The 288,358-nt window shown below is 40.0% G+C and overlaps 5 protein-coding genes across 10 annotated transcripts in view; 2 read left to right on the top strand and 3 right to left on the bottom strand.

Annotated features, from left to right (window-relative positions):
* FASTKD2 (FAST kinase domains 2) overlaps positions 1-10,130 on the bottom strand; it is a 17,144-nt gene extending 7,014 nt beyond the window's left edge. The window contains exons 1-7 of one of the 4 annotated variants that reach the window (XM_080668362.1): positions 10,055-10,130; positions 8,563-9,383; positions 5,581-5,684; positions 4,577-4,685; positions 4,186-4,309; positions 3,769-3,908; positions 2,467-2,639 (exon numbers count right to left, since the gene is read on the bottom strand). In XM_080668362.1, the coding sequence (XP_080524488.1) occupies positions 2,467-2,639; positions 3,769-3,908; positions 4,186-4,309; positions 4,577-4,685; positions 5,581-5,684; positions 8,563-9,285 (1,373 nt within the window). In that variant the 5' untranslated portion in view covers positions 9,286-9,383; positions 10,055-10,130. Of the gene's footprint in view, positions 1-2,466; positions 2,640-3,768; positions 3,909-4,185; positions 4,310-4,576; positions 4,686-5,580; positions 5,685-8,562; positions 9,384-9,950 lie in introns of all 4 variants that reach the window. The other 3 variants (XM_080668364.1, XM_080668363.1, XM_080668365.1) reach the window with 3 other exon arrangements.
* Positions 10,131-10,305: 175 nt separating this feature from the next.
* MDH1B (malate dehydrogenase 1B) lies at positions 10,306-31,465 on the top strand. Of its 2 annotated transcripts, XM_080668153.1 has the most exons (13): positions 10,358-10,439; positions 14,512-14,624; positions 18,811-18,945; positions 19,147-19,289; positions 19,743-20,239; positions 21,114-21,255; positions 22,612-22,775; positions 24,413-24,552; positions 24,857-24,908; positions 26,449-26,511; positions 28,422-28,496; positions 29,737-29,802; positions 31,163-31,465. In XM_080668153.1, exons 1-13 carry the CDS (start codon positions 10,418-10,420, stop codon positions 31,189-31,191), a joined length of 1,641 nt encoding a protein of 546 aa, XP_080524279.1. In that variant the 5' UTR covers positions 10,358-10,417; the 3' UTR covers positions 31,192-31,465. The 2 variants fall into 2 exon arrangements, with proteins under 2 accessions (XP_080524280.1, XP_080524279.1); XM_080668154.1 differs by lacking the exons at positions 14,512-14,624; positions 18,811-18,945 and having other exon boundaries at positions 10,306-10,439.
* Positions 31,466-41,225: 9,760 nt separating this feature from the next.
* DYTN (dystrotelin) lies at positions 41,226-84,048 on the top strand (the record flags this gene model as incomplete). Its single annotated transcript, XM_080671141.1, has 12 exons — positions 41,226-41,289; positions 41,465-41,539; positions 44,648-44,846; positions 48,286-48,371; positions 48,886-48,986; positions 53,083-53,154; positions 53,412-53,575; positions 60,025-60,136; positions 61,475-61,623; positions 75,317-75,476; positions 77,094-77,595; positions 83,945-84,048. The coding sequence occupies 12 exons, from the start codon at positions 41,226-41,228 to the stop codon at positions 84,046-84,048; spliced, it is 1,788 nt and encodes a 595-aa protein (XP_080527267.1).
* Positions 84,049-86,481: 2,433 nt separating this feature from the next.
* Positions 86,482-90,952, bottom strand: FAM237A (family with sequence similarity 237 member A; the record flags this gene model as incomplete). Its single annotated transcript, XM_080668653.1, has 2 exons — positions 86,482-87,158; positions 90,541-90,952. 2 exons carry the CDS (start codon positions 90,950-90,952, stop codon positions 87,022-87,024), a joined length of 549 nt encoding a protein of 182 aa, XP_080524779.1. The 3' UTR covers positions 86,482-87,021.
* Positions 90,953-111,845: 20,893 nt separating this feature from the next.
* Positions 111,846-266,776, bottom strand: ADAM23 (ADAM metallopeptidase domain 23). 2 transcript variants are annotated; one of them, XM_080667498.1, is made up of 26 exons: positions 266,229-266,776; positions 264,905-265,122; positions 229,459-229,535; positions 194,009-194,072; positions 181,861-181,943; positions 180,729-180,792; positions 175,508-175,580; positions 174,340-174,416; positions 171,912-171,977; positions 166,202-166,273; positions 163,931-164,094; positions 162,388-162,472; positions 161,390-161,480; positions 159,055-159,103; positions 156,784-156,883; positions 152,799-152,870; positions 152,100-152,189; positions 150,963-151,043; positions 144,453-144,503; positions 143,789-143,852; positions 142,400-142,505; positions 139,782-139,901; positions 138,062-138,230; positions 135,726-135,837; positions 122,296-122,386; positions 111,846-115,310 (listed from the first exon to the last, which is right to left on the bottom strand). In XM_080667498.1, exons 1-26 carry the CDS (start codon positions 266,437-266,439, stop codon positions 115,262-115,264), a joined length of 2,499 nt encoding a protein of 832 aa, XP_080523624.1. In that variant the 5' UTR covers positions 266,440-266,776; the 3' UTR covers positions 111,846-115,261. The 2 variants fall into 2 exon arrangements, with proteins under 2 accessions (XP_080523624.1, XP_080523625.1); XM_080667499.1 differs by lacking the exon at positions 122,296-122,386.
* Positions 266,777-288,358: the final 21,582 nt, after the last annotated feature.

Genomic DNA, 288,358 nt, shown 5'->3' with positions numbered 1-288,358 from the left:
TCCCCTGCAGGCCTGATCTCACCCCCAACTGCCCTCCTCTGCTGGCCAATTTGCTTCTGATTGGTAAGTTTCTATGCCAGTCAGCATCAAAAGCTCCACCTCCTAGGTAGCCATTGGTTCCTCACAGTTGACCCAAATTTGGTTCTGATTGGTCAGTTTCTATGCCAGTCAGTGTCTCTGGGCCTATCAATGGGGCCTGATCAGAAAGGTGGGGCTGATCAGCAGCCCCAGTGGAGGCCTGGAGAGAAATGGAGGCGCAGCTGCTGACCAGGCCCAGAGCTAAAGAGAGAGGCAAGTGCTAATCAACAGATCAGACGCTGCTTCTCTCTTCAGGCCTCTCTCTGGGCCTGATTAGCAGCCCCCTCAGTAGTCAGTGCTGGGTCACCATGCCTGCAGCCATAGCAGTCAGTGCTGGGTCACCACGGCAACCCAGCGCTGACTGCAGGACTGACTTCCAGTTGGTTGTGCCTCCCGGTCATTGTGAAACCAGGGTTTTTATATATTAGGATTAATATTCTCTAGCTATCAATAATTCTTAGTTAAAAAAACAACAACACATGTCCTAACCAGTTTGGCTCAGTGGATAGAGTGTCAGCCTGTGGACTGAAGGGTCCCAGGTTCGATTCTGGTCAAGGGCATGTACCTTGGTTGCGGGCACATTCCCAGTAGGGGGTGTGCATGAGGCAGCTGATCAATGTTTCTCTCTCATCGATGTTTCTATCTCTCTATCCCTCTCCCTTCCTCTCTGTAAAAAATCAATACAATATATAAAAAAAAAACAACAAAAAAAACAAGCCTAATCCTATCATCTAGTAAAACAAAACAGTTAAACACAAAGAGAGGAAAAGTCAAAATCAGGGAAGGCCACTTGTCCAGGGTGACACTGCTAATAAACAGCACAAACCCTTTGAAGCAGGTCTGTCTGACTCTTAGGGCAAAAGCTATGTATCATATGCAAGACAAACATGAAGTACCTGCAAAGGACTGTGGTAGTGCACAGGACGGAAAGTAGATGTATAGCTTTGGGACAAGGAGATTGTCAATACTTAAAAAAGACAGGAAATGGGAAGGGCATGCGAAACTGAGCAAAGAAATGGTCTCGAGACCTGAAAGTGCACGTTACTGGGGCCATAGTAAGTAACCAGTGAGGCCAAAGCACAGAGAAGTGATTCTTACTTACAGGGGCAAGTATGCCCTTGTGAGGATATAAAGGAAAATGTTTGAGATCAACTAGGAGGTCTATGGGAAGGAACAAATGGGCGAGGGAGGAAGCGAAGGAGGAAGGCAGAGGCAGGCTAAGTAGGACTTCAGAGTTACAATGGGATGGGGACAATGTAACAGGTCCTAGAGACTCCTCACTTATTAACTGATAACTGACTGAATTGCAGTCTGCAGCAAGAAAGGCTTTAACTCAAGGCTCTAGTCATCACAGGGCTGCAGATGACTAAGTCTAAAGCCTGAGTGGTAATCACCTCTCCAGTCTCAACCCACCCCTTATGCTTCAGCAACACCAAACTACTAGTTGTTCTCTGCACGTGCTTTGCTGTGTCTTTCCTCCCTGACTTGAATACAAAGTCGCTCTACTCGGAATGTGCTTCTCCATTTATCTTCCCTCCCATCTATCCATCTTTTAGGATCTGCACAGGTACCATCTCCTCAGGCAGCACTACTTGGCATCCACCTCGACCCTCCACTTTGCCAGGCTAGCTTCCTGGCACATCCCTCCTCTATGTCCATATATCCTGTATAAAACTCTATCACTCCAATTTCATGCTATATTTAACCGCTGAGTTATATGTCTACCTTACCAATTACACAGAATCGTCCGGTAAAAAGAACTGTGTCTTATTCATCTTTGTCCTTAACCCAAGTGCTTGGCACTCACTGACTAAATGAACAAATAAACTTAGATGAGGACAGGCGGAGAATGAGTCAAGCATAATGGTACTCAATTAAGTACATACAGTTTTTTATATGTTAGTCACACCTCAATAAAGTGGTTTTATAAAATCACTTCATATGGTGGTTGGTAAATAGTAAATAACTGACAAAAAGAAAAATAGAATGAGCCAACTTGGCAGAATAATTGACCATAAGACACCTGTGGGACCTACAGTGACCATACGCAATCCATAGGAGTCTGGATTCAGGAACACACAAATGATCAGAGATGCAAATCTGGTGACATACAGACCAACCACGAGGAGAAGAAACCAAGGGACCGAAAATACAGTTTGAATGTTAAATGCTTTCTCCCTCAGGTTTCAGACCCAGGAAGATACTCTGGATGTAACACAACTTCTTTCCCAGAGGCCAGCACATAAGTAAAATGATTCTTGTACAACATGTAGACATACAATGTGTTAAGCCAAATTACCTACCACTTTCCTACCTAATTCATCTCTTCTAGTCAACTGTAAGTATGTTATGTGGCAATAAGAAAAGTACAAAAGGACAAGTACATACTCTCGGGCTGGGCCTCCATGGAGGTGATTCAGAGAGGAGTACACGTGAAGAATAGACACAACGCTTTTCATGGTCAGGAAGGCCCGTTCATCCACCACTTTCTTCATAAATAAATCCATCAGACCAGTGTGTCGAAAGGCAAGGTTTTCAAATAAAATGAGGACAAAAAGAACCTTAAAAAAGATTGAATTGAGGAAGAACACTTTAATAATTCCAGTATGCTAGTAGTAATTTCTTTAGATCTCAAAAAATTTAAACAGTAATAGAACTGTCCTGATCAAGAGAATATTCCCTAAAAAGGAACAATTATCTTTTCCTCACAAAATCTGTTGCAGTTAATTTTGAGTCAGGCATTAAGTTAATGAGCAACCTCCTTTTATAAACAGAACACCAGAGTATACAATGGTTTCCATTTCATTTAAAAATAAGTCCTATCCTACAGGCTTTTCATACAACAGGCCTGAAAACGACTTTAAATATATACGTTTTGTGAAGTTTTTCAAGTGACCAATTTTGATCTGCTCCCCTTCCAAACCTAGACACTTCCTAGATTCTAACATATAAGAGATAACTCAGAAATTTCTGTATTCAATCTGAATTTCTAGAAATGAGATGAAATGATTACATTAACACTTCCAGTTCATTCCTCCTTTCCCTCCTGGTCTTTCTCATGATCAGTACTTCTCTTTCTAAAATCAATTTCTATGGCAAACTCAGTATTTATCTTACCCTCCAAAGTAAATTGAACCTATTGATCTAATGGTTACCATGGCTTAATTGCAAAAAAAAAAAAGAAGTTTTTACTGGCTGCTTCATTCATGTTTGTATTACTAACACAGCCCCTGAATTTAAAGGCCCTTATTCTGGAGGAAATAAGCAAACATTCCATAAATAGAAAATAGAAATGATCATTAAGTAATGACATTTTATTCTTCAAAAAACGTAAGCCTGTCACATCGCCCAGATTTATTATTCTAAATATAAAAAAAGAAAAAGACAGAATTAATCCTAATTATCCAAAGCACCATGCAACCTTTTGAATGGCAAATAGAAGAGCAAACATTGAACAATATAATTTTTATTTCAGATAGAAAAACAGTCAAACGATTGAGTGGTACATTAACAGGTAACTCCCAGACAGAAATGATAAGGAGCTAATTTTTCAAAAGTCAGTTTAGCACTGGAATATTTTGGTATCTTAACTGCTATAAAGCTGATAGAGAAATACCTAGAATGCTAAATGAATTAATATGCTTCTTGAATTTGTTTCTGAGGCTTATTCTAACCTATTAATATACTTACTTGTTTCAACTTCCAGACATCAAAAGTTGTAACCACATAATCTGCTATCCCCTTGAAAAGATCTAAATTACGGTATCGGAGGTCTCTGCAAGACTGCAATATGGTGATCAATACTTTCAAAGGACATCCATTGATATTATCTTTAAAAATGAGTTAAAAAAACAAACAAAAATTACCAGGTAGTTTGTAATATAAGACCTAAGAGACTCTACATTTATATTTTTGTTTCTGTTTAAAAAATATAGTACTGTATTTTGTAAAAACAAACAAAACTGCAGGCAAAAATAAAATTTAGATGTAACCATATCATCAGATATGTTTTATTTGTAATAGCAAAGTTCTTAAAACAAACAAAACAAATATAGTCCAGAACAGTAGGTCAGAGGTTAAAAATCATGAAAGAAAAGTTTCCCTTACCTATGACCACCTTACTGCATTCATCCAGAAGTGTATCAGAACGGTGATCCATGGCAGCTAGGACCTCAAACATGCGCTGGCTATTCAAAACAGAAAATCTGTCTAATTCCCTCAAAGCTTTCATCTAAAGAAAAACAAGATTTAATTTATCATTTGTGATAAAATAAACTTTTGTTTTTAAATAAAAAGGATAAAGTTTGAGCAAAATGACTCATTAGACATATAGTTAATATACAGATAAATATAAACCTACTTCTTTTATTTTATTTTAACAGAGTTAAACACAAAAGCATAACCATGTCCTCCCAAAAATTGACTGTAGGAAGTGACAGCAGATCCAAGAAATCTTTTTAAAATCTCATCCACCAGAAAAAATTCAGACGGTCTTTACCTCCAGTTTCCTTTTAAGAGAAATTGGTGCATCTTTTCCAATACTTTTCATCACAGCTTGTAATGTGAAGACACGTTCTATTTTCCAAATTTGTTGGTCAACTAGTATCCTGTAACCAAACAGAATAAATGCCACAGACCTAGAATCTTTTTTTTTTTATATATATTTTATTGATTTTTTACAGAGAGGAAGAGAGAAGGATAGAAAGTTAGAAACATCGATGAGAGAGAGACATCGATCAGCTGCCTCCTGCACGCCCCCTACTGGGGATGTGCCAGCAACCCAGGTACATGCCCTTGACCGGAATCAAACCTGGGACCTTTCAGTCCGCAGGCCGACGCTCTATCCACTGAGCCAAACCGGTTAGGGCCAGACCTAGAATCTTAAAAGTCATTTGGTCCAGCTCCTACTACTAGGCAAGAAATATGAAGCCCACAGACATGCTCTACCTGCCGAAGATAGTGTGAGTAGTTACTGAAAGATCCAGGACCCGTCTAGCACTGTTTCCTCTCATATTATTCTGCTATCTTTATGAATGAACAAATCCATCAGATTATTGTAAGGCACCCCAAGGCATAGTCAATGAAAACAGGGTTTAAGCATTATTTTCACCGGCTTATAACATTGTATCAGTTGCATCAATTTGATAAATTATAAAACTCAAGCTCCTTTTCAAGCCAGGCCAGTGTCATGTAACCTCCACACAGTGCCCAAATAACCACAATGAACGGAATACCTGTCAGTTCTCTCCCAGCCCACATCAGTACTAAATGTTAAACTCAGATTTCAAAGCTGCTTATACCTTTATTCCTGTGGAGCCTCACAGCATTATTTCCACCTTTACCTGATCCATAGTGAGAATTTCAAGTTTAATAAGGTATTAAAACTACCATCAAAGTTTTCCCCAAACAAACAGAAAAAGCAGCTCAGCTTTCATCTTGGTTTTTTATTTGAGATATTAAAAAAAACAAAGATTGACACATGAAGAAACATAGAGTTCTCACCGCAATCCTGATCGAAGAACATCCACATTCTTGCATGGCTCCATTGCTTCTAAAATAACTGACAAAACTGAAAGACATTTCTCATCACACTCATTGATACGTTCCTATTGAAATATAAGTACAAAAACATTACAGTTGATGAGCCCAGAGTAGATTATTGCACCCATGCAAAACCACTGAACTAATGCTTTCAATTAAGGATTAAATATGAAACCAATAATTCACATGGAGTCAGTCCTCAAAAAACACCATCTTTAGGAATAAAATGGGGTCCGTAGTGAGTTTTCCAAATACCCAATTCACACTCTTTTATTCATCAAAACTTCTTTACATTTACTATTATCAATGAAAATCCATTATTGATTACTCTGCTTCTGAAACACCTTTTAACAAACATTATTTTTACCTCCTTCTAGGATTCAAGGTCATCAAGCTCTTGTAATATAAGAGCTACTAGGGTATAGAGGGCATTTTGACCATCCCTAAAGAACCTGTGTCCTTATAATTTCCCTGAATCTTTTCCTGGGTATCAAACTAACTGCAGTTGGTAATCTTCTGATCCACATCACCTGTCACATTTTATCAGTATTATCTGGTCTCAAGAGGAGCCCCAGGCCCCAGATCCTTCTTTCAGGACCCTTGGGTTTGGTATTACTTTAGATCCCAGAAATGGCAGTGAGCATAATTTGGAAAATGAATAGTAACACAGCTTACCTAGTGCTCTACAATTTAATCATAACTAATCTAAACACCTTATAAGAGAACATCAAGAACATTTAGGCTGAAAGAAGTACACGTGGAAGGAAAAAAATGGTCTCATTACCATGGGAGGGTTTCCATAACAATTTACAACATGTCATCAATATTTCAATATTTACTGTGAAAGGAAAGACCACTTGGCCATGTGTTTGAAGGACCCATTCATTGATGACATACTGTCCCTTCATCTCTAGATGAAGTGTCTTTACAACATTCCAACAGTCCAGTGAGACACGATCGTACGTACAAATATCCAGTGCTCACTGATGCAGATGCTATGCTGATGTGAATGCCTGTCTGAAATCTAGTAAGAGCATCACTGACCAGGTAAAGTGACTTACTATAATCACTTTAAAATAGGAACACAGCCTACCAAATAAACTGGAGAGTCTGTGGTTTAAACACACACACACAATAAAAATTAGTACTTGGTTGAGGACATACAGAAATCACAGTAATGTAAAAAGTTAAAATTAAAAACTCTCATATACCTATAAACCCAATTCTTGAATTCTATAGTGTGTCAGATCATCCTCAGGAAATTTCTGTCTTTTTAAAAATTATTTAATTGTAATCACTGAGTTTAGAAGTCTGAGACGCCCACTCTCAAAAGACAAATGATTACTTTAATAAGCTATCCTTCCCTCATAACATCTGGCATTTCAGTGACATCAAATAGGATAGACTCCCTTGTTTGAAACAAAAAGTGGCTCCCCCACCTAATTTCATCCTTCTTCCAATCCATTCTCCACTCATACAGTGATCTAAAATACAAATTTGAGCATGCCAACCCTTTGCTTAAAATTCTTCAATGGATCCTCACTGCCTACAGATTAAATCCAAACTTCTTAGACATAAAAGGCTCTTTATGATTCCCCCTTTTTGCCAGCCTCATGTCTTACCACTCCTCCTAAGCCCTCCTCCATGACCACCACATACACAATTTCCTCCCCACTCCCTCAAACACACCCCCCAGAATTCCGTACTTCAGCCATACTGAACTACTTTCAGCTCCCAAACTTGCCAAACTTGTGCTCTGGGATGAACATGCAGTCTTCTCTCATTGAAAAACCATCCCGTTCACTATCAATCTCTCACAAACTGCTGTGCATTCCATGGATTCAGCTTAGACATAACCTCTAATTGAGCTTGAATTCTAGTTCTACAATGGACTAGGTAGGTGTTTGTTCATTCATTCTGGACAAATTTATCAAGTACCTACAAATAGTGATATTATCAGATACATGACTTTGGGAAAGTGTTTTAACCTAAGCCTAAATTTCCTAATCATTGGTAAGATGAGAGTAACAATACCTATTTTAAAAGGCTACACTGAAGATCACATGCAGCAATTCTGTTTTCAAACGTATCTCTCCCGCAAACACTAATCCTGTATCCTTCTCCCCATCTCCTCTCCCCATCATGAAGGCCTTCTCCTGACTAGAATGGAAGCCCATTATACTCTCATAAGGCTCTATACTTTTGTTTCATTGTACTGTAAGTTCTTTGTAGCCATTATTTTGTTCACAATTAAATCCCCTTGTGCTCAGTACAATGCCTGTAACACAATTAATATATGACTCGAATGTTGGTTATTTTTGTGATTGCCCACAAAATATCCATATTCCCTCCAGATTGTAAGGGTAGGAATCATGTCTTCTCTATCTTTATATCCCTAGAGACAAGTTCAGTAACTGATGCATAGTTGACACCCAATATCTACTGCATCAAAGACACCCAATATCTACTGCATAAGAGAATCCACTAGCTGTGTGACTTTAGTCACCTTCCTTAACATCACTCAGTCTGTTTCCTCATCTGCAAAACTAAGGTAACATTCACTTTACGAAGCTGTTAAGAGGATTGAATATAATTATATAAGTATGAGATGTAGGTATACCCTTTTCCCTTCAACTACCCAACCTTCCTTGCATATTTTTTTCTCTCCTCATTTTATCTTATTAATCACTATTATTCAACTCTGAAGAAGAAAAAGGGGGCAAGCTTTCATAAATTTCATAGCAAAAGGGAAGACAGACCTAGCTAATTTAAGGACTCTAAATCGTATATACAGAAACAAATAAAAAGGCACCTACCATTCCTCGGATAGTCTATTTCCCTCCAATATTCCAAGATGTGTCAAGACTACACCTCTATTTCCCTTCATTCATGCAAGATATACAAACCGAGTAAAAGGATGTTTAAGTCTCCTTTTGATTTTACCTGAACCACCCGCAGCAGACTCTGAACCAACAGAGTGTTCTGAGGAATGCCAAGCTTCACTATAGCGTAAAGACTGAACAGCAGGTGGTCACAGTACATGATCTTGGCTTCTGCCATCATGTGTTCACACAGCTGGGTAAATGCAGGGTGGTTAAACATCAGTTGTTTTTCAAAGCGTCTCTGGTCATCAGACATCCTTTTGGCAATTGTCCACATTGCTGAGAAATAGTTACTACTAGGAAATGTAGGTGCGTTTGAAAATTTATCTAACACGTCACTCAGGGAATTGCCCTGAGACAGTATTTTTAAGTTGACAGGGGTTGGTTTTGTCTCCTTGGTGAGAATGTCTTCATTAGAGGCCTCAAGATGAAAGTTTATTTTCTTCAATCCGTCATCAGAGACAGGAGACTGTTCTGAGTCAAAGGACAGCCTTCTAGGACAGAATAATCTTTTGACTGTAAGGGCTGTCACAGGGCTTATGCCCTTTGTTTGAAAGACGTCATCTCTTGATTTAAAAATCGAGGCATCCTGAAAGAGATATCTAATAGATGATTGTATTTTATTATCAAAGTCGTTTAAGAGATGGTTTCTTGGGTTCCGGTTTGAATAAACAATTTTGGGTCGGCAAAACCCCAAAGCGTTCAGCCTCACAGTTCTGCTTGTTGGAGATGAAGTACTGAATTGCCGGAGATTCCATAAAAAGGAACCTGCTCTGTTATTCATTTTGCTATCCACTGCGACACTTGCCAAAGGCTCAAAAGTTGTCAATATGCTACAAACATCGCTTCTATCAGTGAAAGAGAGCACATGCTGTTGCTTTCCTGTAGAGAAGGGGTTATGAAAGGAATAAAAATTAAAGCACAGCTCTTACTTAAATGAAACGCATTTCACAGAGACTAAAGCGGAGACCTACGGAGACATGAAAGATTTACACTAAAACGGTCAACTCTTTTTCCAATACGTGCCTCCTCCATCTCTACCCAACGTGTAGTCTCAGAGGAGCCAGGTTACTTCAGAAGTACTCTATGTATAACTGAGGTTTTTGGGTTTTTTTTTAAGTGAAGTGGATTTCCGATGGAAAGTGTCCCCAAAAGCTCCCTCTGCAGGAACGGATATGTTCCCATTACCTTGGCGATGTCTTCGTTAAACTTAAGGTTTAACGCCGATCCATACTTTTTAACAAGAGGAGTTAGAAACGGCCGAACCTGGACTATTAAGAACAAGGCTTTGAACCAAGGAGAACGGCTCCGGAGACAAAGCAGCAAACTAAATTGATGTTCACATGTGGCCTGAGTGCGGGCGGGAGAGACACCGGCCAGCCTCCCAGGTTTCAGAACCAGAGACAGGAGCCCGTCCTTGCGGAAGTAGGCCTCCCAGTATTCACCCACCTCCTAAACTGCACGCCCGGGAAATCCTGAGACCTGTCTCGGAAAAGCGCAAGTGGAAAGTGTAGCCCCGCCAACTGGTCCTCCTGTGTGCGTCCTCCACTCACCTTAGACCTGAACCTCTTCGCTACATTCAGAAACGGCCAAACTGCACGCCCACGAACTGCTTATCTCGCGAGATTTGACGGGTCCTTCTGAGGTCCAAAAGTGTTCGCTCGCAGCGATTTGCCCTAGAGAAAAGAAAGCCTACCAAAGGAAATGACTAGTGTTCTTAGCTTCAATGATAGGAATGGGAAACATCGCAAAGCTTTTATAGGCTATGTATGATCGTTTACCCCAACATCTAATCTTCCCTGCGGGGCGCCAGATCCCGCGCTCAGCCACTGAGCGCGCCTGCGCCGCGTCCTTGGCAGCGTGGTTGCCAGGAAACTGCGGAGTTGTGGTGTCTGCCCCGGGATCAAAGCTTCACCATGGCCAAATTCGTGCTTGCGGGTGAGTGATCCTGCATAAGCCCGCAGATGACTCAAAACACCAACAACTGGTCGCCTCCTATAGCCGCTTAGCAGTGATATTCTTCTTCTTTTTTTCTTTTCTTTTTTTTAAACATATTTTATTGATTTTTTTACAGAGAGGAAGGGAGAGGGATTTAGAGTTAGAAACATGGATGAGAGAGAAACATCGATTAGCTGCCTCTTGCACACCCCCTACTTGGGATGTGCCCGCAACTAAGGTACATGTCCTTGACCGAAATCGAACCTGGGACCCTTCAGTCCGCAGGCCGAAGCTCTATCCACTGAGCCAAACCAGTCAGGGCAGCAGTGATCTTCTTAACTGGCTTCTGTTTTAGCAACTCCAGCCTCTATATGGACCACCTCAGGCTTTCTGATACAGTACATGCACTCGAGGATGTTGATTGGGCAGTGACCCTGTGCAAAGCACTGCCGGAGACTGGATATATAGGGAGGGGGCTGGCGGAGGGGGCACGTCCTTGCCTTTGAGAAACGTTCGGTCTCATGGTGTACAGAAGCATGTGAACAAGTAATTTTGACACAATGGGATCAATGCAATAAAGAAGACGTGGCACAGGGCTCTGGGGGTTGTTAGAGGAGCTGATTTGTGAAAGTTTGGCATAGGGAGGCCACTCCAGATAAAGGCAAAGAGGCTAAGAGTTTCATGGCCTAATGGATGATCTGGATGTGGAGGAAGTGACTGGACCTGGGGCTAGAAGGGGAGCTGCAACCAGATCTTCAAGTGCACCAAGCAAAGGTGTTTGAACTGTACCTTAAAAGCAGTAGGGAACCACTGAAAAACTTAGCAGGAGAGTATCCTTAATGCGCTTGCAATTTAGGAAACCCACCCTGTCAGCAATGGAGGGGAAGGATAGGAAATGATGACGGGCATACAGAAAAGCACTGAAGAGTCTTTTACTACAACATGCTATTGTACCTACCTCCTTCTCAACAAGATTCTTAAAAGAGTAGACTGCTCTTCTAGTTCTGGGTCCTCCTTCCACTCAATCTGGCTTCTACATCTGCCTCCTTTCTGAAATGGCCCTCACAAAATCACCAATGACTTTAGAGAAGCTGTCCAGTTCTCGTCTTATTTGGCCTCTTTGATGTACTAACACAATTGGCACATCCCATCTTCCTGGAAATCTATTTTCTTTGCTTCTTTATTCATTCAGAAGGATATTTTTGAGCACAGACAGACTGTATGCTGGAAAGACAGTGGTAAACAAATGTACAAAGAATGTTGCACGTGTGGCAGCGGCAGGGCAGGGTTTGATAGGAGCAGAGGCCCTGGCAGAGGACCTCACTTAGTCAGGCAAGGGAGCTTCCTAGAGGCAGAGACTTTTAAGCAGAGACCTGAAAGGGACCTACCAGCAGAGAAGAGGTAAGAAGGAAAAGAGCAGTTTAGGCATGGGGAGTAGGAAGTGGGGTTGAAATGAGGATAACTAGCTTGATGGTGATTGAGAATATACAATAAATAGAAAATTGAAATAGATTTAGTGGGATTGGAGCAAAGAGAACGAAGAAAGGAGTATCATAACCTAAGGCCAGAGTTAGTGATGTAGATTCTTGTGAGCTGTGTTCAATATTTTAAACTTTATCCGAAGTACATGGAAGGTTTTTGGAAGGAAGAACATAGCCAAGTTTGCATTTTATCTGAGTGTTATCTCTGCAATGTGGGAAGAGAGAGACTGGATGCCAAGAGCCCAGTCAGCTGCTATAGTCCTGTAAGGAGATAATGTTGGCTTGACCTAGGCTGGTAGGAAACAAAAATGGAAAGAAGTGAGTAGATTGGAGAGGTGTTAGGAAGGCAGAAGCCATAGAATTAGTTGTCTAATTGGGTGGAGGGAGGCAAGTAAGGGAGAAGAAAGAGTTAAAAATTATTCCTAAGCAGTGCTTTGGATAACTGGGTAGATGAGTTATTGAAAAAGAACAGGCTTAATACTCTGGATACTCTTAGATAACTCGATAGATGGACATAAAGAATATATGAGAAGGAGCAGATTTAGTAGAGGAGTGGTAGCAAAATCCATCATAGATATGCTGAGTGTCTATGGGACATTAAGAAGGAGATGAAAGAATACAGAAGGGTATAGGTAGACTGGATAAGGAGATAGGTCTGAATTGGAAATACAGATTGCTTCTTGAACCCAAGAGAGTGGAGGAGATTGGCCAGGAAGAATGTGTAGGATTTGAAGAGGAGAAGCCTTGCAGAATATTTACCTTTTAAGGGATTGGTAAAGGAATAAGAACCTACAGTGTATAGTGAGAAGTGACCAGAGAAGTAGAAAGAAACGCTGGAGAATGCCCAGAGTGAGTGCTTCAAAAGGGTAGCAGTGGGGCCAAATGCTGCCAAGGGTCAACAAGGGTCACTAAAAAAAATATACATTGGATTTAGTGACATGGAGATCCTGGTCACCTTCTAGAGAATTATGGGGAGAGCCAGATTGCTGTGGGATGAGAAATAAATGGAAGTAAAGAACTGGGGGTGGCAAGTGTAGAGAATTCTTTTATTAATAATGAAGTGTTAATAGAAAAGGTCAAGTGGAAGACAATAGTTATGGGGGCATGGACTTTTTGTTTTTCAGTACAGGAGAAACAAGTATAATGAGTATATTTAAATATGAAGAAAAAGTTTCATTAGAAACAGATAGATGCTAGAAAGAAACTGAGCAGAATCCATGAATATTCTGAAGGCAGAAGAGGGTAGTATTCAGAGCATTAAGTGGTAAGATGAGACCCGAACAGGAGGTAGGATCCCTCTTCCATTGAGTAGAAGAAAGAAGGAAAGGATGCGTCCAAATGCAGAGGGGCTGGTACCTGTGACGGCAGGAGATTGGGGTCTTTCCCAACCAATGCCTTGTTCTATGACTTGGCTTTGTTTTTGTAAAGTAGAGAGCAAGGTTATCTATTGTCTTTTGGTGGTCCAGAAAAAATGTTGGAGAGAAGGAGGAGTTTTGAAGGAAGTGGACAAAGTCTGGAACAGCCATTGTGGAGAAAAGAAGAGAATACTGTTAATGGAAACAGGGATCTCAGGCAGAGCTGAGGGCCAGTTGAGGCTGATGACCATGAATGTAACGGTGCCACTAGGCTTGGTTCTGCCATGTTTCTCCAGGGGTATCGAGCAGATGGGACCTAGGCATAGGAAAGACAGGTAATTTGGTTCATCCATAGTGATGGGATTTTATCAGGCTGATTTGCCAGAGCACAGTGGGGCAAATTAGCCAGAGAGTGGTTTGGATTCATGAATTACAGATTTGAACAAGACAGGGAGGCTAATAGATAGGGGGAGGCTGAGAGGGATTGCTGACTTAGAAATCTCCATGAGGTCAAAGAACTGGTAATTGTGGTAAATGGGGAAGAATGCTATAGAGAGACTTTTGCATGTGGCCCCTGCCTATCAGACAGCCAGTCCCATGCACATTGGTGGCTTTAACTTCCTGTGTGTTGATGGCTACATCTTAAGCCCTTACATAGAGCTTGCACTTCAGACTTACACATGCAACTGCCTGCTGCTCACATCCACTTAGATGTACTACAGATCCCTCCAACCTCACTTATCAATAAACTTATCACCTGTGATTTCTCTCTGCTAAGCTCAGAATCCTCAAGCCAGAAAGTAGAAGTTATTCCAGACTCTTCTCTCTCCCCCAGCTTCTCCTCCCCGCTAATACTCCTGCCACATACATCAAATCCACATGTGATTCTACCACTACTCTTCACTTCACACTTCCTTTTCATAGCTACTAATGAATAGTTCATTGTTAATAGTTCACGTTTAATTAGTAATATGTAAGCCTCTTAGAGGAAGCGAGATCTAACATAGTACTGGAGGAGAGTGAATATTCAATAGTCTTTTTTCCTTTCCACATTTTATTACTTAAGATTCTGACCTTTTTACCAATATAGTAAAAATCAAAACATTATGTGGTGGCAATTTATACTATAACTATGATAAAAATATAACTACATGATTAATTATATAGCATATACTTAAAACTGCATGATAATTTCTGTATGACAAAAGGAGGCATTGCTAACTTGAACTCTTTTAGGTAGAGCAGATGACCCATATTATGCTAAAGCAGAACTCCTGGCAGACTATTTACAGAAGAATCTTCCTGATTTTCATATATTTAAAATTACCCAACATCCTCATGTTTGGGAGGTAAGAAGCCTTTACAATTTATTAAACTTACACATGCACAAAAATCTTTCTAATTTGATTAACATTAGCAAGTATATCAGATAGGCTTCCAGTAATGAATGTTCGTGTACTACTGATATTTTACTACTAATAAAATAAATCCCCACTTATCAGTCTCAAAGCATTATTTTTTTCCTAAAACCTATTAGAACACACAAGGCCCTAACAAATGAGTGGAATAAATTTACCTGTCCTCCCTCCCCCCCCCCCCCCGCCACCACCCAAGAATCCAGGTAACTTTTATTGCACTTCTTAACTCTTCATTCACCTTCATATTGATTTCTAATGGCACAAGGTGCTTGTTTACTGAAATACCCGTCTTTGGGATTGGGTTTTCTCAGAAACAGACTGAGATGAGGATTTAGGTGAAGGAATTTCCTTTATTGGGGGGTGCTCTTGGGAACAACATCCTGGGAAGGAATGAGGGCAGCAGCATTGGGCAATGGAAGGAGCTGAATTGCCATCCAGCTGCAACAAAGGGCTCGGCCAGTCATACAGGGAACTCGGAATCTGGGTTAGCCTTTCATAGATACCCCCAAAATAGGCAAGGAGGCTGGGCTTTTGTACTCCCCCAGCTAACAGTCACTGGATGCCAGCTGCCCAGGGAAGGCATTTAACTTAAGGCAAGGGAACTTCCTTCAGCTAAAGCCAGTTCCTGGAAGGAGACTGGGCACTGAGCAATCGGCAGCCAATACTCCCGGTGGTTGAGGGATTGAGTGCCTGGGTCATGAAGGGGAAATCTGGACTGCCACGACCGGACCCGCCACAGTGCACCCATTGTGCCTTTTGGGTCCACGTGCTCTGTGTAATAGGTTCACACCATGTGGAAAGCGCTTGTCTAAGATTCTGGTTGGCCTCTCTCCCTAGGAAAACTTTACAAGAAGGTTAGTCACATGAACTATGTCTCCACTACAGATCATTTCAGGGCTGCAACTAACAGTCATCACCTTTCTTCTCTACTGTCCTTTCTAGAGTCCCCTCACTCTCTGCTGGTCTAAGTGACTTGTTAGGTGTGGTGATCTATACCTGTACGGGGCCTGCACCCTAGTCTCTGTTTCTTTTATAGGATGCACCTGTGCACTTGTCCACTTGCTGTCAAAATTGAGCAAGAGAGTACCAAAGATGCCCCTGTAAATCATCTAGACAACAAATATTCTCTTCTGCCCACATTGGGTTATAGCTGCCCTACGTGTTTCTGGTCATCAGGGCCAATTATTCCCTCCAGGATGGTAACTCCTTCCCTTGCCTGCTGGTCTTTTGGGCAAAGAAACTCGAAGTGATCCAGTGGCATCCACAGCCTAAAGTTTAATGGGAATCTTCCTGATAGAAGCAACCCTTAGTAGCATGTAAGCTACTTAGAGGAAGCGAGATCTAACATAGTACTGGAGGAGAGTGAATATTCAATAGTCTTTTTTCCTTTCCACATTTTATTACTGGGATTTAGAACCTGCAGATCCACAGAGTCTAGGGCAAGTGACTGGAAGTAATGGTAAGCAGGGTCACTCTTAATTTCATTCCTTGGTTCCTGGATTTATTCGTTCTATTTGGGGCAAAACACTTTTTGATTTATGATATTTATTGCATCCTGAAAGATGGTGCCCCATCCTTGCAAGGCATCAGTCCCAAGCTGGTGCCTGTGCCTTCCCCCTATCGGGCTGCTAGGTGGTGTTTTATATGATAGGGCCAGTGAATCCCTTGGTTATGTGCCCAACCCCACACATTCTTTCCACTAACGTGGGTCCCTTTGTTTTAAGTGATCCCATGTTGACAGGTTACGTATTGTGTAAGCTCTTGAACAGCGTGCTGGGCAAAGCCCTACAAGCAGAAAAGACAGTTCTTTACCCAGAATATATGTTGATTCAAGTCGAGATGAATCACTGTCATGTCCAGGGTGGAAGGGGGTCCAATTATAATCAACTTCCCACCAAGGGGCTGGTTAGTGAGTTCAAGGGATAATGCCATTCTGAGGGGGTCAGCATTGGTCTCTGTTGACACATATTAGACATTTAGTAGCAGCAATCGCTGCATCAGCTCTGGTGAGTGGCAGCTTGATCTCTAGAATCATTGCATAATCTCTGCCTCTTCATGAGCCCACGTGCCTTCAGCTGTCTAAGTTATCTTCCTGCTGGGTTGTTTAGTGCTTCTTTCTTTCTTTTTGCTAATCCTCACCCGAGGATACTTTTCCATTGATTTTTAGAGAGAGTGGAAGAGAGAAGGAAAGACAGAGAGAAATATCGATGTGAGAGAAACACATTGATTGGTTGCCTCCTGCACAAGCCCTGGCCAGTGCCCAGGCTAGGGAGGAGCCTGCAATCCAGGTACGTACCCTTGACTGGAATCGAACCTGGGACCCTTTGGCCTTTGGTCTGCAGGCTGATGCTCTATCCACTAACCCAAACTGGCTAGGATATATATATATATATATATATATATATATATATATATATATATATGTGTGTGTGTGTGTGTGTGTGTGTGTGTGTGTGTGTATGTGTATATATGTATATATGTATATATGTGTATATGTGTATATATATATATATATATATATATTATTGATTTCAGAGAGGAAGGGAAAGGGAGAGAGATAGAAACATCAATGATGAGAGAGAATCATTGATCGGCTGCCTCCTACACACACCCTCTTACTGGGGATCCAGCCCACAACCCAGGCATGTGCCCTTGACCAGAACTGAACCCAAAACCTTTCAGTAGCAGGCCAATGCTATATCCACTGAGCAAAACTGGCTAGGGCTACTATTTCTTTCACAATAGATACTCTCTGGTAGGCACTGCTCCCTAGCCTCTTGTTTCAAGATTCTATCATCCCAATGACCTGGAGTCCAGCTCTATAATAGCATGTCCTTTAAAGACCTGGCCTAGAATGGACAGTCACCCAGGGCTTCTCAGCAATACTGAGACCCCTTTCATCAGTGCATTTCTTATCGCTTTGTGAATGTAGTGCCCCAAGGGCCTTCTAGAGTACACAGTTGACTAATGGGTTTCCAGAATTCTATAGTAGCGTATCCACTCTTGCATGGACATTTTTCTAAGCTTTTTAATCCCTTCCATTGTTTTTGAAGGCAGTTCTGGCATTTCATGGGCATCATCACCTTCCCCAATCTTAGGAAAAATCATCCTAGCAACATGTTATCACTCTCTTCCAAGGTCTTTGCCAGGGTGTACACGCTTGAACTGCAGAAGAGTGATTAATATTAATAAATTCTCCCTTGTCCAACGTTATGTCCCACTCTTGATTCAGCATCCTCAGGGGCCAGTCCCATACATATTCTCTCATGTCTTGCCAGAATATCAACATGCCCTTGATGCTGAAGGTCCTTTTGGGTAGAGTCCCTTTATTCCATAGACTCAGTGCTTCATTTGGGCAGGTTGTGGTGTAAAATAGAGGGCCATGGTAGAATCTTCACAGCAGCACTGTTTGCTTTAAGGTGGGATAAAGGCAGAGAGATTTCAACATCAGAAGGGAAATTTGTTTCTAAGATTTTATGTGTTAGGGTAGCATCATTACACATGCCTCCGAAGACAAGAATGCTATTATGCACTTTACCCATAAGGATGTTCTATCTCTCTACTCAGCTCTTGTCATTGAAGACCTGATTTACACAAACCAAGTAATTATTTAAGATTTTTCTAATAAATATTATCAGAAATTTCTGGGTAACTTTTAGCTCGTTAATTTAATCTGAGCAATATACACTATATCCACAGATGTGGAAAGCAATATCAAATTTATACGATATTGGAAATTCCCTACAACTGGAAATAACTCAAATAGAAGAATAAGGGGGAAATCAGTTAGACTTTTTTTTCACATCAGTTGAGTTGGAACACTTGGCTTATCTTTAACATAAACACTCCAGGTCTTTTCAGCAAAAGAGAGCAACCTCCTGTGCCTTTATTTTGTCAGTGGATTTGAAGAATATTCTTTCTTATTTGCTTAACTTGTTATTTAACTCATCACTATTTTTTATATTTACATTCGACAGTTTAAGCTATCTAAATTTTATGTATATTCAGTAATGGCAAAAAAAAAAAAAAAGCGCCAGTATTTTAGTGTTTGAATTCTAAAGTATTGAATTCTGAGGTCTATTAAATGTGTGACTGCACTTGGAATATCATTCAATAGGAGTGGCTGAGAGATGTGTGTGAAAAGAATAAATGGAGCCACAAAAGTTCCCCCATCATCTGGAGGGAGCTGCTGGATCGTGGAGGAAAGGGCTTGCTTCTGGGAGGATATAATGAGTTCTTAGAGCATGCCCAGGTATGTAAGTTAAGTTGATTTCTCTGTTTAAAACATTATCAATCTCTCACATTGTTTCATTTTTCCAACGCCTTGCTTTCTAAAGTCTTCTCTCAGCTCTCTTTTTACTCCCTTCTGGCTTTACACAAGAACTTTCCATTATAGCCATTGTCCACTAATGGTCTTCTCTCGGGGGCTGAATTTTTCTTTTGCCATGTTTAGCTTTACTACGGTGTCACCTCTAGCATGACGACTGAGCTGATGAAGGCGATTGCTCAGGAGAACATGGAGGCTCATATACAAAAAGAGTTGGAGAAAGAATCCCTGAAAGACCTCGTTGAGCCCTTGCAGGTCTGGATCACCAGGTGGGACAGTCAAAGCCCAGGATTCGTGAGGTTGGCTGTTTATATTTGAAAGGAGGAGGGTGTGGGATTAACTCCATGATAGAAGATCTGAATGTCAAGTTTGAGATGTGTGTGCGGGTGCTTCTATCTCTCTCTCCCTTCCTTTCCTCTCCGAAATCAATACAAATCCTATATAATAAAAGGCTAATATGCAAATCAACCAAATGGCAGAATGACCGGTCGCTATGATGCTCACTGACCACCAGAGGGCAGATGCTCAACACAGGAGCTGCCCCGCTGGTGGTCAGTGTGCTCCCACAGGGGGATCCCTCTCAGCCAGAAGCAGGGCTCAGGGCTGCCACAGCGCTAAGGATGTCCTCCTGACAGCTTAGGCCTGCATATATATATAAAAGAATAAAAGTTTTAAAGGGACAAAAGCTTTTAACCATTGCTAATCCTGCTTTGCACTGTTAGTGCGTCTGCCCCTGCCTGCTACAGCCTCATCCCCATCCTGACCAGCGGGGAGGTGTTCGGCATGCACACGGAAATCAGCATAGCTCTGTTTGACAAGAAGCAGGCGGAAGAAACCCTCCATAACCTCGCCATGGATGCGCAGGACCTGGTGTCGCCCTTGCTGCGCAGCGTCTCCATCTGCACCAGAGTGGAGGAGGCCTTCCGCCAGGCCCACGTGGTCATCATCCTGGACGACCCCAGGACCAAGGAGGTGTACACGGTGGAGGACTGCCTCCGGAGCAGGGTGCCTCTGTGCAGGCTCTACGGCTACCTGATCGAGAAGAACGCTCACGCCTCGGTCCGAGTCATTGTGGGAGGAAAAACCTTTGTCAACCTGAAAGCGTTGTTGCTCATGAGATATGCCCCGAGCATCGCGCGCAATATTGTCGCTGTGGCGCTGGGGGTGGAAGGGCAGGCCAAAGCGACGCTGGCCAGAAAGATGAAAACATCCCCCTCATGTGAGTGAACTCCTGTCTCTGCTTGTGTTTCTAAGCAGCACAATTTCAAAGCAGCTGGGAAGAACCCTGTACCCTCTAGGAAACCTTCTGGAGTCTGGGGTAGGAAGTGCGAAGCCCATACAAAGAACTTCTTTAGTGTGTGATTTGACTACTGTGCAAACTTTTAACTGGCTTTCGTGACCACCTGACGTTGTCCATCATTATATAATAAGGTTTATACTTTGCAAGTAATACTTTGAAACCTAATATTCCATTTCCCCCCGTGATAACAGTTAAAAACGTCATCAATGTTTTTTTTTTAAAAAACATATTTTATTGATATTTTACAGAGAGGAAGGGAGAGGGATAGAGAGCTAGAAACATCGATGAGAGAGAAACATCGATCAGCTGCCTCCTGCACACCTCCCACCGGGGATGTGCCCGCAACCAAGGTACATGCCCTTGACCGGAATCGAACCCGGGACCCTTCAGTCCACAGGCCGACGCTCTATCCACTGAGCCAAACCGGTTTCGGCGTCATCAATGTTTTTTAAAAAATGATTTCAAAACAGTTCTCTAAGGTAGGCAGGTTAATGAAGTCAGGACCAAGGCCAGTGGTATAGTTTCCAGCAGCAGTATCTTCAGGGAGCATGCCAGGATTCCTGGATTTCAGTCGTATGCCCACAGCATTTATAGAGCATCAGTAAGGCTCTCCAAACCCTGATTAAGGAGATGATTGAGCCACATGATTTGCACAATTTTAGGCAGCATAAACTTAGATCTATTCATAGCAAACGGACCAATCCTAAAACAAGCACAAAGAAAACATAGGCGTCAGGCAATTTTGTATACTGACGTTCATTATTAGGTTAATTTTTATTTCTTTTCTTCACAGACATCAAAGATGTGATAATTTGGGGTAATATTAGTGGAAATTGCTACGTTGATCTGAGAAAAGCCAAGATTTACAGATATGAGAGTGCTATTTGGGGACCTCCTCGCTTTTCTCGCCCTGTTTTAAGCTTGGTTTTTGATAGGTACTGTCTATTTTTAAGTGAAGTATCCTAACAGTGTCGAATAAATGTTTAATAGTTGTTGTAATCATTTAAACCATCTTGGAAATCTTTGGACAAAAATAACTTGACATTGTTCACACTCATCTTTGTTTATGCTCTCTATTGAAGAAACATAGTAAGTTCCATAAGATTTCAATTAGTCAATTCCCACTCCCAATTTATTTGGTTTTGAAATTATAAATTTTTACATTTCAGATTGTCCTTAAAGTGGCTCACATAATCCATTAAAGTTATCGCTAAAGCAAGCGTATGTAATGTGACTCTCATTTACTATAAAGGCGGAGATATGTATCCAGGTTGAAATTAGTCGACCAGTTTCAAGAGCAAGGCATTAAGATGAGCACACCCAGGCCCCGCTGGGTGTGCTGTCCCAGGGAGGCAGAGGGCAGAAGTGGTGAGGATCCCAGGCCCTAGAGCCGGCACACCTGAGCTGAAATTCTCACGCAGCCAATGATTAGCTGTATGACTTTAGAGAATTACTTCACCTCTCTGTTCCTCAGAGTTTTCATCTACAAAGTGGAAGTGGTCATACAGCAGGGGCCTTGCAGGGTCATTGGGAAGATTACATGGGTTCACATTACAGGCAAAGCCCTTAGGACTGTGCCCACCACAGTCAACCCTACCATTGTGCTCAGGCACCGGAGAGAAAGGGGGAGGGGAGCCTTTGAAGCATTTTTCAGCGCTTTGCAGCACTTTCCTTTCCAATGGCCCTCCTTCCCCTTCCTTCCCTTCCTCAGACCCTGGAAATAATATGTCTCCAGCTTCCCCTCCCGGAGCAGGTCCCTATGCGTTTGTTGCCTGGGTAGGGGCCGTGTCTAATGGAACTGCAGCGTGATGGCTTAGCAGGGGCAGCCATTTAGTGCTTGCTCTAGTCCAGCTGGACTATTCCCCGCCTTGAAACCTCAGATTATAAAGACAAAGTTATCTCTCTAGTTCTCAGTGTAAATAACTCAACATTTTATGATGTTATGTTATTTAAAATGAATACCACCGGTTCCAAGATAGTATCTACCTAGGATAAATTCTTCATCATGAAAGTAACTGTTCTTGCAGCCTTTGACCGCTTTTCTGTGTTCCATATTTATATTATCATGTCTTTAGTTTGAAACTTTGGGATTCCTTTCTACTCTATCTCATTATTTTTCAATCAACTTTTTATGGGATTGAAGAAGCTTAAAGAACGGACAAAGGAAGTTGTATCTCTCTTTTGTGGAGATGATTTTTTTTTTTTGTACGCAGATTCATTGACCCAGGGAGCAGTCTTTTTTATTTCCACTTCTCCCTTCATTGAAAAATTGTTTCTTTCTTTTCATATAGTGAGTGGATAAACAGAGAATTTGTGACAACTCTTAAAGAGTTGACCGCCACAGGAAGACAATTTGGAGGCATGTTAGCTGCACACAGTATAGCCACTACATTGAAATACTGGTACCATGGATCACCATATGGGGAGATAGTGTCCTTAGGAGTATTGAGTGAAGGTAAGTCTGGGTCTTTCATATCTTTTTTTTTAAAAATATATTTTATTGATTTTTTACAGAGAGGAAGGGAGAAGGATAGAGAGTTAGAAACATCGATGAGAGAGAAACATCGATCAGCTGCCTCCTGCACACCCCCTACTGGGGATGTGCCCGCAACCAAGGTACATGCCCTTGACCGGAATCGAACCTAGGACCCTTCAATCCGCAGGCCGACGCTCTATCCACTGAGCCAAACCGGTTTCGGCATTCATATCTTGTAATATTGAAAAAAACCTCCATGTATACCTCGTACTCCTACGTCTGTGTCCCCACCTATTATCTCTTAACATGATCTATAAGCTGTCTGGGTTTTCACAATTTCATAATTGTGTTCCTTATATTTCTTGAGTGTTATTAGTGAAACCACAATCCTCCCCGTTCTTCCTGTGACTACTGTGCAGTTCAAGGAAATTTTTCCAAAAGCCCCCAAGTCAGATTAATCTCTGTCTGCCTTTTGTATTCACCTGGCATTGTGTTCCTCCATCAGGAAGCATATTACATCCTGCCTTTATCCATGGTGTGGTTAGATTCATATGTTCCCTCCATTAGAGTGTGTACCCCCTACAGACAGGGCTTTGCCTGGGTCTCCTTCATGGGTAGACACTCAGTGAATCTTGTTCAATTGCAGTTACGATGTATGAACCTCCCCTTTGTGTGAATTCAAATCAGCATATTACCTTTTTAGTGAAATAGTTATTTTAAATCTTACCTTTATTTGTAGAATCTTTAATTAATCGCTAGAGGAACTCATCAATAAACAATGCAATATTTGGGGAAAGGAGTTTGTGGTCATTGTCTCCCTGAAACTATATAGGTAAACCTCATATGTTGCCCACCCATGAAGCTGTCTCTTTACAGAGAAAACCAGTAGAGCGTGAACAGAGGACCTGGGACACCCGCGGAGGAACTTTTTTTAGATCCTAGTTTCTTATCTGCATTCATTTTGCCCTTGTGGCAATATTTTTGATGACTAGATTGGCAAGCATAATTTTCTGATTTGACTAAGGTGCAGAAGGGGCTGGGCAATTTTATCTGAATGTTCCTCACTTAGTAACAAGCATTGTCAGTCTTTTTGTCTGAAGCCCATCCAGACTGGGAACTAGGAGCTCAGAGGAAATCAGCAACATTCCTGCTCCCTCTTGTTCCCTTCCTAGCCCTCATGCCTGAACTCTATGCCTGCCATAGTCCCCTGGAAGAGCAGAAGGCCTGACCGGACAAGGCCTGGGGCTCCTGGGCTACCCAGGGGCACAAGGTAAAGCCTTGGAAAGTAGACAAAAGGAACCCAGACCAGGTGGAAGAGAAAGGCTGCATCAGCCCTCCAGGCAGAGGCAGGGAGTCTGACCCCGGCACAAAGGGATAAAGAAGAGGGAATAGTGGTGCTCCCTTCCAAGAGAGACACTGAAGGGGGGACAGCCAGAACCTAGACAGGTGCCCAATCAATACTAGAGTGTTTCACCTCTCCCTGGGGAGGAATTACCAGAGATTCAGTTCCACCATTACCATTAAAACCATGTATTATGTCCGCTCCACAAAGTACTTAGTAGGCAAGACTTATTTTTCTGAGTGTTTTTGCTTTGCTTTGCGTTTGCTCACCGCAGGCCAGTTTGGCATTCCTGAAGGGATCGTCTTCTCTATGCCTGTGAAATTTGAGAATGGAACTTGGGTGGTTCTCACAGATCTCAAAGATACTGAAATAAGTGAACAAATAATGACCAGAATGGCAACTGATCTAATGCAGGTAAGGTCAGAATAGATACAAGGCAACTGACTTTGATAATGATCTTAAACGGATTCTCTGAGGCCAAGGCATACATTTGTTTTCTTTGGGTTCAATTTGAATCTTATTTTGAAAAACCAGTAAGGAACCAACACAAGTTTGAAAACAATCAGCAGACCAACACTACTCATTTGGTTACATAATTTCCGGTATGTTAAAAATATTTGTTGTTTATTTAAAAAATCAAGAATCAAAGTGTTTTTCTATTAAAGAATGATGAATAATTATGGTCATTTAATTCTCTCCTTGTAAAAATTTTCAACAGGAGAAACTTGTCGCACTTGGAGATTTGTTACATTTTCAGCCATATCAACCAGGTAACCTTTTAAACGTGATGTCCTGCCTATTGAGACAATAAAAGGGTGTTAAAATATTTGTTAAAACTGAATCGCTATTTAATATAGATAAATAAAATCCGTATATTATCACCTTTAAACTCAATTATTGACAAAATAAACTGCCATGTTTGCTGTGTCCTTTGAAATAAAACATCTCATAAAAATGCCAAAGAAATCACATCGTAAACACACTGTCGCCATATAACTTTTGTCTATACCCTATATATCAGTTCCCTCAGGCTGCCATAGCAAATTTCAGTAAACTGTTGGCTTAAAACAACACATTTATTCTCTCAAAGTATGGTTGTGTGATTCGCAAAGGTGCTCAGCAGGCTGGAGTGGGAACCTAGATGCATGATGGTAGTAAGTCCTAAAATATCATAGTGTACTGCCACCCCTGCAATTAGAATAATGCAATTAGAATAAAAATAACACTATACTGCATTCCAACAAAATTCTAAATATTTCCCTGATGACTTTATTGGGAATAGCAAGTTTTTTCCCAAAAGTTTTTATTTTTCTATTTTTTCTCATATTTCTCTTGTTTTCTGGCACCCTAAATGGATGCTAAGGTAATTTGGCCATTGGCATTGAGCATGAGAATGGAAAATGAGTACTTTTGTTATTTTACTTACCATTTGGGAAGGAAGGAGGTGAATCAAAGAAGTTGAGAATAATTGCAAGAAAGCCATGAAGTGATGAACTATAGGGGTCTAGATTAGATAAAGAAGGAAGTAATAAATGTAAATAAAATTAAAAGCTGCAGGCAGGGGTGGTATTGAAAATATTTAACAAGTATGGTATAGATTTCAACCAATTAAAACAGTTGATGTCTCTCAGAATGGATTAACTGGTAAAAACAAACAAACAAAAAATAAAAAAATAAATAAAAAGCCTGGCTGGGAACAGGACTGCCCTTGGTTCAGATCATCCAGAGGAGAGAGAGTTTAGTAAGGTTAAAGGTCAAAGTACTGGAAGTGAGAGGAAAGACAGAGAGCCTGCAAGGAAAAGAGGTTACGGCAGAGGGTAGGTTTTGGGAATTCAAGTCTCCAGCAGTGGCCAAACCAAATGAAGCTCAGAGGCAGCACAGAGGTGGAGGGTGCAGGCACAAAAGTCTGAGGAGCAGTTTGTTTCCCTGCATTTGACAGACCTCTAAAACTATAAATTCCTTTCATGATAATGCCTATAGAGCAGTCATTCTAAATTTGACTACATTGACTGATAGTCCTAAATTTCCCAAAATACTTGAATTACAGTGGATTTTCTGAAAGAAAATGACCTGATATTAGGCTGAATTTTTATTAACAAAGGTCAAGGTGCATATAGAGTTGATTGATCTTGAATCTGTCACCATTGGACCTTGCCCAAAACATGGTTCCAGAGATTCCAAGATTAGGGCATTGAAAATAATCAGAACTTGAGAGTTCGGGCATTTCTGCTTATTAACATATCAGTGAGATGATTCATGTATGAGAATTGTTTAATCTTTTCAGTTAATACTTAATTTTCTGACTCTTAGAACCTGAAAGGGCTGCCTTAACTACCACAGATGACAATGAGGAAAATCAGGAATATTCAGATGGTAGGTATATCAATTAGAAAAAAGAAATGCCCTTTTCATCCAAGACTTGACACTACATTTCAAAGGAATTTGATTACCTGTTAGCTATATCATGGGAGTTGAGTCCTACATCACCCCCATCCTATACTCAAGTATAAGATTATATTTAAAATCTGTTCAAACCTTTGAAGGAAATTACCAGATATTCATTGAGCAACTTCTGTGTGCTGGTCACTGTGGGACACTGAGGGACTCAATAAGGTAGTTATGACCACACAAACACATCTGGGGGAAAGGAGCCATGAGAATATGAAAAGGTAAATGCCAAGATACACAATGAATTAAGAAGCTATAGTCAAGACAGGTCAAAAGGAAAGAATATATATATATATATTTAGCTATCTTAGATACAACTGGATTTCAAGATATTATTAAATTTTCTCCATACAGTACAAGACTCTTTCCTCTCCTTGTAAGTTTCTAGATTACTTATCATATATATACATACATATATATACATACATATATATACATACATATGTATGTATATATATGATAAGTAATCTAGAAACTTACAAGGAGAGGAAAGAGTCTTGTACTGTATGGAGAAAATTTAATAATATCTTGAAATCTAGTTGTATCTAAGATAGCTAAAGATAGTCAAATGGGCACTTATTCAGAAACTGTGTAGTTCATTTACACAAGATGAAAAAAATTCTAGTGATCTACTATACAACAATGTGTGTGTAGTTAACTTACTGTACCCTTAAAATGTTGTTGAACAGGAATATTTCATGTTAACACACACACACACACACACACACAAACTGTGCTAGGTGCTAGGTTCATAAACATATATCAAACATTGTTCTTGACCTTAAAGTGTTCACCATCTAGCATGGGAAATAGCAAAACTACTTTATTGAGAAGTGTTATGATAGAGGTCCAGTGTATAATGGGACCCCACAGGGGGTCCCCTGACATAGACTGGGAGTGTTATGAAAGGCTTATAGGAAGAGACATAATGGAAGCTCTGAGTCTAGAAGAATGAGTAGGAATTACTCATGTAATTTAGTACAAAGGAGGTGTGCAAGTGAAGGGTTGGCTAGGAAAGAGGGAAAAAGATGGGCAAAGGAGACATTTCAGTGATCAAGGCATGAAATATGAACCTGAAATAGTATAAAACTGTATTCAGAAGATAATACATAGGGTAGCTGAGCAAGAGCAGAGGATCCAGAAAGAGGGAGTAGAGCTGGAAAAAGTAGGTAAGAAGCATCTGCTATTTGGTTGAATAGTTGGTTGGGAGCTCAGCAATATGGTTTGTTGGTGGTGGGACAAAGCATACAATTGACAGGTGGGACAAAGCATACAAATGAACCTGCTTGATCATGGGCTTTCTAGAGGATTTTAGGTTCTTAGACCCTCTAATAAATGATAATGTTATACAGACTAAAGAACTTGAGTGGTGATAAAGTGGAGATAGTGGGGTTGATTTCAGGTTGGTTTGGGGGCTATTTGTTGAAGGAGCATTAGAATCAAATATAACATTATACTTCCCATATTGTGTTTTAGGTGGGTTGTGAAAATATTTAGTGGGTCATGAGAATCAATTTAATAACTAGCATTTTTTCTTGAACTAGAATAAAATTGATAATAAAAGGATAAGGAGACAAGAATTTTTTCCAATGAACTAGAATTAAATAAAAAGAAAAAAGATGAGTAGAAAAGATGAGAAAAAGGTAAGAAGTTTGGAAAAGGGTAAATATTGTAACTTTTCATTTCATTATATGTGCATAAGTGCATGTACGGGACTGTAATGTAAAATGCATTTTTTTTTTACTGTAAGTCATGTTCAACAAAGTTTGAAAACACTGTGTTAAAATACTGCACAAGTTGTTAGTTATATTCTAAACCCAGTATGTTTTATCTAGTTTTGGTTTCAGAACATAAAAATGACACTCCTGATCTAACCCACGAGGAAGGGAAAGATCAAGTTATGCCAGATGGTAAGTCAATCTAGTTAGAAGCAATCTCTGTAGCTGAGGCCTGGCTCATGTAGACTCATTCTGAGAGTCAGAGAACATAGTCCAGCAACCAAAGTCATTTGTAAATAACTCCATTTCTCTCTTTATACTTAGAAAACACTTTGAAGGAGGGATAAAAATGTCAACAATTTTTTTTAAAAAAATACTGAAGCTGCTTCCAGGTCATACTTAGCTCAAACTCTCCCCAAATCCTCTCGCCTCAGCTTCAGCCCCTGATGTTCACCCTTCTCACCTTTCCCTTTTCTTCTTCGTTCTTCATTACAAAGCCCCAGATCGCCTACATGACAAGTCAGGATCCTCCTCAGAAGGTGTGTGAGAGGGAGAGATGGAGAGGTCTCTCTTTTAAAAAAAATATATTTTTATTGATTTCAGAGAGGAAGGGAGAGGGAGAGAGAGATCGAAACATTAATGATGAGAGAGAATCACCAGTCAGCTGCCTCCTGAAGGCCCCACATTGGGGATCGAGCCCACAACCCCAGCATGTGCCCTGACAGGGAATCGAACCCTGACCTCCTGGTTCATAGGTCAATGCTCAACCACAGAGCCAGGAAAATCTAGGAATCTCTCTATCCCCTTCTCTCTCCCTCTCTCTCTCTCTTTCTCTGTGTGTGTGTGTGTGTGTGTGTGTGTGTGTGTGTATGAATATACACATGTACATATGCAAAGTATATATTAGTAAAACATATAAATATTTGTACATTTTATGTATATATTTATATTTACAAAATACATGTTAATATTTATGTAGTTAAATTATGTAGAAAATTATATATTTGCTAAATCTACCTATACAAGTCATATCTCCAAAAAATAATAATAATCTAGACTGTTTCAGTTTTTGCCACTTCTGTACCTGAAATTCTGTATGGGAGGGAGCTGGCGAACACTGAGCCATTGCCCAGGGGTGTATGCTGTGAGGACCAGGGCTGCGGAGGGAGCTTGGCGGAAAGGCGCTGCGCTGAGCTGCTGCGTTGGACACCTGCTTGCTCATATTGCCCACGGGCCATGGAGAAGCCACTGTCATGGGTTGAAACTCCACATAAAAGTGACCTAGCAGCTCACACCCTCCAAAGAGATCAAGGCATCTGGAGGAACTGGACTAGAAGGAACAAGAGAGGATAAAATGAGAATAACTGCAAAAAAAAAATCAATGTGCTTTAAATACTAAAACTCTGTTCTTTCAATTCTCTATGTACCGCAGTGGATTATTTAGATCTGACTCCTAAAATCAACTCGGAAAACCCATTCAATCAAGACCTCACAAATGGTAGGTGGTAGACAAAGTATTCACTAGTCTCTTCTTATTCTAGAAATGGAACTGGGTAGAAGACATCATGTCCCTGTGATATGGTTCTTTTCCAACCCTCCCCATCACATATTCCCAGGGACCAGCTTTGCTGACTTCTAGAACCTGGCTTCCTGCTTTTACAGCCAGGATCATGACCGTGACAACCAAATCCTTCCCTCAGAATGGAAAGGAAAAGGACCCAGAAGCATCTGCGAGTCCAGATTTTCAAAGTATATAACTGAGCTGTCCTGCTATTTTATGAAAACCAAGTTGATGTCGATTTCTTTGTGATTGACCAACCAGGATATTCACTCATGCTTCCAGATTTTTATTTGAATATCCAATAAAATGAACAAATCTTTTGCCCCTTCCATTCTGAGAATGAAGAGTATAATGGGCTTAGAGTGGGGCTAACTGTGGGGAATTAGAATTCGTGAATAGTGGAGAAGCAGGACCAAGAGAGGAAGTGGAACTGACAGTATAGCTGCAAACAAAATTCAGACTGACAAGCAAAGGAACCAAGAGAGACTGCACATAGAAATAGGTTGAAGTCAGCAAAGAGGCCAGGATTTAATTTTCTTATATGAAAACTAGAGGCCTGGTGCACGGATTCGTGCACTGGTGGGGTCCCTCAGCCTGGCCTGCAGGAATCGGGCCAAAACTGGCTCTCTGACATCCCTTGAGGGGTCCCGGATTGTGAGAGGGTGCAGGCCAGGCTGAGGGACCCCACCAGTGCACAAATCTGTGCACCAGGCCTCTAGTCCTATATAGAAGCCAGGCTTATGGCTGGCGAGCACAGGATCCTCTCCTGCCTCCACAGCAGCACCAAGGACCCCTCAGGGGATGTCTGCCAAAGGGTCCTGTACTGTGAGAGGGCGCAAGCTGGGCTTAGAGACCCCCTGCCCAGTGCACAAATGTCATGCACTGGGCCTCTAGGACGCATATAAGATCTTTGGTTAATCTCTTCCCGCCCTCTCCCCTCCCCGCTTCCCTCTCAGATTCATGAGTCTGTTCCATGTTTCCATGCTTGTGCGTTGAGCGTCTGCCCCCTGGTGGTCAGGGCACATCATAGCTACCGGTCAAATGGTCAAACGGTCAAACAGTCGAATGGTCACTTAAGCTTTTATATATATAGATATCTAATGATGGCCTACAGTTCAATTTCCCTCATAGGAACCCCCTCACACACACCTCCCTCAGCTGTTGAATCAAATTGAATACAGAAATCCAGAAAACAGAAGGGAAGGGGAACAAGAGAAAAACTAATAAAAACAAATGTTACTAATGTATTTTTTAAATTGTTACATCTTTTCCTTTTTTTTTCCCCCTTTTTTTACAGATTTTGAAGGCATATCTTTCGAACAGTAACAGATCAAAGTATCTGGTATTGTAATAAATATAGGAAGACCCATGATGTCAGTACTTAGGGAAGAATAATAGAAAGATTTACTTCAGTCTCAGATAATATTATGCCAGACAATAACAATGATAGCACACACACACACACACACACACACACACACACACACAAGTTAGAGTTCAATTATTCTGTGTACCCACTCATACAGTTATTATCAATTTCTCATAAATACTTTGGTATCGATTGTTATTTTTTGAACTACAATAAAATAATGTGTCACTCATTGTGCCCCTGCCTGTACATCCTTCTGAGAGAACCTGCTTCGTCCTGCAGGTGATACCTAAAATATGGGCCTGGGGGGCCACGTTTGCTCAGATTTTCTTACTGTGTTGGCCTCAATTGATTGGGCCAGGATAGACACACCTTCTTCAAGGAGAACCAGTCAGATTTCTTCTTACTCTTACAAAAAAGAAAAAGGACCTGAGAAAAATGGGTGAGTAAGTTGGTGTGTGAGTGATGGTAATGGTGGTGAACTAGAGAAGACCACTAAGTTCTGCCCCTGAGCCCTGCAGAGCTGGCCAGGTTCAACACCCCCATAAGACCTGGTGTTCACTGGATTTCCTTGGTTTAATGATCTTTACAATAAATCACCGTCTGACTTTAGCTTTAGGTTGAATAGCTTTTTGTTTTGTGACACTAGAGATGGCCTCAGTTTTGAAAGAAAAGGATAATATTCTTGCAATATAATTGCATGGCATGGTTTAAGTAAAAATTACAGTCTTTTATTAAAGCAGTAGCAGTCAAACCAATATGTCCATGGATTTTTTTAAGCTAATAGAACCCTTTACAAATGCCAAGGAGGACATTTTGAAAGCCCAGGAGTCCTGTAAAAACTTCTGATGTCTGTGCTTTCTCTGTCGTTTTAAATAGGTCTTAAGATACACCTTACTTTCTAAAACTTCAGTGAAATATCAGCTGCTGCTTCTGACTATCATGATTCCAAGCCATGACTAACGTTCGCTTGTTTTCAAAGTCAGCACTTCCTTTGCTGTTATGGTGAAGAAATCCTAAGGTCTGTCTGTGTTAAAGACTTTGGTTGGGGTTTTGTGCCCTAATCCTACTATTTCCCCTGCCTCTCCCTGTGCGGACCACAACCAAAAAGGAGTGTGAGCACCGGAACAAGAACTGGATGGGAAGACACCAGGTGCTCTACACACAGCTGGGCACGTGGCGGTTGCCCCTCAACGCTCAGGGCTTCTTCCTGCTAAAGTGGAGTTGGGTTGGGAAGTGTGACTAAGACCACGAAATCCAAGCAGAGCCTCCTGATCCGCTCCCCTCGAGTCAGGAGTGCCAGTCACTTGGCAGCAGGAACCCGGTGGAAAAGCTGGAGCAGAGACCACAGCCATGAACACACATCACCGTTCAAGGCAGTGGCTCTGCTGCTGAGTGAGCGACATTCTTCCCAGTAGATGTGAAGCCCTGACCAATCAGATAATCAGCTGCTTCTCTAAGAGGTGAACATCTGGGAAGAGAGAGATGTGGGCGGAGTTTCTCTTCTTTAGGGGCCCTGGGCAACATGGAGCCCATCCCCAGCCGGCTGTACTTCCCAGCATGCATATGAACATGTATCTCAGAACCACTGTAGGGTGACCCGGAGGCTGTAGGAGAGCCTCCCCTGGGAGAACAGAGCAAATTGATCTTAATCACCATACATACTACCACACATTTGTCCCACAGTAACATACAGCACAGAATCATATCAGGAGTAAAGAACAGGAGCTTCCCACCACACGCACACACACACACACACACACACACACACACACACACACACCTCCTTATCCATGGCTTCACTTTCTGACGTTTCAGTTACCCGTGCTCAACTGTGGTCTGAAAATATTAAAAGAAACATTCCAGAAATAACGCAATTCATAAGTTTTAAATTGCACGCCGTTCTGAGTAGCATGATGAAATCTCAAACCACCCTGCTCCGTCTCATCAGGGACATGAATCATCCCGTTGTCCAAGGTCTCCACCCTGTATACACAATCGCCACATCCCCCTTTGTCATTTAGTAGCTTCTCACTTATCAGAACTACTGTCGAGGTGTCCCAGAGTTGGTGTTCAAGTAACCCTCATCTTACTTCATAATGGCCCGAAGTGCAAGATAGTGATGCTGGCAATGTGGACAGGCCACAGAGGAGCAGAGATATGGCTTCCTTTAAGTGAGAAGCTGTATACAGGGTACAGTACAGTAAGATATTTTGAGAGAGAGAGAAAGAGAGACATTTACATAAGTTTTATTACAACATCTATAATAATCTATAATAATAAAAGCATAATATGCTAATTAGACCGGACATCCTTCCAGACATCCTTCCGGAAGGACTTCCAGATGAAGCCGGGGCTGTGAGGGAAGCCCAGGTCCCCGGTGCCAGAGGGAAGCTGGTGCCGGCAGCCAGGGGAAGGAAGGCCTATTCTTGCATGAATTTTGTGCACCAAGCCTCTAGTATTATTATAATTGCTCTATTTTATCATTTTTAGTATCAAGATTCTTGAGCTCCTGAATTAATCAATGCCAGAAATCTGCTCACCTCTCAACAGGACAGCACTCAGAAAAGCTTTCCAACCTCCCTCTGTTACTAGTACCTCTGATATATCTTGATGCAGATATAATGAAATACAAAATATTTTAAGTATAATTTCAATTTCGAGTCTGCAGCACTTAGCTTAGGTATACATTTCATGTGAGATAGCCTTGCTGTCTTCCTACATTCTCTTATCTGCTCCCAGAAAATCAATAGATTTATACAGAGAAAGGCAATTGTTTGTTTTGCCCCCTCCACTTGACCCCTTTTTGCCTCATTACTAATCTATTTTTATCTTTTTAGTGTCCCACCTTCCCGTTTTTAAGAAACCAATGCTGTGATTCTAACACTTTTCAAAAATAAAGAATGAATTGGCTATTCTAGGATATCATACTCACATTTCAAAATAGATTTTTATTCTAGAGTAGATTAGTGACCATTTATCATTATTATTTTTTAAAATATTTTTATTGATTTCAGAGAGGAAGGAAGAGAGAGAGAGAGAGAGAGAGAGAGAGAGAGAGAGAGAGAGAGAAACATCAATGATGAAAGAGAATCATTGATCAGTTGCCTGCACACCCCCTACGAGGGACCGAGCCCCCAACCAGGGCATGTGCCCTGGTTCATAGGTGGATGCTCAAGCACTGAGCCACACCTGCCGGGTACCATTTATCACTATTATTTTAAGTGCCTCCCCTGGGACCAAAGACTCACAGACATTCTGGCTCTCCGGGTACTGCTCATTAGTATTATGCCTGTGTTTAGTTCTAACTTTCTTGAAACACATGTTAAAATTGACTCCCTACCTCCTTGGCAGCCTAAAGACATTATTGACAAAGTTCTAATACATTTGGTTCATGTGACACGTTTTTGTTTTATAACTCCATTAGGATTAGAACATGTTTATTTTTAATCATAATCCAAACCTCTTAAAAATACGTTTTTAGATTATAGTTAAAACTTATGAGGAAATGTATCTTAGTAACAAATTATTATTATCCTTTTGAAGCCTTGCATTACATTTAGTGCCTTTTTAAAATGTGTGACAGTACCTCTGTATTTGTAAAAGAATTAATCAAATAAACTAAATTCCAGCCCAGCCAGCATGGCTCAGTGGTTGAGCATCAACCTATGAACCCGGAGGTCATGGTTCGATTCCCAGTCAGGGTTGCGGACTAAATCTCCAGTGTGGGGAGTGCAGGAGGCAACCGATCAATGATTCTCTCTCATCATTGACATTTCTATCTTTCTCTCCCTCTCTCCCTTCTCTCTGAAATAAATAAAAATATATTTTAAAAAAATACACTCCAGCCGAAACCGGTTTGGCTCAGTGGATAGAGCGTCAGCCTGCGGACTGAAAGGTCCCGGGTTCGATTCCGGTCAAGGGCATGTACCTTGGTTGAGGGCACGTCCCCAGTGGGGGGTGTGCAGGAGGCAGCTGATCGATGTTTCTCTCTCATCGATGTTTCTAACTCTCTATCCCTCTCCCTTCCTCTCTGTAAAATATCAATAAAATATATTTTTAAAAAAAATGCACTCCAGTCCTAGGTCCCTCTTACCTAGATGGTCAGGAAGGAGCCTGCTACCTGGGATGGAGAGCCCCTCTTACTGTTTCTCAGCTCTATAGTAACTGCTGCCCTTCGTAGCACCCAGAAGAAGTTTTCCTTGCCTCTCCTACACATGAAATTAATACGGAAACAGAGATGTTGGAGTGGTATTAAATTATTCAAGATCTTTATTACTAATGTATGCACTTCTGTGGGCCCTTAAAAACAGTGTAGATTCAATGTCACTGTTTTGCATGCAATTGCTGGGCCATCGGGACAAGACGTCCACTCTCACTGGGAATGCCACATCTGGGACTCTGTTATTACTCAGCTTTTCCCTCTTCCAAAACTGCAGAGTAATTTGTGCAGAATGTTTGACTAAAATGCTTCTTCAAGGATGTGAAGAAAGGTAAGGACCTGGGGTGGAGACAGGGAGATTGCATCTCCACGGTAATGTCAACGGGGCAGGAGGCTGGGTCCTTCTGCACCTGCCTGGGAGCTTCAGTAAGAGCTTGGGGGAGCATTTTTGCACCAAGAGGAGTTCTTCCCTGATGCCGCTTCATAGGACTTTTCAAACAAATTTTACTTGAATGTATTTGAAACTTTCCTAGTTTTGACAAATCTGCAATTACTATTGCTGTTATATTTTTAGAGACCTAATGTTATCAGTTTTTGCTTCAGTTTCTCTCTTTGTAAAACACTATTTATCTGTCCAATAATTTGTCCTTAATTCATTCACTAGAAGGGGGAAAGTACTATTTAAATTTGATTATAATGTAATTTTTTTAAAACAGTTTTCCACTGCTCATGTTAAGAAATGTCTTTTTAAAGAATTGTATAATGTTTTCTTATAGCATAGTCCATTTTTTTGTTCAAAGCAAACATATATACATATATGTGTATATATATTGATTTTGAACAATAGTTACAACATGAAACAGCAGCTAGCTAATTTACTGCTCTTTTTACAATGAAATAGTGACTAAATTCTACATGTAGAATTGTGTGACAAGGTGTTTAAATGGATATAATATTCGTCAGAAATTTAATATGTAGAATTGTTAATTGTGTCCTTCAAAATTCAAGTAAAACTACATTTTCTTGAGGTAAGAATCCAGTTTACTCTTGAAATGATAATGCCTCGAAAGTTCTAAGTAGTCATGGTATTAGTTTCAGGAGCTGTTCTCAGTTTCTGAGTTATAGCTCTAAGTTCCAGGAGTGTGACCTGTATGAGAAGCTTCTACCACTATGGTCCTTATTTCTTTCCTCCCAGGAGACTATAGAGTCTTCCTAAACACCTCGCGTTCTTGTTCCACAGGTGAAATGACTTTTAGTTGCCTGTTTGTTCCCCTACCCTCATTCTTCCACTGTAAAACCTTCTGCTTAAAATGTTGGTTCATTTTCAGTTAGGAGGACCCTCTTGCCATCCACCCTTCCAAGAAACTCCTGAAATGGACTCAGACAATCAAGGTGAGCACTTTTGTCAAGTTTCTGAGCATAGTTTGTAAACAAAAAAATTAGGCACAGATGTTGTATTTTCAGACTTCTGAGTTGCAGCAGAGTAGACACTTGGCAAATTTTTGACTGAAAAAGAGACTATTGGGTGATTTAAAAGACTTTTTCTTCTAAACCAGTGGTTCTCAACCTTTCTAATGCCGCAACCCTTTAATACAGTTCCTCATGTTGTGGTGACCCCAACCATGAAATTATTTTCGTTGCTACTTCATAACTCTAATTTTGCTACTGTTATGAATCGTAATGTAAATATCTGTGTTTTCCGATGGTCTTAGGCGACCCTGCTAATGGTTGGGGGTCACCACAACATGAGGAACTGTATTAAAGGGTTGCGGCATTAGAAACGTTGAGAACCACTGTTCTATACAGTGCTGGTGTGTGATTCTCGGCATCTGAAAGGGGTTCAGGAATCTCAAAAAGGGGTGCTGTAAATTAATCAAGAGTCCAGAGACAAAACATAATTTTGGAAGGCATTTTGGGGAGCCAGAGAAGACTTAGCTAAAGAAACTAAGTTCTCGCCCTGACCGGTTTGGCTCAGTGGATAGAGCGTCGGCCTGCGGACTGAGGGGTCCCAGGTTCGATTCCAGTCAAGGGCATGTACCTTGGTTGCGGGCACATACCCAGTGGGGAGTGTGCAAGAGGCAACTGATCGATGTTTCTGGTTCTCTATACCTCTCTCTTCCTCTCTGTAAAAAAACAATAAAAAAATTTAAAAAAAAGGTTACAAACTTCTTTAAAAAAAAAAAAAAGAAAGAAACTAAGTTCTCCTGTCACTCTGGACCCCTTGCTTTTTATTAACACAAACTGTCCTAAGGCAAAGTAGATATACATTAAAGGCAAGGTTTAGTATACAGAATCCATTGTCAGACTGGGGGAACTGCCTTTGGCTGTTCAGGTGTTTGGCCAGTAGGAGGCAATAACATGTAGATTGAAATGCCCTCAGCTGTCTGGCAGCAAAGCAATCATCTATGCAAATCTTTAGATGTGGGGAAATGCCCTTAGCCATTCCAGATGATTCAGCCCTGCTGACATGCTGGAATTAGCTTCCAGCAAAACAGAAATTCATATTTAAAAATATTTGGTCTATTGTCTCCAAAGCACCCAAATAATTTAACAAATTACTTGGTCTCAATATAATTACATTTCAATTACAAGAAGTGGCTTATTTTTAAATTATTCTCATAATTTACTGTTAAAATGATATCACTGTTGAAATGTTCATGTCAGGGGTTAAGTTCCCAGTACTATGTGGGCCCAAAGTTGGGAGAAAGATCTCACAGCTATCATTATGTGAATATTTGATAAACAAACGTGGGGGGACCAATTCCCCTTTCTTTTAACACATCTGAATGCCAGCTTAGGCCCAGGACTGATCTAGGACATTTTTATTGGTGGGTCTAGTTGCAGCCCCTAGCTAAAATCTAGATTGTTAACTTTACTTGTTCTATATAAAATTCTATAATAACTCAAGTTATTTATCTAAAACAACAAGTTGAGTAATTCAAATTATCTTTGGGTTTCCCAAATTTAGACCCTCATATTAATAAGCTTAACACAGAACAGTAGGTAATGTATTCAAAGCCCAATTCTCTGTCTCTAAAGATGTGTTTTTAAAATTTAGTGTGTCAGCATCACATGCAGTGTTGGTAAAATGCTAGGCTTCACCTACAGAGTTAGTGCCCCAGTTGGTCCAGGGTGGGGTCCAAGAATTCATTTCCACAAATTCCTGATGTTGCTCATCTGGGATACTGATGATACTGATGTTGCTCATCTGGGATCACACTTTGACAACCACTGACCTAAAATACCTATTTCTGGATCATCAAAATAGATGATGGACAGTTGAAAGCGATTTTATTATATTTTTAGTATCTGTAGAAAATGACATATTGATTTGGCTAAACAAAATTAAGAATCATTTAAAGCGAAACACATTTCCCAGTCAAAATGCTCCCATGAACAAGACCATATGTAGCTTGTATTATTTCTGTAAGCATCTAAAAGTACTTCGTTCATAGTTTTGGGCCTGGTATGTCTAGCAATGTTTTCCTTTCTTGAATTTCTCCCACCAGCGAGGGGGTGGGGAGCCCTGAGGAAGCTGGGCTGTGGCGAAGCCCCTGGGCTGTGCATGCCTTTCCACATGGGGCTGTATCGCAGCCGGCCACGCAATGCTGAATAACTTCATCAGATGACACTGCAGAACAGAGCCTGACTCGAGGGTGATGGGCTAGCAGGGGTGGGCAAACTTTTTGACTCGAGGGCCACAATGGGTTCTTAAACTGGACCGGAGGGCAGGAACAAAAGCATGGATGGAGTGTTTGTGTGAACTAATATAAATTCAAAGTAAATGAGCGGAGGGGAGAACAAGAGAACGGGATAGAACAGCCGGATCCGGCCCGCGGGCCGTAGTTTGCCCACGGCTGGTAGAATCAGGGGTCCTCAAACTACAGACCGCGGGTCACATGCGGCCCACCGAGGACATTTATCCAGCCCGCCGGGTGCCGCTGCCTGTCCTGCTTAGCAGCCGACTCATCCCGGGCCTGCAGTGCGCATAGGAATTTGTTCATAGTTTTTTTTAAAACTATAGTCCGGCCCTCCAATGGTCTGAGGGACAGTGAACTGGCCCCCTGTTTAAAAAGTTTGAGGACCCCTGGTAGAGTAGCTACAGAGTCACTCTTCCTCCAAGAGCGGCATCTGGGAACCTGCAAGACCCCTAGTTTACTGATTCTCTGTATTCATTTGATACATCTGAGAGCATAAAAATGGGTCAGTTTCTAGGAGGAAACAATAATATTGGGTATTATGCTTTTGTAAAATATTTCCAGACTATTATTATCTCTATTCTCAATTTGTTTTACTTCCAACATAGAGCAGAGATGTTTCTCACTTCTCCTACGCTGTAAGTTTGGACTCCTATCTGAAAAGAAAGTTTTTTTTTTTTTAAAAAGCACACATTAAACGACAAAAGATTTAGAACTAATTGTAAGTTTTTTGTTGTTTTTTTTTATATAGGGGCACCTGTTCAAAAAAGAAAAAAAAAAGTGGAGCTTTTTAAACAAGATTGCTTGTATTGGAGGCATTGTCAGGCACAGCCCACATTCACCTGAAGTGGGTGCTTTGACTCAATCATATATTGATCATTGAATCAATGTATGTTCAGGCAGAGGCATTTGGTGGGCTCCAACTCCTCCAGGGGTCTGACCCCGCCCAGGGTAGAGCATAGAGCCTGTTACTCAATACCCAAACGTGTAACACAGAACTTTACTCCACGACATTCAAGGGCAAGGCATCCTTTTCCAAACCAAAATACAGTCACTGTGGCTTGGCATGAATTTGACAGTGAGCTAAGTCTGGGAAGAAGCCATCCCTGTGAGACAGACAGAAGCCTCTAAGGTTTTTATCCTGAACATCTGGTCTGAAGTGGACAGAGCATCTGGTCTGAAATGCCATCATGACCCTCACTTGCTATATTTTTGTCTTTGGCTTTGGGGTCCACTTAAAGACACGAGACTCCCCGTTAAGACTGGACACAGAGATCTTTGCCAAACCTAGCTCTGATCTTGGTAGTTACACCTCGCAGCCATTCTCTTCACTCAGTTAATCATAAAAAACAGGCTGTATTTAGCCCATAGTTGATGTCCTTGTGGCTTCCAGATACTGAACTATTGGCTTGTTTCTACCTTCTGAAACTCATCTTCTCGGCCTTTTTACTATTGTTATCTCCTGGTTTCATTTGCTTTCACTTCTCATTCTTTCTCTTAAATTTCTCTTTCTTAATTATAAAAATAATATAAGCCTTTATAAAAAAAATTTAGGTAATTGCACCAAGTAGAAAGAAAATAACTATGAACACTAAGAATTCAAGCACCCAGAGATACCCACTGTTACCAATTTGGTGAATGCCACTAAGAATTAAGCTCCACATGGCAGGGATTTTTATCTGTTAACTGCTATTTTTCAAGGGCCTGGAATCATGCCAGGACCATATAACAAGAGCTCAATAAATATTTGTTAAATGAATGATTGGATGGATAGCATTTGAATTGCTTTTTATATATGCATAAATATATATGTGTGTATATATGAGTAGAATATATTAAGAAAATTGAGCTTACATTCTACATTGAGTTTTAAAAAATATATTTTTATTGCTTTTTAGAGAGATAGGGAGGGAGAGAGATAAAACATCAATGAGAAAGACACATTGATCGGAGGCCTCCTACATGCCCCCTATTGGGGATCGAGCCCCCAACCTGGGCATGTGCCTTGACCCGGAATCAAACTGTGACCTCCTGGTTCATGGGTCAACACTCAACCACTGAGCCACACCGGCTGGGCTACAAAGAGATCTTTATTCTATTTGTTTATAAGGCTGTTTCCTCCTATAAAAACATGGACAGATTTGTGGGGGAATCCTCACTTTTTGGTGGATTCCTTAGTTTGATGGATTCTGATGGTGAGTCTAGGGTCCCCTGCAGCCTAAGATTCTGTAGACCATTAGCATTTGTTCCTAGATGGGAAAGAAAGCAAACTAAAGTGGGGCTACATGATCCCTAGGACTGCCTTCCAGGATGTGGGATTTATCTAATGAGATGATCATTTATCCATGTTATTTCATGTTTTCTTTACAGATGCTCTCAATAGTATTGAGAATTCCATTTATAGAACAGCCTTCAAATTACGATCTGTGCAAACCACGTGTCAATGTAAGTAGAACTCTCTGAAACACTGGAAATAATCGGATCCTGATGCACTATGCAAATTCACAAAGCAAACCAAAACTCATGTGAGTGAGGTCAGACTCCAGAAGTTGGATCTCTGCATTTCCTCCACTTGTAACAGAGAAGATGGAGGGGGAGGTGACACTATGTGTGTTCAACCTAAGGGTAGCTTCATTGACTGAAATGGAAAATGATTTTTGGATGAAGTTTTTTTTCCTATTTCATTTCTGCAAAAAAATAAAAAAATGTTGGTTTTCTTTTCAGGATACCGATATTAACACAAAATAAAATTACAAAATAGGTTAGTTTAGAAATATGTACTTGTAGATTTAAATTTAACATTTTTAAATTTCTTCTACCCCATAAGATTTTCATTTTCAAGTTGTTCTTATCTCTCTGAACATGTAAAAGTAGGTTCAGGTGAATAATCCTTGGGCCATAAATTTTAAAACTATGCCGAGAATTCCCTGTGAACTGCTCTTTTGTGTTAAACTTAGATCTGATTGAATGCTATGGTTTTCTTTTCTGATACTGTTATCTAAGCAAAATAAAGTAAATATTGTAAAAACATTTATCCTGGCCTTGCCAGCATGGCTCAGTAGTTGAGCGTTGACCCATGAACCAGAAGGTCACAGTATGATTCTGGTCAGGGCACATGCCAAGTTATAGTGCTAGATCTCCAGTGTGGGGCATGCAGGAAGCTGCCAATCAATGGTTCTCTCTCATCATTGATGTTTCCATCTCTCTCTCCCTCTTCCTTACTTTCTGAAATCAATAAAAATACATTTTAAAAAAGATTTATCCTGTAAAAATTCTCCAACATGAAATAAATCGGGTCTTGGCTGTGAAAAGCAATAGGCATTCAGCATACCTAAACTTACTGATTTCTAATAAATTCTGCATTACATTTTTAAAAATCACTTTATGTGAAGTGATTTATGACATTATTATATCGGACATAAAAGAAGCTATGCCATATATATATATCACATTTTTTCCTAAAGGTTGAACTTTTTTCTATTTTCCTTTTTGCCTAATAAGTTATATAGACCAATGAATTTCAAATTGTGCTTCACAACAGTTTGTGCATGGGTATGATGTAGGACACGAAAGGATTAGCAAGGTGGGAAAGGAAGGATAGGCAACCCAGGAACACCCAGAAACCATCTCCTCAACCAGAACAACTGTATTTCTCTATTTTCCATACTGCCTTTCCGTATAAGGGTCTTTTGAAGCAGGGATTCTTGACTGGAAAAAAACCCAAAAACAAAAACAAACAAACAAACAAAAAAACAAAGAAAGAAACAAACCAACAAAAACCCCTGATTTAGACAAATAAAATCACTTGTAACTAGTATTTGTTATTCCAGGGATTAACAAAAGACAGAATAGGCACACTAAAAAATACATCCTCAGTTATGCTATTTTCTTAGAGAATTTCTCCCATTAAAGAAAGTTAGCAGCAAATGTCTATATAAGCCTCCATCATTTCTGCCTGGGTACAAAGAATGTAATATGAGGGCGTTCCTTTTTATACTTCTTATTATCCCTGGCATCAAAAACAGTAAATATGAATAATACTCATGGGAAATATTAATAAGACACAAAATTAGTAGTTAAAAAGTTCTACCCCAGGAAAGATACCCAAATGAAGATTTGAAGGCAAAAAAAGCCCCATATACAGTGATAAAGCATGCTGAGTTCCAGGCAGCAGGACCTGGGGGAGCATCGCTGCATAAATCTTGTGGTGAGATTAATGGACACCGGTGTTATCTGTGTTGCTGTAATACAGAGCCCTCATCCCGGGTGCAGCACGCCGGGCCGAGGCGATAGGCTTTGCGATTGAGTAACGACAAAAGGTTTGGCAGCCTGCAGCCAGGTTTTTATTAAAGTCACATCCTGGAACCTAGTCCTCACTTCTTTAGACTCTCCCCTTAAAAGCAGCACCAGAGAACAAATAAAAATATTTTATTATACTTGCCAGATTTCTTATCTGCGAGATTGATTTATGAAGCAGAGAAAAGCACAGGGTTTTATCATTTCACAGGCTGAGGCAGTTTAAGTGCCAGCAGCTCTTGGTGCCACCAACATCCACATCTCTCGATGATACAATTGGGTGTTTATTAATTTTGTCTGTCACCCTCCATCTGTAAGAAGCCATAGGGTTAGTTCTATTTCATTCGTCCTTATATTCATTGCCTCGTAAAATGTTTAGGAGGTGATAAAAGTATACAGGAAATAACCCATTATTTTTTTATAAGCAACTTTGGTTTTATTTTGTGCCTTCCTCAGATAATAATACTAATGGAACCAAGATAAAAAATAATAAATATTACTGAGGCAGGGTGGAACCCAAAGAGTCTGATATTAAATTCAACAGCTGCTCGGCCCTGGCCCAGTATAAGCTCTACTGGCCCAGTATAACCTGGCTCAGTTGGTTAGAACGTCGACCAGATATGCCAAGGTTTCCGGTTCAATCCCATTGAATGCATGAATAAGTGGTAAAACAAATTGTGGTTTCTCTCTCTCTCTCAAAAATCAATCAATCAAGCAATCAATAAAATTATTTAAATTCAGCAACTGCTCTTGTATAAATATCACTGGGTTTTTAACTAAGACAATCGCATTTTGACACACACACTATTCTTCTAAGCTAGGCTGTAGAAAGGAAGAACAATATTTGAACATGAAAAGCTAATTTGCTCAATCAACTTAAAAAATACAGTAATATTTTCCCCAACCTTTCACTAGAGGGTCCTAAATTCCTTGGAAATTCTATTTTTTTGAGTTTGTCACTTTTTCTCCTTCCAACTTCATTCTATAAAGTACCACCCGAGAGGTTATACAGGAAATAATGTTATAACTGTGCTTTACTAACAGATGCACTTTTCCACAGTCAGATTGCCTGTCAGAAGAATAATGCCTGAATTATTTGCACAAGAGACATGCATCCAAATAATGGTCACATTTTCTTTCAAGGAAATGGCTACCATTAAAAAAAAGTCTTAATTAAACACAGGTGACATTTGCTTTACTCGAAGCCTTTCGTTCCCATCAGAAAATCAGACTCAACTCTCCATTTGCTTTCTACAGTGGACTTGATTGACAGTTCCCAGATTCAGCACGTCCTACTACGTCCGAGTTTCTGGGAAACAAAAGAGAGCCCCCACTCCATGCAGCATCTTTTCCAGGCCCTCCAGGAGCTGTTCCAGAGAGCCAGGGAGAAGCCAGGCCATGTGCACCCCGGGGCTGCGGAACTCACTCTGAGCCTTCTCATGGCGATGTATGACAGGTGAGGGTGCAGAGGGCACACTGACCTCAAGGGTAGTGTTCGGTTGCCACTGGTCATCGACTATTTGGTGTTGTCTAATGTTTGCTTATGGTTTGATGTGTAAGATGGCTTCTTTGTTTTCCACACGTGTACTACTCATTCTGGAGGGCAACGAAGAAGACACGTTTATCAGCTTTACCAACACAAGTGACCCATGGATTGCAAAAAGGAAAAAAAATTCACATTACTTTCTCTCATACAAACTCGTTTCTGCTCTAGAGACCATGCGCATGCTCTGCTATGGCAATTGTACACGTATGCATGCAAAAATGTACACTTTTCTTTTGAGTCCCTAGAGCTTATTTCCTTGCATATTTCTTTGTAACCAGTTATTAATTTTGTTTTGTTTTGTTTCTTAAGTGGAGCAAGTTTGAATAACCTATGTATGGATGGCTAACCTATTGTCTTAATCTGTTTGGGCTAATACAACAAAGTACCATAGACTGGGTGGCTTAAAACAACAATTTATTTCTCACAGTTCTGGAGGCTGGGATGTCCAGGTCAAGGTGCCAGCCAGGGTCTGGTGAGGACCTGCTTCCTGGTTCATAGAGGACCATCTACTCCCTGTGTCCTCACATGGCAAAGCGTCAAGGGAGTGCTCAGAGATCTCTTTTATGAGAGCACTAATCCATCTCAGGAAGGCTCTCTCCTGGTGGTCTAATCGTCTCTCAAAGTCCCACCTCCAAATTCCATCACACTGGGGATTAGGATTTCAACCTATGAATTTTGGGGGAGGGACATGAACATTCAGTTCATTGTACTTATACACCAGTTTAGACCATGCCAACAGCTTGAGTATGCATGCCTTGGAGTCAGTGGTGAATGCGTGTGTGTGTGTGTGTGTGTGTGTGTGTGTGTGTGTGCAGGGATGTGTGTTTCTCTAGGTGTCTCCCTGGCTCTGGAGCTTAGCATTCTTTGTCTCACTTCATTCTGTTTACTTTATGCTGAATTATCAAAGGGTTGACATTCGAATAGTGTTTTCAGTAGTTATCAAGTTGTCTAGCTTAGGAAGCCTTCAAAATAGAAAGCAGAAAATCAAGAAAAGAACTTTCTGTTTTTTTTTTCCCAGCAAGCCTCATCCTTCAGAATAGACTTTTAAAAATTCATAGTGAGCCCAGCCAGTGTGACTCAGTGGTTGAGCATTGACCCAGGAACCAACAGGTCATTGGTTAGATTCCCAGTCAATGCACATGGCCGGGTAAGGGGCTCCATCCCCAGTAGGGGGCATGCAGCCAATCAATGATGTTTCTCTCTCATCAATGTTTCTATTTCTATCCCTCTCCCTTCCTCCCTCTCTAAAAATCAATAAAAACATAGTAAAAAATTATAGTGAATATAATACACGTAGAAAGAGCAGAAAATAATAAAGAAGAAATATCACCCAAAAGCCTGCCTCACAGAGGCAAGCACAGGTAACCATCTGGCAAATTCCTTACAGTGCTTTCTTTACTAGTTTATTATTTATTTTTCAATTGCACAAATAACATACAAACTGTTCTCAAGTTATTTTTTCATGATTGCAGTCTCCTTAAACATTAAGCTTTGATTGCCATTTCTGGTATCAGTGCCTGCCCCTAACAATCTTCCTGCTTTTAATACATTGTTTTGTAGGTGTGACGCCTGCAAAGCTAGTGGCAAAGGATGATTCGGCTCTAAGTGAGGGCCTGTGAACTGGTGGGTTTGTTGTGTTTTTTTTAGCAAGCATGGGAATAACAAAGTTTATTTTAAAAATTGTTTCATTATTACATTTTTGGGGTAACCAGGTTAATCACATTATAAAACTTCACTTGTACAACTTTACAGTGCAACAGAGCACACTCAGCTATGTGCTCACCACCCAGTGTCTGTCTCCTCTGTCCCCAGGCAGTTGACACCTTTATTCACCTGGTCCTCCCTCATGTTTTCCTTTTTTATTGTGTTTTTTTTTTAATTTCTTTATTGATTAAGGTATCACATATTTGTCCTTATCCCCCCATTCCCATCCCAAACCCCTCCCCATGCATGCCCCCACCCCCCTGTTGTCCGTGACCACTGGTTAGGCTTATATGCATGCATACAAGTCCTTTGGTTGATCTCTCCCCCTTACCCCCACCCTCCCCTTCCTTCCCTCTGAGGTTTGACAGTCTGATCGATGCTTCCCTGTCTCTGGGTCTGTTTTTGTTCATCAGTTTATGTTGTTCATTATTTCCCCTAGATGAGTGAGATCATGTGATACTAGAAATACACTTTTAAGAACCGAAAATGAGACAAGCAATAATGGTTATGCTGAGAGGCAAATGAATCAGTCTGTAGTGAGTTTCTTTCTGGGCCAACAGTTCTTTTGAGTCCCAATTTCAATGTCAAACAGTTTCTTACGTGTACATGTCAGCAATGATATTTCAGTTCTGGATGGTGGACAAATGGTGGTAATGCAGGTCCGACCCTCTCTGGTTTGGTCCTGGGCAACCTGCAGCGACGCACAGCTGCTGACTGCTAGTATGGCAAGGTGTCGTCAGCATCTTCCATCTGTTTCTCTTCTGTCTTCATGGCTGGAGCAGTCCTGTCAATTCCTCTCTGTTGCAGGAATCCACATGGTCTTGGAGTTGTTTTCTGAAAATATACAAACATATTCTCCACCAAAAGTTAATAAAGGAATCTTTTCTATAAATTTGACTTGGGATCCTTTTTCATTTTTTGCCCAAACTATTTTCCTTTGGCTTGTTTTGACACCATGTGTGTTTTTCATGGGTGTCTTGCTGTTAGCATTACAAATGAAAGTTAATTTTCTAAAGTAAAAATTTTCTAGATGTAATTTACTTACAGGATATTTTTCCTTACATGATATTCTTCTACTATCCCCCCTTTTTTTGATTTAAATATTAGGAGGCTTTTGGAAACTTTATAATGTAGTCTTGATAGATTTTAAATTTTAATTTTTTGCACTAAAATATGACTGCTTTAGGTTCATTACATGTTACGCAATTTTACCATGAGATGAACTACCAATAAAAATTTTGGTGTGTTTTTTTATATAAAAATGTTTGCACCTTTTGCCTGCCTTTGGCCCTTGTCTCTGTTGTTTGGTTTCCAGATATGTGAAGCCTAAGGAAGCGAAACTACCTGCTCTGTGGATATAGGAAGGAGCCCTGGCTCACCTGTGCCCAGCACAGTGCTTAGCAGAGAGGAGGCACCCAGCAAATACTAGCTGAGCACATGAATGAATAAATAAATGAATGATTAAATATTTTAATTCAATTATTAATCTTGTCAAGTTCTAGATATAAGAAAGCAGACCGTGAAAGACTTGAACTTGTAACACCATGTCAGAAACGTCCATTAATAGTTACATTTTTTATAAGCCACTTCACCAAGAATCACCCTGCCTTTCCCATTCTTGTCTCTGCAATTTGTTGCCATGCAGCACAGGAACCGGCTTTCTCAAGCTTACACCTGCAGCCGCTGCCCTGATTGCCCTCTCGGGGGACAGCCCTCTTACAAAATACAGAGGTAAGACACACAGGAGTTTTGAGTGTCTGAAATTCAATGGCCTCCAAATCTCCAACACATTATTTTCCTCACCTGCTACTATGTCCCGGCCACGCGGTTCTTGTTTGGCATACACTCAGCCTGACTTGGAATTTTTCAAGATGTTGATCTGTGATTTCTACTTATTCATACCTTGGTTACCCTGGGTATTCATCTGTGTAGGGATAATTGACACCAGTGGTTATTATTCCTCTAAAGGCTGGGACTCTCCTCACATTGCTGTTTACCAACCTCCTGGTCTTCAACATCGATGTGCTGAATTATCAAGGGGTTCAAATGTGAATTGGGTTTTCAGTAGTTATCAAATTATCTAGCTTGGGAAGCCTTCAAAATAGAAAGCAAAGAATCAAGAAGAGAACTTTCCATTTTTTTCCTTCATACCCACAAATACACTGTTTAGAATTCAAAGCACATACTCTTCAAAAATACGTTGCAGGAATTTAATGTAAATATATTTTCTCCCTTATGTATCTAGCTCTTTTTCAGCTCTATGCAAAAAATAAGAGGGGAGGTTATGATTCCGGGGCACGTATGACCCGAAGGACTTTGAGAAACCTACTAACAGATCTACAGCAGGTAAATCTCTAATATTTAAGAATTTTAAATTTGTTCCAGATGTTAGCCACGTTATTAAAGAATCTGATTTTTAGTGTCAAGTCCACCTTAATAGAAGTCTCCATGTAACTCCTCTGCTCCACAGCCACTGCTACCATCTGAGCATAGGTCTGATCTACTGCAATCACTTCCTGATTGGTTTCCCCAACTCAACCCTCTCCTCTCTCCAACTCTGCCTCCACACAACAGCCAGTGACTCTTCCAAAATGTGTATGTCACCCTCATGCCTAAAACTCTTCATTGGCCTTTCTTGTCTGTGGGATAAAGCCTAACCTGAGCATCACACCGCCGTAAGCTAAACAACGAAAAGAGGTTCTGAGCTTCTGAGTGGGGGAGGCAGGTGAGAAGGTGACCATGAAAAGTCTGGTGAACAAGGTTTGTTATTCAGGTTTAATCTGTTCCTTCCCCATTAATAAGTGTTGTTAAGAGTTCTCTTCTATGATACCTTTGGCACCATGGAAGTTTCCTTTATAAATGTACATTTTATTTACAAAAGGAAAATGTGTGCCCTATTTTTAGAGCTTTTCCTGCATTAATTGGTTCTCAATAGCCTTTAGCTCAAATAACTCATATGCCAAAGAGGTATATTTTGAGTGATATATTCTGCTGCCCTTCAGGACCAGGGATTCTGAACTGGGAATAGTCATGACGGGGGTGGGGAGTAGGTATGTAGGAAGGTTATTGAACTCTAGGAGAGAGAATATGGTTAGGAAAAACCTATCCAAAATTACTTATCCAAAAATACCTCTTAATATTAATATTTCATGTTCTTATTGATCGTAATAATGTTTAATTTATTCTGAAAATTCCAAACGGTGTTTAAGATGTTCCTATTTCTTAAAAGAGTGATGACTTTTAATACATGACTTAGGTTAAAGCATCAGGCGTACTTATTCAGGGCTGTTCTGGTGGTTGTGGCAGCACATGGATCTCATTGCCAGTTTCTGCTGACTCCCAGGCATGCCTCAGGGAGCTACTGCTTCAACAAGCTTCACATCTCAGGACTCAAGCTGGTGGGGAGCCAGGGGGAGTGGAAAAGTCTGTCAATTCATTTACACAATCAGACTTGTAAGCCTGGCATGTGGAGGTGGATGTGAGGGAAGAAGATGGACTAAGGGCCATTTTCCTTCTCCTGTAGAAATCCTGTGCTTGCCTCCTGACTACTATCTCTGGCCTCAGGCTAACACCCTGTCCACCAGGCCATAAAAACCTGCCCTTGTTTCAGCCTCAACTAAGGTCAATGAGTTGCTGAAATGGCAGCTCCCACAGAGCTGTCTCCCCCAACACATTATTATGCTCCTGAGAAAGCTGCGAGGAAGGTGGAAATTTGCATAGCAAATTACCAGCACATTGAGTTCCATTAAGAACTCGGGGATGGAGTCCCATAAAATTCCAGGTCCCACTCTGTGATTCAAATCCCTCCCCCAAGAATTCAAATGATCATTTCAAGTGGTGTTCTGCCTGTGCCAGCATGTCATCTAGGCATGTTCAATTCTTCTACAGAACACCTGCAAGAAATTCATTAAATGGGCAATTCACCCACAAAATCTTTGTGCACACGCTTAAGGCAAAAATTTGGTTAAAACCCATTGCCGACGTGAATTTTCTTTTGACTGGTTCAGAATCACAGAGCTGGCAGGTCAGTCCCATTCGAGACACTCCCCTTATTTCACAAATCAGGTTAACCCCCTTTTCCAAGGCTCAAGGACAATGTCCAAACGAGTGGTCCAGTTAGTTCACCAGCATTCACAGGCTGGGTGATGAGTTATTTTTTCAGACAAAGGCAGAAGAACATAGGAAGTAGTTACTCATGTTCAGCTGGGGATAGGGTTATTATCAATGTAAAGCACAAGCCATCTTGTCACTATTACACAAATGTTTGTTGACTTCTGCCTGGCTAATTGTCAGCAAAGTGGTTCTAAGTGCCACTTTCCTGATTAGAAGAATGTTTATTCGGGTTGATGGACTCAGCAGGGGGGTCTTTGAAATTACTTCTGAGTTTGCAGGCAGTGCCTGCTGACAGCCTGTGCTGCAGAAGACATCAGACCCAAAATTAGGACCCCCGACCAAATAGGCATAAGTAGAGGTGACAAGTCAACGTAAATGCGCATATAGAGAATGTCAGATCCAAGCCATGGCCATCTTGGTAGCCACAAGGCGTTCTTAGTCCCTTAGCTAAACTCCTAGTGGTGAATGTGATTGAAAGATGGAAACCACGAAGTGCATGTAGACTGAGCCATTGGAATACACGTAAGGCTGGAGTGTGACAAAGCTTGGTGAGAACCCCTCAACAGAGTAAGGAGTCTTGGAGAGAGATCTCAGTTCTGTAGCTATATCTTGCTCTGTTTAACGTTGAGCAAAATATCAAATCTCAATCAGCCCTTGCTTTAAACAAGAATAATGATTAGTGCCCTACCCCAGAACTTGGCACTTGTTAAAATGAGATGATATGGAAGTGTTTGAAAAAGCTTTTTAAAAAAACTACTCTGAACTTTAATACAGTATCATTATACGTAATTCAAAGGTAAACAAGGGCCAAAAAAAAAGGGTTAAAGTAATTTGACTGGATAAACTCAAAATGGATAAAGGACTTAAACATAAGATGGGAAACCATAAAAATACTAGAGGAATCCACAGGCAGCAAAATCTCAGACATATGCCGAAGCAGTTTCTTCACTGATACTGCTCCTAGGGCAATGGAAGCCAAAGAGAAAATAAACAAATGGGACTACATCAAAATAAAAAGCTTTTGCACAGCAAAAGAAACCATCAACAAAACAACAAGAAAGCCCACTGTATGGGAGAACATATTTGCCAATGTTATCACCGATAAGGGTTTAATCTCCAACATTTACAAGGAACTCATACAACTTAACAAAAGGAAGATAAACAACCCAATCAAAAAAATGGGCAATGGACCTAAATAGATACTTTTTGAAAGAAGGCAGAAGGAAGGCCAAGAGACATATGAAAACATGCTCAAAGTCACTAATCATCCGAGAGATTAGTGACTCAAAATGACAATGCAGTACCATCTCACACCTGTCAGAATGGCTATCATCAACAAATCAACAGACAAATGCTGGTGAGGATGCGGAGAAAAAGGAACCCTCGTGCACTGCTGGTGGGAATGCAGACTGGTGCAGCCACTGTGGAGAACAGTATGGAGTTTCCTCAAAAACTAAAAATGGAATTCCCATTTGACCCGGTAATCCCACTTCTAGGAATATATCCCAAGAAACTAGAAACACCAATCTGAAAGGATATATGCACCCCTATGTTCATAGTGGCACAATTCACCATAGCTAAGAATTGGAAACAGCCTAAGTGCTCATCAGCAGATGAGTGGATTAAAAAACTGTGGTACATCTACACAATGGAATACTATGCTGCGGTGAAAAAGAAGGAGTTCTTACCATTTGCAACAGCATGGATGGAACTGGAGAGCATTATGCTAAGTGAAATAAGCCAGGCAGAGAAATATAAATATCACATGATCTCACTCATTTGTGGAATATAATGAACAACATAAACTGATGAACAAAAACAGATCCAGAGACAGAGAAACATCCATCAGACCATCAAACCCCAGAGGGAAGGTAGGGGAGGGTGGGGGTAAGGGGTAGAGATCAACCAAAGGACTTGTAAGCATGCATATAAGCCTAATGTAACCAACGGACACAGACAACAGGGGGGTGAGGGCATGGGTGGAGCAAGGAGGGCATAAGGAAATTTTTTTAAAAAGTAATTTGACTGGGATCCTAAGAAACAGTGAAAGCTGGCCTTGTATTGCTCCAATTGCCAGACTTTTTTTTTCACTCTCCTCCCTCCTCCCAGCTTCACTTCTTCCCACTTGCTCATCTGTTGTCTCTATTCATACATTGCACAAACCTTATACATGTCTTGTTTGCTTGGATTGAGACAGTTCATCCAATCTCCGACACCCAATTCTTGTGACTCCATGGCTATGAGCACCACCCAGCAGGCATGCTGATGTCCATGTGCACAGATTTCTCCACTTTCTAACAGCTGACATGGGGTTTCTTGCCTCTTGCAGATCCCAACTGTCGTGGGTGAGAGCCGCTCTCTGTGCTCGGTGGAAAGTGCTACACGCAGCTGCTTCCAGGGGGTGAGTGCCATGCAGATGTCCCTGGGAGTGGGGGACAGATACTGCTTGCTGACCAATTTACATTACAGAGCTATTACTCCACACAGCATCCCAGACAACCTAACAGAGGAGGTAGACTTGCCTTTGACTTCTCACGCAATGAACTCTTACAGCACAGCTCACAGAAACAGCCAGAAAAGATGAGAATGCACATTTCATCTATACTGGAGACCAAAGTCACTTCTAGAAACACATCCAAGTGTGCTGTTGTTTTTCAGGTGTTGAGCCCAGCAATCAAAGAGGAGAAATTCCTCTCTTGGTTACAGTCTGAGCCTCCCATCCTCCTGTGGCTCCCGACCTGCTACCGATTGTCAGCCACTGAGATGGTCACGCACCCTGCTCGGTGTGGAATATGCAGGAACTTCCCAATCACGGGACTGAGGTACAGTCAGTCGCTCATCCGTAATACATGGACAATAATGTCAGATCCAAGTCATTCTCCAAATGAGTCCAGAGCTGTAGCTGTGTCTCTCCAGATTATCTTGTGGTTTCTTCTGACACATCTGAAACTCGGTTGATTTGGGGGAGTCAAAATTTCCTGCATGAGGAATCCTGGTTGATAATAAGTATTTTATCTTCTGTAATTAATGGAATATTAATTCTTCCATTGATATATACTCTGACCATACACATTTTTATTTCTCTAAGGGAAAATATATTTTGTCCTTTGTTACAAAAAAAAATCATTTTAAATACTTTGGAGCCATCCATAATATAAACAATAATTTTTGCCTTTATTAAGTGTTTAAAAACTATTAGATTTAAATAATCCATGTGGTTCATGTGGATTATTTCATTTATAACTCTCTGAACAAGGTCGTATTATTATCTCTGATTTGCAGAGAAGCTAAACAACTTGCTTGGGTTCAGAGGGTTAGCAAGTGGCAGAGCCTGGCAGTCTGAATCCGGGATCCTTCCTTTCGATCATGATGCTATGCTGCCCCCCTGTGTAGGGAACGGAGAACACACCTTGGACTCACTCCATATCTCTGCCTAGAGGAAAGGGTGTATTTGAGAGCTAGGTTTGCAGGTAGGAAAGACAGATCTTTATGAATGACAGCCAAAATCTCATCTTAGGGGAAGGGTGTTATATGCCTCCCATAAATAAAACAATAAATCAGGGAAATTAGAATTATTATTAAAGACTTGGGGGGAAGAGAAAGAAACCAACAGGTGTAAGCCAGGCAGGGGGATGCCATTATCATGATGAATGAACACAGGTGTAGAGGCTGCAGATGTGGAAGGACTGAAGAACTGGGACAACCAGGGAGCTACAGGAGCAGAAAAAATACTTGTTCTTCTATGCTTCTAACTTCTTCTGGCTGGACTAATAATCCAATTAACAGGAGACAGATTAACAGTACAAAATGACCAAATCTATTACCTATGTTTTTATAGGGATTCCATAAGAATATGAGACCCAAAGACACACTGCGCAGCTGAGGCTTATATGCCATGCTGGACCAAGGAGAGGGAGGCAGGGCTCTGAGGTCTCAAGTGGGCAGTTCACAGGCAGATGAGAAAGAGCAAACGTGGAAAACAAATGCTTGGCCACCCACAAACAATGGGACACACAGGGGAATCGAACAAACAGACTTGCTTGAATCCTCCCTGTCTGCCATGTTTAATTCACATACGCTAAGGGTCCCTTCCCGAAGCAGGTTTTCTACCTGAAATCCTTTAGGCAGGTAAGGGGACGGAAAACAAACAAAAGACCCTCTTCTTGAGCTTTAATTGTTTTCAGCTCAGAAGACTCTGCATGCCCAGTTGGCACATTCTAAGGAGGCTGATTCTGGACTCTGACATCCATCGCTAAAAGCAAGTCAAAGGGGCAGGATGCAGGCCTGGCTTCTGCTCACTGTTTCTTGTCTCCTCCATGCTCCCAGGTTTTAAGGAGCCCCAGACCTTAAACCTGCTCCCCACAGGTAGAAAATAGGTCTGCTGGGCCCACTGAAAAACTGCAAATCAGGTTTTAATTTTGCTGAAAAAAATAAATTGGGTTTGAAAAGAATTCTGAGGACACAGTGAAACTCCACTAATGAAAAATTCTGCAAATAACTGAACTTTAAGTAATAAAACATATAAATGAACAAGGCTGTTGAAAACCAAGCGAGCCAAGCCAAAGAAATCTCCACACCACAATGAAAAAGATGTTCCTTTTATATTGGACTGGAGGCCCAGTGCATAAAATTCGTGCACTTGGGAGGGCAGGGGGGGTGAGGGAGAGTGGGGAGGGAGTCCCTCAGCCCAACCTGTGCCCTCTAGCAGTCCGGGAGCCCTCCGGGGGTGTCCAACTGATGGCTTAAGCCCACTCCCCGCCGGGAGCCCAGCTTGTGGCTGAGTGGCGCTCCCCATGTGGGAGCGCACTGACCACCAGGGGGCAGCTCCTGCATTGAATGTCTGCCCCCTGGTGGTCAGTGCACATCATAGTGACCAGCCGTTCCACCATTTGGTTGATTTGCATATTAACCTTTTATTATACAGGATAGTGGAGGAGCATGAATATTATTTACCATGTCATATATGTAGTATAATCATTTAACCAATAAACAAGTATTGATTAAGCAGTTACTATGTGTCCTGCACTGGGCCAGGTACAAAATTCACTGCAATTATATCAAACATAACTTTTCTATTGAAATATTTTTTTTCAAAATCATTATGTGTAACATATAGCAGATATTATTATTCCTATTTTATAAAAGATTTTGAATGACTTGCTAAAGTCACTCAAAAGCTAGCAATGGCAGCCCGGCTGGGGTAGCTCAGTGATTGAGCATAGACCTATGAACCAGCAGGTCACAATTCAATCAATTCCTAGTCAGGGCACATGCCTGGGTTTCGGGCTCCATCCCCAGTGTTGGGCATGCAGGAGGCAGCCGATCAATGATTCTCTCTCAACATTGATGTTTCTATCTCTCTCTCCCTCTCCCTTCTTCTCTGAAATAAAAAAATAAATATTAAAAAATAAAGAAAATTAGCAGTGGCAGAGGGCAAGCAGGACCACACTTTAAGTTTTAGATCATGTCCCTATCTGTTTAGGAGGCTAAGCTTTTTCTTAGAAGAGCATCTGTGTGAACCATCTCTCCTAGACATCCGAGGCCATGCACAGTTCTCATATTATGAAACAGCTGGGTGAGCTGGGCAAGGCCTGTATCCTCTCTGAGCCTCAGCTCTTTGTAAGGAAAACAAGGAGGGGTGGGTCAAATGATGTCATTGGCCTCTTTTAGCTGTAACCTTCTGAATCTATTAGAAATGGCTTCAGTGCATTACAATCCTGACCTTAATCCTGTGTTTTGGGCTCTCGTAAACTCCAACAGTAGCCTCAAGGCTTTTCACGTTAGTGAGCTTAATAAAGCCATTTCAGAGAAGTGTTCTCAGATCTGGAGTTAGCCGGAAGAGGGCAAAGACTTGACCTTCTAAAGTCAGAGAAAGTACCAAGACTCAAGGTTGTTCCTGAGCCAAGTGTTATATTTTAGCAGGATGTGTCCCATTTATGCTCTGTAATAGCCATCGAAGGCTGAGATGGGATTGGGGGGAAACTCGGTTCTCTGTTGGTAAAGGCATCAATGACAGGCCAATCTCATTATCTACATTACACCCTTTCTCACAAACCTGCAGGCAGTTTCAGAGCCTAGAGGAACTAATGCGAGGTTAGGGTCAACGTACCGTCCTAGATGAGTCAACCGCAACCATATGTAATACTGGATAAAGCAGCCAGTGCAAATGGCTTATCAAATAACCTTATTAAAATATGTTATTATTATACATTTCATGTGAAAAGTGGAAGTCTTCCCAATTATGCATGTTTGTAAAAAACTTTGCAATGCTGAGAAAGAAGGGTTTACCAGTCCATTTTCCTGGTGAAGAAACTGTGATTCCTTTAACTTCATTGGACTTAGGTTTATTGAAAACTTCCCATGGACCAGGTATCCGCCAAAACAGGAGTTTACATTTCCACTTCCAGGTCACTAGTACTGGTGTCTGTGAAATCAAACTCAAGCCTCCTGCCTTGGTGGTCTATGATAGTGGCTAATAGTTGGCTCCCTGGTCAGATGGTATCCCTAAGCTCTGAGCCTGCTTCTACAACTTGCCATGTGGTTGTGTAACTGTCTGAGCTGTGGAACTCTCTCTGATTCATTTTCTTCATCTGTAAAATGAGAAGAAGAACACATTACCTTAAAGAACTTCCAGGGGACTAACCGTGGCCACACATGTACCCTGCTCAAAAATGTTAGCTACTATTATAGCTATTTAATACTATTTATTAATATCTGACCATGGGACCAGGTATTGGGTACAACAGTGAACAAGGACAGTGAGGGTTGGTCTCGGGGCACTTACATTCTCCGGCTCTGCCTTAAATGACTTCGGTCAGACTTCCAAGACCTTCCGCCATTGGCCCCGGGGGCGTTCCAAATTTGTATTCCTCTGCTCTTCAGAATGATCAGCAGGTCTGACCAATTTGACTTGCTCCAAACCCTTCTGCACTCCAGCTCATATTACCTTACTCCTCCTATGATTTCTCTCTGGGATTTCCCCCACCTTTCTGTCCAGCCCAGGCTTACTGCATGGCATGGTATGTCTCACTTTTTCAGACCATACCAGCCCACAGGAACGTCCCCCTCCCTCTCCCCATCACACTTACTTTCCATGCCTCTCACCAACACATAATCACACGTTACTTAACTTGGCTGGTTAGAACCTCAAGTATTGTCTCTTTGCAGCAAGATATGAAATGTGAAGAGTGTAGGGATTTTGCCATAGTTCCCCCCATTTTTGTGTGTGAGCTTTAAGACAAGGATTGCAAACTCAAATTCTACTAGAGGCAAGGCAAGGAGTAGAAATGAGGGTAGGGCCTGTGGCGAGCTGAGGAGAGTCTGTCTGGGAGGCGGAGCTGTATAGGCCTCCCTGATCGATGCCATTGATGAAGAAGACAGAGCTCTATTCCACGTACTCTGCAGCTGGAGAAGATAGTTAAAATGGTGCGGGGGGGTGGGGGGTGGGTGGGTATAGATCTCTGATCTTTTACAAACAATATGATACCACTCCAATACCCTTAGAAGTTACTAATTCATGACTATGAGGTCTCACCAGCCTCCCCCGATATCACGATGTTTTCCCAGAGTGTTAGAGACACCCCTCCTTACCAGAGGGCCTCAGGATTCCTTCTTCTCCTTCTGACACAGGAGAGTTAAGGTTCCTACTGTTCATAAGAGGAAACCTGCATTACTGGGCTGTTAAGAAATGTGGGTGTGATTCTCACTTTGGCTGGAGGGGAATTCCCCCTCCTCCACTTATTTTCTTTTCTATGGACAGACTTCTAGAAAATGACAAAAGTGTATCTTAAATTATTTATCTACTAGAGGCCCAGTGCACGAAATTAGTGCACTGGTGCAGAAGAGGGTCCATCAACCCGGCCTGTGCCCTCTCACAGTCTGGGACCCCTCAGTCCTTACTGCCCGCCAACTTGTTGCTCCTTACTGCTCCTTAGCACTGCCACAAAGGTGGGAGAGGCTACCACCACAGCCACTGCACTTGCCAGCTGTGAGCCCAGCTTCTGGCTGAGTGGCGCTCCCCCTGTGGGAGCACACTGAACACCAGGGGAGAGCTCCTGCGTTGAGTGTTTGCCCCCTGGTGGTCAGTGTGCAGCATAGCGACCAGTCGTTCCGCTGTTCGGTTGATTTGCATATTAGGCTTTTATTAGGCTTTTATTAGGCTTTTACCTGGACATTTAACTCTTGTGTTTGCATAAACATAAGCAGTGGCTTCTAACCCACAGGTTAGAATCATTGAGGGACACTTAAAATTTACTGTTGGCTGGATACTCTCCAAATCAGCAAAATCAGAATCTATGGAAATTGAACAGAATTGGAACACTAATTTCTGAAGGGGTAGACTTGTTGTTTGGAATATTTTACACACACACACACACACACACACACACACACACACACACTCCTCAAGTAATTCCCATGAACAGCTATCATTGAAAATCAACCCCCAAGGGAATTTAGAGTCCTTGTAAGGGGGGGCAGAAGAATTCAGGCACAATAAATAGACAATTGTGTTGCTAGAAACAGCAGGAAATGTGGGCCTTCTCTCATGCCCTACAGCAGTCTAAAAAGCCTCGCGCTGCCTGCCTGGACTCCCCGGGCCACCAGTTGACCAGGACCCATCGGGCGGGCCCTGGCGCTGTCCACCCCACCTGCATATGCAAATTCACCCACCGTCTTGGTTGGGTTAATTTACATATCACTCCTGATTGGCTGGTGGCGTAGCGGAGGTACAGTCAATTTACATGTTTGTCTATTATTAGGTAAGATAGCTTCATTCTCTCCAGCTCCATTCAGGAATGCAGGTCCAATATCATCATATCATGCAAAATTTCAACAGAAGGCAGAATTCAAACTTTATTAAAATCTCTCCATTTTTTTTTTTAGGTTGGCAACTAAATTAAAAATATTTGAATGCATTGTGCAGCTGCACAACATGAGGTCTGTCCTAAGGATTGTAGCACACATTGCCCTGCCTATACAAGTATTTGGGGGAAGGAGTGAGAAAGGAATGAGACTTCCATACTCTAGTTTGTTGGCTAAAACTATATGAATATAATGCCATATTATAAAAATACTGTTAAGAGAGGATTTCCTTGATTAAATAAACACATGAGTCATTTACCATCCATCCCTGCGAAGTTTGGGAGAAACTTTATGCTCACTTGACAGCTCAGACGTCTCCTGCATGTTCCTGCTCATTTTCCACCTGGATATTATTTTCCTTGTTCGCCTACTAGTAGTGATGCAGCCCCGCTTCCATTTTCATTGGCAGATACCGCTGCCTGAAGTGCCTCAACTTTGACATCTGCCAGATGTGTTTCTTATCTGGTCTCCACAGCAAGTCCCACCAGACGTCTCATCCTGTGATTGAGCACTGTGTCCAGGTAACACCTAACATATTGTCCCAAACTACTCCTGAATCGTGTCAGTACCAGCTATAACAGTTTAGAAACTTTCCCTCCAGAAAAACCAGAGTCTGCTCCTTTCATTAGAAATATTTATGACTAAGAAAGTGGCAAAGTGAACCTTAAATATCTCTCAATATAAATATGTTCTCTTTACATTGTAAATTTAAATAAAACCTTTTGGGGACTGGAAAAGGCCAAACTGAGTCCAGTCTGAAGCCATCGATCCCAGACTGTGGACTAGAAAATGTCTGCTGTGTAAGAGGAATGAGGCGGTGGAAATGGGTGCAGATTAAAAAGAAAAGGCTCTGGTTGGTAAAGATGATGCAACAAGGCTTCTAGTTGCTAGGACATTTGGGGAGTTTTCCTTTTTAACATCTTTTTCCTGAGTCCTAAATGTCAAGTGTTTTTTCTCAAAGAAAAATGAAAGAGAACGATAACTATCTCAGTTTTTAGTGGAAGATTATAAAACTAAGACTTTTAAAAGAAAATTTTAATAATCAGCAAGAGAATTCAGATCTTTCTAAGAAGAAAGAGAAATGGGATAGTACATTTTAAACAAAGAGCATTTAAACTTTTCCAGAAAGAACACTTTCTTCTCATCACAGATGACATCACCCTCAAATGCCACAATAGTGAATGAAGTGTCTTGATTAACTAGCTTTTCAGAGGACAGTTTTCTCTCGTTCTCCCCTTTAACCCACATGGTCCACAAAAGTCAAGTGTCTGGATCTTGCCAAATAATTCCCAGTGGGCATTGCTTTGCTAAACTTTATTAACCCAAATCCTCAGGTTCAATGGCCTAAGATCTATTTGTAAAAGCCTGGGAAGAAATAGGCTTATTGGTGTTAGACTGACACCGTGTGGCCACTTTGTTATTACACCTAAGATTTTAAGTGCTGAAAGTTTCAATTCATTGCATTCCTTCTTTGCTTTTTTTTTTTTTTTTTTTTTTGGCAGAGGTTCTTAATGTGGGGTTGATGGGTGGACTTTAGGTGGTCTGAGGATATTTCTGGAGATAAACACATGGCTGATCACCCAATTCTCAAAGGAATCCACAACCCAAATGTTAATGACCATGGACTTAGTCCTCTTTCATCCCCCCTTCTAGCTTTAACATCCCACAATACTGGGTGGCTTGAAGGGAGAAGAGTTACTGTGGAAGTTGGGGGGTATGCTCTGTGTACCTATAGACACAGAGAATGTAAAGAAATGCAGGTAGTAAGAAAGTTCACAGCAGCCGTCTGCCCAGTTAAGGAAAGGAGACCATGTTGAGACGGATCTGAAGCTCCTTTGTAATGTTGGCCATTCCAGGAGATGTCCGCAAAGGAGTATACTAAACTCCTCCTGGGGACCCTCAGGAGCAACCTGCTTCAAGAGTGCTGGCGGAGGAAAGAAGCTGCGAGAAGGCAGCGGCTGCTGGATCTGGGGAAGCCAAAGGCGGTGGCTGACCGTGCACAGGCCAGGTGAGTGTCTGTGAGCGTCAGCCATGCAGAGTGGCAGCCCAGGCCAGAGCAGCAGCTTCCATAATGCCGACGATCCTGAGAGAGGCAGGAGGAATGGGGGCAATGAGCTTTCATTTTAAAGTAGAAAGAGGCAACAGTACCTTCAAATGGCCCATCCAATTATTTAGAGTTATTCCAACAGAAGGTGTCAGCCACAAAAGATTTTTAATATCAGAGTATTGGAATAGCTTTATTTCATATACCCACTTTTAGTTGGTTTGCCTTTGAAAGCTTAATTCAGAATTAATATTTCTAAAAAAATAAAAAAAGGAAAGACAGTTTTCCATCACTCACAGATGAATGCTTTTCACACTTTCGTGTTCCAAAACAGGAATTATGCTGTAGGTACAGTTTTTCATGCTTCTCTTCACCTGCATTAAGTGAAGAGCATTTCCCATCTCATTAATTTCCAAAATGTCGTTTTTAATGGCCTAACCCTTATACTTATAAGGAAGTGCCACAAATCACAAGCAATCCCTTATATCATTGAAAATTTTCGTTATTCTCAAATTTTATCCCCCTAAATTCTGTTATCAACATCCTTATACACGTATCTTCCCATACTTTTAACATTTTTTAAAGATAAATTTACTCAAGTAAAATCTTGGGTCAAAATGTGAATTTTTTTAATTCTCAAAATTCAGGATGCCAAATTATGCTCCAGGGGGTCATTCCAAAGAACACCGCAGCACCCCTGGAACAAGGTCACCATCACATAGCTGATCACCACCGAAGGCGACCTTTACAAAGTCTCTGTGACCTTAATTTTTGAAACAGCCCCTTCTTCATAATTTAAAATTTGAGAAGGTAAAGAGAAGAAAGGGTGTTTCCTATAGCTTATGGTCATTAAACTTTTGGGAGGCAGAAAAAGCATTATTTACTCCCATTTTATCTACTGGGAGAAGAAGAAAAGATCAGTTTAAATTGGTATTAATTTGTTGCTTGCTTTTGTAATTCTCAAATCTTTTCTCAGGCATCCACTAGTAAAATTCTGTCTCAACCCCAGGCCCCATTTCTGTAGTTATTTTGTCACTTTACAATTTTGTATAATTAAATATATATTTTTAGCTCTTTAAATGAAAAAGTACATATTGGCTTCTCAATTAGAGGGCATTCACTATGTCTGTATCACATTTTCTAGCAGGTTGATATCAATATATTCTTATAAAATTTGTATATCATTTGGGTGTATATCTTTAATAGAGTACAAAGAATTTTAGTTTAAAATAAAAGCAAAGATTTCAGGTTCTAATGTATCTGTCTCCTTCAATCCATTTATTTCACCTTTCCCTAGCAGAGTATCAGTAAAATAAGTCAATTAGTCATCCAGATATATTGGATACTTGAAATCTCGTTTAAATTCCTACATTGTTGTAGAGCACAAAGTTCTATATTCTTATTTGCATTTCTTTTGACCACTGAAGCCTGACTCATCTTTAAAAACACAAATATAATTACACTTCCTACATGTTCATCTCCCCCAAAGTCCCATGCCTTAAATCCCACCATTATCTTTCCATTGTTTCAAGCTAAAAACTAAAAATTGTAACATGACATAGGAAAGTGCTGCATATTTGAACCACCCTGATAACCTCTCTATGTCACCTCCATTCCCCAAGTCCCCACCTACATTCTTGCTGCTCCAGCCCTGGTTCCTCCCTCTTCCCCATAAGACTAAGCCAGATCCCCTTCTCTTAAAACTTAAACCTTTACTTTAAAGAATTGATACCCTACCAGGGGTCCTCAAACTTTTTAAACAGGGGGCCAGTTCACTGTCCCTCAGACCATTGGAGGGCCGGACTATAGTTTAAAAAAAAAACTATGAACAAATTCCTATGTGCATTGTGGGCCTGGGATGAGTCGGTTGCTAAGCAGGACAGGCAGCGGCACCCTGCGGGCTGGATAAATGTCCTCAGCGGGCCGCATGTGGCCCGCGGGCTGCAGTTTGAGGACGCCTGCCCATCTCCCTGAATGGCTTGAGTCCTCAGCTCCTAAAGACCCATGAAAGCTCTTTGCTCAAATGTCCTCCCATCCTTAAGACCTTTCCTGACACCTACTTAACATTTTAGGCCCTGTCCCCACTCTGGAACTCTCAATTATCTATCTATCTATCTATCTATCTATCTATCTATCTATCTATCTATCTATCATCTATCTCTTTGTCTCTTTCTCTAAAATCAATCAATTAATCAATCAGGTGGTTATAGTGGGCTTGAGTGAGAGGTGATATTTCAACAAAGCCTTGAAGGAGCTGAGGGAGTGAACCGCACTGGTAAGTGAGAAAAGCATACTGCAAGTCGAGGAGACAGCAGCTCAAAGCAGGAGTGAGCCTGGCAGATGCAAAACAAAACAAAACAAAACAAAACAAAAAACAGTGAGGAGGCCAGTGTAGCTGAATGGAATGAAGGAAGAGATACTGGGAATAGACTAAAGGGGGCAAAAGTAGGAGCAACGTTATGTGAATGTTTTTCTAAATTTTCTTCAAATGTTTCTATTTGCAATGCATTTGAAATTCATTTTAGCAAGGGTCTAACTTTGCTTTCTTTAACATAGATAGCCAGTTATGCTGTCTTTCCCTCACTTAATTAAAATACCAACTTTGTCACATATGAGGTTTCTTCATATACTTGGATCAATTAATACAATTTATATTCTCATCCTTAGATCCATGGATCAATTCTTGTATCTGTACTAAATAATATAGTTAGGCTGATGGTATAGTATGTAGAAGTATAAAGTTGCTGTTATCTGAAATGGGGGAGACTATAGCAGAGAGGAGAGTGAAGTGAAGGGGGGATGTTTAGATTGAGATATCTCTTAGACATCCACATGGAGATGTTGAGTATGCAGTTGGCTATTCATGTCTGAAATTTGGGAGAAAGTCTGTTGGAGATACAAATTTGGAAGTTGTTAACATATCTGGCTTTTAAAGCCATGAGATCAAATTAGATCACCAAAGAGAGAGTGTAGATGAAGAAGGGAGGAGAGTTGAGGACAGAGCAACTGCAATATTTCACATTACAAAGTTGATGAGAAGAAAAGCCAGCAAGAACTACTGAAGAAGAGTGATGAACGAGGTAGGAGGAAAACCAAGAAAATGAGGACTCCTGAAAGACAGGTAAGAAAGTGTTCCAAGGAGGAGGGCATGGTCTACTGTGTCAAATGCTGCTGCTAGGTCAAATAAGAATAGACCTTTGGATTTAGAAACAAGGAAATCATTGATGACCTCAAAAATAGCATTGTAGGACAGTGGTAGTTGAAAAATCAGACTAGAGGCAATTTAAGAGAGAATGGGAGATGAAGAATTTAAGATATTATATAATAATTTTTTCAGAACGTTTTAAGTACAAGGAGCAAAGAGATTGTCTTAAATGGTAGAATGACTCAAGACAATGTTTTGTTATAATGGAGAAAATAAAGCATGTTAGTGTACTGAGGGGATGATTTTGTAGAGAGAAAAGTTGGTGATTTGGTATAAGAGGGGAGAATTGTTGGAGTGATGCCACTCAGCAGTCCAGAAGGGATGGAGGCTAGTGCACATGTGGAGGGACTGACTTTAGGAGAGTGATGTCTACTCAACATAAAAATATATACAAGATTTGGCCCTTGACCCACTTTTGGAACTCTGTCTTATAGGAATAAAAGCAACTCTCATATAGTAAAAAAAAATAGTGGAACACATACGATACAGACATACAACCGAACATAATGAATCTACTTAAAAACAAATTTTAGTACCTATTTATTATACTAGATGGCATTCACCTTCATACATTAAGAGAAAAAAGGCAAGTGGCTGAATAATGTGCATGGACTAATACCATTTTGTTTAAGAAACAAATTCAATATGTATTTTGATGGTTGTAAATATGTGTATGAGTACAGAAAATAATGTTGGACACCCTCAAGGTATTAAAAATGATCTTAGCCCTAACCGGTTTGGCTCAGTGGATAGAGCGTCGGCCTGCGGACTCAAGGGTCCCAGGTTCGATTCTGGTCAAGGGCATGTACCTTGGTTGTGGGCACATACCCAGTAGGGAGTGTGCAGGAGGCAGCTGATCGATGTTTCTCTCTCATTGATGATTCTAACTCTCTATCCCTCTCCTTGCCTCCCCGTAAAAAACAATCAAAGAATATATTTAAAAAAATAAAAATAAAATGATCTCAGATGGGGTAAGAATAGAGTCTGTCACTCACAAGATGCATGACAAAGAAGTGACGGGTCCTGCTTTTCTACCCCAAATTGCCTACCCCTTTAAACAAATAATTAAATGTGCTATAGAATAATTGCTTCTTTTCCTGACTCTCCTTGAATTCTGTTGAAAGAATCACATTATGTCAAAAAATGATTGTCTATTTGTCTGTTATTAGATGTGAAGTCTCCGTGAACAGGGAGTTCTCTGCTTTCTTTAAAAATCTTTTTTTTCAATCTGCAATAACTCAAGATGGTAAGAGGCTTTAAATAGTTTTTGAATAAAGGAGTGAAAGGAAATGAAGTTATATAAAATGGGACATGCCTGACCTTAAACTAGTCTGCTCTATTCTATGTTCTTTCAGATACGACATCATAAACCCACAGCTGCGCTTAGAGCCCCTAGTATCTGACCTGGACGAGATGACCTAGGGATTTCCTGTAGTCATCCCTGAATTTCTTTGCATTTTTATTTCTAGATGGTCAAGAGTGTGTGTGTGGGGGAGAGGAATTTCCGTTCCTATTATTAGGTAATTGACTATCAACTGAGTAGTTGGAAAGAGCACAGAGAAAAAATATTGGGCTATTTTATTGCTATTATTTGGATATTAAATTTAATATATGATTTAACATTTTCTTAGACTCTCCTTAATGTCATACCTGATACTAAAAATTATTACAACCTCTCATAAAACTCTCCTTTATAACAGGCTCTTCATCCAATATCCAATTGGTTCAGTGGACACAGCTGCCATGAAGGCTTCCAAACGAATATGTCAAAGGATGTCTCAGGCTCAACAAACTGATGACAGCAGCGCACATCATCAGGTGAGTCCAAAAGGGAAAGGAGCCGTGTTAAGACACAATTAATCTGGGCCATTCTGTAATGACGCAGTCAGATTCCGTGAATCATTCCCTAGTTGGGGGAATATTTTCAAGATGTTCATGTGATCAAAGAAAAATCTAGGAACATATTTTTAAAATAACTTTTTAACTTCAGTCATGAAGTGCTACATATTTATTATGGAAAATTTGAAAAGTTATAAAAGAGCAAAGACTAAAGTAAAAATTACAATCAATCCCTACTATAACCATTGTTAACTAATATAATTGTTCCTGCTAACATTTTTAATATAATTTATATCATATTGGGTATATAGTACTTTATTAATATACTAGAGGCCCGATGAACGAAATTCATGAAGGGGGCTCGGCCCTTGCAGCCCCGGCTTCATCCAGAAGGTCATCCAGACGGTTGTCCGGAAGGTCGTCTGGATGGTCGTTCTGCTGTTCGGTCTAATTAGCATATTAGCTCTTTATTATATAGGAAGTTATGTTGTGAGCATTTTCATTGCCATTATAGTGCTTCAAAAACAATCTGAATGGTTGTATAATTTTTATTTAAATGAACTTAACATTATTGAACACCTCTGTTATTTGGTATTTGGGTTATTTCTGATTTTTTGCTATATTCTAAAAATTTACTATCTCAATAGAAATAAACAAAAAAGGAAACTATCAACATTGGGTTACTTTGTAAATAATCCCATATGAGCTAAATTGATGGTGTGTAAGATCATATAGAAATGCAGTTTGAATAGAAAAAAATATAATAGAGAAAACTTGTTCTAGAATATTGTTTTTGTGCCCAAAAGCAGGAATGCTGAATCATATGATAGTTTGATTTTCAATTTTTTGAGGAACCTCCATACTGTTTTCCATAATGGCTGCCCCAATTTACATTCCCACCAACAGTGTGCAAGGGTTCCCTTTTCTCTACATCCTCACCAACATTTGTTATTTTCTGTCTTTTTTATAATAGCCATTCCAGCAGGTGTGAGGTGTCACTCGTTATGGTTTTGATTTGCATTTCCCCAAGTGATGCTGAGCATCTTCTTATGTACCTGCTGGCCATTTGTATGTCTTCTTTGGAAAAATATCTATTCATATTGTCTGCTCATTTTTAAGTCAGATTATTAATTAGTTTTTTTTGCCACTGAGGTACAGAATATATATGTATATATTTTTATACTAGAAGCCCAGTGCACAAATTCGTGTACGGGTGGGGTTCGGCCGACCTGCCCCAATCGGGGCCGATTGGGCCGAGCTGGGCCGGCCAGAGAGAGGAGCCATGGGTGGTTGGCCGGCCTGCCCTTCCCCCAGTCGGGGGGGGGGGTGTCAATTGGAGGCAGGACCAGTTGGGGCGAGGGGCTGCAGGCAATTGGCTGGTCAGCCCCACCCCAGATTGGGATGGGGGGGCTTATCAGGGGCGGGGTCAGCTGGGGGTAGGGGCCACAGGCAGTTGGCTGGCCAGCCCTGCCCTCTGGTCAAACACCCAGTCAAAGGAACAATTTGCATATTAGCCTTTTATTATATAGGACATGTGGGATATCTATATATATAAGAGGCTAATATGCAAAGTGTCCCTTCAGGAGTTCGACCAATTGGGAGTTTGATCGCTTGCTATGACATGCGTTGACCACTAGGGGGCGACGCAGAATGAAGGAAGGCCCCAGTGAGCAGCTGGCAGCTGGGGAAGGAAGGCCCCGGCCGGCAGCCAGAAGGCCCCAATCGGCCCTGATCGCCGGCCAGGCCTAGGGACCCTACCCATGCACAATTTTTGTGCACTGGGCCTCTAGTGTGTATATATTGATATATGTGTGGGATATATATGTAGGGTATACATACACATGTTTTCCTCAATGAACTCTCAAAACTTTGTGCTAGTTCAAAATGCTGTCTTTGTTTTCAGTGGCCCTCTGGCACCTAGGGCATGCTGGGTTCTGCCAGCGTCCCAAGATAAGCTTACTTCCTATCATTCTATGTTCTCACTACAGCACCCTGGGTATTTTATGTTTTTTGCTGCTATTGTGAATAAAGGCCTTTCTCATTTGTATCTTTTTCTTAATTATTGGTGATGGCATATTACAAAGTTATAAATTTTTGAATAGTTATCTTTTAAAGAGAAACCTTTCTGAATTCTCTTAATAATTTCAAATATTTGTTTAGTTTTAATCTCTTGCTTCTAGGTGGAAAATTAAGTGGTCTGGGGCAAAAAGATGTTTTGGTCTCTTTCTGTACAGTACTTACACCTCTTAGTTCTGTTTCCTGTCTCCATTCCTGAAACACTCAGATCTTTCAGAACAATATGAATAATGCAAGAGATGATGGGGCAGCTTATTTTATCTTCAATGGGATTAGATTTAATGGGGGCATTTCCCTAGTATTTCTCCATTAAATATGCTGCTCGTTGTTGATTTGAGATTCTTTTCAATGAGGAGGAAGTCATTTTCTTTTCCTGTTTTTTAAGTGTTTTGGTACACAATCAGAAGTCATCGAATTTATTTATTTTAAATACCTTTTTAGCATCAATCAAAATTATCCCATGTTTTCCCTTATTGGAAGTATTGCATTAGCAAATAGAATCCTTGATAGCAAACATCCCTGGCATTGCTGGAACCAAAAGCTATATTTGTTTGTAGTGGATTATGCTTTAAATCCACTTTAAATTTGATTTGCTCGTGTTTTAAAAATTTAGAATTGCAACATGGGAGTTAGCATAGTATCATTCTCTCTCTTTCTCTCTCAATACTATCTTTGTCAGTTTTGAGAATTTGAGTTTTGGTGGTTACATTAAGCAGCTAGTCATTTTTCATCCTTTGTTGTCTTTAAAACAATTTATCTTACATAAGTACTATTTATTTAACAATTCCCAGAATTCAAGAGTAAAACCCTAGGACACTGGACCCTTAATGGTATTTCAATACGTTTTTCTGGGTGGAAGTGTGAATGGAGAGTAGGTCTTGTGACCACCCACTGATGCACAGCCTGTGCGGCTGCCTCTGGGATGTTCCTTCAGGTCTGAGTGCATGTTCGTCATTAGCTCCGTAAATGGAGCCCCTCAGACACCCCTCAGAACCCCTGGAGTCACTTGGCAGAGAGCTGGAATTACATGTGTGAGGACAGAGGAAGAGCTGCTCTATTTCCTGCTCCCAAGAAAAGAGGAAGAAAAGCCATTTCACAATACAGAATGTTTTTTTTCACTTTAACATGTATTTGTTCTGAGGGAAGAAATTTTAAAGAGGTTTTGCTGTTTGAGTTTTCCTCCTTTATTTTACTCTCCTTTAATCCCTTGCATCTCTTTTTCATTGTTAAAGTTGCTGCAGCCTATCTTTCTTTGATTAAAAAAAAAACTAAACAAACATCTTTAACAATATAAATAACACCTGAATCAGTTTGTCTTATAAAAAGTTAAAATATCACAGGTAAAGGTAAAGTCCTTCTCAATCACAATTCTCAACCCAGATCTGGTCCCTAGTTCCCCAAATGTAATCTGTGTGAGTTATACCTTTGCAGACTTTATTCTATGCATTTTCAAAAATGCATACATGACTAAGTATTTGCAGAATGTATACTTTTAAAAAACCAAGAAGCATTTCCAATCTATTTGCTGAAAAAATTTCATTGGGATAAGGTCATGGAGCATAGCCACAGCTGCTTACAAATGTAGAGTAATGAAATCTAATCCCCCATCCAGATGTGTGGGAGCCAAAGGCTGGTACATGGTGCCCCAGGCGCCAGAGCCAGCCTGGATCAGGTCAGGACTTACACTTGGGTTTCAGAGTGTGATGTGAGAGACAAGGTTTTGTGGGAGGATTGTAAATGAGAGTGGAGCTGACCATTATTAACTCGAAGAGACTTGGTGAATTCGAAGAGAAGTGATGATGCAAAGTACACATCCAATTAGGCATCAGTGGAAAGACACGAAAGTTTAAGTAGAAGGTGGAAGATAGAAATGGAAGATTTCTTAGGCCAAGAGAAAGCAAGTGACCCAACTGCTTTGGCATATGCCTTTGGAGAAAGAGATGTCCTGGGCAGCAACTTAACTTGAGCAAAAGACTATTATAACTTAATTTTAAAACCTACAACTCACCTGGCTGGCGTGGCTCAGTGGTTGAGCATTGACCTATGAACCAGGAGGTTACAGTTCAATTCCTGGTCAGAGTACATGCCTGGGTTGTGAGCTTGATCCCCAGTGTGGGGCATGCAGGAGGCAACAGATCAATGTTTTCATCATTGATATTTCTCTCTCTCTCTCCTTCTCCTTTCCTCTCTGAAATAAATAAAAATATATTCAAACAAACAAACAAAAAAAAACAAAACCCTAAAACTCTTTTTTATGTTTAAATCTCGTTAAAGGAAATTGTTATGTAAAAACAATATTATGTGACTACTAGTGGCCCAGTGCATGAATTCATGTACTTTGAAAGGAACTTTGGGCCGCGAAGCTGCAGTGGGCACAGGGGCAGGTCTAGCCCATCCTCTGTGCCCCCGCTGGGCCCCTCCTGCTGCGGCCCTCAGTCAGCCCTGCTACCATGCGCTGTCAGCGCCGGCCCCGCTCAGACCCACTGACGGCACTGAGTGATTGGGGCCGGTGCCAGGCGCCAGCAGTGGGTGTGAGTGGCGGCTCTGGTGCCAGCAGTGGATGTGAGCAGAGCTGGCACCGGAACAGGTGTGAGCGCCCAGCGGGACTGTGGTGTGCAGAAGCAAAGAATTTTCAATAACCACCAGAGGCTCGCCCCGATGACAGTGACTGGTGCCCTGCCATGGTCTGGCGCCCCTGCTCACTTGCTCCACCATCCTGCTATAGCCAATGCCGCCATGTTTTGCATGCACCCCCTGTCTTCAATGGAGACAGGAAACAGAACTAAGAGGTGTTAAGTACTGTACAGAAAGAGACCAAAACATCTTTTTGCCCCAGACCACTTAATTTTCCACCTAGAAGCAAGAGATTAAAACTAAACGAATATTTGAAATTATTATGACATGTTTTGGCCAGCACATGTCATAGCGACAGGTTGTTCAGTGGTTCAGTTGTTCAGTTGTTCTGCCGTTCAGTCTATTTGCATATTAGGGTTTTATATATATAGATACTTTGAGCATATGAACACTTAGATGACATAAACCCAAATATTAGTCACATTTAAAAATAGTAACTAATGAAATTTTTAAAAATATCATTATTATGTTATGATGAATTTTTAGGAATGCGGATTAAATTTAAACCAAAAACTTGTTTTCTCTGTTTCTTGCTTCTTCAGGCCACAGTCAGCATTAGAAATGAACTGTGGAGGACTCGTGAATATATTAACGCGCTCCATAGGGAAAGAAGGTAGGAACCAGGGGCATGCACAAATACTGACAGCAGAAACAAATCAATAGCGTTTCTTTTTCCTTTTATAAAAAATTTTCTACAATGATTTTACCACGATTTTTTAAACCTAGAAGATATTTCTTAACAGAGAAATCCTATGATTCCATATGAAGATGAAAGGGGGCTTCATCTCTATTTGAATAGTTAAACACAACAGCGATCAACCGGCTAATTGAATTATGTTTTGAGTTTTTATCTCAGTCCTTGAAAATTGGTTAAGCATTTTCAGCGAAGTACGATTCTGTGTGTGCCTGGTGTGTGTGTTTTCCTTTCTTCTAAAGAAATCAGTACACGTCCCCCAACCGCATCCAACTTTCTACCAGGTTTATTAGGTTTGTTGGAAACTGTCGACCATCTTATTGTGTCTCAAGGGATTAATTATTCCTTGAGTTCCTGTCTCCTGTTGTCATTTCTTTAGAAGATGGAATTCATGATCCTCAATGAGAAGTTCCCCCTGAGGGAAGACCTTGATTTTCAGGCACAATGCTTGTTATTTAGCAGATGCTCAATATATATGGAAAGAGAGAGAGAGATGTGCTTCATAATATAAATGTATGACAGATAAGGGACATTTAAAAAATCTGTGATAACTCATGAAAAGATGCTTAACAACACTTTCAAAGAAGTTAAATAATTCAAATGTTAAAAGCAATTTTAATCTTTTTTATGGTATAAGAAAAATAAATTCGAAATAAAATTAAGGAAAGTAGCGTAGCAATAAAAAGGCAATTTTGATTCTTTAAAACTTAATTCTTAGAATAAGTATTTCAAACTAATTATTTTAAAATAAGTTATTTCCTTTTACATAATTCCTACCTAATAAATATATACATCATTGGTCTCCTGGTAAGGTATTTATCAACATAAAGTATACCCAAGTGTGAGGCTGATTAATGAATGAACCTATGCAAAGGCTTTGTCTTTGTTTCTCTCTGCATTATTATTTGTATCAGTGAATTGGGTAAAGTAGTAGAGGGTATGCTTCTCAAATGTGTGTGACATGATACCAGATGGCCTAGACAATAAGTTGAATGACAATCTGGGCTCACTAAAATGTGATAGTCTAGAACCATGGTCGGCAAACTGCGGCTCGCGAGCCACATGCGGCTCTTTGGCCCCTTGAGTGTGGCTCTTTCACAAAATACCATGGCCTGGGCGAGTCTATTTTGAAGAAGTGGCGTTAGAAGAAGTTTAAGTTTAAAAAATTTGGCTCTCAAAAGAAATTTCAGTCGTTGTACTGTTGATATTTGGCTCTGTTGACTAATGAATTTGCCAACCACTGGTCTAGAACATTGGGGCAATTAACAAAGACCAAATTGTAAAGGATTAAATGCAAGTTCTACAATTACAGGCCCATGTTCAGAACAAATAGTCTGGAAAAGACCTGAGATATATAGTTAACTAAGTTCAATATCAGCCAACATTGTGTCACTGGCTACTTAAAAGGCAACTCAGATTACACTAAAAGAAAGAGCATCATGCGATCGTTAGCTACCTGTTTATTACTCTGTCTTCCGCTAGGTACTGATCAAGGAACGAAATTGCTCTGTGTGTGAGTCACTGGGCCTGGGAGTGTTCCCATTCTATTTGAAAGCCCATTACAAGGGAGATTCAAGCTAAAGATAAAGATTTTTCAAAGTGTAGAAAAGAAGATTTTAGATCATTTGAAAGGAATTATTTCTCAAACAATCTGAATTGCTTGTGAACAATGGATATTTGCCTGGAAAGTACTGGGCTCCCAGTTGCTGGAAATCTTGGTATCGGGTAAATTATATTCATCAAAAACTCTGCGGGAGAATTTCTCCTTTAAAAAAAATGGAGTAAGAAAATAACTATACTTTGAATAGGGCTTTACCTACTTTCACCTGGATTGTGGAAGGAAGGAGGTACATGGAAGATGGCCCAGAGAGAGAGGAGAAAGAGGACAGGAGTTGGGGGGCAACATGGGAGAAAGAGAAACCGGCATCACTAGTGTTCATAAAAAGCACATTCGGCACAGATGATACTGTTAGGGAAGCTTTCTGAGAACGGTTGATTGTTTGCAACATCAATTCCCTGGGCCGACTCCTTTCTGAAAGCCCACTATAAGGATATACTTTAAACTTCAGTTATGATTCTGGATTTTAGAGTCAGGCTCCTGTTTCCCCTGAGAGAGACTGTCTGGAAGTTTGAAGGCCAGCCTCTAGAAATGCCTGCCTCTGATGGAAACCCAAACTAAATTCCAAGAGCTCTCCAAGGCTGGGAGCAAATAGGAATTTCAAAGGCTCTAACAGTGAAAAATGTTGCATTTCCCACCAGAGAGCCCATTTCTCCAAATTCAATAAACATGTCAACAGCACTGATCAAAGAATGAGATTGTACATTTCTCCAAATTCAATAAACATGTCAACAGCACTGATCAAAGAATGAGATTGTACTTTAGCAAGCCACTTTGAACTGCACACATATCTGTAACAGGGACTACTGCAGGCTGCGGTCTGAGGACATGGCAACAAGCAAAACAGAAAGAAAAGAAAAAAGTTGCCAGAATAAAGAGACAGTAAGTAGTTATTAAGTAACAGCGTAAATCACAGATAAGAAAAACAGGTTTTATGTCACGTAAGGTGACTGTTTGAAGGCTGGAGACTAAGTCAGAAGCGAAAATCTGTTCACACTCTGTGGCAGTTTGATAACATAAAAGGCCATGGAGACACTTAAAGAAGGGAAGGGGATGGGAGGTGCTGGAGCGGACGGTGGGGACTCTGATTTGCAATTTCAAGTGGGGTAGTCAGACACGACCTCGCTAAGAACATGGTGGTGAGCAAAGACTGAAGGAGGAGAGAGTGAGCCAAGCAAGAACCTGAGGGAAAGGGGGTCCAGGGGGAACAAGGATGAAGCCTTCACAGCACCTGGTGGAGAACAGGTGTCAGGAGTTTAGCCATGGCCTGTATACTACCCTTTACTTGGAGTATTTCTAGACAAAATGATAATGACTAAAGTCAATGTTCAGATTTGAGTACCTGGTGAAGGTTTGCAGGATGAGTTTTCTAAACCCTCTCAAAGCCAGTGAAATTCTTAGTGGAATCGGGTATACCGTAGACCCGAAGGACAGCTGCACATGGTGAGCAATGTCAGATAATAGCCAAGGCACAGGCTTCTCCGGCATCCTGTCCTTCGGAGGGCACCTGGAGTACATCTTGCTACACACGCCTCTACTTAGTCTGCTGGTCCCTTGCCCTTTCAACCCATTCAGACCTGTTTTTCTCCAGGTTCCTTAAAAAACAGTTAAACCGATACAAAGACAAGTTGCAAGCCATATACACCTCCCAAGAAGAAAAATGTTGCAGATTTGAAACAAAGATTCAAGAACTCACAGCCAACCAGGACAGTCTGTGGACTAAGCTACGACAAATGGGACGGGATTCACAGGTATAAAATGTAGGAGACCCTGGCCACCCAGACCACTTGGAAGTCTGACTTCGAATCCTCTGGTCAATGGAGGGCTGCAGCCTGAACTTCGCATCTCACCTTGATCAGCCTCTTCCCTTTCCCTCTCCTCTTCATACCTGGACCCACTCCAGCTTTCATTTTCCGGACTGTCCTCCCCCTTCGTGAAGGTAGTGCCATTGGGAGAGAACAGAATTAGTACCATTCAGAAACAATAGATTTGGGGCAACGAGGTTCTTTACAGCATTCATTCTTAAACCTCTTGGTCTCATTATCCTTTTTACCTTCTTTAAGTTTTTTTTAGGATTCCCGAGGAGCTTCTGTGGGTTATATCTATCACTATTTGCCATAATCAAAATTAAAACTGAGTCATGGAGGCCCTGGCTGGGTAGATCAGTTAATTAGCACATCATCCCAATATGCCAAGATTGAGGGTTCAATCTCTAGTCAGGGTACATACAACAGGCAATCAATGATTGCATAAATAAGTGGAAAAACAAATCTCTCTCTCTCTCTCTCTCTCTCTCTCTCTCTCTCTCTCTCTCTCTTAAATCAATAATAAACATATCCTTGGATCAGGATTTAAAAAATAAAATAAATAACAATTTTAAGCAGTAACTCCATATTTTTAAGACTGAGAAGTGTGGCATCATTTTGCAGTTTTTAGAAATCTCTTTAATATATGGCTTAATAAAAAATATCTGGATTTTCATGATTGCTTCAGCATTCAATCTCTGGGAAGATGTTTTGGTTGAAATCTACATATATAAAAGGCTAAGCGACTGGTCAACTGGCCAGTAGGTATGACTCACACTGACCACCAGAGGGCAGACACTCAACACAGGAGCTACTGAACAACAGCAACTTTGCAGAGTGCCCTCTCACACTCCGGGACCCCTCAAGGGATGTCAGACTGCTGGTTTTGGCCCGATCCCCTCAGGCCCGGCTGAGGGACCCCACCTGCCAGAGAGATCCCGCTCACTCCACAGATGCTGGGGAGGGACTATGGGATATTGGCTCCAGGGAGTGTCTGGCCTATCTCCCCCAGTCCCATCCCACCAGCCACCTTGTAATTAATTTTCTTTCATTGTGCATGAATCTGTGCACCAGGCCTCTAGTATATGAATAAGTGTGGCCTCACACAAATTTGCAGTTGAAAAGAGTATTTTCATAGACTTTTCAGGTAATTGGAGATCTTCTTTGATACTACACCAAAACATAAGAAATTGTTTCTTAAAGGATATTGAATATGAAAACATATCTATTTTACACTCCATTTTTAATCTATCAATTCAATATAGGCTGATGTTTTCAGAAATTCCTTACGATCTTAGGATCTGAGTGTCTAGAACCTAAAATTTTTCAAATTCATTGTGATTTATTCCCTGTGATATTTTAATATCTGAGCTGTTTTAACTTTTGTAGACAATTTTAGTTTGATATTGAATTAACAGCATACATTAAGATTAATGTATTTAGAGAGCAGAAAAAAATATCACATTACAATTTCCTTTTGGAATATTAAAATGAAATGCATGTAATAAGAAAGCAAGATAAGTGTTAATTTCTTCATAAATAAAGCTTTTTTTTTTCCTCCAGGCAAAGTTTCAGCCACTCCATCCACCTTCTTATCAAAATATGATTTCCAAGGGTGACCATGAAAAGGGTAAAAGGTTTTGGAAAGAAGAAGATTCTTCCCAGAGCAAGGATGCCTGTGTGGATGGTCCGGAATGGGACCCTCTTCTTAACCCCACTGTGATTGACAAAAGTCAACAAAGTCAAGCAAAAGTAGAACATGCTCTACCAAATTCAGAATCTCCAGAGGCCATTTTGCTGCCAAGGTCAACGCAAAGCACCAAGGCACAAAGCCAAGCACAAAAGACCTCAAAGGAAATCTTTAGCTCCCCAACCAGTCCCCAGGAAGAACTGCTGCAGGAGACCCCTCAGATTGCTCCTACGGAAATCAACAGTCCTACTCTGGCCCCCATGGAAAGGAAAGAGACAGTTAACATCCAGGAGGAAAAGGATGAGCTGAACGAAGAGGAACTGCAAGAACTGCTATCAAAACTTATGGATGCCTTCACTCTAGAAATGACATCAGGTAAGATTTTCATAATCAGTAAAGATAGTGATGGCCTTTTAAAAACACTTGATTTTATAACATTAGTCCAACAGCTACAATTCATCTAGAAAGTACAATTCATCACCAGTCAGAGTAGTGAATCTTTTGCACCTCAGTAGCATCACTGAACATGATTTCTAGTACTGCCTAATTCTTTCTAGTTGTTGTGAGCATGAAAGGTGATAAACCATCTGAGATTTTAGTCTAACACCTGGCACATACCAAGAATTCAGCAAATGCTTATTAGTTTCTTATTGCAATTGCTATTATCAATAGTATTAACACATATAACTGGTCAGCCTAATGTTACCATTTAAAAATAGGTAAAAATTATGCTCTATTTCTAGAGGATAATTGGTTAAGGTTTCTATATTATAAGTAGTATCATCATTATATTCATCATATTCTTCATAAACTATGACTAATTGATAAATTTTAAAGGGCCTTTTTTTCCAATCCTTTTTTCCTATAGTTAGTTATTCTGTTTTGGCATGATGTCTTTTTTATAGAGTGTTTTGTTATCTTAGCATATTGATATTGATATTTATATCCATTTATTTTTAAGAAAACCTAAGATCTTTTATGTTGGAGTACAATTCATCTAGAGACTTGTGATAAAACAAAGGATAACATTCTCGTGTGTTTCTGTATCACAGAAGGTCTTCTTAAAATATTTCTGAGTTGACATATTAGTTTGCTAGAGCTGTCATAACTAAGTACCACAGACTGGTTGACTTAAGCAAAAAAAAAATATGGTAATAATAAAATGATAAATAAGTAGATAGATACATTTCACACACACACACACACACACACACACACACACACACACACACACTTTTTTTCTTAGGGGCCTTGGAGGCTGCAAGTCTGAGATTGAGGTGTCAACATCATTGGTGTTTTCTAAGGCCTCTCTCCTTCGCTTGTAGATGGCTATCTTCTCCCTGTGTTTTCACACCATTTTCCCTCTGTGCATGCCCCTATCCAAATTTCCTCTTCTCATAAGGACACTACATAGTGGTTTAGGACCAATCCTTAAAACTTCATTTTAATGTAATTAACTCTTTAAAGACTCTATCTCCAAATAGTCACATTCTGAGGTACTGGGGGCTAGGACTTCAATTTCTAAATTTCTAAATTTCAATTTAGACCGTAATAGGTAGTAGACTATAAATGGGTACATAGTGTCAGTTGGATATTGAACTTGATAGAGCCAACTCAATGAAGTAATTATTTGGCGAGTCTAAATTCTCTACTGTGAAGGGAATGAGATTTATTATTGTTGTATCAGAGCAACAGCATCACAAAGATGCCAGAAGTATGCCCAGACTGCCTGAGACAAGGATGGCATAGGAACGCCTTGTGCTTGATTCTTAAGCTGACACAAGATTCCACCCACTGTATTTCCATCTAAACATCACTGGGGTCATGATAAGTATTCAAAGCAAAGTCAATATCCACTTGACCTTTTTTATTTCTAAAATGTTGTGTTGGGTCAGCCATAACAAATGTAAGCTGGCTATTTTGCACAGTTCAGATTCTTCATAGACTAGATCTACACATATTTGGAAGACAACACCCCACACTGTGTTCAGGTTGATACATAAAGATAAAAGATTTATGCTTTTTTTTTTTTTTTTTTTTGTTGTTGTTGTTAAGCCTCACCCAAGGATGTTTTTCCATTGATTTTTAGAGAGTGGACGAGAGAGGGAGAGCAGAGAGACACTCGAATGTGAGAAAGACTTACAGATTGGTTGCCTCTTGCTCATATCCTGGCCAGGGCTGGGAAACCTGCAACCAGGGTACGTGCCCTTATCTTGACTGGAATCAAATCTGGGACCCTTCAGTCCTTGGGCCGACACTCTATCCACTGAGCCAAACAGGCTAAGGCAAGACATGCATATTTTAAGTGACTTTATTAAGGTCTATCAAAATCAACCATTAAAGGAAAATCATGAAAAAGTAAAGTTTATTTCTCAATTCGGATGATGTAATAATGAATAAAGATGCAATTAGCAATGTTAAATAATGTAGAAAATAAAAATATATGTCTGAAAAATTTTCCTCTACTTGCATTTACAACCAAAATAGAAATACTGAAATACTTATGCAGAAATTATGAATTATTATATTAAAGGGATGCACATTTTCCCTTTTTGTTATTAGAGTACTAAATACTTCATGATTATTCAGCAAATCCTAATTGATCAGATTTTAACTTATAGTGTAATCTATCTATATATAAAAGCCTAAGCGACCGAACAACCAGTTGACCGGTTGCTATGACACATACTGACCACCAGGGGCAGACACTCAATGCAGGAGCTGCTCCCTGGTGGTCAGTGTGCTCCCACAGTGGGAGCGCCACTCAGCGAGCTTACCAAGCAGGTGCAGCAGGGCCAGGATGAGCGGGAGCGGCACAGCATCCAGCCTTGGCTCAGGCTCCTCCCTGGCTGCCTGCCACTTAGCACACTACTACATCCCTCAGGGGATGTCGGACTGCCAGTTTCGGCCCGGTGGTCCGACATTTCCCAAGGGGTCCCAGATTGTGAGAGGGTGCAGGCTGAGTGACCCCACCAGTGCATGAATCAGTGCACCAGGCCCTCTAGTTTATTTTATATTAGCCTTATTTCTTTGAGGCTTTTAGGCATCAGATCTATATTAACCTTTATGGCTACTATTTGCAGCTATTAAACACTGCCATCCCTCACTTAAATATTTCTTAATTTTATGTCCTTATTTAGTCTGGTATTGAATATGATCCTGTTTGTAAGTTCTACTTAGCCATGGGTAATATGGATTAGAGGTCAGGTGGCTCAGTTGGTTGGAGCACTGTCCCATATACCCAAAAGGTTGTGCGTTCAATCCCTGGTCTAGGTGTATACAGGAGGCAACCAATGGGTGTTTCTCTCTCACATTGATGTGTGTGTCTCTCTCTCTCCCTTCCTCTCTCTCTAAAATCAGTAAAAACATATCCTCAGGTGAGGATTAAAATAAATAAATTAAAATTAAAAACTACACTCCATAATTTATGTGTAATCTATGGATGCTCACTAGAATTACCTCAAACTTAGTCAGAGACAGAAGCATGATAACCACCCTGATGAAGATGTGGAAAGGTAAAGAAATTAAATTAAGGTATTGGTTACTTTTGTTTTATTTCTGTCTCTGTCATGAATGAATCAGACCACAGCAGGAAGTTTCAGATAATTTTACTGTCCCAGTTGTGTGTGTGTTTTTAAATTGAGGATTGTTGGGAAGATTAGAAACATCTACTATTTGTAATATGCTAAGATTTACTCACACAGCGTTAACGTATTCACCCAGTGTTGTGATTATCCTTGTGATCACCCTATTGGATTGGAGCTTTACTAAGGAGTCAACACACTTTGGAAATTAAAATGACCTTTATATTACTTAAGGCTTAATAAGATTAAAACAACAACATTCAGTCTCAATACCTAGGATAACAGTATTTTAAAAGCCTATGGAAGCTTAATAGAAAAGAGAAAGTATAGAAAGGGATTCTCAAACCTCTAGAAATTCCAAATGTTCGATTGAAAAATCAGTAGCAGTTTGTTCAAACTTTCACTAAAGGGATTAGATTGAAAGAACATCTAACAGGACTTGCTTTAGTGGTAATGAAAAAAAAGAAAAGGACATAATACTCTAGTCTTACTTTCTCATTAAATTATTTTCTTTCTAATTTGAGTAAAATATACTGTGTATATCTGAAATCCTTTTCCCAGCTTCTCTACCATCCCTTTTTGCCATCTATTTGCCACTATAGGTTTAAAGGATGAGAAGGCAAGAGAGTAGAGGGATGGCATTAAGGGTGGAGATGTTGGACGTCTATTCCTGTTCTTTTCTTCTCCTCTGGAACCAACATCTAAATTCTTATTTTAAATAATCATAAAATGAAGCTTGAACTTTAGCAAATTGTAGGAGAATAAAGAACAGAATGTTAGCAACCCAGCAATAGACATTCCACGCTGTATTTGTCTCACTTATTTAGAAGGCAGTCTTCTCAAATGTTGCCTGGGAATCATGCATGCATTCATTCATTCATTCATTCATTCATTTAACAAATGGTCATCCAGCATTTACTGTGTGTCACATGCTTTGCTTGATGCTTGGCATTCATTTTGAAATAGATATATGTTTTTGAAACACTCTGGCATTGTGTGGAATGTGGCTGGCAGAAGGGCAAGAGGGTGAGCAAAGAGATCAGGTAATAGCCTGTTGCAGCCTAAGCAAGATGTGACGGTGGCTTGGCTTGGGTGGATGGCGATACACTATTGCAGTGAGGAAAGCTGGGAACACTGAGATGGAGGTGGGCAAATCAAGAGTTCTGTTCTGAGCACATTAATTGTGAATTGCCTGAGAGACATGCAAATGGATGCATCAGAACGGCAATCAACATATACCATCTGAAGCTCAAGGAAGAGGCCTGAGTACAGTAGATATTCGTTCCTATTGGTTTGCTTAATTAATTATTGTTGTAAGGAAGACATGGGCTCAGTATTTCAGTTGCCCAGAAAGGTAATCATAGACTCACTAACCTAATACTTTTAAACTTCCATAGCTGTCAATCTGATAGCTATCTCCTTCATCCTTGATTCATTCAGAGACCAGATAGATTTTTACTAACATTTGAGTGAAATTATTTTCTCATTTTGATATCTTCTGGACTATGATTTCACAGATATGTCTAACATTTCCACCTATATGCTATAGAAATTCAGTCCCTATATGTACTGAAATCCAAATGTATGCCAAACCACATGCTAGGTGCACATCTTTGGCTATTGTTAACATTCCAAGAGACTGGAGTTTAAAAAGAAAACAACCAAACAATGAGAAAAAACTTCCATGCATAAAATGGATTATTGCTTCCCTGTTTCTTTATTGCCATGTCTTAAATATTTATCACTGTGGGCTGAGAAATAGAATATCTTACAATAAGTTTGCCTCTGGACAATGTTTTTTATTCAGGCAATAAAATACTGTTTATTCAAGGTCCTTGTCATTCTGGAGCAATGTGAGGAAACAGATAGAGTAAATAAGGCATAAAACTTCTCCTCTTATGTTCAACAGAACACATGTAACTCAAGTGTGTAACTAACAAAACAAGCCTTCCCATGTTTTCATAGCCTGTGATCTTTTTTTAATTAATTACACAAACAATATTATATGACATGCTCACTGTAAAATTAAAATGCCTAAGCAAAGATTTTTTAAAGAAATGAATTCATTATCATGCCCTCCACTCCTTGCTACCTGTTTTGCAGAGGTAACTAGCACTAACAGTTTAGGGAGGTTTTTCCTTCATCCCTTTTTTCTACCTTTACAGGGTATCCCCCCAAAAATGTATACACGCTTTAACAGCTGATGGCTCAATTTTGAAAATGAAATGTATTTTAATAAACACTGCCTTTATAATTATTCAAAATGTGTGTATACATTTTGGGGGAACACCCATATGTATCTTTGCTTTTGTTCACTTGACAATATATCTTAGACATTGAGCAATGTCATTTTTTTTTAATGTGGCACAATATTTTAGAGAGAGAGAGAGGTTTATTTTAAAGAATTGGCTCACATGATTATGAAGGCTGACAAGTCCCAACATCTGTAGTCAGCAACCTCAAAGCCAGCAGAGCCAAATAGTAGTTCCAGGGTGAAAGCTGGCAGGCTCAAGACCTAGGAAGAGCTGATGTTTCATTTTGAGTCCAAAGGCAGAAGAAAACTGACATCCCAGCTGGAAGGCAGGCAAAAGAAATTCCCTTACTCAGACTTTGTTCTCTTCAGGCCTTCAATTGATTGGATGCGGTCCAGCCACATTGGGAGGGCCATCTGCTTTATCCAGTCTACTTATTCAGTGTTCACCTCATTGAGAAACACCCTCACAGACACACCCAGAATAGTGTTTGATCAAATATCTGGGCTCCTTAGTGCAATCAAGTTGACACATAAAATTAACCATCGTATATACTGAGTCAGAATTCTGGGTAGGAACTAGCAGTCTTTTCTGACATTTTCCAGGTGATTCTGATGTACACCAGAATGAGTGGGCTTTCTGACTACTCAGATCTGTGCTTGGAGTCATGGGAAATGCCTTTTGAGAACCCACAATCTGGTTGGATGGGTCATTGATCCTGGTAAATAATAGTTACCTCATTTGCTAGCTACTTTAGAGAAAGTGCATTATCATCAGGAACTGAGGAGAGGTGGATTCTGTTTCTTACTTGTCCTGGAGCTTTATAAATATCAGCTTGAGAACCTACAGGTATCTTCTCTGAAGGACTCTCTTGTTTGTTGATTTCAGATCCTCAATCTTCCGTAAACACGGACCTGTATCGTGGAGCTGAGCAGGTGAGCAGGGCCTTTTCTGCCCTTGTTGATCAAATCACCTTGCCCAACTGGAAGTGAAGAGGAGTCCAGTCTCAAAGGCCCCTTGGGGTGATGAAGAAACATATTTTCAAAATCTGTACTGAAAGAATTAAGCCTCTACCCTCTCTCTCAATAGTCTGGTGCGAAGGATGAAGAAAGTTTTATTTTTTCCATCTCCTTACTCATGTGTCTTAGTTCTTAAGGGTAAAGCCTTTGGGAGTGAGGGGGGTGGTTGAGGAAATGGAAAGAAGAGGCTGAATCCAATCCGGATGTGCTGAGTTTCCAGTAGAGGGCCATTCTTACTTTAAAATCGTTGGAAGTAATATTCAAGTCTGTGATCTAAATGAAGTTGTGTAACTACCTTCTTTAACAACATTTAAATTACTGAATTGATGAGCTAATTTTCTATCTGGTTGCTCTTGCTGGAGAATAAGCTCACACCAAAAAAAACCCTAAATACACACACATATAATTGAGTGCACTGAGAACTGGTGAAATCTGAATAAACTGGTTTGTACCAATTTCCTGGCTGTATTATTATGCTATAGTTATGCAAGATGTTGTCATTGAGGGAAACTGGATGCACTGTATATAGGATATCTCTGTATTATTTCTGACAACTGTATATAAATCAACAATGATCTCAAATTTATTTTTAAAACATGACTGTTTCTCTGTAAGACCCCATTCCAATGAGGTTGGCCAAAGTACCTGTGTGCCTCCTTTCTCTGTATGTATAATGAGGATGTAGATGCTTAATTTAATGATGTCCAAAGTAATAGCTAACACTTTTTACTATTAGAGCACTTTGTTTCTAAGTACCTTGTATGCACTAACTCATTTAATCATCACAGAAAACCTAGCAAGTGGATATTTTATAAGAAAACTGAGGCACAAAGAGAGTCAGCAACTTGTCCAAAGTTATTTGGTCGGTGCATAAAGAAGTTGAGATTCAAACCCAGTTCCTAAGCTTATACTCTAACCCACTGCTCTGTACTTTCTCTCAATAAATACTGTTGTGATTTCATTGTTTTACCAATTATCTTAATGAATAGTCCATGTTACATTTAGAGAGGCTTGAACTTTATTTATGTGATCTATAATTTCAGTACTGTTTCCAGAGTGAAGCAATGTCCAATTGGATAGGATTAGGACTAAGTTATCCCTGTTCAATCTCATCCTAATATTTTTAAATTTGCTTTTCAGCTTATCACAAATTTTTTATTTTAGTTTTGTTGCTCAATGTATCGCCTCCTTCTTCCTTCATCCCAGCTTGTTCCTTACATGGTTTATAAGCATGCCAGTCAGCAAGCTACAGCCAAGGGCACGTCTTACCCGCTGCTGATTTTGCACACGCTATGATCTAAGAGTGGTTAGGACTTTTTCTTTTTAAATAATGAAAAAAAATCATGAAGAATAATTATTTTGTGACACTTGAAAATGATATGGATTCCAATTTCAGGGTCCATAAACAAAAGTTTCATTGGAACACAGGCATGCTCATTTATTTAGGTCTTGTTTCCAGCCACTTTCATTCTACAAAGGCAGAATTGATGAGTTGCAACAAAGACTGGATGGCCCTTAAAGCATAGAATATTTACTTTCTGACCCTCTAAGAAAACTTGGGCAGTGGGTGTTGTGTAGACCATGGTGAAATAGGAGTGAGGGGCAGGTATTATAAGCATCATGAGAGTGGCATCTTTTTAACAATTTATAAGAGGTAATGTGTTTGTGTGATGTTTTTAAAGAATACGATTAAAGACATTGGAGAAAGTGGCATGAAAGCAAAACCATGCACCCATGTAGAAATGGCAGCCGCAGCGTGGCAGCCTCTGATGTGCTCGTTCTAAACAAGAGAAGCTGGGACTGGGGCTGGGCCCCTCCCTTCCCCTCCCCCAGACCTGCTTCCCCCATTGAAGGGCTTGGCTAAACCTCAGATGCTGCTGAGTCTTCTAATAATAACCCTTTAGATAAGAGTTTTAGCTTAGGAGGGTCCTAAACCTTCCTTAAAACAGTTACTGAGGAAAAAAAAACAAAACATTTACTGAGGTTTCCTTTGGACCAGGAGAAAGCAAGTAAATCGCTCATGTAGCCGAAATTCAAACTGGTTCTCAGTCATCAGTTATCATAGAATGATTGGAAAAATAGAATAATTATATGATATAAAAAGAACAATGTGTCTGGAACTCAAATAAGCTTGCTAATTGGACTTCTCTGCTATGAACCTCATTCAGGCCTGCTTATTTTAAGGGAAAAAAATGCTTACAGGTAATATTCTTATAAAGTTGTTCATTTTACTTTTAGCTTGCTTTTCAATGCAAAGTCTAATCAATTATAAAGTTTTCATAGTTAATCAGACTGAAAATATGCTTATTTGGAAGTAACAAACTTAATGCTCATTTTATTTGTGATTTGATTATCATTAATGATAACATTAAATATTGAAATAAAGAGACTTCAATAATATTGCCTGAGGTCCAGAGCTTTTATTAATTCTGTTTTCATTAGAAGAATTCTTTATTCACCAGGTGTTTTTTTGTTTTTGCATCATTCAGTTAAAATATTCAAAAATATTCTTTTAAAGAAGATTTGGGTATCACAGGTCATCAATAACTGCTAATTAACATGCCTGAGCATAAGCAATCCAGTGGTTAATGGCTTGGAAGTCATGCAACATATTCAAGTTAAATGTATGGCACTCTAGTTCATTAACAATGTCATGCATCCCAAAACAAACGGTCAAAATGAATACAAAGAATCTGAGTATCCCCAAACCCCTACCCATCCTTGAAAGCTCTTTTAAGTCTTTCAGACTGTGGGATGATCTGGAAGAAAGGTCATCATTTGAAGGAACATGCTAGCAGCCTAAACGAATGAAACTAAGTACTCTGATTGTGGCTAAATATTTATCTCTGGACATTCCCACCATTTCAAGTGAATACATGATCAATAGTCAAGAAAAAAATATATATTTTTTAAATTCCAAGACTTGAATTAGCTCTGAAGTTAGATTTATTTTCTCTTCATCTCAAGGCCACTGCTTGCTTTTCCAATTAATTTAGACCCTCTCCTGCGTATGTACAGGCTTAGCAAATCTTCAATCTCTTTCTTCTTCAGGGAAGGGATTCTTGGTTGCTGAGAATGTGCACCTGAAAGTAGAGAAAAGGAACGAATCATTAAGTCACCAAATTTTTTCAGGTTAATTAATATCAATAAATTCATTTTAAAAGAAAGTTTGCTGTTTCCAAAATTCTATATAAATTTACTCCAGAGGTGTATATGTAAATATGTGTTTAAGCAGTTTTGTGTCCTATGCAGTTCAGTTATATAAATTAAATTATAATAAATACATTTCCTTATTAATATGTATTAAGATGTGTTTCTGATTTTAAAAATAAAAATGGTCATTATATAATTTTTGGTATAAAAATATGAAGAAAAAAATTTTAAGTCACCCTTAGCATAATCTTCCAGAAATAACCATAGTTTTATGCATACACACTTTATACCATACTTTAGTTTACCATTACCCTATTATGGGTCATTTAGACTACTTTCAAATTTCCTGTTGCTATAAATAACACTGCAGTGAAGAGCCTCATATTGCATCCTTGGTTACATCTCTGAATGTCTCCTTAGAATAGATTTCTAGATGGGTAATTTCTGAATATGTTCCTTAGGAAATTTCTTGGAGTAAAATAGAAAATCAAGCATTTGTAATTTAATTAATTATATATCTGAAACATTGTTTTCTCTTCTGTTTTGTGTTTAAAAAATAAGCAGTAAGACCCAGTCGCTGTGGCTCGGTTGGTTGAACATTGACCCATGCACCAGGAAGTTGCCTGTTTGATTCCCCATCAAGGCACATGCCCCATGAAACTAATCCATGAGTTAACCACTACTCTGTTATTTTCTATCTGAGAGTTATCATGAGCCTACTCTTTTCCTAAATTAATTAATATCTTTATCTTTCTCCATCTCCCTCCTCCTCCCTTCTTTTCTACCCTCCTCCTCTTTATCTATGCCTTTATATAATTCATCATAATTTAGTGGTTAAGCCTTGGTACACCATCCTCACGCCTTCCAGATATTTCAGCATTCAATTATTAGTTCTTTATCTTTCCAGACTAAATACCAATGATCTTTTGAGTTTTTTTCTCAAATGATGTCTCTAGCCCTCAGAGTTTTTGGAATTCTCATTTCATTTCTGGACTTCCTCTGTTCCTGCTTATCATTGTTACAAACAAGCACGGTGCCCAGGTCATCCATCACCCTGGTGGATAAGCTGTCCTTGGGATAAAGCTCTTCCAGGTTCTTTCCAGAATGAAATACATGCCTTTTGTACATTTCTTTCTGTAGACGCACAGAACATTAGAACCGAGAGCCTGTAGAGACTTTATGGGTCATCTAATTCTTTCTATACCCTTCTTTTTCAGATGAAGAAACTGAAGGCTAAATAAACTAATTAACTTGACCAATTACATAGCTATTTGATATCTATTGTTTATACTTGTTGGCCCAATATTAACAAATATAACATACTAACATACACAAGTATATACGAGTTTTGTTTTTAACAAAGCATGATTTAAAGCAACATCTCTCAACTGTATTTAAACTATTTTATTCCAAAACATCAAAGTAATAAGAACCTTTTGCATATTATGCAGGCACTTATTGTAGTTCTTGACTTCTGTTCCGATGATTTCCCTGATTCTCTGATTTCCCTGAGAACAATAGAGACTAACACCTCTTCACCCTCATCCCCATCCTGACCTGGTAGCAAAAGAAAAAATTAGTGCGGAATTTGTACAGGTACATCCAGGGCCAGTGAGCCACTAGAGATTTAATCAAGCCTCTTGAGATGAAATCTCAATGTTCCTGCCACGATTTAACTTTTAGATATAGTGTCTTCTTGACCCAAGACACTCTTTCATTATAATTGTACAAACCAAGTGGAAGATCTGTTTCCTGATCTTCAAACAATTGCTTATGTCAGATGTTAAAACAACTTCAATAATGTGAAAAGTTCACTCTTGTTACTTGCGTAGGTAGTAGCAACTGCAGTTAAAGTTTGTAGACCAGCTGGGTCAATAGCAACTCTGTATCAAGAAGGAAGTTAATGGAGGATGGAAATGCCATGTTGAAGTATGCTAAAAAAGAATAGTCATAGACTATTCAGGTAGATGAGGAGAATATACAGTCCCTACTGAGACTGATGTCTTGACAGCCTCTGTTCAAAATATTTTTAAATATTAATAACAAACATTTAGACACTCATTTTTTGTTTCTACTTTAAAGCTAAGCTGCTGAAAGGATATTTCCTCTAAAAAATAAAATTAGTTTAAGTTACAATAACACTTGCTAAAATAATAAATGTATCTATAAATAATATCAGTGAATTATCTGGCTTTATGAATCAGCAAATCATGAGGATTTTTAGTTACTAAGATGAAAACAAACTAGATATATAAAGGCTCTACAATATCTTGGGAAAGTATTCATCTGAAACTCTTATGGTTGATTGCTATTTTAAGAAATTATGGAAATACATAAGAATTCTCACAATAAAATGTATGCATGCAAAATTTAGTTATGCCTTAGTGTTCCACTTGTGTATAAATAATTCTAACTTTTATAATTAAATAACTTAATTATTAAAGTATATAATTCTAATTTACTAACTCACTGCCACTCAAACCGCCCTTGCTGTAAGCATTGGAAGCTCATTAGTTGAAACACCGCCAAGAAAGGAGCAAAAGCAATATGTTTAAGGCTAAGGTATCTCTCAGCTCACTCCAGACTGATCCTCCCTCATCCTAATTCTCTAAAAGACATTTCTTCTAGTGCCTTCAGAAAAGACTGTATTTTAATATAATATTTACTGACGTGAAAACCTCTAAATTTGTAGGAAGTTCCAAATTATTAAATATTAACCCTTCAGCTTGCTGGAAGTTAATTACTTGAGATTTGTTTAAAAAGCAATGAGGAGTGACTTTGTAAGCCAGCCATTTTTTCTATCTTTTACTTCATCAACTAAGTACATCTCAGGAGTCCTTCCAATTACATATAAGCAATGTGTTTGCTGTTTGTTTTATTTAAAAGTGGCATCATTTATGTTTTTGTGAACATTTCCCAGGTTTATATTCAAATCTTCCCCAGTCCATAGCAAGTAAACACAGGTTATGACCCAATATTCAGGCTAATGGTAAAAAAAAAAAATAGTGTTAATTTGGGAGCATCCTTTTATAATTTTATGTTGCATTTTGGGACTCTTCCTTTTCCCTTACTCATCTTTCTGACTTTTCCTTGATGTATAAAGATGAGGACAATATTCTAATATAAATAGCTACTATGAAATACAAGAGGAAGTACTATCTATCTTCTTATCACGTGTGTGCTTGTAGGGTTCACCCCTGAGAGGAATATATGTGTCAATCGATCCGTCTAAAGCCACTTCCCTCTTCCTCACAATTTAGTACATCTATCCTGGATTGACCCTTTCCAGACCCGGGACCCGGGGTTGACCACCTTGTTTCCTCCCTGAGTGCGGCGGATGCACTGCAGAGATCTCCTCTTCCTCTCCAGCCAATTGTCTCCTTCCTAAGCCATGGTTCCTGGAGAGGACACAGTCCACATAGATGTCCCAGAAGAGTTGGGCCAGATCCCAAAACAGTGCCCCATGCTTCAAGTTCTCAGATGACTTCAGGTAGATCATAAAGTCCCAGAAACCTGACACAGTGTTGGAAATCCGAGGCTTCCGCATTTCCAGGAGGAGCACTGAGGAAGATTCCCAGCACTGGGGATCGGCTTGGTTAAGAGCCAGCAGGTCTGTCTGGCTTTGACAGCATAAAGGAGACACACAGCACATTCCCACAATGAGCAGGGAGCAGGTGAGGCTCAAGGGACGGTAGATCCCTCCTCTGTTTCCAGGATCAGCCATGGCCCTGAAAATGCACATGATGGAAATATCTCACATGAGTCCCTGCTTGTGCTCCACTCAGTAAAGAAAATAATTATGCCTTTAAGAACTTTGATGATAGCAAAGGAGACACACCATTGTCCCTAGGAAGTCTTACCGTTTTTCCCATATCACAAGCACTATTCTATCTAAAATGATTCATTGTTCAGCCGGGTAGTGTAAAACCAAGATATATAGGCTAAGAAATAATTATGTACTCCTAAGATGTACACTCATCCTTTAAGATGAATGAGCGAACACATTTTTTTCTAGTAAAGGAATATTTCTTAAAAGATCTTAAGTGAAATTTTAAAATCTTGTTACATGGCTTTCATTCTTCTACAAAATCATAATTCAGCTTAGCTATCCTAATCAAGGACTCCTGTGCAATTAAGAATTTTAATGTATCTCACCCTTGGATGCTTTCCTGGTCAGGTAATTTTAATTAAAAAAAATTCATAAGAATTGTAAAATGTTGTAAATAAAAATAAACAGGAGATAGTGTGCTAAAAAGTATGTGAACCAAGGGACATATATTTAACCCATTAGAGGTGACTCAATAGACATTTTACCAACACCTAAAATATTCTCCAATTCTGATATAACTTTCATAAAATGATGTTTTCTCATTTCTCTTTTCTTGCTATAAATCTCAAAAATTTTAACAAAAATAATTTGCCTCTTATTAAATTTTTCTAGCTATCAAAACCTGTTGCAATAAAATCAAGGCATGCATATACCAATTTGAAATTATGTTACACTTCAGATACGTGCAATGAGAAATGATATCCTTAAAATAATAATAACCTAATTTTTTTCCCAGACAGAAAGGATATCTGACTCTTCACAGACCATACAAAATGTATCCCATTTTGCACAGGAGGGGGTCACTTTCAGCTTTACCTTACAGTTCCTAACATTTTAGATGTTAGTATCATGAAGGCAAGCAGGGCACAGCTCGTGGAAATACATCTATATTGAAACATTTAATGATAACACCATAATATGGAATCTTTTCCTCCTGCACAGCAGCAGATCGTATTGAGACACCCTTAAATCGATATTTCATAAACCGTCTTTGGACAAGTATGTTCCTGTTTTGAAGAGGTGTGTTAGATACAAGATTATTCAAAAATGTTCACCCTGTATTTCAGATCATTTACACAAGATCTATACCTGAACAAAACTGCATTCCATGTGTCCTCTTCTGAACTAAACTATCAAAGCGGAGGGGCGCCAAAGTTGCGTTTCCTTAGAGGACTAGTCCACGATGCCAATGCTAAGTTTAAGACAGAGGGCGAGGCGCTGTCCAGCGTGCTGAAGTTGGCGCTCTCCGCGTCTCCCTGGTCCCTGGCAGCTCGGGCCACAGCGCTCATTTGGGCTCCGTTAGGAGAGCCCTCCTCCAGCTTGGAAGTTCCTCCACCCCGGGGTCCTCCGTGCGCCACACTAAGAGTCCCGCGCTGAGCCCGGCGCGTCTCGCCCCGCACCTGGTCCCACAGCCTCACCCTCCTCGGAGCAGAGCTGCCAGGGACCCTCTGTGTGTCCTTTGTGCCCCACTAGCCTCCCTACTCCACGCCTTTACTCCCAGGGGACAGAAGGGCGCCCCTCCGCACTTACCTGCCCAGCCCCGTCTGGATTCCCGCGAGCGAGTGGAGAGAAGATGCTCAGGCTGCTCCCAAGCGAGTGCAGGTCCCCAGTGGCGGCGTCCTGGCGGCTACGGTGCCTCTTCTTAAGCAGTGGGAGTGCTCCGCGCCTCTCCAAGTCTACGTCAAAGCGCCGGGAAACCGCCGCCACCCCTCGCCCCCAAGTCCGTCTCCCACATCCTCTCCCCCCTCCCTCCCTCTAAGATCTCACTTCAGGAAATGAGCAGACTTAGCCACACACACACACACTCACTGACCGGGACCCACACCCACTCTCCACTCAGCGGAATTGAGCCTTTGTGCGGTTGGTTTGGCTTTTCCGACCGCGGCAGGTAGGAGCTGGAAAGTTGAGACCCCGTCCCAAGCAGGTCTAGGAGTGAGAGGAAGTCCCCAGATCCCCACGCCCCAGGCGGGCCTTGTTTGGGAATCAATAGCGGAGAGAGAAGACCCCGGACTCCTAAAGTCGGGGAAGGCACGTGGGCGCCCTCCCCGCGGTCAGTAAGGGCTGCAAGGACATTCCTTGGTGTGAATGTCTCCTAGTAAAACACCGCTGGGGCCAGGATGTGGGTAGGGGCGTGGAACTGCTGGAAGCTCCTGGCTGGGTTCAGGAAATCCCTTTATCTCCAGCCCAGGCTGCTACTGGCGTAGCTGGAGTCAGCCCACCGCTCCAGCTTCTCAGCGGGGTCCCTGTTTTCCAAGAAGAGGAACCGGCTGGGATTGCCTTTGATTCTGGACTCACAGCTAGTTAATATCCCAGCCCGGGCTAGAGTCCTTCTGGCTTCCGCTGACCATGAGCGTCCACCCTAACTGGAATATTCCTAGCCCAGAGACCGGAGGCAAAAGACCTCCTACCTATGCAAGTGTTTCCAGATTTTGTCCCCCACGTCAAATCCCTCTAAGCATCCTGTAAACCACTTGTAGTATCCATTTAATTGAAGGCTTTCATGCCAGCTCAACAGTATCCATGGTTACCTTCCAGAGGGGGCACAGGGAGGAACCAGACTTGTAACCAGGTTTACGGAAGACACAGAGACCCGTTCCTACTTAAGTGACAGGAAGAGACTATTCCTAAGGGGTTCTCCTGTTCTGAAACTGGATGAAGTGTACTTCTATTTCACAATCTGTGATCTGAGCGTACCAATGCCTGCTTTAAATTACATCCTAAGGATATGGGAAAAGATCCTAGGTTAGGTCTCGGATTTGCTTCCTGAACTTCAAGGAGCCCTCAGCCTCTTGGAGAAGGTCATTAGAGAAACATAGTGTGTGTGCACAGGGACAGAGTTTGACATGAGAGAACCCCAAGAAAGGGAGTGTGAAAGGAGGGGACAGTGAAGGTATCTTTGAGGAGGTGACTGGCAAATCTCTTGAAGGAGGAGTTACACAGGTGTCCTGAGGCCAAAAGTGAGGGAATGGTCTCCTCCAGACAGAGAAGTCAGCATGAGCAAAGGCATGGAGGGAGCATTCAAAAGAAAGGAGTGTAGAAAGAGAAGGGAGAACAGAGGTAGGGATGTGGGAATTTAATTCTGATTTGGGACATGTTGATAGTTGCATTCCCCTTGAAAACATCAGTATAAAATGTGCAGTGCTGACTTTATTTTTAAGTGCCTATGTGCCAAGCACTATTCTAGATGTTGTGTATATAGAAAGAGTAAGACAAAGTGCCTGTACTCAGGGAACTTACATTCCACTGGGGTGGAGAAATAAAATTTATATTTTACGTTTTATTTTATATAAAAGTATACTGATTTGTGTTTCTAGTTTCTATGTTGGACAGTTAGCAAAAGCAAACACATCACTAGCTAATTGTGTAAGTAATTAGTTCAAAAGTAAACACATCACTAGCTAATTGTGTAAGTAAATAGTGACATGCATGAATCAATAATGAGATTTTATCTATTATTCTGAAACCCAAGGAAAAATGTCTAATAAGAAAGAGCAGATGATCATCAACAAAAGGTAAAGCAGGATTAGAAAAGGATGATAGAGAACAGTTATTTTATATGGAATACTGAGAAGCCTTTCCTGATGAGGAGATATTTGAGTAAAGACCTACTAAAGTCAAAGAGTGAGTCTCATATACATGTGAAAAAAAAATGTCCCAGGTGGGGACTGAGGGAAGCATGGAACAAGCATTTTTGTGAGAAGAGTGTTTTCTGGGTATAACAGTAAAAGATGAGGTCAGAAAGGTGGTCTAAAATCCATCCTGGCTCCTTGAGAACAGACTGGAGGGGAGCAAGGGCAGAGGCAGGGAGTTCAGTTAGGAGCTGGTGCAACAATCCAGATGATACACGATGGTAAATGAGATAAAGGTGTTAGCAGTGGAGTCAGTGAAAGTGATCAGATGTGGGATCCCTTAACATGACCCGCGTGGTTCAGGGCCCACTCAGGGTCCGGTTTCTGGAGGAGGCCGCACACTAAAATGAAGAGAGAGACTAGAAAAGAGTTAATTTGGGAAAATGGGGGGCCAGGCAGGAGTCAACCTCTAGTGGGAAGACTACCCTAGGCTCTGGCCTTGCTATCCCTTTTATTGAGGCTATGGGATACACCCATTACCCTTAAGCAGCTTTGGGAAACACCCATAGCCCTTAAGCAGGTAATAAACAGATTATCATATCAGTAAGGATTTACATGATTACAAGATGGGGAAGTTGCCTCAGTTACCATTGTCTCAATTAGATAGGGAGTGGTTGGCTCTGACCTTTCAGAGCTTCAAGATTGACCAGCCTCTTTCTATTAGTGAGACAATGATTGGTTTCTGGCAATCAGATTCTGAATATATTTTGGTGGTAGAAAGAGCAGGATTTATTGATGGACTGGACATACAGTTCAAGACAAAGGGAAACTGAAGATGACTCTAAGTTTGGGAGACTAAGCAACTGAAAGTTTGGGATTTCATCAGCTAAGAGAGGAAAAAATGTTTTGAGTAATAGTTTGGGGAAAGGGGAATCAATAATTTAGCTTTCAAGATGTTAAGTTTGAGATGACTGATATCCACATGGAGATGCTGCATAGGCAGGGAAAAGGTGGGAACTAAAGATAAGCACTTGGGAAATAGTGCACAGGAATGAAGTCTAGACTTGGGGGTTGGATTTACCTCTAGTCAATGGTTCAAACCCTCATGGAAAGTATGGAAAGTGGCCTGAGGATAGAAACTGAGAAATGACAACCTTTACATGATCAAGAAATAGAGTTAAAAGGAATCAGGAGATCTTGGTGCCTTGGAAGCCAATGAGATAGAGATACTTTTAAAAAAGGGCAAGATATCAACCACATCACACAGATTCAGAAAAGGGGTCAAGAAAATGAAGACAAAAAATGTCCATGAGGTCTAAAAAATAAGAAGTCACTAAGTTGCTAATTATTAATTCAATTTCAACTGAGTGTTGGGTGAGAAGTGGTGAACAAAAGCAGAAATGGGGAGTGAGGGAAGGTAGACAGCCCTGTAAAACACTATGGAGTTTAGAACAGGAGGTTAGTGGTTGGGTCTCTGACATGTTTACAGGCTGAGGGGAAGGAATCCTTAGAGAGGGAGGAGTTGAAATTCAGGAGACAATGGTGACTAACAATCTCAGAGGAAACAAGAAGTAATAGGGGCAAGAGAATGAGGAGGAGCCAATGTTTAACAGAAACGGGGATAGTTTTCTCTCTGAACAGGAGGAAGGCACACTGTCTCTGGATATGAATATATCTGTAGGTAGTATGTTGGGTCAGGAAGCAGGAATTGAAAGAGATGGTGACCAATAGTCTCAGTTTTCTTAAGGAAGTAAGACCCATAGTCATCCACAAAAAGTGAATGAGGGAAGGTGTTAAGTAAGAAATTTAAGGATAGAGAAATTTTGGAATAATCATTGAAGAGAAGAAGAGAGAGAAAAGAGAAAATAAGATAGATGAGAGAGACTAAAGAAAGTACTAAAAGCCCAAAGTTTGAGACCATAAATTGGTAACAAACCATTTGCAAGCTTGTGTGGTTTTTATGAGGCAGAATAGCATAATGATGGAGACTGCTATGCTCTGGATCCAAACTGCCTGGGTTTGTGCCATGACTCCCTCACCTGTCGAATTTCATTGATTCTTAGATGCACTTTATTTTTACATTTAACACTGTTGAAATCAGGATGTATCTATCAACTGATGGCACCTTGCAATTAGAATTGCAGCATTTTCTTTTGCTTTGTTAAAATAATAGGATGTCTACAATTGATGGTGTCTTTGACTTGATGTAATGCTTTGGACAAGTTATTCAACCTCTGTAAAACAGTTTTCTTGTCTGTAAAATGGGCAAAAATCTCCCTAATGGCTAGTGAAGATAAAATGAGATAATATACGTGGAAAACACTTAGAATGGTGCTGCTTGTTAGGAAGTACTTGATAAATGCTTGTTACTATTTTTTTCTCCTAGAGTGCTTATCTGACTAAATGTAAGAGAAAAGTAAGATCATTATCACATTGATTCAGCATTAGAGCTTTGTTGGGTAAATGCTGATGAAGAAGAAGGATGCAAAGGAATCAAGGGTAAATGCAGATCAGAAAAAGAGAGGAGTCTAGGGTAGAGAGATGAAAGACTGGGAAGAAATGGGAGGAAACTGGAGGTCTCATTAAAAGGAAAAAAACAGGTATAAGAGGAGTAAAGGTTACTTTATGATCACTGACTTGCATATTTTTTCTCCTTTTGGGAATATTTTAAGAATAGGATGCTTCTTTAACATTTAGGATCAGATAGCATTCTTATATGTTCAACAGCATATAAAATGTTTCATTCAAATGATTTGGTGGTGGCTTTATTTTTATCTAAATGTGCTATTTCACTCATCTCTCTTCACTATACAGTTTATCTTTACCCTCCTTACTTGCTCCCCAATACCAACTGGGAGGGAGTATATGGCAGCTTCAACTTAGAGAATACTTTTTACCAAGAATCAGCTTATCACATCATTCTGACTTATTAAAAAAATATTCAAAAGACCAATGAGTTCATTTAAAAGTACATGATACTAAATAACTGGTTTTGACTGGCATTTGTCATCCAAGGAGTTGTTTCAGTTTTATGCGGCTGCAGTCTAGAGAGAAAGAATGACTAGTTGAGAAGTAAATTGCAATTAGCTGAATGTGCCCCATGGATAGCTTTTCTGATTTTTGCCACTTGAAGCAATTCTCAAAGACATTAAAAAGGACTTCCGATTAATTTTAATGAAATTCTAAAGCAGTTATATAGATAGTTTGCATCTTCAGTGGTGCATTAACTTGCAAATGGTTGGGACAACCTTTAAGAACAGGGTGCTTCTTTAACATTTAGGATCAGATAGTAAAAATAATTACTTTCTCTCATTCTATTATGCTTTCTCATCATTTGAAGATGGCAATAAACAAGGACAATTTCCTGGAATGCCCACTGGGGTAAGTGGATGAGTCAGTAAGTGTGAGTAAATTCATAAGGACAAGTTGCAATGAAGTAGTCAGATGATATTGGACATTGATTCTAATTCTAAAATGTGTGAGAAAGGAAAGTTACTTGGGGATACAGGAATAGTTCATTCATATTTTTCCTGCTTGTACAAATGCAGATACTGTAGCTGTAATCATAGATATAATGGTGGTTTCTTTCTAGGGCACTTCTCAGGATACACCTATCCTTGGCCCATTTTTTCCAGTAGGTTGAGAAGCCCCTATGAACTTTTATGGCTTTGTCAAGAGTTGAGTTTATCTCTTGCAATAACCCTAACATTTCAAGAGTGACCATTATAAGTATCAGCTTTCAGAATTGTCTTGTGCTTTTGGGCTACTCATTTTCAAAGGAAACTACATTACAGTAATATGTTTTCAATTTGGTCTACGTACCAAGGCAACAATGACCAAGGTCCTAGTAAATTTCTTTTTCTAAGGCTTCAATTATGATGGAGTAGCACAAAACAGCATAGCTTCTCTATATCAACACATATAAAAAGAGAGGAGGAATTCACAGTTCAGAAAATCAGGGGTCCAGGGACACCTATTGACTTTTGCCAAGAAGAAACATCTGTGAAAGGACAAGTAAGGACATAGACCAATATGTTGAAGGCACAAAATAACTTACAATGTAAGCAGAGCTCCTGGGAAGATAAGTTTTTCCTTGACTTATGTGTGTCTAAGGGAGTTAGCTCTGCTCTTCTCTAGATTCTTACACAATTTTGTTCATACTTTCATTATGCACTTACTGTATTCTAATTGCTATACATGCTTCTCTGTCTCTCCTCACGAAACTGCCACCCCAACCACATTCAGCTCCTTCAGAGTGGGAATCATGTCTGATTACTCTCAGCTTTAGAGCCCAACACATATATAATAAGTTCTTAACAATTGTTGGTTGGACTTACGTATGAGAATAGTCTCATTTTGAACCTGAGTTGGAGTAGTGATTGCATTAATCAACTTTGCACTAATAAAATTTCTTTTGCATGTATGGACAAAGAAATTAAAATATAGGTCTGCCAAGTAAGAATTTTAAAAATTGATTTTAGAGAGAGAGGAAGGAAGAGAGAGAGAGAGAAACATAAATTTGTTGTTTCACTCATTTATGCATTCATTGGTTGTTTCCTGTATGTGCTCTGACTGGGGATGGAACCAACAACCTTGGGGTATTGGGATGACACTCTAACCAACTGAGCTATCCAGCTAGGGTCTAGGTTTTTTTTCTTCACCAGTGGCCAAACCTTTTATTACACTTTTGCTGAATGTAGATATTACTTTTATGTGAGTATGAGCACATCATCTGAAATGGAGTTTTGGATTGAAAGATTATAATCTAAACGTAGATGCTAAGTATGAATGTATACAATTATTTTTCCCTAAGGGGAAAGCACTTCCCATTCAATAACAAGATTCTAATTTTTAGTCATTGGAAAATAAGGAACATTCTAAAACTAGTTTGAGACCATTTTTGTAAATTATATATTAGTTAGGAATGCATTAAGCTACAAGTAACAGGAAACCTGACCATAGTAGCTTAAATAAAAAGGGGGTATTTTTCTTACCTAATAAGAAGTCTGGAGACATGTGACTGCTGATATTAGTTCAGTGGCACAATAATATTAGGCCCTATGTTTTTATGAATCCTTTAGCCTTACAGGGTAGCCGCCACAGCTCCAGACGTCACATTTACATTCACAGCTGGAAGTAGATAGAAAGATTGTTCCAGCTCAGACATATCTGTTACTTTTTAATGAAGAAAGTAAAGGTATTTCTATAATTCTCATCAGTGGACTTAGGTGTAAACTCATGGGCTACAAGTAGGTCACGTGGTCATTTATAGATGCAAATAAGTCTGGGGAAAAGAGCTGCAGTGGGAGACAGTAAAGCACTTTGTCCATGGAATTGGAAATGGGTTTCAGGGAAACAATTAGAGAAGTCAGCCCCACAAGGTAATGTGAGCTGATGGAAAAACTATGCATTGAATAAATTCAACTTTAACCTTAAATTGGGACAACTACTTTGCAGTTTGTCTTTTTTATTTTCTTAGGTCTCAATGTCTTTATCTTAACAATGGATGTTTTATTATTATTTACCAAACACTGCACATTTGAGAAATAGAAGATACAACTTGAGGATGCATCTGAAAACCCCTTGTTTCTAAGAATTAGAGAAAATCATTGTCTCTCCTATGCACCAATGTTCTCTGTAAACTAAATGGGTTCAATTAGATCATCTCAAAAATAATTTCTGCTTTACAGTGTATTATTCTATGATTGTGGCAATAACCCATTAATTAAATAAATGACTAGAAATCCTGGAGCTTAGAAAATTATTGAAATCAAGAATTAGAAGCAGCACAATCACTGTAGAAAGGAGTTAAACATTGGTATACCTCATGAGTAAGCAATTACACTCCTCAATACAAACACCAAAGAAATCCTTGCATTTGTATACTAATAAATACAAAGAATGTTTACAGAGACACTATTCACATAGCAAATATTTAGAAACAACTCAAATGCACAGAGTAGGAAATAAATACATGGCAGTATGTTCATACAATAAACTATTTCACAGCAGTTAAAATGAATGGAATACAGTTGGAACACCATGGATGGTTTTATAAATATAGTATTGAGATGGAAAATACAAAAGTCTCAAAATATTATATACAAAATGTCAATACCATTTTTATAAAAGTTAAACAACTGAAACCAAACCATGCATTTACTAGGAATATGTAAAAAAATAACTATGTATGTTTCCAAGTGGCAATGAAATTATTTAAGAATCAACATAGTAGTTACGTTAGAAGGGAGGATCCCAGTGGACAGCATGGAGAAGTTTCATATAAACAATGTTAGTCACTGTCAATGTTCTAATTACCACATTGAATAGAAGATTTATAAATACTATAGGATTTTAAATAAATCAGTAGATAAGTAAATAAATACATACATGCATACAAAAAGCCAATGGGCTAATAATAGTATCAAGAACCATGGATTATGATTAATTCCATTCTGTTTACTTAAACTTCAAGTGAAAAAAAATTAAAAGTTCAACAGCATAGAGAATATAGTCAATAATATTGTAATAACTATGCATGGTGCCAGGTGGGTACTAGAAATATCAGGGGGAATACTTTGTAATGTATATGATTATCTAATCACTATGCTGTATACTTGAAACTAATACAAAATAATACTGAAAGTAAACTGTAAATTAAAAAGTTAAAAGTCCATATACATCTATGGAAGGTCTTTAAAATAAAGACCTTAAGCTAATGTTCTTCATTCCTCATGTAAAACAAATGATACAAAAATTCACTTACCAAAAGTAGTAGAATTTCTTGGTTACTTAGGATGTCTTCTACTAGAGTACCTGGTCATTTAACTAGTGCTAATAAAACGAGAAGGAAAACCAGAAATACATCACCCTCTGCCCTGAACCCTAGTCCCTCTTGGGATGACAGTCACTTTCTATTCTCTTTGACCACCTCTGTCCTAACTTTTGGAGTAAGGTCAGGACAGTGAGATGTGAGGGTCCATCCATAGCATCTTCCTGAGCAGAAAGGAGATTGTTGAGGTGACTGAATACTTGTTATTTCAGAGCATGTCCTCTACGGGGTGCAATGAGAGATCATTCATATATCGTTTAAACCACAGATGAATCCATAAGCTAATGGGGAACACAGCGGATGAAGACAGCCAAACCTCTTCTTTGTGTGGCATTTGAGACTCAAGAACAATTACCAACTTTCTTTGGTTTGAGACATATACCCAAACCAAAGCAATTTATTTGTTCAAAACACACACACACACACACATTCACACACTGTTATGGGCATGGGGGGCATATGTGTGTGTGTGTGTGTGTGTGTGTGTGTGTATGCATATATATATGCATTCTTTGCTCTTATAGAATTTACATTTTACTGAACAAGATTAACAATAAGCAGTCTTTGCTCTTATGGAATTTACATTCTACTGAAGAACACTAACAATATTTAAGTAAATAAATCATTTAAAAGAGCAAAAGTGAAATGAAGAAAATAAATATCATGCAATATAATAGAGCCTGAGAAGAAAAACATTGCTTTAGAGCACAAATGACTTTAGTCCTCTTTTTAAGACCTTCAAACACTGCAAGCTTTGAGATTGCATCAGTGCTCATTCAAACAAGCTCAAGGCCCCTTATACTTATGAGGCTGACTTGCATCAACTGATTCAAGTGTCATTAGGTACACACATCTGAAACTACTGAAACCTGACAAGATATGTGGAGAGCATAAGCCTCTTCACCATTCAGCCACTCTGCAATCAGGCTCCTTTTAAACCCTTCCCCCACCTCTTCCTTGGAAACCTTCAGAAAGCTAGGTGACTCACCCCCACCTGTAATGACCGGCTACTCCTGAAGAAGAGTAAATTTCTTTTTACAGGCTCCATACTTCTGACCTATCTGAGCTTATATCTTAAGGGAATTTAAATGTATACATAATTTATATAATCACAGACTTGGAAGAGCATGTTATATATTCAAATATATATGTTTGTCTGTATATGTATATGTATATGTATATGTATATGTATATGTATATGTATATGTATATGTATATCCATCCCATCTTGGGATACCATATTCAGATGAAGTTTCACACCTAGAAAACTTCTTGGGGGCACCCATTCATACAAGGCTTTGAATTAATAATCATGCAGAAAACTTCTAGACTCTAAGTTGTGACATCAGCCAATGCATTGATTAAATCTTAGTGAGACATTTACAAATTGCTATATATAAGCTTCTAAGTTTTTTCCTACGGGTAAACCTGATCTAGAGTTGCTGTCAGAAAGCTGACCACCGCCGCTCTTTGACATGACATCTGCTGATCGCCAACCTGGTTTGTCATCCCTGGCAGTGAAAGAAATTGCATTTTGGAATAAATTTCTTGAGGTTTCAGTTCAACACTTCTTTCTCACTAGGCAACAGAAATAAGTGGGAGACTTGTACAGGAGATCTTTTATACAAACATTGTAGAGATCTCCTTCAAGATTGAAAGATGCCTACACATCAGAAGCACTTATGTTAAACATTTCATCAAATACCTGGCCGTTTTTGAAACACTTTGGTGAGCTGCTGGTTGTGAAGACTGTTAAACCTCTTCCTTACCTTCCCCAGTTGTAAATGTTTTAGACAGAAAACCATAGAATTAGGGAGAAATAAAGACCACAAACAAAGTTAAAACCATGCTCATCTGCTAATAGACCCAATCCCTGTCTTTCTCACCATTTGTGAGAAGTCATACTTACAATTATAACCCACCTCATTTCTAAATCACCATAGTTTAGCCATAGTCTGTCCAGAACCATGATCCCAGTACCTTCCTTTCTCTAAAATGGTCCCCCATAACACATCCTATAGAACAGCCTCTCTCACATTGAACAGGATGCTGGAGGCATTCTCAGGCCCTCATAGATTGGGGGAGGGGGATAGTATGAGGGGTTGGATTATGCAGTTAGAGATGCTTCCAGGGTTTACTTTTCCCATGGTGGGAAAAAATATCTTGTTTTAAAATCAAGATGTCAACATTATTTTTAGTTGTCAATCACGTACAAGGAGTTTAGTTTTAGATATCAACCATGGGTTAGGCAAGGAATTCAAAAATAATCTTTCATGCTAATAAAAGTAAATATATACAAAGCTTTTTAACCCAACGAATTGCAAAACTATGTAGTTAACTGTCAAGATATTGCAGGAAAGTCAACCAAATAGGGAAGTGATCTATAAAACATTTGTAATAGTCCACTAATATCAGTGGTATATGGTTTGTGGACATACTAATTGCTTGTTCTTCTGGGTAACTGACTGGGAATTGCACAGACTTGGATAGTCAGAAGACTGCTTCTAGAGACATTCATCTGTAGTTCATTAACCTGTAAAAACCCAAATGTTTTTTTATTTCATATGAACAGTTACCTACTCCATGTATATCCTGAGAACAAAGCAAAAATAGACTGGGTTGACTACATTTTCCTCCTCTCATCTGAGTGCTTGGTCTCATAGTATTTGAGGACAGACCTTCTCAGAGTTTTTTAACTTTAATAAAGAGAATTATATTTCTTTATTTTGAACCAATGAAATGTGGCTCTGGGCCATGGAAGGGGAGGTTAACAACTTTCTGAGAACTCCAGGAACTTCAAAGCCATTTTGAAATACAGAGTCACCTGTAACCATGACTTTCTACTTAGATTGGCTCCTTTCATTTCTATGTTCAACTCATATTTCTTAAAATACCTTAAGCCTCTTTTTTGTGTGACATTGAGAATGTAATTTTGAGACTCAAGAACAATTACCAACTTTCTTGTGTTCCACCTTATACCAATTGTCTACACCGATGCTGTAGTGGTCCGGGAATAATATTTTTCTGTGGAGAGTTATCATGATGTTATTAATAAACAGCTACTCTGCTGATAAATCCGTATTTGGTTTCTAATAAGTATGGGAGTGTCGTCCTCATCTCTTGTTCCTGGAATGCCAAATGCTTGTAATTTCAGTTTTGGACTAAAGTGCATTTATGGTTATAGTAATGGAAGTACAAGGTTTTCAAAAAATATATTTTGTTCTTTTACTATAGGGAGATATTGTGAAAAGTTCCAATGTGAACAACCCAGTTTCTCTAAAAACAGTTTCAGATATCCTAGTGAAGGGCCTGGGTTTTCGGTAATTAAGATGTATGTTGCGCTTTATGGTAAGCCATTATTGATTCCATATCATTTGGAATCATGGCTACAGCAAGAAGATCAGACTCACCCTTTCATACTAAGTTCTGTTCTTGGGACCAACAGAATTTAGGTCTGCTGTCATTAATCTTTTAGGACATAGTCCCAATTTCATGAAGGTAATCTTTTTCCATTGCATTCATTCCATATTTTTTCTAAATATCTTCAGCCCTTTCGCTCCCCACTCCCATCCTTTTTTTTTTTCCTGATAACTCCTTAAGAAATTGCCTCTAACTTTATGTCTTAAATTATTACATCTATAAATGGTTCTCAAGTAAATACTTCCATCTTAACTTCTATAAAGAGTTGTACATTTTCATTTCAATAGCCTGCTGGACATTTTCAGCTAGATTTCCTTCAAGCCCCTCAAATCCAACAGATCCAAAATGGAATACATCTCACCCAGAGAATTTTGTTGATCTCCTTCCTATACCCCTAAAACAGGAAGTAGTATTTTCCTCTGATCTTCCATAGTAGTTTACCTGTATTTTTTTAACCTAGTATGACACTTTCATCACAAATGATCATGCTTTCTCCATTGCTCAGCCCCTCAACTAAACTCTAAATATCCTTCCTGTAGAGCAGCATCTGGGCATATTTTTGACCCACTATATCTAACAAAAACCTTTTATTTTGTAGATGTCTGTATTACTCTTTGACCCAATGAAGTTTTGTTTTTTTGTTTTTAAATATAAGATTGAATGTGCCATTTCTGGCCCTAGCTGATTTGGCTCAGTGGATAGAGCATCAGCCTGTGGATTGAAGGGTCCCCGGGTTTGATTCCAGTTAAGGGTATATGCCTGGGTTTTGGGCTCAATCCCCAGTAGGGGGCGTGCAGGAGACAGCCAATCAATGATTCTCTCTCATCATTGATGTATCTCTCTCTCTCTCCCTTCCTCTCTGAAATCAATAAAAAAAATATATATTTTTAAATGGCCTTGGGGTTGTGCCTCTTGTTTCCAGGAAGAAGAAAGAAAGAAAGAAAGAAAGAAAGAAAGAAAGAAAGAAAGAAAGAAAGAAAGAAAGAAAGAAAGAAAGAAAGAAAGAAAGGAAGGAAGGAAGGAAGGAAGGAAGGAAGGAAGGAAGGAAGGAAGGAAGGAAGGAAGGAAGGAAGGAGGAAAGAGGGAGAAAGAAGGAGAGAAAGAGAGAGGGAGAGAGGGAGTGAGGGAGGGAGAGAGGGAAAGAGAGAGGGAGGGAGGAAGGGGCATTTCTGTATTTTTCACTTCTGAGTTTTATAACAGAAAAGTGTTTCACTCATCAGAGATAACAGGAAACCCCATTTCTTCTCTCACTTAACTTTCTGCAGTTACTCCAAATTGGTTAACATATTCTCTCTCAGGAGGAGTGCCGTGGGAATAAATTTTCAGCATTCTCCTTTGGTCTTGCTATCTTCTCTTTCACTAGTTCTAACAAACAGTTAAGAAATTGCATTTAGCCAAAACCGGTTTGGCTCAGTGGATAGAGCGTCGGCCTGCGGACTGAAGGGTCCCGGGGTTCGATTCCGGTCAAGGGCATGTACCTTGGTTGCGGGCACATCTCCAGTGGGAGGTGTGCAGGAGGCAGCTGATCGATGTTTCTCTCTCATTGATGTTTCTAACTCTCTATCCCTCTCCCTTCCTCTCTGTAAAATATCAATAAAATATATTTAAAAAAAAAAAGAAATTGCATTTATAATACAGATCCTGTAAACATGGACACTCCCTCCATGTCCTAGTGCTGGCCACAAGCAGGGAGTGGTTCCAGCAGTATTCCTAGCAGAAGCAGCCCACAAAGGTGAGCAGGCAGGAAGAGGTTCCCTATAGCTTCTACTTTCCTGCTCATCTTTTTGTGCCGAATGTCCTGTTTCCTGTTCTTCTGGGTTCAGAAAAGGATCCTCAATTGGACTGCCTGAAGCTGGCCCTGGCACTTACAAGAATGGTGATCTCAAGGAAGGTGTTAAGTCTCTTCAAATTTGATTTTTTTTTTTCAACTGGAAAGTGGAAATATAAGAGGGAACACAGGGTGATGTTGTTAGAGCATGGACTCTGGAGCCCCAAAGCCTGTTGTTTCATCCCAGCTCCAACACTAACTGGGGCTCCCACACTCTCTGGACCTATCTAGAAAGCTATCGAAGGATCAGAAAAGACTTTGTGAAGGAGGTAATATTTGAGATGACATTTAGGGATACATAGGAATTTGGGGGCACTGGAGAGAGAGGAAGTCTTCCCAGGAGAGGAAACAGGCTGAGCCAAGACCGAGAAGCTAAGAAAGTACTTCTTTGCCTTAATAATTTGACTGTCCCATCCATTTCTCCATTTCTGGAACCAGTAGAACACAGAACATGGTACATAGAACGCACATATTTATAAATAAGCAGGGGAATGAAAACACAGATTCTCAGGGAGACCCACTTGCTGCCTACCTTTGTGGGCTGATTCTGTGGTGGTGGGTGGGGGGGGAGGTTTCAAGAAATTAACAAAGTATTCATGGAAGTTACATCTTGGTGATTAGATTGTAGTGGTTTTAATTTTCTTTACTTTTTTATTATTTTGCAATTTTCTGCAATAAATGTGCAGATTTTCATAATTACTCAGAAAAATAAAATAAAAATTAAGTTGTTTCTCCCTGCTGGATTTTTCAGCTTCTGTAATGCTTTGCTCAAGCCTCTTTTCCATATTTCCCTGCACCCAGAAAATTATAGAGACCTCTGAATTAGCCGGGTTGGCTGGTTTACCCCTATGTCCAATTGGCCTTGAGAGTTAGAAAAAGACCATCTTAAGATTTGTGCGGATCTAGTTGAGATACCTCTGGTTGCCAGGCAGCAGACATCCACAATCAATCACAGCATCATGTCTGATGGTAGACATGGCTTAGGATCCAGGCAGCCACTAAGCTGCCTCAGTGAGCATTGAGGAATGAGCACTGAGACTAAGCCGATTTGCCTGTACATGATTTGTTCTCCCACAGTTGAGCACATTTGAATAAACTTAGCACACAAAGCACCACCAAAGGGAATACCTCAGGCAGGCTGCCTTCCATACTCAGCTGTCAGTGTCTGCTCCTCAGCCACACAAAGTAACAGTAAGTCAACATTGAAAGTGGCAGCTCATGCCAAGGCCTCTTCACATGGCCCACCTGACTGGGAGCAAGGCTGCATCTTTGTACTCCCTGGAGCTATCAGAGGATTCCCAGGGGCCACACGTGAAAATGTCTCATTAATGTATGCGGAAGTTACCTACTAGGGGCCAATAGGCTTAATCCTACACAAAGACAGGTTCTGTTTGATCCACACAGTGCTATTAAAATATAAACAGGCTGCGTAATTTAAAAATAGAAATTTTACATACAAGTATGGATTTCTGGCTTCTCTAAAAAAATACATGGAAGGGGCCAATTTGCTGGACAATGGTGACCATTGGCTGGAGCTGAGTAGAGACAGGGTATGTGCTCTCCTGCTCAGCTCCAAAAACTCCCTTATCCCTCGTGTCCCCTATCCTGGGTTGTTCTGCTCATCTTGCACATTGGCGTCTATAGACCTTAGGGTTTGCCACCGTGCTTTATAGCTCTTTCACCTACACAGGAAAAGCCATTTAAACCTACTGCATACAATCCATTCACTGTCTCTACGGGAGGCACGGTGACTCTGCAAAGCTGGGTCTGCTGCTGCGGAACACAGGCCTCCTGATGTCACGTACACCCACGTTATACCTGTTCCAGTCTTCACTCTGAGACCTGACGTAGCCAGGAGCTCTGCCGCAAGCTCATTTACCTCCTAAGGCTGGAAGCTATTTACAGCTCCGAAGAGATCTGAAGAACTCTTGATATACTCCTGATCATTCAGGATGAAGTTTGTTTTGTTTTGTTTCGTGTTTTTTTTTTTTGCTTTGTTTTGCCTTTATTTTGTAGGACCAATTGATTTATTCAGCTTATACTTGGTTTTCAGTGATCATCACAATCAAATAAATGTTCTCATAGGGTAGACTCTGTGGGGTCCCAAATGCAGTCTTTGTAGCCACACCAGGGCAAGTGTGGGTGCACACAGGAAATCAGCTGGCAAAGGAGCATCGCCAGGTCCCAGCAGGACAACTGTTTTCAGGTAATAAGGGATCATGGCATTCCCTTCCTCTCCGGAAGTCACGTACGTGGCTTAGAACTTGTTCTAGTCAAATAGCCTTTCCAAGGCATAAGACAGATTAACTATAGTGGACTGGAAACGCAGCTGCACTTGGAGAAATGATTTTGACCCTTCATTAACTGAAGGGCTTACTAAATGATGCTTTAAAAACATTTATGGTTCTTATCCACCCCCTCGCTCCAGACTGAAATTAGCCAGGGATCTTTATCTTAAGAAAATATTAGAGGCTTACAGGTCAGGTCAAAAAGCCCTTTTTGTCATTACTGACAACACCAAACATTTAAGACTGATCCATGATGAGCACATCATGGGAAATTACCTAAAAATATAAGCTTTTACCTGGCTGGTGCAGCTCAGTTGGTTGGAGCATCATCCTGTGCTCCTAAAAGGTTGCCGGTTCGATTCCCAGTCAGAGCACACACCTCGGTTTTGGGTTCAGCCCCCGGTGTGGGCACTGGGCAAATACAGAAGGCAACCAATAGATGTTTCTCTCTCACATCGATGTCTCTCTCTCTCTCGCTCGCTTTTCCTTCCTCCCTCCCTTCTTCTCATACTTTTTCTCTCTCTTCTTCCCTTTCTCTTTCTAAGCATGTCCTTAGGTGATGCTTAAAAATAAATAACAAACAAACAAACAAAACAAGCTTCTGATGGACAACCTTGTAAAAATCTTCTCACAAGCAAAAGGAACCCAGATACCTGAAGTAGAAAGTTAGACTGAGCATCACAGTTTGTTCTTCCTCCAAGGCATCGATGGACTTCTACCAACCAAAATGAGCCCCCGTTAAACATGAGTAATATTGGTCCAATTGCACAGCTTTTTGCTCAAATGTCACCTCCTCTGTGAAACCCTCCTTGATCTCAAAGGCAGGGACAGAGTTCCCTCCTCTCTTCTCCTGAAGCACCTAATATTTATGTCTATTAGGGCACTTACCACATGTATTTACATGTTGCAGCTTGCTCACAAGATTGAGAAATCAGCATTATGTTCATGAGACCTGGCCCAGTAGTAAAGGATTTCTATAGATGAGGAAAGGAGGGAGTGTAGGAAGGAGGATGGAAGGAAACACAGGCCAGATGGATCAGATACTGAGCATTACTTACACCAAGGGTCTGAGCTCCTCTTCCTGGCTCCCGGCACACATTGCTTTCTGTTCATTTTACTAGATCGGTGAACTCTTGTCATCTTTCAACATTGTTCAAAATCACTTCTTTCAGGAAGCCTTCCTCATCCCTCTTCCACCTGCCCCTCATAAGTTTTTATTCCGTTCAAAATTTATCATTTATCATTTGTATCTCCCAGCTAAATTGTGAACAACTTTAGCCAAGAATTGTCTTTTGTTCCTGTAATTTCTAGGAGTAGTTCCTGACATACAGGCTTAATAAATATTGGTTGAATTAATAAGTTAATGAATAGCAGTCCCTAACGGATGTCTATCTTAAATTTCAAAAGTTAGTTAAGATTTCCATCGTGAGCATATGGATCATCTAATTATTCACATCAACGTTTTAACTCTAGGGCTGCTGTCCCCCTATCGAGAAAGTTCTGGTTTCTGGATCACCTTTCTCATCAGTTACCAAGGGGTAATGGTGTAAAACTCATTTCCATGTCTACCTCAAAAACAGAATGACTTCAAGGAAAACCTATCAAAAGTCAGGTTAATTCTTTTCAAATCAAACATAGCATGCTTTCTGATTTAAAGTATAATATTCATGTGATTTTAAGTGTTTCTATGTTTTTTTATTATATGAACTGACATAGAAACAAATGAATTATGGTGAGTGGACATAAAATTTACATAAGATTATTCAGACCTGGCTAGAAGAGACGCTTTGAGGGAACTCTAAGTAAGGTGAATAAGAGAGTAAGAGAGAGAATAAGAGCCAATGAAGGCTAAATAAACAAGGTGGAAGTCATAAAAGGCAGGCAGAAGTTTGTCACCTTATTAGGTTTGGACTTTATCCCATAGGAAATGGAAAGCCCCTTCAAACTTTCATCAGAGAAGCAAGATATCAGGGCAGTGGATATATAAGATATCTACATTTTATATTTAATATAAGGGATGAAGAGGAGACATTCTGAAAAACAGTCATGAAGAAATGTCATTTGATGAACAATTTCATGTGATGTGCAAGGAAATACCCCTTATTACAATGTTTTTACAATGTTTTTGATAACACAGTTTGAATAACAAACACTTTCAATTTTCTTTATAGCTTGTCATTTTGGTACCAGGTCAAAAGTGTGAATGTTTTTTCTAGCCACCCCCTTTAAACACAGAAGAGCACCAGTAAACTGGCCCTCGCCAGTTTGGATCAGTGGATAGAGCATAGGCCTGAGGACTGAAGCATCCCAGGTTTGATTCGGTTGCAAGCTCCTCTCCAGCCCTGGTGTTGGTCGGGGTATGTGCAGGAGGCAACTAATCAATGTGTTTCTCTCACATTGATATTTCTCTCTGTCTTTCCCTCTTTCTTTCACTCTCTCTAAAAATTAGTGGGAAAATATCCTCAGATGAGGATTAAAAAAAACACACAAAACTGATCATGGTGTGATTCTAAGCTGTTTTTTCTGGTTTATGAGATGCAAAGTATTTCCAATAAACCCAAAGAAACTGAATCCTAATCAGGATTATATTTATCACTACTCAAATTTATTTTATTTTGTTCCACTGATTGCTTAAATGTTCAGGGAGCATTTAAGAGAGACCTGTGCTAAAACTCTTGATGACATCTGGCACATGGCCATTTATTCAGCAATACCAGTGAACACAGGAAAGGGGGTTATGATAAATGATCAAAGTACAAAGCCACAACATTTATGTTAACAAAAGTTTTAATACAGACTTGACTAAAAGATGCATACAATGAGTACTGAATCTCCATTCATAGGCAGCCTACAAGATTATGAATGAATTTATTAACTTCAAACAAAACTTCAGGTTGTGTACTTAAAAAATTACAAGCCACTTAAAAATGAAAATCAACAATGGAAGGAACGGTTATAAAATACGATGGGATGATTTTAAAGAAAGGGTTCAAGTATTGTTTGTAAAGTTCTTCAGATATTAGTCTTTGAAAAGTTTGTGCATTTCCCATCTTTGCATAGTAAAGGGGAAACAAAAAAGAAAACCAAAAACACACATACCACTTGGTAAAACTCCGCAACTCTATGTGACTCATGTTTCATAGCATGCACCTATGTGTACTGCTCATTTATCTAATAGGAGTAGCTCTAAGTTAGTGGGCTCATGCAGTATCCTAGGTGAGCAATGAAGTTAGCCTACATTTCCTCATCCATGTGTTGTTCATTAATGCAGCAAACATATAGCGGGTGAGATGGGAACTTGTCATTACTTAACACTAACTCTCGTTTGGTAACATTAAACGGTGATAATACTTGTGCTTTGAGCTCAAATGAATAACAAGGATTCTTCACATCACAAAAATCAGCAAATGAACAGCATGTGCAAGAGAAAATACAGCAGAGTTGGAAACTACATAACCTAATACCACCAAAAATAATTAGAATCCATTGTTTACGATTGGTATGGTTGCATAATCTTTCATATTCATACACACACAGCTTAAAGCTTGTGTATTTTACATATACACACAATTAATTTAACATTGGAGCATAGGTTTAGTTACCTATGAAACTGCCAGTGTAACAAAAAGTTACACAGACATTTGCCATATGTACATAATATTTGGGGACCACTGTGGTCTGATTTAAAACTTAACATCGCACATTTACAATGTTGTTTGTGAAATGCTCAAAAGTTAATGATAAAGATTTAACTTGTTTTGTAACCACCATGGTTGTGTTTCTATTAAGTCACGTGGTGCCTCTGGAAGAGCAGTGAAATGTACATGGTGGACTCAGCAGTGGCTGAGAATCCACAAGTGAGTAGGATCCAGCAACAGAGACAGAAATATGCAGCGACGGGAAGAGATGCCAAGTAATCTGAGTTCCTCGGAGGTGAAAGAGCCATTGCCACTAGGGAAGGGATATGTACAACCTGTGTCTTAGGAAGCCAAGAAGAAGGCTGGTCTACCTTGTAGAGAAAGAACCCTGTTAGCACAATAGACACATACAGCTAGCTCTAGAGAAAGACTGCATACCTGTGTAGCACCTAGTACTCAGAAAGCAACAGCAGGAGGAAGATGTTAGGTCATGGTCTATTGTAGCAGATAGAAAGTAAAGTTTCTGCTCTAGGACTGTGCTACCTCCATGATTAAAAATATATGGGAAAGAGGGGGGAGAGGGAGAGGGGAGTGGGAGAGAAAAAAAGGGGGGGGGACAATATATATATGTGAAAAACCGCACTGTTTTAAGAGCACATTTTGAGGACATAATCCTTTCCAAAGTCAAAGCAAAGGTTGTGAGACTGGTGTCATGAAGCGTGCTGAAAAGGGACTTACAGCTCACCGACGTGGTTGTCATGAAGTGAATAGTATAACTGATGTCCTGTTCCTAAAAGGAGGTCGCTAGAGAAGTATGGGTATGTTGGAGCCTCCAGGAAAGCTCATCCCTAGATGGACACTCGCTGAATGGATCATGTACATGTTTTACATTCAAAACAAAGCCGGGACCAAGTTTCTCTATTAATGTATATAACACTTGATCGGAAGCGATCATGAGCTTATTAATGGAAGAAGAAACCTCAGTGAGAGTGAACTAAACTCAGAGGGACTTGGGAATCCAGATTACATCTGCAAATCTTCCTGGAGGGAAAAGAAGGTGACTCTGTATATATAGTAGAACCTCGCTGTGAGCCAGCACAACTATCCATAGACCAGAGCACACCATGGGCCCAACAAGGCTTGTTGAAAACACAACACACAGAAGTAAAGGCTATTCCAGCAGTGCTCACAGGAAGCGGATTGCTGTTTCTGCCTCATCACCAGTGTTACAGTGGGGTTCTACCATATATATTTTGAGGCAGGAGGATGAAGCATGAATGAAATATTGATAGTAATAGATGTGAATAAAATGGAAAGCTTAACTTTTTTCCAAGCTTTCAACATTGAAAAATTATTATTTTTTTTTAATTTAAGGCTTTAAGTTTATCCTCCTTTCACATTAAAGACAGGGGGAAAAATTGTCAAAACCAAACACTAACATCATGAGCTTGGCACTTTAGTGATTAATTTGAAAGGGTGTCTACTTTCTTACATTATATACATATGTTTATAATGACAACAAAAAAAATTTAGAGACTTACTAGTACATGTATTTGCATTTACATAATTTTTGGGTTTTTAATATGGGTTATTTTGTTGTGTGTTTCTCTCATCTTTTGTTTATTTTTGGTTTCAAAGCATTTCGTTTCATTCAAACATTTCTTTCTTAAATTGCACCTGTTTTGTGCCCAAACTCCTTGTATCTGTGGCCACATCTGTCTTTTTTTAAGCAAGCCCAACAATCACTGTACAACATGTTACAAGAGAGAAGGACAGAGACAAAGAAATGGCGAAAAGGAACCAAAAAGATGGGGCGCAAACAATGAACTCAAATTCACAGAGAACCTTTACAAGAAAAATATTTCAATACAGACAAGTGAACAGGATGTGTCAAAATCTCTTATTTCCATATTTACATTTATAAAAGAACTATACAATAGTATCCACGCTTAAGTCCCAGCTCCCGTGTCCCACGGCTGCCTGGTTTAAGAGAAACTGAATGGGAGAATGAATCAACAAGTGCAGGGAGTTGGTGGCCTGGTCTAGACTAGGGGGCGGGGCCAGGCAGCTTCCTCATGTTCACCTGTCATCTACACCTTAGGAATTCAGTTTCAGGTTTGGCTGCGGATTGGCTTGCTAGCTGCTTGTTGTAGATATGCCATGCAGGTTTTACCCTTTCGAAAATTAGATCTTCATGCCACTGGAGTGTGTCATTGGTAGGAAAAGAGAAAAGAAATCATGCCAAATCATTTAGAAGATATTAAGTGCCAGCAGGCTGAGGAAGAAAAAAAAGTCATTTGCTATCTTTAATGGTTCATTTATTGCACTTAATTTTTGTTGTTGTTCCTTCTTCCTTTAGGAAAAAAAAAAAAGAGATTCTGAAACAGTTCATTTTAGAACATTGTCTTTTGCTCCCCTTTTATTGACAGGTGGTGGGAGGAGTTCTTTGAAATGATTTCCAAAAAGGACAGTTTTCTTTGACCTCATCCCGGTCACCCCAACTTGAGTTCTACAGTCATGACCACCCAGTGTTCTTGTTTACAGACTTAACAGTTCCGGCAACATTGCTGAAAGCATGTCACATCCAGAATCCAACAGCGCGAGGCACCGTTCATCCGCCGCAGCTGATTCAGATGGGGCCTTGCTGACTAGGATCGAACCTCCTCTTCTTGACATTTCTTCCCGAGTGCGTCAAAAGAAGATGCAAGCAGAGGGGGGGGGGGAAATCCACAATATTAGTCAGATCATGATAAGAGGAGGGTGATGATAATGACAACACTAGTTCCAGAGCAAAGTAATCAACTCACACTGAGGCAGATTTTCCAAAATAACTCGAAATTGAAACACAGAACCTCTTACACTTTTGAATGTCTTGACAACATCTCCACTAGAATACATTCATTTGTGAAGATCAAAAGAAGCTTGCAGTTGTTCATTTGAAATCACTGAAAGTCTCAGGAGCCCAATTTGTCTCTTATTTCAGAAGTAACTGACAGAGCTAATTGTAGCTGGATCAAAATTATTATATGGAGGGCTCTTCCATTTCGGGGGCTATTAGAACTCTGAAGGTCTTGTAGCTGATTCCTTCCAGGGCCTATGAGTTCAGTATCAGTGAATCAGCCTTTGCCAAGATGGCAAAACGCCTTGTTCTACTCAGTGATTGTGCTGCCTTGGCTGTGTGAGTTCTTACCACACTGTGGAACAAGCATTTTTCACGTCTAGAAAGTTGAAGATCAGAGTGCACAGGGAGACAGTACACTCTGAGGAGAATGGACACAGGCTCAGGTTAGTTAAGCAAATGCAGCAGATTAGCTTAGTTGAAAGAAACAAGTTAAAATGCCTCACTCACAGTGTCCAGTCTCCTAAAAAGTGGTTCTGATGTTTCAAAAGAGAAAAGAAAGAACCAGCAAGACACTTGTACAAGGCAACAAGAGTTGGTTGCAACCTCCCCATGGTCTGGTTTCATGTGGGGCATCAAGCAAGGAGGCTCATGCATTTAATTTGCGCACTGGGCGGGTGCAACGCTGCTGCCACCAAGGCATCATGCAAAACTGGAGACCGAGGAGTCCCCAGGAGCTCTCGTTTCCCTGCCCACTCACTCGGGGCAGCTGGATGCCCATACAGCCCTAAGTACCAAAAGGGTTACAGTATATTCCTCCTCACCTCTAAGTAATTTAAAATAAAAATAATACCAAAGTCCAAAGTCCAAAGTTGATCCTGCAAAGTTCTTATTTCCCCCAAGATGACCACTTTGATGCTTTTGTTTTGAACTATCACATATAAAAATCTTTAAGGAAAAATTTCCTTTTCTTTTTGAAAGTTTTCATTAAAACATCTTTAATGGCCTAAGCACATGGTTCACTGACCTAGCAGGTAATCCATTGCAGCAAACACTATTTCAACAGTGCTACTTCCTTTTCTTCACTATCACCCACCACTTTACAACCCTCCTTTGAGTCAATATTCTCGAAAGAATGCATTGCTGATGCTGCCCTAGAAATAGAGATGAGACCAAGAGAGACATATCCCATAATGCATCTGTCCCTGAGTTTGCTCCAGAGCACAGGCAGTGCATCTATTATCCATGATCATAGCCCTTGAAGGTAAGTATATTAGGAACCACACTTCCAGTGAGTCAGGTGGGGGAAAACAGGGACTGCTTGACCTTGTAAAATGATCCTGAAGGACTACTAGTTAGCTATGCATTACTGGAACTCAAGAGAAATGTTAAACTAATGTCTTCTCAATTAAAATGAATGTAGAGGAAATATCAAGCCAACTATTGCTATGCATGTAAATGACTATATTGTCCACATCTAAATTCCTTTATTCAAATGCAGGGAATGTCACGTGAACAGTCATGTCCAAGGTCATAACTACAACCCAGTTCACTTTTAAACGGAGATATGAAATCCCACTTCAGCATGACATACAGGCAACCTCTGTGCTTCTTCTAAAAGTCAGTTTTTGAAGCTTAGATTGCATTTTTTTAAAAATAGAAACAGTGTCCAACAGGGTGACTGGGTTCCCAGGCCGACCAGGAGGCTAAACCATGCTATAGAACCATGTACTTATCAGAAAATAGATCTGCATACCAACAGGGGGTTCTGGGGGCCGTATTTCCTCCCCGATGAGGACGAACGGGACACTCCCATGGCAGGCTCACCGTGAGGGTCCCTCACATATAAGCTGTAACCACCATGGGCTACTGTACGTTGACAACTGCTTGTCCTGAATTTTCTATATCTAAGTCTTTTTGTTCAATTGCAATGTGAGAGCACAACTATCGTAGGCATGTACATATTGTTTTCCTTCCACGACTGTCTCACCTGAATATTCTCTGTTCACTAGGACTGTGAGGCAATTAACTTTCTCATCATAACCTGTAAGGTATTTCTGGATCATTATAAAATATTACCATAAACCACAAACCTTGCATTGACCCCGTTTTCATTAACTTTTACTACTTCTGAAAAACCTGTACTTTTGTCCACAATACATAGTATACACACATACATGTATACAAAATTAAAACAACTCTTCAGGTAACAACAACCATCTCAGATTGTAAAGACTTTAGAGCTTTCAGTGGTATATTGATCCACTGCTATCACCTTCTTATCTCTCCACAATGAGTCCTTGCCCACCCACCAAAAACTCCTCTCTTGACCCTTTCTAGGCAACCTTAGACTGAGTTCACTTCCCCAGGAGTTGAGTCAGGAGGTTGAACTCAGTCCTCCTGGCAACCTGAGAGAGAAACTGCCTAACACAGGAGCAGCAGGCACCAGGGGAATTTTGCATTGGGATCCGGTCATGGAATTCGGATAAGCAACAAGTCTGCTTATGCTCCTCATGGAAAGACTGGGTAACATTGATCCCATTTCCTAACTCTGTAAAAACCAAAAGCAAATTTTAAAAAAGACATGTATTCTTCTGAGAAAATATAATTAGCAATATTATATCCAATTTCATCCAACTTGACATTCAAACAATTTAGTTAACTTCCCTTGTATTCATCCAAATGGGGTCCTTTAAGTTTTCATTTATGTGAGTACCTAACCAGTCTGTGCTTTACCATGGCCAGTGAAGTAAAACATAGGTCACATGGAACTGCTTACAAAGTCAGGCTCAGTAAGAATGTGTAACCCAAGAAACTTCTCATAGAGAAGAAATCACATATGATAATTACACTTACTAAATTAACTACTTCAATGTCAAGAGCAGCTCCACCAGGCCAGTATGGCCACTGCTGTCACTGAACCCCATGGAAAGAGCAAGTAGTGGGATAGTGGGACATGGTGAGGGGGTTCCACAGACTGAAACATTATGGAATAGTTGAAAGAACCCAACACTCATCCTAAAATCTTGTGATTTGCATTGTCACCAAACTATGTCACTGTTACCTACCTTCAAGTAATTTTCCTACTATCACCTAGAATTTCTCTTTCCTACTACCATCAACTATGGTGTTCATATATTTTATGTGCACATAAATTACCATAGCTCACATCAACTTTTCTGTATTCAGATTTAGGGATTGGCAGTTAAAAAACCATGTGCAAGGTAATGATGGAAATTCTGTTCACTTTCAATGGAGATATGAAATGTTCTTTTCATATATTTGTCACCTTTACTAAGCTTTAGAGAAGATACTACTAAAATGACCCTTCATGTACATGATTTTTTCCAAAATCTAATAAAAGCAACAGCTCTAATGATCTAATCAAGTAGATTATTACACAACATTGGATAGAAGTCCCGAGTCCCCATGAGTCAGGACAGAGTTTGCAATCCTCTGCACCACAGCATTAGTCTGTGTGTGTAGGTGTGGAGAGGATAAGGAGCATGGGGTGAGGGTAAATAAATGCAGATATGGGGAAATGTTGGACACGTTGATATGCCAAGAGCCTAGATTTATTTTGCACAGGATGTCTCAGAGAAAAATTCTAAAGACCCAAAAGACTGGAAATATATAGACTAAACCATTCCTTAGAAACCTCACACTTTTAGAGTATGAATTTAACTAAAGTTACTAAGGTATATCTACCACATTGCCCAATAGATCAGGATATGTCAAATAAAATAACCTACCAAATAAAGCATTTTTTTCTTTTCAGGAAGTCTATAACCTTGCTTATGAAAGTCTTATTCTCATTAAGCAAAGCTTTCAGATTCTACGACTCTGCTACAAGAAGTAATATAAATTTATATTGTATTTTACCACAATAATCTTGATAAACCTTCATTATCACCTTACACACACAAAGGTACCTATACTCACACATGCACACACACTCACATGCACTCTTGCTTTTTACCACCTATTTCAGAGGAAATATGGTTTAAGAGGAAAAAACTATAAAAAATGGCAGTGTGTCAGGGGCCAAAGCATTGCTGTATTTCTCATTTGTACTTGAATGGGTCAGGCATGGCATGACCCTTCCTCCACATCTACGTTACTCACAGTGTTCTGCCAAAGGCACGTGACGTTAGGAAAAAGCCACACTTCCCCTGAGCAGTTCATACATTTGGAAGTTTGTGTGCCCTCCAATTGTGCAGGTTACTTTGTTAATGTCTCTTCTAGCAATAAAAACCTGATTCTGGAGGGATGTCCAATAAAGGTATGTAGAGCGATCTTTCTTACAAACTATTTTTCAACTTCTGCTTCTACAGGGAATCTCTTTAGTATTTTCATTGAACTCAATGAAAAACTCAAAGGCTTTCAGTTCAACTAGCAAATAATTATACTTCCAAAGCATGTCTAGATTAATCATCTCTCAAACTGCCCAGGTGGTGAGAAAACCTAAACTTGATCATTCAGCACCCACAGTCTTTTACTGCAAAGTCGTAGATCTTTCATGTTGAATATAAACCATGTAGCTACCAATAAAGTTGAAAGCAAATTCAGATCCTCATGGAGCAACCAATAGCATGAAAAGCAGCAGCTTCTCCACATCTAAACTCCTAAAGTGACTTCACTCCTTCACTTTTTTTTTCAGAACATAAAAAATTTACTTCACACTGTTCTACAATGTTTTTCTTTATGAAGGTCGTAGGGCACGGGAAGCGACATTGACCTAGCACAGCGGTACGCACCTGCGCAGCAATCCCACAGCTGTTTCTCACCTCACTCAATGCCCATCTCCCCACCCACCCTTTCTGTTATGTTGATTAGACATCTCTCTCCGACTTAATTAATCTGAACAGGGCCTAATCCACTTATATACACAGTGATAAAAAGGCTTTTCCATTTTTTCCCCAAAGAAACATGCAATTCAAGCTGTGAGCTAGGCCAGGCCGCTGTTTTGAGGTCCTGCTACAGAATTGTGCTCTTGTCTCCAAATGTTGAGATGGGAAATTTGATATTGCTTGCGGCTGGATGGCAAAGATGCACAGTAGGCTGTTTTCCAAGCCTGAGCATGAGTCAAATTTCTCTTCCTTGAGGCATATTTAAATGGGGGCATTATAAACTAATGGATCATGGAACAACTGTCATGTACAGTGACTTGTTTACAGTAAGTAACAAGGCACTAAGAAATATTTGCGTGAATTAGGCCAGTCCAAACAAAAACATGTCATTCTGTCATGTGCCACATGAGTGACTCAGTATCTGGGCAATGTCTGGTTAATATTGTGATGAGAAATTCAAACATGAGTTGCCTATTGGGAGTGTGTTTTTGAAAACACATTGATGCCAAAACTAATGTTCCATCAAACAAGTTCAAGTTTATAAATCTCTCTGTGGAAAAGAGGAACTATTTGATAACAGCTTCCAAGTTGAAAACACTCAAAAACTTGCAGGCTTGAATTAATTTAAATCATCTTTTGGTTTGTTTTTCTTTCATAATAAATTTCTAATCATAACATTTTAGCTGGTTTAAGTAAACAGAATTCAGGATATCAAATATAAAACCGACTAAACTTCCTAATTAAGGCAGTTATTCAGACAATTCAGGTCAAAAACTTCCTCAATTGTGTAACCAGATGAAGGCAAAGTGGGCTTTGAATTTAGGCAATGGTTTTGCTTCCCACTTAAATTTGTTTCTATAGATCTGGTTGAAATGTAATTTATCACAAGGAATACTTCACATAAGAGGTCTTATTTACAAATCGTGAGTCACCACAGCACGAAAAGCTATAGAAAGTAATTACCCAATGAATCTGAGGTATAGAAATATCCAAACTGAGTAAATTATGTTTGAAAATTTGGATTACTTGTGATTATCTGGCACATCTATTTAAATGAACTTAGGCCGAAACCAGTTTGGCTCGGTGGATAGAGCATCGGCTTGTGGACTGAAGGTCCAGATTCGATTCCAGTCAAGGGCATGTACCTTGGTTGCAGGCACATCTCCAGTGGGGGGTGTGCAGGAGGCAGCTGTTCGATGTTTCTAACACTCTATCCCTCTCCCTTCCTCTCTGTAAAAAAATCAATAAAAATAAAAAAAGTGGATTCCTTTAAAATAAATAAATAAATAAATAAATGAACTTAGTTCCGTGATCAATATACAATCCAAACTAAAAGGGTACTTACTATGAAGACACACCAGGCCTACCAGTCACGCCAACATTTGCAGTTAATTAGAAAATATTAAGTATCACAAAACCACAGACTTTAAATTCCAATATGAAACTAATTCAGGTGGTTAGGGAATTAATGAAAATATTTTTGAAAATCTGTTTTTATAAAATAATGAAGCTTTTAAAATCATAAAGCTACATACAGTATGACGTGTAATGATGAACAAATGGTTACTTGGGGTGTGTAAATTTCAAAATGTCAATGGACTATAAACCAGTTTAAACACAGATTCAAGGAGTTTATGTCTACCATTTCCAACTGCACAGTGTCCTCGCAGACCTGTGTATTAATAAATGTCTCTCAGAATGCTCGCTGCTAAAAGCTGACCGTCTTCTGTTAAAGAACTCCCACTTTTTATCTTTAACCCAGTGCATGTGAATTCCTTTCACATTTCATGTTTCTCCACTTGCCTGAAGATGACATTGGTGTTTCCATGTTTCTTCTTTTCGGACCCGTTTGTGAATGAGATATTTTTCTCAGTCTTACTGTTAAAACTTGTAGCAGGAACTCAAAACTTGGTTATGTAAGCAGAAAAGAGAAGTGCCAGAGCCACTGAGAAGAAGGCATGCGGCGTTGCTTACTTAAATCCCCATCCTGTGCCCCCAAGGACAATAGCTGCTACCAGGATGGCACCAGCGATGGAGCCTATTATGAGATTGGTGGCACTAGGACCTGTGACAAAGGATCATGGGAAGAAAGTCATATGAGCCAACCACTTTCGTTACCACAAGGGAAAGGCAGTTGAGCGGTTTCAGGAAGTCAATACCCTGCATGAAAGATTGCTAAACACATAAATCACCTTTTTGACTTAGCTTAATTTCACTTTCCATGCTGTGGATAACGACTGCTGGGGTTTGAATGCCTTTACATCTGCAGCTTCTGCACCACTGACAATTAAGTTCCATTAAATCCACCTTTCGCAGAATTTGAAGCAAATAGGTGCCAATTGCTGTCATTGCACGTCTTTCTTCTCCTCCCCTTTCCCAATACCATGAATCAAACAAGTAAAAGAGCGCATAAAGAACGCGATTGCATTAGAATTAACTCAATCTGCTGGCAAACGAGGGCATGAAAAGAAGGAAATATCCTACTGAAGTGTTCTTTCAAGCAGCACATAAAGTTGTCTGAATGCGACACGTTGTATGCTCACTGGGAGACAGTTAAAATTCAGAAGTCAGAAGGAGGTTACCAATAAAGATCTGGCTTGGAAGTCTTGTTCTCAAAGATATATTTCTTCACTGCACAGATCCAGGCAGTGTTTAAACAGCAGCACGTGCTTCCAAAGGCAAGATTTAAAGAATGTGTAAAACTCATTGGGTAATTTTGGGGAAATGAAAAAAGAAAGTGGAGTTTCCACTGTTTGAGGGAGGGTTGGTATTACAGTGTATTCTCTCCACTCACATGGGAAACACCTGGGCTCCCTCTTTTTAAATGTAAGCAACATTCACTTTAGTATGAGAATTGTTTTAAGTATCACATCGTACAGGACACTAATATGCAGGTACGGCGCCCTATGTCCCTGTTCCCAAGGTCACAGGGCCCATTTTGCTAGCTCCCCTGTGTGTGCGTTCATTGCTGTGTAAAAGATTCTCTTTTCTGCTCACATCAGTGCCCTCGACTGTGTACATAAATGGATGCCACTTGCAGCAGCAATGAAATTGTGTGCCGCATTGTGTTTTCACTCAGAGACCCACCCGGTGCTTGTGGGTGCGAGGAAAGGTGGATGGGGGTTACAATGGGCATCTCAGGCATGAGGTCTCTTGGGGCTCCCAGGTTTGGACACACCCTTAACACTAACCACTGAGGTTCTACAGAATGCAAATCTTAGTGGCCTTTAGAGATACAGCCATAATAATAAATAATAATGAGAGCCGCAAAAGCTGGTTAACTACTATTCACTGTCCTGACGATGTGGGTGCACTTTTAAGCACTTGGCGTTATTATCTCATCTGATCCTCACCAAACCCTAAGAGGTAGGGACTATGACTACCCTTGTTTAACAGATGGAGAAAATAGAGGGCTTCCAGAAGTCAACACGTGACGGAGGCAAGATTTGAACCCAGATGTGTTTGACTCTAAAGCTTATGGGATACACCAAAGGGCAACAAACTACAGCCCACGAGCCAAATCTGGCCCTGCTGACTGTTTTTTCAAAGAAGCTTTATTGGGACACAGCTAATTCATCCCCATGAGGTTTACAGCTGCTTTTAGGCTAAGAGAGCAAAGTCACAAGGTTGTGACAGACATCCCGTCGCCGGCAAAGCCAAAACTATTTACCATCTGCCCTGTTACAGAGTTTGCTAACCCCTCCACTAAAGCAACATTATTCCATGTATACGTGTTTCCTCCGCAAAGCTTAATAGGGAGAAAACACGTTTAAAAGCTCAAAGTTTAAAACACTTAAAAATATTTATATTACCATGTACAGAATGGATGCTTTAGACACGATTTGCACCTTACTGGCTCAGAAAACAGGCTGGAATTAGAATAAATACATAACCCCTGAGAATTAATTCCTGATTTACAATGATAAACTAAGGAGTAGAAACAAAAGCAAAACAAAACAAGGCCTCTGTCCTTGGAATCCTTAGCGACGAAATGACATTACACTGCCGGTCAAAAACTAGGAGGCATTAAAACTGCATTGTACTATGTGGATTTTATTTTTTAACTAGTACTTACTATTTACTAAATTTAACTGTATTTACTATTTCAACAACTCTGGCAAAATTTAGAATTTAAAGGGAAAATGTCAGTAAACTAATAGACAACAACAGTGTATACACCAAGAATAATAACATCTATTTTTAGAAAAAATATATATACACGTATACAGACTTACCTGTCACAACCAGAAATAGCCACAAACCAACAACACTGGAAGGGAAGGAGGACAAGGACTGTGCCTTACAACAAAGCTCCCGGATCCTGCCTAGCTCTAAGACTCAAAGGGAACATTATTAAAGTTCACCCCTTCAGTTAGTACAGTCAATAAATTACATTTAAAAAATGGAATTGGAATGGTTTTTAAAAAACCACCTTTCTTCCCAGGAGGAATTTCACATAAATGTGTGTGTGGAATTTCCCCCTGGAAAAGGAATGTTACTTCTAAATCTAATCCAGTCAACAGACCCACGTGAAATTTTATAAAAGTTTGTTTTCTAGAAATATTTTATGTCTCATATACTTTATTTTCTAACAGAGATGGAGAAACAAAATATTTTTTCAAGTACTTCTAGCTTTCCCGGGGTTAACTAGCTTCACAGTCCATACTGATGGGATGTGAGTTACAAGATCCACGTCTAGACAAAGCCCTTCAGCCCAGGTGAGATTTAGGGAATCAACACCACCTGTGACCTACGGACCTCCCTCTTCATGCTATTTCTTTCCAGCCCTGGGCCTCCCAGACCCAGTCTGAAAGGAGAACATCTGTGTGCTGCCACCAATGGGACTAAGGAGAAACGTGAGTGATGTTCTCAACGTGCTTATGGTTTGGTCTGATTGAGTGGAGGTTGCCTGGCGATTCCTTAAGATACTAGCAATTTGTTCCTGGGCCACTGTGAGTGTTAGCATCACCACAGTGAGCAGAAAAGATAGCATGCGAAGGAGTGTTTTTGTAATTTGTAAATGCTCTCTCTGAAATTAAGAGGGGGGGAAAATCACAATAATCTTTTAGACTACATGTACATTGGCAATCTCATGGAAGCAATAGCCCATGGAGAACTGACAGCTATTCTGAGGATATAGATCAAGTGCAGAGCAACCTAAATAGAGGCACCAGGAGAGCTCAATGTGCAAGTGCATGTAGGCCACGTATTTATACTCTGGCTCCTCAAAAGACAAACCCACCAGGTAATGTGCAACTGCTCCCTTAAGGTTTTGTAAGTTTGGATTAAATGTCTCTTCATTCTTAATGCTGTTTGCTCCCAAATATTTATGTAAATATCAAATTGGAATTATTAACCTACTAGAGGCCTGGTGCACGAAATTCGTGCATGGTGGGGTGTCCCTCAGCACAGCCTGCACCCTCTCCAATCTGGGACCCGTCAAGGGATGTCCGACTGCCCGTTAAGGCCCGATCCCGGTAGGATTGGGCCTAAATGGGCAGTCGGACATCCCTCTCACAATCCAGGACTGCTGGCTCCCAACTGCTTGCCTGCCTGCCTTCCTGATTGCCCCTAACCGCTTCTGCCTGCCAGCCTGATCACTCCCTAACCACTCCCCTGCCAGCCTGATTGATGCCTAACTGCTCCCCTGCCAGCCTGTTTTCCCCTAACTGCCCTCCCCTGTAGGCCTGGTCACCCCTAACTGCCCTCCCCTGCAGGCCTGGTCACCCCTAACTGCCCTCCCCTGCAGGCCTGGTAACCCCTAACTGCCCTCTCCTGCAGGCCTGGGTCCCCCCACAACTGCTCTCCCCTTCAGGCCTGGGTTCCCCCCAACTGCTCTCCCCTGCAGTCCTGGGTCCCCCCCAACTGCCCTTCTCTGCAGGCCCAGTTGCCCCCAACTTCCCTCCTCTGCTAGCCTGGTCACCCCTAATTGCCCTCCCCTACAGGCTTGATCGCCCCCAACTGCCCTCCCTTGCAGGCCTGGTCCCTCCCAACTGCCCTCCCCTGCTGGCCATCTTGTGTTGGAATGACAGTCAATTTGCATATTATTCTTTTATTAGATAGGATAGAGGCCTGGTGCACAGGTGGGGGCTGGCTGGTTTTCCCTGAAGGGTGTCCCGGATCAGGGTGGGGGTCCCCTTGGGGTGTGGGGCGGCCTGGGCAAGGGGCCTGTGGTGGTTTGCAGGCTGGCCACACCCCCTGGCAACCCAAGCAGAGGCCCTGGTATCTGGGATTTATTCATCTTCTATAATTGAAACTTTGTAGCCTGGAGTGGAGCCAAGCCTCCTGCTCACTCCGTGGCTGCAGCCATTTTTGTTGGGATTTATTTGTCTTCTATAATTGAAACTTTGTAGCCTTAAGCAGAGGCCTGGGCCAGCCAGGGTGTGAAGAAAGCTTGGCTTCCTGCATTGCCCGGGGAAACCCAAGCCTCCTGCTCTCTCCATGGCTGCAGCCACCTTGGTTGTGTTAATTTGCATACTCATTCCTGATTGGCTGGTCGGAGTGGCTATGGTGTAGCAGAAGTATGGTCAATTTGCATATTACTCTTTTATTATGTAGGATTTTATTAAAAAAGAGGCAATGTCCTAAATATTTTCTTTATAAAAACAAGCTGAAGCTTCCTTTAGCCCTCTCAATCAACTGAGAAAATATTAGTTGCCGCTCTGTTGACTAATGAGTTTGCCGACCACTGGTATAGGTGAATCTATTTGATTGGTGATGATTCAATTTGTCATAAGAGTCCTAATAAAACACTTCTATAAAAGCATTTTTGCCAATAAATAGTAAAAAAAAAAAAAGAAGTCTGTATCTTAGCATTACTTTTCAAGTGGAGGAGCAATGGAAGCTTTTGGACCATGGCCTCCACAGTGAAGACATCATAAGCACCCAGGATTACGTCATGCCCCACATTATTCCAGACAGGAGAAGGTTCTCCACTACATGAGAAAACAACACGACACAAACACGTCCAAATCACAGCACAAGTAGCACCACCACGGGCAACACATCAATGAGACAACACGGGGGAGTCAGGGGTCGAGGGTCAGCTCACACATCGGGAACCAAACGGAAACACTCTGAAACTCAAAAAGATGCTTACTCTATTCCCCACCCCGTGCCTCCAAAAATCACCCCCAGGGCCAGAATGGTGCCTGCCACAGCACCTATTAGCCTGCTTGTGGCCAGGTTCACTGTGTGGAGGGAAAAACGAAGATTTTTTTTTAAACAAAACAAAAAATAAATTGATCACACACTGATTTCACTGACGTACAAAATTATCTATTCAGGAAATGCTTTGAAAGTCAGTTATATATTAATTTTTTTTGCTTATTAAACTCTACATACACACTAAAAATATTCAAGGATAATCTTGTATTTACTTTCCAACTCCAAAAACTGTAGTTAAATACATAATGTCTTACACTTTTAAACAAAGAAATAATCCAATTGGAGTTACAGTTCCTATAAGGAATGAAGTGAAATTAGAATGTAATTTAAACTGCCGAGCAACAAATCTGTTTTCTAATTCAAAAGTTATAAACCATTAGTATACTTTTAAAAAAATCCTCAAACTATAAAATATGCCTAAGAAGCTATATTAAAAAAAAAAATCTAAAACCTACTCAATTCTATGGAAATCCTTACACGTTTAAAAAGAGAGTAGCTTTAAAATTAAATGCATTGTTACCCAGGAAGTTATTTCACCTGGAAAAGTATATTTCAAATAATTCCGCATTGTTTGTGTTTCTGCCACAGTATTTGGACATTTAGATTTTTGTTTATAGTCTGCAGTGTATAAACTTTGCACTGAGAGAAAGTAAGGGTCTCTGGGAAAGTGTATTCATTGCTTCAAACTATGGAGTGGTCAATTACTGAGGAGACACTCAGTGCCTGCACATCACTGCTTCTGCGTACAGTTTTCGTTGCAAAATGGGACTGGAATGAGCCCAAGTTCCCAAGGTTCTCTCCGCACAGGCAAGAAGAAGTTTAGTGTTCAAGTAAGAAGGCAGACTATTTATGGTTGAGTCTGTCTGTGCATCTGTATGTGCCTGCAAACGGGACATATAAGCACCTGATCTCACATTCCAAGGGAATCACAAGTACTGGCTTCATATCACTTCACCAGTGGAAACAGAGATTAGCTTCCACAAGGCTGCACTCACACAGACTGTGCCAAGAGACACAGTGAAGCAAAGAACCACAACTGGAAGTTGCAAGTTCTTACTAGTGAGGCTTAACATTGGGATCACTGACCTTTTTAGCTAAATATTCTCCCAAAGGATCTCGAGAGAACCTTAGATCTCTAACCCACGTGAGCAAGTGCACAATCACTTTATTTTACCACAGGGCAAATCATATGAGTGAGAGATTCTAGTTTCATCATTAACTAAGTTCAACCTGAGTTGTTCTTGAAAACAAAACAAAAAAAGATGGGAGCACAACAGAAAACAGAGGAAGGCTACTACTGAGAGCACGGAGGGGAAAGGAAAAAAGACCAACATCTAAAGTGGTAATTTTTCCCAAATGTGGCAATACATAATACAAAATAACCTAAATTCTAGCTCAGATTTCCAAATTGTAGAGGCAAATACTGGGATAAAAGCTATACCAAATATAATGCCTCATTTTTTTTAAGACCTTAGAAAATCACTGCTTTCAGAATACTAAATTAACTAGGATATATATATATATATATGTATATATATATATATATATATATTTTTTTTTTTTGCTTAAGTTTTAGGCATTGGCTCTCAAAGCCAAAATACACAAGAGTCCTATTAGCTCTTCAATCTTTATATAAGCCACATGCAAAATTATAGGAAACACACACTCCTGTGAAATGTGATGCTGAGTAAAACTTTTTTAATATTTTTAAAATTATAGTAACTATGAATGACGAAAATAGCTAGTTAGTAAAGCTTTTATATTTGCTAAGGATGTGATTTATTACTGCTGAATCAAGAGAATAAGGCAATTCACCGTGTGTTAGAAACACAAAGAGAGGAACAAGATATTTCTACAGATGCTTCAAATACGCATCCAAAATAAACAGATATAGTGTATAACCTATACTGATCAAAAATAATCACTTCCAAATTCTTAACTGATAAGTAGATATCCTTAACACCAAAGCAAGATAAAAGTGGGAAAAATAGTTTTTTCAAAAGTATCCTCTCCCCTCCTTGTTCTCCCTGCCTCCCGTGACTTTAAAGTCTACTATATTGAAAAAATATAAATTCCATTTCTTTCTTTATCAGGATACTTAGCAGGGTTATCTCTTCAGTTTGTAGTTTCTCAATCTGTTTTCAAACTGACATGAACGAATGGTGTGGCTCACAGGTGGGAGGTTTTGACAGGGGCCATACTTGCAAACTTAGGTCTCAGCACTTCTGCACAGCTACAAAGAACTTAACATCTTATTGGAAAGAAATCCCTTGGACCTTTGGAGGCCTACACTCTGGTTTTCTGTACTAATTTACTTCTTATGTAACTGTATTTGTTCATTCATTCACTCACTCATTCATTCATTCTCTGCTACATGCCTTTTTCTCCCAGGAACTATGGTGGGCGCCAACCTTCATTCCACCAAACCTGAAGATGGAACTCTTAAAGATTCTAGCTAATAACACAATCAGCATATCAGGAACTGAACTTTGCTCCCTCTTTGACACACTTACCTCTCATTGTAACTTGATTGATTGTGAAACTGTTTATTACCTAGCAGTATGTTTTCATGTTTGTTTATTTATTTCCGTTGTTTGTTGGTTTATTACTATCACTTTTAGTCTTGGCCCCTGCTATCTAGGTTCATATGTGCTAAAAGGTAGAATTTTTGAGAAGTGTATAGTATCGAGAATAAAACTATGAATTTTCTCCTTTTTTTAAAGAATTTCTATTTGATATGTAGAATTCTTCCACAGACAGGGCATGCTTCAGACATTTTGACATTGTGTTTTAAAAACTGAGTGGTTTGGTTTTTTTCCTTTTCTTAGTTTTGGAGAGTTTCTGAAACAGAAAGGTGCATTATTTAGTTCATATGATTCCAATGAGCCAAAAGGGGCTATAATCCTACATCCCTTAATACTTAAAAGACAGGAGGCATCAAAGCCATTGTTTATACTCTATGGATCAAAGTTCTTTCTTCATCATTTTCCTAAAATTTAAGATTAGAAATAAATACTAAATGTACTCTTTATACCTTAGAGCAGTGGTTGGCAAACTGCGGCTCGCGAGCCACCGTTTGCCGCTCTGTTGACTAATGAGTTTGCCGACCACTGCGTAAGGCATTACCCTTACCCAGAAGTTTTGAATTCAGGTTAAAGACATTAGTACATTATTAAAATGTTTTTTAAGTGTTTTTCCCTAAGGCAGTGGTCGGCAAACTCATTAGTCAACAGAGCGGCAAACGCATGTGGCTTGTGAGCAGCAGTTTGCTGACCACTGCCTTAGAGTATCGTATTGGCATGACAATATCTAGCTCCATATTTCAGTATGTCAGATGTACACTCAGATCTCCTTACTCTTTTCCAGGAAATAATAATAATAAAAAGTTCATTTGGGGATACACAGGGACAAATATCTAAAGGAATGAAAAATAAATTATTTTATATAAGAATATTAATTCAGTCAGTTTAGCTGTCAATAACAATATCATGGCAGTTTTCTGAACCCAAACAAAATAAACTCAGAGTTATTGAAAAATTTTAAAGTTTGTTAAACCCTTATGTTAATGATGAGGCTATTGTTAGTGAAAAAAATACCTAAGTGAGATTTAAATATACATGAGCATAATCACATATGATAACATAACATCTCATAAATTGTACACTCACAAAGAAACTCAGCTTTTAAAAAGACATATGCAAAAGGTAAATATTAACTAATACTCCTCAACCTATTAAGACAGAAACGATTGTTTTCAAAATACTAAATGCTAGTATGTACTGGGTCAGCTAAGCTTAATCATTACCTGGTTATTGTTTCCCCCTTTCTACCTACTCCTGTGCTATAAGAACCAGCACAGTAAGTTAATACGTACTCAGCTTTAAATGAGGCGGTGTGCAATAACAGAGAACGCCCTGGGCTTAAGATCAGGTCATCTACATTTAATCCCTGGCTCTGCCCCTAACTCTGTGTTAACCCTGATAACTAAGTTAGTTTTCTCATCTGTAAGACAATGGGTCTGAACTGCCACCAAGGCCTTTCTATCTCTGATTTAATAACTATGGTCACGATGGCAGGGTCTGAACAGCACTCCCAGGACGGCTCTCTGTCCTTCCATGTCAATGAAAATATGTGACAGGGTCCAGTATCCTCTCTTCCCTCCTATAATGGTGATGTAAACCAGCCAATGAGGAAAGTTCCATTGTATTCCATAATCAGCACCATGCAAAAATGCCTACAAATTGACAAAAAGTATGGGTACTTGACTTGCTTCTCCCCACAGCAGGTGACAATCCTAGGTCCCTTAAACACAGTTCAAATATATGCTCCCCTTGCAGAACAAACTAGAATAATATCTTCCAATGAGTTCAGTGGAAACAAACTGAGAGAAGAGGGCCCAGAAGAATCTTTGTATGTAAAATAAATAGCAATGCAAAAATAATAATAACAATAAAGTGGTATGTAATGGAAAGTCTTTTTTTCAAATCATTGTTCACATTGTTTTTGCTCTGAGATCCTATCTCTTCCCTTTTAATATCTTTTATTTGAGAAGTTGGAACAAATTATTTAGCATGCTTTAATCAGTGGGTGAAAGTGGACAATGAGCCCTGGCCGGTTTGGCTCAGTGGATGGAGCGTTGGCCTGCGGACTGAAAGGTCCCAGGTTCGATTCCGGTCAAGGGCATGTACCTTGGTTGCAGGCACATCCCCAGTAGGATGTGTGCGGGAGGCAGCTGATCGATGTTTCTCTCTTATAGATGTTTCTAACTCTCTATCCCTCTCCCTTCCTCTTTGTAAAAAATCAATAAAATATATTTTTAAAAAAAAGAAAGTGGACAATGTTAGCTTATGCAGAGTGACTGCAATGGCAATACTTTTATCTGTGTTTTTAGTTCCTACCCAGATGGAGAGGTTGAGTTTTTAATTCTTCCAGGAATTTGTAATTAAAATGAAGGAAATATTCAAAACACATTGGTTCCTTTCTGACAGCTTCCATTCAATAGAAACCATCACAGAATTCACCTATATTTTTACTAATATTTGGTTTTGATCCAAAGGGCTGTAGTTGGGTACAACTTCTCTTTTATGCCAGTGTTCATGATTTTAAAAAAAGGCAATAGTTTCAATTTGCTTCTTGATTTTTTTTTCTCCACAACAAGGAAGTACAATGAAATTAGATAAACCTAAGTATTTTTTAATTCTGTCTCACTGTATCTATTCAGAAATTCCTTCATCTAATGGATATGACCGGCCTGATTATTGTGGGTGCTGCTCACTGTATATGGCAAGCATTTGGAGAGGACCCAAACACAAAATTCAGTAAAGCAAGTGCCAGTCAAACCAATTCAATCTTGAGAAAGAATATTCTGCATTCAGCTATGGAGAAAAACCTTTAGCTCCTCACACAGCCGCTGAACCCACAGTTAAGAAAGTAATGACTGGAGGAAGCATTAGAGATCTTGCTTCCTGGCAATTGTCATCAGTTTGGCTAAAATAAACTCTTATAGAGAATTTTTTTAAAAAAGAAAGTACTGTTTTAACAAATCTTGAGTTCATTACCTATTACTCTTTCTCAAGGCAATATAACACAGGAATACTGCTAAGCTGGAAATCAGCACTACTATGCAGATTTCATTTATTTCACATATTCCCAAAAGGAAGGGATGTAACATTTACTGAGTGCTACTCTGGGCCAAGGATGTGCTTGTCTTTTAAATAGTTGACACTCAATAAATATTTGCTATCTGGATAAAAACATAAATACATAGTTTCTCTCTCATCATCTTCTCTGAACCAGAATATCAAAAATAAAATCATAAAGCCTACAACAAAGTGTTATAGTTTTGATTTCTGTTATTCTCCATTTTACTAGTGTATCAGTTGATTTTTCTATAGAGGCTGTAAAGACATAAATAAAGATAAAGCTATTATTTAGTGTACTATTATTGTTTTTTCTGGAAATCTAATAATAACTGTTCATATATATATATCAATTGCTGGCTTTTTTTCAGGTTAATGAAGATTACTAGAGATCACAAGAATTTTAACAATTTTAGAACCCATGGTTATGTTACCCTTACTCTAGTGACTCCACTGACTTCATTAAGAATGGGAAAAAATACAACAGGAACAAAATATGCCAGAATGCTTATGTTGACCACCTCTGATTTGTGGAATGAAGAGTGATTTTTTACTTTCTTTTTCATCTTTTATGTATTTTCAAAATTTTCTACAATAAACATGTATTATTTGAATGATCAAAAAGGTTATCTTTAAAGATAATGTAGAATAGCACCGCATTAAATACAAAGAAACAAAACAAATACTGCTGTGAGGATCTTCTTCTCTAGAATGGAACTGTTCACTTTATGCCTCCAATTAAGTTTTCTAGGTCTGGGCGGGCACAGGACTGAGGAGTAGAGTCAGGCAATTAATAATCCCTTTCCCTACCTAGTGAAAAAGGCAGAGCCTAAGGCAACTGAACTCTGCTACTCTGCTCAGGCAGGTTTATTTTATACTTTCCTGGAGGAAAGAGCATCTAGATCTTTAAGAGAATCACAAGGATGCTATGGAGAGAGAATTTGGAAAAAATGAACCTCTGCATCTCTTGTCAGAGTCTAAATCTTCTCTACATCTAACTTCTGAAGGTGGATCTAAGAATTTTTTTGTTTAAGTTTCAAAGTAACAAGAGACTACATGTAAAAGTGGAATTGGCTCCTTTTTGGTAATAGAAGAACAGAAATAGATTGTGAGGGTGTGATTATGATTCTTATCGCATTTTAACATCATGGGCATATTAAGCAAATGTATGAAAAGTATTTTAATACACCCACTATTACTGAATATTAAGCGTGCACTTGAATCAGCCTAAATCTCTTCAGGAATTGAGGGCTCTAGAGCTTCATATGCTTTTGAAGTTGTATTTTCCCCATTTGAGCAATAATGACATTCAGAGACTTTAAATGAGCTTTTATCCCAAACTGAGCAGATCAAAACGACACTATTTCTCTATGTGTTTTTCCTACCTGCAGGAAAAAGGCATGATCGTTATTTATAAGACACTGTTAGCGGTACCATGAGCAGTACCTGATGTACAATGTCACTGGGATACACCATTCATTCTAGTGACTCCTTCGTTTCTCAGGTATGTACAGTTCTGTAGGTGCTACCATAAGCCTACTGCAACTGATGACTTATCTTGGTCTTTGAAAATCATATGGGTTGGGAACAGGGAGAGTAATGGGAAAGTGATTACCATATTCAGGATGACACAGACCACATCATAACATGACGTAACGTAAGAGAATGGGCCTGATATTGGGCACCTGGGTCCTGGTCCCAGTGCCGCCTCTGGTTGCTGGGGTAAGTATAGCATGTCTCCTGACCTCAGGGCCTCGGTGCTCTCATCCGCAAAATGAGGGTGGTGTAGTGAGTTGGTCACTGAGTCTCCTTCTAATTCTAAAATTCTAATTCCTCTCCTTGTAATGGCTGATTTAAACAAAGGTACAGATTGTACACGTTCTCTTTGAAGAATTTAAGTTCCATGAAAAATTCCAACTTCTTCCTAAATCAAAAGTGTATTTAAAACACAGCATGGGAGTAGGGGAGGTGGGGGCTAAGGGGGAGAGATCAACCAAAGGACTTGTATGCATGCATATAAGCATAACCAATGGACACAGACACCAGGGTGGGTGAGGGCATGAACAGGAGTGGGGCGGGGGGGCACTGGGGGGGTAAGGACACATATGTAATACCTTAATCAATAAAATAAAATTAATAATAATAAAAAAACACAGCATGGAAGACAAAAACTTCCATTATTTCACTTTTCAAGGATTGAGGAATGACCGGAGTCACATGTCATCCAAAAAGATTTCTCAATTAGAAAACTGACAGATTAGACAAACTATAAAATGATTAATCTTTGTGATTATGAAGAAAAAAGAAGAATGAGGTTTAAAGAAACGAAAGGAAATTGGTATATTTACTTCTTCCTAATCTCAATTCTAGACTAGATAATTCAAATATATCTAGACTAGACTAGATAATTCAAATATATTTTCCAATATGATATACTAGAATCCTTAATTCTGCAGTAATATGAGCTATACATTTTACAGGCTAACGAGATGTTCTTATGGGTCTCCTTTTCAAATCTATTAAGTTGTTCTATTGGCTCCATATGATGAATACCAACGAATTCAGTGTGTTGGGAATTGAAACTGAAATCACACAAACCCTTGGGTCCTTCATCCTTGGAGGGATGAAGGTTCCTAACTGGATCCCGGATACTGCAGTCTGTTCCTGCCCAGGTGAAATCACAGATGCAGGTGGCTTCATTACTACACACCTGTGAAGAACAAAGAACAGAGATGGACCATTTTCACTGCGCTTTGTAGAATAAATATACTGGTGATAAACGTAAAAGAGACGTAGGCCAGGCAGACACTTTAAAAGCCATTTGGAATTTTTTAAAAGTCTCCTACAGTTTTAGGTATTAGATAAGGGAAAATCATGCATGGGTCAAATAGTTGAGTGGTAGTTTGTCAGTTGATTACCAAAAAAAAAAAAAAAAAAAAGATGAAAAGAAAAATAACTGTAATTAAATGTTAATTATTCATGTTGCTATAATTAAGTACACGAATGTCTGACAATGTAGTTTATTTCATAAGTAGTTGTTTCTAGAACCATATTTTAGAAACATGTATGCTTAATTCAAGGAATTAACAGACACTGGGCTCAAGAGACATAGCCAGAGATAAAGACCCTGAGACATAAATCACCAGTGCATTGCAGGGCCTCAGCATGTTCCACACCAAATTCATTTGGTGGCCCTTTCCCAGCCAAACAAGCACCCTCCCACCTTCCCTGCCTGCCCACAGTCTCCTCTCTGCTGGCCAGGCTAAGACCCTCTGAAAGTGATTATCTCCTCTCTCATCCCCTGGGGACCAGCAGCATGCTGGAAGGGACTTGTCATTTAGATGAAATAAATAACCACCCGAAAACTAGAGGCAGAGTAGTTTAAGCCCTTATCTTCCTATGAAATACAGTCAGAGACAGATTATTAGAGGCGATAAAATCAAACTTAAGCCTATTAGTATAAGAAGCTTTTTAATCTGAAATGTTATAACACTGTGATTATGATGAACAAGATTGGATTTGACCTTTTTTTAACAAGATGAAAAAGTGGGAAGGAGAGTAGAGAGTCAAGGGCCCTTTTGATGCATTAAATTTCATAATGCTTACAAAGCAATAACTGAATAATGAAAGGTTCTGTCCAGTGCTTTTCTTCTCCTGCAGCTATTATTGAGCATCTGCTATGTGCTAGGTACTTACGCTGAGTGCTTTATGTATGGTATCTCATTCATAGTCACACTCGCACCCTGACAAATGAGAGCGGTTAAGTGACTTGCCCAAAGTCACTGAGACAGTAAGAAGCAGAGCCAGGATTCAAACCCGGGATTCTTTCTTGCCCCCAAATCCATGCTCTTGATCAGAAGGCTATCCAGCCTCCTTTGTGAGCCTATGATTCAAGCAAACCTGAAACTACACATAATTGTTGGGCATATGCTTCTTAGGCCTTTCTATCTTGTTTGATTCTACATCACCTGCTTGGCTATCTATATTTTGGATTCTTTTTACCTTCATTCCAGCATCTTCCTTTTATATTATTTCTCACAGTTCCTTTATGTTTCTTTTATCCATTTCTAAGGTCTGCATAAATTTTGAAATACTTTTCTTTTACTAAGCCAAACTTAGATAATTATTAAGATTGGTTTTAGATATTCAGCTTAGGTTTGCCAGTGTGTCTGCCCAAACACTTTGTCCACAGAATTAAAGATATCTGCAGGTAGAGGGAGCATCTGCTCTCTGACTGGCAATGATGCAAACATAACCGTAGAACTGTAAACCTGTGGATTATATCAGTGATCAGTGATCCAACCTTTAGTCTGGTATGACCTTGCATACATAGATAGCCAGCAGGCATGCTGAGTAACTGGAAGGAACTTACTGGAAGGGTTTAACTTATTTCAAATGGTAATCACATTGGGTCTTTACAGAAAATCTTATCCATTTTCATCCGGCTCCTTAGACGTTAAACTATATCTAGAGAATGTGGTGAAGAAAAATAGCCAGTGATAAAAGAAACAATAAAATACACCATATCAATGCATACGGGTGTTACTGTTAGCAGACAGGTGCACTAAGAAAATAATCATAGCTCAGCTGGTGTGGCTCAGTGGGTGAGCACTGACCCATGAACCAGGAGGTCACAGTTTGACTCCCAGTCAGGCTCGCTGCCCAGTAGGGGACATGCCGGCGGTAGCCGATTGATGAAGTTTCTCTTTCATTGATGTTTCTATCTCTCTATCCCTCTCCCCTCCTCTTCCTGAAGTCAATAATAAAAAAAATACAGTATTTTTCAAAAAAAAGAAAAGAAAAGAATCATAGTCAATGCATAGATATTGGCAACAGCCTCAGAGGGAGAGCGGCTGCACTGGAAATCTAACAACTGTGAACTTTAAGGTTGTCAGATAATGAAAGTTTGAACTGGAACACTGATGCCTACTTACCCCATGGCCTGAGCAGACTTTACCCTTGGAATCGAGTGGGCAGCTGCTCATATTCAGGGCCTGAATCTGTAGGCACTTCCGATCTAAGCACATCATAGATGGGCCACATGGCGTTCCATCTTCCACGTAGCCCACATCTGTATCATCATCTAAAACCACATGAGCACCACTGGAAGGAGAAAGGTATTCATACAGTCATTAGCACCACACTTGGATATATAACTTCAATATGAATAAGCCTTGCTCTTCATGACGCTGAAGAGGCTGTGATTGGACATGGATTTCTCCTAGCATTTCTCCACTTTTCCTTTCCTCCTTTCCCCACCTCTCCTTAATAAAAGAGCATGATAAAGAAAACTACCTTTCCTTATCACTATTATCCCACACATCACAGGAAAAAATAAGTGTATTCTAAACCTTCAGTTGTTTTCAAGACCAACATTAAGACAAGGGGAGTGGATAAGAGAGGTAATCTTATCATTAGCTATCCAAGGCTTTCAGATGCATCACAGTACAAAAAGGCAGAAGTTGAGCAAAAATAGCAAAATGAAAACCATTTTGGAAATTATTATTACTTTAGAGGATTGGATTGTTCATGTTTGAAAAAGTAAACTGGTTCCTCTCTATTGATATTTACTCCTAAAATTTTAAAGTTAGAAACAAGTTGAATTTAAATAATAGTCAATGCTATAATTACTAATAGAGTACCTTGCTGAATAGTTTATAAATATACCAACTTAAAATATAACAATATAATTTAACAAGGCTGCTATATCTAGAGACATGTGAAAACTTACAGATTCAAAGGAAGTTTGAGTGCATCAAACTATATTTGAAGACAACAAACTTATTCCAGGAAGGATCTTGCTGTCTAAGATCCTGTTAGAATTGCCTTCAGAGTCATTTAAAAGATAGAAAAATCATTTGATCAAGATAGCATTATGCAATTTGGTTAGCCATGTATTTATTAAATTTTGTTCAAAAATTTTTTGGGTTGTTTCCTGATCTTATATGTTCATTCACATAAGATGAAGGTTTGCCCCTCTGGGGATACTAAGGATAAAAATTTGCAGATGCTGAAGGCAATTCTGTAGGGGGGATTCCAAAAGTGTTTTAAGCAACTTTTTCAGTACTATTTGAATGAGAGCACAGCATCTTAGAATTATGACTACTTTGAAGGGACAAGAATTATTTGGAATATAATATGACTCCCTGGCTTTAAAAATAATCCTCATATTTTCTGTGTCTTGTGCTCATAGGTAATTGGATATAAAACGTTTGTCTCTAGCTATAAATAATATTTTAATAAATATTTTCTATAAGTGGTTAAGTATTTATTAAACCATCTTCTAAATCAAACACATCTGAATGAAGTAAAGCTTAAACGTTTTTTGGTCATAAAAAATAAAACACACATAGTGTTCAAATAGTGACATATTCCAATGCTTAAAGCTTTAATCGTGGGTCAAAATAGATAACATAATTCTACTCTTCAGATTATAATTACAAAGAATGTCTCCTACTAATAACTGGTACAATTTTTAAACAAATGTCATTTGCAAATCTAGATAAAACTTTGTTTTTAAATGACTCTTAACATGAAAGGTGATAAAAATCTCAATCAACATTCCTCTTGTAAGAAATAGAAAAATGTCCCTTGATTTTTCTAAATTTGTAATTCTCATGATTCTTTAGGTTTTTCCAATATTTAATATGTTACCTGCAGTCAATCACCCGGCCTTGATGATAGAAGGAAGTTGGGATGATCTCTCCCTGAAGTTGACCAATACGTGGAGCTCGGGTAAGGTTGGTACAGAGTAGAAATCCACAGAACACATCACTAAACAGGTTAAAAAATTAAAAAAAAAGACAGAATAAGACAAGAGGAATCATGCTCAAAAAAACCCCAAACTATTCAGTCCATATATATTCAAAATATGAAAATATTATCTTTCTTTCTAAACAAAAACACTCAATCAGATATTGTTGGTTGCCTATGACGCCCCTCCTTCCTAACTAGCAGGATCACAATTTTGGTTGGGGGAAGCAAAGTGCTCAGCCCTGAAAGATGTCGTGACTGGCATCTAAGCTAGCCATGACCTCCACTTCCTGTACCCTCTTTCCTAGCCATCCCTCCTTCCTTTCCTCCTAGAGCTGAAAGTGGCCCCAGGGTGTTGAGAAGTGAGAAAAAGCTGGCTAGGAGGCTGCTGAGAAAATTTGCTTTCTGGATAAAAGGTTATTATTGCCTGACCTTATTCCTACCCCTGCTTCCTGCCTTTGAATGTGGAGCCTTTACATCTAACTTGCAATTAAGTTCACAAGCGTAAGGATCCAAAGGCAACATGCAATGGGTTACAGAGCAGAGGGGCAAAATCATCTGGGTCCTTAGTGACATTATTAAATGACTCACCCATCATGATGGCATCTACTTGTAGCCTATTTAAGTAAACAATACATTTATTTTTTTTAAAAATGGGGAGACTAAGAATAGAAGCAGCATTTCACCAAAAAAAAAAAAAAAAAAGGAAATCCATTGTCTAAAACATGCATGAAAATGTGCTAAATTCCATCTGTAATCAGGGAAATGCAAATTAAAACCACAACCATATAGCAGTTCACACCCACCAGAACAGATAAAAGTAAAACGCCTGTAACACCAAGCAAGCACTGGTGAGAATGTTGTTACAAATTCTCACTGCTGGTAGGGTTTACTAGTACAACCACTTAAAAAGAAAACAGTGTGACACCACTTGGTGGCACTGAAAATATACATCCATGGTTTTGTAATTTTTCTTCTAGGTACGGGCTTAGATCAATGTGTCCAAATGTGTACCAAGTTACATGTAAAGAATGTTCACAGCAGCATGGTTCCTAATAGCCAAAACATGGAAACATCTAAATGTCCATCAACGTAGAATGGAGGGATAAACTGTGGTATATTACTAGGAATATGAATGGAAGTCAAACAAATGAACAAAAAATGAACTCAAGCCAAATACAAAATAACACCGAAATTATGATTCCTTTTCTATAAATTTACCAAAACTTTTGGCAAAATACATCATTTAGAGATGGAAAGTTAGGCAGGAAAACTCTAAAGAAAAGCAAAAAAAAAAAGAGAGAGAGAGAGAGAGAGAGAGAGAGAGAGAGAGAGAGAGAGAGAGAGAGAGACTGCCATAAAGTCAAAATGAGGGGAAGATAATTTTCTGGGATGCTTCAGTGTTCTATATCTTCATCCAGGTAGAGGTTACATGGGAGGTCATTCCCTAATTATTTGATAGAATGTATATTTGTGTATTATTCACTTTCCCGTCTATCTGTTATATTTCACAATTGTTAAAAGTTTCAGAAAACTGATTTTCTTTAACTCAGTGGTGGTTGGATATTCTGTTACCAGATATTCAAAAGCTGTATTTTACAATGATCCAATAATCCAATATCTCCAAAACTTTTTGAAGACACAGAGAAATAATCAGATCTGTCTAGGACATTGAGTTAATGAATAAACCTGATCTAATCTAGAGGTTTCCCACCCCATGGACTTTGACAACTTTGGGTTCCACTTTCTCCTACTACCTGGCACCTCAAGGGCTGAATTTTGCAAAATTTTGTAAAGTTCCACATAGAAACCATAAACTAGAGAAATAAAAACTTCCATTAAATCCTTGCTCTGCTTCAAAATTGGGGGAAGAATCCTCATTGTGATGGAAGGAAAACAGAGGATCTTTGGCCTATAACCTAAAGGTCCCATAGATCCAAATCACTGAGTTAATAATTAAATCACAATATTTACTTTCCTCAACTAATCAAAGGGAAAATATCACTGATGGGCTCTGAAAGTATCTCATTTCCTCAGTAAAGATGCCTCCAGTATGCACTGAATAGACGCTTTTCAGAAGGGAATAAAAATCTCAGATACAGACATTAGATCTTTAATTCAATCAAGTGATACTGTACTCTTGAAATGACCAACAATATGTTATTTTACTTTGAATGGTCCCCAAAATATAAAATGCCTACATATGTTGCTTATAGAACTCTGTATACACTAATATTAATTTGTAATCCCTTGGCAATGTATCTCTTCAAAACAAGCATCAAGTAAAATAAAGTATATGAGAAATATTCTGAATTTTACAGAAATGATGTGAGTCTGTGCATAGAAAGGTCAGTCCGTGGCCATTTGCTTCTAGATATACCAACGTATTTTTATATGCATTCTTTACCATTTGAAATAATGGACCATTATAAAAAAATCAGTAATATTTATCTTGTGCCATTTCACATTTGAACCAGGCCTTTCCATCCACTCATGAGGCCCCAAAGCTGACCACTCACTGTTTGCTGCACTGAATCCATCGGTCTCCATCCTTCCCACAGTTTCCCTTCTCCGTGCCTTCTGTGTTCAGCTTTTCATAGCAGAACTTGTCAGACCCTGAAGCCTCTTTTGGAGATGAGCAAGAGAAGATTTATTTTAGTTCTCTTTGTTATCTATAACCAGTTGTGTGCTGGTAAACGTTCGACAACTGATTCTCCAAAAAATAAAAATTTTAAAAAAAGATTCTCATTGGTAGCATTTACCAGTTTCCATGGTGTAAATACCATTATGTAAATTTCCATGGTGTGACACATGGCTAACTTCAAGGTCTCAGTGTGTTGTCAACTTGCTTCTAAAAGTCCTGACATTTTAACAGTTGGCTCTCACAAGCTAATGCAAGACAGCTCCAACACACCGCTACTTTTAACTTGAGAAACAAATGTACTCCCAGTTCTTGCTGGCAGGTTTGAGGGGAGGGAGTAGGAATGATCATCAGCAGAAATTAGTAAAGTGACACATAGAAAACATATAAATGCACTCAGTTCTGCTTTATATTAATATTAGGAGATACCACAAAGTCTTAGCCAACTGAAATTTTACCTTGAAAATTGGATTTTAACATTTAAACCTTTTTTTTTAAAAAAAAGAAAATAATGCCTCTATTACCTTTCCTGGGTCAAAACTGAAGCCCCCAAAGTAAATCTTCCAGTTAGATGATATTTGCCAAACACTGAAAGCACTGTGCAAGGCCTCTATCCCCCTTTTGTGTGCTTTCTGTATCTTTGGGGGTGACCAGCCTCCGCCAGCAGAGCAGACCCATTTCTCTCTCCTCTGGTCTGGCCCTCATTATGGGAAGTTCGCTGGGAGGCGATGCAAATGTCAGGACGATAACACGTGTATTAAGAGGCAGGGAACGTGCCGAGAATCATGACCATGGACCCTAATCTCTATCTGTCTGCACTTTGGGCAGTTACCTGCATTTCTTCGCTTCACACTGACAATAGCAAATTACAGAATTTAAAAAAATAAAGGCTGGAACTTTCCTAGGGTAAAAGAACAGACGGCTAAGTTTGGGGGATAAATGTTAAATCCAAGATACAAAATAAATTATGCAAGTGGCTGGGTAACAAACATGACCGCCGCACTCAACCCGATCTTGGCATGGATGTACTGTCCCTTCTCTTACCGCCACAAGCACTGAATGGCGCTCTTGGGTTCTCATGCAAGCCTCCAACTTCAGCAGATGTTCCTGTGGCTCTGTGACTAAGATTCACAGTTCTCTTTATTTCACCATTTTCTAGATATTTTTAATACCTCACTCCAAGCTATACATCTCTCTCAGCAAGGCAGGCAAAGGACAACATGAAGTGAAACCTGTGTGTGAGCATCAACAGGAAAACGCAACCTACTTGTTCCCCAGATGTACTGACATTGGTTGTCCCGGGTCTTGCACTCCCCACTGTAGCAGCGACCCTGGGGACAAGAACACACACCTTATGAGGCACATGGAGCCAGTTCTGTTTCCCCCAAAATTTTCACAGTGAAAATGAGAAGCACGAACAGCTTCAGATGAGCAGAAGAATAACAGACAGTTAAAATCTAAAACTCAGAACAGACCTCATAGTATAGCTCTTTAAGTCTAATCATCTGAAATTGAAAACTTTATGGTAAACTGCAATTGCTAAATTTTTTTGTGTGATACCAAGATTATTTTTAGCTTCCTTTGTTTGTGAATAGTTAGGTTATAACACGGCTTTGGGGAGGGGGGACCCACGTTATAACAGATTGCCATATTTTTTTCAAAATAAACAAACTGGTATTGAAGATAGTCACAACTCAATAAATTAGATTCCTAATTCTTGCCCTTAATCTGGACAATTTGTCATCAGAGGTAAATATAATACAGTTAGTATTTGGTATGACACAAAGCAACTCCGGATCAGAGGACCACTGTAATAATTTACTATTGTTTGAGTTGTAATTTCCTTTCAAACTTGTATTTATTAAAAAAAAAAAACACCTAGCAAACTAATCTTTTTAAATTTAACACTTAAAATGTATAGCCCAGCATACCTGATTTTGATTGCATGCATATCCATCTTGTTTATGAAGATTTGGTGGGCACTGAAAAATATAATCTTTTTAGTTAATGCTCATCATGTTAAGTACCTTCAGGTTATGTGCACAATATGTAAAAACACCAAAAAAAAATTCAAGCAAGGTGAACATATAATTGGAAATGCTTTAAAAAATATATGACTAACTCCTTAAGTAGATTATCCAAATTAATTCTCCCATTATTGGTAAAAATAAATAAATGAGGTCCACGCAGTGGGTGCTTTTTTGTTTCTCTGTTTTCCACGAAGTATACTAGAATAATAACTTACATTCACTTGCCTACAGAGTGAAAAGTAGAAGGGATTAAAATGGACAATGACAGGATATGAGTCATCTTGTGATGTAGGAGTGGACACATTCAGGAACTAATTTACAGACTGGCTCAGCTCTGTGAAAAATGTCAAATCTATATCTGACACCCACGACGCTCACCTCGAGGCCACATTATTAAAAAAGAAAAAAAATACCCTGCCTTTCAGCTCAGTGTAAGTGACGAATCTCCATTACATTTCTGACCTCTTGAACCACAGCCCTGTTACTAGAACAATCCTGATGTGATGGAAATTTCTTTTTTCAGGTCTATCTATCAAATAATTATTTTAAAGTACACTTCATTTTTCACCCCAAATTACCCTGAATACATTAAGTTGAAGTGTTTACCACATGTAAGAGAGATAAAAAAAAAAATTCAATTCAAAGTCTCCACCACAGTGTTCAAAGCAAATATGAAAAGGAAAAAGAAAAAATACACAGGTGTGGCAAGTCAGTAAGAAACACAGCAGTATGCACCAAGACCTCCCTCGGTTTTCTGTCACCTCCTCAGTAAAGGACAGTCGCACTCTTTCAATTATTCAGGTCTCAAATAATTGGAGGCATCCTCTACTTCTCTTTTTCTAGTCCGTCAAAAAATCCCAATACCCTACCTTCAAAATGTCATTACTGCCTGACCACTTTTCTCCATCTCCACTGGAAACGCCTGGTCCAAGCCTTCACCATCTCTCACTTGGATTATGCAACAGTCTCCAACCGATTCCCCTGCTTCCACCCCCTTCGCCTTGTAGTCTATACAGCTACCAGAGTGTCCCTTTAAAAAACGTGAACCAGACCGTGTCACCTCTCTGCTCAGTGGCTTCCCAACTTACTCATGGCTTTCCAAGTTCAGCACGATCTGCTCCAATACTGCCCTGACCCCATCCTCTCCCTGACCTCATTCCTACTCTCTGCCATGACTGATCTGACTCCACGTGACGGTGCCGGGCATCCTGCCACCCTGTGGCCTTTGCCCTGGCTGCTCCTTTCATTGCCCACCCACCCCCGCCCCCGATTTCTGCATGGCTTGCTCCTTCATCTTCTTTAGGGCTTTGCTCAAGTATCAGCTTCTCAGAGAAGCCTTCCCTGATCATGCTCTTCAGAACTGTAGCCCCTCCCAGGCTGGCATTCTCTGCTCCCCATTCCCTCTTTTGTTTTGTTTTTCTTCTCCATCATGCTTATTAGCAACTGACTATTCATATACAGCAGGTCCTCGAATAACGTCATTTTGTCATAACATTGATGAGAAAGAAAAATAAAAACGGATTCCCAGGCAGGGCCACTGTCTGTGGAGTTAGCAGGTTCTGCCCGTGTCTGCATGCGTTTTCTCCAGGGACACCGGTTTCTTCCCACATCCCAAAGATGTGCACCTGGGTGATTGGCCGAAGTGTCCCAGTGTGAGTGAGCGTGGGTGGGTGTGAGTGCACCCCACAGGGGAGGGTGTCCTGCCCAGAAGAGTTCCCACTTTGGACGACCAGGGTTGGGACAGGCTCCAGGCAACCATGACCCTGAACTGCAATAAGTGGGTTGGAAAAGAATGGTCTTATTTTTGTTCATCCTTCTTAAATATCTGTATAGCTCACATTTATTTTAATGTTTAATATAAGAAGTGTTGTGGGTCCTTAAAAGTTTGGTGATGTCTCTGTGACAAGAAAAGGGCCATAGGAACTTAGCTCTTGTTCATATCAATTAGCCTCTGGTACACTTGGTTGTTAGATGTCCTTACACTTAAGATCACAGTTTCCAAGAACCTATGGACGACATTAGGTAAGGACCTACTGTATTTTACTTATTTGTATGTCTATTGTCCTATCCTAATGAGAGCTCCATGCAGACACAGATTTTGTGTTCCCTGCTGCCTCCCCCGGTGCCTAGAACAAAACTGGGCTCAATTATTATTGAGTAGATGCTCTATCACTATTGGCTGACTGGGAAAATAAATAGAACAGCCATACAGATACAATTAAGTTATTCTATTCTGTACATATCAAGCTGTTTGTCGAGTTCACTACAGAAAGCTAACAGAACTAATTTAGAATTGCTAAGAAGCAGTAACTTACTAAGGAACACGTTGAGATCAAGTGGTTGGATTCTACATCTTTCTACAGATTATCTGACTCTTATATAAGCTTTTATTCACCACAGCTTTTCATTCAACCTGATGGTGACTATTCAAAGGATATAATTACCAGCCCCCAAACCTGGCATACTGGGCCAACTACACAAAAATCAGAGATCCCTGTGGTCTCTTTCGTTCATCCAAATCCACTCAAAACACAGTCATTATCGTATTAATCAACTAACATTAATTATTCACTTACTTCAAGACAAATACAACCACGCTGAGCAAAAATGAAAAAGAAATGCTGCTACCATAATAGGCACATCAGGGTCTAAAATTAATTTGTCATATTTGTGATGTTTCAATAGGAAAGAACTCACAGAATTCTTTACTAATGAAAAAAAAAAGCTTTACTTCACCTAATTATAAGCTGTCATAGCTACATGCAAGATTTCCAATCAATTTATGTTCAGTTTAAGCTAATAAAAAGCCAGTTGCTTATCGTTGAAACATTTAACAAGGGAAATTATGGAATGTTTTATGGTCTCTGGAGACATTTAAAGCAGAAGAACCATAAATCTGTATACTTTATGCTGCCCATGCAGTAATATGCTTTTGGTACATTTTGGTCTCCAAAGGCCATGCCAGCCCCCACCTTTATGCTGTACAAGAGGGTTCACTTGAGGCAGACTTCAACAGTACAATAGCAGTTAAATGGGCTTATTTTAAATTGTGTTCTACTACCCATTTAGATGGCATACTTCATGGTGCTAAGAAAAAAACATTTCCCACATCTTCCTAAAACATATTTGTCATATCATCCAGTATTGTTTGCCAAAGAGTTCTCTCAGAATTGTTTATTCTGTTATAAATTTTGAACTTAAAAAGCAGCTCAGGCCTTGGCTGGGTGCTCCGTTGGTTGGAGCATCTTTCTGATACACCAAGGTTGAGGACTTGATCCCCAGCCAGGGCACATACAAGAATCAATCAATGAATGCATAAGTAAGTAGAATAACAAATCGGTCTTTCTTTCTCTTCCTCTCTCTCTCTAAACCCAATAAATAAATAAAAATAAAAGTAGCTCAAAGGTATCAGTTAATGCTAATATCAAAATTAAGCAAAAACATACTATGAGATAAAAGAGATAAAGTCATAATGTTGCCAATAATACTCATTCTCAGAGATGCAGAAATTCTCAGAGGTCACAATTTCTTAATCATTATTAAGATCAATTAAATTTAAAGTTTGCTGCCTCTTACAAAGCCAAAGAATTTGAGGGCATTTAACTCCTTTCCCGCCAATGATCTATTTCAGGTTCATTCGGGTCATATAAAGAAATTACTACTAACAGAACCTGTTATTCTAATATGCCACTGAGAAATTAACAGTACTTAACAGTATAGCTTTTACCTTAGATAAATGAGATTAAAAATCACATTTTAAAAAATTTAGACAATAAAATATTCAGTTGAACACAGAGCCCTTATTATAAAAGCCTTATTTCTGGTAAATTCTATGGCAATTCAGGAGTTAAAGGTTGAAATGGAAAAAACAAACTTCTAAAAGAGCTGAATACACAGACCCAAAACAATATATGATGGGTATAAAAATAGTATTATCCTACAAAACTAAAAATATAACTCAGTGAAACAGTAATTCAGGAATGTCAGTATACTTGTCATGAAACAGAGTCCACAATTCTTATATTTTGCCACTATATTGTAAGAAAATTCCAAAGAATCTGATTTACATACTTAAATATAAGAAAGAGATGCAGCCCGGCCAGCCTGGCTCAGTGGTTGAGTGTTGATCTATGAACCAGGAGGTTACGGTTCAATTCCAGGTCAGAGCATATGCCTGGGTTTGGGGCTCGATCCCCAGTGTGGGGCAGGCAGGAGGCAGCCAAACAATGTTTCTCTCTCATCATTGATGTTTCTGTCTCTCTGTCCCTCTCCCTTCCTCTCTGAAATCAATAAAAATATATAAGGGGATAAAAAGAGATGCACAGGAAAATCATAAAAGAACAGCCTGAACACATTTCAAGTGTACCATATCCCTTACAAGGGTCCACTTGGATGGAGTCTCATGATATACACTGAGTGGCCAGATTATTATGATCTCTGAACGCATAATAATCTGGCCACTCAGTGTGTGTGTGTGTGTGTGTGTGTGTGTGTGTATTAGAGGCCCAGTGCGTGAATTCGTGCATGGGTGGGGTCCGGCCAGCCTGGCTAGGGGGAGGGGACATGGGCGGTTGGCCAGCCTGCCTGCTGGTCGAACTCCTGGTTGAGGGGACAATTTGCATATTAGCCTTTTATTATATAGGATATACACGGAGTGGCCAGATTATTTGCATTCAGAGATCATAATAATCTGGCCACTCAGTGTATATCGAGAACTTTCAAAGAGGTTGATTAGGAACCTCTGTTTCCCTCTCCTCCCGTCCTTCCAGTGAAGGAAATTCAGTGTAACTCCAACCACTCTCTGCTCTTTATTCACTTCTTCCCCAGCAGGTAGAGTGGTTGACTGCTTGATAAACTTGGGAGGAATAATTGGGCATTCTGGCTCAGTTCTGCCATTCTCTCTTGCCTACTCACATAAATCACACTCTCTCTACGTGACATGCAGGGCAAGGCCAGGCTCTGCAGGGAGAGGCCACTCCAGACCCAATTTTGTCAATTACCTGTTCTACAGCCTGAACCTGGGATCTCTAAAGAGGCCATTCAGCCTCACACTAAGCTATGACTTTTATCTTGGCCATTTTCAATTATAAAAATGATATTCTGGCCTCCATCTGTACTCTATTTATTGGTAGCTCCTTGGATAGCACAAAACCTGGCAACAGGTAACTCTACTCCTAGAAACTTACCCTAATTAGCGAACTCCCAACAAGAAAACAGTCTTAAAAATGCATAAAGGGATTCACTGTCATATTAATTCTAATTCTAAAAAGTTGCCAAAAATCTAAATATCCACCACTGGATACAGAAACCAACTAATACAGATGACTGACTCTCATGCAATCGTAAAAAGGATTTTTATGTAATAAATGTGTCATGGTATGGGAAAATGCTTTTAAGGGATGTCAGAATGAATACGAAGGGCCAGTGAAATCTAGAGTTCTTACCAAGTTCCTACCTGTCCCGATTCCTCGCTTCCTCTCTGAATGTTCCCTTGAGTCTCCTCTCTTTCATTCCATTTCTTGAAGAAGCCAACCTCCTGTACTTGCTGCTTTCTGCCAAGCTCCTGATTAGCTGTTTCCACTTAAATGCCTACTCCTCCAAGAAAATACACCCGACCACGCCACCTGAAACCCCCACTCCATCGGTTTTTGCACATCGCCTTATTTTATGCTTAGCTTTTATCACCCTATGGCATTTTTGTTCACTCATTTGCCTTTCTCCACCCAGCAGAATGTAAGTTCCAGAAGAGCAAGCACTGTCCATCGGGATCCCTATCACATCCCAGCTTTTATAGCAGTGCTCGCCATACAGTAGGTGATCAAAAAACGTCCATATGAATGACAAATAAAGACTTGAAATAACATGACATAAATGTTTAAAAGCATACAAATTACATAAAGAAGGAATGTTACAAGTCAGCATTAATTATATGTTATAATAATTTTAATGGGAGAAGATCGTGCCAAAGCACATCAGCCATGCCACCAGACAGTTGCAGAGCGGAGAGGGCAGGATTCCTGCTCTCAGTCCCACTTCACCCAGAGCAGTGCTGCTTGCTTCCTGCTTTCTATCTTGGGCTCCCACACAAAATTTTGTTTAAAGAAAAAAAAGGGTTTTGTGGCTTAAAAATGTTTGTAAACAGTACATTAGTGCTTCATTAGTGGTTTAGATGTGGGGACCAAGAAAGAAGAATCAATTAGTTGGGTATAAACCATATAAAGGGAACTAATTATGAAAAGGAAACTTGGAAGAAAAAGAGATTCCTAAAATAAAGGCAGGCTGGATAACTACTAGAAAACAAAACAAAAAAACAAAGGAGCCAAAGCATATTCACATATGTAATCCAGATGGAAAGCTTTAAAACGTGCATTTACAAGTAAAATGTATTACCTAAACCTCAGTTTGCCATACCTGGCCAGAGTCCCCAGTACAATACTCGGTAATATCACACCCGTTCACAGCATCCCGACATTCATATCCTCTTGGCTGAAACTGCAAATTGAAAACCAATGTTAGGAGCTAGTACTAATTAATCTTTCTTAGAGTTAGCATTCTGATGTTCACCAGTAATTCTGATACTCTCTTGCAACCATCGCCAAACTCTTTGTATGAATTAGCAAGATAGTTGCAGAATGAGGGCAAGGCCCAGTTCTCACTCTTTGTAGTAAATGTGAATCATTAACCAAGACTGTAAATGTTTGGATTTCAAAACCCACTGTCTCGGAGTATTATTTTTAAAAGACGATGTAATGGCAATTATGTAAAGAAGAAACACTGGTGTGGCTAGAGACAAAAGAGTGACAAAACACTAAAATACAAACATTTAAGATTTCTCTGGAGGTTTATGTACCCATCCAATGTTTACTAATTAACTTTATGAACTTGGATGTTAATCTTGCTTTAACTAAATGTATACAATCAAATGTCAATGGTTTCTTTCAGTAACACCAGTGGATGCCTACTGTATACAAGGCATTTGGTTGGTCTGATTGGGGATAAGTAAAAGATTAAGGAATTACCTGCAAGCAACGTATCACCTGGTAGGGCACATAAGGTGAGTATAAACTAAGCTGGAATATTCTAGAATACCATATGTATAATACCCATTGATATTGAATAAAATAATCAAATTGTGTAATTTTATAGGTAAAAGGAATATTAGAGGTTTTTGTAGGTGAGAAAAGGTAAGAATTTTTTAATGACTTTTTAAAAATTAATTGATCTCTATAGGTAGAAGTAACTATGTGTCTACACACATATAGACATTCAGTCATACATGACTTCCTTATCAAGTTTTTTTGCCTTGACAGGGGATTTAAAAAGCCAAATGTAAAACTATGAGCACGTAGCTTTTATGCTCAGAGTCTAAAATAAAAAGACCACAGGGATTGTCCCTCTTCTATTCAACCATTTAACCTGGTTTTCATCTGCGTTAACAGGACAACTCTTAATGTTTATTTCAGAAGGGCTCCATTTTTTAAATGTATACATTGAGATATTTGGCCCATATGTCAATGAAAAGAAAGACGAAGCTGTCAGGAAACTCACCAGACATGAGGTATTGTTGCAGCAGGGCCCATCGCTGCAGTGGGCCCCATTGGAGAGAGAGCACTTCTTACAGCACAATCCATAGCATTCCTAGAAAAAGCACTTCGGTGAGTAAGTCAGGACGCTTCCCCACTGGTCCATTCAACATGCTCTCCACGTATGACTTACGCATAATCCAGATGAGGGGATTCATACAATAGTAAGCAAATACTTCAGGAAAGAATTAATCACTTGGACAATGACAGATTCCTTCCTGCCCTGTTTCTCAACAAAGCATGATCTTCTATGAAAGGGCTTCTCTACCAAAATGTCACCTTATTCCTTAGCAGGCATCCCACCCTTGGCTAGCTCTATTACATTCTTAATACTCAATCTAGTTTTATAAAGACAAAAATAATACACAACACAGAAAGACTGTTTTGTGATTTGGTAAAACTTGTCTGGGATAACTGTGAGCTATGAATTTTTAAGAGGTAGGGAATTTGATTAGAAGGATCCATGAGGTTTTCTCAGACAGGGCCATAAGGACATGATTAATTCTAATGCTGTGTCTGAGCTGGGATTAAGCATTGATGAGCGAGATCAGAAAGAAAGGCAGCGAGACCACAGTGAATGATATTGCAGGCGTCTCACTAATGCTATTCGTGTTTGCTCTGCGTAGGTGCTGTGCTGAAGGTAAAAAAGAACTCTTATACCTACCACATGGAAACCACAATCACATTCCTCCCCAGCTTCTACGTATCCGTTTCCACATTCTGTGGGCTCAAATAGCTGAGGGCCATTAGGGAGAGAAAGGAAAAACATTTTAATTTATCACAGAAAATCAGCACACCAATCAGGCCACATATATGGCCCTTCAATCAGCTATCCTGTGATATTCTTTTTGTGATCTGTTGCAATGGCATCTTATAAATGATGTCTGTGTGGGAAATATTGTTCACTTACTAATAACACTTATAAAACCCATGTTAATGATTCATATTTACTACAAAGAGTGAGAACTGGGCCTTGCCCAGCTCATTCTGCAACGATCTTGCTAATTCATACAAAGAGTTTGGCGATGGTTGCAAGAGAGTATTTTTTTAAAATATATTTTTATTGATTTCAGAGAGGAAGGGAGAGGGAGAGAGAGAGAGAAACATCAATGATGAGAGAGAATCATTGATCGGCTGCCTCCTGCACACCCCTTACTGGGGATCAACCCCACGACCTGGGCACTGGGGACCTTCAGTCTGCAGACTGAGAAAACCAGTAGGGCTAAAACCCACGTTTTAAATGGGGCAATATCTCTTGGAGGGTTCTATGGTGGTGGGCTCCAGAGGTGACCTCCATCATCCCAGTTACTTTTTAAGGAGATAAGCTGTCAATAAGAATGGACCAATTCTCATATTTGCTAATGGAGCTAAGGTGCACTGCTAATAAGGCTCATATATCTAATTTGCTGACTTATCGCAAGCCAGCTTAGAAGACATCAAAATTGTCAAAAAGATAAAAATATTTCAGTCCAGCCAAATGTGATATATACAATCAAGTAAATACAAAGAAGCTTAGAAAAAAATGTGGCTAGAAATCCACTCCCATCATTCTCATTGAAAATAAATCCATACTGCCTGAAGCATATTAAGTACATATGCAGACATATACATGGATGTACAGAAATCTCTCGGTCCTTCCAGGAGCAATGGAAGAGTCAAATGTCTACAATAAACCATCCTCTGATGCTGTGAACTTGCTCACCAGATAAACACTATTGCCGCCAATTGTGGAAGCAGTTGATTGTTTATGGGAACCATTCCTATTTCCCTTAACCTGGGCAAGATTCCTCTGTGCATGTCCAGCACACCCCAACCCAATTCTCCGAGCCATGAGTAGGAGAGGGAGAAAGAGACTCCTTCCCCACCAACATCACATACCCAAGCCAGGGTTGGCTCCCACTGAGTCCACCTGAGGAAGAGCTGATCCCCCTTCCACTTCCAGGAAGGAGAACTATTTTAAGAAACAAGGAAGGTTTCCAGGAGACTTGGTGGGACTCCCCAGTGGGCAAGTCCAATGAATGAAATCAACAGTCCTAATGCCGGCGGTATTTTGATCAGCAAGCAGGAGAAAATGGACAAAGGAAGGGCAGACCGGAACATGTAACCTTAGGACTCTCCTCTTGAGACAGGTCACTGTGGCACACCACATGGAAAACAGGGCCTTGGGAAGGTCCCCACAGCACGACAAAGATGCACATTCGTCATGTAAAAACACAGAAAACGTGCATCCATACGTTCACTGACTGAAAACATTTGAAAAAAAGTCAGTTCTTTGTTACATACATACAAACTCACTGGAATCCAAAGGGGCTTTTGTTTTTTGTTTTGTGTGTGTTTTTTTTTTTAAATATATTTTATTGATTTTTTACAGAAAGGAAGGGAGAGGGAGAGAGAGTTAGAAACATCGATCAGCTGCCTCCTGCACACCCCTCACCAGGGATGTGCCTGCAACCAAGGTACATGCCCTTGACCGGAATCGAACCTGGGACTCTTGAGTCTGCAGGCTGACGCTCTATCCACTGAGCCGAACCAGTCAGGGCCAAAGGGGCTTTTTAAAAAACATGCTAATATGCTGTTTTAAAAGAAAAACAATTTCATATTTACTAACTTTTAAAATTAAAGGTAGAGGGTTACTTTTATTTAGCTTCCAGCTTATTGGAATCATTTTCTTTCCACTCACAGGCAATGTCAGACATCTAGTGATGGATCCTTATACACACACACTCGAAATCTTAACCTTTCCCAACAACTCAGTGTTGTTGCCTCACGTGTGATGCTTATAATTAGTTGGTGAGCTGCTAGGCAGGTAAAATGGGCCGCGTGCATTGCATTCAAAATACCAGTTGCTCACATTAATTCATCATTACTCATTGCATCCATTTTATACACTCTGGAGTTGTCAGGTTTCTGTTGCATTGAGATGAATGTCATAAAAGGCAGGCAGCCAAGTTTTAATGATGCAAGTTCACTTTAAAATTCCTATTTCTTTTTCTGCAGCCGTACTGAGATTCTATACAAATGTCAGGCATCAAACTACCATGCCCTGGCTATAGCAGTATCACTTAATTATGGGGATAGGAATAAATTATTCTGTCAGCTACCCACATTAGTACTGATTTTTTAAAAAGGCTAACATGATTTCACTGCTCTCTCAATTTGCAAAGTGTTAAACACTTTGTATAGCAATGGACTTGTTTTGACTTAAAGGAAATATGAAATGTGCAATGTTAGAATGTCTATACCATCTGCTAATTAGCACCAACCCTGACTTTTTGTCTGTTGAGCAACTTCTTCTAAACATATTACTATAGGTCTGTAGTCCCATACCAAAAGCTTTATATCTAGTGAATTTGAGGATTCTGGCTTTTCTGGATTTTAGAAAAGTATGATGCATTTACCATGTTCCATGTAATAACCCTGAGGAGCCTGGTAGATGCCCTATAATCAAACACATTAATATTCCCACAGTAAGACTTACAAATATTCACACTATGAAGGATAAACATTTTCAGTTCAGGACAAGTGTCACTGTCTATTGTGTCTTCTGAAAACTCATAAAAAACACTTCCAATTTTCAGAGCTTTTGAATGAAGGAATTTGTGGATAAGGGATTATGACACTGTATATATGAACTTCAATGAAATGTCAATTGACAGTGTGGACCTTCCCAAGAAAAGAGACTGTATAATATAAATACATACATGTGTTAATGGGATCCATAAATACTTGGCCCATTTTTTTTTGGCTCTCTGATATTAGAAATGCTTCTTTTCTGGGAGAATAGACTATGAGAGGAAGGAAGGGAGGGAGGGAGGGAGAGAGAGAGAGGAAGAAAGGCCTGGCTGGTGTAGTTCAGTGGTTGAGCACTGACCCATGAACCAAGAGGTCTGTGGTTTGATTCCCGGTTAGGGCCCTTGACCTGACCCCAATCGAGGGCTGTACAGGAGGCAGCCAATCAATGTGTCTCTCTCATTGATGTTTCTGTCTCTCTATCCCTCTCCCTTCATCTCTCTGAAGATCAATAAAAATATATTTTTTAAAAAAAGATAGGATGGATGGAAGGAGAGAGGGAGGAGAGGAGGGGAGGGGAGGGAAGGGGCAGGGAGGAGAGGAGGAGGGGAGGGGAAGGGAAGGGAAGGGAAGGGAAGGGAAGGGAAGGGAAGGGAAGGGAAGGGAAGGGAAGGGAAGGGAAGGGAAAAAGAAAAGGGGGGAGGGTGAAGACATTAGTTATACCCCTAGAGAGAATGTTAAGGGCAATTGGAATTTTTGTCAGAGAAATGAGTTAAAGCAATATATCTTAATGTAACCCACTATTTCTTAGCAGCAGGGTAAAAACCCTAACATGAAATTTCAGATATATTTTAATTAAAAGACTGTTTGGGGGAGAGGGTTGGGAGAGAGTGCAGCAGCTAGCACTAAAAAACAGATTCAGAACAGTAAAACTATAGTTCATTTAAACAGGTCTCAGTCTTCAACATGAGAAAGCCTTTGGTAACTAAATATTAACCTATTGACAACAACCCTGCTTTCCAAGACAAGTATCTGATACTTGGCACTGTTCCATTGAGAGAGAGAGAGAGAGAGAGAGAGAGAGAGAGAGAGAGAGAGAGAGAAGGGAGAGAGAGAAATACACTTCCTAAGTTACTAACCTTTGTTGGCCTGTTGAAAAGGCAGGCTCCACCCCCTCTCTGTAAAAAGTCTCTATATTCCAAAATGCTGCACTTTGAGAATTTTCTGGAATGGGATACCCTGAGGAAATAAAGAATCAACTATGTAAAAAATAAGTCATAGGAGAAGAAAATTAAAACCCTGGATTTAGAACAAAACATTCTCTCTGGACTCAGATGATTCTACACAAATTTTGACAAGGTACTTGTGTTCAAATCAGCGAAGAAGTATGTGTGATCGAGTTTATAAAAATAACCTGGGGCTAGGTGACAACCTCCTCAGCATCCAAGCTTTTTCATGCCTGGCCTTCCAAGAGTTTTTGAAAAGCTCGTCACAAAATTTCTTCATTAAGTCTGCATTTTAAAATGTGGTCATTTTTATTTGTTCTGTCTCAGTAAAGGTAGGCACTTTTTTTTGCCTCTGTCCTGAATAAACAGACCTCAGGAACCCACTGGATTGTTTTTTTATTTTGAGGAGGGAGTTGTAAGGGTCAATTTATTAATGATTACGTAATGCAAGCTTTAGCAAAACAATTCTGGTAAACAAGAAAACCCTAAAAGGATGTGTTAGACCATATATATCTGTGTGTATATGCATTTATGCCTTTAGTGTACATACACACAATACAAACAGAATTAGGGTAAGCTCCTGTGAATAATAGCTCCCTGTTCTCAATCACAAATACTATTATTGGGTGACATTCATGATTTAGTAGGATTACAATATGAGCTTCTCTATGATTTGATTAATCAAATTATTATCTCTATGTCAGTCAGTGCAGAGGGGAATGTTATACACATAGTCAAGGTTAAGCTAAATCATGCACATTAATTCCTTGAGCATATTTGTAATAGTACTTGATTTGAAATTTGAAAGGCCACTTATGCCAGGAGGTAATCCAATAATTCTCTGTATCCTGATATATGAGGGCAGTGTATGGAAGAAGGTGAAATCTGCCATTGTTGACAGTGATCTCTTACAAGAACTGCACAGAAATGTGTACTTGAAAAAATACATATTAATGTTACTTTTATCATCTCCTATATGTAGTCTCCAAAAATTCATTTAAAGGGGATCAAATACATGGTGATGGAAGATGATTTGACTTTGGATGGTGGGCACACAATGCAATATGAAGATCATATATCATAAAAATTTATACTTGAAACCTATATAATCTTATTAACAAATATCACCCCAATAAATTTAATAAAAAGAAAAAAGTCATTTTGAAATTGGGAGTTTAGATACCTACCTCTACAATATTATAAGCAGTGTTACTTCCCTATAGCAGTCCTCCAAAAAGCCTGCTTAAGCCATAATATTACTAAAATATGGTTCAACAGCAAGGGGACCATGCAGTTTCTGTGTTCTAAAATAGCAGGCAGAATGGCTGACTCTCTCTGCAAACCCTCATGCTCACACTCCTGTTTGTCCTATGAGCTGAAGTCCTGGTGGAAGAATAAGAAAGGGACTCTGTCCAAGCAGCTCAGGTTTCTGGCAACTGGGGCTCTTAGGGATGGGGGTAGCACTGGAAATGGCCTATGTGTTGAACAGATGTTGGGAATGGGGCCAAGAAGTAGGAGAGGCACCAGGGTGAGAAACCGCTCCCATCTATAAGGAGAAGGTTCTAGCTTAGAGGGCCTTGGGACAGAGGTTCCCATGGGCGAAGGGTCCCTGGGAAAGAGAGCAATGTTTCCAGGCCTTGGTGCACAGAGGCAATGGAAGCTCGGGGGCAGAGAGGAGGTAGGTGAGGAAATGTTCAAATGTCTATCAGAAGACTACCTAATTTAGACACGACCTGTCTTAATAAAAAAAAAAATTATTGATTATATAAGCAGTATAGTACAATTTTTATTACAGCAACATATCTATTGGTGAGTTCCTTAAGAAATAAATTGATGACTAAATTGATTTTCACTGACTGCCTCAGGTAGACAACTAGCTTTTATTCTAAGTGTACTAAAAAATTAATATCTCTATTAAACTTAGAAGCATTTAATGCTGTGCTATCTTTAAGGGTTACTAGACGTAGAAGTAGTTACTATGTCTTACACTTATCATCAACTTTAAATAAAAAATTAAAATATAAAGTAAATTAGTCCTTTCATTTTTAAAATATCAGATAATTAATTATTGAATTTATACTAAGTGCTTAGCCTAAAAGACCAGTACCGAGAGATTGTGTATCTAATTATATGCAGCAATTTCAGTGAAAGACATTCATCAAACGCACGTATATGAAAATTTACCCTGTTTCCTCCATTATGCAGCCTCCCCAGGATTCTGTGCAGTCACATTCTAGTCCAAGGAAACAAAGCAACAGAAGAAAGGAGAAACAACAAAAGTCACATCTGTCATTTGCAGTACAGCTCTTCAATAATTTCTTAATTCTAATTCCACTCATAGGTACAGACAGTGACGTCTCACAGAGCAAAATCGACTTCCTTTAAATCAATATGTCTTCATTCTTTCCAGAAGTAAAGGTCACCTCCTAACAGCCGGCAAGAAATACAATTGTGCCTCTCCTCATTATTGTAACTCAGAGAACTCAATTAAAGTCTTAGTTCCAATGTTTAATGAAAAGTACCCTGGTCTGGACAACAGAAAGCCTGCGTTGTGGTCCAAGTTCTCCTTGGTGAAAGGGTCCCCTAGGGAAGCGACTTAGCATGTCTTGGGGTTCAGTGTTTCCATCTCTAAAATGGAGAAGGTGTCTCTCTGCTTAGACACCAGGGTGGTCCTGGGCCTCACTTGACGTGGTAACCTGTGTGCTCTCCGCCCACTGTACTGCTCAACGGCACAAATGCAATGAGCCATCATCGCCGTCCTGCTCCCAGAACATACTGGAAGTTAAAGAGTCCAATTTGCTACGGTCAGAACAAGGATCGGCCAGAGACTTGAAGAACACTAGGCTAAAAGGTTTGGTAAAAGAGAGCAATCTAAAATAGACTTGTAAATAATCATTTAAATTAAATAACAATCATTAACATAGATAACAAAGATTGACATACTGATTTTGTGACGGGCTATTCTTGTCACTTTTTCCTATTCTCTTTTCTATCATAATTTTAAAGAAAGACTTACAAATTGATTTTTTTTATAATTAAAAGCTCAGAACTAATAATTACCTAGCTAAACAAACAATTCACAAAGGAATTAAGAATTTTAGGAAGGAAGGAACTATGCCAAGCATTAATGAACACTATTTCTCACCCTATCCCATCATGCTACTCAGTAACACCTCTCAGCTGACCCCAGCACTGGCCTCTTCCCGGCTTCAGGGTTTTCAAATAAGGTGGTAAACCTGGTCCTACTCCTTTCTGGTTTTAAGGCATCTAAGCCAGCTGATAAACCTCCTTTAGTGTGTACTGTTTTCTTGGGAAAGCAAATACTCTGAGCAAGATGTTGATAAATGAAAGTCTGTGGAGATAAGTGCCACTAGACTTAACATATCCATAATGTGATGCCCATAAAGAGTATCGAGAAGCTCTTGGATATTTACCTCAAGTTTCCATAATACTATGCATTAAGGACAATTATTTGATAGTAGTCAAAAAGTATAAAATGTAAATGTTAAGGTACATTTCCATTCTTTCCTTCTTTGGGGAGGTTGGGGAGTGGGAATATTTAGGCCTGGTGACTGATATTCTCACAGGGGAAGGAAACTTCCATTTCATTCCAAATTAAGAGAATAATTTGAGCGAACACCTTGGCCTTTCCTTCCACGGGATTGCATTATGTGAGTCCTAGGCACTTTTGCCTTCTATCACAAAATGTATTAGAAATTATATTTTACTACTGTGTTGGTATAAAGAGGAATATAATCCACATTGGATTTTATTCTGATTTTTTAAGAAATTGAAATTTTTCATGGACCCCTAACACTACTGTGGGCCTTAGACACTTTGTCACTGGAAACTCAGGTCTGCCTTTCCTTCCACCTCTCGTCTGATCAATGACCAGAGGAACACCCCCCAGTCATTGGCTGCATTTTCCTACTGGCTGGGATCTGTGGCTCTGTCTGCACACCTCTCAGCCCTGCCTGCCCACTAGAGTATATCCTCTACCACCTGCCCCCATGCTCACAAGGCCCTGGACCAGGGTCCTGTCCAGGAGGCTTCTTCTCTATCGTTTCTTGCTAGGACTGGTGGATGAGTTTAATTAGAGGTAGGTAGGGGGTAAGTTGAGTTTGAGCTCATTTTTGACTCTAGATCTAAGCTATTTCCTGATCCACTTGTACTCTTATTAAACTAGTGAAGGAGCCCCCTCCCTAGGGCATCGTGTATCTATATACTCAGGTGGTTAGGACCCAAAGGGTGAGGTGACACCACCCCAACACTCCACAGTATGAGAACGCTGATCACACTCTGAGAAAGTGAGTATGTTTTTAGGGACTTTGGAAAAAAAGACATTTCTACAACCCAAACATAATAAGAATTACCTTAAGTTGCTCATCTTATCATTGTTTTAGAGGAAGGAGATACACTGCAATTAAACTACAATGACTTAGAAAAGAAAAATATGTATTTGTTAACTGGTCATGCATTACACAGACATGCAAATGAGTAAGAAGGTCGGTGTACATACTTGGCTTTCTGCTAGAAGGTTCCCATTGGATTCCAAGGTTTTGAGCCAGGCTCTGCGATAATACTTGTGCCACTGCCATTGGAAGACCATACTGTTTTTCAGAGTTGAAAGTGTGTGGGAAACATTTGAGAGAGTGCACAAAACTAGTTATTATTTCTTCATCATCACCATGTAACATCTCAGTTACCTAAGTAGAGCCTCCCAGCATCAGAAAGCAGCATCTGCTCCTTTATCACCCCTTCCCGGCAACTGGGCCCAGGAAGCAGAAAGCCTGTTACTACATGGCACCTCTCCAAACTCGATGCTCTCCTCTCACATGGTATTGTAACATACAAGTCATAAAAGGTTGTGCCCCAACTCAACTCATATCAAACCAAGAATAAGTTAAACTTCCTAGAAGTGTGTCAAGAGGACTCCACTGAAGGATGATTATGAGGATAAGCTGGAATACTCTGGTATGGATCAAGGTTTAGATACAGTTGGTTCAGCTCTTTGGGTACTATTTCCAACTGTTATCAGAATTTTCTTTACATAAATGAAGATACTGAGATTAAGGAAATAATTGCTTCAATTACTTCTACAGATAGGTAAGTAGAAGGTATAAATATAAAAAAAATTACATAGGGACAAAACAGAGATGCTGAGTAGATACAATCACAAATTCTTTTATATAAATGTGTTCAACCTAACTTGGGCAAAAGAGCATTATAATTTTCAAAAATAATTTTAAGGGATTAACAAGCTTGTAAAAATGTATCTATAGAGGCCAAAAAACCTCTTGGGCTTGTACTTGCCTGATAAATAGGAAAACTATGATTATGAAATGAAACAATACCTCTTTTCTTACAGGCCAGAGGAAGGATGTAAACTGGGCCTCTGCGGGGGCCGGCGGGGTGGGGGGTGGGGGGTGGGGGGGAGAGGAGGCAGGGGAGGGGAGGGAAGGGATCAGATCAGATGCAAAGATAAAGCTCTACTTTAAGAACACTGCCAAATTTTACCTCATTCACACCAACTCCCCTTGTGCGAGAACAGACACCTCCAAAGTAACTCAGACTGCTTCTCTTATAGTGGAATGTCACGCGCCTTAAGGAAGAAAATCAGTATTAGGAAACCAGTGTAGTGACCATCACATAAGCTCTCCCAAAACATGTCTACTCTCCTACATTGAACACCCCCAAATCATCCTCCTTCACAATAATCAAAAACTGCATTTTAAAAACACTGAAATTTAAGCTGTCATAAGAACCTTTAAATTTATGTTATGTTAATAATCTCAGCTGAGCAAATATTAACTGAGCCCCTACTAAGCATTATGTAGGAGCTCAGGATTGAAGACACAAACTCTTGATTTTCTTCCAACAGAGACTATCTAGTAGTTATACAAAATATTGCTGACTATTATAAAATGTTGATTAAAGACTGGAAGAAAAGATAGTAAACAGTAAAGGTGAGAGGAAAGGAAGAAACTTTGATTGGTTTGATGCCAGGAGAGAACCTTAGAGAACTGTCTGAAAACAGCCTCATCGTAAGTGGGGAACACCTATTACACACCGGAAAATATGGTACCTCTGTTTCTTAGTGATAGTTCAATTTTATTCAATAATTCACTTGAAAAGTCTATATTTCCTAGCCTCTCTTGCAGCTCAATATGGCCATATGAGTAAGATTTAGCAGCCCTGACCTGTGTTCCTCAGCAGTTAAAGCTTAGGCCCGCTCACCAAAGAGTCTCAGATTCGATGGCCAGTCAAGGGTTCATCCCCGGCACAGTTGGGGCACATGTGGGAGGCTACCAATTGATGTGTCTCTCTCACATGTATGTTTCTGTTTTTTCTCTCACTCTCTCTTCCTCTTCCTCCCCTCCACTCTCTCTAAAAATCAATGGAAAAAATATCGAGTGAGGATTAAAAAAAAAAATTTAACAAATGATTTCTTGGTGAAACTGATGTGTGCAAGTTTTCAGGGAATCTGCTTCAAATGAACTCACTCGGCTGGAAGGCATGCCCTCTTGCAATCCTCCAGGACCATCAATTCCTGCCCTGTAATAGAGGCTGGAGCACCAACAGCCACCTTGAATTATGAGGTGACCTTGTGGATGGAAGGTCTGAAGGTAGGGATATGCTCTGAAGGTAGAGCTAAGGACTATGGAACCAGCCTCCCAGCACCAGACAGCCTACCTCCATGCTTTTCATTTAACAGAGAGAGGAATCAACATCACTTTTTTTTTCTTCTTTTAATATATTCTTATTGATTTCAGAGAGGAAGGGAGAGGGAAAGAGAGATAGAAACATTCATGATGAGAATCACTGACCGGCCACCTCCTGGATGCCCCCTACTGGGGATCAAGCCCACAACTCAGGCATGTGCCCCCGACTGGAATCGAACCTGGGACCTTTCAGTCCGCAGGCCGATGCTCTATCCACCAAGACAAACCAGCTAGGGCTCAACATCACTCTTGTTCAAAATTGATATACTGATATAGAACTTAACTCATACAATAAAGGGATAAAGACCAATGTCAAACCAAAGATGGTGGGCACATACGAGATGAGATGCACAGCATCGGCGTGCTGCTTGATACGCTGCCGGTATTTGGAGAATTCATGGAGCATCTGCACAAGGTTGGTGGTGATGTCGATGTGATCCTTCTCAGTCCAGGTCTCCACAGCCACTAGGACAACCCTGGTATTGAGCTGCTCCTTGTAAATCTGAGGGGACACAACAGGACAGGTGCAGGAGGAAAACACTGGGTCAAGCGTGCACAATCAGTGATTCAGAGTCGGTGGGAAGATGAGAGGGGAGGGGAGAGGAGAACACGAGGTCATAATTAGCTCATCAGAGAGAATCTTCATTTCCTTTCCATTTTCCAAGAGCAAAAATAAAAATAAAAATGAACAATCACACAATTTGGCCTCTCCTATAAGACTGTTTCCATCTGAAATCAGCACAGTTAGTGGCCAGGCATCTCACTTCAGGATAGACAGGAGGGATGTCAAGATTCTAAAGCCTGGATGTAAATTCCAAATAGGGTTCAGAAAAAAAAACAACACCCTCCAAAACCTCACAGGAGGTAACAGGTTGGAACCAAATACATCAGCCCTGGGTAGTGTAGTATGACCAGTTATTCCTGCAAGACTGGAACAGATCACTAAATCCTTGGATAAGCACCAACCGCATGGCTGGCTTGCCCTTGGATGCTTTGTGAAATGAAAAGTAAAATAGCACTGGGAAAGAATCCCAAATCCGAGGCCAGAAGAGGAAAGAGCAGATTTGTATCACCATTTCACCTTCACCACAGGGTGGCATCACTCACAGCATTTCCATTGTGTCTCTCCGCTCTCTTTCTCTACTTTAGGCCCGGTAGCTAAATAACTCACATAATTAAGCAATTTCAATGAATGTTGTCATTTTGTCCTATTTTCAAGCTAATTAAGAAAATAACGGCTGACCTTTGAACACACTGCAGAGCGGGAGTCGCAGCATGCCTAAATCAACCTGAAGCAGAAATGATTTTTACAAGGAGCAAGTGAAATGTAATGTCTTTTCAAAATCAATTGTTCAGCTTCAGAACCTTATATGGCAATCCAAAATACAAATTACACTTTGCAAGATGTGATTCGGTTCAATCATGCTGAAATGACTAACAGAGGAATGCTGCCAAGTAAACAGCTTTAGCAGGGGGAAAGGTGTGTTTAATATTCTCATTTCCATATTCACTTATAATTTTCCTCTCAGAAGACTGACAAGAGCTGAAATTAAAGGAAACCAGGTACAAAGTGGCTTTCAGAATTTCAATCCTAACTCCATACGACACTCTGTGCCCATCCAGCTGTGCCTACCAGGCATTCTAGGCTATGAGTCTTTATAGGGTTGGGGTTTTTGGACTGTTTAAAGGGCAGAAAAGAAGGCAGTTCTTTAGAGAAAATAAGTATCATTTAAGTATTCGGCAATTTATAAAAAGGTTTTCCCCCCCTAGTTAAGAGGGAACATAACAATAAATATCAGATAAAAATATATTTAGCTGAACAAAATAGCACTTAACGTTAGAATACACAAAGTAGTATGCTATCTTTAATTGATGACTAGTCTAATGAGCAATTTATTGGAACACAATGAATAATATTCACATCTACGGAGTGCCTACCTAAGAGGAAAAAGCAAGAAAATCTTAACCATTATTCCCTGTAATTTACAAAATAAGAGAAAAAATTATCAATATAAAAGTTTTTAGTTTGAGGTCTTTGTAAGGAGATATGTATTTTACTGTTTCCAATTAGTTTTGTGTGGGGACACAATTCTGTCACCTGGAAATGAAGTCTGAAGCATTCTACTAAGGGGAACAGTAAGAAGATAAATTTGAGTTCTTTTAAAAAAATTATTTTTGTATTTCCTATACCCTTCAAACATGGTACACCTCAATCTATTAGAGTGCTTCTGCCATATATTTAAGTCAATAAGCTCAATTGATTACTTTGAACAAAGTCTCCTTTGTCAGGTTGAATTGACACTCTTCTTGGTAGCTAATTTTCTCCAGTATTTTTGTCCTCCTTAAGCTCTGGAGACAATGAGGTCCAGACATCACTTAGAAGCAACTCTCATGGATTTTTGGAATTCCATGAATAACTCAACCGTCCCCTGAAACTCTGACAACACTACTCTTTGTGAAGCAGACCACTCCATAATTCCTCAGCCAGATGAACTTAAGGATGGCATTTTTACTTTTGCTCAAGCAAGAACTAAAGTAACAAGTAAGCACATAGAGAAATAAAGCATTTCACCTTGGAAACAGAGGTTCGAGAAAACGGGGATACTTACAGAATCTACGAGGTTGACCACAGACTTTGCAAAGTTGTTGGTGTGCGCATGAGAGGAGCGATACTTCTTGTACTGGAGAGGAAAAAAGATATACCAGTCACTGCCAAATCATATTTTTTTTCCTTTTTATTGAATTGATTGGGGTGACACTGGTTAACACAATTATACAGGTTTCAGGTGCACAATTCTACAACACATCATTTGTACACTGTATTGTGTGTTCACCACCCCAAGTCAAGTTTCCACCCATCCCATTTATTTCCCCTAGACCTTCCTCTACTTTCCTCCACCCCCCGCCCCTGGCAATCACCACACTGTTGTTCGTGTCCATGAGTTCTTCTCATTTTTCCCCTCTTTTGCTTAATCCCTCCCTCTCCTCCCCAGCACCACCTTCCCCTCCAACAGTGGTCAGACTGCTCTCTATCTATGAGTCCATCACTGCTCTTTGGAACAACATGGATGAACCTGGAGAGCATTATGCTAAGTGAAATAAGCCAGTCAGAGAAAGACAAGTACCATATGATTTCACTTACATGTGGCATCCAATGAACAAACCAAATCATAATTTAATGGTAAATATAAAAATTCTATAAAAGCAGGAATCTCATAGCAGCAGTAGAAATTGGGGATTAAAAATACATAATTTAGTGGATATGGTGGTGTTCTTATTTTATTTCTGTGTTAGGCAGCAAAACTCTGATGATCTATAACACCCAGTATATTCCAGGTAACACAGAGGGCCGATAGAGATATGTGTGAGAAGCTTTACTCCTGAGAAGGAAGTTATTTCAGTCTTAATGTCTATAAATACAACCCTTTCATTTTCAATGAAACGACCTTCCCAGCTTATAAAGGGCTTACACCAATAAATTTAGTCCCAATTGAACACCCTCCTCACTTTAAACTCAAGGCCATACAAAGATCAAGAAAATTTCTTAGGTAGCACTTTAAATATTGTCCATGATATGGACTGTATCTGTCATACATTCTAGTATATTCTTTCAGAAGAATGCCTCCTCCAAATGAAGCCTTTTGCTTTTGACTGCTGAAAGTTAGAACAAAGAAGAGACATAAAGTAAAAGTGAAATGTGACAATAGCTTGTGATCATTTAAGAAAAAATAAATTAATAGAATAATTGTGAAGCAATATCTGAAGGGCTACAGTTTTAGCAAGGAGTACTTTGCTTAGAATGTCTTAGAGAGGATATTTAAAAACAAAAATCTACACAGGGGGGTCATGCCCTCTACTGAGCAAAAAGAACAAACATTCCCAAACTACCAAATCAAATTTATACCATAAGTTTTAAAATTGTGCTTCAATTATAATTATTAAAATAATGCACCTTTCGTAAAGATTAAAAACATTTCCACATTGGAAAACCATGATATTTTTTTTCTCCTTTTCCACTTTCACATTATAAATGTATTAGACTCTCCCCATGTCATTCTCTAATGTTACTATATTTTTTAAACAAAGAATATATATCTTAATGCTTACATTTCTGATACTTATTTTTTATACTACTAAGGACACTAACCAGCCCATGATAAATGTTCAATAAATTAGTATTGTGTTTGTTATTAGTAGCATTCCTTAATTTATATGTCTATAAATAAAACCCTTATATTTACAACATTTGCTTTGGTGTGAATGTTTGCATCTACCTCAAAATTCATATGTTGAAATTCAAACCCCCAAATGATGGTATTAGGAGGTGGAACCTTTGGAAGTACTTAGGTCATGAGGGTTGAGCCCTCATGAATAAGATTAATGTCTCTATAAAAGATGGTCCAGGGAGATCCCTAGTCCCTTCCACCATGTGAAGAGACAGGACATTTTAACAGGTTTGTGTGTGTGTGTTTTTTTAACAAATGGAGCATAAACAAGTTGCTATAAGTAGCTCAGCATTTTAAGTGGCCTATTTAAAAAAAAAAACACACCACCCTTTATTGTTGAAAGTATTACATATATCCCCTTTTTTCTCCCATTGACCCATTATAGACCCCTCCCCCACCACCCCAGGCCTCCACTACCCTACAGTCTGTGTCCATGGATTATGCAAATATGCATACAAGTTCTTTGGTTGGTCTCTTCCCACCTCACCCACCCACTCCCCCCCGCCCCAAGATTCATCAGTCTGTTCCATGCTTCTATGTCTCTGGACCTATTTTGTTCATCAGTTTATTTTGTTCATTAGATTCCACATTTGAGTAAGATAATGTGATACTTGTTGCCTATCTTTAAAAGCAAAAAGCAAAAGTCTCTTTGGGGTGATGAAAATGTTTGGAATTAGATAGAGGTAATGGCTCACCACTTAGTAAAGGTACTAAATAACACTGAATCTTATACTTTAACAAAAAAGCTTTGGCATTAGGAAGCACACGTCACAAAAAGAAAGGAAAAATACTAGCTGACACCTCCTCTATGCAAGCGGTGTTACACACCTACATTTTATTTTCCTTCTGAATATTAATTTGTCCTTTTTGGAAATCTCTTTTTATAGAATAATGGTCAAGAAAAAGATGACACACAAATTGTAAAATAAAAGTCTTTTTAAGTCTATCAAAATGTGATGAGATTTTCATTTATTTCATGTTTGTAATTTTCAAGTCTCTGATTTTCCTTTTAGAAAGATCACTCTGCTTGCTATGAGTTGAGTGAATTAGGTAAGTTCAAAAATGGAAACAGAGACCTGTTGAGAAATTATTACAATAGTCAGGTAGCAAATAATAAAGGCTGGACATCTATAGAGGCTGTGAAAGGTGAGAAAAGAGAATAAAAATATGTCTCCTCGGCTTTGAACTTGAATAGCTGGGGGGATGGTGGTGCCATCTAAAATAATGAGAGAAACTAGGAGAACCTCACTTTAAACTCAAGGACCTCAATTATAAGAACTTATGTACTCATATGCATAGTCCATGGACATGGGCAATAGGGTAGTGAAGACCTGGGAGCGGGGGTGAGTAGGGGTTGGGGGGAGGAGGTAAATGGGAGGGAAATGGGAGATATCTGTAATACTATCAACAATAAAAATATAAAAGAAGTTTAGGACCCAGGAACCAAGAGTTCTGATTTAGAAATGTTAAAGTGAGATGCCTATTCAATATTGAAGTACAGATGTCAATAAGCAGTTGAATATGTAACTATAGAACTCAGAAGATAAGAGGTATGAAGAGTGATGCGTTTAAATCATGATATTATTTGAAGACTTGAAACTGGAAGTGGTCATTTTGGGGGAGAGTTATAGAAAGAAAATAGAGCCCCGAGCCAAGCTGTAGGGCACTCTTACAATTCTAGAGGTCAGATGTAAGAAACTAAGAAGAAACGGCCTGTGAAGTGGGAGAGCTGTTGTGTCACAGAAGCCGAGAGATGAAGAAAATGTTTCAAACAGGAGAGAATAATCAATTGTGTCCAGTGCTGCTGAGAGAGTGGGCAAGTAAGATAAGGACATGGTGAGCACTAGGGTTTGTTCACTTGAATTTCCAGTTAATTAACCACCTACCATGTACTAGGATCTATGGTAAGTCTTTCTTCTACAAGAAATATTTGTTCCTCACAACTCTATGAGGTGGGTTTTATTATCCCCATTTTATAAATGTGGAAAGTGAGGCTCGGAGAGGACAAATAAAAATAGCCACAATCACACAACTGGAATTCAACGGCTAGTCTGGGTTGAGATAGGAAATAAACTTGTTCAGTCAACAATTCTTATAAAAGAGTTTATGTATATTCCTAATAAATCATGATTATTAATAAGAACTCTCAATTTATTAGGTACCTACAAAATATAGTAGTTTTTCACTATGTTTTACATCTAAAACTAATAGGGAATATTATCGAATGTAAACTGTAATTTAAAAATAAAATAAATAACATAATAGCTTTTAAATTAAAAAAACCAAATGAGGTTTAAATTGAAAAATAGTTGAGCTATTACATTTTCACTTACTGACGTACACATAAGAATAGAGCAATAAATGTAAGCAAAACATTTTTCATGCACTTTAAAGTATTTCAACCATTTTTCAATTAGAATATGGTTTTTAATATTTATGTTTAGATTACTGGCTCAAAGAAATGTTTGCCGACCCTTATCAAGGCTATAATTGGCTCACAAATTAGGTTCCGCCAGCCAGCTACTAAGATGCTTCTACAAAATTGAGGGATTTTTTTTTTTTTTTTGGTCTAATGAAATCCACTGATATGATGCTTGTTCAAAATAAGATATGGGCATTTTTTTTCAGGAAGCCAATATTAGGTTACTCTGCATTAAAAAAGTAACCTTGAATGTAAATGTAGTGCAATATTTCTATTTCCTTGCATGAATGAGAACTAATTTTGTATACTAAGAAAAATGTTCAATCTCCTATTTATGATAAAACTTACTTTCACATGTTCTGATTACTGAAAATAACTCACATTTAAAGTGCCAAATTTGCCTTTTCTTCATAAACAAATACAATCCTTAAGAAGTTTGTTTTCTAAAAATATTAGAGCTTGATTTTCAACCTAAGGGTGACAGGTATCAACATAACTGTGCTGCCTCATCTAGCACAAAGATTATAAGATGAGTACTCTTAGTGGGATCATTATTCCAAAACCCAACAGCAAATCTCCAGATATTGAAAAACAGATGTAAATTATTCTAGTTCAGTTTGTTAAATCAGGCTTTTTTTTTTTTTCTCAAAGAGCCAGGTGTTAAACATTTACCAACATGCCAAAATTATTGGGTATATTAACAAATAGCCTAGTGATCAATGCTCTAAGCTTCAGCCAAGGTATTTTATAAGAGAAATGGTTAAGCCCTGTCCAGTGTGGCTCAGTTAGAGCATCGTCCCATACCATTGGATGTCGGATTCGAATCCCAGTCAGGGCACATATCCAGGCTTCAGGTTCGATCTTGATTGGGGAGAGTATGGCAGGCAACCGATCCGTGTTTCTCTCTCACATGGATGTTTCTCTCTCTCTCTCTCTCTCTCTCTCTCTCTCTCTCTCTCTCTCTCCCTCCCTCCCTCCCTCCCTCCCTTCCTCTTTCTCTCTAGAATCAATGAAAAACATATTCTTGTGTGAAGGTAAGAGAGAGAGAAATGGAGAAGTAGAATATGGTTAAGAAAGTTTCTACTTTATCTTTGCGAGAAGCCAATGGAGAGTAATAACTATTTTTTATATATCTTTTTTCATATATCTTTTAAGTGTTACTTAAAACCACATTGAATCACATTTTACTTTGACCTTCATCTTGTTAGTATTTAAATAATCAGTTAAAGATAGTCTCTTTGGGTATATCTTTATTACATATGCTTATTTCCTAGAGTTATATCTGCTACAAAAATAATAATTAGTAAGGAAAAATAACATGCTATCAGAGCAAAGACATGGAATAAAATTAGAAAGCAGTGACTAAATACATAGATAGAGAAAAGTAGAGAATAAGAATTTTAAGTGAAGATAAGTAAGAAACGCCACACAGTTAAATCCATCAATTACCATCATTATTAACCAGAGAAAGTTGAGAGTTCTGAAATTTCTATAAAACCCAGTGTTCCAAAACACTATACAATAAAGGAAGTCACTTAATATTTCCAAAAAATGAAGCATCTAAGTATCTTGCTTTTAAAAAGTAACAAATAATAATTTAATATAAAATGAAGTGTACTCTTTTCTTAAATAAGCTGTTGGGTTCAAAACCCATTGGTTCTATACTCTTACCGTTTTGTGATCATTAACAATCATAAGTTCCAAATATTTCATTTCTTCAAACACACCACGAGATGGCTGTGGAAAATAAAAATGTATGGTCAGAGGTAATAACACCTTCTCTGAGGATGATTGCTTAGTTGTAGGTTCACTATGAATTTCAGAAGAACTCTTTGCTGCCTATTTTATAAACACCCTTGAAGAAACTTGCTCAGAAAAATAGAAAAAAAAAAGTGACCATAAGGTGTGAGTGAACATTCAAATATTCAGAAAAGAACAATATTTAAGTATCATTAAAGTACTCATTAAGACAGAGAACAGAGCCCCATGTTGTTTTTATATGATTTCTATATGTAAAAATATCCTAGAGAAAAATGTACAGTATAATTCTGTAAAAGTAAATAATCTCAATTAAGATGTGACAAAAATTCACATATATTAAAAGTTCAAGGAAAACTTATGTAACAAGAATAGTAGAGCTCATCGAGAAAAGGTACCAAGGTAGTAAAACAGAAACCTTAACTCAGCAGAGTGAGATTCTAATAATCCTATATAATAAAGAGGTAATATGCAAATTGACCCTCACACCCTCGCACAAGATGGCCACCCCCATGTGGTCAAAGATGGCCGGCAGGGGAGGGTAGTTGTGGGTGATCAGGTCAGCAGTGGAAGGCAGTTGGGGGCAACTGGGCCTGCAGGGGAGGGAGGGCATTTAGGGGGGGGGGGGGACCAGGCCTGCAGGGGAGGGCAGTTGGGGGTGACCAGGCCAGCAGGGGAGGGCAGTTAGGGGTGACCAGGCCTGCAGGGGAGGGCAGTTAGGGAGGTTGGCAGGAGAGGGTAGTTGGGGGTGACCAGGCTGGCAAGGGAGGGCAGTTGGGGACAACCAGGCCAGCAGGGGAGGGCAGTTGGGGGTGACTGGGCCGGCAGGGGAGGGAAGTTGGAGGCAATAGGACTGGCAGGGGAGCAGTTAGGCATTGATAAGGCTGGCAGGGGAGTGGTTAGGGAGTGATCAGGCTGGCAGGCAGGCAGGAGAGCAGTTGGGAGTCAGCAGTCCCAGATTGTGAGAGGGATGTCTTACTGCCGGTCTAAACCGGCAGTCAGACATCTCCCGAGGGGTCCCAGATTGGAGAGGGTGCAGGCTGGGCTGAGGGACGACCGCCCCCCCCTGCTGCCCAGTGCTTGAATTTCATGCACCAGGCCTCTAGTAATGTACTAATTCTTAAACACACAACTTCTCACAGGAACAAATGCTAATAATTACAATATTCTAAATTCTTCCAGATTTTTATTATTACTAGATAATCGATTAAGAGCAAGGGCTAAATATGTTAGCCATTATTTTGGACTTCTATTTCTTTTTCCTAGTAGAAAACTACAAGGTCACTGATCATTTTACATTTGGTATGGGTGGACTTCAGTGAAATGTCATTAGCCTATGTAAAACTTATTATTCCCAACCACATCTTTAAGAGTAAGCAAAACATATCTCTAATATGAATAAAAAGGAAAAAAAAAAAACACACCTGTATCCGTAATCACCATAATACAAAGATAGGATCATAAAAAAGAGGATGATTCCACCTGCAACTAAGTTTTTGATGGCTGGAGGTCTAATTTTTTCACACACAAAAATACATTCACCAAAACATTATCTAAAATGTACAATTTCCAGGATAATTACTTATTAAGTTATCTAGTAAATTACCATGTAATCTATATGCTGTGGAATTAATTCTTGGTTACATAGTATTCACCATGTAATTACTAGACAGTCCCGATCATTACAGCTTTCTAATCTTTTATGAAAAAGACCAGGAACATAATTTCAGTTACAAAGCCCCTATACAAGTATCAATACATGGGAGCCAAAAGACAATTGTTGATTATATAATTACACGATTCTTATTTAGTAACTATCATAATACTAATGGTCAAGTAGATTCATTCTGTTCAGAAAAATACATCCAGCTTCAAAGTTCGGTATAACAGAGTTTTTAATTTGAAAGAGATAAAAATAAGCATTATTAGCCAACATTTAAAAACCTAACTCCTTCCCCTATTTCTCTTGTTAACAGAAATGTTTTATATGATGCTATACAAGACATATTTTTAAAAGTCAGCTATATTTTCAATAGAAAAATATGCACTGCAATTTTCATTTAAAAACAGAGCTAAAATAACACATTCCTTATGTGACCACTAGGGTTCATAGAACACCGGAATCAGTTTATTATTGTTAATAGGGAAAGATGAATAAAAAGCAATATGCCTATAAAACTCAACTTATAGGGGTTTGGGAGGGTTTGGGCTTGTTGTTTCTGTGTGTCGGAGGAAGTTGCCCAAATCCAAAGTGTTTTAGGTACACTTAAATACTGTATGATGACAGGCAACAATTTAACGGAGTGAAATGGCCCCACCTGTGGCTTAATGCCACACTCACATTCACTGCTCTCTTCCTTCTCCTTTTCAACCACTGTAATTCAGATAGAAAGGGCCACTGATGACTGCTTTCCACACCTGAGTAAAAAAAAAAGGAATACCAGAACTTATGCTCAACTGAACTTCAAAGGGAGTATGTTTTTCAAATACTAAATGAAGGCAGAGCAGCCCAGAGAGCATATTTCATCTAAGATCAGAATGAAGGTGGAAAATGCACACCAATCAATAAACACTTCACAGTCACAAATATATTTCAATTTGTAATTAATAAATCATAATATAATTCAAACGTAATTTTCCTCCAAATATCATCAATAATATAGTGAGTTTTTCAAGACTCATTAGAATATGCATATTTGACCTATAACCACCTGACCCTCGATTTCTGAAAATTTAAGAGCATTCTACAGTTTAGTATATATTAAGTTTATAATTCATTTTAGAATTAAAAATAATGTATGCCATGCCCTTGCTGGGTGGCTCAGTTGGTTGGGGCATTGTCCTGTACACCAAAAAGTTGGGAGTTCAGGGAGCATACGGGAAGCAACGCATCAAAGTTCTTCTCTCACATTGATGGTTCTCTCTCTCTCTCTCTCTCTCTTTCTCTCTCTCTCTCTGTCTCACTCTCTCTTTCTCACTCTCACTCTCTCTCAAATCAATTAAGAAACATATCCTTGGGTGAGGATTAAATAAAAAAATAATAATTTATGCCATAAGCTTTTGCATAAATTATTAAAGACTATTGGCATCATTATACAGAAGTAGTAACATCACGTACTGCAATAATCCAAAAGAAGCTTTTGCAAATCAGCATGCTTAAGATGCCTCAGAAAGAGACATAAAAGAGAGACAATACAAGCTGGCTGAAGAGCAGTAAACTGCCAGGGAAATTTAAGTATGAATCTCACTGTAAATCACTCCTAAATTTGGCCTTACTCTCTGGTTCCTAACACCGCTTTATTCCGGGCTTCATTTTTCAGTCTCTCCATCGAAAACAACTATCCACATCTCATTACATGAAAGCCACCGTTCACTCCACAGCCCACCACACCACTCACTCCAGATTTCAAGTCAGCTCTGCCTCCCAGCAAGCCTGCCTGTCTACCTAGTTCCACCAAGTCACAGCTCCTATCACACAAAATAGAATGGCTACTTGAATTAAAACTTACTGAGGTTCTTCATTTGCTTAGAATATTGTCCGGCCAAGGTTTTCTGGATTATATGTGGTCGACCTGTGCTTTTCTGAAACAAAAACAATTGCAGACAATTGAAAAGCAGGATGTGATTATACTTCTACAGAATAGTATTAGAACTTTCCTTAATAGCCTTCCTACAATCACTAATGTTTTAGTTATCAAGAATGAAAAGTATAGCCCGGCCGACATGGCTCCATGGTTGATCGTCAGCCCATAAACCAGGAGGTCATGGTTCGATTCCCAGTAAGGGCCCCTGGGTTCGATTCCAGGTTGTGGGCTCGATCCCCAGTGTAGGGCATGCAGGAGGCAGCTAATTGATGATTCTCTCTCACCACTTTTGTTTCTATCTCTCTCTCCCTTTCTCTCTAAAGTCAATTATACACACACACACTGAGTGGCCAGATTATTATGATCTCTGAACGCATAATAATCTGGCCACTCAGTGTATATCCTATATAATAAAAGACTAATATGCAAATTGTCCCCTCGACCAGGAGTTCGACCAGCAGGCAGGCCGGCCAACCGCCCATGTCCTCTCCCCCTGGCCAGGCTGGCGGGACCCCACCCATGCACGAATTCAAGCATGGGGCCTCTGATATTTATATACTGAGTGGCCAGATTATTATGCGTTCAGAGATCATAATAATCTGGCCACTCAGTGTATATACACTTAAAGAATTAAAATATATGTTGTATTGAAACTTAAAAGAGTATCATCCAATTGTTCCAGCTTAGATAAAAGCAATAGTTTTATTAGTTACTCTTAAGTCTGAGCTTTCTCCAAAGACATGAATAGGATATTCCTAAGAAAGAAACACAAATAGCCAGTGCATTTATGAAAAAGTGATGAAATCTTTAATATTTCATCAAAATGAAAAAAAAATTAAAGATACACAAATTTGTGCCTTCAAGTTGGCAAAGGTTTAAAGATTATGATAACCAAAGTTAATTATAGCTACAAGGCAAAAAGCACTCTTATACACTGCTGGTAGGAGAAAATTGGAAGCATAGTTCAAAAAGAAATTTAGCAATTCTATCAACAGCCTTGAAAACATTAATATCCTTTCCCCTAGAAATTACACTTCTAGAAATGACTTATTTCCATGACTATTATTACTATTACCTCCCATTACTGGGTGCATTGTATGTGCCAGGCACTGTTAATGAACACATTACACAATTTAATTCTCACAAGAACTCCATACAGTGCATATTTCATCCCCATTTTACAAATAAAAATATGGAAGCTAAGAGAGATACATTACTGAATTAAAATTATATTACAAAATAATGATCCAATTTATTTTTAAGTATGTGGGGATATATCTTGGAAAAGTGAAAGAAACTCACTGAAAAGCGAAGAGAAGTTATTTCTGGGGGATGGAATGATATGTAATTAATGTTTTGTAAAGTTTTTGCTTATTTTTGCTTTTCTGAATTTCCTATATCAGTCTTATAATCAGAAAATTGGTTTTTGAAAAAGTATTCTTAATCGATTACATAAAAGACTTACAATAATTAAGAGTTTTAGTATCCATTCACTGCTTAACAGATAACAAATTCTCATTAGAAGCATCCTATCCTTATTATTTGAGTTATTATAAAGCAGACTAAAATTAATAATAATAAACAAAATATCAAAAAAATCTAAAATTGAGTATAGTAAACTCTTAATTCCTGTAAGAGGTGAAAAGATGCCTAGAGTAATGACACAACTAGTTTAGCAACACAATTTTAAAACTGACTAATTTAAAGTTTCAAGTACTGTTCCTTTCCCTCCACTGGTGGTGAAGATAAGGACAAACTGCCACATGAAGTGAAATAAGTCAAACAGAGAAAGACAACTACCATATGATTTCACTTATATCTGGAAACTAAACAACAAAAACAAATGAACAAACAAAACAGGAAACAGACTCATAGATACAGACAACAGACTGATGGCTGCCAGATGGGAGGGGGGTTCGGGGGTGGGTGGAAAAGGGAAAGGGATTAAGAAGTACAAACTGGTAGTTACAGAATAGTCATGGGGATGTAAAGTACAGCACATGGAATACAGTCAATAATATTGTAATAGCTATGTATGGTGCCAGGTGGGTACTAAAAGTATCAGGGGGACCACTTCCTAAGTTATGTAAGTCTCACCATTATGCACCTGAAACTAATATAATATTGAATGTCAACTGTAACCGAAAAAAGTAAAAATAAAAATTGGAAGAAAAGGTAGGCAGCAAGAAAGGAGGCAAAAAGGAAATAGCACCAAGCATGTAACAAGCAATCCTGGAAGAATAGGGTTATGGGCATAACAATGCAAAGTCAATGCTATAACCATTAGGATAACAGCAGCTTATGTTTATAAATCCCTTTAATAGTTTAGTAGATACAGTTACATACATTTGTTAATTCATCAAATCTACAAAATTGCCCTATTAGGAATGTCTTGAAAAATAATCTCAAGGCTTTAAAAACAAAAACTCTAAGGCTTAGGGAGTTGCTGTTGTAATTGATTTTAGAGAGAGCAAGAAGGAAAGGGAGGGAGGGAGGGGGGGGAGGGAGGGAAGGGAGAGAGAGAGAGAGAGAGAGAGAGAGAGAGAGAGAGAGAGAGAGAGAGAGATATCAATGCATTGCCTTCTGCAAGTGGCCCAACAGGGGATCGAATCCACAACTTTGGTATGTGCCCTAATGGGAACTGAACATCCCCCTCACCACCATCTTTCAGTGCATGGGACGACTCTCCAGCCAACTGAGCCACACTGGTTAGGGCAGGGAGTTATTTTTTGGTTTTGTTCTGTAGGTTTTACTTTATTTTGTTTTTTTGGGGGGTAAGAGGGCTATTAATTAATGGCAGAAATCAAAGTTAATTTTTTGCTGAACTCATCAAATTATTTTGCTATATACAGGTTTTCTACCTACCACTGTAGTACAGGACAAACATTTTACTTAATCAAAATGTCTTTATCTAGGTGGTGTTGTCTCATTATCTGTTTTTATAGTTACCAGTTGAAAAATTATATAGGATTATTCACACATTTACCATTTAAAATTTAGTGACTTTTCTGTCTCAAATTTGAAACTTACCCCATATTCATACATTGCCACAACAAAGAAATAAAATGTATCCAAATGTTATTATCAATAGCCAACATACATGACTATTACCTGTTTCTTTTTTAAAATATATTTTTATTGATTTCAGAGAGGAAAGGAGAGGGAGAGAGAGATGGAAACATCAATGATGAGAATCGTTGATCAGCTGTCTCCTGCACACCCCCTACTGGGGATCCAGCCCACAACCCAGGCATGTGCCCTGACTGGGAATCAAGCCGTGACCTCCTCTAGTTCATAGGTCAATGCTCAACCACTGAGCCACACCAAGCAGGCTACCTGTTTCAAAATTTATTTTTTCTACATCTGAAATCTCTAAAGATCAAAATCATTTCCTGCTCCCCATCAAAGGACTGCAATATTCTGATCCTGTCACTCTCACAATATTTTCCCAGCAGCAGCGCTTTTCACTGACATAGCTTCCCTCCTGTTACCTCTCAGTGCCTTCGTCGGCTACCATTCCCCACCCCACCCCCCCCTTTAACTCCTCTCCAACCTGGGTTCCTTTAACTTCCTACAACACACTAGGAACAGTCCTGCTCAGGGCCTTTGCATTTGCTCTTCTCCTGAAATGTTCTCCCAGCTCCCTAATGTCTTGAAGGTCTTCATTCAAAACTACTATCCCGTTGTGCCCTTCCCTAGATAGTTAACGTGAAAGTTTAACTCCATTTGGCTTCATTTTTAAACCTTAGTATGTATCCCTGTCTAATATACCACATGTAATTATCCAGCCTGTTTATTCCTGTCTGCCCCTGTAGACTATAAGATCCATTAGGCCCAGGATCTATATCTATTTTGTTCACCATTTTATCCCCAGCATCTAAGATAGTACCCAGCATGTAGTAACTCTCAGTACAGTATTTGATGAACATATATCAAATTTTTAATTTAGCTACCTACTATTAGTGAACAACACTATTAGAGTGTATTGAGATATAATTGACATACAATATGGTATAAGTTTAAGGTGTAGAGCATAACGATTTGATATATGTATATAATGCAAAATGACCTTCACAATAAGTTTAGTGAACAGCTATCGCCTCACATGATACAAAATGTTTTCTTGTGATGAGAACTAAGATCGACTGTCTTAGCAATTGTCAAATATACAATACAGTATTGTTAACTATAGTCACCATGGTGTATATTACACTCCAGAATTTAATAATCTTATAACCGGTAGAATGTACCTTTTGACCATCTTCACCCATTTCCCCATTGGCCTCTGGTAACCACTAATCTGTATTCTATTTCTATAAGTTGTTTTTTTAGAGCCCCTACAGATAAGTGACATTATACAGTACTTCTCTTTGTCTGCCTGATTTATTTCACTTAGCATAATGTCCTCATGATTTTTTTTGTCTAGGTGATGGCCTGTGAATGACTCTAAACCAGCCGTGGGCAAACTACGGCCCACGGGCCGGATCCGGCCCGTTCAGCTGTTCTATCCAGCCCGCGGAGCCGAAAGAGCGGCGGGTTCTCTTGCTCTCCCCTCCGCTCCTTTGCTTTGAATTTATATTAGTTCACACAAACACTCCATCCATGCTTTTGTTCCGGCCCTCCGGTCCAGTTTAAGAACCCATTGTGGCCCTCGAGTCAAAAAGTTTGCCCACCCCTGCTCTAAACATTATTTTCTCTCCTACCTCTAAAGAACCTAAATGTTAAATAATATAATCATAGTTCAACCCACAAATTTCCCCATTGAAGATTCTCAGACTCACAAAAGTTAAGTACATGCTTAATAGTTGTACAATTATCTAAAGAAGGAGTGAGAATAAAAGCTAGATTAGCCCTGGTCAGTGTGGCTCAGTTGGTTGGAGGGTCGTCCCATACACTAAAAGGTGGTGGGTTTGATTACCAATCAAGGAGGCATATGCCCAGGTTGTGGGTTCAATCCCAGTTGGGGCGGGGCATGTGTCACAGCAATGTTTCTCTCTCTCTCTCTCTCCCACTCCCCCCAAGTTTGAAAAAGGTACTATGTATAAATGCACATTGAAATCTACATTATGTTCTCTTTATTGCTCAAAGGCAAAGATGCTGAAAGAATAAAACATCACAAGGAAACTGATGTCACAGCCAGACTTACCTCATCATGAATCAGCTCCAGTGGTTCAATCATATACACGAAGGTATTATCTTCAAACATACCACTGCAGCGCGAGAAACCACACAAGGAGAAAATTAACAATTACGGCAAACAGCAAGAAATAGCAGGGGAGCTGCATATTGCATCTTTAAAAAGAAAGAGTATATCTAAATAAATACCTTTATACTGCCTCAAACCTGAACTCTGTATTTGTACAGAATCCCATGTTGGTCCCCACACTACACTAGACAGCACCTAGGCTACCCAGGGTGTAAAAAGTATACACCAAGAGCAGACAAATTATACATGATATGATTAATTTTTTAATTAAATGGACAGATTAGAAGGTTAATCTGGGATTGGACTGTTCATGCAGTTCCAGTATCGCAAGTTATTTCTCCAGAATAATGCACGACTAGTCCAAATTTCTTGTTATGCAAATCCAATATCATCGGTAAGAAAATAGGTTCTTCATGTGTAACAATAATCTAAAACCATCTGATTTGAAAGAGGCAAATGAAGGATCTTTACGCTTGCAAATTGTGAATTTCCATTAAGCAGAATGCCTCTGTGCTGAAAATCACATTTAATTTTTGGAGATACAGAAATTTTTATTATGTACAGAGACCAGATTTTCGAAATCCTTTTTCTTCACATGAGCACAAATAGATCTTTACATGGCGTGTTTTGTGTTCGGGTCTAAAGGCAGCTACAGGTGTTTTTTAAAGCCTGATTCAAAGCCAATGAATGAGCTCCTCTCTTTCACACCCCCCTCACCTGGCTAACGCCTAGTTATCCTTAGGTCTGATCCAGCTGATATGTCCTCCAGCATCCACCTCTGGGAAACATTCCTGGATCTAGTTAGATCACCCAATAAGTCCCTGCCCTTCCCCTTCACAGTACCTACCAAAAAGGCAAATGCAATATTAATCTGTGTAATCATTTGTTTAATCTAGGAATCTCTAAGTGTTAGGAAAATAGAGATTATGCCCTCCTTGCTCATCACTCCGTATCCAGTCCCTAACATGGGACTGGCGCAGGAGAGTCACTACAAGACTTATCTGTGAAAGGAAAGATGGAAAGGATGAATGGATGGAAGCAAGTCCATTCTCCCAATGAGAGTCCCACGTACTGAAGTCCATTGCAGGTCGACAGAGCTGCCCTGGAGTCCTTGACACCTCGGATGCTTCCATGGTAGTAACAGTGCTCTCCACCCTACAACGCAGAAGGTTTGAGAAATTATGCTTTCTGCAGCATGATTCGCTCTTTGGGACACATCTATAAAGCAAAAACAACTGTGAGGATGGTCCTAAAACCTCCTCCTGGTTAATAAGAAATCGCAAAGAGCGCTAGGCAATTTTTCAACTTTCCTATGACAAGCATGTGCCTATAAAATTTAATGAAGGAGAAAAGGCTTTATGGGAATAAGACACCAATGCCACTGGTACAACTTATATACCTTTCTTAAGCATGGAAGGGAGTAGATACTTAACAAAAACTGTTTTGGAATAAGGTCCTCTACCTAACTGAGGACAGACCCCAATGTTGTTATTTGTAATCATTTCTTATGGAAATTTACATAAAATGTTACTAATTCCTTCCCTACTATTAAAAATTAGTTTTTAAAAAAATCTTGGAAATAATATAAAAATTCGTTTTCAAAAATCAAATAGTAACTACAAGGCCTATTTTTTTTAATATAGCTATTTCCTTCTGCCATCTCTCCCCACCTCCACACAATCATTTTTAACTGCTTCTTCTGTTGTTTACCTATGTATTTGTGAACGGAACATTTTTACTCCTGTGTCCTGATTTCACTTTAGAAATATCGTCCTAATATAGAATCTTAACAACCCTTTTGCCCTCAATACATTCCAATACGCATCACCAGTTTTGGGTTAAATTGTTGTTTAGTGTTTCTATTACAACTATGCAAAAATTGTACATAGTTGTGCCACTGTGATTACATATTCTTTTTGCTCCATTTTAAATTTTTTCAAGAATATTTGTTTTCTTGTTTGCTGGTTTCCCCATGTATTTAATAGCCCCACTATCTAAAATATTATCTACAACTCTCCTCCTATCATCAAACATATCAGGTAATTTATCACATCCATTTTGTTCCTGGAGACACCCTTATGGTTTCCCTTTGACCTCCTACTAGGCCTGATGCATACCTGCCAGCCAGGACTTCTCTGCAGCATCAGCCTGGGAACTCCCTTCGCTCACCCCTGCTATGTTGATTCCTACACCCCATGTCTTCTCCATTCATTATCTCACCCTCTCCTTTCCTGGAGGCAACATCCTCTGGTACTTTCTTGAAAAAGTGTTCATGGGAGATAAAGTTGGTGAGAACTTGCACAACTGAAAATTTCTTTTTCTACCTTTAAACTTGAGTGATCATTTGGGTGGGTAGAGAATTCTAGATTAGAGATTACTTTCCCTTGGCATTTTGCATAGTCTCACAACTTCTATGTTCCTGTTGTGAGTTGGATGTAATTTTAATGATAGATATTTGCGATCGTATCTATTTTCCCTTTTCTGGTTATTTAAGAAATTTTATTTATCCCCATTTTCATAAAATCTCATGACAAGCATTGGTGTGGGTCTTTGCTTATTCATTGTGCTGGGCACTCTGTTATACCTTTTAATCAAGAAAATGCATGCACTTCAGTTCTGGGAGGCTTCTGTTTCTCTGATAATTCCCCCCTTTCCATATTTCTCTAAAAACTGACTTCTTCTACCAGAGTACAGGAGATATGGCTACCTGGCTATAAGAGGTATGGAGTAGATCAGGGATTTAAATAGACTCCAGGCAGACTTTTAACCAACCTTTCTGTAATTCCTGAGCCTTTCTGGGTGAAGTGACATGAACTGGCTGGCTTCTGGGTTTGCCCAGAAGAACTTGGGAGAGCAGGAAAAGCTCAAACCTCAGACAATTACTCCTCATCCATTTTCTCTCTCGTACAATTTTATGGACACCTCTCATCTGCTAGCATTTCTCCTCTTGGCTTGCCCTTTTTATTTCTTAACTGCTATTTGAGTGGGTTATAGAAGGGAATAAATATAAGCATTGAAGTCACATGGTTTAACCAGAAACTTCCTATTTATTTTCTTAAATAGAATATACTGGACATACTTTGACTTTTTATTGATGATTTATGGTCATTCTGACCACTGCTTATTATACTGTACTACAATAGCCTCAGAGCATAATACAAATTTCCAATGTGGGTTGTCTAAATTTGGTATTATAACCCTGTTAATATTTTATAAAGGGTTGCTTTTCAGTTCTCATACAATAACCTTGTATATAAATTTTAACTTGTATATAATATGTCAAATTCTATTTGCATATTCAACTCTGGAACTTATAAGGACAAATGGTCCTTATCAGCACTTTCAGAATCCAGGTCATGACTCTATAACTAAACTTCAGACTCTTCACATGATTCTAAAAACAGTCACAGGTAACTGCAAATTCCATCGAACTGGTTATTTAGCACTTTGTATCATACCAAAAGGCTATCTTAAATCAGGTGATTATTAGAAATGCATAGCAAACACTGTCGTATTTACTTGACCTTTCTAAGAAAAACTGTATTTTCCAGATACTCCTAAAAATATTCATTTTTCCCCAGAAAATATTCCCAAGTTCTTTTTTAGATTTACTTGCATTGGAAACTGAAGGTTGATGCTCTCTCAGTGTAAAGGCCATTGTTACCGGTTTTAATTAAGGCAGGGTATTGTCTGAAGGAAACTGCTTTAGTTCCCTGTATATTTGAATGTGGAGCACCATATTTTCCGGACCTCAAACGAGACTTGAGGTAACATCCAATCCCTGATGTTTATCATCACAAAAAAGTGTTAATGTCTAATTATGTAGTTATACTAAGCACTATAAATAGTTTGGCAGGTTCTAATTCTGTATGGGTGTTAGTAGTATTAAAGGATTTTCTGAGTTACTAATTACTAAATATATACCAAGTTTTCAAAAAAGCATTACCAGTGAAATACTATTTGGCAACTCTCCAGATCTATGCAGCTTTTTGTAAATACCACTGCGAAGGAACATCCTGAGGTTATTTCATATTAAATAAATCCCAACTGAAAAGAGGCATTCCCTCTTGGGCAACAGGGTCACAGTAGTGGAGCAGGCAAAGAGCCCACTTCTAGTGGGCTTTGTCCACAGTGGCACTGGGCAGTCCGCTCTGGGGTGCCTTCCACACAAGAACTAGCCATCTTGAACACCCACTATCTCACAGTAACCACTATCCCCATGTACAGAGAGGAAGACAGTGTTAAAATGCTCTTCCAACGACAGCAAAAGCCAAAATGAATCCCACATCTTCAGGCTCTCGGATTAGTAAGGAAGGCCTCAAGCAGCTCAAGAGTACTGGCCAGTGAATTGGAGACCACCGCCTATGAATGGCACACATCTGTGACCAGGCAAACAGTAGGGAGGGGGGCCACAAAGGGCTCATTCGGCTCACGACACAAGTCTATGTGCCCCCCCCCCCCCGCCCCCGGGAGCATGTGGGGATACAAAACAGTTAATTAAATTGAACAAAGTGGAACACCTGATAAGTGAGTTACTGGCTAGTCAAAGAAACTTAAAATTCCTAGTAGTATACTCCCAACTTTCTCAGCCTTCCTCTGGCACAGAGCTGAGCGCTCCACGGCCAGATGATGCTCCAGTAACGGACACGGCTCCACAAGGCTGCCACGCCAAGGCGTACCAATAACCACCAGGCCACTCCTGCAAATACTGAAACAATGAAGCCATGTGCGTCCTTGAAAACACTTCATAATCAGACGTGGCTGGGGCAGCAACGCTGTGAGCCTACCGATAACACAGAGGGGCAAACGATTGGGTTCCCAGGTATTATTGATCAAATGAAGGAATGGGTTTTTTTTATTCTACTCACTTTAAATGCAACCTTTTGGAAAATGAAACCTATTGTTTCAATTTACTTTACTCTAAAATTGCCCCACCTTTGTGTCTGTTTGATGATCTCATCTGCTTCAGTCAAGTTCTATCACCCAGTTCATACCATCTTCATTAAGAAACTCTCATAAACTCGGCCGTTCATGGTGACCAAGCTCTGACTTTGTCAGTCAACTCCTGAACATGTGGATAAACGTTTGAAAAGAAACTACATAGCCCTTAGCTCCTATTTGATATTCCAGGCTCTATTTCTAAATATAACAATATATTCACTATTCTATATGCATATCTTTAAATTCCTCAGACTTATCAACCAGCAGGGTGTATCAATCCTATTTAATAAATCAGTGGGCTGGTAAGCAAAAGAGAAAAAAAAATATCTATAATTGGACACATATATCTGAATTTGAATGTGGCAGAATATGAAAATGAAAAAATATTTTAGAGAATCAGAGAACTTGTGACCGTAACACCAGTTTAATTATTTACCTTCATTAAACTGAAAGGGGGGGAGGAGTGGGCAGTGATGTTCAAGTATAAAAACAGTTTGGCTGTACCAATGCCATATAAATTTTTATTTTTTTTTTTTTTTTTTTTTTTTTTTTAAATAAATCTTTATTCAGATTATTACAATTATTTCTCCTTTTTTCCCCCATAGTTCCCCTCCAGCCATTTCCCACCCCACCTTCTGCCCTTACCTACCCCCCACTGTCCTCATCCATAGGTGTGTGATTTTTGTCCAGTCTCTTTATGAACCCCCCCATACCCCTTTCCCCCTGAGAATTATCAGTCCACTCCCTTTCTATGCCCCTGATTCTATTGTATTCACCAGATTATTCTGTTCCTCAGGTTTTTAATTCACTTGATTTTTAGGTTCACTTGTTGATAGATATGTATTTGTTGTTCATAATTTTTATCTTTCCTTTTTTCTTCTTCCTCTTCTTTAAGAATACCTTTCAGCATTTCATATAATACTGGTTTGGTGGTGATGAACTCCTTTAGCTTTTTCTTGTCTGTGAAACTCTTTATCTGCCCTTCAATTCTGAATGATAGCTTTGCTGGGTATAGTAATCTTGGTTGTAGGTTCTTGCTATTCATCACATTGAAAATTTCTTGCCACTCCCGTCTGGCCTGCATAGTTTCCGTTGAAAAGTCAGCTGACAGTCGTATGGGTGCTCCCCTGTAGGTAACTAACTGTTTTTCTCTTGCTGCTTTTAATATTCTCTCTTTGTCTTTTGCTCTTGGCATTTTAATTATGATGTGTCTTGGTGTAGTCCTCTTTGGATTCCTTTTGTTTGGGGTTCTGTGGGCTTCCTGGACTTGTAAGTCTATTTCTTTCACCAGGTGGGGGAAGTTTTCAGTCATTATTTCTTCAAATAGGTTTTCAGTATTTTGCTCTCTCTCTTCTTCTGGCACCCCCATAATTCTGATGTTGGTACGCTTGAAGTTGTCCCAGAGTCTTCTTACATTATCTTCAACTTTTTGGATTTTTTTTTTTGCTTTTTGCTTTTTCGGTTGAGTGTTTTTTGCTTCTTTGTATTTCAATTCTTTGACTTTATTTTTGTGTTCCTCTTGTCTGTTTTTGGGTCTCTGTATAATATTTTTTATTTCAGTCAGTGTATGTTTAATTTCTAGTTGGTCCTTTTTCATCTCTTCGAGGGTCTCGTTATATTTATCGGCCTTTTCTAGGATATTCTTAAAAAGCCTTATAACCGTGGTTTTGAATTCTATATCCAGTCGTTTGTTTTCCTCCATTTCTTTCGTTTGTGATCTGATTCTTAGACGCCGCATTTTCACTGCTTCCCTGAGTTGGTAGATTTGTGTGCTAGGTTTCCAATTTGGCCCAGTGGGTCTGCCTCCCCAGTTAACCTGGGGTGGACACTCTTGGTGCACCCCTTTGTGGACTGTGTGTACAGCCTTGTTGTAATTAAGTCTTTATTGTTGTTGGTATCACTGGGAAGAATTGACCTCCAGGCCAGTTGGCTGTAAGGATCAGCTGTGTCTATGATGGGAGAAGTCCGGTGCTGGAGACAGCCTTATAGGATTAGATTTGCCAAATTGCAATAGCCTCTGTGCTCTGCTTGGATGGGGTGGAGTCTCAGTCTTGGCTTCCCATCAGCCTTGCCCTTGTTAGCACGTGTGTGCCTTCAGTCCTCTGCCTTCCCGGCTTCCGATTCTCTGCCCGAGAGTCCAGACTCCCCCCACAAGAGCGTGGGTCTCCGGGGGCTCGCCTGGAACTGGGGTTCACTGCAGTCAGAACTGGGGCTCACTTCAGTCAGAACTGGTGTTCGGTGCCGTCAGGAGCCTCTCACTCCCTTCCGCTAGGGAAAGCCTGTGGCAGCCTCCCGCAGCCTTTGTGCGCACTGGCGCGAGCGGACTTTCAGTCTTCCGCCTTCCCCGGCTCCCGAGTCTCCGCCCGAGAGTCCAGACTCCCCCCACAAGAGCGTGCGTCCCCGGGGGCTCGCCTGGAACTGGGGTTCGCTGCAGTCAGAACTGGGGCTCACTTCAGTCAGAACTGGGGTTTTGTGCCGTCAGGAGCCTCTCACTCCCTTCCGCTAGGGAAAGCCTGTGGCAGCCTCCCGCAGCCTTTGTGCGCACTGGCGCGAGCGGACTTTCAGTCTTCCGCCTTCCCCGGCTCCCGAGTCTCCGCCCGAGAGTCCAGACTCCCCCCACAAGAGCGTGGGTCCCCGGGGGCTCGCCTGGAACTGGGGTTCGCTGCAGTCAGAACTGGGGCTCACTTCAGTCAGAACTGGGGTTTTGTGCCGTCAGGAGCCTCTCACTCCCTTCCGCTAGGGAAAGCCTGTGGCAGCCTCCCGCAGCCTTTGTGCGCACTGGCGCGAGCGGACTTTCAGTCTTCCGCCTTCCCCGGCTCCCGAGTCTCCGCCCGAGAGTCCAGACTCCCCCCACAAGAGCGTGGGTCCCCGGGGGCTCGCCTGGAACTGGGGTTCGCTGCAGTCAGAACTGGGGCTCACTTCAGTCAGAACTGGGGTTTTGTGCCGTCAGGAGCCTCTCACTCCCTTCCGCTAGGGAAAGCCTGTGGCAGCCTCCCGCAGCCTTTGTGCGCACTGGCGCGAGCGGACTTTCAGTCTTCCGCCTTCCCCGGCTCCCGAGTCTCCGCCCGAGAGTCCAGACTCCCCCCACAAGAGCGTGGGTCCCCGGGGGCTCGCCTGGAACTGGGGTTCGCTGCAGTCAGAACTGGGGCTCACTTCAGTCAGAACTGGGGTTTTGTGCCGTCAGGAGCCTCTCACTCCCTTCCGCTAGGGAAAGCCTGTGGCAGCCTCCCGCAGCCTTTGTGCGCACTGGCGCGAGCGGACTTTCAGTCTTCCGCCTTCCCCGGCTCCCGAGTCTCCGCCCGAGAGTCCAGACTCCCCCCACAAGAGCGTGGGTCCCCAGGGGCTCGCCCGGAATAGGTGTTCAGAGCAGTCAGAACTGGGGTTCAATGCGGTCGGGGGCTCCCTTCCCCCTTCCGCCAGAGAAAGCCAGCCAGGCACTCCGCCGCCCTTCCTCTCTGCGCGCACAAAGACCCTTTGCCGTACCTCCAATTCTCTGTGAGCTTTTCTCCTTCCTTCTAGTTGTAGAATTTTCACTCAGTCAGCTTTCCTGCGGTTCTGGATGGTGTCCGTTCTGTCTTTTAGTTGTAGTTTTGAAATTGTTGTGCGAGGCAGCAGTTTAGGTGTTTACCTATGCCGCCATCTTGGTTTCTCCTCATGCCATATAAATTTTTAATAGCTCACACAAAATTATACCATTCAAACTTAAAATAGCTTTGTGAGGAGCCAGTACTGTCTGCTTTCTTGATTTCATGGGGATTTTTTTTTTAACTTTCAGGCCTGCCCTGAGCCAAGCCCACCGAGGCCCATTCCCTCTGACAATCCCTGCCCGGAAATCTTCCGAGAAGAAGGGAACTTAAGCTGTGCCACAGTAGAGATTTGATAAGGAAAGCACAAAAAAAACACTGTAGGAGGGTAATGTGATTACAGTGATAAAGAAAAGAAAGAAGACAAAGATTTGTATCTATTTGGTTCACTGACGTATATCCAGCACCTGGAACCTAATAAATAAGAATGGCTTATTCATGAGCCTAAGTGGCTAAACCAATCTTAAAGGAGCAGAAGATGGATGTTTGTTGAGAAGGTAGGTAAATAAACCACCATTCCCCTACTTGAGGCTTTTTTCCTTTGAGATATAATTGACACACCATAAAATTCCCTCTTTAAAGGAGTACAATTCAGTGGTTTTCAGTATATTCAGAGGGTTGTGAAACCATCACCACTATCTAAGTCCAGGATATTTTCATCACCTCACAAAGGAAATCCTGGACCAGCAGTCATTCCCCATTCCTCCTTTGTACCACCACCCCCGAAAGCCCTTGGCAACCACTAATCAACTTTTGATCTCTATGGATTTGCCTATTCTGGACATTTCAAATGAATGCAATCATATAACATGTGGTCCTTGGTATCTGACATCTTTCACTTAGCATAATGTCTACAAGACTGATCCATGGTGTAGCATGAATCAGTACTTCATTGTTTTGTATGTCTGAATAATATTTCTTTGTGTGAATATACCACATTTAGTTTATATACTGGTCAACTGATGAACATTTGGGTTGTTTCCAATTTTCTGTGATTATAAATAATGCTGCTATATATATCCATGTACAAGTTTTTGCTTGGACATATGTTTTCAATTCACCTGGATATGTAAGGGTTTAGAATTGCTGGGTCATAAGGTAACTCTATGCTTAACATTTTGAGAAACTGTCAAACTATTTTCCAAAGCAGCTCCACCATCTTACATTCCTACCAGCACTGGGTTCCAATTCTCCATTCTTGCCAACACTTGTTATTGTCCATCTTTTTCATTATAGCCATCCTAGAGGATGTGAAGTGGTACCCAATGAAGTTTAGAACCAAATAAGAGTGACACAGGACTGAAACAGATAAAAAATATATCACCTTCATTTTTTATAGCACTATACTGGAAGGGAGGATTCACCGAGAATCCAATAGGCCTGCTAATGCTACACCCTGAGTTAGCCAGACTTACCCACCCAGGCACAGACAACATGGGACAACCAACCCTTCTCACCTCCCCCCTCCCACACACACACCAGGCGGCCACTGTACAACTGAGAGCATGGAAAAGTAGAGAGAAGGTCTCTTCCTGTAGGGAGGTGATATCACACAAAAAAAGAGAGGAAGGGATTACACAGTCATGCCCAACCCCTTCCCACCAGTTAGGTCGCTCTTCTGACCCCGGGCAGGAGTGAGCAAGGGAGCAGGAAGAAGTCAGGGTGAGAAAATAGAGCAAGGAAAGGACAATTTCCCTACCCAGTAAGGTCGAGAGAAGTAGGGGTGGGAGCACTGCATCTCTCTACCCCATCTTACACTGCGGGCCAGGTGGTAGCTCTTTTTATAAGCAGAAGAGAAACCAAAGTATTAGCAAGCACTTAGAGTTAATGGTTCACCTTAAAGGGGCTTAATAGAAATATGCTAAATTTAAAATATTCTTTTATACTGTCATATGGATGTCTAATTCTTTTATAAGAACTGAAATACTAACAACTTATTTTTAATAGGTTCATCAACAAAGATGATCAACAAGTCAACAACACTGCTTTATTGTATATTGTGTGCAAAGCACTATGCTAGAAACTCCAACAAAAGCTAATTTTGTGTCGGGTGCAGAACAAAAGTCTCCCCTATGCACTTACTGATGACCTGGCACCTAGGCTATGTTACCTACTTAGGTGATTGACCTCTCCAGTTCCTATATTTGCTTCACAAGGAAAGAAGTCTTTTCATCCAGCAGAAGTAAAAGCCTACGACATGAGCCCCTTCTTAGCTGGGAGTGGGAACTAGGTAGGAGCCAGGCGATGCTAAAGTAGGAAAACCTAGACAAGCTTCACAAAGTATGGATTCATCACTTTGTTTCAAATTAATTCCCATAGTATTTTAAATGTCCACATTTATATTTAACTCCAAAGCCAACAGGCTATTGGTGAATCTGTTTCTCTCTAATCATGTGAATCATAGTGTATGTGTGTGCATGCATCTGTGTGTGTGTGTGTATTGTGTATGTGTACATTTGTCTAAAGAGTTTGAGATCTTTGGAAGAAGGTTTGCACAAAGCAGGTTTATTTAACCCAGCCAATCTTATATGTTAATTTCTGGTACTCTGTTTAAGATTTTCCTAAACAACATGGAATGCAATGTGAAGTTTTTAAAACAATGTTTTTAAAAATATGTATGTAATAGTGGTGGGAATGTGAATTTATATAAACTTTCAGAAAGAAAAATTCAATATGTACCAAAAGCCTTAAAACAATATGCCCATCTTGACCCAGAAAAATCCCATTATCAGAATTAATCCCTAAGCAATGATCAAAGGTGTGTTCAAATATGTCTGAAAAGCCTTTCTTTAGAGTTGGTTGTACAGTGAAAGATTAGAAACAATCTAAGTATCTACTAATTTGGGATTTTTACACAAATTATAGCAAATAAATAGGAAAGAATATCATGTATTTTTTAAAATAAAAGTTTAGGAGATTATTTAATGTATGCTAAAATACTTACAATATTGTTAGTTTAAAAAAATCCTGCTACAAGATATTTAAGGGGCATATTATTTAAGTTTGGGGGGAAAGGGTATATATATACAGATACAGACATAAAAAAACAGACGGTTACCATTAATTCATCATATATGAAGCGAGTTTGGGTATATGAGCTGTTTGGAGAAAATGGGTCTTAAGAGAAAAGCAATGAGCACAAACACAAACTGCAATGAACACGTATTTGGCCAGCGTTGAACTACCCTTTGTTTTAAATTTTAGTTTCAACTGACAAGATTTGGCGTGTCTACTAATGATAAGACCTCCTCTGGGGACCTCCAATGACCTCTGGAGGCCGTTAGCTATTCTGCTTCTAAAATATATATATAAATTTCGTAGTGATTAGTTTAGGTCAGGTCACTGCAGCCTGCAAAGGTGGCTTGTTTGCTGAGTCTATAAATTTCTCTGCAATCTCTACTCCACACTCATGACTCAGCATCTGCAGTGCTCCCAGCCCTGGCATGGGGACAGAGCTGTGGCTTGTACAAGTGCCAGGAAGCACCGTTACCTTGCTTGATTTAGCATTTCTGCTCACTTTCCACAGCATTAACTTTTAAGGAGACTCAAACACCCCCTCCCCCCTCCCCAAATGCAGCCTCAGGCAAGATCTGACGTTCCAGTAAAAATAACATATGGACGTCCTTAATCTGTGGCAGAAAATTTCACAGGTTTAGAACACACATCAAATCACAAATGTGCCCACTGTTGATGAGACAGTTATAAATCCTGAACAATGCCATGTCCCCATGGGCAGTATTAACAAGTAACTATTTGTTGTGAGGCTATCAGACTGACAAACCCAGTTCTCTGTGCTGCACACCCAGCAAACCCACACATGAAAGGTCCACTTTTCTACCGATACTCTAGCAATTTAGAAAAAAAGAATCCAATGACTATCCCCACTTTGGTTTGTTTCCCTCTGAGTCCTCTCCCGTGCCTGTGGTATCCGTGGACACTGCTTCGGCTCAACGGCATTCTGTGGACTTCCTGCAGATCCGAATCTGGATGGAGCCATTCCACTGGCAGAAATCACTGTCCCTTCCATACAAATAATCCACCTCTGGTTTTCATCTAAACCCACTTACTCCTCATTGAAGGGAACAAAAGTTAACCTCCCACTGAAGGAAATCAAGCACCCAATTACCTTTCTATTACAATGCTTGCTGGCAGGTTTATTTGCCTTCTCTCTGCCTTCATTTCTTCCTTTGCACAACAGGAATAATAATATCCACCTCAAAGAATTGTTGTGGAGATTAAGAGGGAGGGTGCTCCCTAAATCTTCCTTCCCCTACCTGCCCTCTGCCCTTCTCCAGCACTAAAGTCACTTGGATTAAATACTCATTCTAATGACCCACCCAGTCTTGCCATTCAGTTTCTATGACCATAGCCTGGTTATCTACTAATTTAAAATGCTGATATGGAACTGGATAGCTCTTTTTTATCATTCACTTATATAATATACTGTACGTGTAACCAAAACAAACATTTCTTTACTGCCCTAAATATACTGAATCTCTACTGTTATCTTCAACATGCAGTTTTAATCAATTTCTTCTAAATGTGCTTTAAAGTTAAAAACGTAAACATTTGGGCCATTGTATAAGACGACAGATACTTTTACTGAGCTAGACATCAAAACAATGCAGTGTGCCTTGACCAGGCCTATGACTAAGTCTATTTATACTACAGGACTTCATACGCGGTTAACCGTACCTTAGAGTACTGCGGTTTCCCATTCTCATAGTGAATCTCCACGTAATCAGAAGACAGCAAGCCACTACAAAGGAAAGACAATAGAGTGAGTTCTGCATCTAAGATACTTGGAGGTTTAAACATAATCAGCTCAGTAAATGGATATGAGGGCATTGTACACCACAGACAAGTAGCTACAGTCCAGAGAACAAAAAAGGTCATCGTCAAGTCTCAAGGTTATCCAGCATCAAATCATCCCTCAGTCTGTTAAAAAAACACAAGATACAGGTATTTAAGGGTGAGCTGCTTTTATACACACTATTCATCATTTGATTGATATGTCAATTAATATAGACCAAACAAAGAAGGCAGGGAACAGGAGGCGTTAGGCCCTGTAAAATCCCACTATAGTGCTCTAAATAATTAGAATCTCATAAAACGTAATCTCCGAGAAGGAGGATAGAATAAAGGCTGGGTAGTAGGTTGCTCAGGCCACACGATCCCTATCACAACTATTCAACTCTGATGTTGCATCCCAGAGCCAACCACAGGCAACATGCAAACAAAAGAACACTTCTGTGTTCCCATACAGTTCATTTACGGCCACTGAAATGTGAATTTCACATAATTTTCACACATGGGGAAATCTTCTTCTTCTTTATTTTTGATCAGCCATTTAAAATTGTTAAAAACATTCTCAATCCAGGATTGTACAAAACCAGATAGGACCGGATTTGGTCCAAGGGCCATAATTTGCCAACTCCTGAAATAAAATCATAGTTACGTATATAGATTTTGAAGTCAGACAAAGTAGGATTTAAAGCCTAGCCCAGCCCCTTAATCGTGGTGTGACTAAGGACAAGTTACCTATCGGCCTTTATGGGAGTCAAATGAAGACGAGAAAGAGTGTGAATCTCACAGGACACTGTGAGGAGTCAACGAAAACGCCTATGCAGTGCTTAGCCCAGAACTCGGCACGGAGCACGCGCTCAGCAATGGCACTGAGGCTGTCACTGTGGATTTTAACTCAACTTCTTCAAACACATTTCTCTGTATACAACGTGGGACATGCAAAATATGAAAGAACACTGGGCTGCTTTAGGGCATTTGGATTCTCATTTGCATTCTGCCACTAGAAGTGATAACTCGAGTTTACTGAACACTTACTATGTCCTAGGCACTGTGTGTTAACTCATACAGTCCTAAGGGTAACTGAAGGACAACAGTAGTTCTGCTACGAGCCAGATGTGTGTCTTAAATGTAGGCCTCCATTTCCTCTTCTGCAAAAGGAAGGGCTGGAGCAGACGAAACCTCAGGTCCCTTCCTGCTCGGACAGTCTGTTTTCTGTGATTCTACCTAACTGTAGGTTTTCTTGTTAGGAACTCTTGACACTACTTCTTTAACCGACATAGATAGGTTAGGGCTCAATGGTTTTGCAGTTCTAAAATGAGCGAATGAGGAGGCTGGAGGAGGGCCGGAGCCAGTCAGCAGAGTTCCTGGGAGTCGCACTGTGCACCTGCATGGTTTCCTACATGAGCCAAAGGGCAGCCTTCACAACATAGAAATAAAGTACACGCCTGTGCCCTGGACAGGTTTTTTTAATGGAATTACTAATTAAATGTGTGTACCTCTTGATGATTCTACATGGCACATACTCACTCCCTTTTAAAATATAAATAATAGTCAAAATAACAATTCTTCACTCTATATACTTGGGAATACCTGACAGGGTGCAGAAACTTCTTTCATATCCAGTTAATGAAGTCAGCTAGCAGCACCAGGAATATACATAAACAGGGCTGTTGATAATAACATTTCTCTGAGGAACACTTCCTGTCTCACCAGGAGACAGAGAGGTTGCGCTAACTGCATTCTAATTACCTCTCTCTACAGGTAATTCATTATTTTCAAAATTCTCAACCACACAGTCACTGGAGCATGTCTAAGGGTGGCAAATAAAAGTTCTTTTAGACTGCTACTTTTGCTTGTAATTACAAAGGCAGATGGTTTTCTAACCATTAACTGCCAGATCTGATAAAGGTCACTTTAATTATTCTATTTTTCCATTTTAAAGGGCCTCTCCCTCCACCCCACTCCCCCAAGTTACACACTTCTTTCTAGTATTGACTGCTTTGGGGAATATTAAAGAAGAAAAACAGCTCCTTTTCTAAGAGCCTGTGACAGACACTGAGATAGACATAAAATGACACCGTATGCTCCCATGGCCCGTTACTCCACCTTCCCACCTCCTATAAATAGCACCCATCCCCATCTGCTCCATCCTTTCCTCCTGGATGACCGCAGCTATCCCTCCCTTAAAACTTCCTTTCACTCATTGCAGCATCCTTAGCACTTGGATGATGCCTAGCGCACAGTAACCCTAATCAACATTTGCTGTGTGAGCTAACATCAACCAACATCTACGAGACGTCAGGCCCGCACCATGAAGGGTGAATGGCTTCTAGTGTTTTGGAAAAACATGCTTTCTTTTAGGCAACCTTGTCATGAGAGCTGGTGAGTGGGATAATCAAGCATGTTGTTCAGAATGAGACAGCATAGGTAACAGGGCCTGAGGCGATGAGGAAGACTCCTAGGAAAGACGGGCACTGGGCCCCAGGTAAACCATCTGTTCTCCATGAGCAAAAGCTCATTCACTTCCCTGTAACACATAGTGGAACCACCAGTCTCTAGAACGGCCAGCTCTGAAATGAGCAGGTTGAGCCCTCGGGCTGTATCTCTGATGAGTTCATGGAGTGGATTGCTGGGAGCAGAACAAGCTCTTCTGAAGGGACCTAGAAGCCAGCAGGGCGGGCTTTCCCTCACCAGCAGAGCTAAGGAAAACCCAGAAGAAGAGTAGCAAGCACCAAGGCTTAACAACTGGGTGCTCCATAATTTATCCAAATCAGGCCATTTCTGGGAGGAAAAAAGAGGTATATTAATAATTATGCTAGGACAACAGACATACATCAGGAAGGACTGTTCTGGGGAAAGTGGGACACCTGGTTACATAAAGGTCAAATTTAAGGTACGCACATCAAGTTCTACATGAGAGGTCAGGCGAGTTTATGGGTGAAAAACACTCTAAAGGTAAGATGCTACTCATAAGCAAGCAGTGTGTGAGTACGTCTCCTCTGCCAGTTGTTTTGGGTTCTGTAATTGCTTTACATGCCACTATTTTAAGACAGTCTTGAGTAGGCACCTCAGTTTCTCTTTCTCGGAGCCTAATATCAGCAGGTTGCTATTGGGAGAGGAGTGAGCAGTGGCAGATGTGGAAGCTGGGAAGCTGGGAGTCCACGGTCACTATAGCAGCCTGGACTTGTCAGGTCTTGACCCGCCGCCATGCCGTGCGACACAATGCCTTTGTTCTGAAGTGGAGAGTAGCACAAATATCCCAATTCAAGTCTCACTGGTGAAACACATAACTTAGTTTCCATATGTGTTCAAACTGGAATTGGAACAGAAGTCAATATTTATGTGAACAAAGAATGAAAAATTGTGTGTACAAAGAAAGGAATGCCGCTAATATCCGTTTTCATAATGCTCTCACATGATTATCCTCTGTCTGACAGTGTTTAACTTCTCAGTTTTGGGAGCCCTGATCATCCCAAATGGTCCTTAACACATTCACCCAAGAAGTCTGCGCCACCCTCCCCACCAGGTCTCACATTTGTGTTTAATGACAACAAATGCTGGTCACTGTGGATATTCTCAACTTCGTGGAGCTTCAAGCATAAGAGCATTGTACAATGAAGCACCGTGCCTGCTCCCTCGTTACCCTACAGGCTTCTCTCTTTTTCTTTTATTAAACATAAATATTTTTAATTTTTCCAGTACTATAAATTGCAATGAAAAGAGACACAGAATTTAAACTCGGCACATTCATACACACATACCATAATCCTTCTGCCCTTACATTGCTTCCCTTTTTGAAAACAATAGACTTAAAAGTAAAATGATTTTTCAATCACTTTTCTCAGGTTTTAAGTTTGATTTCATCCCACCTAAAAATATTTTTATACCAAAAGTTGTTTCAACTAGAAGATATGTACTCCTTTGGGTACAATACAGTAAGACTTTTAAGCTGTGTTAAAATATTATAGGTATGGAAAGGTTGGGACTTAAGGGCGTAAAAATATGTTAAGTGAATGCAAGTAATTATTGGTTGAATTGAGGCTTTGCGTTAGGTCAAACAAAGGTGGCCTGCTAGGCCAGGGCTGGGGAATGTGGGCACACCTCATAGGCACAGAGCTGCAGGTGGAGAACATAGCCAGCACAAGCAGGATGGAGGTGTCGGGGTGTAGGCTTGTTGAAGGGTCACAGTGGGAATTTAATGAGTTCCTAAACCACATAAGAGGTTGCAGCAGAATTTTAATGAGTAGGCACTCCTGTATCTCAGAGGTAATGGTCCCATGCACCATAATACAGTTAAGAACACCCTAGTATATTAAAAACAGGAAACCTAGGCAGACTGCAAATTAAGAGAAAGGGAAGTAGAGAAAGAAGATGTTAGGAGGGAGGAAAGGGATAAACTTGAGGTGATGTAACAACTGAGCACCCTGACTCAAGCTGGCTTGATTCGCCAATTCAGAATTCCCTTCTGAGAAGGTAGCACCAATAGAACACTTCTAATTAAATAAAAAAGAAAGATGTTCCATTTCTCTTCTCCGACTTTTAAATTAGAACACATGACTGCCAGTATCTCTGAAGGTGGACCAGTAATTTTGAAATTCCTCTATGATACAATTATAGTTATTCTCACATATGTGGTTTTACAACCCCATATGTCATGAAACAAAAAATTTTAAACACAAAGAAAACTGCATCCAAATGAAGGTGACATACTTTTTGAACACAGTTACACATAACTGAAGCGCTTTAACAATTTTCAAATAATGAATATTATAGTTTGTCGAATATTGCTAATCCAGGTTATGTTCTGATCTGCCCAATATTTAGTTACACGAGTATGAAACCAGGCATCACACGTAGTGAAATTGTAGGGAATGGATATGTATCCATTACTATCAAGCTTGCCTTCTAATGACCTTGTCCAGAGAAATGACTTTCCTCAAGTCCAGTTCTTACCACATCTTAGAAGAAGAACTCCCTGCTTCAACCATTTTTAGTACATATAGAAAAAGTGCACATTTGCTTATACAGCATCCATTCTTCCCAGGTATGCAGGAATGGTTATAAGATAAACATGCAAAAATAAAATACATTTCTATGTGCACCGTAAAACAACCTAGCAATAATCTCTGGGGGAAAGTTTCTGGAAACAATGACAACAATGGCAGCAAATTTTACATGTGTATGATGTATGGGAATCTTAATACATATATGTACATATGTATAGATATACATACACTCTATAAATTGAATCTAATCCCAAACAAGATTTCAGAAAGTTTTTTAACTTAATAAAATTATTCTAAAGTTCATCTTAAAGAATAACTACCCAAACATTTTTTTTTAAAAGAGGAGTGGCAATAGGACCTTATCCTAGTATACCACAACAGTAACCAAATACAGCGAGCACTGGTCTGATGAGACAGCCCAGAGGGCAGAACAGAAAGTTGAGAAGAGATTCGAGTTGTAAGAAATATGCCTCTGATTTATCTTCATAGAAAAGAAACAGCATGTGGCCAGGCGGCTGCTGAATTTCCCCAGAGCAAACAGGATGTGGGGGTGGGAAGAGAGGATGAGATCTGTAAGTGTGGCTGACGGCACATGTCCTAGGAAGATTTTCCCTAGAGTGGGAGGTGTAGTCAACTAGAGAAGGCCCAAGCCCATGTTTTAAAATAACCCAATGGGAAACAGCAAGACCAGGCAACCTATTAGGAAATAGGTGATCAAATAGTCCTCAGCCAATGAGGAACTGGAGGAGGGTCGAAATACATAGGCTATCTTCCCTGCCCTAAGTGTGATCCTGTACAATGGGTGCCTGCTCTCGAGAGTGTTATTAAAAGTCTCCTTCTCACCATGCTTATTTCCTCCTCCGTCAATTGACATGTGGACAGGTGAGCCATTTTTCACAAGGTTCACATCAAAAATGTAAAATGTAGAAACAATGGCATTTTAAATTGGTAGAGAAGGGAGTAAATAAAGGATAAATATGTTTGGAAGACCTGACTAAACATTTTAGGAAAATTACATCCTTACATCAAATCTTACACCAAATAATAATATAGTTATTAAAGGAATGTATGTTTAAAAGGAAAGCCATACATTTACTATAAAAATATAGCTGCATATTAAGGAGACATCATTTTAAGCATGACATTAAACCTAGAAATCATTTTTTTTAAATGACTATAAAAATTTCTTAAATCTTCGTAAGTTAAAAAATACCATAAACTAATTTTCCAGACAAATTGAGAACAAAGCACTTACAAAATACAGAATATGAAAAACAAAGGTTGCTATCTTTAACATAAGGAGCCAAAAACAAGTAAAAGCAAACAAATGAACAGAAAGTGGGCCAAGAACATGGGCAGACGATTCACAAAATATAATGTACTAGTACACAATGCAATTCACAGAAAAGAAAAAAACACAAACAAAAAATACTAGTGGTGATCAATCATATACAAATCTACAATTATATTAGTAATAAAAGACCTGGAAGTTAAAATAGCCATGAGGGACCACTTTCCCCCATCAGCTTAGAAAGTAAACATGAGTGATATTAGCCAGAGCTGGCAAGAACAGAGGAAAACAGGCACTCCACGCTTACTTACTATTGGGAACATGAATTAATGTAATATGCCTTTCCAGAGGGCAATTTAGCAATAGCCATCAAAAGCCCTGAAAGCGTGTTTGCTCTCTAAATCCGAAAGTTTTTATGATCTTATAAGTGCTACTTATAAAGATTTCCTGAGGAAATAATTAAACAAGAACAAATACCGCATGCACGCACACAGCTATTCTCTTAATGATGTAGATGTGAGTAGGTTTCTATGTTTTCACAGACACTGGGAAAGATGGGAAAGATGTTCACAACATCATTCAATGAAAAAAAAAACACACAGATGAGAAAATATTACATTATGTGTGGTAACTTTTTTAAACTATGTTTCCATATGTATGTCCACAGATAGAAAAAACACCTGCAGAGAAATACACACAAATATAATAGTGGGATACTGCTTCCTGTAAAACTTCTAATGGTTTTTGTTTTCTTTCGTTGACCCATAATTCCCAAGGTTTTTACAATGAATGTTTTACCTGTTAAAGTAAAAAAACTACAAGTTATGCTTTTTAAAGGAAGAGAAACAGGAAGGGAATTGACTAATTTCAGGCCCAAGAAAGGAAATGAGCCCCAGACGCTGACAATACCACCACCGACCACACAGGGAGTAGTAGCCCCGCCTGGCCATCTCTGCCCCCCTCAACTCAATAAGACCAACATTCCCTGAACACCAGAAGGAAGTTTGGGTGAGGACAGAAGCGAAACAAAAGACAGTCCCCTTAGCCTCAACGTGGTTATAATGTCCTAATCAAAATAAGACAAGGCAGCAAATACCGTAATATCGTAACAAAGTTTCGAGGGGTTCCAAAGGGGAAATTAATTTCCACTAAGAGGATCGGGAACTTTTTAAAAAAGAAAGCAGGCCAGGACAGGTCCATAACAAAATATGGACAGGAACATATGGGCAGGACAGAGCAGGTCACGTGGACAGGGATCAGGGTGTGCAAGCACATGAGGCAGGAAAAGGTTGAGAGCCATACAGAAGCAGCTTGAAGTTCAGCATGGCCAGGGCATCAGTCACAGGGAGACAGAGTCAGAGACAGATTTGGGGCCGGACAGAACACAGGTTTAAGCAAAGAATTGGAATTTTGAAAGCAAAGGGCACTCTAGGGCCAGGACTCAGAACTTGGAAGGCCGAACATGGCTCTTCCCTTTATAAGAGCTGAGAGCAAGTAGTACATTTCTGTCCTCAGAAACTGCCCAGACTTGAGGGCCTGAGAAGGGCTGAACAGACTTGTTCCTTTAGCGGGTCAATTAGAGCCATCTGCAAAGTAATTAATGTTAGCAGCAGGAGACGATGGCCAGAGCCCAGCTAAGACACCAAGAAAGGGCCTTTCCACATGTAAAAACCTGTAGCTTTAACTTTCCTTCACTCATTCAATTAATGGCTGAAGACTGACTGGGAGAAAAACAATGAAGCAAATGAGAGTCAAAGGAAAGAGGAGCGAAGATTCAAGATTGCTTCGCTCTTTACGTCAATATTTCCATTTGTTTAAATATCTTTATGGTAAATCAGAGATGTTAGTCCTAAAACTTGTTATGCAAATGCGAGTACGAACTTTGCAATTTTATGCTGTTTTAATAAAGAGTTAAGATTTGTATAAAATACCCACAATTGTCTTTTGTGTGCTCTTTTCCTGTCTTTGTACCCTACCTAGGTGGCTAACCCTTTGTCTCCTGCTGCCACAATCTGAGCATGCGTGGTATCTCCTGGCTGAACTGAGACCCAAATCCTCTGCAGAGCAAGTCTCAGGAGACGACAGACTAAAGACAAGCCTGCACAGCCCTATAAAGGAAGAGGCGCTTGAAGTTGTCACTGCACCAAGGCTTCTCTGTACTAAGCAAAGACAACGCTGTGCAGTTATGGTACCCTTCATACATGTAACACAGGCACATTTAGAGATAACCATAGTCTTCCTAAATATTAGAAATGTTTAAGAAATTATCCCAATGTAGCAATTAGAAACATATCAAATCAATATGGCAGGTAAGAGCACAACATAGCAAAAAAGGGAAGAGGAAGGAAAAGAACTTTTTAATGATTTTTTTCAAGCAAGTACAAAATGATTATCATACAAAATGGCACCAATTTTTTGAAATTACCATTTAGAAAAAAATGATCTTCAAACTTATCCCACCTTCTGAGCACATTTATTAGAAAATTATTCACTGAGCCTTTGATTGTTAAAAAAAAAAAAAAAAAAAAAAAAAGTCATAATGTGCCTAAAGGCTAATTTGTCCAACCAAAGAGGATTTTTCATTCTTCCAAATTATGTACCACTTCAAAATAAGAAAAAGATAACAGACTTTTGAAAATGACAGAATTTATTGGAAAAACTACCATTCATCTGGAGCTTCTCCGGAAAGGGGATCTCTTCCAACCAGTGTGCATTTCAGATTCGATGTGGTTTATCGGAGCGCTAAGTGGGCCTTTTTCGTTTTGCTCACTGTTACAGCCTCAGTCACGGAAGAATGCCTGAACTAAGCAGGCAGCCAGAGCTATTTGTTTGGTGAATGAATTAACATAAATTAATGAATAAGTGGGTAAACAGGAATCAAGAGATCCAATTCCTAGTCTTTCTCTGCCACTGACCATCTCTGAGATTGTGGAGCAAGTTTTCTTCCTAATAAGTACACTAGATTATAGTTTCTCTAAAGAAACTTCCAACTCTAGCATAGTGAATGTGAGCATGACTGCCATCATCTACCCTAAAAACATACCCATGGCTAAGCTGGAACTTGGGGGCTATTCCTGCACACATCTCATCCATTTGCTACAGGCTTTGTCAAATAATCAACTGTCCGTCTACTGGGCCAGTGTGCTGGGACTTCAGGTGGACCCCTTCCATATGGTGCTGAAAGAACAGTTCCATTCATGGCTCCGTACATACGGTACAGAGCTGCTTTATAATGTTTTTCTAATTCTACGTATTTCTCTGTACCTCAACCAAAAAAGAACACCTCAATTCTAAGGTGTGAAGTAATAAACTCTTTCTACACATTAGATTAATAAAGAACAGAAAACATTTTCAAAGAAACTAATCTGAGAGCTAATGATCAAGGTCTGCTAAAGCCACATTTGTGTTAATACCAACTTATTTAAGTGGTGTGTTGAAAATCAGACAACCCAACTACAAAACCATTACTTCATTGTAATTAAAACTATTCCAAAATTTAAAGTCATACTAGCATGCTTTATCATAAAGATATGAAAAACCAAGGGTAACAGAAAAATAAGTACTTATGATAAGTAGCTTATGATAAGCAAATTTCATGAGATGTGATGTCACTTAGAAAAACATGTATAAAATAGTGATTACAGGTTACCAACTTAATCTATTCCAGTCTAATTATACAACCTGGACATTTTGTGTAATACAACAATTGAATTTTCATCTTTTAAAAGCTACTCACATCATTAAGTATTTGTACTTGATTTTCTAAATTTATTTAAAAGTCTTTTAAAATAATTTATAGGCAGACACCTTCCTTCTATTTTAATGTATATAATGTCCTAGTAATCAAATCAAATCAATGGTGGTAGAAAAAAGTAGATTTATAAATCATATTTTTAAGACAATTTCTATAAATAAGCTTTTCCTCCAGCCAGATAACTTTCATTAAATTGTCTAAAAATTTTAAGCCCATGTAGACAATCTTATCCATTCACCATTAAAATGCCTCTCACTGTTTGGACCAAAGCAAAACTTTTATAAGACTCTAAAAGCAGCCAAATCCCAAGGAGACTGACACAGAAAAAAAGGAGAAACTACTCTATTTAGATCCTTTTAGAGAAACTATTTTTAGTTTAATCTTAAAACCAGATATTTTTAGAACCCTGGTGGAAATTGTAATAATTATATGTGATCTATAATGGCAAATTCATTGAGTATCAATAGTAAGTTCCAGGATCATTAGTGGGCAGGATTGGAGATGATAGGGAAGGAGAAAGATTCTTCATATGTGAATTAATTCATATCCAAGAAAGCCATACCAAGGTGAGTAACTTGCAATAAGGGTGGAAAATAAAGTGGACTACATTCAGAGAAAAAATCAGAACCTAGCAGTCTGGTATAGTTGAAACTCTAGGTCAAGAGAATAATCTGCAGTTGAAATGTATGTGGAGGCTAGAGGTCATACCAGCAGGTAAACATCACATAAGAAAATGAGATTCTCCAAACTACCATCCCACATAAAGGGCAGGTACTATGTTCTTGGTATTGTTGCCTACACAGAGGGGGCATTCTAATGCAGTTTTGTGGATGATGAGTCAATAATCCAGGAAACTCAGAAGAAACAAAAGATGAGATAAGTTGGCATATCACACTCCACTCCAAGGAATCCACGGGAAGCTGAGGGTCCTCCCAGCAGAACTTAGCCCCTAGGTAAGTAGGGTGGGGCCTCAGACAGGACTGGCAGAGGCAGGAAGAAAGCTATGAGACTCTCTATGAGGTTTTGACTTCACGGATACTTATCTGTCTCTATCTCACAGATAAGTATCTGTGAAGTCAAAAGCCAATCCCAAGCAATGTATGGCTGAAAGAAGAATGGAGGATGGGAGCAGATGTGAGAGGAAGATTACTCTAAGGGCAGTCCTTATTATAATTTCATCGCCTACCTAGAACTTTATGAAAGGTGTGTGTGTTTGTGATTTCTTTTTTTTTTTTTTTTTTTTTTAAATATATTTTATTGATTTTTTACAGAGAGGAAGGGAGAGGGATAGAGAGTCAGAAACATCGATGAGAGAGAGACATCGATCAGCTGCCTCCTGCACAACCCCTACTGGGGATGTGCCCGCAACCAAGGTACATGCCCTTGACCGGAATCGAACCCGGGACCCTTGAGTCCGCAGGCCAACGCTCTATCCACTGAGCCAAACCGGTTAGGGCTGTTTGTGATTTCTTAATGGACAACCTATAATAAACAGTAAGACATGGGAATACTGCTAGGGTATCTCCTCAAGGATCAGGAGTCAATGAGGCAAAGAGAAATTGGGTGCTCTCAAAATGGCACACCAAAATAGGACATTTCTAATTGTTCCTTATAACATCAGACAAGAGAATGCTGGGTGACAGTGCACTGAATATTTTCTTTTTTTTATTGTCTAAAGTTTTACATAAGTCTCCTTTTTCCCCAATTGACCCTCCTCGCCCCAGCCATTCCCACCCCAGACAAGCCCCCACCACTCCAGTGTCTGTGTCCATTGGTTATGCTAATATGCATGCATACAAGTCCTTTGGTTGCGCTCTAACCCTCCCACCTACCCTGCCATTTGTCTCTGGATCTATTCTTGTTCATCAAATTATGTTGGTCATTATATCCCACATGAGTGAGATCATGTGATATTTAGTTCCTTCTTTTTTGTAGCGGCATAGTATTTCATTGAGTTAGATGTACCAAAGTTTTTTAATCCACTCATCTGCTGATGGGCACTTAGGCTGTTTCCAAATCTTAGCTATTGTATATTGTGCTGCTATGAACATAAGGGTGCATGTATCCTTTCTGATTGGTGTGTCTATTTTCTTGGGATATATTCCTAGAAGTGGGATTACTGGGTCAAATGGGAGTTCCATTTTTAACTTTTTGAGGAATCTTCATACTGTCTTCCACAGTGGCTGCACCAGTCTACATTCCTACCACACTGAATATTTTCATTATATATTCTGAACCTTTCATTTTAGCCTAATTCTAATTTCAGTGAGACAGCACAAACAGCTGGACCCTTGTAAGGACTGTTAATTCTCCTCACAATCTTAAACACATTTTCCTTCTATAGCATACAAGGAACAAACATGCTTCCACCTCTTTATTTTCTTCTGAAATTTGTTATTATGTTCTATATCTCAACCTGAACGGTGGGTATATATGAATGTCCACATTTATATTATTCTTTGAGATGTAAAAATGTATTTCTACTCTTTAATGCATATAGTTCATAATTTTAATAAATTAAAGGAAAAGGAACCCAAAGCATCTATAATTCATAGAAGCAGAAGAGCTCAGTACAATTCTGACATTAAAAATCTGGAGACAAACTGAGCCAGAAATGGACCAAGGAAAAGGCATCTAGCATGGGAAAGCTATCACTACCAAGACCAGAGCGGGGAAACTCTAAAGGATATGTGGGAGGTGAAAAGCACAGAGAGAACAAAAGGCAAAGAACTTTCTCCTTCTCTTAAAATAGTAGGCTTATTAGGCCATTTTTAGACTACAGTGTTCATGCAGGAGCCCATTTCTATTAAAAGAGTGAAACTCAGAAAGGGAAAAGTTCTTGGGATATACCAAAGTATGAAAAAGGAAAGTACAGAAATGTAGCAAAATGGAATAGTCCTGACAGGATTTGAGCTACATGTGATTTTTATTTTCAAAATATTTAACTCTCAAACGACAGAGTTAAAGAAACAAAAGATTGAAGGGGCGAGACAAACATAATCCTTGCACACACTGATTTTCCATGGAATTATATTAAAACAGGGAAGAATGTGGGTGGTGCGAGGTTACCTAAACCTCATAGAGAGTGCTGTCACCACAAATAACTGGTTTCAGAACAAAATGGCAGCCCTGGCTGGGTGGCGCAGTTGGTTGGAGCATTGTCCCATGCACCAAAAGGTGGTGGGTTTGATTTCCCGTCAGGACACATACCCAGGTTCCAGGTTGGATCCCCAGTCAGGGTACACACAGGAGGCAACTGACGGATGTTTCTCTCTGTGTGTCTCTCTGTCTCTCTCTTTCTCCCTTCCTCTCTTTCTAAAATCAATAAAAACATATCCTTGAGTAAAGATTTTAAAAAATGGCAGGTGATACCATCTCAGACCCGTCACTAAAATAATCTAAAGGCTTTAGTTTTTAAAAAAGAAATCCTTGTTTTCAATAACCAAAACTGCCATGGCTGGAAAATACCAATCTCAGTTGTTTTCATAATCACTTACAAACATTTGTAATTCTTAATGCATACAGCTGTCTTCCCAATCTCACTCCCACATTCTCCCATTGTTTATGAGATTTATTTGTACACAGGAAGGTGGAATTCATGGATGACACCACCAACCGTGGGTTTAAGGACAAGTAAGAGCTGGCTGCAACTATACTAAGGTAGACTCACATTATACAATGCAAACCACATCTATGTTATATGCTCAACAAGGTAAGACCTTTTTCAGAGTTCCTATTTTTTCATCAAGAAGCCTGTATTACATTGTTAGACATTTAGAACATCCAATAATTCTGAAAATTGGATTGTTCTAAGAGTGTTTTCACATGCATGCTCAGAAGGTCAGATCAATATTATAAATTGCCCTATTTTTATACACCATGTTTAAAATTCTGTGGCCATGTAATGACATTTAACAGCCCTTTTGGATGACTAATAATATCTCAAACCAGAGGATACTTTTGAGATGACTAATCATTTAAATACCCACATTAAGCTGCAATCCAAAATCAGAAAGGACTGAGTGAAGTAATAGCATAATGAGTTTTCTTCCTTTTTTCTGTGCCTCATGCCTGATCCTTCCTATATTCTTAACTAGAAAGGAATATTAGTTTGTTTATCCATTAAGAGGATATTAAACAGGTTGTTTTAAAAGTTAATTCTAATTTTTTACCACATAACCTTAGATAACACGCCTGTGGATATCAGTTCTCTTTACTCTTTTATGCGGGTTGTAGCTATTGCATCATTCTCTAGAGTTGCCTAAATTTCACCACAGGTGTCACTGAAAGAATAATCTAAACACCCTCAATCCCTGTCATCTCTACCTAGTTTTAGATAACTCAGTGAAAGTTACTAGACCCGCATTATTACCAAGTGACCCTTTCTATAAGTCCAAGGTTATGGCCACTATAGCATACCCAAGAGAAGTAGTGCATAATGGTCAAATACTTCCAAAGACTGGAAATGTTTCCCTCCCTCTCATTTTCCATTTTTGACTACCATTGATTTTTTTTTCCATGTTCACATTCCTGACATATATAAACTCTTCATAAATAACAACAGGATAAAAATAGATTAATTTTCAAAAACTATGAAGCTAAATACTGGGAAATCTGAGCCATCATCCAGCTCCCCAGAATATGAACAGGTCAAAGCCTTTCAGAGGTGATGTGAAGGAGGTGAAAGTGCCAACACCTGCTCACCACACAAAGCTCAAAGGAAGCTCTGCAATAATTTCCACAGACCCCTTCCTGACCCCACTGAGAGATGTGCCTCTCCACAGCAGAGTTACTGACTGGCAAGGAATGAGGAAAGCAACAAACGCAAACAAGCTGTGGGGCCCTGGCTCATCTCTCCCTCCCAGGCTCGCTTCTCCACACACTGTGCTTCAGCAAACAGCTAGCCCCATGCATGGAGCCATAACTAAAAAGTAATGAGCAGGGGACTTGAGCACAGATGCTGAGGAAGAAAAGAAGGAAGCCAAAGCCGGGGAGATGGAGGATATATATATCACATCCCAAGGAAACAGAGGAAATGATCAGATAAACACTGCTCTATGGCCTCAAAAAAAAATTACAGAAATGACCTCTTTTTTTAAAAGGAGCTCAGAGAAACATAATAAAAAGAATGGACTAAGTTGGAAAGGAAACTAGCAAAGCTCCAGAGAAAAAAAAATAAGCATTACGAGGATGCACATCAAGTTGGAAACAGAAAAATAAAAAACAGGAATCAATGATAAAATGAAAGAGATGACACAGAAGGTAGCATAAACACATTGTTGATATTCCTGAAGAACAGAAAGAAACACATGGAAGAGAAAAAATAGGCAAAAACAGAACATAAAATCAAAGAGAGACTTGAATTTGCAGTTCAAAAAGGCAAACCATGTTCCTGGAAAACTTTTTAAAGCACCATTAACACTAAATAGTGTCCTTAATCCTGGGAAAGTTGCTGATAAGGAAAAACCACATAATCATGTAAGGCAGGGGGAAAAAAACTCTCTAAAGAGGGAAAACTAGGTTGCCTCAAGCTCATTCGCTGCAATTCTCCACACCCCCCATAAAGTCCTGGGCAAAGTATGATGCCAAAATTTCCTATCCAGCCAAGTATATACTCTTCAAGTACAAGAATAATAAACACTTTCAAGCATTCGAGAATCATGAAATATAATACCTTAAAGTCTATCGAACAATATACTTTTCAATTAATTTCAGGCAAGCAAAATACAAATAATCCAGGAAGAATGAAGGGACCGTGGTAAAAGGATTCATGATGGGCACGAAATCCCTTAAGAACTGATGCTCCTTGTGGGAACTGTGGTTACTGACCAACGTACAAATGTTATAAACCTTGACAATGTAAAGACAAGTATTATAACACAGGGGAGGAAGAAGGTAAGAAGAAGTAGAAATACGTTAATTTTTCCTCACTCAAATTCACAAGCTAGTTAATGATTACAAATAATGTTCTTCATAACTTATTGGGACTTCTTTTTTTTTTTTTTTTAGCAAGTAACATCTCTTGTTATGAAGAAATACTCATCTGACCTTCATCAATTCCTTTAATTTCACTTGTTTCTTTGAAAATTTGTATCCTTTTGCTGATAATTCTGAAAGTGAAAACCAGATCTAAACCATCATTGTGAGAAGCCTTAGTTTGCAAATATATACAACTTGCAAATTCAATAACTGGCAAGTTTCATAGTCCCTTCTTCCTCAGCAAGACACATGGCTCTACCAACATCTGAAGAGGAAACCTTATGGGAATCATTTGGTACTTAATAGCTCAAAACCTACATTCTCAGTCCCAGAATACTCATCACATTTCTGATATACTCATTCTTCTTTCCGCTTAATCTTTACTATTTAAATAATTTGAAATATTTATGGGCAAATTGTACAAAGTATTACTCATATGGATAGCTACCTTTATAAAGTTATTCTGTTACAAAATAAAATAATACCTCTTTATTTCCAGGCCTCAGATTTCCAAGCCTCTTAAATGTGGTCAGCATCAAAGACACACAGCAAAAAGGCTCATAGAGCCCTCGCTGGTTTGGCTCAGTGGATAGAGCATCGGCCTGTGGACTGAAGGGTCCCAGGTTCGATTCTGGCCAAGGGCACATGCCTGGGTTGTGGGCTCGATCGCCAGTAGGGCCCGTGCAGGAGACAGCCAACTGATGATTTTCTCACATCATTGATGTTACTATCTCTCTCCCTTCCTCTCTTAAATCAATAAAGAAATATATTAAAAAGAAAAAAAGACATCTTATTTCTCAAAAAAAAAAAAAAGGCTCATGGAGTCTGTGAAGTCACTATTTTAAAGGCAGGACATCTCTTACACTTGGCTAGAGAGGACCTCAAGTCTTTATTCAAGGTTACTAAATCTTGATTTGCATAAAATGCTAATAATTTTGGTTATTTCTCTTTCTGCAACATTAAGAAGCAACAATATAGTTAAGAGCTGGGCTGAAAGGGCAGGTTCCCTGACAGCAAAAGTTATAGCCTACAGCAAGAAAACAGACACGAGATCTATTATATAGCTGGTCAACCAGGCGAAACAATAACCTTGAATATTTTTTTAAAGTTAAATTATATCTAATATATATTCTATCAAACAAACAGGTAATTATTTAACCCATTTTAGAAGGATTTTTCAAAATGACTCTTTACTATATCAAGGAATAAGCTTTAGTTACCTGGAAACCCCACTTAATATAAAACAATCCAGTCCCCAGCAACCTTTATAAATGAAAATTCACAATATAAGACCTTTAAAAAAATAGCCTGGTATAGGTTTTAGGAGATGGGGGAAAAATAGGTCAAAATTTACATAGTTTCAGCAAACATAAATGTGTAAGTGGAACTGTGATAATTTTGAGTGGTTTTTAAATAGAACCTTACTATAGTTTTCAATCAAGTGCTTCCATGAATAGAAAAATAGAAAATAAGAGACTGCTTAGAAACCCTTACCCTAGCCATCAAAAAGGCCAAGACCAGAATCAACTTATGACAGGATATTTACAAAAGTTTATTAATGGGCAGGAAATAGAAAGTGCACTTTGTTGAAGTGTCTATTATACCTGTTAAGTGTCTATTGTACATGCCGGTCTCTTTCACATACCGCACCTTGGTTAGGCCTCCCATCAGACTCAGTCTACAGTTTAATAAACTGAGGCTCAGAGTAATTCTATGACTTTCCCAAGTGGCAGAATCAGAATGCTATAAACGTAAATTATATTTTTCACCACACCACAGGAGTAATTTATTCATCACACAAGTAACTACTGCCCTCTACCTAGAGTCAGGCATGGCGCCAGGTGCTGATGGACCATGTATTCCTTCACCTCTCTTCCTTTTTTCACCTCTGTCTCCTCTCAACCAACCTTCAGACAGTGCCTTTTTATCTCATTTATTATAAGAAATCATCCAGCCCTGCTGGCGTGGCTCAGTGGTTGAGCGTCAACCTATGAACCAGGAGGTCATGGTTCAATTCCTGGTCAGGGCATATACTTGGGTTGTGGGCTCCATTCCCAGTATGAAACCTGCAGGAGGCAGCCAATCAATGATTTTTCTCTGACCATTGATGTTTTTATCTCTCTATCCCTCTCCCTTCCTCTCTGAAATAAATAAAAATACATTTTTAAAAAAAGAAATCATCCACATAAACTTTATTTTTATCCCACAGGTACCAGTCCCTCTCTTGGTATATGGCATGACCCTTACCTTCAAATAAATATAAATACAATTCTGCAAAGTGAATATGCTTCTCCTTTTTAATTAAGCTAACTTTTCAAATTAGCACCATGACAACATCAGACAACACAGTGCAGTGGAAGAGGAAAACTCCATTTCCCTGAGGATCAAAGTAGCTTGACCAAATTAATGCAACCCCAAGGGAACTAATTTATACTGCTTCACCTCATAAGATTTAATCTTATATTTCTGAAATCATTATCCAATAAAAATAAGCAATTAGCTTCCCAACATAGTGAGAATAACTATGCCTAGAGGGGTAAAAAGCCACTTGGTCCATCCCACGAATGAATGGGATCTGAATACTCTACTAAGCATCATGCTTTGCTCAAGAGCAGACCAGTGCAGGCTTTCTGCAGGGCAATTCTGCAGTACTTCATCAAATTAAGTGTATACCTGTCCTATCAGCCCAGCTCATACTCATTTGTTGCTTTTTAATGTTATAGCCAGAAAAAGAAATAACCAAATTTATTAGCATTTGATGTAAATCAATATTTACTAGTAGTAACCTTGAATAAAGACTTGAGGTCTTCTCTAACCAAGTGTAAGAGATGTCCTGCCTTTAAAATAGTGATTTTATAGACTCCATGAGCCTTTTCGCCTTGTGTCCCGGATGCTGCACCTGGGTATATGTAGGAGAGAAATTCTTATTCAGGTCCATGGGCAACGAGTTCACAGGTCTGTTACAATATGGATTGTGGTTGCAGAAAGCCAAAAGGAATCCAGATTTCTCCCCACTGGGGAAAAACAGAAGAGTGCTGAATACACTCCAAAGGGTCTCCTCAGTTAGATATAATGGAATGGAAGTATACAGTTAAAGCCATAGATCTTTAAATGCTGTGCTGAGTAGAGATCTATAGCATAACACTATTTAGATATAAGAAAATTATATGTCCCAAACTATAATATATATATTTATAAAAACACATACAAATAAAAGATCATGTAAGACACTTTGGGCTGGCTGGCTCATTAGGACAGTGGTGGGGAATTCAGAGGGGGACTGGAAATGACAAGAGTGAAAACATTACACAATATTGAGGCCTTGCCCAGACCAGTGAGAGAGCGTGCCACGAATGAGAAAGATGATGAATGGCCTGAATGTTTGTGTCATAGCAACCACCTGAAGTTCATGTGAAAATTAAAGGGATATCAGTCATAATCACCCAAGTACGGCATGCTATTTACGAGTGCTCAACTTCTTTCCTACCGTTCTTCAAAGTCCATGGAAAATACTGATTTTTACCACTGTTATTTGTTTTACACAGTGAAGATTCAATAAACAACATGCTATTGAAAAAAAATACATGTTTTTTTCCTTAGGAAGAAAATGTTTAAATCCTGAAAACACAGAGGAAACGTTTTTGCAGGCTCATAAGTAACACAGGAGAAAATAACTACAACTATTCATAAAATGTTTTTACATAAAATCAGAAGGTGACCTGCTTTGAACAAAGACAATGGCCAAATACTTAGCTAACTTAAAGGGCACACACTATATATGGATGCCTGCTGTGTGAACGCAAAAAGAGAATTTTTGATCAGATTTAAATAGTGGGTGTGTTAATACTAATAAATACAATAAATAATAAATCTAAAGATATGGTATTTTATACCGATGGTTTTAAAATTATTTTTCTATTACTACCATCACTCTCCAAAAAAGGGGAAGTTAATGTGGTTTTGATAGTATTCTTCTCAAGATAATCAGATCAGATACAGATTAATTTTTGCCATCAAATATCATTTTTAAATAGCCTAATATTTTCTCCAAAAAAGACACTTAAAATATGTCTAAGTTACTGCATTTCAATTCTAACCAGAATGCTAAAATATTTTTTTATATTTCAATGCAATTTTAGAAATAAAACTAAATTATATTTAACACATTGGGTTTTATATTTATTAATGGGTAGTTATTTATTAACTGTTTTACAGACTGTAATAAGTTCACCTATAATGATGTATATTATAAGACTGCATAAGTTCATCTATAAAACATAATGAGGCAGCAAAAGTCTGGCAGAATTCAACCTGAGATTGCTCTCACCTTGCAGAAAGTTCTTACAGACTTCAAAATACCATTTTTTAGATTGCAAAAAGCTTCTACTGTTTCATAGTACTGAACACTGGCAGGGAGAAACTATAAATAACTTCTAACATGCTTAAAAAATAGTACTTTTCAAGTATTGGAAAAATTCTTTTTATAACTTTTCAGTCTTTTCTACTTAGAAAATTACCTATATTCTCATCTTGAGTTCTAGGTGAACACCTGGGAAGAGAATCTTGGCTATTTAAAGGGAGGGGGAGACAACAGAATCTCAGGACAGGAAGTCTCCATAAGCGAGTGACTTGTAAGTATAAAACTCAGGCCCTAACCAGTTCGGCTCAGTGGATGAGCGTTGGCCTGCAGACTGAAGGGTCCCAGGTTCGATTCCAGTCAAGGGCATGTACCTTGGTTGCGGGCATATCCCAGTAGGGAGTGTGCAGGAGGCAGCTGATCGATGTTTCTCTCTCATCGAAGTTTCTAACTCTCTATCCCTCTCCCTTCCTCTCTCTGTAAAAATCAATAAAATATATTTTTAAAATAATAATAAATAAATAAATAAATAAATAAATTGCTTCACTCTGAAAAAAAAAAAGTACACAACTCAGACTGGGAGGTAAAAGAATTACAGAGAGATAGAAAAAAAAGGACTTGATGAGTCAGCACAGCCTGAGAATCAGCTACCTCAGGTCTAGTGGTGCTCTGGAAAACCATAGAAAACTACTCAGTGGGGATAAGAAGAGATTTAAGAGTCAGCCAGGAAGTGGCACTGTGTGATGTTTAAGGATTTCTCTAACTCCAACCTCTCATTATTCAAAGGAACCTCAGGGAAGAAGCTGCAAGGTGTTCTTGGAGACAGGAACCAAATACACAAGCATATATGTAATAATTTTCATTCAGGTGTCAAAATTAAAGCTCTTTTAATACAATCAACAGCCTTTATAAACTCTTCCAAATTCATGGTGGAAATTCAGAAGTTAGACACTTTATCCAAGTCAAAAAAGGTGGGAAACTCACCCAACTCAGCCTCCTTTAATACAAGAAACAAGTGCTTTACAAAGGAAATTTCTATCTTTAAACTCAGAAAAGCACCAGGATAAGAAATACTTTGCGATGCCATCCAACTCTCAAAGATAATTTAGATCATGCTCTCTTTGAATAGTATGAAAACATCCTTTAAAAAAAAAAGTGGGAGGTTGCTACATTCAAAGCCCTACATCAAAAGTGTGAAGATGACAGAGGGGTTACGGTGGGAGGGGTTACCATGGCAGGAAGGTACCCCCCAGCTAATCACAGACTCCCCTCACAGGGCAGATGACCCTTCCTCTCAAGTTCTTGGACTTTCCTTGATGCCAAGAGTAGAGCAAAGACAAGACAGAGGAGAGGACAGGGCCATCTACGCTGCTCCACAAAACGCATTGCTGCCGTGCTGTTCATCTGTCAAATTATACTAAGAGAAACATTCTAGTTTGATTCCAGAGTCTGTATCATCCACTGTGTCAGAGCTAAGTCTTAGTCACATAAAAGGTTTTGTTTCCTTCCTGATGGCCATTTTTCATGAATGTACCGTAGCAATATCATCACCCACAGGAGATGCCTTGCTAGTATTACCAAGCACCCACACACGCTGAGCAACACCAAAGGATTTGTGGGGTTTTGTACTTTGAGAGCCATGTAATTTAATTACTCCTTAAAATGGCCTTCAAGGAAAGAGCCAAAAAGACTGGTTTTCTTTTGGCTCTGGATACGGCTCTAGATACAATGAGTACAATGCTATGAGTACTCTGCACTGGCATTAGCATCTGACCAAGGCATTAAGCAAGCCATATACACTGGGCCTTACAGGAAGAAAGCAGAATTTCCTGCATATAAAACAGAAAAAGAATAATGTTTCAAACAAGTCATGTAATATTTTAATTACAGAAAGTACCTCCAAACAGCCTATCGTGAGGAGAGCCGTGAAATCTAAACAAGGAAAATGTAGTAGGGTGTTTGTTGATGGTGCCATGTACAGGAAACGTTTATTGCCTACAAGCTGCAGACTTGGCAACCTTGTCTCAAACTTCATTCATGAAAAAGAACAGTTAACAGTGTCTTGCAGTTTGCTCATTTTTTATGGTTCACCAAATCAAAAAGAACCAAGGTGTTCAAAGCTGGATGGAAAGGTAGATTGTTTACTTCTGAAAGTATCACTCACTCAGTGTTTACACACTGAGGCATGAGTACATTAATGATTTCATAGGAGCAGAGTTAACCAACCCTTCCAAAGGAAAAAGGGCACATATGCATTTTTAACCTCAAGAAAATGAGGTCTTCATTTTTCCAGCTCATAAAACTGCTCCTGGCTATTTGATACCAGTGAGAAAGGCAATGCGAAATAACTACCCTGTATCAACAGCCCATCACTCGTGTATATCCAGGGAACATTCCATATGAGATATTGACTCACCAATAAAAATAAATGAGTGCTCAAGAGTTACTGCTCCCTACCCCATCTAAAAGTATTGAAAGTAATTCATCCTTGAATTACTCATCCTTCAAAGCTCAGCTCAACCATCCCCTCCTCAGTAGCTTTCCCTGATCCCACCCTAAATTGTGGTCTCCTTAGAGACTACAACTCATTCTTTGTTTCCTCATAATTTAGCATAGTGCAGAGGATAGAGGGAGGGAGGATGAGCAAGTGCTAACAGTCATGTACAGAAGCCCTTTTGCCACTGTCTGAAGCTTTAAAGAGCAAGGCATCTCCTTAGGGTCAAGTACCAAGTCAGTTAGCGCTTAATGGGTAAGTATTAACAATAATGAGCAAGAGCCTCTGATGCAATTAAGTCTCTAAGAAATTCTAGGGATTTACAAAAGACATAGTCTTGTCCTTGTGCTATGAGATCCTTCTATTCCCATAGTTTAGTCCAGTGGTCGGCAAACTGCGGCTAGTGAGCAGCGGTTTGCCACTCTGTTGACTAATGAGTTTGCCGACCACTGGTTTAGTCTATTACGTGTGAGGTCATTTGGGCAAAAAGTAAAGGAGAGAGAAATGAACTGTATATTCTACAATGTGTTAGAGATTTTCAGCCTCTTATTTGAAAAATATTCCATAAGAAAGACAAATAAGTTTTTAATTTTAAAATTATTTTAATTGAAATGAGGAACTGAAACTTTTGGCAGAAATGGTCTTATAGAAAAGCCCTTATAGATTGTTTTGTTTTAAAGCACAATCGAAACACTAAAGCACATGGATATCATGGAAAATAAATTAGAACTAATCACTTAAAGAGAGGACTTTTATAAATACATCATTTAAAAACCATGGTTAGAATTCTAATTTAACAATTAATTTTAACAAATTGGGAAAATGACTCTAAAAGATGAGTCTAGTCTATAAATCATCAAAAAATGGTTCTAGCCCTGGCTGGGTGGCTTAGTTGGTTGGAGCATGGTCCCATGCACCAAAAGGTTGTGGGTTTGATTCCCAGTCAGGGCACATACCTAGGTTTCGAATTCCATCCCTGGTCAGGCCATGTACGGGAGGCAATCAATTGATATTTCTCCCTTCTCCGCTCTCTCAAATCAATAAAAACATATCCTTGGGTGAGGATTTTTTTAATGGGTCTAGAAATAACACAATTCCTATTGGCAGCAGAATTCAATAAATTATTGTTTGGGGCTAGATTTATGCCAGGAACAGAAATAGCAAAAAGTTAGTAAAATATAAAAAAGGGAAATAATATAAAATTTATTTCTCTAAGGTCCATTTTTGTAGAGCTTTTCACACATAACTTCAATGGGATTGTTACTGTTGTGGTTAGCTAGTTATTAGCAACAGGAAGGAGCAAAAGGGAGGCCAGACATGATGGGCATGTCATTCGGGCAGCTTCACCAGGAAGTTGCAACTTCACACTCCCCAGGGACAACACGGGTTCATTCCTTGAAGAACACTGAGGGAAGGAATCCAACAAAGGGAAGATGAATGCAAGGGCAGTAAAGCTGGGGTGACCTAGGGAAGATGCCTGTCAGTCAAACCTGGGAACAGAGAACATTGGCCAGAGAGGGCAGAGCCACTTCAAGCCCATGAAAACTTGGGAATACATAATCCCCCACACAAAGGAGTTCGCTCTCTCGGCTCTTGGCTCTCTTGTTCCTCTGGCTTTGCTCCTGCCCGTGTTCCCTCCACAGCCATGTGGCCCTGCAGACCCCACACGCAATGGACTGATGGGCTGCAGCTGAGAACACAAACTTAGCTAGCTTGATGCTGGAGTGGACTGTGCTGGCATGGAATGGAAACTCTGGGCAATGGCTTTAATCCTAGCTCTGCTGAAAGCAAAATGGGACTTTTCCCTAGTGGAATGGAGGGAAACAGGACCTTGGAAACTCAAGGGTTTGATTCCACAGAAATAACACTTTCTATAATATCTCATCCTCCCGTGCAAGACTCAGAAAAAAATTCCTTTTCTTGTGACATCACAAGAACCCAACTTCTCCCAGCAACAGATGGGAACATGGAGAGCTCCCCACTTATAACAGGATTGCTTCATCACTGAAAAACGTCTCAACTCCCTGAGTTCTGATCCTGATTCTGTCACTTGGTAGCTGTGTGATTTTATTAATTTCTCCAAGGCTGTATTTTCCCCCACTCCATGCCTCACCTCTCTTGCTTAGGTTCTCACAATCTCTAACCCTCAAACCTTTGTCTGGCCAAATCTTAAGCTTTAGTCTGAGCTTAGACATTTAGCTCCATAAACACTTAGTTCCTTATCTACTCCCACCCTCCCATGAGGGATAAAAGCCCACCACAAACTTCTAACTATAATTTAAATGCCTGTAGAGCTGTCTTTTTTCCTGCATTGTTCTGTAAGCTGCATGAGGGAAGCGTTTCTCTCTGGCAGCTTCCAGAGCATCTGGCACTTAGCTAGTACTCAATAAACATTTCTGAAATAAAAAGTGTTTGGAATGGTTCATAAAAGGCTTCAATCAATGGAAATCTATCGATCAATCCACTGAGGTTAGAAAGAGCTTTGTGCATTTGGCTTTCACAGAAGGTCAATATGAGAAGTCCATTTAAGTAACATTCTGGTCATTCACAAAACCATGGTTATGGACATTAACCATTATGCTACTGAATGTCCTGCTACATTGAACTAAAGAGATAAATTTCTCCTGGATAGGAAAACATTTATCTCTCTGGACAGACAGATAAACTTCTTTTATCAGATAATGGGAATTACATATACCCCAGTGTGTGGTCTTCCTCACTTAACTGTCAAAAAAATAAGATCTAAATTCAGTAGCTACTATAAATAACTCATTTACAGATGCCTAGTAACACCAAATCCTGTGTAATTTTCAATATTTTGCCATGATTAACTTCTGCTGCAATTTTTATACATTAATTTGTTTTCAAAAGACCAAGAGTTCTGAAGAATGAATCAAGTTCAAGTTTTATTTGCCTATATTCCACAATGGGATAAACACCTGCAAAGCATCTCTTTTAATCCATCGGTCAAGAAATAGTCTTTTAATTCACTAGGTATGTCCTTTATACCCTAAATTAAATGAATAGTACAATGCGATCCCATTGATAATTAGATAGCTTTGATTTTGCTAGAAATTCTTAATGCCTTTTCTTTTTTCCTCCTTGGTGCTAGAGACTCTAGCGCAGACTCTCCCTTTCTAGGGCAATCAGTTTTCTCATTTGAACTTAGTGAATCTAAATCCAGCTCCTATGGCCCTCCTGATTCCCTCAGCCTGGTGTTTAATTTCCCTGGGTCCCATTCATCCACAATAATTATGATCAGCAGGCAAGGGGGCATGGGGGTAAAGAAGCCACTACTGCAGGTAAAGGCAAACATCCACTGCCCTTCACCACCCAAAAGTTATACGAGATCTCGTCCACCTATGAAAATCAAGACTTATGCATAAATACCAATGGTTTCATTGTCATTTTACTTTTGCTGCTTCTGCTATTATTATGTTTTATAATTATGTTTTATAATTATAAAGGCCATTATCAAACCACTTTAAAAGTAGGTCAGATACACCATCCCCCCCCCAAAAAAAAATAGAACTAGAACCTATTTAGGCAATCCTTAATTTATTATAAATTTTTTCAAGAGTTTCTGGACCTGATCTACCAGCATAAAGATGCATCATCAAAAGATAATAAGCATTCAATATAGGGTTAACTCTTCAATCAGAATTGCCCAAGGAGACCTAATAGGTATGCATCATTTGATCAGAAAAAACTATGGCAAAAAGAAGAGCTGGTCAAAAATGCTTAGAACTAGACAGGAAAGGATGCCTTAAGGAGAGAAAACCCCACAGCAACTCATCTCTGCCAGCACAGGAAACCATAGACCACTACTGGGCCTCTAGGACAAATAAAAAGCAACATTCATCTACATCATATTACACATCACAGTGGCAATCAATACTTATGGCATCTTTGGGGATCTTTGCCTCTAAAGATTCCTTATTATCACAGCTAATACCAAAACTACCAAAACAGTTCCACTCTTCCTCAAGTACATAAAGGTAAAAGGGACCATAATCTCTCAAAATGCACAAGGAAATTATAGTAAGAGTATTAACTAGGAGAAGCAAGCAGCTTTAGCCATTACCAGGAACAACTTAATGCTGAATGTCTCAATGCAATAAGTAAGCAATAAATGAAAATTAGGATGGGTATAAATTTGCTAGGACTGCTTTAACGAAGTACCACTGGTGGCTTAAACAACAGAAACTTATTTCCTCACAGTTTTGGAGGCTAGAAATCCCAGATCAAGGTGTGGGCTGGGTTGATTTCATTCTCCTTGGCTTGCAGATGGCCACCTTCTCACTGCGTCCTCACATGGTGTGTGGTATTTCCTCTGTGCACACACATGTCTATGTCCAAATTTCCCATTCTTATAGACACCAGTCATACTGGATTAGGACCCACCCTAAAGACTTCATGTTAACTTAATTACCTCTTTAAAGTCCTTATTTCCAAATATGGTTCCTTGCTGAGGTTACTGGATGTTAGAACAACAACATATGAATTAGGGGGGTGGGGAGACAATTTAGCACATAACAGATGGTTGGCTCAACAAATAAGATTATTTTAAGTTGGGGCCTTCTGCATTTTCTTTATATAGTTAAAAATGGACTCAAATTGTTCAATTCTTCTTTTCTCACTTAATCTGAACAGATGAGCAATCATTAGGATTATGCCAGGCTCACTTGTAAATTGATAGTCCAATGCTGTGATCAAAGCAACCACATAAGAAGATTCCAGATGGACAGCCCATGCTGAATGCCAGCACGTGACTGCCTCTCCCCAGGCCTCGGGTTACTCAGCTGTAGAATGGAGATTATCACGTCCTCCTCGCAGGGTTATTAAAAGAACTTAAATTTAAGAATGTGGATAAAGGGCTTAGCACAGTGTCTGTCGCCGTCCTAACTCTTGCAACAGAAAGCCTTCCTTATGCAGATCCCTGAATAAAGGAAATAAAGCATTTAGCCTGTGAGTTAGCAGCATCTTAAAGACACGGAATCCTGAAATGCTGAGCTATGCTACCCCATCATGCCTAACTCCATCGGACTAAAACCCAAAGAGCATGTCTTAGCTGGGGAAGGGAACCATCACTGCAGGTCAGTGCAAATGTCTCTGCATAGGAGAGCGTTGTAGTTGAGGTCTGTGTACTTCCCTGCACTGGGGATGCTTCATCAGTTTTCCTTTTCTAACATTCCTGGCAGCCCAACCTCCAATGTCACCACTATCTACATATGTCAGACAAAGCTAAACCTAGACATGGCCCAGGTCTAGCAGTGTCTCCTCACGGGGTTTGTCAGAGGTTACAGAAGGTTTAGTATTTGTTGGGATACCAGTCATCCCTCTATGTTTTCACCAAAAGAGTATGTACACAAAATGATGGAGCTGAGTGGGACAAGGTTTAGCCCCCAAATACAATTTTCCTAACAAGTGAGAATGTGGCTAGCACCTTCGACTGCAGAGGTAAACTGATTCAGCCTGGTTACCCAATTGCAAATAGAGGAGCTAGAATGACGACAGCAAGCACCTGAATTTGTTCGGACTGCTAAGTGGACTCTGCAGGCACCAAGGGATTCCCATCTCTCCCAGGAGCAGGTATTTTAATATATTTTTATTGATTTCAGAGGGGAAGGGAGAGGGAAAGAAAGATAGAAACATCAATGATGAGAGACAATCATTGATCAGCTGCCTCCTACATGCCCCCCCGCTGGGGACCAAGCCCACAACCAGGGCATGTGCTCCTGGTTCATAGGTCGACGCTCAACAAATGAGTCACACCAGCCAGGCCAGGAGCAGATATTTAGTGTGAGTCGCCATCAAAGCTCAGTTCCATCATTTTAGATTAGCAAGCCTGTGGATCTCTCCCCCTTAGGAGGAACAAGCAGTGGTACAGAAAAGAGTGGGACTGCTTCACTAGAACTTCTCTGAGAAAGTAGAAAGGTTCCCAGGGGTCCTCTTCTCCTGGGTGGTGAGATGAGAATGCAGGGAGAGACGCAGAGAGTATCTTCATGATACGGCTACACATCTTCAGTGATGCCCGTGTTATCCAAGGCCCTGCTTAGAAATTATCCGTCAGCCATCACCCTCTCAGGGAAATGGAGAGACAGAGAAGAGCATCCTCCAAAGACACACCTGTTCATCTCAAGGCTTCCCTGCATTTCCCCTAGAACAGCCCATTCCTTGAAGAACCCTCTGCTCACACTGCACTGCGGAATGCAGGCCATAAACAGCTGATAATTGCACATGCACAAGTTTAGCTCGGCACAAGCTTGATAATAATAGTGATACAACTTTCAGCACTTTCTCCAGCCTCTCCACCAACATCAGAATTGCTTCTCTCCATTCAGCCCCTGATGAAGCCAAGTCCTTCCTCTCCAGGTTGCAGGGCCACTCCTCAGTTTTAGGCTACAGCATCCAATGCTGATGTCTTACACTGATTTCCCCCCGTCAGAGCTCTCCTGTACCGTGTTCAAGGCAAATGTACAGGAGAGGCCCGTACAACCCCCACAGTCTCTCACTAGAGTATTGTTCTCTTAGGAACCCGCTGATGCTTTATCAACCAAGGCTTTACCTCTGATGCCTCCTTAGACTGCTTCCCCCTCCACACCGGGCAGAGGTCAGAAAGAGTACAGGGATTCACTGTACAGTAAGCAGGAAAGCACGCTGAGGTCCTGAGAAATCACATCAGACACAGCCAGATGGACTGGAAAGTTAAATATCCAAATATCCAGTGACTTGCAAGTCTTGTCATGTGAACGGCTGCCTAGTAAAGAGCTGCAGGACACGTGGAGGAGTACCAACTGTATCACAAATATGTTTTTAACTCAACGGAAGTATGTCGTCTAAATTCTTAGTGCTCATTACCTTCAGTACATTTCAACCACGGGCCTGTCAAATTGTCTCTAATTTTTTTCTCAACTCCACTCTCAGTATACCACCCTCTTCTCACTTACAAAAAATAAGGGGGTGGGAGGGACAAAGACTCATTGTGCTGTTTTTATGAGAGCATAAATTCTATGCGATCAGCAACTCTCTTCTTCAGTGCTGAATCCCCCAACACCCAGCCCAGTGACTGCCTTGCTGTGGTAATAATAATGAACCATAAATATAAATATTTGTTGAATGTATTACTCAGCTCAGGCTGCCATAACAAAACATCATAGGCTGGTAGTTTAAACAACAGAAATGTATTTCTCACACTTCTGGAGACTAGATCCAAGAACAAGATGCTGGCTGATTCAATTCCTGGTGATGACCCTCTTCCTGGCTTGCAGATAGCGCCTTCTTGCTGTGTCCTCACATGGGGTGGGATGGGGGGTGTGGAGAGATAGAAATAGAGCGAGAGAGAGAGGGGGGGGAAGGGAGGGAGGAACGGAAGGAGGGAGGGAAGAAGCTCTCTGGTGTCTCTACTTATAAGAATACTAATCCTATTAGATCATGGCTCAACCCTATGATCTCACTGAAACTTAACTACCTCCTTATAGGCTCTACCTCCAAATAGTTATGTTGGGAGTTAAGGTGTTAAGGTTTCAAAATAGGAATTTTAGAAGGACATATTCAATCCACAACATTGAACATGTCCTTCCAATTAGCAGACATGTGTAAGTACCACACATTATCTCATTTAATCTTTACAATAACCTACAGCTTAGGAAGGACACTAAAGCTTAAGAAAATTACAGGGTAGGGCAAAAAATAGGTTTACAGTTGTGAGTATGTGAAACATGAAGTTTAGTCTTATATTATTATTTATTAATTATTGTATTGTTTTCCACTGTATACCTACTTTTGCTCCACCCTGTATATTTATACAATGAGAAATTATTTAGTTACAACATAGGTGAACCTTGAAAACATTATGCTAATAAAAGAAGTCAGTCACAAAACAAAAGTCTTATAAATCTATTTATATAAAATGTCCAGGATAGGCGAAACCTTAGAGACGGAAAGTAAATGAGTGGTTGCCAGAGGCTTGGGGGGAAGGAGACTGAAGAGTGGCTCCTACAGGTAGGTACACGGTGTCTTTTTGGGGCAACAAAAAATGTTCTGGAATTAGCTGGTGGTGACAACTGCACGACTCCCAATATAATAAAAGCCACTTCAAAGGAAGAAATTTTATGGCATGTGAACTATATCTCATGCTGTTATTATAAAAAGCTGAGAGATTTGCCCAAGTTCACAAAATAAGTAAATGGCAGCCCCAGATTCAAACCTAGGTCTGTTTGACTCCAGAACCTGTGCTTTTAACCATGACGTGGCTCTGATCACAGTTATTCCCAATACCCATTTGCTGAAGACACCAGCAAATTTAATTACAGGTAATACGGGCTATGGCATAATTTCAATCATACACATAGGGAAGACAATCCTCAGATCCCTCCCCAACCTCACCAGGATTTCAAAGAATCGATAAACATTAAGAATTATTCATCTCCTAATCCTTTTTAAACCTTCTGTAACTTGAAACAATGGTTATTCCGGAGGAAAAAACAAAAAACAAAATTGAAGAGGGTATCCTAAAAGGAATATGACTAAAGGTCCTCAAAGGCCACAATTAAGACCTTTTGGGCCAAATAAAATGATGGCATGGCATCCATACTTATTGCCCAATGCCTTCCCACCCAAATGCCTCACCATGGACAATGTTCTGGCTTCCTGGTTCCTCTCTGGTCTTGTCTCCTCAGTCTCCTACCATCCCCTGGCCCCCACTGCACTCCAGTCACACTTGCCTCTGTCCTTCTTGAACATTCCATATTCTCCTCCACACTTGCTGTCTTACTGTCCCAGCTGTGAGGAATCCTAGCCTTCCAGCTGCATGGGGTGGCACTTCTTTGACAATCAGGTGTCAGCTCACTGTCCCTCCTCAGACAGACCTTCTGGCTTCTGTGACATTTAAATAACATTAGCCACCCCAACCTACAGTCCCTCTCCATTACATAGCCCAGTTGTATGTCCTTCAATGCACTTGTCTTTATTTAGCGGTTCACCATCTGCCTTTTCCCCTGGAATGACACTCCATCAGGGGAGGTAGGGACCTTGTCTATCTTGTTCCCAGCAGCATCAGCACCTACAGCAGCCATGGGCATAGAGCAGATGTTCACGCAATGTTCAAGGAAGAAGTAAATAAAACCCACACCTCTGCCATAAGATGCCTCAGCAAGCCAAGGCCTCCCTTGTTCAATCTATGAGAACACAAACTGAAAAAGACTTTCTTCTCAGGAACTCACATCAAGGTAATTTTCCGAAGCTGATGGTCCAGGCCGGGTGAGGACATTAACCATTTAGATCCTGTGGTCACCACTTTGATTAGTTTATTTGCACATTGCCCACCAGTAGTTTTATTGCTAGCTTTACCCAATGGCCAGATAAGTTTCTATTGAACGAGTACAAAAAACGTTTTACAAAGTATCATACTTTAAAGAGATATTAGCTTGTAAGAACGTAATAAATAACTTCAAAATGCAATGGGTATTTAATTTTAAGGCGTGCCTTTCACATTTATGTAAAACACAGTGTAATATGAAAACACGAGAATGCTTGTGATTCGCCCGCAATCTGTTAACATCTCTATGCTTTCACTCCTTCACTGAGCCCATATACTTATCATATACCTTTTGCCTTTTCCCTCCTCCAATGACTTTAAATTGTTGTAAATAGCCCAGCTGGCATGGCTCAGTGGTTGAGTGTTGGTTTATGAACCAGGAGATCATGGTTTGATTCCCAGTCAGGGCACATACCCGGTTGTGAACTCGATCCCCAGTGTGGGGCATGCAGGAGGCAGCCCATCAATGATTCTCTCTCATCATTGATGTTTCTATCTCTCCCTTTCCCTTCCTCTCTGAAATCAATAAAAATATATATTTAAAAAGTAAAATTGTTGTTAATCGTGTGGCAATGACCACCCGATAATAGGAATGAGATTCCTCTTTCCTCAGAAGCTCTTTTGGTTCCTCCATGACTGATTAAAAATTTCTCTGGCCCAGCCAGCGTGGCTCAGTGGTTGAGCATCGACCTATGAACCTGGAGGTCACGGTTCAATTCCCGGTCAGGACATATGCCTGGGTTGCAGGCTCGATCCCTGGTCGGGGGCATGCAGGAGGCAGCCGATCAGTGATTCTCATCATTGATGTTTCTCTTTCTCTCTCCCTCCTCCCTTCCTCTCTGAAATCAATAAAAATATATTTTTTAAAAATTTCTCTGACTCTTTAAGTTTATTCTAATGTGGAACAGACTTTTTAGTTAATCCCAGCCATTGAAAGTTAGTTAAACCAGACACCCACCCTGGTCAACACATGTCATACGTTTATAAAGTATAATTCCCTTGTCTCCAGGTCATTTTGCACAACCATGTTGTCCTCAGATGGCTCAGAAATCTGCATAGGGGAGATGCCACATGATTAGATGATTAGACCTCTTTGTGGCCTCACTCCCACTGCATTTGCTTACTTTTTTTTCAATCTTTATTGTTGAGAGTATTACAGATGTCTCCCTCTCTCCCTCCATTGCCCCTCTCCACCTGGTTCCTGCTCCACCCAAGGCCTTCACTACCCTATTGTTTGTGTCCACATATATATCCTTTGATTAATTTCTTCCCACACTCCCCCACCTCCATTCCTTCTGAGATCCATCAGTCTGTTCCATGTTTTCATGCTTCTGGTTCTATTTTATTCATCAGCTTATTTTGTTCATTAGATTTCTTGTTCGTTTGGTTTTCAGATTCATTTGTAGATATGTATTTATTGCATTCCCTCACTGTGTCCCTCAACACTTCCTGAGAATTGAACATCTGTTTATTCCCCTTCATTTTTCACAGTCTAGGAGATAACGGACAAACACCTGAGCATGACATACAAGATCTTCCAAGCCTTAAGCTGTCTCTAAGCCCACCTCTCCTGACTCATTTCCCTTGCCAAAATTTTGTAATTTACCATGAAGTTCAACAAAAGACTCATTCTCCTTTAACACACCACACTGTTCCCTGGCATTGCCTACTTAGCACACACTATCTCCTCTAGTACATATACCATAGCATTCCACATTTATCTCTAGTACAGCAAATTTCACTCACCAAAAAATATATATTAATCTGATGAGCTTTCCCAACTAAACTATAACTCCTAAAGGCAAGGATTGCTCATAGCAGGTGCTCAACTTGGTTCCTTTGCACATCAAATATTAGTGATAAGTAACCTACTGATATGTTTCCAGACTTATACATACCCTGGACATCCTACATGACCCTTTCTCAGTCATTTGATTGGGAGGTTCTACTGTGGCCATCAGTCTCAACCAACTCATTAGCAATGTTGGTTGCTAATGCCATGCTACAGTCTGCAATGACAGTCTCCATTGCAGTAAGAATTAAATGAATAGAGGACAAGAACACTAAATTTAGCCATAGCTAGCTTCTCAACATAGTCTAAGATTTGGCAAGACAAATGTCTTAGGCAGGCACAGTGCTGACACAGGCTGGTGGAAAGGAACTCAACCAATGCTCAGCAGACTCAAAAAGGGAAACCTGCAGTACCTTTAACAAAGAAAGTTCTGAGTTTTGCTGATTCATTCTGACTTAAAGCTGCAATAACACTTGAGTAAGGAGCACCCAAGCTGACTCTGCATTTTTTTCTGCAGTGTTCACAGAATTTGGCATACAAGAAATTTAATAGTTCTTTTTTAGAATCCTTTGCAATTTATCTGATATTGATTGTGGTCACCTACATTATAGTGTCTGATAGCACTACATGGTATTTTTTGGCAAAGATGCAGTCCTGGTCAAAATACTGATGATAGCTTAAAATACTGGTGGGAGCTTCTTAAACTAAAGACACCCATACAGGAAATCCCTTTCACCAAAGAAAGCTCACTGCTTTTGTCAACAGCTCTTGTCCATGTTTTGTAGAAAGACATCTGTGCAACGAGTTCCAACTTAGAAAACAGCATTTAAGTATCAACATAAACTTAAAATGCTCAGAGAAAAATCAGGTAAATTTTTATCAGGACCAAACTTTTGAAAAGACCCATATGAGAGCAAATTACAAAGCAAAGAACCTTCTCAATATATTTACAAGTCATCTTTTTCTTTGTTTATTCAGAATTGCAATACAATATGAGAATTGTATAATGTAAGGTAAATTGGAATAAAATTTTATACTTGAGTCAGTGATTTATCATGCTTCCTGTATATAATAATAATTATAGTTAACATTCAATTAACTAGCTTTACTTCAAATATGTATTTCATTTAAAATCCTACTCTCTAAGTACTGTACTTGAGATACTTAATAAGCTAAATGTTAAATGCCTCTTCTTCCAGGAAAAGAAAAAATAATTAACTTTAGACTTTTTATGTTTTTCTTGAAGTGTTATATGACATCTTATCAGTGTCAATATTTTGACTGAACCCTTACCATGAAGTGAAATTTTATTGCACTTGCTTAACAGGATTATGACTAAATACTTACTTGTTCAGTGTGAGGTCAAGAATAAACCTGGAGCCGAAGGCCTGAATCTGGAAGCTTGCCTGGGCCAGATGGACAGCCTATGGATCCAAAAAAGACAGAAAAAGTCCTTAGTTTACTTTCCTGTCTTTAAAGCTGATGATATCAATAACAAGAATGATATATAATAAGAACTTTCTTATAGATTGATTGATTCACTTCTTTACGGATCCTTATATAACAATGCATTTTTCTTTAAAACGAGACTGGGTGCATTGTCATGGCTGTACTTGGAAGACCTGAGTATTTGTGCATCAAGAAACTAATTGAAAGACAGTGAGTCCTTTAAAACAAACACATCATGATAAAAATCAAGAGTATATTCAGCTGGACTTACAAAGTGACCGTGATAAATTATGCAAAAGTCTGACTAATTACAGCTTGATTTCAGCCTACTTTGTGCACAAAACTAACCAATTCTTTCTGCACACCTAAGTGAAAAACCATGTTAGCTCTCTGCTCCTCATCAGGAATTGGAACTTTCTCTAAAAGATGTATCAGCAGAACGGGACAGTAAAATGGGAGGGCACAACCTTTCAGCTTCAGGAGCACTTAGAACCAGGCTCTTTGCCAAGACTGAGCGTTTAGGTCCCCCTTTACAAGTCACACGTTTACAAATATTGTCATTATTGTGCCTTAATTCAAATACAAAGATAATCTCATCTAAACACAAATCATATGCACTAGATGTTAAAGATTAGCATAGCTCACAGAATCATCTTCAGTGATGTAAATGAACAAATCAATAAAGTATTGCCAAAGTATTATCCAAGATAAAACTCTCCTTTGTCACCCTATCAGAGGAAAAAAGGACAAGGATAAACATTCATTCCCTCATCCCCCTCCCCTACTCAAAAATATCCTTCCTCCAGCTTTCAGTCCTAAAACACAGCGGGTGTCACAAATCATGGGAGAAGTGTTAGCAAGCGGACACCTTCCACTCCCACCTCCCCGAACACGCCCTGTTCCTCATGCCCCTCCTCCTCCTTTTCCGATTATTGAAAACCTACTCTCCTTCAAGGAAGCTCTGCTTCCCCAGCTTAAATGAAAATGAACTCTTCATCCTCAAGGCTTCGGAAAAACTTTATTTGTACCTCCCCCCACAGGCAGGTGTGCTCCCAATTTGGCCCTGTGCCGTGAGCGCCACATCTCACATCACGAGCATCTTGCAAATAGTTGTAGATTAATGACCCTTCCCCGAAATATCTGAACTTCCCATTAATTAAGCAAATATTTATTGTCAAGACTTCTGTCATGCCAAACCTATGAAATACTGTAAACCATGACTTCTTGTCAAGCACAACTGCTGATGAGATAGTCACGCCATAATAATCAAGAAATAAAAGGAAAAGAAAATTAACAATCACGAAATTTTAAACACAAAGCAGTGGAAAGGCTCCTGAATCCCAAACACCGTGGTGATAGCATGTCCAACCCCAAACAGCCATGCAAAAGAGGGTCATTGTACCTGACCTGGGTTTCCCCACACCCAGACAACTACGTGAGAAATTTCTGTCTTGTCGAGTGTGGGCTCTATCATTTGCAGAAGAACCTCTGTCTCTCTAATACATTCATATATAGTCTTTAATCTAAATGGATTCTGTGTCTTAAGGCACTAACTTTTGCATGAATATTTTTATGTCAATGAATAATTTGTACAAGAGGAGATTTTTTAGCTCTGGATCCCAAAAGCCTAAACACACACACACACACACACGAAACTTACTTCCTGAGAATAAGGTAGGTCCTTAGGCATATTTTCTCTTAGGAATACTAAATAGCAGAGAAGAGTTCAGGAATAGCACACTGACCTTGCCCAGTCAGCGTGCCTCAGTTGAGCATAAACTAACGGTCACAGTTCAATTCCTGGTCAGGGCACATGCCTGGGTTGTGGGCTTGATCCTCAGTGGGGGGCGTGCAGGAGGCAGCAGATCGATGATTCTCTCTCATCACTGATGTTTCTAACTCTCTCTCCCTCTCCCTTCCTTTCTGAAATCAATAAAAATATATTTAAAAAAAATAGCACCCTGACCTAAAAGTGCTGGCAAGTGTGCCTCCTTGCGCATCTTTAAAAAATACTAAGAAAAATCTGACAGTGACCCAGTAAAAGCCTCATTTTGCAGCAAATAAGCAATGAGACAAGTACACCCCAACAAAACCCTGTTGCAAAATGAAGCAGCCAAGTGGTGATTGCTTATCCCATTGTGTAGAATTGTTGGGAGTTATACAATTTGATCATTGCTAACGAGGTTTCTACCAAGTCAATGTGACAAGATTCAGCTTAACAGAATTTAATGAAAGAGCTAGAAAATAATATTAATATTGGGATTTCCCTTAGTTTTTCCGGTCACTTGTTCCATGCACACATGTGTTCAGTCCCAATCTGTGTGTAAAAACGGTCAGGACACAGCCTCTGTGCTCAAGGACGCGTCAGGCTCCAGAGATGCCCGGGAGCTGCTGGCCTCCCTGTGTGTCTAAGAGTCACAAGGACCAAGGCTCCCTGAACGATGCAATTTGAACAAAATTTCAAAAGATGATTAAGAATCCACCTGCCAGGAGAAGACATTCAGGTGTGGGGGAAAACATTTAGAAAAATTGACTGAAAAATAAATATGGGGGGGGAACCTTTTTTTAAATTTTTCTTTATTGATTAAGGTATTACATATGTGCCCTTATCCTCCCCTTACTCCCCCTCACCCCACCCCCGCTCATGCCCTCACCGCCCTGGTGTCTGTGTCTATTGGTTATGCTTATATGTATGCATACACGTCCTTTGGTTGATCTTTCCCCCGCAACGTTATAGCCTGTGGTTTCCTGGCTTTTGCAGGAAACGACAAACAATGACTCTAAAAACGTGGGCTGGACAGTGGGGCTTTGTGTGACATGCTCAGTGGCGTGTCTGATCACATATACATACATGTGGCAAGGTAGCAAGCTTTCCTCTAAACATCCCCCACTTAGCACAGTGCAGGCACATGTCATTATCATCACTGTCATCGTCATCATCAATAACAATAACATTATGACTCAAACCTATTGACAGATTCCTCTCCACAACTGAAACAATTACAATGCCATCGACAACCTTCTTGTTTCTCCACGGGGGAAGGGGAGGAGGGGAATCTGATTATATTACATTTATCATAAAAATGTTATAATAGTTTAATTTACTTTAACACTAACAGGCAGCACATTTCCTATAAAGTGATTTAAGATTCCCTCAAGCATGCATCTTCTTGCACATACATCAAATGGAATTAGTATGTTCATCTAATATATCTGTATTCATTTTAAGTAATCTCAATAGAGTGGTATGTGTTATTTTTCCTACATTCTGTTTCTTTTTCCATTGCTACACATTCTGCATTTGTGCACAGAGTACCAGTTCCTCTGTGTATCAAAAAAAAAAGCCGGACAAAGGCTACTTTTCCCTGTCATTCTGTGAGGTCTGCTGTCCTGACATGCTCAAATGAGCTTTTCACTTCTGGATCCTCAGTTATTCCAAATCAATTTTCTTCTTTAACAAAACATTATCCAGTTTGATAACTGTCCATTTTAAAGATGTTTTCAAATCAAGTAAATGAGTTCTGATCATGGTTGTTTAACAAATTATATTTTTTCTATTATTTGTTTTTACTTCTTATTAACTCACTTCTTCCAAATGACAGAAAGGTTAGAAGAATGGCCGAGATGAGCAGAGAATTTTGTAACATACAGCCACAACACGGTTTAATCAACAGCGTTGTTGACTCTCTGATCAGCATCACAGCCACTCCCTGAAATACAAAGCCTACCTTGAGTATTGCTTTTCTTTAACAAAAAAAAAAAAAGGAACTAGGCAACCAAGTTCAGAAACGTGTTCAGTAATACGGAGCCAGACCACAGGAATACTTCGGAGACGAGTTCATGAACATGCATGCGCTCATAACACGTTACTTTCTCTTCCAAGATCTGTTAAACGGGCTTGATGATTAACACCTGGCTTTGCAAGGACAGTCACTGTACCCGCACTGTGGAGAACGCAGGGTTTTACAGTCAGAGTCATTTCACGACAGGAACATGCACAGCCCTAGGCTCAAAATTACCACCCTGAAGGGCTGAGAACAGCTGTTGCCTAAGCACTTCGATATTTTTCTTTTGACTCAGAATCTGGCACGGGGAAATTACGGGAGCTCTGCAAACAAAAACAACTGAACGCAATTATATACACAAACCTCCTCCACTGAAGGACAATTCACACATCTTTAACAATGTGCTTTGGTTGTTCTGTTTTTTCCTGTGAGTCGATGGCACTTAATGGTATCGTAATAAATAAGTTTGGAGGACTGTAAGGTTCCTCTGCTTAGACTAGTTTTGCCTCTTATGAAGCCATGTTATGCTGTGAAGCCATGCGATATGCCCAGCTTTGGGTAAGGTGCATTATATACCCTGAACAGACACAGTTCTGTTTTCTTGGGACCTATATTCTAAGAAAGTTGACTTTAATATGAAGATGAAAACAAGAGGAAAAAAGATGACTATCTACTTATAAAAAAGATAAAGCAGGCATTTGCAGGGTACGTGTTTGCATGCAAAAGTGTTTCACACATAATGAGCGCTCAATCAGTCCTCTTTACTGCCTGGCAAGGACGTGTGGGTTCTATGAAGCAGGCATATAACTGGAACTAACTACAGGAAATGAAAAGTTTACGCTTTCCCAGATTTCAGAAAATGTTCTGAGACTGAATTTCATAATTCAGGAGAAAGTGAGCAACTTGAATTGAGGTTCGTACAATTCAGCATCCTCGGAGCACGCATTTTACTTTAGAATGCTCTCTAATGGACATGGTTTGTGCAACAGAGAAACATGTAGAAAGGGTTTCCCTGCTCTTAAGACATACTCCTTTTATTTAAGGAGACACTCATTAAGCAACAAAGGAAACACAGCCAGAGTGGCATCTCAATAAGACAAGAAAACGCTTTCCTATGGAGGCAGAAGCCGTGGTGGCTGTCAAGCGGACTTAGGCGGATGGTTCAAGTTCTTCCTAAAGAAGAGGGTCATGGCTTTCCAAGGAAAGAAGGTGCTGGGGAAAGCAAATGCTGCGAAATTGCGATGGAGAAAAAAGGGGGCGTCTGTGACACTTTCAACAACACGGATACATTTCTTTTTAAATGCTGCAATATTAGAAGCCTGTATTAATAAAACCTGAAGTCCTCCTCTGGAAGGAATCATGGGAAAAGGAACACATGAAATAGTTGATGACTAGTGAGACTAGAGGCAATTTTTTTCCTGTTTTTTATTTCCCTTATTGCTTTGATAATATTGCTGATTCTGTGTTCATTCAAATATCAAATAGATACGTTGCGATGGTGTGTGGATGGGTGTGTGTGTGTGTGTGTACACACCATCACTGTTACAGGAAGTCTTTTTCCCTCCCTTTATCTCTTTGCTTATGGTGTTTTCTCCTCCTCTTAATGATTTTTTTTCAATAGACATTTCAAGAGTTTCTACCCCTTTTTCTTAAAATACAGTGGGAAACGTTCCCAGAATCTCAGACACCGCCTTCTTTTGAGATCCAGGACATTTTATGGGGTTTCAGAGAAGGCAGATTTGGAAATTCACCGACTGAGAAGGGAGGAGGGGAACGGCGGCACGGATGCTGGAAGGAGCGGCTTTGTTTGAAAGGACTGCGCCGAGGAAGAAAGGAGCTGCGCCGGGAGCCCCGGCCCACCGGCTGCACAGCGCGTTTCTCTCTTCGTGTGAAAACAGGAGACAGGGAATCCAGTGACCCAAGTAATTAAGTCCCAATAGGAACTAGACCATCACGTTTACATTGAAATACGTTTGAGAAAAACATGTCACTTTCTTTAGATCATCTAGGCTCTTCTATAAGTGGCTAGTCTGGATCTATCCCTCTAAAGCTGGAAAAACATAAAAGTCCAGCTTGTGGATCTTTCTGTGTAGTGCAAAAACTCAAATACGTGACTATATCTTGGGAGTTTTAAAATCCAACAGAAAACATCAATAGACTATTTTTAATTATGTTAATCTCATTCTAATCCCTTATTCTAAATTTGCACATTGGCAATCACCAATGTGATCAATCTCCCATATGATAAAAATAATGCCTTATGTTTCCTGTGTTTTAATTATCCAGCTATCCAGAAAAATACAGCACTCCATGAAGTCAAGTTGGGTAAATATTTTTATGACCCTTTTACTTAAAAATAATTTTTTTTCAAGACACTGAGAGGTTAAATGATGTTTTTATCAAACGTCATATATCAAAGGAAGAAAGATGAGGTATTTTCTTCAGCTCAGTGAGAAAAATGCCAAGTTCACACCAGACATCCTTAAACTTCAATGTTTCCTGGTCACTGAAATATAAATAATAATAACTTGCCAGTAGGATGTGTGTGAGGATTAAATTATATAATAATGGGATAAAAGTTCCTAGAAAAGGTTGGCCACATAGAAGGAGCGCAATCATTTGGGAAGGGGTGGGTGGTAAAGTAGAAGGAGAAAGGGAAAAAAAAAAGAAACTCTGTTAACGTTTTGGAAATGTTATCAGTCAGCTCCACCTTAAAAATTAATTTTCAATATAGCTGATCACCTCCTAGAAAATCCAATGTGCATTTATCCTCTGCAAAATTTGCAAATTTTATGTTTTTCATTGCTAATTACCATCAGGTATTATGCTTTGACCTTGTTCAAGTCATCATGTCTTTAAAATAATATGAATCATTTTCCTGAGACGTGGAACAGCTGCAAATGTGAGATAAAGGCAATTTTGCAAATTAAGGTAATTTGCTGAACATTCTTCCCAAGATGAATTTAAATAGATAGCATGTAGGAGAGAATATCATCATCACGTTTCCTTCCAGCATGCTCCAATAAACAGGATTATTGGTTAACCCGGTAACAAACTGGCAACTGAACCCCTGCCTGTGTGAGATACGGTGGCAAATGTAAAGATATAGAAGAATTAGTATTTATATCCAAAAGTGTATAACCTGGTTAGGGGAAGGAGGTGAGAAACCACAAAGAGTAGGAAATACAATACTTCAATTTTATAATAATAATAAATATTATTTGTAAAGATGCCACATACAATTTAAGCATGATTAATTACCCTAATATTAACAAGGGTATGGTCTGGGTAACAAATGCGTTTAAATTTGAGGAGCAAGAATGCTGAGGGCTGGAGAGAGCGAGGGAAAGCTTACTGGAGAAGTTTTTCTCAGTATTAAGGGATAGAATTTAGATAGCTGTGGGACTGACTGAATAGAATGACATTTCAAAGGGTTTCTAAGTGTTAGCCAATTAACAGAGACTTAAGAAACATGCTTTTAAAGTAAAACCCCGGCGCCCTCATTGTGGAGCATTAACTACGTTTTGGATTGTGGTAAGAATTAAAACGTGGCAGTTTATTATAAAATAAAGCACTTCACCAGATCAATAAGTCACGGGGACACATGCAAGCCCCCCAAATACCAGTGTATTTTGCTAATCAATCTCTCCCTTAGCCTTCCACTGGGAAGCCGAGGTCCCAGCCTTGCCGGAGATTACAGACGCGACACCGAAACATCAGCAGCGCGCACGCTTCTCTCAGGGCCACGGGCATCAGCATCTCCGCGAGCCACGCAGGTCATCCTCTGACCTTGTTCTCTGTGCCAGCCTAGCCGAGAAAGATAGGACTCCGACTCTGAAAGAAATCTGGCCAACATTCAATTATCCGAGCTGATGACACAGAAAAAAAGGATGGCGTGTTGAATTTTAACATCTGCCCAAATCTTTTACAAGAGCCCTTTTCTAAAGAAACCAATTTTAAAAAAGAAACCAGTTTCATCTTTCTCCTTAACTACCCTCAGTTTGAAGTGCTCTCAAAGTTTGATACAGACAAAAGATAGGCGCTGCAGAGAAAGAATAATGGCATTGGCAATCCGAACAGATACTCCAATGAATAAATCATGAGTTAGCTGTAGTAAAAATTCATTTTTTACATTCCTCATAGGCAGCCAAAGAAGAGAAGTTATATCTAATATTATTTGGGGAGGGGGGATCTTTGAGCCCTAAAGGGTCACACTAATATCTTCCTTAGTGATCGCTTAGCAACCCAGGAGAACTCTGTAACAATACACATTCACTGACAACACATCTTTGGACATTTACGCGAACCGTCCTCTATAAATTTATCCCTGATGATTAATGTTTGCTGGATATTAAACCGACAATGCCAACTCAAAAGAGAGATGAAATCATAAGCCTTCAGAGCTCTTGCTATTTGAAAATGGGTAAAGCATTACAAGTATCACTACAGCTCTATTATTTAGCTTTCATATATTTTCCGAAGGACGAATAAAAATACAACTATGACAACAGTTGCCATGGAAGCAGTTCCTTTCTGCTGCCTTCCTGAATAGCAGCGTTTAATTTGATGCATTAATCTAGTGGCTGAGGTGTGATTCACTTGTTCTTTTTCCTCATCAATTCCTACATCACCAAACTGCACAACTCCAAGGAGTGCTTCTCTCCCTGTTGACACTGTTGTCATAAAGAGAAAACCTATTTTTCCTTTCTAGCCAGGATTATTGAACACCCACTAAATAATTTAAATAAAAGAATAGAAATAGGGTGTAAGTTTTGGAACACAAATGACACCAAGCTCCATGCATTAATGTCTGTGACTCATTACAGGGCAGTTTTTAAACACTGTTGCTTATATAATGTTAATACTGCCCTGCAAGAAGAAAGCCTCCGTAAGGAAGCGATCCAGGAGACTTTCCTGGTCTGCTCACCCTGGTCCTGGGGATGCTGGCTACGACAGCCCAGTGGACTCACTCAAATAGCTATCTAGAGCCCTGACCTGTGTCGTTCAGTTGGTTGAGTGCCATCCCACGCCCTGAGAGGTTGCCAGTTCATTTCCCCAGTCAGGGCACGTGCCCAGGTTGCGGGCTTAATCCCCAGTAAGGGGTGTGCAGAAGGCAGCGGATCGATGTTTCCCTCCCTCTCCCTTCCTCTCTCTCTCTCTCTCAAATCAATAAAAACATATTTAAAATATTTTATTTTAAAAAAATACCTACCTAGAGCAAAAGAAGCTTCTTTAACTTGGATCTTTATTAAGACCACATAAGGATTAGTCAAGAATGAATGAGCTTGGAATACGAAATGAGGTTTATGATACAGTAATTACACAATTCACTTGAGCCTTGTTATATCCAGCAAACCATAAATGCTATAGAGTAAATGGAAATATTAATTTTCAGCTCTCCCTCACTAAGCTACTGAAAATGGATCACCAAGGGAAGCTAAGCAGGCCTGCCCATGCCAGGTCTCTCTTCTCTGAAGATATCTTGATCTTGTTTGGTGGATCTTACGTTGCTCTTGCCCAGAGCTGCTTTCTGTTGGGATCTCTAGACCAGCCGTTATTTCTAGTTGAAGAAAATTTTTAGGATCTGCTCATCAGTTCAGCATAAATACACAGCTATTTGACAGCGATATTCCTAAGAGGGCTTTGCTTTCCTTAATTACCTTTTGCAAGTTGTGTGCCACGCATTGAGTGTTACTGGGGTGAAGCCTCTTTTGGTCTACAGGGACCCGGCTATGGATTAGAGAGTTCTCAGCTGTGTCTGGATCTGTCCTTTGCTCTAACTTCTGACCTTAGCTATGATCATGGATGGATTGCATTCTGTCCTTTTGGGTGGAAAGAGTAACTTTCAAATTGGAGGCCAAGACAAAAGTGGATTTTCCCATTTTACAAACAAGTGCCAACAGACTTCCTCAGGAACACTATGAACACTACTAAGGAACACCTGGACATAGAGGTTCACAATTGCCGTGTATCACAATTTTACTCAAAACAAATATCATGTGTGCTGTACATACTTTACTCAAAGCTAGATGTGGCAAAGCTAATATTGACGTGACCTCATTTTCTCTAACATTCAGTTTCCATAGAATTCTGCAAAATGCCAACCACTCAGCCTGTAGTCACATAATTTTTAAAACTAACATTTAGAATATTGACTGTTACACAGAATATCCTGCCTATTTTGGTAAGCAAATGATAGACTCACCATGTCTATGGAATGTTTTAGGTTCATTAAAACTCCATTTTTATTTCCAAAGGAGAACCCAGAATCGCATGGAAACTTGGAGACATATAAACATAATAGTATTCTGGAAGACATCTATTTCCTCAGATTACATGCTATCTCACTGGCTTCTGCATCAGTTGTGAAATCATTTACTCAATCAACAAACAATTTTTCTACAAGAATAGATCAATCCAGAGACAAATGGTAGGGGAGGGGGTGGTTAGAGAACAACCAAAGGACTTATGCATGTATATTGGCATAACCAATGGACACAGTCACTGGGGCAGTGGGGGCTTGCCCGGGCTGGGAAGGAATGGGGGAGGGGGTCAATCGGGGAAAAAGGAGACATGTGTAAAATCTTAGACAATAAAAGAAAAAAGAAAAAAAATAAGAAAAAAATAATTTTCTGTCTACCATGTTTCAAGCTGCAGAGAGAAGTAATACAATCAACAAATAAATTTAAAGCAAGTTAGAAGGTGATAAATGCTATAGGTAAAAAAGAATAAACTATGTAAGAGGCAAAGGTAATTAGTAAGTATATTGTATGGATAAATGGCAATATTAAACAGGGTGGACAGAGAAGGATTCTGAAAAGATGGCATGTAAGCAAAGATTGGGGAGTGAAGGAGAAAGAGAATTCCGGGCAAGGAGCAGCTACTTACAAAAACCCTGAGGCAGGAGCACACTTGTGCGTTAAAGAAAGTAATAAGGCCAGTTTGGATCAAGGGGAGTGAGTCCAAGGCAGTGTCCGAGGCAATTAAGTTAAAGAAGTAATGAGGGGTCAATTGTGTAGGACCTTGTAGGCCACTGTATTGAAATTTCAATATTTTTTACTCTTAATCAAAATAAAAAGTTGCTAAGGATGTTGAGTTGAGGAGTGATGTGATCTGCCTTCCAGGCTATTGTGTTGACAAGAGAGTAAAGGTGGGGAAGGGGTGGGCAAGAGAGAGCAGAGGGTCCAGTTAAGACACTATTGCAATACTCCAGGTAGGAGTTAACGGTGAGTTGGACTTGGGTAGTAACAGCAGAATTGATGAGAAGTGGTCAGATTCTGGGCAGACAATAAAAGCACTGTCAACAGCAGTTGCTTATAGATCAGATATGGGTTATGAATGAAATAGAGCAGGAAAGGAAAACTCAAGAATTTTAGGTCTGAATAACCAGAAGATGCAAGCTATGAGGTGAGGAACACTGTAGGAGGAGGAGGAGACAGCAGTGGAAATACAGGACTTCTGTTTGGGATCTATTACGTTTGGTATGCACATTATGTATCCAAGTGGAGATGTGGAATAGGCAGTCAGATAGATACAAGGCATACATAGAGACATCTTTTAGTTAGCATTTACTGAAGAATTAAGTGAATTAAGAAACAATGAACAAGTGCACGATTAAGCATATGAAAGAATGAGTGAATAAGTGAATGAATATTGAAGATACAAAAAATTATAGTAAAAGAACTAACGAGGAGAATATAATTCAAATTCTGCAGACAACTTACTGTTGGAAACAGTTATACCTTAAAAGAGAAAACTACGATAATTGGGTAGGAAAAACTGTAAAATCAGTACAAAATAACCCACACACTGGGTTTTTAAATAACATTTTCAATTTAAACCATGTCACTTTGGAACACAAGAGATATATTATGCACTACAAACTCTCCCAAAAGAATTAAAGTCCAAAAGCATCATTCTTAGATGTCTTGTGTAGGTGTTAAAATTACAAAGGAATGCTCAGCAAATGAATATGTTAGTTCTCCAGCAAACCACAAGGGTTATATGCACGAATATATATATATGTTATTCCTAAGAAACAACATAATGTTGTCTTTGATTTCCCAAAAGTCCATTTCTATATTCTGGAAGTCATACTATCTTAACTGCTTTTAATATTTCAAACTTGTCACTGCTTTTAGGCATACATTGTCATGTACCTCATTTTAAGGGCACATGTCCAGGTTGTGGGCTCAATCCCCAGTAGGGGGCGTGCAGAAAGCAGCTGACCTAAGTTTTGCTCTCACTGCTGTTTCTCTCTCCGCCTCTTTCTTCCTCTCTCTCTAAAAATCAATAAAAAGTCTTTGAAAAAAAAAGAAAGTATACATTTACTGATTTTAATTTACTAACTGTATTTAGCATCTTAGGGGCCTGATCTTAAGGTAGAGAACCAAGGCATACCCCACATCCTATTAAATAATGTAGGTTTCTCAAATCTCTAACCAATTTAGTAATTAACGTTTATATTGCAGACTCTATGAATGAAAAGATTTGAAAGAATTGCACAAATCTCTTCACTCCTACAGCTGTTCCTTGGACTCCTACTTAAACTAGCAAATGACAAAAAGGAGACTTCTCTTCAATATTTTGTTAAAATCACAATGCTATTTCAACAGTGCCACGGAGTGATAAATAAACAAAGCAATTTCAATTAGTCATTTCGGATGAATTTTTTTTTAACCTTAAGTAAGCAAATAACTGTATCAGGGCAGTATTTAACTAGTCATGACTAGAGAGGTCAGAATGTTAGTAACACTGGGTCAACAGTCCAAAATAAAAGCTGCTTATAGAATATGAATTTTTTTCTAAAAATATAAAACTATAATAAACTTAACACTGTTTTACCTTAGCCCAAGAAAAGAAAGAGCCATTTAAATGAAGACCTCAAGCAAACTCTTCTTTCTGCCTTCCATTCTAATTAAATTAAATCAGCCAGCGTCTCACAAAATAAAAATGATGGCATCTGCACCAACACTGTAGTCCTTAAGTCAGGCCAGCAAGACAGAGTCTGCTGGCTCAGTGCTCAAGCACATTTATGTAGGAAACAGCATATATGTCAAGGGACAGAAAGATAACAATTCCCATTTTCCTAACCTATAGGTTTACAAGTTCAAGAACAGGCTTTCTGAACCTCAGCACTACTGACATTTTAGGCTGCATTCATCTTAGATGTGGGGGTCGGGGGTGGGCAATCTGTCTTGTGCACTGTGGTATGTTTCGCAGCATCCCTGGCCTCTATCCACTAGATGCCAGTAGCATCCAATCCCCAGTATGACAACCAATAATGTCTCCAGATATTGCCAAACATCCCCTGGGAAGAGCAAAACTGCCCCTAGTTGAGAACCCTTGACCCGTATGTTCAGAAGATGTATGATTTTATATCGATTCCTCTAGGTGTGTTGCCTTTACAAAATATGTAACCTTAATTTCAAAGCTCACTTTCAGCTGTCACCAAAGCCCTTGAGATAAAACAGCAGGAAGCAACTGATACCCACAGAAAAAGGGAGTTTGGTTCTTTCAAAAGTTAGTTATCTATCTGCTCCAAAGCAAATTCTTAAACATTTATACCCATAGAAATTTCCCCAAATTAAACTATGAGTTTAAATCTGTTAAATGAGCTCACATGTAGACTTCAAAAAATAATAAAGAAATGCTGCAACAGTCCAGAAATTTGGTGTGTGTTTGTTTTTAAGTATACTTAATGTTGCTTTTTTCCCCCTCCCAAAGTGGCAGCTTCTTATCTTTTGAAATGTCACTTGGTGACTCAAAAGAGAATAACTCTAATTTAAACAGCAAGAGGTGAGGGGGAATAACTGTATGTGGTCTCAGTTTGGAAGCTAATAAGCTGTCCTTCCGTAATTAATGTAATATGTTTTCTCCGTGGGTATAAAACCCCAGGTCTCTAAATACCATTTATATGCTGGTGGCTCCTACATTTCCATCTCGTTCCAACCTGCCCCTGAGACCACAGCCCATCATCAACATACCCATGTAGATGACCAGAAGTCTGCCTGAAGAGAACAAGTTAAGGCTTCTCTTCGCCTTCTACACTGGCCTCCCAGCCTTTCCCATGCTGGAAAAAGGAAAAAGCCTTACAGTCATTCCCCAGGAAAAAGCCTTACAGTCATTCTAGACTTCGGTATTAATTTCCAACTACTACTGTAACAAATTTCCATCATGTTGTGACTTAAAACAACACATATTATTATCTCGTGCTTCTGGAGTTCAAAAGTCCAAATTAAAAGTCTAGAGTCCAATACTAAGGTGTCGGCAGGGGGTCCCTTCTGGAGGCTCCAGGGGGGAAACCAATTTCCTTATCATCTCCAGCTTCTAGAGGCGCCTGCATTCTGCGGCTTGTGTGTCCTTCCTCGCATCACTCCCACCTCTGCTTCCATCAGAACATCTCCTTCTCTGACCCTCTCACAAGGACCTCTGTGATTTTACACTGGGCCCACCCAGAAATCCCAGCATAACCTCCCCATCTCAGGATACTTAACTTAATCACATCTACAAAGTCTCTTAGCCACATGAGGTGTTGTGATTTATAAGAAATCTTTCTACCTGGTCATTCCAAGGACCAAAATATATTTCTCATACAGACTTGGTCTTCATGCAAGGATCCTGGCTCGCAGCTCCCAAAACCCTTGGGATTTTCTAAGCAGTAAGTGTGATGAGAGCTTTTTTGTCATATTTGGTTTCTTGTCCTGTTTCTGAAATCACTTCAGAGTCATGAAGGGGAAGTACGTGTCTGATTATTCAAAACAAGCCCCTTTCCACACCCTGGGTCTGTGTCAATGAGATGACTTTTGGAAAGCACTTGAGGATGGGAGCTGGTTGCCAGAAGCACCCACCATGAATAAAGGGTTGGAACTTTCAGTTCCCCACCCCCCCCTCCCCACCCCGGGCCTCTCTGGAGGGGAGAGTGACTCAAGGTTCAATCGATCACCAATGGCTAATAATTTCATCAATCATGCCTGTGTAATGAAGCCTCCATAAAAACCCGAAAGGAGGGGTTGGTGAACACATGGAGAGGTGTGGAGAGAGGTACTCCCCTAGCCCCATACCTTGCCCTGTGCATCGTTTCTATCTGGCTGTTCCTGAGTTATAACCTTTTTTTTTTTTTTTTTAATATATTTTATTGATTTTTTTTACAGAGAGGAAGGGAGAGGGATAGAGAGTCAGAAACATCGATGAGAGAGAAGTATCGATCAGCCACCTCCTGCACGCCCCCTACTGGGGATGTGCCTGCAACCAAGGTACATGCCCTTGACCAGAATCGAACCCGGGACCCTTCAGTCCCCAGGCTGACGCTCTATCCACTGAGCCAAACTGGCTAGGGCCTGAGTTATAAACTTTTACAATAGACCAATAAACTAGTTAGTAAATGTGGTAAATGTGTCTACAAGTTCTGTGAGCCATTCTAACAAATTAATCAAACCCGAGGAGGGGGTCCTGGGAACCTCTTATTCACAGTCAGTTAGTCGGAAGTACAGCTAAATACTTGGACCTGCAAATGGCATCTGAAAGGCGGGGTGGTGGGGAACTAAGGGTCGGGGGGAGGGAGTCTTGTAGGACTGACCCCTTAACCTGTGGGATCTGGCGCTATCTCTAGATAAAAACAGGCTGAAACCGGTTTGGCTCAGTGGATAGAGCGTCGGCCTGCGGACCGGGGGGTCCCGGGTTCGATTCCGGTCAAGGGCGTGTACCTTGGTTGCGGGCACATCCCCGGTGGGGAGTGTGCAGGAGGCAGCTGATCGATGTTCCTCTCTCATCGATGTTTCTAGCTCTCTATCCCTTCCCCTTCCTCTCTGTAAAATATCAGTAAAATATATTTTAAAAAAAAATAGTGTCAGAATTGAGTTGAATTTTCATACACCCTGCTAGTGTCCCAAGAATTGCCTGTTGGTGTGGGGAACCCCTCCACACAATGAAATTTGCTGATCGGAACCACCTTTTACCACATTAAGTAACATATTCACAGATTTGGGATATTAGGATATGAACACCTTTGGGGGAGGGACATTATCCTGATAACCACTACTCCTCTCCTTTTCTAGTCCACCCCCCCATCACCAACAATCTGGGGGCTCTACCTCTGAAATATATCCCAAATCAACTGCTTCCCTGTCATTCCTCTGCGGCCATGCTGACTAAGGCCATGTGGACTCTGCGCTGGGTGCCTGTGAGTGCCTCCTCGCCAGTCTCCTCGGTGCCACTCTTGCCCCTCTACAGCCCTGAGCTCTAAAGCTGCCTGAACTCTGATCTTTGCAAAATATACATCAAAGAATGTTATTTCCTTGTTCAAAACCCATCAGTGGCTTCCCATTGTAATCAGAACAAAATCCTAATAGGCCCTTCATCCTCTGGCCCCTTCTTACCTTTAAAAAATAATGGAGAAAAAAATACGCAATTTTTTCCTCCACAGAATTTCTCACCCTCAGCCTTCCAAGGCATTGTACAATGAGCAGGAGCTCTTAGCCACTTATCAAAGGGAGCTGCTGTGTTTCAGCCGCCCTTCCCGAGCCTCTAATTGTGCTTCTCTCTTCCAAGGCAGAAGACAGCAACTAGCTACATAATTCTAACCCTAAGCCCTCCCTCTCCGAGTCCGTTTTGACTGCCAAGTTCTTGATAAAACTACCAGGAATTTTTAAATGTGCAAAAAAAAAAAAATCAGAAGGTAGGGAAAGAAAGGAAAGAGCACAGCATAGTGTGATATATACTTCATGTTTCAGAGCATGCAGACAAAAGAAGCTATCTTAGGTTGATAGATCTAAAAATAGGGCAGAGATAAATTATTTAATGTTAAAAGAACTAAAAATAAAAATTTAACAGTCTTCGGGAGTGATGGGAGAGAGACTTTTACTTTTCAATGTATTCCTTTATGAACTCTGAATGCTTAGACCATGTAAATAAATATAGTAGAATAACTACTAATTTCATACAAGATTTATACTGTTTACACGTGAGTGTATGCATGTTTATATATGCAAATTGGTCATCCATTTTTTCACCTATTGTAACATTTCTTCCCTCTGATTCCAGCACTGCTCTTTGGAATTCCCCCTCCAGACTGTCCCGCCAAGGATTTCTTGGTGATAAATCAGAGGACACTAGCACTCCACCAGCAGTCTCTCTGTGGAACAGTGTTCCTGAGGCCTCCTCTGTCTCTATTTTTAAAAACTCTTTTATCCCCGAATTGCCTCGCACCAACTACTTCTGGAGCCAGCTACTCTCTCCTCACTTTCCAATAATAAGATCTATACTTTATAATTCCTACTCTTGCCCTAACTGGTTTGGCTCAGTGGAAAGAGCATCAGCCTACAGACTGAGGGTCCTGGGTTCGATTCTGGTCAAGGGCATGTACCTTGGTTGCGGGCTCAATCCCTAGTCGGGGTTGTGCAGGAGGCAGGTGATCAATGTTTCTCTCTCATCAATGTTTCTAACTCTCTATCCCTCTCCCTTCCTCTCTGTAAAGTCAATAAAATATATTTAATAATAATAATAATAATAACTCCTACTCTTCTTCCAACACACCAGCATCTCAGGGAAGCAGCTACTCCACAGATGCAGCCCTCACTTGGAATAATGAACAATCCCTAACTCAATCACTTCTATCTGTATTTCTTCACCTCAAAGGAACACCCAATCAATCAGCTCTTAGTGGAGAATACTTCACAGAATTTTAGGGCCATAAGGTACTCTAGAGGACAAACTCACACACATCAAAATCACCTGAGATATAAAAATACAAACCAGTGCACCTCATACAGATCTATAAACTCAAATTGTTTTCAACAACCTCCGAGGTGGTTCCAATGCACACAAAACTTTGAGATTCCTCAAATCTAACCCAATCTCCTTATTTTTAAAATTAGGAAAGTCAATTCTAGAGAGGTAAGTGGTTTGCATAAAACTGCCTACCTAATATACACCCAATTCATTATTCTACTGGTATATATTCCAGTATCTCTTTTAAAGGAACCTGTGAGATAAAAAATGCAAAAAGTATAAGAAGGAAACTACCTCAACATAAAAAAGCCATATAAGAAAACCCCCCACATCTAACATTATACTCGATGAAAAAAAACTAAAAGCTTTCCCTCTAAGATCAGGAACAAGACAAACATGCCCACTTTTGCCACTTCTATTCAACATAGTTCTGGAAATCCTAGACAGAGCAATTGGGCAAGAAAATAAAATAAAAGACATGCAAACTAGAAAGAAAGACATGAATTATTACTGTTTGTAGATGACATAATCTTATATGTAGAAATCCTAAAATTATACACACATGCAAAAAAAAACACCTATTGGAACTAATAAATGAAGTCATCAAAGTTGCAGGATACAAAATCGACACACAAAAGTTAGTTTCATTTTTATATGTTAACAATGCAAAATCCTAAAATGAAATTAAGAAAACAGTTCTATTTACAATAGCATAAAAAAGGATAAATACTTATGAAAAACTTAGCCAAGGAGATGAAAGATTCGGACACTGAAAACTATAAAACACTGATGAAAAAAATTAAATCAAACACAAATAAATGGAAAGACATCCTGTGCTCATGGACTGGCAGACTTAATAGTGTTAAGATAGAAATACTAATGTGGGATTGGGGGGATGAGAAGAGATAAACCAAAGAACTTATATACTTATATGCATAGCCTGTGGACACGGGCAATAAGTTGGTGGTGATCTGGGTGGTGGTGGTGGTGGTGGTAGGGGCTGGGAGGGTAAAGGGGGGGAAATGGGAGACATCTATAATACTATCAATAATCCTATCTAATAAAAGAGTGATATGCAAATTAACCATCACTCCACTACACACACAAGCCATGCCCACCAGCCAATCAGGAGTGAGTATGCAAATTACCTCAACCAAGATGGCTGCAGCCACAAAGTGAGCAGGAGGCTTGGGTTTCCCTGGCAATGGATGAAGCCAAGCTTTCCGCACACCCTGGCAGGCCCAGGCCTCCACTCAAGGCTACAAAGTTTCAATTATAGAAGATAAATAAATCCCAACAAAAATGGCTGCGGCTGCGGAGCAAGCAGGAGGCTTGGCTCCACTCAAGGCTACAAAGTTTTCAATTATAGAAGATAAATAAATCCCAGATACCAGGGCCTCCGCTTGGGTCACTGGGGGGCATGGTTGGCCTGCAAACCACCACAGGCCCCTCGCCCAGGTCATCCCACGCCCCAAGGGAACCCTCACCCTGATCCAGGACACCCTTCAGGGCAAACCAGCCGGCCCCCACCTGTGCACCAGGCCTCTATTTTATCTAATAAAAGAGTAATATGCAAATTGACCATCACTCCAACACACAAGATGGCTGCCCCCATGTGGACAAAAGATGGCCAACACAAGATGGCCAGCAGGGGAGGGCAGTTGGGAAGGACCAGGCCTGCAAGGGAGGGCAGTTGTGGGCAATCAGGCCAGCAGGGGATGGCAGTTGGGAGGGACCAGGCCAGCAAGGGAGGGCAGTTGGGGCAATCAAGCCTGCAGGGGAGGGCAGTTAGGGGTGACCAGGCTGGCAGAGGAGAGCAGTTGGGGGGGGGACCAGGCCTGTAGGGGAGGGCAGTTAGGGGTGACCAGGCCTGCAGGGGAGGGCAGTTAGGGGAAAACAGGCTGGCAGGGGAGCAGTTAGGCATCAATCAGGCTGGCAGGGGAGTGGTTAGGGGGTGATCAGGCTGGCAGGCAGAAGTGGTTAGGGGCAATCAGAAAGGCAGGCAGGCGAGCAGTTGGGAGCCAGCAGTCCTGGATTGTGAGAGGGATGTCCGACTGCCCGTTTAGGCCTGATCCTAGTAGGATCAGGCCTAAACGGGCAGTCGGACATCCCTCAAGGGGTCCCAGATTGGAGAGGGTGCAGGCTGGGCTGAGGGATACCCCCCCCCCCCACCGCCATGCATGAATTTCATGCACTGGGCCTCTAGTAAAAAATATATTTAAAAAAAGATGTCAATACTACCCAAAGCAATCTACAGATTCAATGCAATCCCTATCAAAATTCTAATGACATTTCTTGCAGAAGTTTAAAAATCCATCCTATTTATTTAATTTTAATTTTGCAGAAATTTTAAAAATCCATTTCAAAGGTCCCTAATAGCCAAAGCAATCTTGAAAAAGGATAAAGCTGTAGGTTTCACACATTCTGATTTCAAAACTTACTACCAAGCTATTATAATCAAAACAGTGTGGTACTAACATAAAAAATAGAAATATAGATAAACGGACTAAAGAGCCCAGAAATAAACCCTCACATATGGAGTCAATGAATTTTGACGAGGGTGCCAAGACCATTCAGTGGAGAAAAGACCGTCTTCCCAACAAATTGTGATAGGAAAACAGAATATCTACATATAAAAAATGAGGTTGGATCTTTAATTTACACCATTTACAAAAATTAACTAAAAAGAAATCAAAGACTTACATAAAGCTAACACTATAAAACTCATAGAATAATAAAATACAGGGGGACAGCTTAATGACATTACACTTTGTGAGGACTTCTTGGATAAAACACCAAAAGCACAGGCAAGAAAAGAAAAACAGGCAGGTTGCATTTCATCAAAATTAAAAACTTTTGTGCAAAGTACACTCTCACAGCACAGTAAGAAACAAAAAAAAACAAAAAACAAAAAAACAAAACAAAAAACCTCAAAACCCAATTAAAAAATGATCAAAGGATTGAACTGACGTTTCTCAAAAAATACATATAAATGGCCTATAAGTAAATGAAAAGGTGCTCAACATGACTAATCACCAGAAAAATGCAATTCAAAACCATGTGAGATACCACTTCATACCAATTAGGATGGCTGTTATCAAACAAACAAACAAAAAACAGAAAGAAAAAAAACAGAAAACAAGTATTGACATGAATGTACAGAAACTGGAACCTTTATGCACTGCTGGTGGGGATGTAAAATAATACAACTGCTATGAAAAATGTTTTGGTGATGTCTCAGAAAATTAAAAATAGAATTACCATATGATCCAGCAATTCCATTTCTGGGAATAAACCCAAAAGAATTAAAAGTAGGGGCTCAGCCCTAACCAGCTTGGCTCAGTGGATGGAGCGTTGGCCTGCAGACTGAAGGGTCCCAGGTTCAATTCTGGTCAAGGGCATGTACCTTGGTTGCAGGCACATCCCCAGGAAGGGGTGTGCAGGAGGCAGCTGATCAATGTTTCTAACTCTCTATCCCTCTCCCTTCCTCTCTGTAAAAAATCAATAAAATATATTTTAAAAGAAAGTAGGGGCTCAAACAGATATTTGTACATTCATGTTCATAGCAGCATTATTCACAATAGCCAAAATGTGGGACAGCCCAACTGTCCATCAATGGATGAATGGGTAAACAAAATGTGGTATATACAATACAATGGAAAAAGGAAGGAAATTTTGATACATGATGCAACATGGATGAACCTTGAAGATATGCTAAGTGAAATAAGCAAGTCACCAAAGGCCAAGATTACATAATTCTGCTTCTATGAGGAACCTAACTAGTCAAATTCACAAAGGCAAAAAGTAGAATGGTGGGTGCCGAGGCTGCCAGAGGGGGAATGAAGAATTAGAATTTAATGAGTACAGTTTCAGTTGGAGAAGATGAAAACATTCTGGAGATGGATGGTGTTGATGGTTGCGCAATAATGTAAATATAATTAATACCACAGAAATGTATACTTAAATGGTTAAAATGGGCCCTAGCCAGTTTGGCTCCGTGGATGGAGCATCGGCCTGCGGCCTGAAGGGTCCTGGGTTCGATTCCAGTTAAGGGCACATGCCTGGGTTGTGGGCTCAATCCCCAGTACGGGGCATGCCGGAGGCAGCCAATCAATGGTTCTCTATCATCATTGATGTTTCTATCTTGCTCTCCCTTTCCCTTCCTCTCTGAAATCAATAAGAAAATATATTTTTAAAAAATGGTTAAAATGGTAAATTTTATGTTATACATATTTTACCGCAAAAATATTTTTAAACATACAAAAACTGAATTACTCATCCTCTTTCTCTTAAACATTATTTTGTTTTATTCATCTAATAATTAGTAAATCTCAGCTTCAAGCAAAACTTGTCCAAATACTCCTTTTGAGCAATTCTCTTTAGAACCTCAGCTGATGCCCACCTTTCTGTGATCATCCTTTCCCCACGAGGCCCAGAGGGTGTACTTCGGTCTGACACAAGAGCCCCCTTCCAAACATTCTGTGAAGACTCCTGTCACCACGCAGAAGCTTCTGTTCTTTGGCCTCAAGCAATGTCCCCGCTACCAAGAAGTAAGAAAGCACTGCTCTTCCTGGAAATAAAAACTGTGATCCTCAGAGTTCAATTTTCGCCAGTAACCAAACTGTGATTAAGAGGAGGGTTGGCGGGGGGGGGGGGGGGGGGGGCGGGAAGTCACTCTGAATGATTCTCCAAATGCATGTTATTGAGCTGAGGAGTGACGTGGTCCAAGTTAGTATATAAATAGATCACTCTGCCTGATGCATATAAAACAGACTGGAGCCCGAGTGACACAAAAGCAGGGACACAAGTTGGGAAGATATTTTCATTAAACCAGGGAGAGGTGATGGTAGATTAGACCAGGTTGGCAGCAATGGAGACAGAAATAGTTGGGTTCTACGTAGCATTGAAGCGAGAACCAACAAGGTTGGAAGTAACGCTTAAGATAAAGAAAATGGCCAGAGCAATGGGAAAGATGATCTTCCATTTACTCAGGTGGGAAAGAGTGTGGGCAGGGCAGGTTGGGATAGGAGATGTGAGAGGCAAGAGTTCTCTTTTGGACATGTCAGGTATCCAAGTGGAGATACGAGATAAATAGTCAGATATGTGAGTATGGGTATCGAGGGAGAGATTATGCACTCTGTGAAGAAACCAGGATTCTCAAGTGTCCCATCACAAACAAGTGTTTCTTAAAAGTAAGTCCAATAAGTTCATACACTTTAACACATTAGGGTGTTAAACCATGTTAGGGGATATCCAAGAACTCTAGAAAACTAAAATGGAGGAACGATTTAAGATCTGACCAGGTAGATAGGCTAGTTTATAATTATACTATTTGGGTAATTATCCTAAAATGAAACAGTAGGTCTTAAAAGGATTAATGTCCCAAATAAAATAATAAGAGAAAAATATAAATATGGTTTGTTAGGAAGGAAAGGAATAATAGTTAACTATTTTCAAAAAGTGTCTTACTCACCATTGCAAAGCCAAAAATAACAAGACAGCATCATCCCAATGTCCCTCTGGTTCTGAAGGGAACAAGTGATTGTGTTTATGCTGCCCAACAGTGATAAATGCCTCTAACTGTAGTCTGAACATTCCACAGAGATGAAAGTTCATTGCTTTGGGCAGGGCAGACCACAATAATTAGCAAAGTAATTAACTAACTGTTCACTAAACGAGTTTACTAACTCTTTTTGCCATAATTTACAAGAGAAGGGGAATCAGTGTATTTATGAATTCTTCTTGGTTAGGGCAGTTAAGATGCAATGCCCACATTTTTACTTCCTGGCCATAGTATGTTCAATAAGATCCCAGTGTGTAAATAAGAATAGAACTTTATTTCTGATATTTTTACCTGTTCTGTTCAGTGTTTCTGGCTGGGAGTCCTCTATGCTATTCTAATTGTCATGGTGTTATAATTGTTACACTGCATTCCAAAGCCAGAAAACTATCAATGGCAGATGGAAGTATTTCTTGGGTTTGGTTTTGTTTGAAAAATTGTCAGGAGAAGGAAGAGAGGTGGGGTATTTCTTATAGAAATGAGCATATGAATATGTGCTCTTTATAGTATTTGGTGGCACACTATGCCCGCATTAACAGTTAGCTCCACAAAGAAAACAGTTCGCATTACAACTCACCAAAATGCCCGATTCCAAGCCAGCCCTGAGCGCCCTGATTATGGACAAAGGTTTAGGGAAAACTCCAATCCTCCCGGAGTACAAACACCATGCTGACAGATTACTGCCTCACCTTGGTTCAGAGGACTGCAGCTTCTAAAACATCTTACATCCTCAAGCATTCACTCCACTCTCATGGGCAGTGAAGCAATCCATTCATTGGCAGCCACAGAACCAGGAAGACCCTGAGTCACCCCCTCCCACCCCACATACACACAAACATCCTCACCAGTACTTCTAAACTTATATTCGTTATTCCAGATTCTTTTTTACTAAAACAACCCTTCATTCATAAAAGAGCAGTTCACAACTTGGATTCCCTAGGCGTCTAGTCAGTAATGAATAGGAAACATTTACTGAGTGTTTCCCGTGTACCAGGTACTGTACAAATCACGCCATAGGTGATGCCATTTCAGTCAGGCACAGCCTCTGTTAGGGCACTATTATTATGTCCACATTATTGATAAGAAAGAGCTTAGAAAGGCTAGGTAACTTGCCCAAGTCTAAATACCTGGTATTAGTAGATCTGTCACACCCTGGACGCGACTCCCCCACCATTCTTCCCCACTATGTGGCAAAGGAGTTCATAAGCGAAGTCAAAGACTATCTGACATTCTAAACAGCTTAGTGCACATCACATTTATCCCACAAATAAATGCCTCTACTGCATCATTAAAATGCCAATTTCCCTGTGTTGCCCTGAAATAACAGCATGTCTGTGTAGAAACACTGGTTATCACATGTGGACAAAAAAGTTTAGATTGGGTGTTAGTAAAAAATCAGAGGGTAAACTAACCAGTTCCTTTTTATTCAATTCACGTTGTTTTAAAGATCTATTTCATCAGGCTGTAGAAGCCTGAATTAGGGAATATTTTTTCAAACAAAAGAAAAGTTTTTCTAGACTAGTCTAATGTCTGATAATTTGGAAACACCAAACGTGAACACTCTTCTTCAGAAAACAAGGAAGACGGGGAACCTGATAGAGGAAAAGGAAAGTTAAGGAAGATCAACAAGGAAAGGTAAGCAAAGTATTGTAAAAGTGTCAGCATTTTAAACAAGGTTATATTTCTGGAGTACTCATTTAGAAAAACAAAGGAGACAAACAGCTGTGGAGGAAGGCCAGAGCGGTGTGTGTATGGTTGTGCAGCCATGGGGTAATCAGTTCACAGGTCCTCGTCATTGTCAGAAAAGGTGTCTAAAATGGATAGAAACTTCCCTTTTCAACCCATAGATGTGGTGTGATAAGAGAATAAGGAACTGGAAATCTACAGACCCAGATCTGATCATTCTGGTCATGCCAATAATTCCAGGAACCTGGACCAATGGACCTGGCCTCTTTGGACCCAGTTTTCTCACCTACAACACATAAATAATAACCATCTAGTATTTAATCTGTGTTATTGCTGTGAGGGTGTTGTATGATTATAGGTATAAAACTATTCAGGTTCACTGCAAAAGAAATACATCATATTGTTATTACCAGCGTATTGCAGAATGAGTTGCAAGTTAATCTAATGCATTCACTGAGCTGAAAAAGGAAAGAGCAAGAAGACATGAGGATGTGCACGCCCCTAGTGTTGATTCATTTATATTATTAATGTTGTTAATGGAGCCATCTGCAATACAACTATTAAGTTTGGGAGTATATGGTATTAGCAGGCCTGTTTACAATTAAAAGGTAGTATAAACCACCCAATTAAGTGATCCGGACTACAACCAGATAGAGCAAATTCTTGGATATCCACACCAAGGGAAAGGAAGCACTGGAGCAGAGACTGGAATTCAGCAGATGCTCAAAAATCAAAGTCTTCATGGCTCTGGCATGTTTTTTATGATATGCCTCTAGGCATGCTTAGGTTTGACTTCTAAAATTAATCTTCAGCCCCATGAGGGCAGAAGGGGGTGGTCCAGGAGCTTGTGATTATCTTTGCCCACTACTCTCTCAGGATTAAAAATGTGCCAGGATGACCCCTTCAAGTGGACCCATCATGCAGATAAGAAAGAGGTGGATGTCCCCAGCAGATGACCATAGACCCAAGCTGAAGAGAAGTCCAGTCACTGGTCATAGGGCCCTATTTACAATTCTGTTCATTGGTTTGCTTGAAGTTAACTCTCTGTAATTAGTGTCTATTGACAGAAGCGATTATTAAAACTTCCATCCTTTTCATTTCTAAACAGAAAGATTGGAGAGCATTTAGCATTAAGGTAGAACTTGTTAACAAATAAATGTATTTCACAATAAAATGGAAAGTAGTGCCTTAATCCATTAACTTGTAATTTTCCAGATGCAGAAAGTAGCCTCTGTCTACTCCTCAGCCAGAGAAGACACCTATATAACAGAACCTTCTTTGGAGCATCAAGCCAATCCACAGGTTTGGCTCTGTCCCAGACGAGTGCCCGGTAATGGGAAATGCACCTCTCACGTTCCTCTATAAAAAGCAAACACTTTATCCTAATTTGTTATGAATGAACATGATTGATTTAACAGCTCATTATTCTGAGTAAAATATGATAACTGGATCTATTCTTTTATAGTAGAGTTCCTCACATTAGACTTGATTAAAATTGTTCTTAATTTATATAAATTCTAAATACAAAGACTCCTTTGTAAAAACTGCAAAAATCACATGCTCAGTGGATTTGAATGAGTGAATTATGTGAATCAATGAGTCTTTCATAAGGTTAAAGGGTACCCACGTCACTTGTGAATTAAGCACTTTGTGCGAATAAAGCCTTATGATTATGTACATTTTTGAGAGGAATAAAATATTTTCATTCAGCAAACATATACTAGGAGCAATTAATTACTCAGGTCTTAAAGATGGAGACGACAGAATCTTCTGAAGCAGGAATTTAACCGTATTTTAAACCTAAAACAAAAGCCTGAGAACATACTACTGACAGGTTAAGCTGTTATCACTGATCACAAGGGATTTCCATAACTAGTCCCAGAATCTGGACAGAAATGAATGGGATCGTCCAGACAAAATTGCCTCCTGCCAGGGACTGACCTTTGGGTAAACAGGCCTGGAAAAAATGCTAAAAGGAGAACAACGTGTAGTATATGGAGGAGAGCGGCAGCTTTTCTAGAGCGCTTCAGTCTCTCCTTCACTCCACAAGTAAAATGCATCTAGCTGACATTATGCTTGTTGCATGAGGATAAAGGGAGTCACGTGAGAAATAAGTGTTCCACGAAGATTAATCTGTCAGCAGTGGGACTGATGAACTGACAGCGAGGGAGAAACAACGGGCGATGACAAGAACACAATACAGAGAGAGAAGGAGGGATAGATTCAAGGGAGAAACGTCAAGGCTTAATAAGTGACTAGAGACAGAAGATGAAGGCGAGAGAAGAGTCAAAGATGACTCGGAAGGTTCACTCTCAGAGGGCGAGGAAAGCAGCGGTACCGCTGAGAAAAAGGAGCAAGGCAGGAAGGACAGCTCTCATCCTGTCTGACTCCTTCAGAAGAGTGATGCCCCCAACCCTGGGCAATGCCAACAGGCAAGTAAGTGCTCCTGGGTTGCTTTTTGACTGGCTGCCGAGAGAAGGACAGTGGCCTAATATGTTAAGAAAAACAAAAACTGAGAATAAGTAAAGACAGAATGACAGGAGTTGTTATATAGTCAGCCAGAATAAGTCAACCGATGAGCAGAGAGCAGAAAATGTTGTGTAGGAATACACGCTGAAGCAAGACTTTCAACAGCACAGCTTAGCCTTGGCCTGTTGGGAAGCATGGAAGCAGGCAAATCAATCCAGGCTGAGATGATCACAAATGGTCCAGACTCTAGAAAGAGAAGAATCAAAGACCAGGGTCCAAACTCAAACACTTCCAGAGACCAGGCAAGTAACAAAAATGAAGAAGGGTGTTAGGTAACAAGGAGTGGAGGGGACTGAAGAAAAGGCTCATGCCCACCCCCATCTACAAGGAGGAACAGTAGATGGGTTACTTCCACCCAAGATCATAGGCCCACTCTTCTGACTTTTCAAGAGAAATCATCCCACCCACATCCTCTACCATATCTACTCTTACATCTTCTTCTTCGAGCACTTGTCAATATCTGAAATCTTTATGTTGTTGTTGTTCTTGTTGTGTTTATGGTCTGTCTCTTCCCACTAGAAGATCAATTCCCTGAGGAGCCACAGAATTGGCCATAAATCAATGCTCAATCAACGATGTGCTTACCTCCTGCCTTCTCAGGATTTAACCATTTGATAGGGAATAAATCCAAACCCCTCATCTGTTACAGCCTTCACAACATTTCACATTCATTACCTGCCACTCCCAACACACCCTACTCTGCAGCACAAGCTCTGCCAAGACAGGACCTGTGTTCAAATCCTGACAGATACTTCCTAGCTGTTTGTCCTTTTGAAGACACTAACTATGAATCTCAACGGCTACATCTATAAACACATACATTATTGGGTTTCCAGAGGAATTGGTTTTCTTTAATTGACTACAAATGTAACATTAATGCCCAATTCTTTCACATTTCCCACTCTTGGGTTTCTCCATCTCACATTCACCACATCAAATTCCCTACCACCGCCCAGCCGACCAGAGCCTTTGCCTCTGACTCTGTGGGCCCCTCTCCCCAAAACTTACCTCCTAATGGCTAGTTAGAGCCAGCTCAATTGTTTCTTCCTCTGTGAGTCTTTCTTTGACTTTCCTAGGTGCCCACAACCTTTGGTTCTTGCAACTAGCAACTGCACTGACATCAACCATGTAGCACCAGCTGCCTTTTTCTGATGCCCATCAAGTTATGAGCAAAAGCAGGGACTAAATGGTTTTTTTCGTCACTTTTACCAGAGTCCAGCATGGTGCCTGATTCAAAACAAGTCTTCAATAAATGTTTGCTGACCCAAACAGAACTTAACCGTTGACAGATACAAATCCAATTTACTAGGTACTGTGTGAGTGGACACCTCTTGCTCCAATGTTGCTCCAACACTGAGAAGTAACCCATGACAATGACAGCAACTACCACATGGTCAGCTCTTGATTAGCCACGTTAATTGTGGTGGTGTCAGTGATAGGGATAACCTAAGAACTGTGAAGGTGTGATTTATGCAGTGCTAAAACACACACACACACACAAACACACACACACAATTACCTCTCCTACTGTTCTGTCAAATACTTAACAGCAACTTGAGGCTCTTTTGAAGGTCAATTTGATTATAACATAAAATTGCACAGAAAGCGCTGCACTCTTTCTAACATATGAGTGTTTAATCATCAATTCCTTCAACAGATATTTACTGACAGCCTACTATATGCCAGACATTACAAGTAAAACCACTACAAGCCTGAATTCCATAGACTGCAATGTTCTCCTAGGTGCTTAGGAAGACCTAGAAAATTGGGGAAGGCTGTTGAAGCCAAAACAGAAGTTTATATTGTCCTGTAACCTAATGGCTGCCATTCTACCAATTCTGAGAAAGGACCCTGTGTGTCTTTCTGCTGTCCCACACCCAGAACAAGGGGGCAGCTGGCTTCTGCATGATTCAGAATGTGGACCTGGCTTTGAAGTAGAGTAGCAAGTAATGATGACCATCATGATCTAAATTAATTCAGACATCTCTCTTCTCTCTCTTCGGCCTGGGGTGTTAGGGAGTAGGGATGTTGAGAAAACAACTTTTGTTTTCCTGAGCTGCTGCATAAGCATTTTACAGTATGACAACTCTGCTCACACCCAAGGTCTGAACATTTAGATGAAGACTTTAGGATTCCCGCCATAGGGTCCCACTTGGCTTTTACACCTTTTAAAATAGTTACTTAGAATTAAGCCTGAGAGAAGTTAGTAACCTCAGCCCAACCACCTGGAGTAATAGGGGCTGGCCACCTTGCTCTCTGTCTCCTGATGGCTCGGAACCTGGGATGGGACCTGGGATGGAGGACTGCCCTTCCCCCAGCTCACTGCCTCCCCACCCCATTCCTGCTTTGGGAATCTGTAATACATCTTTGACTACTCCTTTGTGTGAGTGTACTAAAACTGAACCTTCAATCAGAGAGACCCCGTGGGTTTCACTTCCCCAAAGTGGGAGCTCAGAGGCTGAGGGAACTACCTGCCTACCATGTGTGGGTGGCTTGTGCCCTCTCTTTCAGTTGGACATGGTCTGCATATTCTTAATTCAAAACACCAGCTCTGTCTCCCCAGCACAGCAGATAAGTAACAAAAGACTGAGCATAAGCAAGCTAACTAGTCCAAAGAGATGACATTCATCTTCCCCAGACCCTGTGCTATGCACAGTGTACCTCATCCATCCCTTCTCACGTGGAAGAGAAAAGAATCCTAAGACAGTAGGATACAGGGCCAATACTTTTTGAGTAAAGGAAAGTTTCAGGAAAAGGTGTGAACAGGAGCAGAATATACCACCACTGTCTCCCTCTATGTAGCAGGAAGAAGAGGGTGACTACATATTGTAGTCCAACCATGTACTACCAACCAAGCAACCACACAAGGTTAGACTATAAGACAGGCATCACTCATAGCCTCAAACACCTGAGTTACAAAGAAGTTCCCCTGAAATTTCAACCCTAAGGTTGAAATAAATAACAACCTTAACCTTGTTTATTGTGCTTTCCCTGTACCCTCCCACAACTGGTTCCCCAACTCCAAGATCTTGTCTTTAGCAGGAGATGTTATTTAAGGTGATGGCATGGGCCATTTTGAAGAGTTACTCAGTTTTCCTGGGCCTCTCCTACGTAACATGCTTTAAATTTCTGTTTGTTGTTCTCCTGTTAATCTGACTTTTAACATAGTGTGTGTCTCAGCCAAGTACCTAGTAGGGTAGAGAAAATAATTATTTTTCCTCCCCCACAGATTAATTAACTTTCTTAGGAACAGACCTCAAAAAATTCTCTCAGATTAAATGAATGAATGAAGGAATCTAAATAGTTTTTCTCTCTTTTTAACTGTATGTTCCATTTTATTAATATATTGCATTAGTGGTTAATAAAATGCTTATGTTTAGTAACCATAAAAATTCTGTTTATGTTCATAAAAGTATCTACAAATGAAGAACATATGTCTTGGTAAAAAAGCAAAACTAAATTTTTCCATTTCAGACCCTAATACTTCTACATGGTAAACTGACATCTTAGCTAGTAAAAAAATTTACAATAAATCATCAGAAAAGAAAATAAACTATGAAGAAACTTGACTTTGAATAAGCACCAAAAACCAGTAACTACCTAGAACTGAGGTGACCACATTCCCCCTCTTCTCTGGACCATCTTGGTTTATGCCTATTGTCCTGGAATAATTATTAAGTGTGCCCTTTCACTCTCAAAAACGGAGTACTTTGGACAAATAAGTCATCTATCACCCTATCTGGAGATAAAAGGATTCTGATAGAGCCCAGCCAGTATTGCTCAGTGGTTGAGCATCGACCCATGAATCAGGAGGTCAGGGTTCAATTCCCAGACAGGGTACATGCCCGGGTTGTAGGCTCGATCCCCAGTAGGCGGCGTGCAGGAGGCAGCCAAACAATGATTCTCTCTCATCATTGATGTTTCTATCTCTCTCTCCTTCTCTCTTCCTTTCGCTGAAATCAATCAAAACACTTTTTTTTTTAAAGAAAAAGATTCTGATAGAGTAGGCAGTTAGACAGGCATGAACAGAGCAGGAACAACAGGCCAGATACAAAATGTCACCAGGAAGAAAGTCCTGGGTACCTAGCAACAGGCAACACTAGAGAAAACAACTATTATCGGCTAGGACCTGACCCTCAGGGTGACTTTTTCTCCCCTAGTGTATGCTAGTCATCCAGTTTAGACTCCCTTAAAGGAGGAACAAGGAACCAGAGAACAGCCTCAGACAACTTCCACACAAGTCCTTGCATGACCACTCCCTTAAGCATTAAGCATTAGGACAATGAGATTCTAATAGGTATCAAATAATCTTAGAAACAAAACCTTGGGTCTATAGACCCAGAGACAGAGTTTTGGTCAAACTGGAGATAATATCTAGGCCTCAATTGTGTTTTAGCTCCAAGCCCAGGAGAACAGCAAAACCAGACCAAGCAACACCAGGGCTGGCTGGCATCAGGACCATATATAATGACTAATAACCCTCTATCGTAGTGTCCACCAATCAGTAGAAACCATGACCCTAGTGTCCACCAATCAGTAGAAACCACGACCCTGAAAGGACACAATTGGAAGGCTAATAAATATTCTATTGAGATCCCCCAGAGACCTCACCTAAAATTTTCGCCTTTGAAAAAACAAATAAAAATCCTTAAGATGAAGGGCACAGGGTACACTTGTGTGATGTTTCTTTCTCTCTTTCTCTCTCTCTCTTTCTCTCTCTCTCTCTCTCTCTCTCTCTCTCTCTCTCTCTCTTGTCTCATGTCTGCACTTTCTTTCTCAGGCAGGTACCTATGCTTTCTTTCTACCAAGTTCCAAGGGCCCTTCTTTTGCCTCTGTAACTTGTTTCCTAAGTCCATACAGCCCAGCTGGCTCACTTCTTCAACCTCTGTGACTTTCTAAATAAACTTTCTCTTGCATCAGAGTTCTTTGCTCTGAATTCTTTCTTCGCCTAACTCAAGAACCGAGGTTTACCTCTAATATTTGCCATTAACAATTCCACAAGGAAAACCTTAAGGTTTTCAAAAACACTGGTATTACAGAGGTGTTCTGTACCATCTGCTCTTGAACTCACCAATTTTGAAAGAGTTAAACCTTTTAACTTTCACAGCTGCAAAGTAATAAGGCCTGATCAACACTGAATACGAAATAAATACAGCGCTCTGCCTTGCAACCTATATCTAGGACTTTACCTCTCCACGTCTACCCCCAAACTATGAGAATCCAGGAGAACAGCAGTGATTCAGCATTTCTCAAACACTGATTAAAATGTGCTTGAGTGCAATGAAATCAGGGATGAAAGAAAGGTACATACTACAGAGATATTAAAACCAAAACTTATAAAATCAAAAATGGTGAAATTCTGTACTTCTCTTACTGAAGCATTTGCAAAGCAGCAAAACTAACAAGTTTATCATCACTATTATTAGGCAAGTCATCAAGATACAAGCAGAAAGCATTGGAAACTCTTTTTGTCAACTAATTCACGAGATGCTTGAAAACAGAAGTAAGAGTGAAATCACAGAACACAAAGGGAAATTTCAGGGACTGTGCCATTTAAGAAGAACAGTTTATAACCGTATAGGAGCACTTTTTAGAATGTTGCTGATCTCATTTTCGTGTCTCCTGGAAACCATACTATGTCTTATTTCTCCTGGTACCCTTTACCTCTTATCTCTGAATCCACAGCATAGTACTTTGCACATAGAAACATGCAACAAATGTTTATTGACTTAAGTTAATAAAAAAGTGCTTTCAAATATAATTTCTCTGTAAACATCTTTTTCAGATAAAAGAAGCCCAACTATCCTGGGGAATGAAAGTGGAGAGGTAGAACCATTCCAACAACAAGTATGAGGTGCACAGTGAAAACTGTATTCTTCAGCATGCGTGGTGGGTGGAGTTTTAACAAACCTATTATCATAGACATTCAGACCTATTGTAGTCCAACCATGTACTACCAACAAAGCCACCACACAAGGTTACACTCTAAGACAGGCATCACTCATAGCCTCCAACACCTGAGTTACAAAGAAGTTCCCCTGAAATTTCTTCCAAGTCTCAGCTCAGGAGGGCTTGGGCATTCTTTAAAATAGCCTTTGAGGCGGTTTTTATCACTTCCTCCAATATCTTATGCAAAGACACTGGAGTTTGAGAACTCACCACTTAACCATAGAAGGTCTCTTTAATTAGGAAAGCCATAAAAAGGGCCTCAAAGCATTCATGGAGACAGCGCTGGACTCTTCTATTGTAAAGACACCACTCCTATAAACAAGACAAATGGGTAGACATGGTCCAGGAATCAACCCTTGCCGTGACATAGGAGCTGGTGGGAAGAGGACTGTAAAATCAGAGACCCATTCATCTCAGCCGAGGTGGGTAGCAGCGACTTCATAATCTTGTGAAACAAAATTAACTTCTCCAATAATAATCAGTACAAAGGAAGCATTTCTCAGGAACCTGGCTTGTAAAACTTAAATACTCAGGCCTTCTGAATTTTTATATGAGCTGTTTTACAATCTTGGGACAGTTCCCTTCAAAGCCTTACATTTCTAACTCCCCATCTGATAAATAATTACCATTTACCTCTATTTTAGAAGACTAATAAAAACAATAATGTAAACCACAGATACTTTTCTAAAGTTCTGGGTGTTTAATCTGGAAACAGCCTAGATGCCCGTCAGCAGATGACTGGATCAGAAAACTATGGTACATCTACACAATGGAATACTATGCTGCCATAAAAAAGAAGGAATTCTTACCATTTGTAGGCACCTGGATGGAATTAGAGAACATTATGCTAAGTGAAATAAGCCAGTCAATGAAAGAAAAATACCACATGATCTCACTCATTTGTGGATAATGAAAAACATTATAAACTGATGAACAAAAAGATAGATACAGAGGCAGTAAAGCATCAAACAGACTGTCAAATTACAGCGGGAAGGTTAGGGAGAGGTGGGGGAAATAAGAGATCAACTGAAGGACTTATATGCATGCATATAAGAGTAACCAACGGATGCAAAACATTGGGGGGTGAGGGCATGTATGGGAGTGGGGGGGGGCAATGGTAAGATATGTACACATATAATACCTTAATAAAAATAAATAAATAAATAAATAAATAAATAAATAAATAAATAAATAAAGTTCTGGGTGTTTAGACAGTTACTGTTCTTCTCAACTAAACAGAGATAATCCAAAGGAAAATATCTGACCTACAGACTCAATTTTCTGCTCCTGATGAAGAGCAGAGGCACTGATAACCCAATGTGTTAATCTGCTGGGGTCCAAAACACTATGAACTCAAATAAAGAATAGTAAGCAAGGGAAAAGTCCCTTAAAGTCTTCGGATGTCAAGCACCTCCCCCTTCCCCACCTTCAGGGCCACTCTCTGAACCAACCTGAAAAAAGTAAAGCGACCACTTACAGCGAATGCAGGTAAAGTCTGAAGGATTATATTGACCGAAACCAGTCGCTATAGTGTATAAATGGTTTTATAGTCACCATAGTCTTTTTAAATGTCAATTTCTTTACCTACTGAAAATATAAGACAAAGTATTTTTTCCTATTGATTCATTAAAGAGAGAGAGAGAGAAGTTGCTTAAATTTAAATATTCAACTTCTATGTAATCTGCAGCCAAACAGCCTCATCTTACAATCGTCTGTGTCCAGACTGTAAAGCACTTGTCATCATGGGAGGGAGCATGCTGCACCCTTACATGAAGCCTCACAGATGTAAGTCAGGATCATAAACATAGTCCCTTTACGATTATTCAGTGTCCAATGCACCTGAAAGATACAGGGACCACATGTCAGCTGCTACATTTATGAGGCCACTGAGAAAATTCCAATTCCGGCTCAGAGTCAGAGAGGAGAAAGAGCAATCTCTTCCAAAACAGCCCAGGTTAAGTCCCTCCAGTTTCTGCCCTATCGTGATGTTAACTGATTGCCTAATAAAACGCTTCAGTAAAACGTGTGAATTCAGATTCTGGCAGAACATCAAATCAAAAGTAACTCTTCGTGGCAGCTACTTTTGCATACCCAGGGCCCTGCCTACCTTGTTATGTTTTTGCTGGTGCCTTGCCTTTGTGTCAAGAACATGGTAAGGGCTTTCGGAGTCTTGGTTGATGTAATAGACCAGTCTTGAAGGCAGTGTGATTTCTTTCTGCATGACATTGCTGTGACTGGTGTTACTGCTGCTATTCTGTTGCAATGTGTTGTCTTCATCTGCCAGGACTCCCAATTTTTTTTCTGCAGTTTCATTCCAAAGTGGAGCTGGTTGGGGAAAAGGGGGCAGGAGGCACAAACATACACAAACACACACATATACATCCTATAAATTCGTAAGTACCACAGTGCATTTTCCCATTAATGGCAAAAACAAAGTTTCCTATTGATAAGCAGGTGAGAAGTGGACACACTGGAAAGCAAGTTATGGCAACAGTGAAGTGGCCTGGATAAGTTTAACAACCAACAAGGCTTATACAGTAATGTACTGTTTATTTTGATTTATGTTTTGTACGTATATTTCTAACCAGTCTCAAATCTAGACTTCTAAGTATGGGGTGGGGGCTGGAGGGGCTGTGACCCTTCTCTGAGTCCACAGAAGCTCAAAGGGACTCTGACTAGGAGTTTCCCCTCTAAGAGCTAAGAATGCGCCTAAGTTAACTCTAGTGCTGAATTCATAGGAACTGACTCGCTTAACAAAAAGGACAATTCCCTTTTCTTCTAACTTTGAGATGAGCAAAACTCCTTTGCCATAGAGGGATGCAGACGCTGGCAGCTCTCCAATTCCTTTTTATGATCCTGCCAAGGACATCTTTCTGCTTTCACTGATTTTCGATTGTATGGAACATTATATTATCTGAATTGTTCATGATAATGACAAGCATTTTGAGAAATTACAAACCAAAGGTTTATATCTCCAAAGTTTCTCTTCCCCACTTTTAGTCCAACAGCAGGGTTTAATAAACCCAGAAGCGAATTTGAGGAAACAACACATTCCCACTGTTATCATTACACCCTTCCGCATTCCCAGTCAGGCTCCACCACCCAAGAAGCAACTTGCTCCCTCGTTGCATTCCCCATCCACCGGGGTCCCCTCAGCCAAGTTGCACAGAGGGGCCCAGCACCCACTAGATACCTTCCAGTGGGACCGACAGTAATCAGAATGGGTTTTTAGTAAATGCAACGCAAATGAACTTCCAAAAGTGGAGTGGAATAAGTGGGGTCTGAGAATGAGAAAGGTAGAGAGGCGGGCAGGGAGGTGCGGAAAGGCCGAGCTCGGGACGTGTCTGGAGCGCACGTCCCGCGCGTCCTTTCTTTTCCTTTGCAGGGCCCCGCAGGCAAGGCAATGCAAAGGGCACCAGGGCCATACCCACCGCTGGGTGCAGCAGCCCCCCAGGCTCGGGGCCAGGACGAGGCGGCGAGAGGAGGCAGCAGGAGAAGGACGAGCAGGCGGCAGGGAGGCGCGCGGGCCAGGGCGCGGGCAGGCGCCGGGCCGGCGGGGCCGCCGCGGGGGTCGCTGGAGGCTCGCGGGAAGCTGCAGCCTGCTAGGGGCGGCCGCCGGGAGCTGCTGCCGGGCGGGTTCATGGCTCATAGCTCCGGGGCGCCGCTCGATATGACCAGGGAGAGCGCCGGACTAGGCTGCGGGGAGGCTGCGGGCGGAGCCGGTCACGCCGGCTCAGCGCGCATAGTGCGGCCGCGGGCAGGGGTCAAGGCTCAGGGCTCGGGGACTAGGAACTAGGCGGTGCCCCCTGCCCTGCTCGTGTCTCAGGCCCTCCCCGAGCAGCCGCTGAAGAGTCTGGGGGGGTCCCAATTGCTCCGCCAACTTGGAACCTCCCCAGATGCTCCTCCCTCCCTGCGGCGGGCGCGGCCGCTTCGGCGACTGCGGGGGCTGCTGCTGGGGCTGAGGATGCGGAGCCGGCGCGGGAGCGAGCGGCGGGCACGCGGTGCGGGCCTGCTCCCTGCCCTCGGGAGCGCGCCGAGCGCGAGCGCGGCTTCGGATCCTGATGCTGGTGCTGATGCTGTTGCCTGGCACAGGACGCACTGCGCATGCTTTGTTGTGAGGGGAGAGGAAGAGGGAAAGAAAAAAGCAGCAGAGTGATGCAGCAACCCCGGCAGCCTCCGAGGTGACAGTGGCACCTCTAGAGGTGGGGGGAGGGGCAGTTGTCAGAAGGAAATTAGCCAGAAGGAAAGAATGAGGCTTCCAGGCCAGAGACAAGGATGATCTGCAGAGAAATCGACCTGCCTTCTCCACTACCCCATACCGCTCTAGTCCCACTCCCTCCTCCAGGCACAAACTAAGACCAAGCATTTCTTTCTTAATCCTCCCTTCATTTCCTTCCTGCAAATAACTATAAAGGATTGCAGCGGGGATGTAAAAATAGCGCGGCTCCTCATTCAGCTCGCGCGCCGCGGGTGGAACCAGGGCTGGGAAGCACGTTCACGCGTGGCAGGCTGGTGGCTACTGACGCTGAGCGGCCTCCCGCAGCGAGCCAGACCCCTTCGCAGGGATCCCTGGCGCAGGGGGGTGGGGGAGGGGGAGCGCTCCGCCCAGGCCTCTGTTCCCGGGCCTGTGCCTGGGGGATCTGCGGGGAAACAGAAGCTAAAGATGTTTGCTCAAAAGTTCAGAAAGTAGGACTGGGCGTATTCGTAAGGGATTTAGGAATTTCTGGCGGGGAAGAAAAAAGGGAATTAGAGACCGAGTGTGTGGCACCTGGCTTAGGAAATGCATCGTGTTTTTTTCAACCTTGTGGCATGCATCTCCAATTCTGAGATCCAATCCTGGTAAATCCAGAGTCCCTGGTTTAGGTGGGTTAGCAGCCTTAACTAAATCTGATGGTTTTCAATGAGGGACTGTGGCCTATTTCTGCCTCTAGGCTCCATAATGCAAACATACATTTATTCACCCTTCCAGTGACAGCCTGAGTAATAACAATGTTGTCTTACTCCATTATTGGTATTTAAAATGGAGATTATAGCATCTACTTTGGGGGAATCAAGAATTCCACCGGCATAAAGCACTGTAGCAATGACAGGACTTGGTGTTGTTAGCCATTTTCTCCACCCCGATTTAACAAAAAGGGAGAGGGAGAGGAGGGGAGGGAGAGAGAGGGAGAGAGAAATACACACAGACGGGGCTCAGAGATCACAGCTGTTAGGGAGCTAAACACTAATATGAGTTCTTCCTCTCTATATCAGAGCTAGGATATTAATTTATTACACATTTATTATTCATAAAAACCTGTGACTGATGCTGCCTCCCCCAAATGAAGGCAGCAACATTTTCCTTTTGGCTCAATATTGTTTCCCTGGAACCAAGCGTGGTGTTTGTAGCACAAAGAAGGGTGTCAGAAAATATGTCATGAATGAATGAACACCCCCACCTCCCTGTAGTTCCTACTAGTAGGTCAGTGTGCTTGGGGGTGGCAAGTGTGTCTTGGCTGGCTGTTCCCAGTTTATATTTGACACAATGATACAATATTGAGGAGGGACTTGGGAGAAGGGAAGTGTGCAAGAGATGAGAAGGGAGAAGGAAATGAAAGGCAAAAGATGCCCAGATACAAAGTTACTTGAAAGGCATCTATTGCAATTGAGTGGCAACATCTCAAAACCTATTCCAAAAATGAAAGCTAAGAGTCAGCCTGAACCAACTGACCACCCACCAGTTAAAAGCTAAATTCCCACGTGGGCGTGTTTACAAAGAAGGATGTTGTCTTCTGCACTATAATAAAAAGACTGCATTTATTTACAGAATTTTAATGGTTATAGGCAGGCCTGAGGGCAAGATGATGTGTCAGTAAATGAGCTAGTGAGTCAGAAAAGGAGCAATCACTCAGAAAACTTTACCGCAAGTTTAGTTTTTAAACCATATATTTAGCAGGAGGTTAAAAACAGAATTAAATATTCTTTAAGTGACATATTCATCAGATTTAGTAATATTCTCATTAAGTCATTTAGAATGGACTTACCATTGGATAAATACTGCTTACAAAAATGCCTCAGTTGGCCTAGTGAAGGAAGCCACCAGAAATCCTCTTTGGCACAGAACTGGACCCGCTTTGAAACCAGCAAGAAAACTGGGCCTAGACAAGAGCAATTGAAGGGTAAGGGTAGGAATATTACCTTCGGAAGGCACCTGCCTCAACAGAGCTGACATTCTGGGCGAGAAGGTAGAGAAAGGGATGCAGAAGGGGGCCCTAAAGTGTGAAAGCAAGCGAAAAATTGGGGCAATGTAGCACGGCAGATTCCCAAGAGCAATTAGAACGCAATCATTACTTGGCCAGAAAGCCAAGGTCAAAGAAGGTGTGCAGCAAAGCGGTGGCTGGCCATGGTGCCGGGGAGCCAGGGAGCCGTCTGGGAGAGTGAGAGCAACAGCACCCACAGGGGGCCAAGGGTGGCAGCTCTGATTCAAGAGCAGCTAAAGCAGCGTGGCTGGGGGCAGAGAATTCTATTTCAGAGTCAGCTATCCGAGGCTTCTCATTCTCTTTTAAGAAGGGCTGTGAAGACTGATATTACAAGTGGAAATTAATCCCTCCGAGGAAAGAAGACAATGTACTCCTTCTTGGTGAAAGTAAAAATTGAGTGAGCTCTATTATTGGTACTTTCCACGTGGTTCAGGGGTCAGCAGCCATTTTCTATAAAGGGCCAGATAATAAATATTTTAGGCCTTGTGTGCCCCATGGTCTCTAACACATAAATTCTTTGGTTCTTTTTTTTTTTTTTTAACAACCCTTGGAAAAAATGTAAAAATCAGGCCCTCATTTGTAAACCTACCATTTTAACTACATATATATGAATGTAACTATATATATATGTTGGGGGGGGGGAGTATACATATATATTTAAAACCTTTTCTCAACTGCATTATCTCCTATGCTTATAAGCAGAAAAGTATGTGCAACAGTGTGCATGTTTAATTCCAAAAGACCTAGTTCTTCACTGAAATCTAACTATTTGTTTCATGAATAAGTAGTAGTTGCTTAATTCTTGATAGATGTTCATCACTTCAAGGGACTCCTAAGGAAAGAAGCATTTCTTCTCTTAGAGGTAATTCCCAGACTTTGACAATGGAAATGTCAGAAATCATTTGCCAAAAAAAAAAAAAAAAAAAAGCAGATACTGGAAAGATCCCAGAGTGGTTTTTTCTTTTTCTTTTGCCAAGATGTATTTTCCGGTGAGCATGGAGATGCTGAATGGATGCAAATCCTTGCAGTGACAATCCTTCTTGGTGCTTGTCACCATCGGTCATCGGCCTGGATTCCTCACACTCAGTCCTGAAGAGCAGCGTCGTGGCAGCAAGTACACTCCCCAGACACAGAGATGTCTCAGGCAAGCTTTGAGTTCATGAAAAATACGTCTACAAGTCTGTGTTAAATACACCTCTGCTCATCCTGAAGGATAGACCACAGTGGGGCAATTTCAGAAGTCAAGGTGTGACTTATTCCAACTCTACTGGGAAAATAACAAGTATCTATTATCTAAACTGCAGTGGTCACAGATATTCCTAGTAGAATAGTTGAACAGATAAAAGTGTACCAAAGAGTCAAAGTGTGCAAATATCCGAAGAAAGATAACCACTGGAGAAACCTAAAATTAATTTATCTCTTAAAATATTTTTTTATTTTTCAATTACAGTTGACATTCAATATTATGAATATCATAAATTAATTTCTCTTAAAATATTTATTTTTCAATTACAGTTGACATTCAGTATTATATGTGTATAGCATAGTGATTAGAATTTATATAATTTATGAAGTCATCTCCCATATAAGTCTAGTCCCCACCGACACCGTACATAGTTATTACAATATTAGTGACTATATTCCCTCTGCTGTACTGTACATCCCCATGACTATTTTGTAACTGCCAATTTGTACTTTTTAATCCCTCCACCTTCTCCCCCAGCCCCCAACCTCCCTCCCATCTGGCAACTATCAGATTGTTCTCTGTATCTATGAGTTTGTTTCTGTTTTGATTGCTCATTTATTTTAAACATTCCACGTATAAGTGAAACCATATGACCCACCAATCTCACTTCTTCTTTTCTTTTCTTTCTTTTCTGTTTTTTTTTCTTGCAGTAAAAGTAGGAGAGAATTTATTTGCAGAAAAGGAATACACTCAGATATAGGTTGAGCAGGCAACTCAGCCGGTGGAAACCTAACCAAGTGCCATCCTCAAATGGGAGTTGGGGAAATTTATACCCCTAGGCTGGAGTGTCCCTAAATAAGTCTGCCCCTCCCTTATTTCTCAAAAAAAATTTTTGTTTTTTTCAAGCTAGCAGGCTCCTTCACCCAGGTGTTATGCCACTGGTTAGACCACATCCTGGAGGGCCCTGGAATCTCTCCTCACAGAGGGGTCTGGTGCCTCCATTGTCTAACTGTGGTTTGTCATGTCTCACACGCATCCCCGCCAAGCCCAGCTGCCTTACCCAGCTCATATCTTTCCAGCCGCCTACTCTGACATTTACAGTAACATATCTGAACTGCTTGGGCCTTATTTCATTTACCCTGATCTTCCATTAACGTAGAAAATGGACTTTAGATGGAGGAGATAGAGCAGTTCCACATTTCACTGAGGAGTTTCTTAGAGGTGACAACTAGGAGGAAGGCGAAGACTTTTGTCATGAAGCTGCATTTCCATAGTAAGTGTCCAAGTCTAATTCAGGAGCAAATTAAATAGAAATCGGAAGACTTTATTTTTTCACCTTAGTTTCAAGTAAGCTGATAGTTTCTTAGAAAGAAAAGAATCCGATTTTTGTTGGGTTTTTTTCTTTCTTTTTTTATTATTATTTTTTTAATTTAATAAATCTTTATTGTTCAGATTATTACAATTGTTTCTCCTTTTCCCCCCTATATCCCCCCTCCACCCAGTTCCCACCCCACCCTCTGCCCTTACCTCCCCCGCACTGTCCTCATCCATAGGTGTACGATTTTTGTCCAGTCTCTTCCCGCACCCCCCACACCCCTTTCCCCCTGAAAATTATCAATCTACTCCCTTTCTATGCCCCTGATTCTATTATATTCACCAGTTTATTCTGTTCATCAGATTTTTTATTGACTTAATTTTTAGATTCACTTGTTGATAGATATGTATTTGTTGTTCATAATTTTTATCTTTACTTTTTTCTTCTTCTTCCTCTTCTTAAAGAATACCTTTCAGCATTTCATATAATACTGGTTTGGTGGTGATGAACTCCTTTAGCTTTTTCTTGTCTGTGAAGCTCTTTATCTGACCTTCAATTCTGAATGATAACTTTGCTGGGTAGAGTAATCTTGGTTGTAGGTTCTTGCTATTCATCACTTTGAATATTTCTTGCCACTCCATTCTGGCCTGCATAGTTTCTGTTGAGAAATCAGCTGACAATCGTATGGGTGCTCCCTTATAGGTAATTAACTGTTTTTCTCTTGCTGCTTTCAAGATTCTCTCTTTGTCTTTTGCCCTTGGCATTTTAATTATGATGTGTCTTGGTGTGGTCCTCTTTGGATTCCTTTTGTTTGGGGTTCTGTGCACTTCCTAGACTTGTAAGTCTATTTCTTTCACCAGGTGGGGGAAGTTTTCAGTCATTATTTCTTCAAATAGGTTTTCAGTATCTTGCTCTCTCTCTTCTTCTGGCACCCCCATAATTCTGATGTTGGTACGCCTGAAGTTGTCCCAGAGGCTCCTTACACTATCTTCATATTTTTGGATTCTTTTTTCTTTTTTCTTTCCTGGTTGAGTGTTTTTTGCTTCTTTGTATTTCAAATCTTTGACTTGATTCTTGCGATCCTCTAGTCTGCTGTTGGGTCTCTGTATAATATTTTTTATTTCAGTCAGTGTATGTTTAATTTCTAGTTGGTCCTTTTTCATATCCTCGAGAATCTCATTAAATTTATCGGCCTTTTCTAGGAAATTCTTGCAAAACCTTATAACTTGGTTTTGAACTCTATATCCAGTTGTTTGTTTTCCTCCATTTCTTTCATTTGTGATCTGTTTCTTTGTCTCCGCATTTTGGCTGCTTCCCTGAGTTAGTAGGGTGGCTCTGTGTGCTAGGTGTCCTATATGGCCCAATGGGTCGGCCTCCCAGTTACCTGAGGTGAACACTCTTGGTGCACCCCTTTGTGGGCTGTGTGTACAGCCTTGTTGTAGTTAAGTCTTGATTGTTGTTGGTGTCACTGGGAGGAATTGACCTCCAGGCCAATTGGCTGTGAGGACCTGCTGTGCCTATAATGGAAGAACTCTGCGCTGGAGACACGCTCCTGGGGCAAGACTTGTTTCAGTGGGGCTTTGGTGCTCACTGAGTCCACCTCTTGAATGTGTCACTTATGGATGTGAGTAGTTGAAATCTGGTGTTGTCTCACACCGACCACTAGATACACTAGCTTCTGGATCTCCAATGGGGTGCAGGTCAGCTACTGTCTGAGGCCACCCAGCAGGAGCTACAGTGAGAACTACAGTTTTCTCCTCTTTGCTTGGGGTTTGGAGGTTTTGGAGCTGTCTGACCAGAGCTGCAGTTTGTTAGGTTAAGCTGCGATAGGGAAGGCCATTTATATGCAAAAGCCACTGCGTGGAGCTTGGGTGGGTTTGTAGATTGTGCAGGGCGGGGTCTCAGGGAGTCACTAGGCTAGGGCGTGGCAAATAGCAATGGCTGCCAGTCAGCCGTCTCTGCGTCTCCGCGTTTCCAAGTCCCCACATCCCGCACCCCAGCGCAGTAAACAATGATTGCAATTAAGTCACCCTCACTTTCCAACCCAGTGGCAGACAGTCCAGCTTCTCCCAGTAGGAGTTTGGGTCCCCAGCGTCTCCCCAGAAACTGGAGTTCAGAGTAATCGGGAGCTTGTCTTCCTTTGAGATGAAAAAAGCAGCGCACCCAGTCGCCCGCCACCAGCCCGAATCGCGCGCCTCCGTACCTCAGCTTTTCAGCGCTTGTGCACATCTCAATGCTCTTTTCTCTTTCCTTCTAGTTGTAGAACTTCCACTCAGCCAGCTTTCCCGTGGTTCTGGGTGATAGACATTTTATCTTTTAGTTGTAGTTTTGAAATTGTTGTGCGAGGCAGCAGTTTAGGTGTTTACCTATGCCGCCATCTTGGTTTCTCCCCAATCTCACTTCTGAGTATTTATCCAAGGAAATCCAAAACACTACTTTGAAAAGATATATGTATCTCTGTGTTTATTGCATTATTATTTACAATAACCACGATATGGAAACAACCTAAGTGTCCATCAGTAGATGATTGGATAAAGAATATGAGGTACATATATACAATGGAATATTACTCAGCCATAAGAAAGAATAAAATCTTACTACTTGTGACCATGTGGATGGACCTAGAGGTTATTATACTAAGTGAGATAAGTCAGATAGAAAAAGATAAATTAAGTTCTGAAAAGATACTATGTTAGATGAAGGTTAATTAGGAATTCTGGATGGAATAAGATAAATTTGAGAAATAGTTGATTTTTCCCCCACTACATAAACATTAGGAGAGTTTATCCCACAGTTTGATGTGTTTACAAGCTGTGGCACAAAGGGATAAACAGGTATGTCAGGATGATTTGTGGTGATGATACATGCTACGAAAAAACTTGAAGGATTGTGTTTATTAGGAATAATCACTGAGTCAACATGTAATTATTAAACCCTCACTGGGTCACAGAGCAGCACTGGGAGTCTCTGCAGAGGTAAATTGCCATGTACAGCAAGTGAATTTTATCTGAAAAGGTTAGAACTCCAGCAACAGAATTAATACACTAATGCTAATCCCTGCCATTTGCATGATAACAATAGCTAAGCCCTTTAGTAATGCTTACTTTAATAATTACTGTGCATTTACATATTGTAAAGTACTTTTATCTGTTTTCTTTTATTTGATCCTCAACTCAGTGACACAGAGAGGGCAGTTATTACTATTCTTTTTAGGAACTCCATCTGGGATGCAAGGACACTAAAGCTCACTGGTTTTGGAACTTTCCTGGCTGTACATTATTGATTTCAGAGAGGAAGAGAGAGAGAGAGAAACATCAATGATGAGAGAGAATCATTGATTGGCTGCCTTCTGCACGCTCCACACTGGGGATCAGAGCCTGAAACCTGGGCATGTGCCCTGACTGGAATCAAACCATGACCTCTGGTTTATAGGTCAACGCTCAACCACTGAGCCACACTGGCTGGGCAAACATGAGTGTTTTTAAAATCCTCCAGATTAATTGAAAAGTGTGGCCAAGGGTTAAGATACATTGGGTAAAGAGATTTCCCAAGATCACATAGCTTGAGAAATCAGAATATGAATTAGGACCCTAAATTTGAGTCCCAAGGTTTTCTTCTCATTTCTGTTCTTATAACAAGTCAACCTTGAACTAGGAAAGAATTAAAAATTAGTTTAGTATAATTGCTTCAGGATCTTAGAAAATACAAAATTAGAAAACATTTGAGTTCTTTGATATCATCTGAGTTGAAATGCATTGTTGTACAATTACAGAAACAAAGCTGCAGAGTTTAAGCTTGTTGCTCAAGGTCACACTAATCTCTGACAGAACTGGGACTGGATTCAGGTTTCTCTTTTCCAGCTTTCTAGCACTTCCCATTGTGCTTTGTATGTGGTTTGTTAAAAACAAATTTTGACTTGCAAAAATTCTGGTCAGTCTACAGCTCCATTTCTAGTCTCACATATGACACTGATTTGTAAAGATAAAGATTATAGCTATAAGGTCTGTGACCCAACATCACTGGTTCTTTTAAGCCCAGTTCCATAGTTTGACGGCATGAAACAGTCACACACTGCAGCATACACCTAATCTACACTAATAAAAGAGAAATATGCAAACTGACTGTACCTCCATGACGCCCACCAGCCAATCATAGTGTGTATGCAAATTAACCCAACAAAGATGGTGGGTTAATTTGCATACACAGGCGTAGAGTGGCCGGGGCAGGACGCCTGCTATGAAGGGGAGGGTGGGGGCAGAGGGAGCTGTAGCAAAGACTGAAGGCTCTGGCCAGAGCGAAGGCCTGGGTCCTGGGTGCCAGAGGAAAACTGGTGCTGGCAGCCAGGGGAAGGAAGGCCTATTCTTGCACAAATCTTCTTGCAACGGATCTCTACTATGAAAGAAAAGTACTGTCAGAGACATCCCACACATCTTTGGAAGAAATCCATCCAAATGCAATACCTGTTGTTCTACTTTCCTTGTCTTTTGTGTCTCAAATATTTCCAAGATACATGCAATGAGTTTCTTGTATTACCCTCAGTATCTCTTAAGAATTCAACAACTACAGCTTCTTAAATCCCTAATACTTATTTAGGTAGTGCCAAATTTGGTGAGAAACAAAAAAGGAAATAGGAAATAACAAAAATAAAATAATAGCAATAATGACAAAGACGAGGAAGAAGAGAAATTATTTATGTAGCATCTACTACGTACCAGTTATTGTGTTAAGCACTTTTTCATGCAACTCTATGAAAGTAATAATTCTATTATTACTCCCATTTTGACTGATGAGGGAACTGAGGTTTGGAGAAGTTAAATAACGTGTCTAAGGTCACATGACTACTATGAAGCAGGGCTGGGCCAGGAACCATGTTTGCCTAACTCCAAAGCATAAACTCCCAACCACAACATAATGACTCACAAACACCACTAATACTAAAATTCAACAAAAAAATGCTGCAAGGTAATCCTCTGCCCATTCCATATTTAATCAGCAATTAACTATTTTTATAACTAGATTTATTTTTTTTAAATAAATCTTTATTGTTCAGATTATTACAGGTGTTCCTCTTTTTTTCCCCCATAGCTTCCCTCCACCTGATTCCCCACCCCACCCCATGCCCTTACCCCCCGCCACTGTCTTCATCCATAGGTGTAAGCTTTTTGTCCAATCTCTTCCCACACCCCTCACACCCCCTCCCCCCTGAGAATTGTCAGTCCACTCCCTTTCTATGTCCCTGATTCTATTATATTCACCAGTCCATTCTGTTCTTCAGATTTTTTATTCACTTGATTTTTAGATTCACTTGTTGGTAGGTATGTATTTGATGTCATTTTGTTGTTCATAATTTTTATCTTTACCTTTTTCTTCTTCTTCCTCTTCTTAAAGAACACCCTTCAGCATTTCATGTAATCCTGGTTTGGTGGTGATGAACTCCTTTAGCTTTTTCTTGTCTGTGAAGCTCTTTATCTGACCTTCAACTCTGAATGATAGCTTTGCTGGGTAGAGTAATCTTGGTTGTAGGTTCTTGCTGTTCATCACTTTGAATATTTCTTGCCACTCCCTTCTGGCCTGCATAGTTTCTGCCGAGAAATCAGCTGACAGTCGTATGGGTGCTCCCTTGTAGGTAACTAACCGTTTTTCTCTTGCTGCTTTCAAGATTCTCTCTTTGCCTTTTGCCCTTGGCATTTTAATTATGATGTGTCTTGGTGTGGTCCTCTTTGGATTCCTCTTGTATGGGGTTCTGTGTGCTTCCTGAACTTGTAAGTCTATTTCTTTCACCAGGTAGGGAAAGTTTTCTGTCATTATTTCTTCTAATAGGTTTTCAATATTTTGCTCTCTCTCTTCTTCTGGCACCCCAAAAATTCGGATGTTGGTACGCTTAAAGTTGTCCCAGAGGCTCCTTACACTATCTTCATATTTTTGGATTTTTTCTTTTTGTTTTTCTGGTTGGGTGTTTTTTGTTTCCTCATATTTCACATCTTTGGTTTGATTCTTGGGGTAAGTTGATCTACAGTTGAGTTTCTGTATATTCTTTATTTCAGACAGTGTATGCTTAATTTCTGACTGGTCCTTTTCCATTTTTTTGGTATTCTCATTAAGATCCTTAAAGGTCTCACTAAGATCCTCAGCGGTTTTTAGAAGATTCTTGAGTAACCTTATAAATGTGGTTCTGAACTCTATGTCATCCAGTAGTTTGCTTTCTTCCATTTCTCTCATTCGTGACATGTTTCTTGGTCTCCGCATTTTGCTGCTTCCTTATGTTGATGGAGTGGCTTTGTGTGGTAGGTGACCTATAGGGGCCAGTAGCTCAGCCTCCCCAATCACTTGAGGTGGACGCCTTTGGTACACCCCTTTGTGGGCTGAGTGCAAAGTCTTGGTGTAGTTAAGCCTTGATTGCTGTTGGTACACTGGGAGGAATTGACCTACAGGCCAATTGGCTGTGAGGACCCGCTGTGTCTATAATGGAAGAACTGCTGCGCTGGAGACACGCTTATGGGGCAGGACTTGTTTCAGTGGGGCTTTGGTGCTCACTGAGTCTGCCTCTTGAATGTGTCACTTATGGATGTGAGGAGTTGAAATCTGGTGTCTCACTCTGACCAATAGGTACACTGGCTTCTGGATCTCCAATGGGGTGCAGGTCAGCTACTGTCTGAGGCCACCCAGCAGGCGCTACAGCGAGAACTGCAGTTTTCTCCTCTTTGCTTGGGGTTTGGAGGTTTTGGAGCTGTCTGACCTGGGCTGCAAGTTTGCTAGGTTAAGCTGCAATAGGGCAGACCATTCTTATGCTAAAGCCGCTGCTTGGAGCTTGGGTGGGTTCGTAGATTGTGCGGGCGGGTCTCAGGGTGTGACTAGGCTAGGGTGTGGCAAACAGCGATGGCTGCCAGTAAGCCGGCTCTGCGGCTCTGAGTCTCCGACCGTGTCCCTGCGTCCCGCGCCCAGCACAGTAAACAATTATTCCTGCATGCAGCCCTGCAAGCAAGCCTCCCTCACTTTCCGACCCCACAGCAGACAGTCCAGCTTCTCCCCGTAGGAGTTTGGGTCCCCCACGTCTCCCCAGAAACTGGAGTTCGGAGTAATCGGGAGCTTGTCTCCCTTCGGGTTGAAAACAGCAGTGCTCCCGATTCGCGCGTCTCCGTACCTCAGCTTTTCCGCGCTTGTGCACCCCTCAATGCTGTTTGCTCTTTCCTTCTAGTTGTAGAACTTCCACTCAGCCAGCTTTCCCGTGGTTCTGGGTGATAGACGTTTTGTCTTTTAGTTGTAGTTTTGAAATTGTTGTGCGAGGCAGCAGTTTAGGTGTTTACCTACGCCGCCATCTTGGATCCTCCCCTATAACTAGATTTAAAAGACACTGATGTCATATAATCTATCTGACCACTGTCCCCAAACAAATCACCAAACACAGTCTCTTCAAAAAACCTATAATATTTTTGTATCATGACACTTGGTTATAAATACAATTTTAAATTTTATTTTTGTCTGTTTAAAACCACTGATATATTGAGCCATACACAGGACTGTTCTGAATTATGTTTTCAGCTTCTCATTAGAGATATTATGCAATTATTTTATAATTCCAAAACAAAAGCTGATTATGATGTGGACATTTGTTACTTTAAATTTAAGTACTACTCCACAAAAGAAGGCCAAGATCCTCACTTACCAGATAATTTAACTTTTTCTAAGTTTTACATTAACCAACATAGCCACCCATTAAATTTTGTTGCATTATCATATTATAATTAGCAACATTTATTAATCTACCCCTCAAATTATAATATTAGCTTTTGCCAACACATTAACATGTTCAGATTTCTAAGGACATAACTATGAAAGCTTAAACCCTGATCAGCTGTCATTAACTATTTTTATTCCGTTGTCCTAAGGCAGAAAGAACCGCTAACATTTTTATAGCTCCTTAGATCATATGACATGCATTTGCACACCTTTCATCATTACTATACATATCCAAGCACGTAAATTAAAACTGAACTCGCTATATTATTTCTGTTTGATTGTCTTGGGACTAGACTATTCATGTCATGGATATAGACATGGCTTAGAGATAAAAAACAAATAATAGAGACAGATGATCACTTCTCCAGAAGGAAAAGATAAACTCTAGGATTTTCTAGAGTCCGGTTCTAAGAAATTTTATTTGCCATTCTGATAAATTACTAGAGGGATACATTGCATGTTGAAACGCCCTGTCTTGCAGGAAACATTAAGTTCTTGAATGTAACAAAATATTTGGGTGAACTAAGACAAACGATAAACAAATTCTCTGGGGCTGTGTGACATGGCCTGAAAACTGATAAAAGAATTTCAATATCAAAAGTAAGTTTTGGCAAAAGTAATCTAAATTATTTATATATCAATATAGCTATACATCCCACCACCTTCAAACATCACTGTACACATAGATTATTATCCAAATTACAGCTGGCAATAACACACACACATACACACACACAATCCTTCAACACCAATATGAGAAACAGACTATTGAGTTGATTGTTACTTGAATGAAACAACTTGATCTAAAAATGCCAACAAAACAATATAGATGACCAATAGAAAATGTTATAAAAATTATACCAAATTATGAGCTTCAAGCCCTAAAAAGGAGTTGGACATGGTCCAGGAAAAAGCATTTTATTTTATTTTTTATTATTATTTTTTCACCCTCACCTGAGGATATTTTTCCATTGATTTTTAGAGAGAGTGAAAGACAGAGAGAAACATCAATGTGAGAGAAGCACATCGATTGTGTTGCCTCCTGCATGAGCCCCCAGCAGGGCCCGAACCCAGGACCCTTCAGTCCGCAGACCGACGCTGTATCCACTGAGCCAAACCAGCTGCGTCCAGGATAAAGCATTTTAAATGACCAAGCTGCTGCCTAAAAGCTCAAGAACCATACCATTTGGTAAAGTAAAGAATGAAAGAGAGTATTTTCTAAGACTTTAAAATCATAAACAGTGTAGATAAAGTGAACATAACCATCCAAATCCTAAAATATTTTAATGAAGAGGTAGCATCTGAAGTTTGAGAGATAAATTTTGGGCAGATAACAAGTAATGCCACATATCCTGTTAAATTTATTAGTTGTAGACCGCTCTTGGAGACCTTCAGATATTGCCCCACTTTTGAAAACATTCTGAGAAGTAGGTTTTCGTAACTATGTCTGTACTTCATGGTCTTGCTCCCCCATTTACTCCACAAACCCAGCCACAGCTTGTTCATTTAGAATCAGGAACCTGACTCCAGATGGACCACTCACAGCATCCCACCTTCCAGGCACACTTGATTGGCTCAGTGTGGTTAAGGAAGTTTTTGCTTGAGCCTTTTTTTAAACTAAGATAATTTTTTAGAGAAGTTTAGGTTCACATCAAAATTGAGGGGAACAGGAGAAACCAAGATGGCGACATAAGGTAAACACCTGTACGTGCTACCTCTCACAACCACACCAAAACTACAACTAAAAGACAAAACGACTATCACCCAGAACCACGGGAAAGCTGGCTGAGTAGAAATTCTACAACTAGAAGGAAAGAAAAAAGTGCTTTGAGACTGGGTAGGATGTGCAGAGGCATGGAAAAGCAGAGGTATGGAGGTGCATGAATCGGGCTGGCTACTGGGTGCGCTGTTTTTTTCAATTGGGAGGGAGTTACAAGCTCCTGATTGCTCTGAACTCCAGTTTCCGCGAGACTCTGGGGACCCAGACTCCTACAGGGAGAAACTGGACTGTCTGGCATCAGGTCACAAAGTGAGGGTAGCTTTCTTGCAGAGGTGCTCACAGGAATCATTGTTTACTGCACTGGGGCGCAGGACGTGGGGACACGGAGACACAGAGAAGGCTGACTGGCAGCCATCACTGTTTGCTACACTCTGGTGATTCCCTGAGACCCCACCCCACCCAATTTACAAACCCACCCAAGCTGTGTGCAGCGACTTTTGCATATGAATGGCCTGCCCTTTCGCAGCTTAACCTAACAAACTGCAGCTGGGTCAGACAGCTCTAAAACTTCTAAACCCCAAACAAAGAGGAGAAATCTGCAGATCTCACTATAATGCCTGCTGGGTGGCCTCAGGCAATAGCTGACTTGCACCTCCTTGGAGATCCAGGAGCCAGTGTACCTAGTGATCAGTGTGAGACGATACCAGATTTCAACTCCTCACATTTATAAATGACACACTCAAGAGGCAGACTCAGTGAGCACCAAAGCCCCACTGAAACAAGTCCTGCCCCATAAGGGTGTCTCCAGCACAGCAGTTCTTCCATTATAGACACAGCGGGTCCTCACAGCCAATTGGACTGGAGGTCAATTCCTCCCAGTGATACCAAAAGCAATCAAGGCTTAACTACAACAAGACTGTGCACACAGCCCACAAAGGGGTGCACCAAGAGTGTCCACCTCAGGTGATTGGGGAGGCTGAGGCACTGGGCCCTATAGGTCACCTACCACACAAAGCCACTCCATCAGTACAAGGAAGCAACCAAAATGCGAAGACAAAGAAACATGTCACGAATGAAAGAAATGGAGGAAAGCAAACTACTGGATATAGAGTTCAAAACCACAGTTATAAGGTTACTCAAGAATCTTCTAGAAACCTCCAAGAAACTTAGTGAGACCTCAGAGGAACTTAGTGAGACCTTCAAGGATCTTAATGAGAATGCCAAAAAAATGGAAAAGGACCAGTCAGAAATTAAGCATACACTGACTAAAATAAAGAATAATATACAGAAATTCAACAGTAGACTAGAGGACCCCAAGAATCAAACCAAAGATTTGAAATATGAAGAAGCAAAAAACACCCAACCAGAAAAACAAAAAGAAAAAAAGAATTCAAAAATATGAAGATAGAGTAAGGAGCCTCTGAGACAACTTCAAGCGTACCAACATCTGAATTATGGGGTTGCCAGAAGAAGAGAGAGAGCAAGATATTGAAAACCTATTTGAAGAAATAATGACAGAAAACTTTCCCTACCTGGTGAAGGAAATAGACTTACAAGTCCAGGAAGCTCAGAGAATCCCAAACAAGAGGAATCCAAAGAGGACCATACCAAGACACATCATAATTAAAATGCCAAGGGCAAAAGACAAAGAGAGAATCTTGAAAGCAGCAAGAGAAAAACGGTTAGTTACCTACAAGGGAGTACCCATACGACTGTCAGCTCATTTCTCAACAGAAACTATGCAGGCCAGACAGGAGTGGCAAGAAATATTCAAAGTGATGAACAACAAGAACCTACAACCAAGATTACTCTACCCAGCAAAGCTATCATTTAGAATTGAAGGTCAGATAAAGAGCTTCACAGACAAGAAAAAGCTAAAGGAGTTCATCACCACCAAACCAGGATTATATGAAATGCTGAAAGGTATTCTTTAAGAAGAGGAAGAAGAAGAAAAAGGTAAAGATAAAAATTATGAACAACAAAGTGACAACAAATACATATCTATCAACAAGTGAATCTAAAAATTAAGTCAATAAAAAAAATCTGATGAACAGAATAAACTGGTGAATATAATAGAATCAGGGGCATAGAAAGGGAGTGGACTGACAATTCTCGGGAGGAAGGGAGTGTGAGGGGTGCAGGAAGAGATTGGTAAAAAAATCTTACACCTATGAATGAGGACAGTGGTGGGAGGTAAGGGCATGGGGTGGGGGGGGAAACGGGTGGAGGGGACCATGGGGGGAAAAAGAGGAACATCTGTAATAACCTGAACAATAAAGATTTATTTTTTAAATATGTAAATAAATAAATAAAAATTGAGGGGAACAGATCTTTTCCTCATCCCCCCACTCCTCCTACACTTGCATTTCAACATCCCCCATCAGAGTTGCAACTGATGAGTCTATGTTGATACATAATCACCCAAAGTTCATAGTTTACATAACAATCACTCTTGGTGTTATACGTTCTAGGGGTTTGGACAAATGAATAGTGACACATATCCAGCATTATAGCATTATACAAAGTATTTGCCCTAAAAATCTGTGTGCTCTAACTATTCTTCTTTCCCAACCTTTGGCAACCACTGAACGTTTTACTGTTTCCATAGCTTTGCCTTTTCCAGAAAGTCATGTAATTGGAGTCATATAGTATATAGCCTTATCAGACTGGCTTCTTTCACTTAATAATATGCATTTTATGGTCCCTTCATGTTTTTTCACAGTTTGACAACTCATTTCTTTTTAACTGAATAATATTCCATTGTCTGGATGTACAGTCTATTAACCCATTCACCTACTAACGGACATTTTGGCTACTTCCAGGTTTTGTAAGTTATGAATAAAGCTGCTATAAACATCTGTGTGCAGGTTTTGTGTGAACATAAATTTTTCACATCGTTGAGTAAATACCAATGAGCATGACTACTGGATCATAAGGTAAGAGTATGTTTAGTTTTGTAAGAAACCATCAAACTATCTTCCAAAGTGGCTGTCCCATTTTGCATTTCCACGAGTAATGTATCAGAGTTCCTGTTGCTCCACACCCTCACCAGCCTTTGGTGTTGTGGATTTGACCATTCTGATACATGTGTAGTGGTGTCTCTTCGTTGTTTTAATTTGCATTTTCCTGATGACATAAGATGTGGATCATCTTTTCATATGCTTGTTTGTCATCTGTATATCTTCCTTGGTGAAGTGTTTGGTTAGTAAGTCTTTGGCCCATGTTTAAATAGAATTTTTTGTTTTTTTATTGTTGAGTTTTGAGGGTTCTTTGTATATTTGGGGATAACAGTTCTTCATTAGATGTACCTTTACACACATTTTCTCCAAGTCTATATTTGTTTTTCATTTTCTTGACATTGTCTTTTGCAGATTATAAGTTTTTTTATTTTAATAAAGGTCAGCTTATCAATTACTTCTCTCATAAATTGTACATTTGTGGTTGTATCTAGAAAGTCATCACTATACCCAAGGTCACCTAGGTTTTCTCCTATGTTATCTTCAGGAGGTTTGTAATTTTGCATTTTACGTTTAGGTCTATGATCCATCTTGAGTTAACTTTGTGTCTAAATTCACTTTTTTGCATATCAATGTCCAGTTTTCCACCACTAGTTGTTGAAGACGATTGCCTTTGCTCCTTTGCCAAAGATCAGTTGGCTATATTTATGTGGATCTATTTCTGGGCTTTCTATTCTATTCCATTGATCTATTTGTCTGTTCTTTTATTGATACCACACTGTCTTGTTTTACATATAGATTTATGGTAAGTCTTGAAGTTGGGTAGCATCAGGCCTCCAACTTTTTTTTATCTTCTTCAATATTGTAATGCCTCTGCATATAAAGTGTAGAATCAGTTTATTGATACTGACAAATGGCTTGCTAAAATTTTGATAGGGGTAGCACTAAATCTATAGATCAAGTTAGGAAGAACTGATATATCAAGCCTTCCTATACATGAACATAGAATAGTTCTTTTTATTTTATTCATTAGAGTTTTGTTGTTTTCTTCATATAGGTTGTATACATATTTTTGTTAGATTTATACCTAAGATTTTATTTTTGGAGGTGCTAATATAAATGATATCTGCACAGTCCAAATAGAAGAGTTGTAATTACACTGTGCCTCTTGATTTTTTTACTTATTGTTATAAGCACTTTACATCTCACCAGAGATTCCAAAAAACATAATTTTACTACAATATATTATTACTGTAAAAAGCATATTTTTTAAGTATATTTTTAGAAAATAAAACTCCAAAATGACAAATGTGGTTGTCTCAGGGTAATTAGATTGGGGCAATTATCATTCTTTCTATTTTTTTGCATTTTTCTATTTCACACAATAAAAATATATTAATTTTATATTGATAACTGCAATAAAATTCTTTATTTTTTTATTTAAAAGTCAACCATTAGGCAATACTTGGTAGAATTGTTTTTAAGTAGAAGATTAAATAAGGCTAAGTTGGAGGAACATCTAACTAGCATGCAAGGAAAAAAAAATCTTTCATTAAAACATCAGTGAGACTAAAGCAGACTCATTGTAAGCTTGAAAAGACTTCATTCAACTCCATGTTCATAATTTAGTCTGCAGTCACTGTTAGACTTGAAAACAGCAGTTAAACTTTGACATTTTCTCTACTGTTACAGATAGTGACTTCTCTCTCCATCCCAAACAACTCCAGCTAAGTCACATTTTTTAATTTAAAGCATTTCTAGAAACAAGATACTATTGAACAGACATAAAGACAATGAAAATACAATGTCTCTTTGTTGTCTTTTTAATCTTCAACATATTTTACTAAGATCCAGAGATGCCTGAATGACAGTGGTCCCCAGATAGAGGGAGGTAACAGATCCAGATGAGAGAAGGTCAGAGGGCTGGTGTGGGGGGTGGAGTTTTTTGTCAAGAAGATGAATTGATAAAAAGGACTTAATACATGTGAATATACTAAAAAGAGACTTAGACAGCTGGAGGAATTTTGCCTGGAATTAGCAACATATACATAGAAAAAAATAGCAAACAGGAAAAGCAAGGTTATTATTAAGTCCAAGAAAAGCAAAAAGCAGGAAAGGACAAGTCATCATATAATATCAGCTACTGATAGCATTTTATAGCAATAATAATATTAACTACAAATATTAATCAAACTAAAATTATAATATTACTCTATTGGGAGGTTGGATATGTACATGGGTGTGTTTTCATCTGCCATAGCAACTTCCATAGCAGGGAATCAATAGGTTATGTATAATAGCTGCTAAAAAAAAAAAAAAGTAATAGTAAAGGCATGTTATTCAGAGATATGAAGGTAAACACCGAAAAAAAAAAACAGCGACTAGCGGTCATGGAGATGGTGTGGCTTGCTGCTGGAATGTGGCCATATCTACAGAGAAAGACACACTAGGAAGGGCTGATGGACCTAACCCCCCTTCTCTCACCAAACCTGTAACAAGTTCCCATATGGGTTTCTTTGTGAGTAGATGCTTAATTACACCCTGCTCCCTAATCTACTTCAGCGTTTGGGTTTTATTGCAGAAAAAGTAGGAACATCTTCTTTCCAGTCATTTCTGTTTATTTGGAAGGTTAAAAATTATTTAAATGAATGAGCATCTTTATTCTTCTGCACAGCGTTTGTGTTGCAGAAATCATCTTTTCAGAAGCAGAGGGTAGCTGAGTATTTCAGTGGTTCTTTGCTTCCTCCTCCCCGCCCCTTCCTCATGGGGCTGGACACATATGAAAGCTTGATGCCTTTAGTGCACATGTACACAAGTGCCATTAACCATAATGTGGCTAATGAGTCTAAATTTAGACCTACTACCACTGAAGGCCTAATCTTTTCTCCTCTATTGATAATACCTCTTATTTTCTGTTAATGGATGAGGTCCAGTTTTTCTGTGTATGAAGCAAAGAGTTTTACCTTTTACCCTTTGTAGTACTTACAATGTTTTTGTTGCATGAAATTGGAGTTCTGACTTTGGATGCTCTTTTTATTTTTTTTTCACCCTGATATTATTGATTATGTCAGTCAAATATCCTCTTTGGCTTTTCTGTTCAGCAGTATTTCCAGTGGTGCTTAAGTACATCTATGCTTTCCAGCTGTTTATACAAAACATTTTTTGTTTCCTTCTTTTTTTTTTTTTTTTTTTTTGAGGTGTACACACACAGTTACACTTCATGGAGTTGCATCCAGCCAAGTAACCATGTCCTAGGGAGGAGGCAGGAAAAAATCACCTCTCCCAAGAATGTCTACCTCTGACCAAAGACAATGTGTTGAAGAGCTGTATGTGTTTGCTTGCTCTGCTGCTAGAGCATTAATTTAATTAGAAGACTGGCTCTGGGTGGTCGTATGCAAACAAAGAAGCACCAGGTAGGGCCCAGTGAGCCTGGAACAGTAAAAGTTACACTCTCTGTTAAAATACTTTTTTGGCCCTAGCCGGATTGGCTCAGTAGATAGAGCATCAGCCTGCGGACAAAAGGGTCCCGGGTTCAATTCCAGTCAAGGGCAAGGGCACATACCTTGGTTGCAGGCTCCTCCCTGGCCTGGGCCCTGGGCCTGGTCGGGACTCGTGTAGGAGGCAACCATCAATATCTTTGTCTTTCCCTCTCTCTTCCACTCTCCCTAGAAATCAATGGAAAAAAATATCCTTGAGTGAGGATTAACAAAAAACAACAACACTTTTTTAAATCCAGATACTGATTCTTGTCTTTGGTAAAAAGAGGAATTTACTGTTGGTGTTTATACATTGGGTATATCTGTTTTTTGTCTAAGACCCTAGAAATTAAACATGCTCTCTAGCACAAAGTTCATGCTCATAAAAAATAAAAATGAATCAATAATTATATTCTAGATGAATTTCACACTGCACTAAAACTGTGCATTGTATTAGTTTTTTACCAATTCAAAACACTTTAATGTTATGTTTTACTTTATACTGAGCATGTTATGTTATACTTTATACTGACGGGAAGATAAAAGACTTTCTACCCTTTGCTATCCATTTCTTGATGATTTACATGGACCTGATTCGATGTATTACTATTGGCTGAATCTGGTAGAAGACAGGTCCAAGTCCACACTTGGAAGTTCCTAAGGAGCATGTCGCTTCATATAGGAGCCCATATTTAGCTCTGGGAGCTGTTACTTTCAAAAATATATTACATTTGGAATTCAGCTTTGAGCCATTTAAAGCTACATTTGGTCATTTGGTGGGTTTGATGGTAATCCTGTATTTTGGCTATGTGGAAGCAATTTAGACTTTCAGATTGAGTGCACAATGTCTTCCTTTCCTATATGAATAGAGATATTAGATTTATTGGCCCTTGTATTTATAGTGTGACTATTGAATGTGTGTGTGTGTGTG

Source organism: Plecotus auritus (genome assembly GCF_963455305.1).
Source record: "Plecotus auritus genome assembly, chromosome: 5".
NCBI lineage: Eukaryota > Metazoa > Chordata > Mammalia > Chiroptera > Vespertilionidae > Plecotus > Plecotus auritus.
The sequence above is the reverse complement of the archived record's forward strand: the minus strand, read 5'-3'. Positions and strand labels throughout refer to the sequence as shown.

Bases quoted from the DNA above. Each gene is read 5' to 3' on its own strand.
- MDH1B (XM_080668153.1), top strand. From the start codon at position 10,418: ATGGCCAAATTCGTGCTTGCGG. The intron at 20,240-21,113 runs GTGAGTGAACTC...TTTTCTTCACAG, and splicing joins GATGAAAACATCCCCCTCAT to ACATCAAAGATGTGATAATT. The intron at 21,256-22,611 runs GTACTGTCTATT...CTTTTCATATAG, and splicing joins TTAAGCTTGGTTTTTGATAG to TGAGTGGATAAACAGAGAAT.
- ADAM23 (XM_080667498.1), bottom strand. From the start codon at position 266,439: ATGAACCCGCCCGGCAGCAGCTCCCGGCGGCCGCCCCTAGCAGGCTGC. The intron at 174,417-175,507 runs GTAAGTTTTAAT...TTTTTTACTCAG, and splicing joins TAAGCAAATGAAGAACCTCA to GTGTGGAAAGCAGTCATCAG. The intron at 156,884-159,054 runs GTAAATTTTCAT...TTATTTCCTCAG, and splicing joins TGCATAATGGAGGAAACAGG to GGTATCCCATTCCAGAAAAT.